The sequence below is a fragment of the Lynx rufus genome, unplaced genomic scaffold, assembly GCF_022079265.1.
Source record: "Lynx rufus isolate CCGP_SWC_20201006 ecotype Redwood Valley unplaced genomic scaffold, mLynRuf1.p SCAF_11, whole genome shotgun sequence".
NCBI lineage: Eukaryota > Metazoa > Chordata > Mammalia > Carnivora > Felidae > Lynx > Lynx rufus.
In genome coordinates this window covers 38,168,095-38,417,942 of record NW_025814825.1, presented here as the reverse complement: position 1 = coordinate 38,417,942, position 249,848 = coordinate 38,168,095, and the positions used below count along the sequence as shown (strand labels likewise).

Below are 249,848 nucleotides of genomic sequence, written 5' to 3'. Positions count from 1 at the left end.
GCCCACACAGTCACCAAATTGTGTAGAGTCTATCTCCCAAGTATCTCTTGACTCTGCTCTCTCCTCACGACCACTGCCAGGGATTTAACTCAGACCTGCATTATTTCTTGCATTGGCTTCCCTACTGGTCTCAGCACCTCAGCACCTCTAGTCCTCCCTACTGCTATCTGGCCCAGTTATGCAAATGGCAAATTTAATCATGTCACACTTTTGGTAATATCCCCTAGAGGATCCACTTGATTGAATTTGGGAAGAGGTATGGAGGTGAATCCCTTCCGTAGCTTTTATAAAATGAGAATGCCAGCCGCACTACTCCCCGCCCTCCCTATCCTGCCCTCCCTATCCTGTATTGTGGTTGGGAGGTTCAAAGAAAGGAGACTTATAACAGATCTTATTTTAGGGTAGATGCGCATAGGCAAACTTCAAAGGTTCCCCAGGTGATTGAATCACTTAACAAGGGTGTTTTTTATTGACTACACCAGGCATTGTTCTGGGTACTGAGAAAATACTAGTAAACAAGACAGTCCCTGCCCTTGTGGAGTTTACATTCTCTTGGAAGAGACAGATTTTAATCAAATGATTACATACCAAAAACCAAACCAACAATAATAACAACAAAAAACACAATTACCAGCTGTGATAAGAATTGTACAGGAAAAACAATCAGTCCCTTTCCCTTTCTTTCTGACACCTGCTCCAGCCCAGGGTGGGAATCCTCATCCTATCAAACAAAACCTGTCAGGAGCTAATCTTCCATTCCCTCCCACATACATCTAGATTTACCAGACTGCCTGATCACACTTGCTCGCTCACCTTTGCGAAAGCTGTCCCTCTGTTTGGAAAACCCTTTCCCTTCTCCCTGTGCTAACTTCTACTCTGTCTAATTCTCCTCTGTTGGACTAACAGCAAACCCAACAGAACACCAGCCACATGGAAGGATTTTCTGAGGATTGAACGGAGTCAGCTGATAACTCTTAGGCAAACAGGGGAGCCAGGAACAGTTGAATGTGGGCTACTGGGAGCAGGGCTACGTTAGCCAATTTAGAGGCACAGGGCCTGAGCCAACACCCATCCTTCAAAACACAGATCACGTGTCACCTCTTCCAGGAAGTGTTTGCCGAGTTCCGCCAAGATGAAATACTGCCTCTTTCCTGGGTATTCATTGCATCCATGCCAACCTCTCTTCCAGTGAAACACTACACCCAGATCACACCAGATTTGAAGAGCCAACTGTTAAATATTCGGGAATTTTCCAAGTCAGTTTCTAAAGCATTGGAAGCTTGAAATCAGCAGTGATGGGAGTATTTACACCACCATGGAAATAAGCAAATGACAAATGAGGGCCTTTGGGTTTTGTTTTGTTTTGTTTTCCTTTTTGGAGAGCCAGTTTGCCAGCACATCACTGCCTTTATCATCTCATGCATCTCTACATTGTATCGTGGTGATTACTCCCCTATTACATGAATCCCTTGCAACAGCTTCACTTAGCAAATTTTTATTGTTATTTATTACTATGCACCAGAAACTAGCAAGATGCTGAAGGGATGGGTATACAGTGGAGAACAAAAAAGCCTGGTCCCTACTGTGAAGGAGCTTGCAATCTAGCAGATTAGACAGAAAATAAACAAAGACCTCTACATTTACAAATTGAGCTGGGCTGCTTTGTGACAAAACATCCTGGCAATGAATGGTAGTGGACAGAGAATACTACACTACTTTAACAAGGTGGTCCAGGGATGCCTCTCTGAGGAGACGGACCATCTTTCTACTGGGCACCAAAGGGTTAGAAAGAGATGGTCAAGGGGAAAAGTGTTCCAACCAAAGGAATCAGGCTATACACAAGAGAGGTAGGCTGTTTGAAGGACAGAATGGTCAGTTTTACTGGGATGGTGTAATGATTAATTGTATTTGTCAACTTGACTGGGCCACAGGGTGCCTAGATTAAACATTATTTCCGGTTGTGTCTTCAAGGATGTTTCTGGTGAGATTAGCATTTGTTGGACTCAGTAGATTATTCCCTTCTTCAGTGTGGTCAGGCATCATCCCATCTACTAAATCCCTGAATAAAACAAAAATCTGGGGAAGGGAGGATTCATTCCCTCCTTGCCTGTCCGTTGAACTGAGGGCTTGGTCAGTTGGTCTTCACCTGCCCTTGGACTGGGATTCACACCATTAGCTCCCCTGGTTCTCAGGCCTTTGGACTCAGACTAGAATTACACCAGCCGCTTTCCTGGGTCTCCAGCTTGCAGAGGGCAGATTGTGAGACTTCTCAGTCTCTACAATCACAGGAACCAAGTCCTCACAATATAAAAAATACATAAATCTCTTCTATATATATGTATAAGTGTACATATACATAAAAAACATTAGTAGGAGATCTATATCTCCTGTTTATATACACATATTTCCATAAATAGGAAATACAGATACAGATGATAGTTAGATAGATGGATATCCTATTGGTTCCTAATTCTCTGGAGAACCCTGACTAATTGTGGGTTGAGTGATCCAGACTACAAGATGAGGTCATTGGAACCAGGTATGCATAGCCTTGAGGCCACAGTGAGGACCCTGGGTTAAATTATAAACACAAAAAGGTTCAAACAAGGGGATGATGTTAGCCGATTCATGTTTTGATACAATCACTCTTGGTTTTGTTGGGAGGCCCACAATAGAAGTGTGAGCCCACTTGTTGCTATAGTCTAGGTGAGAAATCATGAAATGAAATGCTGGCAGTCAAACGAAATGGGTGGATTGGACAGCTATTTTGCAGACTGAGTCAACAGGATTTGCCGATGGATTGAATGTAGGGGACAATGGGCTGGTGAAGAGAAGCGAGGACCCAGGGACAGAGATTGCTCATATTCATCTCCATATCCTCAACCTCTAGAATGGGCCTGGTTCGTAGCAGGTGTTCAATAACCGCGTGTTGAACAATTTTATCCATTCTACACGCTAAGCTCTGTGCCCTATCAATGTCACATTGCTTCGTACAGGGCCTCTCTAGCCCATATAGTAACTTTGTGAAAATTAGAAAAAAAAAAAAAAAAGGTGCCCCTTCCTACAGGTGCACATAGCCCATCACCAGGGTGTACAGATGAACCTGCAGTCTACATTTCAGCCCCCACTTGCTTTCTCAGCTGGCACCCTTGTGGTGTGTGTAGTCTGCACAACCACATACAGCATCTCTGGCTTAACAATCCTGGGAGCTGGTTTTGTGGCATTAAGCCCAGTATTCTTGGAGAGAACTTGGGGTGGAGAGAAAGAAAGCTGCCTGCCTGGGGTCACTGGAGCTGCTGCTGTGACTGAGATTCAAACCTTTGCCCTCTGAATCCCTGTGGGCTCCTTAGCCTTGGAGCCACATTGTCTCTCCCAAATCACTCAGCCCATCAATAAAAGGCTAAATTCAAAATGGTGACTTTGCTTCCTTCAGTTTCTCGTGTGTCTCAGTTACTATTGTTAGACTGTTACACGTTTACATAGTATCCAATATGTGCTCAGTGCCTCACAAAATACAATAAAGGAACATGAAACCAAAGGGTCTTGATTTTTTTAGGGACAGAATAAATAAGGAATGGCTGGTTTAAAGGGCCCTTAGCTCTTGGATTAAAATGCACTGTGGAATATTGGTTTAAGGTGATACCGTAAACAATACAGAAAAAAAAAATGCCTGTGTGCAAGCTGTTTCTCCTTTGCACCCAGGACCAGGAGTGGGAGGATACCGGAGCAGCTGGCTTCAGAAATGCAAACTAGGGAGAAGGTCAAGGACCTAAGGAAGAGAAGGAAACACCAGGAGAGGAGAAAAGGATTGTCCCTTTAGTAAATAACAGCACTTAATATATAACAAGTGCTTAACGTGTGCCAGAAGATGTGCTAAGCCCTTTACGTGTCCGATGTGAGTCAATCTTCACACAACCCTACAAGATACCTTCTATTATTACTGTTAGGCAGGAAGCTAGGCATGAGTGACAGGAGGATGGACCTTAGATGTCCTGATGGCGGGCCCCAACCTAGGGGCAGCCCAAGGACCACCCCATTCCACCCCTCTAGCAGTTGGTCGGGGTTACAGCACCTCGGCAGAGGAAGAGTTAAGTTTGTTGGGCTCCTTGCGCTTGTGCAGAAACAGCAGCCTTGTTCTTATTTGACCTCTGTCTCTAGAATAGAAATAATGTTGTGGTTTCCTACACCCTGCAGGTATTTTGAGTGCATCTTGGGAAAGGACATGCATGGTTGGCTAATTATTACATAATCCAGGCCTGTCACTCAGATGTTGCCACCCTAGGACCCACCCACCCCCCCAAAAAATATTGATATAAGCCCACACCTCGGAGTTCCTAGGGGCCTCTGTCTCTCCTGACTGGCCCACTCCCGCCTTGAAGTGTACTTGAGTAAAACGTGGCTCTGCTTTACCTTCATTTCACTGTCCTGTAATTCTTTCCAGTGGCAGCAAAAAGAACCGAGGCTTCTTTCCTTTTCCATCTCACTCTGGGGAACAGCACCATCATCTTACACTGGAGGAAGCTGAGGCCCAAAGCTATGCAGTTAATATGTGACAAATCTGAGGTTTAAACCAAGACAGTCTGGCTCTTGAGTCTGAGCTCTCCACCACTAAATTACACTGCCTCTCATACGGATGTTCCTGATGCCAGGTCCCTCGTGTCAGTAGCATGACCCTTTGAAGTCCTCGGATATCTGGTTCTCAGACCCAGCGATTCCCTGTTGCCTGTCTGCTCAACATTTAGGGCATGGTCATCTCCAGCCGAGCAGTCCATTTGGACAGTTTGAACAAAGCATATGTGAGAAAAATTCTGCTGGGGGTACATTTCACAGTCTCCCTGGAGTTTCAATATCCTCCCAAGATAATACCATCATTACTCATATGATATGAAAGATAGGAGAGAAAATGTTCTCAGGAGAGAGGGAGTAAATTAGTCTATCCCTTGGAAACGTGGGCCTGATTGGTACCTCCTAACGTCTGAATTCTTTCCTTTGGTGACTTTCAGCCAATAAGTACAGAAGGACCCGAATGTTACTGGGGTTTTGGGTACTTGGATCTTGCCCTCATGACTAGTATCAGTAAATGCTACTACTATCTGGAATTGTATGGATATGAAGCATCAAGTGGAGCAAGGATGAGACTTTTTAGGTAAATAGGAGGGCATGTTGTCAACAGGCGGCTCCCACTGCATTCATGAAGAAGAGCAGAATAGCAAACACTGATGTGCAGCAGGGACTCCAAACCCCCAAAGCCTAAGTTAGGAGCCCAGAAAACTCTCCCTCAACTCTTCAGCTCTGATCGAAGCCACCTTACAAAAGGTACGGATGGCAGCAGTTATTGTTTTGGTTGCCTCTCTAGGCTATGATGTCACAGCATCTGATGCTATTATCCAACTGTGGCTGTGCCAGCACGTGCACACACACACACACGCACACACAACCTCACAATTAGCTTTCCAGCACCAGGGCTATTCTATCTGCCCCCTGATCTCAAGGTTTGTATGGCTAAACTATCCAATGCCATAGTGCCCACTTGGAGGGAAGGGCTTGGTGACAGCATGCTCATTCTGATTTGAGAACAAGTTGACTACTTAGAGCTATAACTGAGGAATAGTCTAGTAAATTCTGGCCCTTAGAATTTCTACCGTTATACAATATGTAACCTTAGATGATTCACTGTACCTCAGTTTCCTCATCTGCGAAATGGAGACCCAACAAAGCTACTACCTCATTGGGTAGTGAGGATTAAGTCATAAAAGGGATGGGAAATGGTTTGGGCTAAACAAGGAGAGGGGCATACGCGTTACACAAAGTTGTGCTCATAAGAGACAGAGATGAGTAGGGAACAAATAGATTTTTTTAATTTCAAAGCTAATTCTTTTTTCCCTTAAGAGAGTGGTAGAGGCAAAGCATCCCTTCTTCTATTTCCTTCCCAGTCCCAGACTATTTTCCCATTGCCCCATATCACTCAAAAAAACTGTAATTCCTTATTGATAGCACCCAGGACAGTGCCTTACATATATAGTAAAAACTTGATAGTATTTGTTACACAAATAATCTTTTCTATTCAACAACAGAACATCAAGGATTTGGCTAGGCATGTCACAAAGAATTGCATTCTCAGGGATATCCTAGAATTCAAAATCCAATCCTTTATCTAGGGCAGCAGGGCTCAAAACTGGCCCAATTAAGAAGCCCAACTCTGGGCAGACAGAACTTCTTGTTACTCTCCAAACATCCACATTATTTCACACCTCTCTCCCTTTGCCCATGCTGGCCCCTCTGCCGGAAATGCCCATTCTCTCCTTCCCCCACCTCCATCAGGATCCAACTCACATCAGCTCCACAAAACTTCTCTGGTCCGAGTCACTTCTGCACCCTCCCCCAGTGAGCTCTCGTAGTCCTTGGTCATAATGCTCCCCACCAAATCATAATTAAAGTTTGTCTCTATCCCACGAGAGTGAGTACCTTAATCAAACACGGTGGATGTCACACGGGTCCCACACTACTTCATTGGATGAACTGGTTTTCTCTGTCCTTTAAGGCTGGGAGTAGAAAGCCAAGGGTAAAACCAGACAAAATCAAGTGACCAACAAATTCAGCTCACACTCCCGTTCCTCGAGAACACTTTAGCTGACAACCTCCTGCCCCCAATTCCTTTACCTCCAGAAATAATCTTGCAAAGCATATGATGAATTGCCTGGGAGTAAGCAGAACTTCTCAAAGAGTAATTCTCCTTAACTAGGTCTCTGTTACCCACCCTCAGGCTGGTTCATCGTAGTTAAAGATTTCTGAAGTGGAATATCCTGGGTTTAAATCCTAACTTTAGCAATTACTAGCTGTGCAACTTTAAGCAAGTTACTTAATCTTTCTGTGCCCCAGTTTGGAGATGCACACAGTGATAATAATAGTAGTGACATCACAGGAGGTGGACAGGGGGTGTGGGAACTAAATGATATGCACCCAGCTTTGGGCACATAAAAAAGGGCTCCATAAGCAGTAGCTGGTTTGTAAGCAGTCTACTCTTAAAGATGACAACCCCATTCTATTTAAACCTTCAGAAGGCTGGGTTTGTTCCAGGACATCCTGGGCAGGGAGGGGGTGTTGGGGCCACTCTGGAGTTCTGTCTGGAGTCTGAGACAACTGGTGTCATCGACCTTTGGTTCCAATCTGGATCCATCACTCATCAACCATGGCCCTAGCCTGAGTAGCTTCGCTTCCCAAAGCCTGAGGTCCCCAGTAGGGCCAGCAGTACTGAGCTGTCTCACAAGGGGGTGCTGAAAAGATCAATTCATGTTAGCAAAGTGCTTTGGAAATGTAACATGCTAAATATTAATGGGTCTCTCTGAATGTCGGGAAATGTGCAATCTGAACTCTGCTCAGGGCAAGCTGAAGGTGGGGAGAGCAATTCTGGGCAGCCGATTGCCACATCCTTGGTCTAACTGGGAGGTGGTGCTGAGGAAGGAGTGAGTGCAGCGAGCGTCTGGGGGCTGGGCAGGGCTGTGGGATGGCAACTCTGGAAGGAAGGATGTTCTGAGGAAGCAACCAATTACAAATAGACAGAAACCTAGGGTACGTTTGGGGCAAACCCAGAAAAGCCTTCGGGCTTTCCTTACAAAAAGCAAACACAAGCTCACTGCTTGCTCTTCTCTCTCTCACTCTCCAGTTTGGGAGAGGACGGCACTGTGAGGACGTCAGCCATCTGAGTTCTTATCGTACTCTCAACCTCCAAACCTTATGGGTAGGGTGATAAATAGGAATTTCTTTTTACCTTAGCCAGAACTCTCAATCTGAAATCTTTAGTGGAATCAGACATCGGGCTCTCTCTGCCTGTGCCATCGCCAAACAGCTCTGGCCTTAGGACACTGCTCCACTGTCTCCTTTTCCAGGAAGACTTCTTGGACCCAACCAGGTTGAGCTGAGAGCTCCTCGCTGGGGCTTGGGTATGGCCTGTGCTTCCTCCTACAAGTGCAGCTTACAGTGCAGTGCCCTGACGCTGTCAGAACCCTGCCTACCACCTCTTGCCACCATCATCTCTTACACGCCCATGGCTTCCTGCTGCCTATGGCCACATATGTGCTCTGCCAGAGGGCAAAGCGAGCCAGAAGGGGGGAGTTAATGGACAAATACTCCAGATTCTCACCCTCAGATGGGATGACACTGAAACAGCTTCTGCACTAGCTCTGAGGAATCCCAAAGTGACTGAGCCCCAATCATTCGCAGCCATAACCTGCTCATCAACACACCCTGTCCTGGCTTCCTTTCCTTCCCTGTCTCAGCTGCTCACTCCTCTCCTGGTACTTCCAGGGATCCCCGCCGGGGACTGCTTCTGGGGCACCCAACTGGGTACACTGCACTTACACCACTCTGTGAGCGTTACCTGTTTGTACCTCTCTTGCTCACTAGACATAAGTGACTTAAGGGAAGAGACTGGTCTGCTTCCTCTTTCTATCCTCAATGTTTTGCACTCTGCCTGGAACATAAGTGCTCAGTAAATATTTGTTGAGCGAATGAATGAATGAATGGGTCAAGTATTGGGTCAAAGGATAATATTAATAATATTACCTGGTGCTTACTAAGCTCTTCCCTCACTATTCTCAATATGAGGTCGGAAACAAGGAATTCTGTCCCAGGGCTTAGAAGGAAAACAAATACCTGTAATAACTGAACTGACCAGATGTGGCCAAATCTTGCTTACACACCCTCATGGTTAGCTTACATCCCAGGCAGGCTGCTCCGGGAGCCCCGCATGGCTCCCACAGCTCTGGCCTCTGGGAATTTATCACATGGGGTATGACAGCAGCTCCTGCTGTATGTAACAGCAAATGCTTCTTCCTCCTCATGCCAATTCCTCAGGCCTCCTCTCTTTTTTCTGTTCTTCACATTAAAAAAAAAAAAAACTGGCTGGCTATTTTTCATGAATTTTCTGCAGTGTTGCCTTTCTTCCTGACTTTTTTTACTTTCTCAGTGCTAAAAGAAAGGAAAGAACATGAATCTGTAAGAATAGTGTTCAAAAAGCTGAAGCTAGAGAAGGAGCCAGTTGTCCAGGAAAAGCTAAAAGGAGCCAAAAGGACACAATAGCTCTGTTTGGAGAACAGTAAGAAAAGGCTGAACTCACTGGTGGTGGAAAATATGGAATGTACAGGTAACAGAGACGAGGAAGTTGAGCTATTCCTTGTTAGTTTTTTCCCCTCCTTTCCAGTATTTATGAAGGTATTCAAACAAACTAGAAATCATATGATAATCAATACAAGAATGTATAGAATCCAAACAGAAGGAAAGCCCCTAAACAATTTACAGCAGGGTCACATCACACAAATTCAACTATTGGCATTTGGGGAAAGAGAGAAACAAAGAGAGAGAAAATGAGCAAGCAATTACAATTCAAATAGTCTAGCACATTCTGCCTGCCTTTCCACTCACTGAGATTATGTTCCAGTTTGAACATGAGATGGGAGATAATAAAATAATTGTTGATATTAACTGGAATACTTACTATGTGCCAAGTTGCCAGTCTAAGGACCTTATACACATTAATGAACTTTGTCCCCAGTACAACCCTATGAGGTTATATGAAGTTATAAGCATTATAATTTCATATTATATGAAATGGGATATTCTATTATGCCATTTTACAGATGAAGAAACTAATGCAGGTTGAGTAACTTGCCTATAGTCATATAGCAATAAGTAAGTGATGGAACCGGGATTCAAAAAGAGACAGTCTGGCTCGAGCACTCACAAACGCCTCCTATAGGAAAAGCATGAAACCAGATGAGAGTGATTTGGATATTCCGAGATCCATGTTTTTTCATACTGCAGGGCTCCTAATGCAGACAAACCGATTCCTTGGGTGCACAACTAAAGAATCAGTGATTTGTTGCAATGCCAAGGATATTCAAGGAAACTTCCAATGATATGTCACTTTTAGCTTTCTATGCTGACTTGAGAATGTAACCCTCATGCTGGATGTGAATTCTCTGTGCATGCAATTTGCCTAGGTGCCTAGGCCTAGGTGGAAATCTCCCAGACAGCTGAAAGAATTTGCAGATCTCAGAGCCACAGTTATAATCTTTGAGAAATCCTGAAAAGTAGGACATACCACACTATTTCAAATGAGAAACTGTTTGGGCTCATTTTCAAAGAGATTGTACTTGTTTCTAGAAACTGTAATCAAGTACACAGGATGTTAATATCAACTGCTGCTAGTTTTTTAGAGTAAGTTATCAAGAAGGTTAACTCATTCGCTCACTCCACCAATATTTATTTGCTACCTGTTACATGTCAGGCCCTATTTGTTGCACTAGGGAAAAGACAGGAACAAAACAGACCCATGTCTTCCTATAGCTTCTATTCCACTAGGAGATTGTTAATTAATAAATAAACATGGGGCACCTGGGTGGCTCAGTCAGGTAAGGGACCAACTCTTGGTTTCAGCTCAGGTCCTGGTCTCACAGTTCATGAGTTTGAGCCCTGCGTCAGGCTCTGTGCTGACAACGCAGAGCCTGCTTGGGATTCTCTCTCTGCCCATCCCCACTCATGCTGTCTTTGTCTCTCTAAAAATAAATAAATAAATGTTAACAAATAAATAAACAAACAAACATAATTTCGGGTAGTAATAAATGTTATTCAGGAAATAAGGCAGGGTGGAAGGATGGCGGGAGGTGTGTTTTAAGTCTCTCAGCACAACTGGCAATGGAACAGAGACTGAACGAAGTGAGGAGACAAGCCACAGGGAGGCCTGAGGGAATGCACACAGCTGAGAACCCCCCTAAGACAGGAACCCGGGGGTTTAAGGGACAGCAAAGGAGGTCAGTGTGACCAGAGCAGAAAAGTGGAAGAGGTCACATGGGCAGTGAAAGGTGGCCTGGTGCCCAGCCATGCCGGGTCCTACAGGTCACTGTGAGGACCTCAGCCTGACTTCTGAGCATGACAGGAAGCCATCGATGGTTTTGAGCAGGACAGTAATGCCATCTGATTTGGTTTTTGAAGAGATAACTCTGGCTGTTGTGTAGACACAAGAACAAGGCATCTCTGCTCTCTTCATTGGAAGTAACATTTCCTTTGTACGTCCACAATATTTAACCCATGTTTGTTAGCCTTGGTTTTTGTGATTTCTGGGTGTGTGTCTTCCCCTACCCCCACAAGAGTGGCGTTTCCTTGGAGAGAAAAATCTAAGTTTACTTGTCCTTGTCCTTTGGCCTTGATTGCCCCCCCCCCCCCCGGAGCACTCAGGTCCACTGGCACACGTACACCCATGCGCACACAATGCCTAGAATATTGCTGAGCAAATGAAACCCTCAATAACTTTGAAAAATGACTAACAGGACAAGGAGGCAGGTTTCAACTGAAAAGGAGGAACTCTTGAACAGAGGAGTCAAAAAAATGGAATGGCCTGCCTTCAAAGGTCACAGTTTTCTCTTAGAGAAGATACTCAAGACCTCCGCCGTGTGTAGGGCATGGTGGAGCCTGGCAATTGAATCATCAGATGAGTGATCATGCTTTTTAAGCATCTTCAGAAATCTGAGCTTTTATAATTGTAAGAATAATTGTTAAATCCTGAAAATTAACAGGAGTTGGTCCATGTAAGAGTCTGCATGATTCACCCCAAACAAGTTGTGCTTGGAGACACCTTGATGTGCCTTGTCAACTTGGCGAACTCCTTTTCATCGATCAAGCCTTTACCTAAATGTCCCTCTGTGTTGGCTTGTATTCTGTGTGTATTCTGGGCACCACAATTTGAGAGGAAAATAGACAAATTAGGGCATGACCACAGGAGGTTAACCAGAGAGTGAAGGGTCTGAAAACCAAATTCTGTAAGAAACAGCTAGAAGCACTTAGATTTCCTCTAGGGAAAACACACTAACAACAACAACAAAACAAAACAAAACAAAACAAAACAACACTAAGGAGGGAGGGAGGAGGTACAGAAGGCACAGACATCTGCAGGTAGTGAAAGGGCTCTCATGTAACAGGGCAGAACCATACTGCGTGCTCTTCATAAGGCAGGTGTAAGGTCAATGGGAAGAATTAAAAGAAGGCAGATTTCTGTCCTGCTTAAAGAAGCCCCTTCTCAACACCTAACCAAGGCCTTTCCTGCAGTAGGAACAGTGTGTTTTAATTGAATGGGAGGTTTAACAGTTCAAGCTATTCAACACCCAAATAGTCTCACAAAGCCTCTAGAGCAGCTTCCAGAGAGCTGTAGAAGGGACACCTACTGGGATGATGTTAGACTGAATTAAATCAGGGGAGGTGGAAAGCTTTTGCATTAAGTCCAGCCATGAATGTTTGGCTGTGGCTGCCTGAAACACTAGTGAGAACATTCTGAGTCTACATCTCTGCTCAGCAAGCATGTGGATGTCAATGGGCAATGTCTGCTGTAGAGAAGTAGGGAATGGCAGCAAGAATGCCAGCCATAAGAGCAAAGGGCTCTCTCGACCCTTCAATTGTATGTTCCTCTGTCGCTATATGCTTGTGTATTGGGTCCTCAGTGGCCCGAGTACAAATGCGAGTATGAAATTCAATAAAGTGTCTTCCAGTCTCCCAAATGGGTACACATGGTTGTATTCTGCAAAGTCAGCATGAAGCCCCCATCCATGAGCTCCATGGCTTTCAGATCTGCTCAGAGACCTGGGGCAGGTGGCATTGATTCTGTTTGTTTCCGTAGAAAGAACAGTATTGATCTACCGCACCGTGAAACCTGCTCCTGGGTCGCCTGGTTCCAACAAGCAATTCCCTTGTCTTTGGCAGCCATTTCAAAGTCCCCTAGACACTCTACTTCTATTTGGCTCAGCCTCCAGCTAACAGTCTCCTCGTGCTGGGCACCACCAAGCCGCCCCCAGTTTCGTCAGTACGTAAAACTACTATTTTTCCACCTTCCAACAAAGCCACATCGAACACCTGCCTCTTCAGTGCCAGGAAGGGCACCGAGCACGTGGCGTATGGTTGGCTCCAAACTTCAGTCTCATGCAGATAACAGATAAACAGATAAGTCACCAAGTCTGACGTAGGCAACTCTGGCAAACAAAAGTGAAACTGTGGCTGGGCGATGGCAGAGGAGGGAGGCCATGCTCTGCCAGAGGAGAGGGCTGGGGTGGCCAGCTGCTGCTGGGAGTGCCTTGATGGAGGCTCCGAAGAGGAGGGAGGTGGGTCTAGGAGAATGAGTAAAGATCTCTCCTAAAGTAACTAGTTCAATGTTACAGTTTGGAAGTCATCTCGAACGACCTGACAAGAGTTCCAAAGATTGGTCAACAAAGTGTGAAATCAGGGCCAGGGCTGGACGTATTGTGAGGAAGATAAAGTTTGGCATTTCCCTTCCTCCTGGATCCTCTCTGCCTCCAACCTGAACACACTTATTCAGGCCCAGGAAACCATCCCTTCCTCTACCTCAGCCTACACCAGAAGAGGGCGCTCTGAGGCCTCACGCGATGTTGAAGGTCCCCTTCAAACACAGGGCTTGCCCACTAGGGCTGTGCTTGGGCCCCACCTCAAGTGAATGTTGCCAAACTCCAGAACACTCAGGCTCCCATCAGAACTGATCTTCCCCACCATGTTCCTGGCAGCACTATTCGCAATAACCAAAAAGTAGAAGCAACCAAGTGCACACCAAATGTGGTATAAACACATGGAATATTATATATTCATATAAACATATATAATGTTATAGTGGAATGTTAACAAACCTTAAAAAGGAAGGAAAATCTGACACATGCTACATGAGAGACCCTTGAGGACATATGCTAAGTGAATAAGTCAATCCCAAAAGGACAAATACTGTACGATTTCCCTTACGTGAGTAGTCAGATTCATAGAAACAAAGTAGAATGGTGGTTGCCAGGGCTGAGGTGGGGCGGGGGTGGGGGGGGTGGGGAGGGAGAATAGAAAGTTGTTGTTTAATGTTTACAGAGGTTCAGTTTTGCAAGACAAAAAAGTTCTGGAGATTGGTTACACCGCAGTGGGAATGTACCATATTGCTACTGAACTACATGCTTAAAATGGCTAATATGGTAAACTTTATGCTTTGTGTATTTTACCACAATTCAACATTTTTTAAATTATAAATACAAAATGAAACCAAAAAAATTGCAAAACTCCCCCAATCTTCCCGTGGTGGGATCCTCCAGAACTGAGCACAAGCTTCTGGAGGGAGCTGGCCTCACATCTCACTGTCTCTGATCCTGTGATCTCTGCCAAGAGAGATGCTAGTTCAGCCAACAAACTGATCGTTCGAAATGGACGATAACAGGACAATGTGACACTTCTCCCAGATAGTGCACCGTAACTGGAATCTTCTGGAAATCATTCCTGGAAGCCAAGGGTCGTATGGAGCAGAGAACACTTAGGAGGTGCAGTAGTCCTTGCAGAGAGAGGTTTGGGGGACCTCACTGGACTGGAAGCCCTGTGAGAGAGAGCTGGTGCTTTTCATCGCTGTTGTCAAAATTCAGGAGGAAAAAAAAATAGAATTAAAACCAATGAATCGCCAAAGTAGTGATTAGTAAAAGTTGGTTGTGCACATACCAAAAAGTCACTTTGCAAACTGGGAGCGCTCAAACCAAAACATGGAATGGGGCTCAGGGGAATATCATTATAAAGCAGCATATATGGTGAGAAAGCAGTGACTGCTTATTCTTCACAGCGATTAATTATACTATTAGAATTTTCTTACATGATAGGGAGTTGGTCAGTGGTTACCTCACATCAACCTTGGGAAACAGTTTAAATTTTGCTTATAATTTTCAGAGGCATAAGCAAGAAATGACCCAGGTCAAGCTCGTCTTGCAAAATAAACTAAATTAAGCCCAGTTTGTATGACTGAAGTGGTGTTGTCTGCTTAGGGAATTTTCAAAGCTGGTCTCCATTCAATTTTTATTTTAACATTTCTTCCCTTTTGGTCACGCTCTCAGGCAGCTGACCAACCCATGGAATGCTGTCCTCGCTTACCACTGCTGATGTAGCCAGATCGAAAAGTCACACCTTCGGTGTTCCCACTGAGTTGTCAGGACAGAGGGCCACGCAGTCACTGTCTTCATTATTTGTGGTTGTTTTTGATTTCGTCCCGTTCTCTGAATCTGATGGATACCATTTGGCATTTGAGTGGCTGCCGGCAGGCATCTAAAACCCTCACGAGTGTATCACGCGCCAGAGAGGTTAAGATGATGACTGTAAGAATAACAGCCAAGGATTGAGAAATTCCCCAGAGTAGAGATTCCCCAAAAGCGCCAAGGTTTAACCAGTTATATAACGCAAACAGGTTATAATTTTTTTAAGTTATTTACATAAGCACAAAACGATATGCTAGTAAACACACATCCTCATGACTACTCAGGACAGCATGAACATGAGGGTGTTTCCTTTCAGGAGGTGCTATTGTTGGTGACCTTCCAATTAAGTTAGACCTCTACATGACGTGAGCAATCAGGTGACTTAATGAGAGGCATTTCTACAGAAACATAAGAAAAACAAAGGTTAATAGTTTGGGAAAATTATAAATTCAGCTTCTGAGTTTGGATCACAGCCAGTTGAGAAGATGTCTAGATGTCGGGTTCTAAGCATCTTCCGGTGGAGCGAGGGCAGGCGGCGGCAATCCGATAAATTTTTCTGGTTTGCAGTGTGAACGCAGCCACAGGCATGAAAATTGTCCACACGTGAGCTGTTGCAGTGGTTTCCCTGAAGTTTACATCAAATTGTCCAGCTTCAGCTTGCATGGCTTTGGAAAAGGGCAATGTTAGTTTCATAGTGATTCCAAGTCCAAAGAATGGGAGAAGATTGGAAATGTTTGTTTGGAGAGTTCTAGCCAAATATTAGAGGAAACTGGAAGAATTCATAATCCTGTCCAGCTTATAGCTAGAAAACAAAACCTCAAAGACAATTAGCAGCAATCAAATCTGATATCCACAAAGGCACGTTACTGAAACATAATTTTTCTCTCTATAATCATCCCCATTTCTACCAAAGATAGCCATAGTAAGGCTAATTTGTTTGCAAATGAACTCTAGTTTCAATAAATTTGGCCTGATTATTTACTTAAGTGCAGCAAGAATAGTGATTGAACATAGAGGCTCTTCTAAATCTGCTTTGCTGGAACTTTTCATAGGAAATCTCAGATTGGACTTTCAACAGCTTCGCAAGGCTTGGAAGCCAAGCCAAGGACTTGTCCAATTGTGTCTTGTAACAAGGAGAATAGATTCTTACTGAAGTTATGCAAATACATATACTGTCATTAAAAAAAGAATATTTAAAAAGAGTTTCAGAATTCTGGAGGGATCAGAGAAGGAGAAAAACAGAAATGTTTCAACCTTCATTGCAAAAATACACTTTATCAAATTGCTGTAAGGTATAGACAGCTTAAAGAGAGGAGGAAAATGTCCTTTAAATCGGAAAACACTATATTAAAGAACTAGCATAATACCTGAGGTGGGCACTTGTCGGGATGAGCACTAGGTGTTGTATATAAGCGATGCACCACAGGACTCTACCCCAAAAACCAAGAGCACACTTTACACACTGTATGTGAGCCAATTTGACAATAAATTATATTTAAAAAAAAAGAACTAGAATGTTTTGAATGAAGTCATAAAAATTATAATCATGTTCATCAGTTCATTCAATGTTATACAATTAACTCTCATTTTTGCCTCATCTTGGGTCAGCAGCTTTATTAATCAATCTTTCCATAAAAGTTTTAGAAATTCTTACCAAGTTTAGTGTTATGATCTTAAAGTTATCAAAAACCTACCTTTTAGAATTACTCATCGGGGGCTTTTCCATGGATCTTTTTGAACATGAAGCATTTTTGCAGGGACACTTTGCAAAAGCCTCAGAGAAAAGCTGTCTGTATATGGCAAAAGACTTAAAAATGGCCAAGGTGAAAGATCTGATGAGAGTTCACATATACACACACACCCCAAAAGGATGTAATTGGCAACTAAATTTGGTTGTTTTTGTGATGTACAATATTTTAAGATAGTAGCTGGAATTATGATTAAAAACATTATACTAGGATATGTCAGATTTTGAAGAATTTCAAATCTGAAATTCTGGGGTGCCTGGGTGCCTGGGTGGCTGGGTGGCTGGGTGGCTGGGTGGCTGGGTGGCTCAGTTGGTTAAGCATCCAACTCTTGATTTTGGCTCAGGTAGGTCATGATCTCGTGGGTCATGGGATTGAGCCCCACGTTGTGCTCCATGCTGACAGCATAGACCCTGCTTGGGGCTTTCTCTCTCCCTTTCTCTCTGCCCCTCCCCCCATAAATAAAATTTTTAAAAACACTTAAAATTTTTTTTCATACAAATATATATCTAAAGAAAGTTTGGCATCACTTCCTATTTGACAATGCTTTCCATGCAATTTAACATACACAAAAAGTTACATGGTTGTAAAACACAGATCTTTTGATAGAGAAGACTAATTTTTCTTAAGTAATCGAAAACCTGATAAAGACAAAACATAGTCTTTGTTTTCTAGGCAGATGACATTAAAGGTGAACAAACTTCGCTTACAATTGTTTTTTATTAAGAGCAGACAATCGAAAAGTTTGTGATTTTAACAAAGAGAAAATCAATTCTGATTTTTCACCAGTGTACTTTTTTTTTTTTCAGTTTATTTATTTATTTATTTTGGAGGGATGGAGGGGCAGAGAGAGAGGGGGAGAGAAAGAGGATTTCCCAGCAGGCTCCACACTGTCAGCACGGTGGAGCCTGATGCGGGGCTCAAACTCACCAACCGGGAGATCATGACCTGAGCCGAAATCAAGAGGCGGAGCCACCCTGGTGCCCCTACCAGTGTACTTTAGATATTAAAATTCTCCTTTTCTTTTTAACTCAAATCTTTTCCAATCCTATTTGACTACACCTAAAATTCCTTTCTCAATGTTCTTTTTCCATAAACCATCTGTAACTTTCTATATTCATTCAGCTTTTCCCCTGTCTTTTCCCTTCTTATTCTAGAACAAACATTTTACTTTAGGACAAAAGTACTCTGTTTAAAAAAAAAAATTCCTATGTCCTCCATATCTTTCCTTACCCAAAACAAAACAAACAAATAAACAAAACATATTCTATTTTCCTTACCTATTTGCCTATATAGTCATTTTCTTTCACCCTTATCTCTAGTGGTTTTAATTACTTATATTATTAGAACTCTTAATTATGAGAACCCTTAGTTCCTAGTGAACACTAAGAAGAAAGCAATTGTGGACTGGAAAATTTATAAATACATTTCATAATCTGTGGGAGTATATTTTCTTCAGAGTAAATTTTTCAATGTGGCACAAAACATGTTTATTAATGGGCCCCAATAGCTTTTGTCTCTATGTAAAAGAAATTTTCAAGCTAAAAGTAGATAAACTTATATTTAGCATTTAATGTTTATCATCTTTGGAAATAATTTAGATATTTAATGAATATTCATTATTTAGTTTAACTTAGTATGAACATTCATTTTATTTACATCCATTTAAATTACTTGTTTTCAACAATTATTCTTTAATTACATATTAAACAGCTAACCATCACCTTAAGTTATTTTTCTTATTGACGAATTTTTTTTAGTGTTTATTTATTTTTGAGACAGAGAGAGCACCAAAGAGGGAGGGGTAGAGAGAGGCAGGGGACAGAGGATCTGAAGCGGCCTCTGCACTGACAGCAGGGAGCCTGATGTGGGGCTCAAACTCAGGAAATGCAAGTTCACAACCTGAGCCAAAGTCCAAAGTTCAACCGACTGAGCCACCCAGGAGCCCCTTTCTTGTTTACAAATTTTGAAGACACGCCTGCTTTTATTAAACCAACAAATTCAAACTAGCTTTTATTTATCAAACATCCCAGATTGTGTGAACTTAAAAAACATTTAGGTTTGGGGTATTTGGGTGGCTCAGTCAAAGTATCAGACTCTTGATTTCAGCTCAGGTCACGATCTCATGGGTTGTGAGATCCAGCCCCGTGTTGGGCTCTGCGCTGACAGTGAGGAGCCTGTTAGGGATTCTCTCTCTCCCTCTCTCTGCCCCTCCTTTCTGCCCTCTCTCTCTCTCTACCTCTCTCAAAATAAATAAACTGAAAAAAAAACTTTTTAGGTTACTTTCTATATTTCTGAGACTATGTTTGATGTATATAAATGCTTGATTTTCTTGAAGTCAATTAAATGGAGCTCTTTACAAATTAATTTTTGCAATACCATCCAGAAGTAGGAAAATATCACATATCTATAATATATATACATGGACATACATCAACATACAAACAGATCTCATAGCTGTTGTTTTAAAAATTTTTTAACCATGTCTCAGATAAAAAACTTAAAAGATGGGGCGCCTGGGTGGCTCAGTCGGTTGAGCGTCCGACTTCGGCTCAGGTCACGATCTCACGGTTCTTGAGTTCGAGCCCCGCGTCGGGCTCTGGGCTGATGGCTCAGAGCCTGGAGCCTGCTTCCGATTCTGTGTCTCCCTCTCTCTCTGCCCCTCCCCCATTCATGCTCTGTCTCTCTGTGTCTCAAAAATAAATAAACATTTAAAAAAATTAAAAAAAAAACTTAAAAGAATAATTGTATTCAAATTACATTTCTGGCAGAGGGACTAAGTTAAGGCTATTTATTCCAATGGCCAAAGAGTTTTCACTAAAGATTTTTTACTTGCATGCTGTCAAGACCCACTTAGAGCTGTTTGTGGAGTCATTTAATCTTTTAGAAGCTTCTGCAAACCAATCAAAGAATGCATTTCATTGTCTCTGAGAGGTTTGGAATCTCTCTTTTAAGGATGCCCTTTAAGATAAACTTATCTAAGTTAAAGTTTCTCCAAAGTGGTCACTACAGTTCCAAAAGTTCACCCATTTTCCAAAAAGGCACAAGATTTTGGTTCATAGACCACGTGGAACCCGTCTTTACCTTTAGGTTTCCTAAAATGTCTTAACTATGAAGGGTCCTAGTTTTCAACAGCAGCTCCAGAACACAGAGAGTCACGTGCCCCCACACTCTTAAACAGAATAGGGTGACTTACCAAGACACTTCCACAAATAAAATCACAATATAGTCCGAGAGCTCCAAACACAAAGAAAGTGGAGCTTGGATCCAAGAGAGACTGACCCTCAAATACTGGGGTCGGCAAGAAAGCAGGGGGCTCGGCGGACTCTGTGGGCACTGGCACCTGTTTGCTCACCGGCCTCCGAGTCATCAGGCGTCTTCTCTGAATTCAACTTCTCACACCATGAAATGTCAAAAGTTCAGAAATAACAGCAGCAATACCGATGACTCACCAAAGTAGTCATTAGTAGAAGTTGAGTGTGCACACACCAAAAAAGGCAGTTTGCAAACTGGGAGCACTCAAGCCAAAACATGCAATGGGGCTCAGAGGTCTATTGTTAGAAAGCACATCTACAGTGAGAAAGCGGTCACTGTTTATTCTTCACAATGATTGGTTATAATGTTAGAATTTCCTTACATGATAGGGAATTGGTCAGCGGTCACCTCATAACAACCTTGGGAAGCAGCTTCAGTTTTGCTTATAGTTTTCAGAGGCATTACCACGCAATGACCCAGGTCAAGTTAGTCTCACAAAATAAGCTAAATTAAGCTTTGTTTTTATGACCAAACTGCTTTTGTCTGTTGAGGGAATTTTCAAAGCTGGTCTCCATTTGTTTTCTATTTTAACACTGCTTTACCCCAGACCTTGGCCCTGAGCCTGTGGCTTAGAGACACTCAAAATGGTTTTATTTTCCCCAATAACAGTGAATGAAGCTGGGCCTCTTGAATAACACAAAGCAGGCAGTTTTAAGCATCAAGCACCTTATGGGAAAGGACGTATTTTCTACTTGTTCACGAAACAAGTTTTGTCTGCTGACATCCCTTCCTTTAGACGGACTGTGTCTCCCTCATTCCTGCGGTTGGTCAACCACTGCATCCTTCACCATGGGCCACAGGGGTGGGCATATGACTCTGGTTGAGTCAACTATAGCACTACATCCTTTGGACCCACTGTCTGGTCCATATGTGGGTACAGGATCCAAGCAGGGTCAATAAGAATCCTTCCATGGGATCTGCATGCAGATGCAAAGATAGGTTGTGAGTCCTTTTGGCTCATAAGAAGGAGTCATCCTTCCCACCAACTAGACAGATCCGGCCTCAGAAGGAAGCCACAGAAGCAGGGCCCGGAGCTGGAGAAAAGGAGATAGCATGCCAGCTTCGGTATTTTAACCCCTGGATGCAGCAGTGCTTAAACCCAGACCCACTCTAGAGCATTTCATTTATGGGAGTCGATAAATTCTTTTTTTTTTTTTTCCTTTAAGCTTGTTTGAGTTGGGCTTATAGACCTTGCAGCAAAGAATCCTGACAAATACAGTCTGTTCATTTCAGTTTGTGTGTTTCCCATATGTATTTCACCTTATCACATTGACTATTTTTAAGAGCCCACAAAATGTATTCTGCACATCTTTGTACGCAGGGCACCAAGACCCAGCATACAAATCAGGAGGGAAAGATTTAGAAAAGCCTGTGTTTGTCCTAAGGGACATTCTAATACAAGTGAAGGGTTAGGAGAAGGAAAGAATTTCATTTAACCAGCATTTTTAAATTATCTGCTATGTACCAGATGTTTTCACAAGTAATTGTAGTTCATCATCCCCAACCCTAAAAATAAGGTAGTCATATATGTACTTTACAGATAAAATCATAGTTCAGAGAGGTTAAACAACTTGCCCGAACTACCCAGCTATTAAGAGATAGAGAAAGCTTTCAAACTCAGGCCTCTAATTCCAAGCTCAGTGGCCTTGCCACGGCACAAGCCTACCTCTTAGACAGGAGATAAGACAAGCTCAGTGCCAGGATAAGGAAAATAGAGGAATTCATTCATTGATCCATTCAAAAAATTCTTATTCAGTGTCTGTTACTCACTAATGTCTGTGAAAATCCTTATTAAACCAGGATATACTACATACATGCAAAATAATATCAACATGTGCAAGTCCCCACACTAGGCACTATAGAAGGGGGGAATACAAATGAATAAAGCAGCCTTTTGCTCAGGGGCATACAATAAAGTAGACCTAGAAACACCACATGGCAAAGTATGATTAATGGCATAAGACAGGTTCAAAGTGCTTTGAGAGTTCTGAGCAGGAAATGTTCACATCTGATTGAGGGAGCCGGAAAGACTTCATCAAAAAAAAAGTGTATTAGGTAAGTGCAAATGAATGTAGTGCTAATGATGTGTTTACCCAGATGCCAATGGGATTTTGGAAAGAATGGGAAATAAAAATGAAAAAGAAAAGGAAGAAGGAAGGAAGGGAGAGAGAGAGAAAGGAGGATGGGAGGGAGAGTGGAGGGAGGGAAGATGGGGGAGGGGAAGGGAAGAGAAGGGAAGAAAGGAAAAGGAGAAAAGAAAGGGAGAGACACAAGGAGGGAGGAGAAAGGAGGTGAGCAAGCATACGGGCATGCAGGGGCAGCATGGCCGCGGGGCTGTGGCCTAGGTAGCAGGCCTCGGAATGGGTGTTCTAACCTTTTGTTCCACAGACACTTTGTTAGCGCAAGCAGGCCTCTGGATTACTCACTCATCCATTTTACTTATCACTGCAAAATAATTTAAATTATTACTTAATCCGGTAACCCCCACATCTTAGATCAGAAGAAACCTTGTGATTGCAAAACTCTAGAGGTTTTTAACTTGAGTGGGAATAAGAATCACCGGGGGAGCTTGCTCGAATGCAGACCCCTAGGCCTTCTCTCCAAAGATTCATTTTCAATAGTACTAGTTTGAGTCTAGGGAATTTTTTTTTAATCTAAATCCAAGTCAGTTAACATATAGTATAATAATGGTTTCAGGAGAAGAATTTAGTGATTCATTACTTATATATAACACCCAGTGCTCATCCCAACAAGTGCCCTCCTTAATGCCCATCACCCATTTAGCCCATCGCCCCACCCAACACCCCTCCAGCAATCCTCAGTTTGTTCTCTGTATTTAAGAGTCTCTTGTGGTTTGTCTCCCTCTCTGTTTTTATCTTATTTTTCCTTCCTCTCCCCTATGTTATCTGTTTTGTTTCTTAAATGCCACGTATGAGGGAAATCATATGATATTTGTCTTTCTCTGACTTATTTCGCTTAGCACAATACATTCTAGTTCTACCCACATTGTTGCAAATGGCAAGATTTCATTTTTTGATTGCCCAGTAATATTCCATTGTATAATATACCACATCTTCTTTATCCATTCGTCAGTTGATGGACATTTGGGCTCTTTCCATAATTTGGCTATTGTTGATAGTGCTGCTACAAACATTGGGATGCATTGTGCCCCTTCAAGTCAGCATTTTTGTGTCCTTTGGATAAATGCTAGAAGTGCAATTGCTGGGTCGTAGGGTAGTTCTATTTTTAATTTTTGAGGAATCTCCATACTGTTTTCCAGAGTGGCTGCACCAGTTTGCATTCCTACCAGCAGTGCAAAAGTGTTCCCCTTTCTCCACATCCTTGTCAACATCTGCTGTTTCCTGAGTTGTTTATTCTGACAGGTATGAGGTAGTAACTCATTGTGGTTTTGATTCGTATTTGCTTGATGACGAGTGATGTTGATCTTTTCATGTGTCTGTGCCATCTGGATGAACAGGTGTCTGTTCATGTCTTTTGTCCATTTCTTCCCTGGATTATTTGGTTTTTGGGTGTTGAGTTTGAGAAATTCTTTATAGATCGCGAATACTAACGTTTTATCCAATATGTCATTTGCAAATATCTTCTCCCATTTTATCCATTGCATTTTAGTCTTGTTGGTTGTTTCCCTTGCTGTGTAGAAGCTTTTTATCTTGATGAGGTCCCAATACTTCATTTTGTTTTTGTTTCCCTTGCCTCTGGAGACATGTCTAGTAAGAAGTTGCTCTGGCCAAGGTCAAAGAGCTTTTTGCCTGTTTTCTCCTCTAGTATTTTGATGGTTTCCTGTCTCACATTTAGGTCTTTCATTCATGTTGAATATATTTTTGTGTATGGTATAAGAAAGTGGTCCCGTTTCATTCTTAAAATAGTCACTTAGGTGAATCTGATGCAAGTGCTCTAGGCCCGCATTTCGAGAAACACTGAAGCCTAACTCTATTGTCTCACAGGTAAAGGAGTCCCAGAGAGGTCAAAAGACTTGTTCAAGGTCACACAGCTAGATTAGTGAAAGATCTAGGCCCAGAACTCAGGTCTATGGACTCCTAGTCCATTGTTGTTGTTGTTGTTGTTGTTTCCCCCACTAGCATTACTAGCTATACACCTCAGGGTTTGCCCTACATATTGATAATGTAGGAAGGTAGATCAGCCCTCAGCTTCCAGGAACATCCATATGGACCATGCTCTGAGAATCAGGGTTCTGAAGCACCCCAGGGTGCAAGATTTCTAAGCTTGCTACCCAGATTCAAGTGTTAACTCACAAATAGTTAGCACTAAATAAATATTGGTTTACTTGATAACTCGCTAGCTGGAATACAATAAACAAAAAGAAAACAGGATGTTTCAGTGAATCTACAGGTAAAAGAATAAGACCTCTTCTCAGGCACCTTCTTACAGCAACTCCTCTCCATAAGGTTACCCTTGATTCAAGCTAATGTAATGAGTATTTATTTAAGCAACTTCTATTTTCAAGGCCCTATGCCTTGTGCTTAAGAGGTACAAGAGTAAAAATCTACTTGTCTAATTGGATGAGTGCCACAAGAGTGACGCATTGTAGGGGTTCAAAAAAGAAATATTTACCTATTCAGGGAAATCAGACTATACCCTAGTGAGATGTGTTTTGAGACGAGTCTTAAAGAATAAGCAGTATTTCATTGGGTGAAATATGAAGGAAAGGTGATCCAGGTGGGACCAGCAAGATGTGAAAGAAATAATAAATAGCTCACTTTGGCAGTAGCTTGGGAACCAATGAGAAAGTAATGGGATTATAAGATCAGAAAGATCAGGAAAGACCCTGCAGTGGAAGACTTACAGATTTAGGATGGAAAGTTTGGACTAAATCTGAAGCATTAAGAAAACATTGAAAATGTTTGATTGCTTTGATGTTTTAGGGAGATGTTTCTGATAAAGGTGTTGTGTAGGGGGATCAGAAGGTGGGAGAGCCAGGAGGCAGGAACATCACCCGGGAAGATAGTCAACTTGAGAGAGAAGTAATGAAGGCGAGGACGCGACCAAAAGCAAAAGTGACCATAACAGTTGATTGTCTGTGGTAGGAAAAGGACAGGAGCATATGGATGACCCTGAAGTTTCAAAGTTGGACAACTGAATAATCAGACGTGGGGAAGCAGAGAAGTAAAGTTGATTTGGCTTGGGTAATGGTGAAAATGTTGGTGTTAAATGCTAAGATGACAGCTTCCTAGACACATACAACTACTTATCAAAAAGCTGGCCATGCTGGAGCTGGAGATGAGGAGACAGGGGTTAGCTAGGGATGTAGAGGAATCATCCACAAAGATGTGATCATGGAAGCTGCTAGGATGGGTGAGAGCAATGAGATAAAAAAAAGTATAAAGGGAGAATAGCGAAGAGGGCTATAATGGTTACAAGTTTCAACTGCAAGTAACAGAAAGCCCTAAGCATTATGATTTAAACAATCCAAGGAATTTATTGACTCATGTAACTGAAAAATCCTAGCTTCTGACCACCGCACACAATCAGGGATCTGGATCCACCAGGCTTCAGTTCTCTCAACTCTGATCTAGTCTGTGTTTTGACTTCATCTTCGTACTAGATTGCCTCAAGGTTGTAAGATGGTGGCCAACAGCAATTAGCAATCAGATTTATATGCTTTATCATTTATACCCAAGAGGAGAGAAAGAACTGGCTTCCCTCAACTACGAAACAAAAGTCTTGAGCTTTGCTCTCACCCAATCACCATAGGTCACATGTAAATGTCACATGTTGATTGCTCTGGTCTTCTTTCCCTTGAACTATCACTGCGGTAGGAGGAATTGGCTTATACTCATGGCCTTAGGTCAGTCATCGCTTACCACTACAGCTGGATGTGGGATCAATTCCACCCAATTCTTCTGGCTGCCATAGAGTGGGATGTAGAGATAATTTAAAGTTCACTAAAAGGTCCAAGAACAGATTCTTCTCGAGGTATAACGTTGGTAGGAGAGAAGGAGCTCTAAGGAAATTGCACTGCCACGGAACCCCAGACAGGAGATAATTTCACAACAGTCAACAAGGTGGTGGGGATGATGACTGACAAAAAATCATTTGCTCGGGTGACTAAGAAAATTATTGGTAACCTTGAGATGGCCGCTTCAGCTGAGCGTTGGTCATCAGTGAAAGAACAAAAGGCTGAGAAGGAAGTGGCAGGTGAGAAGGTGAAGTGGAGATCATTCCCTCAGAATGATGGATTGTGACAGAAGAAGAGAATACTTCGGGAGAGAAGGAAAAATTGCTTGTGGCTTTTAGGAAAAGGGAGATGGGGATATTTGCAGGCTTTGGAGAAAAAGCAGGAGGGACAGATGATGGAAGAGTGGAAAGGCAGGTGCAGCATGGTTTTGAAGAGACGGGAAGGAACAAGGTCAACCATGCAGGCAGGGAGGTTTGTTTGGAGAGGAAATTTGGCACCTCTTCCTCAGAGATTGGCCTCAGAGGGGAGCCAGGGTGAAAATAGCAGGAAGTTGAGGAAACTCAGGGACACACGCCTGTAAAATCACCTCTGGAGGGTGAGGGTGGCTGGATGTCGCAGGCAGGCCCAGAAGATTTGGAACAACCTGCAGGAATTCATTAGGAGGCTACAAAAATAGGAATAAAAAGACCGGAGAATTACAAACTAGTAGTCTTCCTGGAGACCAGTCTGGCACCTTGCGACAAAAGCCATAAAAGTGTTTCTAGCCTTTGACCCAATAATCTCTCTTCTGGGAGTATATACCATGAAAATAACTGAAAAGGAAATATAAGCTATTTGCAAAAAGATGTTTATTGCTGCCTTGTTGCTAATAGGAGACTCCTGGAAACCATCCAAATGCTCCACGATTGGGGAATGGTTAAGTAAACTATGGAACGTTAATACGATGGAATATTATATAACCATTTCCAATGATAAATAGCAGTTCTTGTCAACACATGAGAAAGCGTACACAGAAAAATGTTAGGCGAACAAGGTAGAGTATGAAATAGGACGGATACGTTGATTTCTACCCCCAGAAAATGATGCTAACACAATGCTGTGGTTCATGAAAGGTCACTGAATTATGTAAACAGTTGGTGTGAGGAGGTGAAGAGATTTTTTTCCCCCTTTACAAAATGGCTCAAATACACATTTTTAAAAAAGCTGTCAAGCAGCTGGAGCTAGTCAGCGTGCATTCGTAGTGATGCTGATCTGCAGGGCTCCCGGGCAATCTCCTTCTGCAGAGAAACGAAGAGTGAGAGCCATTCAAAGCCAAAGTCTGGTAAGGTGGTAGGTCAGAAAGGCAGGGGGGAGAAACCGAGGCAAGAGATGACCAAGTTCTTTGCTAAATAGCTCCTTAGGGTGCAGGCTTTGTAGGGAGGTGAGCAAAGACAGAAGAGATAAGGGCACTCAGGCAGTGGAGGGCAGGGGAGAGACTGAAGACCCCTGGAGGGGGTGGGTTATGCTAATGGAAGTGAGTAGGGGGGAGCTTTGGGGTCCTTGGGTGGCATGACAGAACTGGGGGCCATGGGATGATGAGAAGAAGGGACTGAGGTGTGGTTGAGGGGGAGGGTGGAAAGAGGTTCCTGGAGTAAAAGAGCTAGAAGGTCAGCGGTGTTAGATAAACAGGTTTGGAATGAACCAAAACTTATTATAAACATAATGGCCATCCATTCATTTATTCACCCAACACTTACTGAGCTTTAGCCACATGCCAAGCTCTGTGGTAGGCACTAGGGAACCAACAGTGAACAAAACAGTGTGATTTACTGCACTAGACCGCACCCTGCAGGGTGGCCCTGAACCACTTTTCCTCTCTACTGCAGGTCCTACTATCTGATTGGCATTTAGTTACTTTTGGTTAAGAGAATATAGAGGAGGGAAGGCCAACAAGGCCCACTGACCTGCCCTAGAGCAGTTGGAGACTTGCTACCCCTAGGAGGTGGGCACATCAGAGATGGAGAGTCAGAATTGGAGAGGAGAGGAGAGGAGACACCATCCTTTCCAGAACCAGAGGGAGTGACACGAAGATTGAATGAATACATGAAGATACATGAAGATAGAGAGTGGCGGGTCTGGGAATGCATGCCTAGAAGTTCTCAGTGTCTTCCATGAAGTCATTCATTTTACCATTTACTGGGCATCTACCTGGATGCACAGGTCTGGACTGGGGACTGTGGGGTCTGTAGAGATGAAAAAACTCACTACTATTCTCAGAACACTCATAAAGCTGTAAAATCAGAGTTGGTCTTGAAAACTGGGGCTTAGGAAGAGAGGAGGCACTCCTGAATCCTCCAGTGAAGGAAGAAGCTGTGACAAGTGCCCAGGACTCTGTCCCCCTCCAGAGTTACCTGAAACCTGGGGCCGGGAGCGAGAACACTGCCCTGTACGGGTTTTCCAGGCCTTAGCCAGAGGCTACAGGAACACAGGGGTGGGACACTGCAGGGAGAGGAGCTGAGATGCTGGCTGCATAGCAGGGCTGGGGAGGGAAAGTGAAGGCGGTTGAGTGATGGGGGCTGGTTCCGGGAAGGTGACAAAGATCCTTCTCTAGGGCCTTGCCTTGTCTGGGGAAGAATAGACAAAGGCCTTCAGAGCAAGCGGTATGATGTCCTGGAGGCAGAGAAAGCCTGAGCACAGAGGGCCGGATTGATGGGATCTGGCTTGGGAGCGAGACATCAGCACAGTCCCTCTGCCAGTCCACCTAAGAGACTACTGGCACCAGAGGGTGCAGTCATTTAGTCAGTCAACAAACATTTACTGAGCTCAGACAGTCCTGGCTTCTATTTCTTACTCTGCCATCCACTAACCCCGTGTCCTTGGACAGGTCCCTCTACTTCTCCAAGTCTCAATAATGTATATGAAGGACATTCAGAATGCTGAATAAGCCATCAGTACATGCTAGCTAGTATTTTTATTAAGAACTATGTCTAGTTCCGTGAGGGATACAGAGAGGAGCAAGATACAACCCACCCCTCCCTTCCTGCTAGAACTTCCTATAATGAAGAGAGACAGATATAAACAAGGGATTACAAACAACTAGACTATAGTGCAGTAATTATTAAAACTGTAGCATGCCTGCTATGGGAGCCTGGAGGAAGAAATAATTAGTTCTGCCTGGAGAGGTCAGGGAAGGCTTCCCAGAGGAGGAGACATTTGAGCTGGGCCACAAAGCGGATCACCTGACAGAGAAGAGGGAGAAAGGCATTACAGGCAGAGCAACTGCCTTGAGCAAAAGCAGGCAGGCATGCAAGGCAGCGTGGGTTTGGGGAATAGTGACTAGCACTCCTAGAGAGCAGTCTGGCAGGGAGAGGTGGGCAGAGAGCTGGAGGGCCGCTTGGGGCCATGACCGGAAGAGCCTTGGGCTCAGGGCCTGGGCTAAGGTGTGGAGATGGCCTCCTGCCGCAGTGGGCAATTTCTGAGGTTTTGTCAGCAAGGGAGTGAAATGTCTCTGGTGGGGTGGGGGGAGGGGGCGCAGGGGGTGGGGAACAGAAGGAAGAAGTTGAGAGCAGGTGCAGGGACGCCAGCAGGAGCCTGAGGCTCAGCTCAGATCCTGCCCCCTGCCGCCACGCTCCAGCACTCCCCCAAACATTTCTCCGTTTCTCACTTGGGGATCCCATCGCTGTACCCATAGCAGCCAGGCCACCCACACATTCCCTGCAGCAGGCGACAGGTTCCCCTTGCGAATACAGTGCCAAGAACCACAGGTCCAGAGTCCCTCTCCTGCCATTCTGGGGGTGCTCTGTGAGGCCCACACCAGTTTGGGGACCGTCGGGAGGCAGCCTTGGACTCTTTCACAGGAAGAGTAAAAGGACATTCCCCACCTGTTAAGTTGATTTTCCTTTTCAAAAAGAGAGAGCTTTGCTGATGAAGAGCGATAAGTGTCTTTCACCGGTGAGGAAAGGATTTTAATAATGTCTGCTGATGACTCTTGCCCTGCTCCACCGAGATACAGAGACTCATTCTTCTTTCCTTTAATAACCCGGCTTGACTGCACCGGGAGGGAGCCAGCTCCGGCCTCTCCCTTTTCCTCACCCCAGGGACACGCAGCTCTGCGCCCCCAGCTCCTCCGTCCCTCAGTCTCCTTCTCTTTCCTTCTACCAGATTCCACTTCCCTTTTCTTCGCTCCTCTGCCTCTCATTTGTCTGAGAGAGTCAGGAGGCTGCGAGACACCTTATTAACAAGGAACTTGCTCCAAAGAGATAAACGAGCTGGCCAGTAGGGTAGTGAGCTCCCCGTCACTTCGGTCCTGATCACATTGGCTGGAGTTCTTGCCAAGGAGATTCGTGTTCGCAGATACAATGCGGTTCTCAGACATCAGCGTCTTCAGGAATCACCTGTGGAGCTTATTAAAAACATAGTTCCAAGCCCTGCCCCCGAGTTTCTGCTCTCCAGTCTGCAAAGGGCCAAAGAATTGCAGTTTCCATAAGCCCCTCAGGAGACCAGGGCAGGAGGCCATTGGCCAGTTTTTGAGAAACTTGGGTGAGCCTGGACACGTTGCTGCCTCAGACTTGCCTGCTAACCCAAGCTAACGGCCTTTCCTCCAACGCCACCTGTTTGCCGCCGTCCCCGTGAGTCCTGACCCGTTTTGGTGGTCTGGGAGCTCGAACCGTATGGTAGGTTAAACTTGGTTTTGTAATCGCAGTAGCTAACGGTGATTGAACACACGTGTGTAAGGAATCTGGGTAAGCACTTTGTACGCCGCTCATCTGACCCCCCGGCTGTGCCGTGAGCACTCCCCCTACTGCCCAGGGCTCCAGGGTGGTCAGGCAGAGCAGGCGCTGTGGCCCCGGCCCCTAAGCCCGCTCCATGTGGCTCACGGCACAAGCCCGCTGGAGAGGGGCTAAGGAGAGGAAACATTTGGGGAAAACTGCGATGCAAATTTCTTTTCCCATAGGAAGTGAGAAGGAAAACGTTCCTCAAGAGAAGAAAGCTAGTTTTCCCGTTGTTTCCCTTCACCGATCTTCCCGTGGGAGGCCGATGGCCCAAATAAGTCCCTCTCCCCCTGTACCCCACGACCCCGGAGCCCAATTCCCACCCCACCCCGTCTGCCACTGTTCTCCCAGGTTCTCGGGTCCGTAGCATGGAGATTCCACTCGAAGCCCTCTCTCCGTCAACCCTCACCCTCAACCCTGGCGGCCCCCGCCACAGCCCCTCTGGCTTCACCCCTTGGTTCCTCTCTGGCCTCACGCCCGCCCCCACTACCACCACCACTCCATGCCTGGAAGACTTCTTTCATTATCCTCCTGGCTGGAATTCAGTCCTCCCGCTCTCCAGTATTCTAGGGTGGCAGAGTCAGTTACATCTTCCTAAACTCGTCGCTGTCATCTTGCATTACCTTGCTTAACCATCTGCATTGGCTGTGCATTGTCTTCCACACAGAGCCCAAGTCCCCGGCCGCCCCAACTCACGGCTCCCTGCTTCAGCGGGGTGAATCCTCTTTTCCCGCAGGTCCGACAGGTTTATGGTCTCCTCTCCAGCCACAGGCCTTTGCTTCCGGCCCCTAGACATGCCCCACCCCATTTTCTCGAATCCCAACCCTCCCTCCTTCAGCAGCCCAGCTCCCAGCTCCTCACCCCCCAGACCCTCCTCTGGCTGAGTCTACCTTCCTTTGCTGTTAATTCCCTGATCCGCGGTGTGCGGGCTAGCAGCCCACACTCTCACACTTATTTATTTGTTGTCTTAGAGTTGTGCTGAGGTCGTTTCAGGTCTGTGCGTTTTTCTCTCCCCAGCCAGATGCTGTTGGTGTTTAAGAACAATAACCAGACCACCTTGCTCTTCAGCACCCCCTCCCCCACAACACAGGGAACGGCTTTAGTAACTTTGCATCAAATTGAAACAATTCCTAAATGACCATCCCTTTAATTACAATGAATGACTCTAAAGTCCAAAGCCAGTGGAGTGTGTGCTTTGTGTGGATGGAAACGATCAGATGATATAATGGGGACAAAGAACACGGGACTAACAGGTAGAACGCCTGCTTCATAGGCGCACATTTCCTCCGGAGCAGCTGTATGATCCAGGACAAGTTACTCCACGCCTCTGTGCTGAGGGGTCAGGCCAGACGTTTTGTGAGACCCTTTCCAGCTCACGTGCTCTGATCTGTGCTGACCCAACCACCCTGTCTCCTAGCCAACGATCAAGGACACGTGCGTCTCTCTGGACTTTCCTTTACTTACACGTGAAATGCAAACTAAGGTGATGGCAACTAATTTATAGAGTTGTTGTAAGGATTAAATGCAACAGTTCAGCTCTTGGCCTAGAGCCTGGGCCCATAGAAAGTGATAATAAATGGTAGCTATTATTACGTCACTTGGCCAGGGTTAGGAGAGTGGGATGAGCCCACGGGAGAAAAGAAGGTGGTCCCCTAGGGTTCTGATCCAAGTGGGAAGTCCCAGTGTCCATGAAGCCATCTGAGCTCTGAAGAGGTCAGGCTGGGGCACTGCCCAGTGGCCTTGCAGGGCCTGGAATGCCAACTGTCCCATTAATGACAGCACTGCTGGCAGTTGGGGTGACCCTGTTGTATATCCCATCGATTTTCTCATTACCCTTTAGTGCTGTGTATTAAAGGCTTTGCAGATCCACTCTGTTACCTTCTTTCTTTATTATCTCCAGGGCCTGTCCAACTGCTTGGGAGGCTAAATTGGGATGCAGTAAACCTCTCCTGAGGGTGAGACACCCCTTCTCGGGCACAGCTTGGAAGCCAGGAGCCATGGAGTCCCTCCTGGCTCTCTCCTCGAGTCGTGCACACACTGAGCAGGACCCTGCAGGGAACACAGACTGTGCGCTTGGGGCCCACACACAGGCCACTGCTGGCTGCAGGAGGAGATACCGGTGGAGGCAGGTCCCCACCCCTCTGCTGGGCATCTCTTCTGGTCTCCCCCGATCTCAGTCTGCTCTTGGGGAGTAACTGCCTTTGTTTGATCCTTCCCTCCCACGTTCCTCACCTTGCTTCCTCTCGGCCCCTTCGGTCACTGGCCCATCCCACGATCTATCCTCCAGCTCTGCCTTCCGGAGGTCTCTTTGTTTAGTGATTCCATTTAGTATTCTAGTTCCCCCTACATTTGCAGCCTCGCAAAAGAAGCTTTATTCTGAACTCAGGTTTGCCTTGATTTTCTTATTTGTGAAATGGGACTATGGGTCCTCTCATCGGGACCAAGGGGAGATGGAATCCATATGGTTCTCTGAGCAAGAGAGACCAGGGGACAAACACTGCTATTATTTTTGAGGTGGGACCAAAGATAATGAGGTTGCTATTTCATACTACAATCATCTATGCAAATTAATTTTCTCTCATTCACCTTGAAAAGCAAAACAGCAGTTCAAAGATGTACATGCAACCCGTCCATGCTCGGCTGGCATCCACATCAGCACGTCTGCACCCTCTGAGGGCAGGTTGGAGTTTTGGATACGATTGATCAGAATTAAGTCCAGTGAACAAATTAAATGATCAAACGGAATATTATTCTCCTCCCTTGAAATCATATAAAGTAAGGAAATGACTCGATTGTTAAATTGGTACTGAGGGAGTTTTTTAGAACTCAGCGAGGAGTTCTAAAACGTTCTTTGGAGTAAGTGTTGCTTCCCAAGGTGACAGTTTGGAGGGGAAATGCACTTACATGATTAAGTTTTGATCTACTGGTATATTAAACAGAAACTTGTTTGGTGGCAGGTGAAAGACATCTCCTTAAAGGGAAGAATAATTTATTGTCTCAGGGATTGAAACACCCGCAGTTAGGTTCTCTTTCAGGCATGGTTGCATCCAGGGGCTGAAATAATATATTCAGGACCTGGTCTTTCTTGATTTCTCAGTCCTTTTCCTGTGCTTTCTTTTTACTCTCAAGCAGGCCTTCCAAACATGGTGGCCCCCAGCTGCTTAATCTTCAAATCCAGTGGAAAAGAGAGATCCACTTTCCTGGCAGTTCCCAAAAAAGCCTCGGGATGGACCCTCATTGGCCTGGCTTGTGTGATGCCCTTCCCTAAACAATCACCATGGCCAAGGGGATAGAATTCCCTGAGTGACCAGGCCTGGGTCAAATGTGCTTTCTTGAAACCAGATTTATACCACATGGACCAAGCGTGGGAAAGGGGTGTCTCCACAGAGGAAAACAGAGCAAGTGCTTGCTTGGCAGACAAAAACAGCAGACATGCACTGTGGCTTTTTTTTTTTTTTTTTTGGTGGGTTTCATAGTTGCTGTATTAAAGTGATGGAATCGTAAAAGATTTTCTTTTAAAATAGTATTTTATTCTTGTATTACAGTTAATAAAATAAATAGAAATACAGATGTCCCTCAAAAGCAATTTATTCTTAAGGGGAAAGAAAAGAAACTGCTTCATTCATTTCTGGTTGCATTTTATGGTGTCCTTGCACTGAAGTGTAAGGGCATTTGTCTGGAGAGGTTTTCAGGAAGGTCTAACCAATTAGCATGGATATGTTCTCATTTGTTCTCCTCTTTATGCAACATCTGGCTGGCATGTTGGGCAACACTCTCCGGTTATAGAATAGAATTAAGGTTTTTAAACTCTCTTTAGAAGTAGAACCCTTTTTGCAAATACCATCTCCTTAACTTGTCAGACAGATGACGATAGGGCTGTTCTGGTGGACCTGGGGTAGGAAACCCAAATCCCATCCCCTAAGCGTTCTCCTTCTCCTGTTCTCACCTTTCCCTCAGCTTCTGATTCATGACTGCAGAATTCTGAGGCTCCAGGAAATGCAATTTGAAAACCACTGGAATATAGCAAAGGAACTAGCTCTCTAGAACAAAGTCTGGAGCTTTGGCTTCAGCACCGTAGATGGGAGATGCACAGAGCATTTATTAAACACTTACTGTTTAGATGCGATGCCTTCTTTGTGTCATTTAATGCCTATGACAACCCCGTGAGGAAGGAATTATTATCCCCTTTTACAGGTAGGAAGATTGAGGCTCAGAATATCACAAAGCTGACCAGGTTTCAAAGCCTGTCCTTCTGATTCCAACTGCCCCACGCCTGCTTGGATATTCACGGAGAATCTCCTGTATGCCGGGGTCCCATACTAGGCGCTTTGATACAGATTATTTCATTTGATCTTTTCAAAGCCCTTTCCCTGAGGGAAAGAATCCAGGTCACAAAGGGCACATATTGTATGATTTTATATAAATTTCAAAAATACATCTACCCAATCTATAACTATAGACCTCAGAAATAGTGTTTACCCTTGGGGGAGCAGGGAGGGAGTGGGTGGGAGTGACTGACTGGGAAGGAGACTGACGGAGCCTGGTGGGGTGCTGGCAGTACTTTGAATCTTGATCTGGGTGGTGGTTGCACAGGTACACATATATATAAAAATCCTCCGAGCTGTATACTTAACATTTATGTGATTTATTGTATGTGAGTTAAACCTCAGTTTTAAAATTAAAACAGCACATTTTTTTAAAGTATCATTGTACATACAGAGAAACAATGGTTCGGGAAGGTAACTTGTCTAGGGTCCCCCTGTCAGCGTTGGAATCGTCCAAGGACAGTGTGATGCAATCTTCCTGCCATGTGGGCTCACCTAGGGCACGTTTGGCAACCTTCGGGGGGGAAAGCAGAAATATGCATAGACTGTCATCCAGAAAGGGCTGTGTGTTGCTCAAGATGGTGGTCAGTCACTTCAGATACTCAGGGCCATGTCCTTACCCCCACCCTGTGCCATCCCCACTGCACCCCTATCCTCTTCACTGTGTGGCTTTGGTTTGACGGGGCCTTAGCTCTCTCTGGTGTTTCTGTGTTGGCCTGATGGCTATGCAGGCCCTCCCTGGGGATAAGGACAGAGCACTGGCCAAGGCGTGGGCTCAGAGCCAGGAAGAGCGTAGGTGGTGAGTGGGTGAGGGAAGGAAAGCCAGGCCGTCCCGAATGCCATCAGGGATGCTTTGTCTCCTGCCAGAAGCCTTGGCCTCTGCTCCCTCTCACACTCAGAGCCTCTGGGGTCAGTCTCCACGTCCCCAGAGAGACCTTCAGGCATCACTTCTGTCTATTCAAACCCTGCCTGGGTTCTTTGCCTCTTCACTTACACTATAAAAGCGGCTTCTATTTTTAGGTTCCATTGTAAGGGAGACCCTGGGATTCAGGCCAGGGATCCAGGGAGCTGGGAAACCACAGTCCCAGGGGCCGGATCAACTGTATGACTGAGTGGATAAAATGGCAGCAGCCTTGGCATCAACTAGGTATAGATCTAAGTCTGGTGATGAATCCCTGGAAAGCCCTGAGCGAGCCCCTGGATCCACGGATCGGAGGTGCTGGACGAGGACCACGCTCAGAGTGAAAGGCCTGCCTCCCTCCCCTCCCCTCCCCCTCAGTTCCATCCCCTAAGAAGCTTTAGGGACAATCAACCCTAACACAAATCTGGCCACATCTTTCCCTTAAAACTCTGAAATGCATCCCCTCGCATTCGGCAGCTAAGGAGAACCATCAGAGGGTTTTTAAGGAAGGAAATAAGAGCTACACTAGTGTTGGGCATCTCAGCCAAGTCTTGAAGGATATGTAGCATTTCAGTAAGTGACCAGAAAACCCACAAAGGGGACTCAGGAGCTTTGAGTAAGACAGGTTGCCACTGTCAGCGCCAGGCGAGGATATTAGGCTTCGCGCACAGGCACTGACAACTAGTGACAAACTTTTTTGAAAAGAAGAATAATCTGGCAATGGTGTTTACAAAAAAAAAAAAAAAAATTTTCTGTGTAAGAAGATCCGGAGAGAAAATATGCTGGTGGTAGGAAGATCATTTATTTAACCATTCAACCAGCATTTATTGAGCACCTATTATGTGCCAGACACTATGCTGGGTCCTGAGGAAACAGGGTCAAACAAAGAAAATATGGATCTTGCCCTCCTGGGCTTTGTCATCAACAGAAAGGAAAAATACTGAGCAGGAAACTATCAGTGTGACACATGATATGAAGAAGTCCAGGAGTGGTAGGAGTGCTCATCAGGGAAATGTCATCCCGTCTGGGGCAGTTGTGATGGTTCAGCTGAGACCTAATGGGTGGGGACAGGAGGGGCGGGGAGAGGGGAGAAGGATTCCAGGCAGAGGGAACACGCATAAAAGGTCTCTGCAGCCAGAAAGAGGAACGGGACACTTTCGGAAGTTTTTAAAAAGTTGAACATGGCTCAAGTTCAGGATGGGAGGAATCCTGGTAGATGAGGCTAGAGAGGAGAGGGGTGGGTGTGGCTGGGGAGGTTTGAACCTGCGGTCCTGTGGGAAAGTCCACCTGCCATTTTATTTTAATTTTTTATTTAAAAAAAATTTTTTTTAACATTTATTTATTTTTGAGACAGAGAGAGAGAGAGAGAGAGAGAGAGCATGAACAGGGGAGGGTCAGAGAAAGAGGGAGACACAGAATCTGAAACAGGCTCCAGGCTCTGAGCTGTCAGCACAGAGCCCAACACAGCGCTCGAACCCATGGACCGTGAGATCATGACCTGAGCCGAAGTCAGATGCTTAACCGACTGAGCCACCCAGGCGCCCCCACCTGCCATTTTAAAGATTACTTTGGTTCCAGGAGAGTGGGTGGGATTGGGCCACAAGAGGGATACAGGGCCTCCATTTAGGCGGTCACTGTGATGCCAGGAGAGAGATGATGGAGGCTATGGTTGGGGACTGGAGAGGAGTGGATGGATTCCAGGTCCTTGTGGAGATAGACTCAGCAGGACCTGGTAGGGAGGGAGGGGGAGCCATCAGGGAGGGCTCCAGCATTCCCGGATTTGAAGTGACCACACACAACAGTGGAAGTCTCTTTCCCCTTTGGTCCCTCCTGACCACTAAATTGTGCGTTCCAGGCTCTGCCCTTTAACTGAATCAAAAGCTCCAGGAAGCCGAATAGCAGGTCTCGCTTTGCCCTGGACAACATCTATCCTAGGACGTTCCAGGTACGAGATGCTCAGTAAATCGCTGCTAAATGAATGAATGATAACCACTAAGGAAACATCTGAATTGATCCCAACTGTGGCTGACCGTGGCCAGACGTGGCTTTTCCCCTTTCTCTTCTCCACTCCCCACTAGTGACAGGCAGAGCCCAGGGGCAACGGGCAGGAGTGGCTTGTGGGCGCGGTGCCACCTGGAATACTTAAAACATGAATTGCGAGTCAAGTGGCCCCTCTCACAGTTAATCGATGGCAGCATATCCTGATCGCTTTCATTATTATTATTTTCTTATGCATGTGTGATCAGGAGATTTATTGTTGAGGCTACAGAGGCAAAATCAATTATTCATGTTATAAATTAGAAAATGATTTATGTCTACAGGAGACGGGGCCTCAGCGAGCCGAGCCCATTACAGATAAGCTTTGCTGAAAGGACCAAGATTTATCTGTAAACTTCACAAATTGCAGCTCGCCAATCCAGTCCTGTCCCCAACCCCTCCCCCAGGGCACCCATCCCTCTTCCTGAGTCATTCTGTCTTCCTCTGTCGTCCGCCATCCCCTTGACTCCTATTTCCTCTCCCTGCTTCCCACTGACTCCTTGTTCTTCTTTCCTGTTTTTTACCTTTGACAAATTCCCCATTGCTTGCTCGTATCTCTTTTGGGGGAAGACACTCCTGAAGCTTCTCAATAAACTTTCTGGTCTCTGGGTACGGCCCGCCCTGTCCAGGAAAGAGTCACAGACAGGGGAAGAATCCTCTTGATTCATCTGCAAACCTGTTGAGAGGACTGAGTCACATCTCGCACAGCAGATGATTCCTGCCTCCGGTGAAAACACAACCGTTATCCAGCATCTGCAACTGTCTTTCTCTCGGGTCCCTCCCGGGGGACATGGTGATGAAGAGCAACGCGAGGCTGTGGAAGGCCACGGGCTTTGGAGTCAAATGGACAGGGAGTTGAATTCTAGTTGTGCTGCCAAGAGTGTGACTTTGGGCAAGTCATACTCTCTGAGCCTCAGTGTCCTCATCCGCAAAATGGGTTTCCAGCACCAGCTCTCCCTCCTGGGACTGTTGAAGAAGTGATGGGGACGGCAGCCCCAGCACTGGGCCCGGCACAAAGGGAGTGCCCCCAAGATGTGAGTGTATTTGGGTGGACGAGAGACTGCAAGTGGAATATCCCTCTTCCTGCTTCTCACTTTTCCATCAAACATCAGTGCCTAAACTCAAAGAGAAATTGATCCATCGTTGGGGTCGCGGGGGGTCCTGTGAGTAAGGGCGAAGTATGTGCTGATGATGACCACTTCCAGTACAGGCATCGGGCACACAGGGACGAGGGCTCTGCCCCAGGAGTCGGGAAAGCAAGGTTACAGACTTGCTGTCTCATGAACCTGTGACCACAGGTCCCATTACTCTCTGGGTCTCCTTTCCCCCACCTGTTGGATGTGGATGACAATACCTGCCCTGCTGCCTCAGAGGTTTTGGTATCAAAGGAAAGGAAGGCTCTAGAGTTGTTTGGAAAACCTGGAACCCCTCAACAGTCTTGACAAATCACAACACTTTCTAGCATTCTTATTGGGTGACATTATAGGAGAAAATCAGCAAAAAAGACTTTTGGGTCAGTTGGAGGGCAACTGCAAGAGAAATGTGCTTAAGAAGAATTAGTCTTTCTCTCTCTCTCATATATATATGAGAGACAGAGAGGATCCCAAGCAGGCTCCATGCTCAGTGCAGAGCCCAACAAGGGGCTTGATCCCACAAGCCCTGCCCTGAAGAGGCACCTGGGTAGCTCAGTCAGTTGAGCGTCCGAGTCTTGATTTTGGCTCAGGTCATGATCCCAGTGTCCTGGGTTCGAGCCCCATGTCAGGCTTCGCATTGAATGTGGAACCTGCTTAAGATTCTCCCCCTCTCACCCTCTCCCTTTTTTATGCATGTTCTGTCTCTCGCTCTCTCAAAAAGAAAGAAAGAAAGAAAGAAAGAAAGAAAGAAAGAAAGAAAGAAAGAAAAGAACATTAAAAAGAAGAAGAATCAGTCTCTTAAATGGTTGGGTAAATGCACCTAGAATGCCCTGAAGTAGCCACAGAGCCCCCTGAGGAATCATCACACTGCACCAGGGGCTGTGGTGATCCTACCAGCCCAGTGATGCCTGAGCCCCTGGCCCTGACAGACTCCCAGATTCCCAGATCCAAGGCTTTACCCTTTTGAGTGCTCACAATGTGCCAGGCACAGCAGCTGCCCTCAGGAAGCCTACAGTCTAATGGAGGAGGCATACATGAACAAATGACACACATGTAAACCTATGAATTGCAAACTGCAAGAGAATTCTATGATGAGGACATACAGGGAGCTGTGAGATCCAGGGAGGGGGTCTAGCTCCAGTCAGGGAGTCAGGCAAGTCCCCTACAAAGAACTGGTCTAAGCCAAGACCAGAAGAACCAAAGGGCAAACAGGGGTATGGAGGGGACAGGGACAGGTAGGATAGACTGCGCGAGCCCCCCTCAGGGAGGATAGCAAGGAGTTAAAGGAAAGAGAGCAGGCCAGTGTGACTGGAGTGTAGTGAGTCAGGAGGTGGGTAATTGGGGGGAGGGGGAGGCAGGCATGGGTCAACTTTGGAGAGAATCCAAAACTGCCTCCAGCTAGCTCCCCAGCTAACACCGAGCCTGCTTTTGAGTGATTGTCTAACTGAAGTTCAGGAGCCTGATCCCAGGGGCATAGTCCTGGCCTGGGAAACTTAGCCACATCCTCTTCCAAAGGTCTGGAACCCTGGGATCTGCCAAGGTTCCTCCTTCAAGAGATCTTGTGTTAAAAGATAGAGTTCCTCCCTCTATTCCGTGGAAGATCACCAGAGACTAGGTCGCAGTCTCCCTGAGGAAGTTCCAGAGTCCACTTAGCACCACCCCAGAGCCCTGGACTCTTTCTCCAAATTCATGGGCCCCTGGCCCTGTGGGTCCTGAGGACTGAAAGTAATTTTTCTCACCTCCCATGGCTCTTTCTTTATGTCCCTATACCTGGTCTTTAAACTGATGAGAACCCCCTGTGCCCAGTAAGACAGCCTCTACACCTCCTGCCCTAGCCCAGGCAAGGACCACATCCCTCAGAGCCAGCCTTGAGTGCCACTAGGGACACATGGGTCTTCTAATGCCTCTCCTACTGTTGACCAAGCAGCCTCGGACTCACCTCAGCTCTAAAAATATTCTCACTAGATTCAACTTTAATTCTTTCGTCTGATTCTCCAAGGAATGGTGTTCAGCTGTTTCTTTAGAGTACCAGATAATTCCCCCCTGAAATCCCACCAATTTTAGAGCCCAGATCAGATGATCTCACTCTCTATCTCCAAATCCCAGTGGCTCCCCATTGGCCATGTCTATAATGAGGTTCAAAGTCATTAACATGGCAGAGAAGTTCCTTGAAGTGGGGCCCCACATGCCCACCATGTCCCCAGCACTATCTGTTCCCAGCTGTACAGGACCACTTGCCATGCAGTGTCCTTCATCCTTTCACATGCCATCTCTCACCATCAAAATCCTGCTTGTGCATCACAGCCCAGTTCAAACATTGCCTCTCAGGAGGCCCCTGCAGGGATGGAGACAGCATAGTGCAGTAGAGAGATCCCAGGGCTTGAATCTTGTTGAATCTTGGCTTCTCTACTTAATAGCAGTGTCCCCTCACTCAAGACCTAATCTCTTTGGGCCTCAGTTTCTCCATATCTTAGATAGAAGTAGACCATTTCCCTCCCAGGTAACAGTAGAGTCCATGTTTTGGGGCAAGAGCTTGGGGCCTAAATCCAGCTAAGGCGACAGATGAAAACTTGAAAAAAGGCAAAGAGATAGGGAGCAGCATTTTAGAAGCCATTTCTAGGTCTTTTAGGGGCCACAGAGCACTCTTGGAACAAGGCTAATCACTAACGTGAAGCTGAGAGGAAGCCTGTGAAAAAGCATCATAAGGGTTAGATTGCTGTACTCATCATAGTCATCAGCTCTGGATTATCAAAGAAGGACATTGGGGACTTTGGAGGGAGTGGAGGTGTCAGAAGCACTCATGGCAGGAGCTAGCATCTGCCCCTGGGACACCAACCAGCTTGGATCGGGATGGGAACTTCAGCTCCCGCTGGAGAGGAAAGTGCAGGCGGTTGATGAACTAGCTTTGGCAACGCTTGGTTACCTTGTCCTGCCAATAAAGTCACCAGGATTGAAAAATGAAACCAACTCCCTCCCTTGCCCTTGTCCTTGGGTGTTCTATGTGTCTGAGCTCTGTCCTTTCTGTTGCCAAATTACCTTTACTCCCCTTGCTCTGAAAAGCTGGTGGTGAAATCACTCTAACCGCCCCCCCCATCATGTAGGTAATACAGCAACACTGCCTCCCTCATCATGTAGGTAATACAGCAACACTGGATGTGTTAAGCGTGTGGATGGTGCTGGAACTGAAGGTGGCTGGATTCACAGGGGAGGAGAGAAGGGTCTGAAGGGAAAGGACCATCTGGACTCTCACCTTAGGTGAGAAACTACCCATGAGGCTTCATCTAAAGTCTACAGGGAATCAACAAAAGTGTTTATTCACACCAGTTTGGAATCAGGTAGGCCTGGAATGGAATATGGGTTCTGCTACTTAGGAGCTGTGTGATCTTGGGAAAGTTGACTTAAGCTCTCTAGGCCTCAGTGTGCTCAACTGAAAAATGGGGGAATAATGTCTACCTTCGTGAGTTGTAAGGCTTAAATGAAGTTACATGTGTAATTTAATGCCTGATTATAAGTGGTTATTGTAAGTAATAGCATTATTATTATTAACACTCCCAGCTGAAACTTCCAGCTTTCTCTCAGAACCATGTGATAGGGCCAGGAATTAAAGTAAAGCAGACTGGGGAAAAAGAAGCTAAGACTGACATTAGGATGGTGATTAAGGCTCAGAGGAAAATAGGTTTGGGTGGGGAGAGACATTGCCCAAGAACTTGAGAGCCCAGCCTCAAATTCCCTTTGGCAAGCCCTCTATTGGGCGGAGGAGGGCGGTGAGCATAGGAATAGAGCAGCCAGCATTTACCTCCCCCCTCCCTAGCCTACACAGGGCACAGATAGGGTCTTGAAAACACTAGGTGAGGAACCAGGCTGGTATAACTATAACTGAGCCTGAGTTTCTCCTCTTTAGAAATTAGCTCTCTATGCCTCTGTGCAGGAAAAAAAAACTGGTACAAATATAATAAATGCTTAATAAATTTTTGTTGAAAGGAAGGGAGATGGATGGTAGGGAGGGTGTGAGAGAAGAAAGGAGGAGGAAAAGAAAGGCAGACTCTAAAGAAGGAAGCCAGTGAGAGCAGTATGGGGGCCGGGCTCGCACCTGCTCCCTGTCTGGGAACCTGTGAGGTAGCAGTCTGCATCTGGTCAGCCCCGCTGTCTCAGAAGCTGAGCTGTGTATGTTATAGTCTGATCACTTCCCCTGCTGCTCAGAGGCCTGCAGCTGGTCCACAATCCCTTTGTGCAGGTCCTGGCAAGCTTGTGGGCCCCTCACCTCCAGCCCCAGGCTCAGGCTGGGCAGCGTAGGTAGGAGCTAAGAACTCCCAGGCCACTTGCTGCCTCTCTCCTCCTCTGACCCCACGGATCTTTTCAGCTTCCATCCCAGCTCCTTGCCTTGCTTCACTGACCAAGCAGCTCATCAGCGCACTGCCCCTCGGGCTCCGGAGCCTCCACGCCTTTGCGGCATTGGCCTGTCACCCTTCAGAGAGAGCAGCATTGTCTGAAACCTCCCACATCCTCCTGCTGACTTGTAACTGCCTCCCCATTACTGACTCTCCTCCCTCTTACCACAGTAGCTTCTCTCATCCTCTGGATGGTGGCCCCACTGCCTTTGGAATTAAATCAGAGTATCTGGTTCTGTCCAATGTGGGCACTCAGACATCTAGGGTCATCTTAGGAGGACTCCCTCCCCTGAGCCACCTCCAAACTTGATCACATCCTTGGTCCAAAACATTTTTCCCTCCCCTTGCTACCCCACCATTCTCCTCCTGCCAAAGTCTACAGATGATGCTGTAAGTCCCTACACTTAGCTTACCTCTTCCAGTATAGACTGCACATAAGGCTCATAAGGCCACCTCCTCCGGAAGCCTTCCCAGAGCTCAACCATCAGAATCAATCACCAGTGCTTTGCCTACAACAGTTCTAAGCAAAAGTCGCAAGCTTCCTGCATGAGACTAGGTCATGTGTCTGCCTCCCTACCACACCCCTACCTTTATAAACCCCACCCCTAATTTTATAAACAGGAACCTTATTCATCTCTGCATCCCTGGGACCTAGTTTGCTGCTTAAAATAATGTATGTTGAGTTGCCTAAATGGTGGGCACTTCTGGATTATCTGCTTTATCAGGCACTTGGCTCCCTCAGAAAATGAAAACTCGTACTGTTAAGAAGGACATCGCTTCAGGTTCACAGTCCCCCAGGGACGGAGCAATGACCTGGTAATTTTCCTGTCCAGCGCTGCGGCCTCCAGCGCACACAGCGAATGGCCTCTATGTGCGCAATTCCCATCTGTCGTCACACCGCCATACTGGGACCATTGTCTACCGCCACACTGATTTCTACTAGGACCCCCAGATCTTTTTTCATCCATGCACATATATAGCCTCATAGTACTTCCCCTACCTCCACACATACCTTTTCATTTATATAGGTTTTTTTTTCCTTTTTGCATAAAAACATAATTTTGATCCATTTGCCTGTATAATTCCCAGGAAATAACCAATTGGGGCCAGTATTCATCTTCATCCTTTTCCCAATTTCTGTTTTCCTCCTACATGACAACTTCAGGTTAAAAACGGCAGGCATTTTTGCATCTTCAGATTCACTCCTTCCACATAGCCAAGGAGTCAGTTCATTCTTGGGAATGTTTCCAGATTCATCCCTCCTCTCCCATTTTTAGAGCTGTCACTGTCATGATCTGGTCCTCAACACCTCATACCCAAGGACAGCTCTACTGGAATGCTAGAGCAGAAAGCAACATTAGAAATCATAATCCAAATTCCTCATTTTAGAGATGGGGAAACCGAGGTTCAGATGTGAACTGCCTAGTATCATGATGAGAGAGAGCAAATGCCCCATGAGGGCAGTCTCCATGTCCGCCATATTCAGCTCTATACTCCCAGCACCTGGCAGAGTGGCACATAGCATTGGACCCAATAAGTACAAGGCTTTACCAACAGAATCAGGCTCAGAGCTGGGTCTTCTGCCTCTCACCCCAGGGCGCTGTCCTCCCTGCCCGTGCCGTTGCCACCTGGTTCATCCCCCAGCTGCCAGCCCATCCTAGCCGCCAACCTAAACTATGCTTCAACATCCAACAAATGCTTCCTTTGACAGGCAATCCTCCTGCCTCCAAACTTACCATGGATCCCTATTCACTGACTTGTCATGAAACACACTTTCCCTCCCTTCTCAAATCATAGGGGCACTTATGTTTTTCTTTCAGAGGAAAAGATCGAATAGTACATATTGTTGAGGGAGATAGAAAGACAAGAATAGGCTTCAACTCCAAAATTTATGAAAATCCAGACCTGGTCTCTGGGCAACAGGACCCCAGGCTGGGAGATGATGAACTGTTCAAACTGGCCTGATGAAGATGAGGAGAGGGACAGAAGGGAGTACAGGGCCACGCGAGGCAAGGTAGAGAAGCCAAAACTAAAGGAATCTTTGCTTTGTCTAGGGGAAGCAGAGCTCAGCAGCCAGGCTCTGTCCCCTAGATGGTAAGCTCTGCCCCTGGGGCTTATCAAGTAGAGAGGTCAGAGCATGCTCAGTCTTCAGAATGGAGACGAGAAGTCTTCACACAAATTGATGTCTCGGCTGAGTGTTCCTTGTCTTGGGGTCGAGAGCTACAACGCCAAAGGGAAGACCACCACCAAGCATCTGTTGTCTTTATCCAACATCCAAGACTGGTCCTCTCCCTCCGCATTCACCTGCTCTCTGGCTGCCAGAACAAAGTATCACCAACTGGGGGTCTCAAATAACAGAAATATATTTTCTCACAGTCTTGGAGAAGAAGTCTGAGATCAAGGTGTCAGCAAGGTTGGTTTCTTCTGAAGTTTCTCTCTTTGGCTTGTGGATGGCCGTCTTCTCCCTGTGTCTTCACGTGGTTGTTCTTTTGTGCTCACACATGCCTGTGCTTGAATTTTTTCTTCTTATAAGGGCACAAGTCATTTGGATTAGGATCCACCCTAATGACCTCATTTTAGCTTAGTTATCTCTTTAAAGATTTTGTCTCCAAATTCAATCACATTAGGGTCATTAGGACTTCAACATATGAATTTGGGAAGAGGGATGGAATTCAGCCCATAACACCCTCTCAGAGGAGTCCAGGGTAGATGAGGTCTGCAGAGGACCTACGTGGCTTCTTTGTGACATACGTCCATGGGTAGGAGAGACTTGAAAGTAAACACCAGCTGATAAATGCCTGTGGGTTTGGGGGTTTCCAGTTAAAGACCTTTGAAAGAGCACTACCTCTGAGCACTACCTCTTGTGGCAGCAGTAAACAGGTTCTGAGCATTCAGTGTTTTTATCACAGTCCCAAGAAAGGCAAACCCAGCCTAGGTAAGGGATATCCATAAGTCTACCTGGGCAGAACCAGGCTGTGAGTGAGAATCAGCTTGTCCTATTGGCAAATGGGCTGTGGGATCCCAGACAGAATAGAACTCTCGATGATGAGGGTTGGGAGCCAGATAAGCAGCTCACTCAGCAGGACCAAGATGGTGGGAAATAGAGTAAGACAGCAGAGTTAAATATCTTGGGAATGGATGCCGGGTATAGACTAGTTGTGTTAATAGCTCCAGTTAATGGCCTTGCTGAATTATACCCTCTACCCTATAATTTTTTAGTCCTGCTCACCTTGACTCTGGACTTGGCCAAGTAGCTTGCTTTGGTCAATAAAATGTTAGCAAACATGTGTGTGAGCAGAAACTTAAAAGGTGCCTGTGTGTTTGCATTCCCTGTACAACTGGGCTCCTTGGCTGTGCACTTCTGCCATACCACGAGAGTATGTTTGGGCTAGCCTGATGGACACTTGACAGAGAGCTGAGTCATTTCAAATATCCCAGTCATCCAAGATCAGCCAACAGCAAGCCAACCTCCCCACAAATGTGGAAGGATGCAACCATTACAGGAAAACCTCCTAGATGAACACTGTCCCACAGCAAGCTAAATAAATGCTTATTGTTTTAAGCTTCTGGATATTGGAGTGGTTAGACAGCATTATTGTAGCAAGTTCAAGAGACAAAGCAAGACAGGCCGCATCCAAACACCAGACAACAGCCAGTGATCCAGAAACCCTTGGATCTGAGAGAGTCTGACAATTTGAGACCCTAAAAACACAGACTGGCAGAAGACTGGAAGCCAGAGCAACAGCAAAACTTGAGCCCTGATGTCGAGGAAGATTCCTCCTCACATTGTATCCCCAATCCTCCCCAAGTCCTGACCTTCACCTGCCTTCCATCAAGGTTATTTAGGCATTTGCCTAATCCCCCCCTATTAAATATTTTGGCTTATCCCTCATGTGTCTCCCCTTCTTTCCATCTCCCAAAGGGGCTGGAAAAACACACTTGCCAGGAGCCAGAAGCCTGACTCTTCTTATACTGAGTGACCTTGGGCATCTCACTCCCCATCACTGATAGTTTAATTTTCTGTCAAGTGAGGGGTGGGGCCAGATGACATCTTGGGTCCCTCCAGCATTGACATTTTAGGGTTCCCTGTCGCTGGTGATCCCAGATCTCTAGTTTCTTCCTCTCACCTTCCACCCTCCAGTTGTTTTCTTTGCCTTCTTGTCTGTATGCAGTTTGTTCCAGCTACCCGAAAAATAAAGTACTGAAAACCTATGCATTTCTGGTGCCATCTATTATCAGCGTTCCCTCATCATCTATTAGGAAGAAACATTTCCCCTTATCTTTCTCTTGTTCCTAGTGTATTTTAAAGAATGTTTTTCTATTTCCTTTTATGTGTTTTGCAGGTTGCATCTCATTTCTTTCTTTGATTTTTCTCTTCTCACACCTATAAATTCTGGCTATTTCTTTGTTCTCTTCTTGGGCAATTGGGCCAAGCTTCCTGTTTTTGCCTTTCCAACTGGCAGATCTGTTCCCTCTGCAGGTTTTTGTCTAACCAATGAGATTTCTCCTTATCACTTACCAATCCTGTTTGAGTTGGAGTTTTTTTTCATAGGCCTTTAATTCATTCTGTATGCTGGAGAGCTGGTTGGTAGTCACAGCTCTGAAACTTAACTGAGTGACCTTGGGCAGGTCCCTTAGCATCTCAGAGCCTCAGTTTCCTCACCTGCAAAATAGGGAAGTAATAGCAGCCCTTACTACCTGCCAGAGTTATTATGAGGCTCTCAGAAGAAGAGGGTAAAAGTCTTTGGCAAACTGCAAAGAATGATGGTATAAAGACAGGAGTCATTATTTTTGTGGACAAGTGATCTTCTGCCTTATAAAGGTGAGCTCTTCATGTAAAACCAGGAACCAGAGCTACTTTTTGTCCCAAAGAGCCCTCTAATCAGGGATTGCTCACCTTTCCTGAACCTTGTTTCCCACAGCCTCCATACTTCCCTCTCAGAAGACAAGATAATCTAGGGAGCCCCTGGCCTAACTACCTGGGACTGTGTGTTTATACTACAGGGCTCCAGAATATTTAACGTTTTTCTGCATCCAGTTTGATTCCTTATCATCTTTTTTCTGGTTCTTTAGTTAGGTCCTCCCTCACTTTAGGTGATACCATTTGAGCCATCACCTCATCATCTATTCCCTCTGTGTGTGCCCTTCTCCCCCCACCCCCTGCAACAAGTAAAACCATGAGACTCATGTTGATCTGTCAGAGTATGTGAACATGACCTAAGGAGGGCTAATCAGAATCTTATCTGTGATTGGCTTATGGAAATTGGAAGAGAGAGGGTACTTTTCTGCTGGTGTTGCTAATCAGATAGGGAGTGATTCCTGGCAGCCATCTTGTCATCACATGATGACAGCCTGTCTCCAGAATAAAGCAAAGCAGAGAATGAAAGCTGGAGGGAGGGGCATAGTCAGGATGACATCATGTGATAAACATCCCACATTCTTTCCTCCCCCTGGCCCCATCCCCCACAAGATTCAGCATCAGAAGCTGGATCTACACCTAAATTTCCTAGTCTTCTGAGCTACTTACCTATCTTTTTGATTAGGCTTGTTTGAGTTGTAGAAATTATCATCTTACTGAAAGATTTCTGCCTAATATACCTCATGTATCTCAAATAGTTATGGAGTCTCTCCGCTCCCCTTCGCCACCAGCTGGTGCTGTCACACGGCTAAGATGGCAAAGAGACAGACACTAAGAGGAAAAAGGGAAGCAGACAAGTTGGTCTTTCCCTCATCAGTTCACACAAACTCTGTACAGACTAGAAAGTTCCTTCCTCACATGGTGGCCTTAGGGGGTGATCATGAGGGTTTATAAAGACTCCAGATTTTAGGTGGAAACAGACATGGGCCTTGATCTTGCTCCTGTTTATAAGCCATGTTGTTTGGGATCCATACCCTCTACGGACTCCTGTCTTACAAGCCTATTTAGAAAGAATGTATGTACACATCCAGGCTTATAGTAGACACTCAATAAATGTTACCTATTATAAAAAGTTTCCTAATCCTTCTGAATTCAACTTTCTAAACTGAAATGGTCTTTCTTTTGTGTTTCTTTTCCTGTTTTCCTGGAAACCTTTGTTGTCATGGTTTTTGGCCATTTCCTCTAAGGTTATCTTGAACTTTAAAATACTCAAAGACTTCTTCTTCCCTACTGTACCTGGATGCTGCCTGCATGAAACAAGCCCTCAGTGAATGTTTGTGGGATGAACGAGTTCATGAATGCTGAATTGAAAAGTGCATTCACCTCATTAGAGCTCTACTTTCAGCACCATGGAGCTGTCCGCAGTACTCTCTGGAATCAGGGAGTCCAGTCAGAATTTAAAACTTAAATATGGATTGTCTAGCAGACTTCTTTAACTATTTCAAATGTATTATCTGGTGTCTCAAACCTGGAGGTAGGCTCCTTGGTAAGAGGAAACTCTCCATATGTTTTATTTTTTTCCTTATTCATTCATCCAACAAAATTTGATGCAAGTTCCTGTGCTAGGGAGATATCTACTGCCTTCAAAGAGCCTATAGACTCCCAAAAGTAAACTTATAAAAACAAAAACTTTCCTCTAAAAATTTATAGAAACATGATGTCTGATCCATGGGGATAAAAACAGAATCACATGACATTAATGGTGGAAGAAAAACCTTCAAAGTCATTAAATACCCCACTCTCAGCACCTCATCCCACTTTCCCAACTACAATTTATTCATACACACAAAAACGAGTGACCAGTGACTTTTCCAAGGCCACACTTCTGGTTGGTTATTTGCTTTTCCAACAAAAAGATGTTTTCATGCACCTATATTCAAGTATTAAAAAGTTTCCATCTTTGGAATTCTGAAGAGCAACCCAAAGTTCTTCATAATTTCTGCTCTGGTCAAGAGCCCTCTGGTACCCTTGTCATGGGTCTACATTGCTCCCTTCCACACCATCTTCTGCATGAGTTTGCCTTGCTTTGTGTTCGAGGCCACACCACAGCTCTTTCCCTTTTTCATGTATTTCTTGCTCTCAGAGTAGTCTGGCTGCAGAGCTGGCCCAGAATTTCAGTCATACACATCATATCATGGTCACCAACACCAGGAACCCCTCCATGGGAGGATGCCTCTGGGAAGTCAGAATCTCCCTGCCGGAATGCTCTGTCCTCTTCCCCATCACCTTTGGATACAAAATTGTTCACCATACTTCTTTTCCTTGCATAAACCAGAAAAACTCCTTCATCTTCCTACAATTCATGTCATTAAGTAGAGGGTGTTATTCAGACATGGGACATTAATTTGACCCTCAAAAAGGGAGGCAGTAATCACCTAGTAGGGCCAGAAAAAAACAAGAACCTGTGTATGATCTTCAATATCCTTTCAGACCATACCTTACACATTTCTAATCTCCCACTCTACCAGCCCCAGGCTAGTATGCTTAGAGTCCTTTTATTTTTTTTAATGTTTGTTTATTTTTGATACACAGAGAGACAGAGCATGAACAGGGGAGGGTCAGAGAGAGAGAGAGAGAATCTGAAGCAGGCTCCAGGCTCTGAGCTGTCAGCACAGAGGCCGACGCGGGGCTCGAACTCACAGACCATGAGATCATGACCTGAGCCAAAGTTGGAAGCTAGACAGACTGAACCACTCAGGTGCCCCCCCCCCGCTTTTTTTAGAGTCCTTTTATATGGATATATTACCCCTGCCTAAACTCTACCCATATCTGGCAGGGGCTTCCAGAGGGAGAACTGTGCTTGGAGGGAGGAGAGCAGAGGAGAAAAGAAGTACTTGTATGTTTGTTAGCTTATTGCTAGCTCTTTCCACACCCTCCAGATCGTAAGCTCCATGAGGACAGAAACCAAGTCTATTTTGTTCACATTGTTTACCCAGTACCTGGCACATAGCAAGTATTAAATGAATACTTGTTGAATGAAAAAATAACCACCAAAGAAGAGAACTAGAGGGACAAGCAGAGGAGAGGCACTTCCTGTACACATGTCTCTGTCTTGTGGCTAATGGAATGGGATGGATGAGAGGGCAGCCTGTCCTCAGAGGCTTGTCCAAAGGGCCTTTGTGCTCCCTCCCCTCACCAAAGGGCCAGGGTTGCTTTCCATGATTTCTGATCCAGAGCTGACATTAGTCCTCAGAGGAAGACACAACGGGCAGCTGACTCTCTCTCCTTATCTTTGTTCAATCATCTGTAACTCTGACAGATGGCAGCTAGGAAGGGCTGCACGTGAAAAGGGGCAGAGGCAGTGAAAAGACGAAGGAAGAGAGAGAGGAGCTGCCTCTGGAGTTTCAGATTCAGGTCACTTCTGAGTTCCAAATAGACAAGATGGACAGGCTTTTTTGTTGTTGTTTGTCTACCAATACAGGCTGAGAGACATGGATCTGGAGACATGGAGACATGGGCTTTTTGGGCCAGTCTGTAACACTGTATGAGCAAAGCATTGCAGATAATATTGCTAAGGGAGAGGCCAGGATGCCAGAAGTTATCTCAGCTTCTTTAGAAATGCCCACAAGTGCTGTAGGCTCTGAAGGTCTTGGCTTGACAATCTAAGCCTCCATTATTTGACCTTCATACTACTTTACCACCGTCCCCCTGGCCCATTACACTCCTTCTATGCCTCAGGGCATTTTCTTCATGGCCTGTATAATTTTTCAGGGAATTTGATTAGCAACTTCTAGAATTCATACAAAGGAGTCAATGAGCAAGAATACCCATAAAATATTTTTTAAAAAGAACTAAGAGAGGGGTTTGTACTATCAGATGTCAAGACACATTACAAAGCTATATGAATTTAAATAATGTGGTACTGGCTCAGGTACAGAGAAAGAAGACAATGAAACAGAACAGAATCCAGAAAGACACCCAAATAATTAAGAGAATCTTATATAAGAAAAAGATGCTATAATCAATTAGTAGAGAAAGGATTAGCAGTTCATTAAATGGTAAATGGTGTGGGAACAGTTAGTCATCCATATGGAAGAAAATTAAGTAGATCCCTACCTCACGTCACATAAAATATATTCCAGATACGTTACAACTTTTATACACCCTCTGTCCTACTGCTTATATTTCCTTAAACATGGATTTCTTTAAATATGCCCCTCCACATCTTTCTGCTTTTGTTTATATTGTTCCCTCCGTGTAGAATATTACAAACTCTAACTCTGCTCCCTCTCTCTTCCAAACAACTTTGCTTTGAAGGCCCATATTGAAGCCCTTCATGGTTTCCCCCATTAGATTGGAAGCTCCCCCAAGAGAGGAGCTGTATCATACTTCTATATACCTATCCTTAAAATCTAGAAACATTCCTTGTAAGAATAAGGAGTTCTGTAAATACTAACTAATGATAGTGATTATGGTGATGATTGTGGTGATGGTGATGGTGGTGATGACGAAGAAGCTTAACCAGATACTCTGGGAAACATGTTGGATGACTCATGGTTTGCAAACAAAATGATCTTCATCAAGCTTCCAATCAGAGTGAGAGTCAGGACTCCAAATTCCTTCTCTGATATCTATCTATTAATTCTTGATCTGGAATTCAAAACTAAAAATTATGCTTGTTCATTCATCTATTGATATACACTTGGATTGTTTCCATATCTTGGCTGTTGTAAATAATGCTGCAATAAACATATGGGGTGCATATGTTTTCTTTGATTTAGTGTTTTGTTTTCTTTGGGTAAATATCCAGTAGTGGAATTATTGGATCATATTGTATTTCTATTTTTAATTTTTTGAGGAACCTCCACACTGTTTTCCACAGTGGCTGTACCAATTTACATTCCCACCAAGAGTGCAGGAAGATTCCTTTTTCTCCACATCCTTGCCAACACACCTGAAACTAATGTAACGTTGTGTGTCAACTATACTCAAATTTGTAAAAATGATACTTGTCAGCCAAGGCCATCCAAGACCTTTTTTTTTAAATTGAAGTATAGTTGGCATACAATGTTATATTAGCTTCAGGTATACAAAATAGTGTTTCAACAATTCTATACATTACTCAATGCTCACCATGTATGGTGTATGGTGTAGTCACCATCCAAGATCATTGATGGCCCATACTTAAGAAAGTGAAAATGCCACTATTTGGAAATAAGTAGTAAAATCATAGGAATCAAATTTTTAGAAACTAATCAATTAATTAAAAAGCATTTATTGAGCTTTTCTTCTGTGCCAGGATCTATAGAAGATACAAAGAGCTAAATTCAAAGTAACCAGTTACAAAAGATATACAACGGTACATGCCAAATTCTAGTTCTGTAATTAAAAACATGTGTTTGAAACCAGAAATATGTGGGTCTTAATCCTGACTCTGCCACTGGCTATCTTTATGGGCTTGAGCTGATTATTTTACTTCTCTAAGCCTATGCTTTCTCATCTATAAAATGGACATTATATAAGTATCTATTTTATAGGTTGTTATGAGACTCAAATGGAATGTATGTAAAGCACTTAGTGCTTAGCATCATGACAGACATATAGGAAATTCTCAATATATGCTATCAATACTTCTTGTTGTTGTTCTAGAACAGCAGTTTTCAATCTGTGGGCAATAGACCCTAGTAGGGGGTCTATATTATAGAAGAACCCCAAGTCTGCATGACAACTAAGAAAAAGGTATAGAATTGATAAATAATATACCTCTCACACATGTATGTTACTATTTTTCAAATGGATATTAATGTTGCTGTAATGAAAAAAAAACTGATCTAAAATAAGAAAGGAATATCATTGTTCACTTTATCACTTCATTTTTTTCCCAACTCTAAGCTACCGCTAATCCAAAGACAGTGAGAAAGTTTTGCTTCCTTTTCCTTGGGAAACTCAGAAACATGTTCAAGAGTGGTAGGCAAAGGACTTTAAAAGACCTTTTTATGCACAAGAGTTTGGAAAGAATTTCCCAAATTTAGAGATTTGAGCTAGAGGTTACGTATCCCTCTCACTACCTTCCCTTATGTCTGTAATTGCTCACAGATGGGAACCAAATGACCAGGATCCTTCCTGATATCAATGCTCAGCACGGGGTGACTGTACCACCGCTAATCCTCCAGTTTTCCTATAGCTGTCATTACAGAAAAGAAGAAAAGCCCCAGGCAGAAGCGGGTCCACCTGAGGAGGGTGCTGGTGAATAGAGACCCAAGGAAAGGTTAAAAGGCTGCTTCTTAATAGAGCACAAGGGATTTGGAATTGTGAAAGGCAACATTAAGATTGATTTCCCTGCAAAGTGCCTTTTTCGTAAATGCTATCTTTGGGTGTTTAAGTGGATAATCTTTATTTTCAGGAACTTTTCTGAGGGAATTGGACTTGAATCTTTTAAATGCTGAAGTTTCATTTATTGAAACCCCCATTGGTCTCTGATGGCCCAATATTTTAGTCTTCTCTAACATTATTGCCAACTTTAGATCTCCCAACTGACAAATCCAGGCACATACTGGAAGGTATGGCTGAGAGGGTGTGTATAAAGAGCAGGGGTCAGGTCAAAAAGACTATAAGCATCTCACATAGCAAGACCCAGACACAGAGGCCAAGTGCTCAGCCTTCCCAGCAGAGAGACACAGAGACAGAGAGAGAGAGGTGGGGGCAGGCGTGGAGGGTAGGGGATGATGAAGGCTTTTGCTTTATCAGTTTCCAGAATTACAGAATCAATAAGCCACTGAAGCTCAGAGAAGGAAGACTCCTTACCAAAGCCAAGGAATGAAGGTCTGGAAGAGCTGGAATTAGAATCCAGGCCTTCTGGCTCATCAGTGATGCTCTCTGAATCTCCCACATAGCCCTTTCCCACAGTGACATCATGGAGAGGGAGATCTAAGATACAGGAACCCCAAGAGCCAAAGATGGGAAAAGAAGTCTATGCTGACTCACTTTTTGCCATGCAGCTTCTAATTGGTGCCAGAGTAAGGATTTGGCAGAATCATAGAATGGAGAAGCAAGGAAAATGAACAAAATTTCCTATGGAATGTGGTTAGAAATTCTAAACAGGATGACCATTGATTTCTGGTTTCTGTGCCACTACCCCCAGTAACATTGGAGGCCTAGGCTCACTCAATTTCCAGCCTACCTCAGCCATTGAGACACCTTCCCCTGTTTCTGTTCAGGAGAATTGCTTCCAGAGACAGAGACTTAAGAACAGATTCGAGGAGTCTGACAGTGGAATAAAAAGTGGCCCCTGACTCAGCAGTATTTGGACATCAGGTGTACTGAGCTCATTTGAAATGTAACATGGTCTCTTCTGGTCAGTGGATGGGAACGACAAGCAGTTTGGTTTACTTTGGAAGAGACGACACCTGGGCAGGGGCTACTGTCTGGAGCCATGTATAATTATATAATCCAGGATATGCTGAAATGTTTTTAAAGCCCATAATTGGACTCTCCTACTCAATTTCATTCACTCCTGTAACAAGCAGAGTTGGAAGACAAGCATCAGTAAATTCTATCAACAAATTAAGATGTTCCAAAAGAAAGGTGAAAATGGGGAGTATTGTCTTTGTTAGCCCTTCTGGGTCCAGTCTCCCAAGATGGCACCCGATATTCCCATCCCTACCCATCCCATCTTGCCCCCTCTGAAAGGAGTTGACCTCTCTACCAAATGTGAAACCACAGGTATTCACTCCTGTCTCCAAAATCCATCCAGTTACCTCCCATCTGCCACTTTTGACCTCTGGGTAGGTAGGCATTCTTGCCTTCCCTGGCTTTCCAAGCTCTATTTTGTTCTGAGTCTCTGGATGGTAACATCAACACCCACCCACTCCTTGTTGATGATCATTGGGTATCTTTCCCGGATCAACTTCCACTCTATTCCTCATACTCCATTCTTATATTTCTTGCCAAGCCCCTTACACAATGGCCCAGAAAAAAGACATCTATTCAGCCTGCTTCTGTGGGATAGACCATCTTCTTGTTCAGGACCACCTTGCTTAAAGTGCACTCTTTCGGCTCCTTTCTCTTTAGCCGCTACAGTTCAGTACTGAAGTTCTACTGTGCCAGATACCAAAGATGCAAAGATAAATGAGACAACAATCCCTTCTTTCAGGAAGTTCACAATTTGTTGGGAGAGAAAAAGCAGTAAGCAAGGAAAACATATCAGTCAAAATTCAATTTTACGTGACAAGCTTAGGGAAGAAGGAGGAGGAGGAGGGGAGGAAGAAGAAGAAGGAGGGGGAGAAAAAGAAGGAGAAAGAGGAGGAGAAGGAGGAGAAAAAGTAAAATAGGAGGAGGAGAAGGAAGAAGAAGAAGAAGAAGAAGAAGAAGAAGAAGAAGAAGAAAAGAGGAGGAAGAGAAGAAGAGGGGGAGAAAGGAGAAAGGCAAGGGGGTTGAAAGATGAATTTATTAATTCGTTGTAACATATACCTTAAAAACTTAAGGGTAATAACTTCAGGCATAACTTGATCCAGGACTTCTAAAGATGTCCTGAGGAATGTGTCCCTTTCCTCTCTCCACTCTGCTTTCCTGTCTCTACTGCTTTCCTCTGCCTTTATTCTCAGGCTCTGTCTGCATTATGTCCTCCACCCCTATCCAGATGCTCCAGCCTTACACCCCACTAACTCAGCACCCCTAAAGAATATAACTCTGTCCCAAAAACTGCACACAAGTCTAGAGACGGCTTTCTATTGGCTTGATTCAAGTCACATGTCTATTTGTGAACCAATTACAGTGGCCGAGGGAATGCAATGCTCCACCTGGCTAAGCCTAGGTCACATGCCTGTGAAATTCCATGGACTAAGATTAGAACAGGGATAATTTCCCAAAGAAAAATCGGGATCCTGTGTCTAGAAAAAAAGATGTTGGGCAGGCAAAAGCAACAAGTACCCACTCCACAACCAAACCATACTGTCTTCTCACCTGTACTCCCCCAGCCTTTCCAGGCCATCAGCTGACTAGCTTGACACCTAGGAAGGCTGAGCTGTTACTCTGCACCTGTGTGGTCCCATGTCACCACTTTCTCATCACATTTGTATACCATTGTTCTTCACTGAAAGGCCCAATGCCACACCCTCTACCAGTGACCGAATGTGGAAAATCGCAGTCATCGAAGCGGAAGAGGGGTGGGGAGACTTTGGGAAAGAACAGCCTTTGACGTTCCTCTCAAAAACCAGGCCCCATCAGCATCTTTTCCTTTGATCCTCAAAGAGCTGACTGGGGTTAATGCCACACTCTACTTGTATGTAACACTACTTTAATTGCACCATTTAAAGGTAAACACTGCTGTTTGTACAATAAAGACTCAAGTTTTTCATCACAGGGTGTTTGTGTATTGTGTGCATGCCTCGGTTTATTTCAAGCACAAACAGCCCAGCTTGAATCGTTAAAAGACTGCATCATTTGCCAATATACACATATAACCCCTCTGTCTTCCAGCTACCTCCACTCACCCTCAAGACTTTGAAAGCATTCTGCCACCACTCTTGCTAGGCTGCCTAGAACAGGGTTAAACTCTGCGCCATGTTGAAAGAAAACCTATAGGTTAGCTAACTAAGCTATTTGGCTTACATCAATTGTCCCAACTGCCACAACATTGGCAGTGTCCTGCCAAGGAATGACTCAACATTGTCAAGAATTCAGGAGCAGCTAAAAAAGAAATAGAGGTCTACTTTCCAGCCAAGGATGATTCGCTCAACCTAGAAAATAATGTGCTGGCCATAAAAGTAATGGGCTAAAAGCACAATGTGTTTGAGGCCATGCTCTTCCCCACCACTGAACTGGAGTACCTGAGACTTTGATAAGCAGGAGGCTAGATGAGTCCCAAGACCATCATGAGTCTGTCTGTGTCTGCATCCTGGGCTCTTCCTCGGGGATAATGTCAAAGAACCACCTTCCTTAGGTAGTGCCATAGAATTGAAAACTTCCAAGTTTAGAGATCAGACATACCTGAGTTTAAGTCTTGGCCACGCCACTTACTTGCTCTGCAACTTTGGGCAAGCCTCAGTCTTAATATTGTAAAATAGAGAGGATAATACCAACCTCCCAGATGGCTGTGATGACTTAACAAATATTTACGGAGTACCTACCTACTCAGCTCAGACTCTGGGGATATAGCAGCGAACCAGATATGTGGTACCTGTCATCATAGAGCTCTAATTATATAGGCCATACAATAGTGTATGCAAAGTAATTCCCCATTGGAAATGCAGGTCGTTAGTCATGATGGAGACCTAGGAATTCCAAAATCTCACTGCTATTTGGGGGAAGGAAAGTGATGGAGGGAGGCAGCAGGAAAGGCCCCACGGGGAAGTGGGCTAAGCTGACATTCTCCCTCAACAAAGAAATGTTTGTTGACAAACCATTAGTGAGTGCTGACTTTTAAATAGGAAAAGTCATCTTCAAGGCTTAGTTGGGGTAATCAGAACCCTCTCAAGCTTAAAGCAATCCTGACAGTGGTAGATTGCTGTCCTCACTCCACCCATGAGGGAGCTACAGCTCAGAGAGGTTAGGTGCCTTGCTTAAGCTCACACAGCTGGTAAGAGAAAGAGCTGGGAGCAGTACCTGAGTCTGTCCGGTGCCAAACCCCCTGGTATTACACCCTGGGCCATAGAACCTACATCTGCATGAGAGGAATGTGAAGCTCTCACACTCTGAAGGACACAGCCTTTTCCCTGAGGTCCACGCAGCTGCTAGCGATACTGAGCCCAAATACTGAGCCCAGATACCCTGAACAGTAGTCACTCTCCTATTCGTGCAACAAATATTCATTAAGTGTCAGGGACTGTTTTGGCTTTGGGGAAACAACACTGAACAAGATGGACAAAAACCCCTGCCCTCATAAAACTTATATCATAGTGAGGGTGAGAGACAAAGAAAGGGGGGTGGAACTATATGATAGGTTAGATAGTGATAAGAACGAGGGAGAAAAATGAAGCAGGGAAGGAGGCGAGGGGATGTTGGACAGAAAGTTGCAATTCTAGACGGGGCAGCCAGGGAAGGCCTTGTAAAGAAGGCAGAAGTGAAAGTAAGCCCTGTAGATACGTAGGGGAAGACTAAAGGAAGAGGAAGAATCCATCAAAGGATAGAATCATCTGTGACTTGGTTTTAGGCAGGCCAAAACAGATAGGGTCATGGTGGCCATGAGAATGTGCCTGGCAGACCACCATCTGCAGGGACAATATTGACCAAGTCTCCCAGTGCCGGGCTCTACAATGCATCACCCAGTTGACAGCAAGGCCCTGCTTCCCCTGGGCTGCTCCCCATCGATGACTGAGCAGAGCAGGGATGCTATGGCTGGCTCATGCCCAGGCGATATCAGGTCCCTTAGACAGCCAGCCCAGGCTCAGAATACTCCGAGAGCCTTGGTGAATGTTCTTTATACTGCAGGACAGTCAGGCACACCCAACCTTCCCTCCTGCACTCCGGGTCAGACTTACATTGCTTCTTTTGGCTGTTTTTAGCTCCTTCCCCATTTTCTCTCACACAGGTACTGGCCCCCGATAAAACTGATACTCCCTTAAACCTGTCTTGGCCTCTGCTTCTTGGAGAGCCCAGACTAACATAGGGTGAAGGTAAATAAGAAAGAAGGAAAAAACAAAGAGGCAGAAGAGACAAGGAAAAGAAAGAAGAGAAAAAGAAAGAAAAGGGGAGAGAGAAAAAAAGAAAAGAAAAGGCTTAGGTTTCCAGTAGATTGTGCTCACTGAGCTCATCTTAAGTTATCTTGGGCTGAAGGGTCCCTGCTCCGCAAACTCATCCTTTTATAGGCTTTTGTACTTTCTCTTCTGGGTTTGTTTGGGTAATTTACTAGTGGAGTTCCTTTTAAGTAAACAGGCACAACAAAAGCTCCAGTGCTGTTGCAGCTGACCTAAGGGGGACTGTGCTCATCCACATCCTGACACACACACACACACACACACACACACACACACACGGCAGAAGCCTTGATGACAGTGGCAAGGGTGGGGGGGATCAGAGGCCAGATGTGGTGGTGGCAGCAGCCAGCCTGGTGGGAGGCTGAGGAAGACATTAGCGCTGGAGGCCATCACAGGATACGAGCGGGGAGGGAGGAGCAGGGCAGCCAGGAGTACCTCTCCCATCTCTCAGACCCCAGTTTCGGAGATGTTGGGGGGCGGTGGTTGATGTGTGGGTATTTCTGGGGACATGAAAATCCTTTGCAGGGATCAGCAAGGTCCGTTCTAGGCTCAATGACTTCAGTTTCCCTATCGGTTTTAAAGGCAAGTAAGTCATTTCCGGCTGTTCTGCAAACATCAGCTCCAATCGATAGCATGGAATCGTTTCTTTGCCCCATTTGTTTTCAACAGCCCGCCACTGGCAGTCCCCCACGCTGACTTTCTCCAGTGGCAGCTGTGTTCTCTGTGCTCTTGGGGCTCCCTGTCGGTGTACGACAGAGGTCCCCAGCCGAGCAGCAATCACAAGTTCAGGCCTTTAATCTCCTGCTCAGAGGGATGAGGCCCCGGTTCACCTCCCAGAGCAGATTACAGGCACTTACTAGTGCAAGCGACAGCCCTCCTTTGCCTTGTTCTGCGTTTGCTCCTGAGAATAGCGTTTCTGGGTAAGCAGGACCCTCCCTCCCTCACAGACATTCCTGAGGACCTTCCTTGCACACCTCAGCAGCTGCAGGGATGGCTAACAACTAGGTTTTCAGGAGGAAGAGACTCAGCAGGAAGAAAAGGCTTGTGTTCCATGTCCCCCTTCCCCAAGGACAAGGTCTGCTCTTGGACAAAGCCCTGCCATGGCTAGATACCCCAATCAAAGCTGATTACCAGAGTGCCTCGTCCTGCCCTCACCCAGACCCTTCCAAGAAGCTCTGATTATTCATTCCCCCATTTTACCACCTACCCACATTTCTTCAGCAAATCTGAGCCCCTCCTACCTGCCCAGCTGTGTTGTAGCACACACAATGCCTGTCCCCAGTGACTGCAGGAAAACAGGAGGGAGGGTTGTATGGACAACTAATTGCCATCACTCCTTTAGCCAAACTGAAATGGTCTTCAAGTCCTGGAAAACAGCATGGTTGGGCATATGACCTAGAGAAGGGGTGGAGGGAGGTGTTATTTGCTTTGCCACTTATCTGTTTTCCTTTACATATTGGTTTATAACGAAGTCTGATTATACCAGGCAACGGATTTCAGCCATGTTGGGGAGTGTTCTATAATATGGAGGACAAGAGACTCACAAAAACACATCAGCCAAGGAAGAAAAGTGATAAAAATAGAAAAGAAATGTATTAATTAAGCAGTGTGGGTGGAGCTGGGTAATAACCCCACTAGAATATAAGTTCTACATGGGTAGGGAATTTAAACTGTTTTGCTCACTTCTAGATTCCCAACTCTTGGCACAGTGACTGGCACATAGTAGATGGTCAATAAATACATATTGAATGAATGAGTATTGACTACATGGACAAAGAAAGAGATGGGATTTTAAAATTAAGATCCGGGTCTATACTGTATTATTCATTAAAAACAGAAAATAACGATGAATATACTTCTTTTTTTTTTTTTAATTTTTTTTTTCAATGTTTATTTATTTTTGGGACAGAGAGAGACAGAGCATGAACGGGGGAGGGGCAGAGAGAGAGGGAGACACAGAATCGGAAACAGGCTCCAGGCTCCGAGCCATCAGCCCAGAGCCCGACGCGGGGCTCGAACTCCCGGACCGCGAGATCGTGACCTGGCTGAAGTCGGACGCCTAACCGACTGCGCCACCCAGGCGCCCCTGAATATACTTCTTTTTACTGCTAAGTTGAGAGAAGACACAGGAAGGGAAGTCATCAAGACTGTGGCCAGAGGGAGACACTGAAAAGAGTGTGAGACCAGCAAAGTGCAACCAGTGACTGGGCAAGGCCCACATTCCCCTCTTCCTTCTCTGACCCATCATTTTCCTTGCTCACTGCATCCGCTCCGCTACCCAACCCCTCACCAAAATACACCCTCAAAACAATCCAGATTATGAATATTGCAAGCCTCTAGATCCCTCACATGCCAAGGCTGCCAAGCTTGGAAGATCAGTGTGTGCAGTGGAAAGGACAAGGGTGGAACACTATTGGATGATCTCACTCAGGCCTCAGAATGACCCTGCAAGCTCAACATTATCATCTCCACATCATGGACAGGGACGATTGAGGTTCAGAGGGTTAAGTAAGATGTCCAACATCACACCATTAACAAACATCAGAACTTGGAGTTATTCCCAGGTCTGACTTGAAAGCTCATTCTAGTTTTATCTCTGCCACTACCCATGCAACCCTGGCTAAGCCAGTTCATCTACTTGGGCCTCAGTTTCCCCATCTGTAAAATGAGGAGCTCATGGGACATCCACCCGGTATGTTCCCACTTCCAGGACTATATTTCTACCAAGGCAGACCTCCCCCAGTCATCCTTTGTGCTGCCTAGATACCCCCACATAACCCTGTAGCTTGGACCCCCATCCGGCAAACCATGAGTCCCCAAATCCCACCACTTATCTTCTCCACTCCAAGCCAGCCTGACTCCTAGAGCTACTGCTCATCGTCAGCTTCCTCCTCTCTATACCCCCTCCTTCGCTGGACCTACTTCCTCTCTGCATCCCTCAAACTTCAACCAATCAGGAACCACACCTTCTTCTAGAATCCCAGCAGCTCAGGGAGTGAAATGCCTGGGAGAATAGAGTGAGCCCTCCTCAAATTCTGGAGCCTTCCTTCATGCTGCCATTAGAGTTGCTGGCCAAACAGACAGATGCTCGATTGATCTGTTGCTGCAAATGGTGGGAAGTGGGCAGGAAAGGACAATCTTAGAAGCATGACATAGGCCATGGTTCTTTCTCCTTCGGTCCTTTTCCCTGTACCCCATGGCCCGGGACCTGGAGTTTGGTCTTCTCAGACGTGCAAAGCAGCACCTGATTATGACAGCACTGGTGCTACATGGCAGGCTGGGGTAGAGGGCAAATGGACCTGCAGCAAGTGGCTGCTGGAGCTGCTGAGGATTGGTTGCCAGGGTTGGGAGCTGGCCAGGGCACCTGGGTGAATGCATTGGCAAAACAGGTCAGTGTCCTGGCGCATCTTCTCTCCCTGGGATTTGGGTTGAGTTCTGGGCTGGAAAACAAAATGCCTACTCCAAATTCCTCTGAGGGGAAACTGGGGGGAGGAGGGGTAGAGGTTGAGCCTTAGAGAAGCAGGTGGAGAGGTCTCTAGTCAGGACTCCAGCAGAATCACAGGCTGCACATCGCCCCAGGCAGCTGGGACACTTAGAGCTGCTCAACCAATAATGATAATGGCAATGCCTTTTATTGGGCAACGCTCAGTGTTTACAAAGCCTTTGCACCAGGGCTCATTTGATCCACACAATAATTCTGTAAAAAAAGTAGGGCATGAACAGTCCCCACTTTACAAATAAGGAAACTGAGACCAGATACAGCATTCAAACCAGGAATTCATGAGTTCTTCCATGGCCCAGGTACTGCTCCTCTTAGCAGGGACACAAACTTAGATATGTCACAAATGACACAGGGCCAGGAAAGGTACTTTCCCTACAGAGAGGCACCATGGACTATGGAGCCAAGCTTACTGGGTTTGGATCCTGGCACCACCACTTACTAGCTGTGTGATGTTGGGCACACATGCCTCTATTTCCCTCTCTCTTAGAAAGGGATTATAATGGCATTTATTTGATAGGTTGTTGGGAAAATTAAATGCATTTTTAAATATTTACTCATTTTTGAGAGAGAGAGACAGGCAGAGTGTGAGCAGGGAAGGGGAAGAGAGAGAGGGAGACACAGAATCCAAAGCAGGCTCCAGGCTCTGAGCTGTCAACACAGAGCCCAACATGGGGCTGGAATTCATGAACCACAAGATCATGACCTAAGCCAAAGTCAGACACTTAACTGACTGAGCCACCCAGGAGCCCCTAAATGCATTTAATACTGGCCCCAAAACCTTGGTACCACACTACATAACTACTTAAGTGTTGCCTATTGTTGCCACAATTAGGTGGGGTTTTGAACTCATATCTCAGTAGGCTGAACTGTGCAGGGACACTCTGCCCTCATATCAAAAGAGACCATTTATTCCCTTCAATGTCCAAACTTAGGTCTGGGAACAGGATGTGCTATGGGATACAAGATCACCCCAAGGAAAGAAAGGGCAAGAGAGCAAGAGAAAGGGTTTGTCCCAATGCCTAGAGTGTTGCTGGTCTAAGGCTTCTCCTCAAGGTTCCTTATGTATGAGGAGTCACCCCAAGCCTCATGGCCTTGGGAAGAAAGTATGGGGGTGGATAATGGCATCTTATTACAAGGATGCTGACATTGGACCATAGCCCAACTTCACCATCTTCAGGGTGGGCCACAAATTAGGGTGGCCAGGACCAGGTCCATCACCTGACAACTACTTTCTGCCCCTTCACCAAACCTCTGTAGTGGCCAGAGCTCTTTTTTTTTTTAATTTTTTTTAACGTTTATTTATTTTTGAGACAGAGAGAGACAGAGCATGAACGGGGGAGGGTCAGAGAGAGGGAGACACAGAATCTGAAACAGGCTCCAGGCTCTGAGCTGTCAGCACAGAGCCCGACGCGGGGCTTGAACTCACTTACAGCGAGATCATGACCTGAGCCAAAGTCGGCCACTTAACTGACTAAACCACCCAGGTGCCCCTAAACAGAGCTCTTAAATTAGCCTGTTCTATCATCCATGTAGATACAGAACCTGGTCTGCAACTCAGATCCTCTGTCTCTAGTCCTGACTACCCACAATGCTGATTTCAATCTGCACATCAACTCTATTGGCCACTGTCCCAAGCCATCTCTGAGCCTTTTTCACCACTGATAAAATGGGGGCCATAATTCTAAATGATCTCACAGGCTAGTTTGGAATTAGTCTGGGAATGGCAGGAAAGGCCTTTGCAAATGGGGGGGGGGTGGTTATTCAGACGGAATGAATAGCCAGTTCAGGCTCATGTACAGTGCCTCTAGAAACAAGCAGGGTATGACAGAGCAGGACCTTGAATTCCTGGGTGCTAGAGAAAGACCCAACGGTGAGGCACCTGGGTGGTTCAGTTGGTTAAACATCCAACTCTTGATTTTGGCTCAGGTCATGATCTCTCAGTTTGTGGGATCGAACCCCACGTTGGGTTCAGCGCTGGGTGTGGAGTCTGCTTAGGACTCTCTCTCCCCCTCTCCCTCTGCCCATACCCAGCTCATGCTCTCTCTCAAAAAAGAAAGAAGAAAGAAATGAATGAAAGAAAGAAAGAAAGAAAGAAAGACCAAGTAAAATGGACCCATATTTGGAATGGCCCCAGATATCCACAGCACTAACTCCATTGTCTTTCCACACTCTAAGGAATTCTGCACACCAGATTTTACAGCAATATTTGGAAACTATAGTTTTCCTACAGCTTCACAACCCCAGGGCAGTGTTTCCCAGCCTTTGGGGGACTACAGACCCCTTTGAAAATATAATTAAAGTTATAGGCATTCTCCCCAGAGAGATATGTAGTGTGTGGGTGCTCACAACATGTTGTACACAATTTGGAAAGCATCACAGTCCCCTCTGAATACTGCCCCTGAAAATCTGATGCAGGGCATGCCTTTGGGTTTGGAGGGTATGTAGAAGAGACTAAGTTACCTAAGCAACCTGAGAGTAATCAGAATTTTTACATTTATTGAGTACTTCACATTTTACAAAAATGTTTTCCTTTCCATGCCCTCACAGTCCTTGCAGCCATCATGTTCATGATGGAAATGAGGCTCAGAGGACTTAACTGACTTTTACCCAAGGTCACAGAGTTAATACTGATAGCTACAGTTTACTACAACTAGCTTCCAGGTGTTTTAGAGATGTTAAATCTAATTTCCCAACAGTATCATAAGGCAGATGCTAATCATTATTCCCAGTTTGTAGATGAGGAAACTTTAGCTTGGAAAAGCTGAGTAACTTACCTGAGATCACCCAGCTACCAATGGCAGAGCAGGGATTTGAACCGAGGGCTGCCTATGTGCAAAGCCCTTCCTGGACATGTAAGGGATCCTTGGCATATGAAGCAAGCATCTTTGTAATAAAAGGCTGTCTGGTTAACAAAGGAAAGAATTTTGTTTAAAAGGAGCATTTGGATAGTGTAGATATATGGGTGTTTCTCCAATATGGAGCAGGAAAAATTGTGTATTTATATGCACTGAACAGTCATAACAGTCTGCCCAGATCCGGGTCTTTCAACCAGGCCAAAGCACTCCAGGCTCCATGCAGCTGGCTCCAATAATAGCAAGCTCTAGGCTTACTAGGCATATTTGCAGTGAAAGTCATGGACCCTCTCAGAGCATGCCCACTTTTGCTCCTTGATTTTTCTAGCACTTACTTGGCACCCGCCCTCTTGGCTTGTCTCCCATGTCAAGCCCCATGCCAACCCCTCATACCTGATGACCAATTGAACTCAACTTGTCCTTGAGCCCTGACCTCCCTCTCAGATGCTGCTTGAGTACATCCTCTGTACTTGCTCTTGCCCTCTCTGGGATCCCCCACAAATAATCGAGAATATTCGGTCAACATCCTCCAGCCAGGCATGTGCCTCTCCCCTCCTGGTGGGGTCAGACAGTAGTTCTCAGAGTAAATTAATGGCCTGCATTCTGGTGTAACAATTAGCCTCTTGTAAAGTTGGTTTGGTTAATATGAATCATACATGCACTGATTAGACTCAGCTCAACTTTATGCCTAGGTACAAGGTCTCCTGGTGTCCTTGCTCCTATGCCCTTACTGTGTCAGCAGGGAGATATGACCATTCGTGCATGTGTGCATTTTCACACATTTATTGAACACCTTTTGAATGTAAGTCCCTGTTCTATATGCTGTGGGCACAGAAGGGGGATTAATATTTTTGGGGTTCCTATATTGGGCCAGACTCTGGGCTGGGTGCTTTTCATACATTATTATGCAATGATTAAGACACAGTCCCTGACTTAAGGTGTATATTTTTGAAAACATTTGTTGATAAGAAATGTAAAAGTGGCTTAAACAAAAAATAAATAAATAAAAGAAGAAAGAAAGAAAAAAAACAAACTCAAAGTTTCATGGGGAAGAAAAAAATGCATGCAATAATTACCATACATGATAGACTGTTAAAACAATATACTGGAAAGTGTTATGCTAAGTGAAATAAGCCATACAGAGAAAGACAGATACCATATGTTTTCACTCTTATGTGGATCCTGAGAAACTTAACAGAAGACCATGGGGGAGGGGAAGGAAAAAAAAAAGGTTAGAGAGGGAGGGAGCCAAAACATAAGAGACTCTTACAAACTGAGAATAAACTGAGGGTTGATGGGGGGGTGGGTGAATGGTATTGAGGAGGGCACCTGTTGGGATGAGCACTGGGTGTTGTATGGAAACAAATCTGACAATAAATTTCATATTAAAATAAATAAATAAATGAAACAATATAAACATTTGGGGCAATAGGGCAATCTTTGCTAGTGGGAGAGGTTTATGTACTAATCCTTCAACTTCAAATGGACTTCCCTAAATTTTTCACGGTGGCTCCCTATATTCTCAGTCATTTATACATTCATTTTTCTTTTCCACCTCTGAGATGGGTAAATATCTTGCCCATTGCATGTCAGCGGCAATTCTACTTGTTCAGGCAGCAGATCAAGGCCATGATATGGACCCAATGCATCTTGATTTCAGCATGGCGTTTGACAAATGCTTTACCTGGTGCCCTTGAGGATGTGATGGGGAAATGAGAACTGGGTCACAGGACAGGAAGTGGAGTCATAGCTGGATGAGCAACCACAGTCAAAGAATGTTGATTAGTTTTTCTGTGTCAACCCAAAGGAGGTCTCTAGTGGCATGCCACAGAGCTCTGTCCTTGGTGCTGACCTCATTGGCATTGTTACCTGTGACTCAGAAGACAACGTACAAGGTGTTCTAATCAAGTTTGCAGCAGACACAAAGCTGGGAAGTATAGTTACCACTATAGATGTCAGAATGGAAATAAGAAATGACCTCAACAGGAAGGAACACAGGGCTGAAACCAACATGATGGAATGAGAATAGAGAAATGCAAAGTCCTACATTTAGGTTAAAAACTAATTGCACAAGTACCGGATGGGGTAGACCTGGTTTGGCAGCAGTCCAAGTGAAAATGACCTATTTGTTTGTTATTCTGTAAATTGGCCACTAGCTCAGCCTGGTCCAACTGTGTTATGTGGTTGATACATGATACATAAAGTGAACACAATCTTGACTACATTAAGGGAAGTAGAATGTCTCTGGTCTAGATCATAACGTAGCCTCGATTTGCTCAGAACTGGTCAATCATGTCTGGAGCACAGGGCTCAGACCTGGGCATTACAGAGTAAGAAGGACATTGAGAAATTGGGCCACATCCTGAGAATGGCAGCCAGATCGTGCAGGAGATGAAAGTCATGTCCATAAAGAAGGCTTGAGGGAGCTGGAAAATTTTGGTCTGGGAGAAGACGCAACTCAAGTGGCACATGAGCGCTGCTTCAAACATGTGACAGGTTGTCCTGTAGAAGTTGGAGCAGACTTCCTCAGTGGGTACCTCTAGGAAATGTCACGACTTCTCTCTTGTTTCCCCATCTCCCAGGAGAAAGACCCTTCTACAGCCCATCAGGTCTTGAGGGTACTGACCGGGGCATCCTCATAGGGGTAGAGCCTGAGCAGGGTGGGGAATAAATAAATGCACAACATGCAAATATGCCCTTGGTCTCTTGTGCTCTCGTGTACCTCTTGCTGGCAAGTATGGCCTTTCCTCGAGTGGAAAGATTAAAAGCCAAGCGTTGGGTAGACATTTTGGCATGGAAGTTGGCAGAGCAGGCCTTTAGGCTGGCTTTGGTTCTAGGCTGTCTTCATTGAGGTAAAAGAGTTGTACAAAGGGTTCGGTGTGACTCATTGGCACCTTGCATTGGAGATTGGGGCCAAATTCCAAGAGTTATAACCCGTTCCTTTGCCTTGCCTTGTTCCTTCTGTCCTGCACTTCTGGGTACCTCTTATGGAAACATGGCAGGATTCCCTTACTGGGTCTTTGGGCAAGAATTATATGAAGTTCCCCAACTGTCTCCAATAGCGATGGAATAATTAAAGTTTATCAAGGTAGACAGACTTACCTACCTGTTCAAGACCTTGTTCTGGTTTGTCAGCTGGGTGACCTTGAGCAAGTTACCTAAACCTCTCTTTTCAGCTTCTTCATTTGTATGAATGAAGCTAATAATGGTTCTTACCTCCAAGGATTAGCGTGAGGGTTAGATGCAATATTACACACAAAGTTCTTAGCACATTGCTGGTCACAGAAGAAGAGCTCAGTATTAGCATAATTGTTGACCCATGCTTTGCTCTCTGCAATTACTGCCATCCCTGAGCAGAGATAAGAGAGGATATGGGTGTGTGCAATGTTTATCATGTGGCAGTAACACCACACTTTCTCTTCTAATCAAGAAAGCGCCCAGGAACCCAAGTGAGTAAAAGCAACACTATTATAGGAGTATTCTTAAATCTGCACAATTAAATTTAAGAAGTAAATAATTTGCAAATTTTGCCCCCTTTTTTTTTTTAGGAAAAATGACTGGCAGCATTTGTCACAACTGATTACACTGTTGGGCACTGTGACACCTAGATGGGAGCCCCTGCCTGCAGTCCAGTTCTTATAACACTGTATGTGTGTGTGTGTGTGTGTGTGTGTGTGTGTGTGTGTGTGTGTAGGGGGGGGAGAGAAAGGGACAGAGACAGAGAGGGAAAGGGGGAAGAGAGGGAGGAGACACAGAGAAGATAGGGTAGAAAGAGATGGAGAGAGAGAAAAGGAAACAGAAAGTGGGGGGGGAGGGGAAAGAAAGAGACACAGAGAGAGAGAGAGAGAGATACAAATCCCTGAGCTCTACCCTTAGAGATCTGTAGTACCCAATAGGTCTTGGAGGGCACTAAATTCCCTGACATATTTTCTGGAATTTTGAGAAGTACAGTTCCGGAAAATAGAACCTGGAGTTATTTATGAAATCAAAGCACCCTGTAAAGGAAGGTTCAATAAAAAAGGAGACTTTTCTGAAAAGTAGAAGCATCCAACTATGGGGCAGACAGGACCACCAAGCTCCCCATCACTGGAGGCTCTCACACAGGAATCTGCCACAAAAGCTTACAGGCAGAGCATGTCTGTGCTTACCCTGAGGAGGGTGGCCCCAGGCCAGCCGCCTCCCTCCCTCATTGCTGGGAGCCCTAAGCGTCTGGTTGGGATGCCGAGGAATTAGAGGGGAACCCCCACCACATACAGGTCTGAGAAGCAAAAATTTGTCTCAAATAAGCTTCCTTTCCTTTCCCTTCTCTCTCCAGTTTGGGTGGCAGGGAGGTGGGTAAACACTCAAGGTCAAAGCCTTTGTCTCTGGGGCACCTGGGTGGCTTAGTTGGTAAGTGTCTAACTCTTGATCTCAGCTCAGGTCTTGATCTCACGGTCATGAGTTCAAGCCCCTCACTGGGCTCCACGCTGGGCATGAAGCCTACTTATACACACACACACACACACACACACACACACACACACACTCCATCTCTGGTAAGCCATTCCTTAAAAGAACTTGAGAAGCCCTTCTTTCAGAAGTGCCTGCATTTTAAGAAAGGGACTCCTGATGGGGTGGCTGGGTGGCTCAGTCGGTTGAGCGGTTGAGCGTCTGACTTCAGCTCAGGTCATGATCTCACGGCTTGTGAGTCTGAGCCCCACATCGGGCTCTGTGCTGACAGCTCAAAGCCTGGAGCTTGTTTCAGATTCTGTGTCTCCCTCTTGCTCTCTGCCCCTCCTCTCTCTCTCTCTCTCTCTCTCTCTCTCTCTCTCTCCTGAAACTAAATAAACATTAAAAAATAAAAAAGAAAGGGACTCCTGATATTGGCAAAACCTATGAACTTGTAGTTAGGAGCTAGTGGGGACATTCTTATCCTGTCATAACCTGGCACTTCAGTGTCTACAAATCCTCATTGCTGGAGACAAGATAATGAGAGGGTATGAGCAGGCCACGCAGTCCAGTCCAAACAGAATGTAAGCTACTTATGTCATGTAAAATGTCCTAGTAGCCACATTCAAGATAGGAAAAAGAAACCGGTAAAGTTAATTTTAAAAACATTTTTTATTTAAATCAATGTATATCCAAAAACATAACCATCTTAACATGGGATCAGTATAAAAAATTATTAATGACCCATTTTACATTCTCCCTCTCTTTTTGCACTTCTTTTAAATTGGGGTTATAATTTACAACTAAAGCTCACTTCAGTTCAGACTAGCCACATATCAAGAGCTCAGTAAGCGTATCTGGCAAGTAGCTACATTATTAGACAACATATCTGCAGTCCCTAAACTATCCCAAAGGCTTCCTAGCTTTTCTACTTTACTACTGGCACATGACCTCAGGCAAGTTATTGAACTTTTCTTTATCTGACTTGCCTCCTTTGTAAGTAGTGATAAAAATAATAGTGTCTTCATGACAGAGTTGCTATGAAGAGTAAATGAGTTAATATGTGTAAAGCATATAGAATAGTGGCCAGCACAGAGCAGGTTGCTCAGAAACTCAACCCTCTGAGCTCTGTCGCATAGAAAGGGCAAGAGTTTTCATCTCTTTCTTATAGATAAGACAAGAACATTTATTAAGCCCCTCAATATGGCAGGCTCAGAACTAGAGGTCATGATCTCATTAAATTCCCCAGTAACCCAAAGAGGAAGAGATGACTGCCATGTTTTAATAATGAGGCTCAGAGCAGTCATTGAACTTGTCTCAGGCCACACAGCATGTACATGGCAGAGCAGGGATTAAAACCCAAGTCTCTTGGCTCTAAAATCCAATTCTTTTCACTAAACTGCGTGGCCCAATATGAAGAGATGGCCCATGCTCTTAGAGCAGGTGAGGACAACTCTGGGATTTGAGCTGCCATCTGATCCTCCGGCAATCTCCCCCTCCACGAAGCTGCCCCCCCCCAAGGGTAGAAAGTAGGTCACCATAATAGGGTGACGGAGACATTTTTGGTGGGAAGATCCTCCCGGGCGTTCCTTCCGATTACATCTCTTTAGATGGATCCCCAAGTCTGCCAGCTCTACCGGGCCTTGGCACCCAAGCTGAAGATACAGAGGGGATGGAAAAAATGGGAGTTTCTCCGATTTACCAAAAATACTTCACAACTTTGGAGCCTATTCTTGTCTAGGCTCTGCCCAATGTCTATCGCTCAAGTCCTCAATGCTTTGAAAGAAGAAAGTGGGTGCTCTGGCCAGAAGGGCACAGCAAAAGGATGCGCCCCATTGCCTCCCCTGGCTGCCCCTTGCCCCAAGATATCCCAACTCCACAGCCTGCAGGTGAGAGGTGATCACAGGAAAATGACTAAAAGGAAAACAGGAGGCCCAGGAACCAGGATACAGTTATAGGGAGAAAGGGGGGGACGAGAGAGACAGTGAGAGCAATTGAGAACAGCAATGCAGCAAAAAGAGCTTTTAGTGATAATTAATAATTAACATTTCTAATGATGTCCCGGCGACAGGAAGAGGCCAGCACAGGGCTCTGGGGCACGACTCACTCGGGGTGACTGCGACCTCCAGGAGGACCGGCAGCTTCATTAACCTCGGTGAGCTCCCCATGCACCCCTCATGCAGCCAGTGGGCTGCCGGTGCCGAAATGGCCATTGTCATGACAATCAGAGAAGGGGGAGGCTAGGGGTGATTTAAGGGGGATAGGCTGCCAGTATGAGAGGGCGCTAGGGAATTCCTTCTCTGGACTTGTAGATCCAGCTCCTATGAAAGCCAAGTTTCCCTTGGCCAAGGCAAGGAGCAGAGGGAAAGCATGTGCAAAGACACAGAACACTCCTAGGGAGCAGCACAGCTAAGAGCCAAAAAAAAGGGGGCAAGGCAGTGGAAGAAATAAAGACCAGAGAATGCTTTGTGGGGCACGGGGAGCTGTCCTAGGAGGGGACAGGTTTGGCCAAAGCCAGGAACAGCAAGGACTGGCTATATGGCTATGGCTATCGTGGTAATAGTCAGTCTGAATGGTCCCCCAAAATGCATACATTGAAACCCTAATCCCCAGTGTGACTGTATTTAGAGATAGGGCCTTCCAGAAGTAATTAAGGTTAAATGAGGTCATAAAAGTGAGACTCCAGCCAGATGGGATCGGTGTCCTTACAGGAGGAGAAGGAGACACTAGAGAGCCCCCGTCCTCCCCACAAGCACACAGAACTAAGGCTATGTGAGAACACGGCAAGAAGTTGGCTGCCTGCAAGTCACAAACCAAATCAGCCAGAACCTTGATCTTGGACTTCCCAGCCTCCAGAACTGCAGAAATAAATTTCTGTTAAGTCACCCAGCCTGTGGAATTTTCTTTGGGCAGCCTGAGCAGACCAACACAGTGATGGTTGGAAACATCATGGCAATCAAAAAATGAGGTATAGGCTCTTGGCAACCAACCACCCCAGTTTTCCCAGAACCAAGGATCCTCCCGGGATGCAAGGTCTTCAGTGTTAAAGCTGGGACAGCCTCAAGCAAACCAGGATGGTTGGTCACCCCAGCTAGTAACAGCAGCGGCAGTAATAGTGATGGCAGACGTGGCAGAGTGATATAATAATTAACTGATGGTTTATATGACATTTATATAATAATTCTATATTTATTCACTTGTAAGCTGCCGCATTCCTAAAGTCTGAGGATGCTTTAAGCCCTCATACATATACATATATGTATGTATACATATACATATATGTATGTGTATGCTTTAAGCCCTCATACATATACATACATATACAGGGCTCTACGGCTCTACATGATGTGTTTTCAGAAACACATCTACCCTGCCCATTTAAGCCAGCTCTTTGCCCACCGAACTCAAGTTTGGCCCATTTTACCCCAAAGGCCAGTATGGACTCAGCTAGGTGGAGGGTCCCTCTGCCAAAGGCCCCCTACCCTGGAGGAGGCTGCCCCCGCCCTGTCACTAGGTGCCAAGCAGATGTCCAAAGCTTCATTCCCAGAGCTCTAGATTCCTTCCAGCCAGGTGCGCTGGGCCTCGGCAGGCTTAGTGAACTTTCCAGGGGGTTCTGAGGAAGAACCGTGCTCCAAATGCCAAACAGTGGTTCTATCTACTGCTACTTGGGTTTACTTTACTTGTTATAACTTTTTATTTCGATATAATGCCAAATTTACAGAAATGTTTCAAGAACTTTCTAAAAAGAAAAACCTCATATCCCCTTTTCCCAGATTCACCAATTATTCACGTTTTGTCCATTTGCTTAATAGTTTCTCTCGTTCTAGGGGCACCTGGGTGGCTCAGCCAGTTAAGCGTCCAACTCTTGGTTGGGCTCAGCTCATGATCTTGCGGTTCATGGGCTGGGCTCACGTTGGGATCGGCAGCTAGCAGCACGGAGCTTTCTTGGGATTCTCTCCCCCGCCCCCTGTCCCTCCTGGCTCACACTGTCTCTGTCTCTCTCAAAATAAATTAATAAACTTAAAAAGATCATTTCTCTCATTCTTTCTTAATCTAAAAAATAAAACAGAAAGAAAGCTTTCCTAGTGTGTATAATACACACAGACAGAAAGACATATACAAGTAAATGCATCCGTATATTGGGAGACATATGTGTATTTTGGCAGCTCAATGCCTGCGTACTAATAAAGATGCATCCTCATAACCTTTGGTGGCAAAGATCATGGTTGTCTGGGGCTGGGGGTAAAGGGAGATTGACCGGGAGGAGGGGTGATGGAAATGTTCTATATACCAGTTATGGTATATATATATATATATATATATATATATATACACACATATATGTATATATATACACACATATATGTATATATATACATGGGCCAAAATTCATCCATCTAAATGAATGCTTACTATACATATGTTACTGTAAGCAGTTTGTACTTCAATAAAGTTGACTTTTTTAAGTGTAGGCTTTTTTATTTTTTAATGTTTATTTTGTTATTTTTGAGAGAGAGTGTGAGAGCGCGGGAGGGGCAGAGAGAGAGAGAGGGAGACGGAGGATCCGAAGCGCGCTCTGGCCTGACAGCAGCGAGCCTGATGTGGGGCTCAAACCCACAAACCACAAGATCATCACCTGAGCCTAAGTCGGACGCTTATCTGACTGAGCCACCCAGGCGCCCCCACCAGGCTCTGTTCTAAGTACTTTACAGAATGAGCTCATTGGACCCTCACAACAAGCCTGTGGTATAAGGGCTATGACGGTCCCATTTTACAGATCAGAAAGGAAGGTTAGCTAGAAGCCCAAGATGGCACAGCTAAAAAAGTAACAAAACAGGACTCAGCACCCAGGCAGGCTGGCACCAGGGTCCCTGCTCTTTGACACTAAACTAAACTACCTCCTGATGTGATAGCAAGAAACCAGGTCCTGTGTAAATGTGGACTGTGTGCCACACAGCAGAGGTGCCCCCCGAGTGTCTGGGACCAGCCAGCGGGCAGAGCGAAACCAGCTGTCCCTGGGACTTCGTTGCACAGCACCCACACCACAAGGCTCTGCTCCACGGTTCCCCACCCTCCACACTCCTCGCGTCTGTCAGTCCTGTCTCTAGCGTTTTCCAACTGCCCGGTTTTAGGAAGCACCCACTGATGCCTTCTCGCCTAGTGCTGGAGACAGACTTGAACATTTAAACCACTCTACCTGTCCCCAAGAGATATTAATAGAAAATAAATATATGTGTGTGATTTCCTGAAGTTCTTCTATGTTTCAGAAGCTGGAGATGGCCTCCTCATGACCTGTGTGCTTCCCGTAAGCCAGGGTTCTGTGTGAGGAGAGCACTGGACCAGATTTCAGGAGTTCAAGCATGGACTTTGCGACTGAATTGCTGTGTGATGTGAGGAAAGTTACTTCCCTTCTTCTGGGCCTCAGTTTTCTCACCTAAAACAACAGGGGTTTAGATCAGTTCAGGGATTCTTTGCTGATGGATCCCTGGGAAATCCATGGATGGGCTTCAAATGTTCAAGGAATCCTCCAAAATTTGTATGCAGAGCGTTTTGTGTATGTGGCTTCAGGGGCCCATAGATTCTTTTGATTTTCAAAGGGACATGCTATTATTCTAAAATTTCAGCATCACTTGCCTGCCAAAATCCTGTCTAGTTCTAAAAGTCTAAGATTCTATGTGTTAATCTAAGTCTTTGTACTGCACACCAGCCTGGAACCTTCATTTACAGAGAATGACAAAGGAGACCCAGGACTAGCACATGAGTCTCCTGGTTGTAGTGCAGTCTTTTTCATTCACTCACTCATTTATTCATTCACTCGCCGTATATCCATTATGGTAATTGTGTGTTATTCAAATGATAAGTTTTGACATACGGCATGAGTCCCTACAATGCTCCAGGGTCTAACACAGCACCTAGCACATAATAAATACTTGGTGGATGGAACAGTGAGCAGAGAAGCTAACCAGGTCCTGGGAATGGGAATATGGGGAGAAAAGGCTGAACCCCAAATTAGGAGATCCAAGTTTTGGCCTCAGCATGGCTCCACTCAAAGCCTCTTCCGCTCTGCCCTTCTTTTTCCATCTGTGAAATGAGGGAATAGACTAGCTAAGCTCCAAGGCCCCTTCTGGATTTAAGATTCCAGGATGTCAAGACTGGCTCTAGCTACTTAGATGGAGCTGGGAAACAGCAGTGCCTAAGAGCTCCCCAACCCCGGGGAGGCCGCTAGCTCGGTGTATGAGTTATCTACTGTGCTGTAACAAATTAGCCTAAATTTCAGCAACTTAAAACAAAAGGGCGCCTGGGTGGCTCAGTCAGTTAAGCGGCTGACTTTTGGTTTCGCCTCAGGTCATGATCTCACGGTTCACAGGTTTGAGCTCCACGTGGGTCTCTGTCCTGACCGTGTAGAGCCTGCTTGGTATTCTCTCTCTCTCTCTCTCTCTCTCTCTCTCTCTCTCTGTGTGTGTGTGTGTATGTGTGTTTGTGCCCTCTCCTCTTTCTCTCTCTCTTTCTCTCACTGAAACCCTGCTGCCCAGCACAGCCCTGCAAGGATGAGGACAGAGCTGGGCGGGGGGTGGGGGGGTGGGGGGGGTGAGGGCTCATCAGAAGCTACCCAAATAACCCAGCAAAATCTCAATTAGCCAGAGAAGAGTAAGATAGTGCCTTCACTTAATCACAATTTTTTCCCTCTTCAACTACCCCCCCCTCCGAGACATAAATCTAAATACTATGGCTGATGATAAGGAGACAAAAGGCAAGGAAGTATATTGCTGTTAAAGAATTTAAAAAAACCCTCACAGGGTCTATACCTATGAGCTTGCATTCTGTCTACATCAAAAATATTGTGAGACACTGAAAAATCCAGAATTATCAATGAATGATCTGTTACCTTTATTTTTGCTTGCTAAGAAAGAAACGCAAAATAAAACATTTTAGGAAGTTTTTAAAAATTAACATTTCTAACAATGCAGCCTTTCTGCTGAACTTTCATCTAATTAGGAAATTAAATTAACCAGACGATTTCACTTCCTCAGTAAATGGGATTGGATTTCTTGTGGTGGCGACTCAGACTCTTTTCTCGATTTCCTTGACATATCCGGCTCTTCCCATCCGTCTTTCATTCCTCCTGCTACCTGGAATTCTTTCTGATCCTGCAGTTAGAGTAGGAAGAGGTGGGTTCTAGTCTGTTCCGGGGCATGTCTCTTACATCCAGGGCATGTGGCCTCTCTGAGCTCCTTTTCCCTCAGAGATTAAAGCAAATGATTCTTTAGGTCCCTTTCATTCTAGGACTCCCTACACTGACTATTCTCTCCCTCTTTGCTTTCTAAAATCCAACCACTTTTTCAAGATGCAAGTAAAACGCTTATCACCACCTTGGGGCCTCCCTTATCTCTGTAAACACAAGTGATCTCTTGCTTCTCTATGATACTGCAATTAGATGTTACATTGTTTTATGTATTGTGTGTAATATATATGCACATTTTGTCTCTCTAACCAAACCCTAAGCTCTTTGAGGATAGGGGTCTGGTATTTCTCATTTTTATATCCCTTAGCACTGCACCTGGCACATAGTAGGTGCTCATTCTGTGGTTTGAAGGAAATCCAAAGTGTTGTGGTTTTGCAGGACACAGGTGTATTGGATGCCCTTAGCCAGCAGGGGGAGCGCGTCTGCTCCTTAAAAGAAGAAACAGGCTCTGAACCTTTACTCTGTGGAGAGCTGATGGATAGATTTACCTCTGAGAATGAGAGGCCCATGGGACTGGGATGAACGCAGGGACGAAGGAGAGCCTGTTATTTCTCACCAAGAAGCCACCATTTATTTTGTAAACTTGGTAAACAGAATACCATCTCAAGAACAGAAAGTAACCTTCATGATAAATTCAGAGCATTTCCTATCTCTAAAGCTTGCATGGAGTTACAACGGGGATACGTTCTTGATTAAACACTGTGTACCTTGGGGCATTAAGTCTATGATAAATTGGGAGATAGGGACCCACAACCTCATTTCTTTTAAGGATATTTAATTACAAAATTCTGTAACAAAATTACAGCCTTATTAAAATGGTTTCTCACCAAAGAGAGGGTCTAGAAAGAGGATACAATGCCAATGGTAGCTTTTGGGTTTTCCAAGATCTCTCCCTGTGCTGCTGCACTCTATTCAGGGGTCAGCAAGAGGAGACAAACATCTCCCTTCAGAAAATAGCTCCTTGGGGAAGGGAATCTCTCTCTTCACCTACCCCCATGATTATGGGGTGCCAGGCAGCTAGGATACCAGTATGCAGAGATGTCTGGTGGATAAACTAGCTTCTCTTTAAAAGGACAAACACCTGCCAGTAATGAGTGACGCGTTAGTCACTCACACCTTAGTATGAATCATACCGATCATTTTATTCTGGCACCCCTCCAAAATGGGGGGTCAGGAATGGTCAGTTTGGTTGTATACTAAACGAAGTTGTGATTATCTGGGGGAGGAAAGCCAGGGTGATGACCCTTTATGGAAGGGCTTTGTGCAGGCAGAGAATGGTGTAGGGGATAAGGAACAGAGGGAGCCCCAAGATGTAGGTGATTGTGCCAAGAACCATGGTGACAGTAACCATCTCTGGGTTTTTCCAAGAGCCTGCTCCATAACCAGTCAAACCATGTGCCCCAATTTCTCATCAGGAAAATACAGCTCTTTGGCTTTCCTGGCACGTTTCCTCCTCCACCACCAAGAAGCAGAAATAGGCAATCCTGGTGGTTTGACCTTGGGGTCTGGGTCTTTGTTTCACCTCTCAGAGACTGAGACCGGATGTCCTCCACCAGCAAGTAGGGAGGGTCGTCTGACTCCCCTCCGAAGAAATACGCTGCTAAGGACATTGCTCTGCCTGGTGCACAGTGAGCCCTCAGACGCCGCCACCGCTGCTGCCGTCAGTGCCCGGCACACGAGCAGCCCTCGAGAAACACTGGCTGCTGCAATTACAGAATCATTCTGGGCCCTGTACCCGGGGTCGGCCTGCGACACAAGGTCTGCTGCTCATTACTTACATCCACGTTAGCTTTTCACCCCTCAGCTGCCTAATTAGGAGCCAGAGCGTGGTGCTGGAAAAAAACAAGAAATCTGACAACCCCAGCTGTGCTCTCCCTTCCCCCGGTCACTGTGCGAACGGAGCAGTGCTCCTCAGGAGGTGGGCACCACTTCTAGGAATTAAACATTCTGGAGCATCAGGTGGAGATGGTCTGTAAGTGCCAGATGCTTTGTGGCAAAGCCCCATCACGTGCTGGCTATGTGACTTCAGGCGAGTCGCTTAATTTCCTTTGCTGTTTCTTCTCATCTGCAAAATAAAGACCACGAGGACCTGACGCCACCCACGCCCATTCGGTGCCCGATGCAGAGTAGGAATTCAGTCAACATTAGCTTCCTTCCCCGCCAACTCTTTCTCCTGCTCCCCCCACCCTACTAGGGCCCAAAACACCAGAGCTATAGGGAATCTGAAAAACGGCCAGCTCTGTCTTACCTTTCCAGATTAAGGAAGGACACAGAGCAAGACAGAGGCGGCCCAGGATGAGAGGTCAGGCCGCCCCCTCCCAGTCCGTGCTCATCCGCATTATGGCTCTGCCATCACATGACCGTAGTGGGGCTGTCAGCTCAGGGTTCAAGTCTCCTGGTTTCATTTACCCTGATCTGTGGCTCTCCTCATTCTCTGAAATTATATCAAGGAAGCTTTAACGACCATCAGCCACGGTGGTTTTTCCTTTCTGAGGTCACTCACATCTTTGGCTAGAAACTCATCTGTGTAAGCATCTGTATTCTGCGCAGATTTGCAGCGGACCCTAGGAATTGTGCCTGGGTCTGGGCTTCTCCTTACAAGTGCGGGATTCTAAATTCAAATTCACAAACCGAAGCCTGTTTTCTGGAGCACGGCCAAATGTGGGTGAGTGAGAACAGGCAGTTTATAATCCTGAGATGCTAATCTACCTTTCCAGGTTCTGACTGTGGTGGAGGAAGTAATAAAGTTGGAGAACAGAATAGGTTCCAAGCCTGAATGACCAATTAAGCCTCTTTTTAAATGACCAAGAGCAATATCTATAAGATACAAGCTAATTACAAGAATTAACAACAACCACTACCAAAAACCCCCAGACGCTTCAACTATATCAAATGCTGAGGACCAGAAATGCAAGCCATCTTAACAAGATGCTCTCAGAGAGTGCCTAGCCCTGAGAGGACAACATGGTAAATTAATGGGACAGTGAGGAACGGGCCTTACCTCGACGCACCCTGGATGGATGGTTGGAACAGCATCTTTGAGGAGGTGACCACCATAAGTTGAGACCTGTGTAATGAGTAATAAGCGATGGGTGAACCTGAGAGAACATTCCACACAGAGGGCACAGCAAGTGCCAAGGCCCAGCTTGAGGATGATCGTGAAGAATAGAGAGCAGGTCAGTGTGGCTACAGCTCAGGGAGCCAGGGCTGCGGTATGAGATCGGAGAAGGAGGCAGTGGCCCAATGGTATAAGGGAGAGGGAGGCAAGATATGGAATGGTCAGGTAAAAACGGTCTCTGAGGACAGACAAACCTGGATTTGAATCCCAACTTTAAGATTAACCAGCAGCATGACCTTGTGCAGGTCATTTAACCTCTGAGCCTCAGCTTCCTCATCTTTGAAATGGGGATGATGTTAATAGAACCCACGTCACATGGTTACGTGAGGAATAAGTGACAGAAGCCATTGGGGTACACTTGGCAATCAGTAAGTTCCAACTTCTACTACGGGCTTCTTATCATGGACCCTCCCCGCCACCCCTCCAGGCCCTGGACCCAGTTCAGCCACCACCACTCAGGATACCACCAGGTGGCAGTCTTTCAAGCTTTTCCAGCTTCACCAGTGCCTGGTCCTGCCTGGTTTGTCCTTGTTTTTGCCTGTTAGGGAAGTACAAAGACCCAAAGACTCTTTGGGGGCAGAGACTGGTTGGGTACAGGGTTACTGGAAATGTTCAAGGAATATTCTCTTATTTCAGCAAGAAAATGTAATGGCGAGAATACCAAGTCACAGCTGCAGAATACCGATTCTAGCCTCTACTTCACCCGCAGACCAGTCGAGCTTGGCAGTGCATTTGCTCCCTCTGGGCCCCAATCGTCCCCGTCTACCTGTACCATGGTATCACTGTGAGGCCCAAGTGAGGCACCGTGTGTGGAATGGCTAGAGTCTGCCTAGAATGTACTGTACAGCTTTGCCACTTAGCTTGCTGTTTCCTTAACCTCAGCCTTTTCATCCGTAAAACGGGCATAGTAATTAGAATCGTAGGCTTGTAGGGATGATTGGAGCGCTAAAAGCACATGAACAGCACCCAGCACATGCAAGCGCGGCTCAGTGTGTGCTGTTACCATTGGTAAAGTACCGTGTAGGTAGATCGGCTTATGAGCACAGGCTGTGGGGGCTTTGGGTGTGGTGCGTGCTGGGGAGCGTTTGACATGGGATGAGCTCTCCGAAGGCCACGAGTCAGCAGAGAGAGGGGAGAGCTCTACATGGGGACGGGGAGGGAAGGTGTCCAGTAACCAAGCCAGGGAAACCTCTCCTGCCCTGCAGTTCCCAGGAGAGGCTGCAGGATGAAGGAGGAGGGGTGTCACCTGCAGGCCACATCTCCCCAGCCCGATTCTATTCCCTATCTCTTTCTGCATGAGTTCAGCATCAATTCCCTGCTGTGTTGTAAGCTCCTTGAAGGCAGAGAAGGTCTCATTCATCTTTGTTCCCCCACTGGCCTAACACAGAGCCCACACCTAACAAGCTCTGAATAAATGCTGGCGGAGGCCCATCCATCCTGGACCGTGTAGCGAATTGGTCACATCCCAGAAGCCCCTGGGCTGTGCACTGAGCTGGAACTCCTCCGACCCAGGCTACGAATTGGATGCTCTGCCTGTGACCCGGGGTTGTTGGTGTCTCTGTGCTAATGTCCTTATCTGTAAATGTGTGCAGAGCATGCCACAAGCACGGGCAAGAGAAAAGGCACAGATACCAGCTGGATTTCCCAGGCTTGCCATTTGTCCTGGACCTTTCCCTCCTGCCCGGAAGGCTCTCTGGAGGGGGCACTTGGCAGCGAGCGCTGTGTAGTGGGGAGGATCGGCAGAGTCGTGGGGAAGGGCGGCAGGTACAATGAAATAGACTCGGCATGCCAAAAAAAAGAGCACCCACATTCCTAGGCCTCCTCTGCCATATGAGAATTTTGCTGAGAGGGAGGGATCACTCCCTCTTTCTGGGCCCGTTTCCTCAACTCCACTACAGGGAGAATATAAATACCCACTTCTTTGTCGTAAAGGGCATAGTGCCCGGCCCACAGAAAGCGCTTAAACGCTCATTGACTATCCCGACGAGGCAGCGCATGAGACAAGGCTTTGTAAATACTGGAGCAGCTCTGTTAAAACTTCTCTGCCAAAGTACTCTCAAAGCAGAAGAAAGGGTATCCCACAGCCCCAGCCCAGGGGTCTGGAGGGATCTCACCCAACAGGAAGTTTGAAAGGTCTTTTGTCTAAAAGATGCACGTACAGTGCATTTGCATTCAACTCTGTGATGTATCTAGATTTATCAAAATGGAAAGCGTATTTTCAATTTCTTACCAGTTAAATTATCTACCAACACCTCCTCTTGCCCCCTGCCCCTAGCACATCTTCCGGTAAAAATGGGTAGTCCAGGAAGACATGGTGCTTTTATCTGGGGTAATTTGTGGTCCTGGAATACTCCCCAAACATCCCTGTTTAAGGAGCACGATGAAAAAGCACTCTTCAGGTTTCATTATTTGCATTTAATCTTGTGGTGGGCCAGCCTCTGCACCCTGCTTTGCTGAGGTAAAATACTTGGCCTTTGTCTGTTTGGGTCCAATCAACTCCCGAGGGTCCAGAATGAGCTCCCTCCCTGCACGCTGCAGTGCTCACGGGGCCAGCCAGCAGGCAGTAATTGGACAGATCAGACAACAAACAGCCTGCGGGGCTCTCTACTCAGAACTCAATGTTGTTACTGCTGTTCTTGTTGCCTGAACCTCTGGCCCCCTGCCTCCCTGGGGCCTGCCCTCCCCTCCCTGCTCCAGCCCCTAGCCTTGTCTTTGAGGTTTTGCCTGCCTCCCGAGATGTCCTAAACCGCACCTCCCCCCACAAAAAACCTGTGCCCCAGCTTTCCAGGCAGCCGTTGTTGCCACCTCGCTGGAAAGCCGAATTGTGCTCCAGCTCTTAAAGAGCTCCAGGGGAGCAGTTTCTACAACCTCTGCAGGAATCTGGTTCTAACATCTCACAACTCTCGAGGAGAAGAAAGCCTTCTTTTCATGCAATCTCAATTCCTTTCTGTTGCAATGAGCATGGAGTTGCTTTTATTCTCTATAGTTAGAGCTACACTTAAACAACCATAATTCCTCACGATTTTCTCCTCGCTCACCAGTGTGTGGAATGTTGGCTTTGCTTCTGCTGGTCAGCCTTCATCTACCATGTGCACGGCCCTGGGGCAGGGCTGGGCTCTTCTTGCCTCTGAGGAGTGAGTGGAGTGACACTGAAACAGAGTGGACCCTGCCATCACAGGGGTAGGGCTGAGCCAACAGTGACCCTGCGCTTCTTTGGGTGTCTGGAAGAAGTGACTGAAATGACTCCCGTTGAGGGTCTCTGGTGTGCCAGACCCTAAAGATGTTTACGGGGTATGTAAAGCTAGGTCTCTCTGAAAGGAGCAATTACTTGCTCGGCTCTGGACAGTAGGCACTGCCCAAGAGACATCAGTCTGCATCCCAGCTCTGCTTTTCGTTAGCTGAGCCAGGCTGGGCAGGCCACTCACCCCTTCGAGCCATCATTTGTGTCAATGAGGATTTTTTTTTTTTAATTCTGTAAAGTTCTGCACAAATTGAAAGACTTACTGTAGATCGGGTGGAGAGATTATGCAGGCAGGGGTACCTACAGATCTGCCAGTGCGGGAATATAAAAGTGAGATGCTGAAGGTCTGGGTGGGAAGAGAAAGAGATGAAAGTGAGTGGCATTTCAAAGGAAGGACGGGCAGGTGGGGGGGGGACAGATTGTGCACTGAGATTGGAGGAAAGAGAATGACAACAGGTACCATTTATGGAACGCTCACGATGTACCAGGCGCTCTGCTAAGTGCTTTGCCTACGTTATCTCATGTGTTCCTTATGAAAGTCCTGTAATCGTGTTTATTGTCCTCATTTTACCCCGGCATCTGGCCGGTCATAGCAATACCTCCAGACCCTGAAACTGAACCTGCGAGAAATCCATTCTATCTTGAATGGAATGTGGTGTCAAGATGAGGATAGAGTTTTAGGGCAAATCAGGAAAGAACCAAGAGGTGCAGGGAGAAGCAGTGAGGGGAAGGGAGTACTCCACAAACCCCGGTTCATGAAATCACGATGGAGTAATAAAAAATAATGCCCCTTGCAATTTCAAACATGGATTCCTTTTCCCAGACGCCATCAATTCTTGTCCACCTGTTCTTGTTAGCCCTCCACTTCTAACCCACCTCCTCTCCAAATGGTCTGACTCCTCCCTCCTCCCTCTCTTTTCCCAATGGCTCCTCCCTCCCTCGCTCCCTCCCTCACTCCCTCTCTTCCCCGCAACCCAATTACCCTTTCCATCTTCTTTTGTGTCAATACTTGACTCTTTTTTTTTTTTAAGTTTATTTATTTATTTATTTATTTATTTTTTTTTTTTGAGAGAGACAGAGCATGAGCCAGGGAAGGGCAGAGAGAGAGAGAGAAGGAGAAAGAGACAGAATCCCAAGCAGGCTCCAGACTGTCAGCACAGAGCCCGACACAGTGCTTGAACTCACGAACCATGAGATCATGACCTGAGCCGAAAACAAGAGTCAGACCCTCAGCTGACTGAGCCACCCAGGCACCCTGATACTTGACTCTTTCTTGATGACAAGATCTTCATATTCAGTTTACACATTCAAAACAGATTAGAAACATTCTCCTCCACCCTTCGCTTCCTTTCCAATATCCTTCCTCCTTTTTCTCTCTCCTCCTGATTCTTTCCCTCTTTTTATTTACACCTTCCTGTTCACTTTCCTCTCCTGTTCACTTTTCACACATTTCTCTCTTCCCTTAGGATGAAACTGGCCAGGCCACTCCCAGCCCAGGGGCCCCTTGGCATATGCTGCTGGCAAATGCCTGCTTCCACTCCCCAACTGCTAAAGGCTTTTTTATTATTATTCTTTAAGCCGTGACCATGAGTTCATGTCTGTCAGAAACCTGGCTGGGTTGGCAGCTGGAGATGCCAGACCAGGAGTGGCTGGAACCTGGATCAAGATCTACCCACCAAGGCAGGGTCAGGATCTTGGGAGGTCCTGGCAGCTGATGGTAGGAGGAAGTGAGGCCAGGTTGGGGGAATATCAGAGGAAGCTGGCATGAGGCAGTCAGTGGGCAGAGGCTCAGGAAGGCAGTTGATATCAGGGATATGAGGCAGCAGGTGGTAATGACTCAGCTACAGGGAGGGAAGAATCTGGACCCCAGAACCCTAAACACCTGGGTCATGTGGTTGGGTACCAGGATGGGAGAATGAGACAGAGACCCAGTTATTGGAGCAGGAGTACCAAACAGAGCTCAGTCAGAAGAAAAAGGTAAGAGCGGGTACTAGGACCTGGAGCAAAGGCAAGGCAGGACCAAGGTCAGCAACAAGGCCAGCCTTAAGATTCAAGATGAAGCTTTCCTGCTGCTGACCTTGGGCTCCAGGGAGCCCCCTGACCATGAAAGCTATTGCTGGCTGGCCATCTCAAGCACGAGTAGAGAGCTGTGCAGTCAGGGGTTCTCCATGGCCCTGCCTTGTCCCTGTGTCATACTCTTAGCCAGCCTCTCCGATTGCAAAGCCACCCTACAACAGTGTGGGAAAACTTCAAAGCATCCAAGCCACCTGGGTACAGAGTAACACGATTATCAGACGTCTACCCGCAGCATTGCTCCCAGGCTCCCCCACACCCCACCCCGCAGCCCTAAGAGGCTCTGACCTTTCTAACCAGCTTTTCTAGGATTCCATAATGCTCTCCTTTTTCCAGTCTCCTTTCACAGGTCTGCCCTCTCTCCACCTGGACAAGTTTCCTGTAGCATGCACTCCCATTCTAAGCTGTTCTGAATGAGCTCTCTCTGGCCAGCTGGAAGTCCACCATGGTTTGTGGCTTCTCTACAAGGTCTGCACCCTCATCCCTACTTGCCTCCCCTCATAAATCCATTCCATGCATCTGTCACTTCTAAGCCACTGTTCACACAAGTGCATCTGAAACTCGCCAGCCATCTGATAAGTACATGTTCCTTAGAAGAAAGGATTACAGCACATTACAAGTTGGTTGGAGAAGGAGTCATTTCTCCACTGTCCCTTAAACTCCTCACTTCTTTCAGTGTATGGTTTCTCACTCGCAACTGCCACTGCTGTCGCTTGCCCTCACCAAACCATTCTTTTCTTTGGGGGCAACCAAAGCTAATTCCACAAATCCCTCATCTGCAACTCCAAGTTCTCAAATCTCTCAAAATCGAGAGGTGGATTTTTGTTTTGTTTTGTTTGTGAGTCTGTTGCCAAAACTCAGCTGGTGACAAAACCTGACCTCAACTGATGGGAAGCCACTTTATCCTCACACCTGCTTAAGTAAGAACATTCACATATCTTACTGCAGAAATATTAGTGCATCCTGTTAAGGGATACTGCCCAAGACCTCACAGGGGACGTTTCAGAGTGTATGGTACATTTCTGAATTCTAAAACCCCTTTGGCTTCAAGGGCTGCAGATAAGGGCTTGGGGACCTGTAGCAACCTCTCTGTTCTTTTGCAACAGACCTGTTGGAACAGAAGCATCTCTAAGATCTGAGATTCCCTGGCCTTTTCTTTCCATCTGGAGAGTGAGAAGACAGCCAGGTGGATCAGTGAAGGTGACGAGAAAAGCAAGGATAGCAAATCTTCTGATGTGGAGAAAGAAGGGCTGACTTACTGTGACTCTAAGTGGCTCGTGTAACCCGTCTGAGGCTGGACTATGGGAGAGAGCTCGTTCCCAAGAATCCCTGCTCCAAAAGGCTTTCAAGATAACTGCAGTGACACCCACAAAATGTCTTGAGCTTTTAGAAAACAAAGTGCCACATTAACTTTTTAGTATTTTTTAAAGTAAATATGTTTAACTGGAATAAATTGATCAGCGAACACCGTGTGTTCACTCAGTGCCCAATTTCACACCAGCTTCCATGAAGTAGTCAAGTGTAAGATACAAACTCTGGGCTCAAAGGGGCTTCCATTCAGATAGGATGGCCCAGTTTTATGCCTAAGAAATAATTAGAAAACTGGAGTGCTAAGATGTTGCAGACCTGCAGGAGAGCAGAAGAGGCAAAGCTTGCTGGCCAGAGTGGTTTGGGAAGGTGGTGTGGGAGGTGAGATTTAGTCTGGGTGTCAAAAGATGAGAAAACCTCTTAGGCAAGTGTCCCAGATAAGAATGCACATTTGTGGGAGAATAGTATGGAGAGAGACGTCACCAGAGTGGAGAAGGCTGGAGTCAGGGTATTGGGAGGAGACTGAACACGCCAGATTGGGTAAGGAGTGGGTTGAAAAACGTGTGTGTCTGTCTGCTTATGCAGTCGTAACGAAATACTACAGACTGGATGGCTTATACAACAGAAATGTATTTTCTCACAGCTGGAGGCTGGAAGTCCCAGGTCAAGGCTCAGGCAGGTTTGGTTTCCTCAGAGGCCTCTCTCCTTGGCTTACAGATGGCCACTTCTCTCTGTGTCCTCACATGACCTTTCTTCTGTCCACGTGCAGAGAGAGAGAGGGAAACCTCCAGTGTTTATTTTTTTTTGTAAGGACACCAATCCTAAGGATTAGGGTTCTACTCGGTGATCTCATTTAATCTTAATTACCTCCTTAAAGGCTCTATCTCCAAATACAGTCACATTGGGAGTTAAGGCTTTAACATATGAATTTGGAGGTGGGGTGGGGTGGAGAGACACAATTCAGTCCATAACAGTGTGCATGTGTCCCGAGAAAGCAGGGTGTATCTGGGCAGTTTGTGAGGGCAAGATGTCTACAATGAGGCAGGGCAGGGCTAGACTCTGAGTGGACACAGACATGAACTGAGTGAATGGACATGGAGGACATTAGAGGAATTAGAAATTATAGGACCAGGTCTGCTTGGACCACAGGCTCAACCCTCCCAAGTTCAAGTGCAGAAACCAGATTGCATTCCCTAGAGAACTTCCTGGAAAGAATGTCTCCGTCATTTCCTGCATTTCTCTGTCCTTCCCCAGCACCTCTGGTCTGTTGCACCCTCACTTGTCTAGCTGCAGGGAAGTGTGACATCATTATAGAGCTGTTTTGTGCAGACAGCCTATTCACATCTGGATGACTGATGCTGATAATTACTGCATTGGTTACTAAATCTGCTGGGTTTAGGTGAGGCGAGGCTCCACAGCTGGGGCTGCTGCTCACAGCTTCACCAGCAGAGAGAGAGGTGAGAACAAAAACCAAGAAAGGTGTGCTTAGGTGCTTGGGATTGAGTGAAACTGGTTAATTACCAGTCACTTGCTATCTCCCTGAGTTGAAGTTTCTAGCTAAGGAACACTCATTGATCAGACAGAACACGACAACCTGCAACTTACCTCCACACTAAGAGGGTAGTGGGAACCAAGATGCAGAAACAAGCGTGGAGGTGGCCTCTGGGATGCCAGGGGCATCCATATGACTCAGATGCCCTCCGAACAGGATGACGGCGTGATACAGCAGCAGACCGGACTCCTTATGGAAAGAGTTCCGAATCAGGTGTGTCCTTGGGGCAGAGTTTCTGCTAAGTGAAGGTTCTTAATTTGGGGTCTTAGATTAACTTTTAAGGGTCCATGAACCCCCTAAATTTGCACGGCAACATGTATGCGTGTATGTGATTGACCATTTTTCTGAGAAACAAACCCCTACCATTAATCAGCTTCTTGAAAGGCTCAAAAGAGTTGATCTCCCAAAGGGAAAAGATTATACACCACTGCCCTAGACCCCCAGAGAAACAGGTTGACATTGGGCAGAGCCCCAGGAAAGACTTGAGATCCCTAGTGATCCTGACATGATACTCAGAGATGTGTTTGTGTGTGTGTGCACATGCATGTGTGTTTATAGATTTTTCTAGAGGGAGGATTCAACAATTTTTGCCAGATTCTCAACAGGGTCCACAACCCTCAAAAGACTAAGAACCTGAGCTAGTTCCAGTTCCAAGACTAAGAACCTTACCTATTTCTTTCCAGAGGACAGTCACAGAGACCGGAAAACAGGGCCCAAAGTAGCCTCTGGTAGTTCTGCTAAAACCTGGCGATAAGTGGGGCCAGGGGCTAGTTGGCAGGAGGGTCTCCATTAAACACACACACACACACACACACACACACACACACACACACACACAACCAAAAACCACACTGGAGTCATTTTAAGAGTCCAGTGCCCAGAAACCAGAGTGATGGTCACAAAGCCCTCAATAGATGAAAGAAACAGTCCTAGCTTCCTCCTTTCTGATGGTGTATTCCCAGGTCTTTCTCTTCCAGTGCCCCCTGCCCCAGCTTTCAGAAACGCAAAGACTTTACTCATGGAAGCTCAAATTTCATCCAATAAATCCTTACTGATCACCTACTATGTGCCAGGTCTATTCTAGGCGCAAAACAAAGGACTTGTCTTCAGAGTGTTATCGACCTAGGCCCATTTCCTGCCCAACACACGGGTATTTTGGGCACTGCTGACCTGGCGCTTAGCCGGCCCAGCCCCTGGTCCAGAGACACTGAAACCATCTCGGCCACTGCAGCGGGCTGGGGGTCGAGGTGGGGGTTAGCAGTATCTGTGAGAAAAGCGGTGAGAGGGACTGGAAGGACCCGAGCGGGTAGGCCTACCGGTAGACCCCAGATTAAGCTCAGCCCCGGCGCTGCCGGGGTGGGGACACGGCGGAGGCACTGCCGGCGGCTCGCCGGAACTGGGGGAAGGGGCTGCGGCCCGCCGCCTCCGCCGCCTCGGCCGCCACGCCTGCTCTCCGAGCCGTGCTCGCCCGCTCCCCGCCCTCTGGGGCCGTCGCGAAGCTCGGCTCTCCATACTGAGCAGTCCCCGGGAGGCGTTCGGACACGTTTCCAGGCCGGATAAAGATCGGCTCAGCGCTCGCTCCGCAGCGCGAAATCGCGCCATCAGCGCGCCACGCGCGGCCGCTACGGCCCTGCCCGGCGACGCCAGATCACTATCTGGGGGGGAAAGGCAAAGCAGCGCCGCCGCTCCCGCCGCCACCCTCGGCCCTGCGCGCTGGGGTGGCCGCGGGGCCCAGGGGCTCGCCTCCCTCCCCTCCCCCCTGGCCTGCGTTCTCGGCGCTTCCTCCCGAGGGACCCCCGCTTCCCGCCGGCCCGGGGCCCCCAGCGCCCCGCCAGGCGCCCTCGCCGCCACCCACCCCCCCCCGGCCGCCCGCCCGCCCCCAGCCAGGCCCCGCTGCCTCCTGAAGGTTACGCGACGCAGCCGCGGGGTGCGGGGGGCGCCCGCCCTCGCCGCCGCCTGCGCCGCCTGCGCCGCCGCCCACCCCAGCGCCCGCCGCGCCGCGCCGGCCCGGCCCGGCCCGGCTGCCGGCTGCTGCCACCGCAATCCCCGCTCCTAAATCAGCGCGGGGAGGTGTCCCCTCCCCCCACCGGCTGCCCGGGCTCCCCGCGCCGCGATTGGCCGTGCGGGCGCCCCCCGCCCCGGGCCCCCCGCTCCAGCTGCCGCGCCATTGGCTGCGGGTCTCCGCCAGCCTTTACATAAGCCCGGGCGCGCTCGAGTGGAGTTGTATAAAGCGAGCGAGCGGTGGCGGGGCGGGAGGCTCGAGGCCAGCCCGGGACCGGGGCTGGGAGCTGGAAGGCGGCGGCAGCGGCGGCGGCGGCGGCCGCGGAGGCAGTGAGTGCCCGTGCTCCGACGCCCCCAGGCGGTGGGGCTGAGAGAGCCCCAAGATGGCTCCGAGCGCTGACCTCGGCGTGAGTACCCGCTCCCGTGCCCCCACTCCCTCAGGCGGAGAAAGTTTCTCCCGCTCTGCGCGCCCCTCCCGACTCGCCCGCAGGGGTGGCGGGGATGCCGCCGGGGAACCGGGAAGACGGACACCGCCACTGAAGGCGGAGGCTGTGTGTCCAACTTGCGCAGGACTCGACCGGCGCGCGGAGCCTCCCCCGCGGGCTGGGGGCGAGGCGGGCGCGGGGCTGGAGGTGGAGGAGAGGTGGGAGCGGGGGTGTGCGGACGACAGCCCACTCAGCTGGCAGGGAAGGTGTTGGGGGCGCCCTGGAGGTCAGCCGTTTGGGGAGGGGGGCACTGGGGCTGCCAGGGGGGCGGAGCAGGTGAGGAAGGATGTGCTGGGGGTATTTGGGAGTCACCCAGCTGGGCTCAGCTCCGAGCCGGGGAAGCTACTGGCCTCGACCAGTAGTAGCTCACCCACTACGCTGCTAGGATGGGGAAGAGCCCCGGGGAGCCTGTGCTTCTTCCCCGGGGAAGCCGAGCTCCTAGGCACAGCGCTCCGTGGCCGAGAGCTCCAGGAGCCAGCCCCGCGAGCAGCGTAGCTGCCAGCTGCCTTTGCTGGACCGAGGTGTGGTCTCCTCTCTCGCAGCCTGTTTCAGGCAAACCAGCTTCAGGCATTCCAGGGGGGAACGGGGGTCTTCCTCGGCCCTTGGGGGCACATGGAGGCTTTGATGGGGCAGCAGGCCAGACTTGGGGGCATGCCCAACAATGCAGCTCGCTTCTTCGCAGTACATACAGTAGTTGGGAACCCTGGTTAGTCCCGTTTCTGCAGAAACCAACTCGAGAGTCCAGAGTCATCCCAGCCTGGATGGGAGCCTCCCAGAGTGGTCGGGAAAGGCTCCTGGGGTTGGAGGGGGGTGGGGGCACTCCCCTTCCTCAGGGAATGACTAATGAATATTGCTGGCGCCTGTGGTGGAGTGTGCACCTAGTGTGGCTCCTGTGCGTCCCAGGAGGTGCTTCTGCTCTCCAGGCAGGACACGTTCTCGAGTCACACTTGAGATGTCTTCTGGGATGGGTGCAGGACTTCCCAAGTGAAGCCGGGTGGAAAAGAAGGGGAAAAGGTTCCAAGAATGGGGGACAGCTCTGTAGTGCCGCCTTGAATTTGGGGAACTCACGTGGGGAGACAAATGCTGCTGATGGGAGATTTTTTTACCCTGATGCCTTGGGCTGGACATACCCAAGACTGAACCAGAGTGAATTCAGAGTCTTGCTGTACGTCACTCTTGGCCCTGAGGAAGGGGATGATGGAGGATGGAAAAGTGGGAACATGGTAGTTCTTCCAATATACCTTTTGAGGAAGCATTTTCTCTCTCTCTGGCTTAAGAACATCATTCTGGCAGCAGGTCCCAAAGTGAATTTAAGAAGCAATGAAGGGGGTTTAGGGTCTTGAGGCTGGCGCAGTGGACCACAATTAGAATATTCTGGTTTCCAGTTGGCACTGATGGACTCTGGAGAAGGTCAAAGGCATGCTCCTCAGTTGAGGTATATCCTTCACCTGTATACCATTCCTGAACATGAGTGGGTGTTTTGAACTCCTAGAGGAGCTGCTTCAACCTGGAGATCTTTTAGGGGGGTTATCAGTCCATAACCCCAGACCCAGCTCCATTCTCTGCCTGCAGTCAACGTTTTCTGCTACATTTCCCAACACCTTCTCTCCAATGTGGATTTGTGCAGCGAAATACCTGCTTGTTGCTCTTTCTTCCCTTCTCTCCATCTGGGTTGTACCTGGTGTTCTGAACCCTGATGTTTATTTTGTGGCATCTTGATGTTTGCTTAAGATGTCCCATCCTGCACAGGTTGCCTGTAAACGTGTGGACCAATAGTCTGTGTAATTCTAGGGAGTGAAACATACGCTGTTGTGGAGAGAGGACCAGGGACCACAAAGGCAGTACTATGAAAGTGCTTATGACAGTCTCCTGTTCTCAATCTTCCTTGCTGCCTGCTGAAGCGATCAGGGGTTAAAGGTGAAGCAGGCTCCTTGGTGTCCAGTAGGGGGCGCCAAAGGCACCCAGGTCAAGACTTTCCCACTTCTTGCTGTTCACTGACCATGGTAACGAAACCTCTAAGCAAGCCGAGACCACAGCCCCCAACCCTCACCTTCATGATTGAAGCCCTTCTACCACAGGCTTCCTGGACATCAGGTGGTCCTGTCATCTCAGGTGCAATGGGGCAGATGCACGTACAACATTCCAAGGACAGAGAGCTAGTACTCAGCCCCACCTGCTCTCTGAGATCATTCCTTTGTGCTTGGTTCTGGTGTGTCCTTTGAACTTGTTAGCAGCTCCTGGAGTCCAAGAGCATTAGGGCTAGAAGGGAGGATCCTTGAAGAGCATATAGTCCAACCTCATCCCATCCCCAGCACTCACATGCATACTTAATTTACAGATGAGAAAGCTGAAGCCCAGTGAAGGCGAGTGTCTGGTCCAAGGTCACAATGGCTCTTTGATGGAAGACACTGGATGAGGTTTCAGGATTTCCAGTTCTCTGCTCAGAGCTCTTTCCACTCTGTGACCTGCTTCCTCCCTTTTTACTATGGAGATGGACGTGTGTTCTTGGCACACTAGGTACTCGTAGCTGCTGACATTGGTCAATTAATAAAATTAGTAAATTTGGGGAAATTGTCTTCAAATCAATTATTCAGAGTGAGGAGCAGATAAAGTTCTTGTAATGTACATATGCAGGTAATAGAAATTCCTAATCGTTTTTTTCCCTTTCGTCCATTATCTTATCTCATTATTCCAAGCAGTCTTTTAGGCAGAGACAAAGCAACTCCAGTTCTCTGTCCATGCATGTAGGAATCAGAAGTGCCCAGTCCCTCTCTGTGGCCTTGAAACCCAAGTCAAAGCTCTTCCTTTCTTTCACAAAGGCGTGCTGGAGTAGGGTCTCCCTGTCCTGCATCATACCACTGCCGCTGACACCTCCATTACTCAGATACTGGGTGGAGTGGAGAGTTCCCAACAGTTATTTGCCCATTTCCCCATCTTTGCTGCTCCCAGCGCAAGGTCAGAGTGCTAGGATGTTCTATTTTTGCAAAATCCTCATATTAGGGCTTCTTGGGTGACCTGGAAGATGCTACCATTTCCACTGCCCTTTTTCTGTTCTGTAAGTCTGACTGTCGACATCTGAGCTGGGCCCCGGGAAGGAGGTTTGCTGAGTAGCCTGTGGGCCGCCCCTCCATTTCCTCTCCCCACCCCGTTCCTTTGCGCACTGCATGGAGCTCCTCTGGGTTCCTCCCAGAGCCTCAGCAGACTTGGTGGCGACCCTCAGAAGGAACTAGTGCCTGCCAAGCCCCAGAATTCTGAGAGCCAGATCCTCTTCTGTCCCTAAAGCTCACCCAAGGGATGCTTGTTGCCGGGGAAGATGCTTGAGTTTCCTCTTCTCCTCCAGGCTCACAGGCAAGTTGGGTCTTAGTCTTCAAGGGGGGAGGGAGGTAGTAAGATTACGTGGACCACCAGACAGCAACAGCCCCTCCTTTAAGAAGTGGGGTTCCGAGAGACCGTGCTTGAGATCCACGCCAGCTCCCGGCTCTAGCTCAAGAAATGTACCTGCATTCCCAAGGCTTGGTCTAGTCTGGATAAGGAGAGGAATATAATTATGTAAAATATGGCTGTAGCATAGGATCTCTAGATTTTGGTTTAATGGAGGAGAGGACATAGAGTTTGAGAAGTGGCATTAGACCCTGAGAAATCAAGAAGCCACTCGTTTCGCAAGCCCCACTGGATGGCTGATCCTTACCTTACTCTCATTGGGAAGGCAATCTGTGGAGTAGAAAGGACACAGGCTTAGGATCTGGCTCCCCCATTTACTGGCTTAGAGACTTTGGGCAAACTGCTTAACCTCTGCATGCCTCAGTTTCCTCCTCTGCAAAATGGTGAAGATGGCAGCCCTGTGATGAGGGTAGGATAGACAGTGAAGAGCAAGGAAGATAGTCTCTAACATGCCTCTGCCCTCAGTAAGACATAAAAAGGTATTCAGCTGGAAGGGGATATTGTTGTGGGATCACTGGGAACCACACCGAGGCTTCCTTTTCCAAGCAAGCGAGGCCGAGTGTCCAGGTTTGCATATCAGCCCTCTGCTCACAGCAACATCTGGGCTGATGGACAAGGCCTTCCTGGCAGGGCTCCCTCCTTGCCTTCTTCCTTCCCCCACCTTGGGGCTTCGTTTGGGGGTTCTGCCATACTTGGGGAAAAGAAATTTTACAGGTCCCAGGATAATTCTGAATGTGATGAAGGGCCCTGAGCTATTGATTCCTAAGGAAGGATCTTTGTGCTGGGAGAAGCCTTCCCCGAGCCCAGTGATTTAAGAGTGCTGACAAATCTGTGCTCACCAAGCCTCCTGCAGGCTGCAGATACAGGCTTCCAGGCCAGCCGGGGCTCTGCGAGGGATTTTTGGGGAGCCTGGCTGGTTGCTTAGGGGACATAAACCTGTGAACTCTCCTTAGGAAAAAGTATGAAATCAATTGGCTTATTATCACACCCAACACACCCTGGACCACTTAGGGCAGTTAAGAAATGAGAAGCAGCAAAGGACTTGGAGGCTGTATTTGAAAACCATACAGAAAGGTGTGAAGGGTTTGGGGACAGGAAGTTCACACTGAACCACTCGTGATCTTGACCTTATTGAAGCTCTTTGGCACTGACTAGGGGGCCTACTTTGCCTCCCAGACATTTGGCAGTATCTGGAGATACTGGTTGTCACCACTGGGCTAGAGAGTGCTACTACCATCTAATGGGTAGAGGCCAGGGATGAGGCTAAATATCCTATAATGCATAGGACAGCCCCCCAACAAAAAAATCGGCCTAAAATGTCAGCAATGCCAGGCTGCGGAACCTGGACTGGAGCAGTACCACACAGAATCGTAGCATGCTAGAAATGGGAGGAATTTCAGATGCGTTCTCATCCCGCTCTCCCATTTCACAGTTGAGAACACTAAGATCTAGAGAGGTAAAAAAGCTAGCAAGGGTCCTACAGCAAGCGGGCGGCCATGCTGGTCTGGAACTCAGATCTGCTGTTTGCTGAGACCAACTTACAGACTCTCTCAAAGATGTGAAGATTCACTGTGAGCTGTGAAAACACTTAGAAAATTATAAAGAGACTATTATTAATATTGCTATTATTAAGAATTTGGGAGTTTGGAAAGTTCTATTTCTGACTGTGCCACTGACTCATTGTGTAACATTGGGCGCATCATTCCCCCACCCCCAGGCCTCTTTGAGTGTGTGTGTGTGTGGATGGCGGGTGGTCTTAGCAAATGGTAAGTACATCATAATCATTATCTTTAGAGAAAAGTACAAAGATTTGCCCTTCAAAAACCCTAGGCACTTAAAAAGGAGAAGATAAAAATTTTCCTTGAAAGACATCATGTTGACTTCGTAAGAAGCAAAGCGTTTTCTTCTTGGAAAAATTCCAGTACCCTGGCCCTGTAAGTTGGTTCCAGCCCAGGAAATCTGATCAACATCCGGAGGACAAACTGATAGCTCCACAAATGACAAGCGATTGGATTTGTCCCCACTCCCTCCGGGAAGGGGAGGTGGGAACTTCTTCACCCTTTCCTGCTCAACCCTCTTGGCACAGGGAAGTTCTGCAAAGAACTTCACTGGAGGGTTGAGAAGGCGTGTCATTAATTAGTAAAACCTTGTTTACTTAACAGACAAATTCTTAAAGATCTCTTCCAAGGGACGTTTTGACATATTACTTTAATTAGCCACAGAAGAATTGCAAGTACAGAGAGTGTATAAAATGACCCTTCCTGTTGTTTCTAGTTACTGTTATCTTTGTTTGCACCCAACAAGTACAGTGACAAGGTCATGGGAATCACCGCTGAGCTCAAGGTGTCCCGTTGACCAAGGGAGAGACTGTGGGGACTTCCACCCTAACAGCAGCCTCCATCTGCCTGGAGAGCAGCCCCCAAGTGGAGCTTCCTCCCTCGGCATCCCTTCTCTGCCTTCCTTTGATGTCTTCTTATAAAGAAGGACCTGTTGTGCCAGGTGAATCCTGACTCAGCTGTCTGGGTAGGAAACAGGCCTGGGAGCCCCATCCCCACCTAAATGGGCAGAAAAGCTCCTTCAAGATTGATAGGAGCGGCCTCGGTTGGTGTTTTTCACTGAAGGCCCATCTCTGGTCTCGCTCTCTGTGCGCTGAGGATTGGAGGTAGGCAGTCACTTGAGTCTCTCCTTAGAGGATCAAGGTTACACTCTGGTCAATCCCTGTAATCAGAGGAGCTAAGCAGACAGGCCCTTTCCGTCACCTACAGATTCGTTGTCTAAGTGACGTCGCATTCCCTTTCATCCTGGTCTCTAAGAACAGACTTTCTTGGAAATCGTAATCATGCACCTCTCCTCTGAGAAGCTATATATGTCCAAGGAGGCTTTTGCAAGTGGGGACACAAGAGTCCCTGAGAAGGAGAAATACTGCCTTGTAAGCAATGTCAAGGCAGGCACTGTGTCTTTTGTTCTTAGCCATAATAACCTCAGTGCCTGGCATGGTGCTTGGCACATGGAAGAACTCCGTGGCTGCTTGAATAAATAAGTGAATGTGGGTGGCTGTTCTGGGGCAGAGGTGACTCTTGGTATGAAAGCGGATCTCCAAACTGGCCAGTCTTCCTTCTGGCTCCTTCTTCCCAGAGGGCTCTAGGGACCTCAAGTCCCACTGCTCAAGCAAGGGTTGAGGAGTTCAGGCAGGGCCCACCCTACAAGGTGGTGGCAGGCTCTGAGCCTTGGGCAAGGCTGAGTTTCTCCTCCTCTTTACCACCCTCCACGCGCTCACTCCCCTTCCCTCCACCTTCCCACCAGGCTGCTGCAGGGAAGCTCAGTGTAAGTATGACTTTGCTTTCAGCTGATAGAATAGATGAGAATTTGGATTTCCACTGAAGACAGACTAGGGAGGGAATCACTGCTTCACCAAAAGATTCCCAGGGGCATGCTTCTAAATAGCAAGGTCCACTAATGCATTTTAAGTGATTTAGGAAAAAAAAAAAAAAAACAAAAATCCCTGACCCGTAGACTCTTAGGCCTGGAAAAGAAGTCTGGAGGTCGTCCAGTGCCATGCCACTGCCCTGCCCCAGGACGCCAGTCCCCTCTGTGAAACTTTTCAGAAGCTCACTCACTTTTCAGAAGCACAGCCTGCCCGTCCTGAACACTGCTGCCCCAAATCTAAATCGCTCTTTCTCATTAAAAACAATTTTTTTTAGGGGCGCCTGGGTGGCGCAGTCGGTTAAGCGTCCGACTTCAGCCAGGTCATGATCTCGCGGTCCGTGAGTTCGAGCCCCGCGTCAGGCTCTGGGCTGATGGCTCGGAGCCTGGAGCCTGTTTCCGATTCTGTGTCTCCCTCTCTCTCTGCCCCTCCCCCGTTCATGCTCTGTCTCTCTCTGTCCCAAAAATAAATAAAAAACGTTGAGAAAAAAATTAAAAAAAAAAAAACAATTTTTTTTAAATAAAATGCAAGTCTGATCATGTCTTAGCCAACGCCAAACCCTCTCCCATGGTATGACTCCAGGCTCCTGACCTTGCAGGCTCCACAGGCCACAGCTGCTGCCTCCACCTTTTCCCACACCCTGCACTCCACACCCCCGACCCTGCATTCCAGCAACAACTGCCTTTGCCTAGTGCACCCGAGCCTTGATCTGTAAATCCACCTGGAATGCAGCTCCCTTGGAATCTCAGTTTTCCTTCCTTCCTTCTACCTACCCTTCCTACCCGCCTCCCTAGACAACTCCTCCTCTTACGGGCTACAGCTGCACGTTGTACCTGTTGCTGCTCTGAGCTTATCCCTCTGAATTGTGCCTCACCCCTGCTCAACTATAAGCTCCTGGAGGTCAGGAGCCATGCCTTAGCTGTCATTTCTGACCTGGCCCATGGGCATCTACTGTTTGAGCATGCATGTGTATGTATATGTCAGTAAATGGAGGGGTCCTGTGTGTGGAAGGCAGTGCTGAAGAAGCCAGAGAACTCCACCAGCCTCCCTAGACAAATGAGTCACAGAAAGAAGCCTATCTCTCGAAGTCTGACAGTCAGTCCCCAGGCATTCCATTCAACTTTGGCAACTACTTCTGGAAGGGGAGTACCTGGTGGGCCTGGGCTCCACCTCCTGAACTGCATTCCTTCATTCAACATTTGTTAGCAGTAGTAATAGTGTGATTGCTGTTACCGTCACCTACCATGTACGGACTTTGTGTTTGCCAGGCACCGTGCTCAGCACTTAACAGGCATTATCTCATTTCATTTCCCGTTTCACAGACCAGGGAGTCTAAGCAATTAACAATACTTCTGAGGCACCTGCTGTGTGCCCTGTGCGTAAGGCTAGGAGACTCCATTTGTCCTCTCACTTTCGGTAACCCCGTTTCATTAGCCTGCTAGTCTCTGTGGCACCTCCTAGCCTGGGTCCCCTGAGTTTTCCTCTGGCTTTTCTGGAGCAGGACCAAGTCTGCTTCCTATCCGTGAGTGCAGCTGCAGGCAGCATGTGGTGTTTTCCCCAGGTAGAGGGAAAGAGAAGGAAACCTTATATTTTCTGGGTGCTGGGGAAGATGCATAGGATTTGGTGGCCCCTCAGGTGAGGGGCGGCGGGGGGGGGGGGCAGATTCCGAAAGTCTAGCATTTGGCAATGCAGAAGATGAGGACAGAGACAAGGTGGAGAGACACCCATGACTGAGGCCTCAGAACATATACTCCGTGGGGCAAGGCCTTTTGTTTGTTCTCAGTTGTCTTCCCAGTGTTGGGCACAGTGCCTGATACGGTGTGGGTGTGCGGGAATATGGAATGAATAAATGAGTGAGTGACTGAGGGGCACCTCCAGCTTTCTCTCCCACTTGGGCACAGTATTTGCTTCCCAGCTGGCATCTCAGCTTCCAGCTGCACCCTCCCATGGCTTCCTCCACACCCCACTGCTACACTGGGCTTTCTAACACACCACCCCCAGCTGGGTGGTTCCCTAACCCACTCTGGCTAGTACTGCTCATGAGACCGCCTCTCTTTTCCAGCCTCCTCACCCACCCTCCTTCCCAAAGATTGCCCTGCCCCATCCTGTGCTCCAGCCACACAGAGCCTCATTGCACAGCACAAGCCTGCTTGTCCACGCCTCATGCCGGCCCCTCGGCCCGGGACACTTTCTCCACCTTCTCCCCTTGGCCAACTCACCACTGCCTCTCTCTTGGGCCCCCCCTGCCACCGCAGGCAATGGTGCTTGCTCCTTCCACTGCGTTCCCATCTCACTTGGTTTAAGACAAGTTTGGTATAGTGAGAGAAGGTGTCTGTCGAGTGTAGTGTCCAGAATACCAATACTGGAGCCGGTGTGCTTAGACACAAAATCTGGCTCCACTACGTACTAGCTTTGTGACCTTAAGCAGGTTACTTAACCTCGCTATGCCTTTGTCTCCTCATCTGTGAAACGGGGTCAGCAGCAACACCTACCTCACAAGGTTACTATGAGGATTGAATGAGATCATCTCGGCGAAGGTTTAGAGTAGTGCCTGGCACCTAGTCAGTAGTTAGGTAAGTGTTAATATTACTAGCCGTTCCTCATGTGGTACTTGTTATGCAAAATTGCAGTGGAAATCTGTTTGCCTGGTGTACAGAGTCCCATGAATTAAGCTAAAGAGAGATGTGATCAGTTCGGAGATTAGAAACAGAGCTCTGACAGGCATGTGGAAGTGGGGGAGCTGAGCGGAAGGGGGTAGTTAGTATTGCCACTGTTCGGGTGAAAGACAGAGGAGCCGATCTCTGGCAGTGGGGGTGGAAAGAACGAGCAGTTTTGAGAAATATCCATGGAGCAGCATGGACGTGGTGATCCAGCAGGTGTGAGGAATGAGGAAGAAGCAAGAACCAATTATGACACCGCATTTCCAACCGGAATGACAGTGTTGGGGTTGGAAGGGGCCCAATGAAGAGCATCCCCCCTCCTTACTCAGGTTCAGAACCAACTGAGAGAGAGAAGGGGGGAGGAAAAAGGGAGGAGAGAGGCCAGCCTCAGGCAGAGATTAGAATGCCACGGTCACTACAGATACCGCTGTTTGGAAGGCCAGGCTTCAGAGTGGGGTCTGTGGGGCACCTCACTGTGGCCCTCCCTGCGGGTGAGGGAAGGACTCAGCCTGCCTGACCCATCTCAGCACTGGGCAGAGAGCAGCCTCTGCAGGGAGGCTGGTCCAAAAAGGGCTCTCCTGCCCAGTTCTTGCACACTGACCGGTCTGTGAGTCCCTGCTCAGGCCCTCAGGAGGAGGAGTTGGGGGGAGAAAGGAGGCTGGGAATGCTGCACCAGCACTGGAGGTTCTCAGTCGCACCCTGTTGGTGATTTGGGCTGGACACTTCTTTGTTGTGGGGGCGGTCCTGTGCACCCTAGAAAGTTTGGCAGCAGCCCTGGCCTCTACCCACTAGATGCCAGTGTAACCCCCCCTTCCCTGGTCTGACAACCAAAAATATCCCCAGACATTGACAGATACTCCAGGGAGTAGGTGGGGAAGCAAAATTGCCCCCAGTTGAGAACCCCTGCTCTAGGCAAGTGGAAGGTCTTCGGGATGGAAACTTCCGGAGTGGGAAATAAATGCTTCCTCCCAACTCATGATCAGGGGATTGGGGCCTTCAAATAGGCAGTGCTAGGGCCACCTGGGTGGCTCAGTCAGTTAAGTGTCTGACTTCGGCCCATGAGTCATGATCTTACAGTTCATGGGTTCAAGCCCTGCGTTGGGCTCTGTGCTGACAGCTCAGAGCCTGGAGCCTGCTTTGGACTCTGTGTCTCCCTTGCTCTCTGCCCCTCCCCCGCTAGTGCTCTGTCTCTCTCTGTCTCAAAAATGAATAAAAAAGTTACAAATAAATAAATAAATAGACAGTTCTAGAAGGCCAGGAAAGCCAGGGTGGCTTAACAGCCGGGTCCTCCACACCTTTGAATCTGCTCTCTGCTCCTTCTCCTCTCCTTCCTCTCCGGTCTGCTACCTCCTTAACATCTTTAACTTGTGCCTACGGTACCTACAGCACCCTATCTGTGTGGAAGCACTCCAGTCCCCCACCGCCCCCCCTCCCCCCTCCCCCGCCGAGCTAAGTTAGGTTTCTCTTTGTGCCTCCTCCTCCATGGCACCCTTCACCCTGTACTGCAAATGTTGACTTCCTCCCTGTGACCTTAGTGCTGCCAAGCAGAATCCCAGGCTCATCACGGGTCCACAGGGAGTGTCGCTATGGGTAAATAAACCAAGACGGCTTCTGTTGCCTCTTCTCCAAAGATGCCTTAGTTCCAAGCCCTCCTCCGTGGGACTCTGCATAGATCTGGTGGCCCAGCCTGCACAGGGCACAGTGACCCCGCAGCTGTCTTTCTCCCTGGAGCCTCTGCCCTCTTACAGTGTCTGGAAAGGGTCTGGGCTCCCTGCTCATCTCTAACATCCGAAGCATCCAGAGCTCTTTTGTAGAGTGAGACTCTGCCCTCCTACAATGTCTGGAAAGGGTCTGTGCTCTCTGCCCATTCCCAACATCTGAAGCATTCCGGACTCTTCTTTTGTGAGATCTCGGGGTGGTGCCCTTGGCTCTTTCGATAATTGCTAAAGAACTGTTTGCCCTGAAAATTGTCCTGGAAGCCTCTCCCCACAGCTGCCTGACCCCACATCCGAGATCTAGGTTGCTTGGTTACCAGTTTTCAGACCCAATTCAGGAAAGTCCCAAGGCCGCAGAAAACTGAGTTTGGCTGCATGTGACCCCCAGCCAATGTCTAAGGACGATCTAACCTAACACTATCCGTGTGAAAGGAAGGGAAACGAGCGGTGAGCAGCGCTGCCCTGCCTGGCCTCCGGCAGGTGCTCACTCGCTCACCTAACCCTTGAAACCTTGGTGTGGCATATGATTCCCACCTCACAGATGAGGACACTGAAGATCTGAACAATTAAGGAACATGCCCCAGGTCCTAGTTTGTGGGGCGGGGTGGGTGTTGAGATCCAAATCCAGGTCCCTGACTCCAGGCTTTGGGTTTTTCTTTCCCTCTTTTTATCCTGCTGAGGATTGCTCAAGAAGTTTGCTTAGAGAGCTTTTTTTTTTTTTAATTATTATTACAAAGCAATTCTTCTCACTGTCTGAAACACAAGTTCTGCGATCTCTTGCCCTTGTTAAGACAGACCCCTCTCTGCCCCTGTCCGCTCCTCCCCTGCAGGCGCAGCCCATGTTCCTTATCTAGCTAGGTACAGGTACCCTGGCCCCACTCCCCCACCTGCTCAAGCTTTGCCTTTGGGAGTCAGCCTCGCCTCCTCCAGGCCGCCCTGCCCCTACGTCCGCCCTTTGCACTTACACGCTTAACCTATCGCTCGGCACCACTCAGCGCTCGAATACATAGTAGGCACTTAATACCCGAGCATTCAAGAAAACAAAAAAATTCAGTTCAACCTACTTTTTAATTCTATTTTTAACTTCTCCACGCTCTCCCACAAGATTCAGATGTTCACAGTGGTGTGACAGGAGGTTTCCCAAGTCAGCCATGTAAAATGTGAGGTCACTCCGGGTGCCTGCTGTGCCGCTGCTTCAGGCGGTCCCATCCCGCTCGGCTTTCCTCCCCAAACTCCGCGTCTCACGTCTTCCTTTGACATTCTCTAGCTAAGCAGGCTTTCTTAGATACTTCAACAAGCTGCTGACGAATTTTGGTAGCAGAAACATTTTTCACTTTAAATCAGATTGTAGCTTACACTCCCGGATATCTGAGGACCGTGTGCCTGGGGCAGTGGTTCTCAGCCCAGGCTGCCCATCAACATCATCTGGGGAGCTTCTAAAAATATACAGCACCCAAGCCCCACCTCAGACCGATGTAATCAGAACTGGGTGAAGGAGCTGGGCCACAGTGTGTTTCTAAACACTGCCCAGGTGATTCTGTTGGCCAGCTAGGGTTTAGAACCGTTGGTCTAGAGCCTTGCTACTAGAAGTGAAGTCTGCAGACCAGCAGCAGAGGCATCCTGTGGCGTTTTGTTAGAGTGCAGAAACTCGGGCCCCACCCCAGACCTACCAAATCAGAATCTGCATTTTACCAAGATCTTCAGGTGATCTGTAAGCACGTTACAGTTTGAGAAGCATTGCTTTCAGGAAAGAACAGTTTTTAAATAAGTGTTTGACAAGTTGCAAGCCATTTCTGCCGGTCACATTATCATTTGGACATATTCCTTCCTTTGTACATTTAACAAATAATAATTGAGCACCTACTAGTACCAGGCACTATGATGGTTTTTAAGAACACATTGGCATGCATCTCTGTCTTTTTTTTTAAATATTTTTTTTTACGCTTATTTATTTTTGAGACAGAGAGAGACAAAGCATGACCGGGGGAGAGTCAGAGAGAGGGAGACACAGAATCTGAAACAGGCTCCAGGCTCTGAGCTGTCAGCACAGAGCCCGACGCAGGGCTCGAACTCACGGACCGTGAGATCATGACCTGAGCCGAAGTCGGCCGCTTAACCGACTGAGCCACCCAGGCGCCCCATGCATCTCTATCTTGCCTGCAAATTCCTGCCCATACCCCATTTTCTGTACGCCTTTGATGGTAGCTATCTCTTTTCTCCTTGACCTGACCCCCTTCCAGTTCCAACCCTTCCCCTCTTCTCACTTTTTTGCAAAAACTGGAGTCAGAAGCCTTCTTTGTCACTCCATATCAAGTGTGGTAATTTAACTTCAAGGTGAAGACAGCTAGTACTTTGAGCGTATAAGGATAAACTGAGCCTGCAGCCCTGTGGATTGCATAACCCTCCCTTGATTTCCGCTCCTTAGATCTGGAGACAGAGGAGAAGGTTCTGGAACTAATCTCGTACCTTCACTGTAGTATATACCCTGGTTTCTGGCCTGGGAGCTGTGGGATAGCTGTTCCTCGCTATTCAATGTGCAGTTTGTAGACTGGAGCCATTGACGTCACCTGGGAACTTGTCAGAACTAGAGAATGTTGGACCCTACTACAGATCTACCTAGTCAGAATCTGCATTTTAACAAACCCCCAGATGATTCGTATGCACATTAAAGTTTGAGAAGTACTGAAGCACTCGTATAAAACAGCGTTTCTTAAATTTTGCAACATACTTTGATCACATGGGAGCTTTTAAAACTCTGATGCCCCTGCTGCAGCCGGTGCGAGTTAAGTGGGAATCTCTTGGTATGAGACCAGACATCTATATTTTTTTATTGTGCTAATATATATCGAGAGAACATAAAGTTTGCCACTTTAGCCATTTTTAAGTGTACAGGTCAGTGACACTGAGTGCGTTCACATTGTTGTGCAACATCACTATCATCCGTCTCTAAATTTGTCATCTTCCCAAACTGAAACTCTGTATCCATTAAACACGAACTCCCCGTTTCTCCTCTCCCCACCAAGCCCTGGCGGCCAACATCCTATTTTCTGTGTCTGTGAACGTGACTACCCTGGGTACTGCATCTGAGTGGAATTATAGATTATGTATCCTTGTGACTGGCTTACTCCACTTAGCATAATGTCTTTGCAGTTTATCCATGTTGTAGCATGTGTCAGAATTCTCTTCCTTTCCAAAGGTTCTAGTATTCCATTCTATGTATAGACCACATTTTGTTTCCCCATTTGGACTCTTGGGCTGCTTCCATCTTTTGGCTATTGTGAATAATGCTGCTGTGAACATGGGTGTAGAAATATCTGTCTGAGTCCCCTCTTTTAGTTCTTTCCAGTGTAAACTCAGAAGTGGGATTGCCAGATCACATGGCAATTGTATTTGGGGCTTTTTTTGAGGCACTGCTACATAGCAGTTTTCCGCAGTAGCTGTACCGTTTTACATTCCCACCAGCAATACACAAAGGTCTTACTCCTCCACATCTTCACGAACGATTGCCATTTTCCATCTTTTTTGTTTTTTGGGTTTTTTTTTTTTTTTTTTACTGTAACCATCCTAAGGGTATGAGTGGTCTCTTACTGTAGTTTTGATTTGCATTTCCTTAATGGTTACTGATGTTGAGTGTCTTTTCACATATTAATTGGCCATTTGTATATCTCTTCTTTGGAGCAGTGTCTATTCAAGTCCCTTACCCATTTTTAATTGGGTTGTTTTTTTGTTGTTGAGTTGTAGGAACTCTTTATATATTCTAGATATTAATCCCTTATCAGATGTATGATTTGCAAATATTTTCTCCTGTTTGGTGGGTCACTTTTTTGCTCTGTTGATAGTGTCCTTTGATGTGCTAAAGTTTTAAATTTTGAGGTAATCCATTTTATCTGTATTTTCTTTTGTTGTGTGTACTTTTGGTGTCATGTCCAAGAAATCATTGTTGGACAACAGTATTTTTTAGAAACTCCCCCAGTGATTCTAGTATACAGCTACAGCTAAGCAGTGTTTCTCAAAGTTTAACGTGCATTTGTGTCACCTAAAGTCTTATTAAAATGCATACTCTGGGGGTGCCAGGGTGGCTCAGTCAGTTAAGCATCTGACTTTGGCTCAGGTCATGACCTCATGGTTCATGAGTTTGAGCCCCACGTCCAGCCCTGTGCTGTCAGCTCAGAGCCTGGAGCCTACTTCAGATTCTGTGTCTTCCTCTCTCTCTGCCCTCCCCTGCTCACACTCTCTCTCTCTCTCTCTCTCAAAAATAAATTAACATTAAAAAAATTTTTAATAAAAATTAAAAAATAATAAAATGCATATTCTGACTTATTAGGTCTGGCGTGGGGCCCAAGATCCTGCATGTTAACAAACTCCTGGCTGATGTTGATGCTGGTCTGGCGAGCAGTCTGTGTAGCCATGGTTTAGAGGAGCACTTGAGGGATTTCTTTCATGTGAGCCCTGAGAGTAGAAGGAGATATTTTCCAGACCTTTTCCTGGGTTTCTTCATGATAAAGTGCGTGTTCTCCCTGCACCATGGGGGAGGCTGTCCACTGCGGGGTGATTTCAGATTCCAATCAGATGGCTGATTCCTCTCTGGCCTTGGCCCCTGTGGGTGAACTACTGTAGAATCCTGCCAAAAGCTGTTTTGTTCAAAATATGTTCAATATGCTCAGAAAAGAAAATCACACAGGTTGGTCTGAAATTTTTGGAAGGAGCTAGGGAGAAAAACTACTGAAGGTCTGCTTCTAAAAAAAAAAAAAAATCCTTTAATTCATCATAGAATTTTAGAGCTGGGAAGCACCTTTAGAGTCTATTCCAAACCTTCATTTTGGAGAAGAAAGCTGGGACCCAACAAGGCTGTGACTTGTTCAAGGTCACCAAGCAAAATAGAGGTCAACCCATAAGTGTATTACTTCTTTTTAGTCTTGCTTTAGGGTATTCATCTGGAAATGGTTAACACAGAGTAGCTACCTCTTTCATATGGCTCCTTTAATTAAAAGTTCACCTTTTCACAGAAAAGGTAAAAATCAACAGGCTGGATCAGGCTTCTTGCCCCTCGTGGCCTTCATTAGAAAATTTCTACCAGTTGCTTGTATTACCCTAATAGGGGTACCTGCCTCCCTGGTGGCAGTGACCCTAATTGCAGGAATGGTGCCCAGGAGGGACTACCTAGCTCCTAGAAGGTATACCCAATGCCACTTTCTCTTCTGTGTCCATTGAAAACCTTGTAATCTGATCACAGTACTCTTTCAATCCACTACCAATCAATTGGATCTGGCTCTCAGGTTGAAACTCATTTGCTGTCCCTATAATAGAGGTCATGCCTTGAAAAGACCAGTGACCTTCAGATCCACCTTACATTTCAGCATGTCTACACTGGTTATTAAATACTCTTTAGCTTCTCATTTTTACCACCAGCTGCTCATTAATCCAATTATAAGTTTCCTTCATCCAACCAAACTTCCTGCCGAGTGGCAGAACTCTCACAGTGATGCATTTGCCTTCAGTGATTAGACAGCCCAGTAGAAGATACTGTCTTGTTCAGACATCTCTGTAATTTAGACTTGACCTCACTCTGACAGTGCAACACCCAACATGTGCCCTGTGAACAGGCTCCAAGAGCCTCCTTCCCAGGAAGGCTCACTGAGATTAGTTTCTGCCCTGCACTTGGAGCCCTGCCCCCTGAGTCTCTCTCCGGCCTCACCAGCAAGGCATTAGAGAGGCTTCTGAATCATGTTTGACTGTGAAGGCAGTGCCTGGGCCCCTCATTTGAGTTTCTGGGTCCTGAACTGAGGCAGGCTCATTTGCTGGCAGGAGTGTCTGTCTCCTTATGGGAAGCCAGCCTCCCCATCTTCTTCATTAAGACCTCAGCCTCACTCAGCCGTGTTCTCAGCTGCCAGACGCACCAGCATGCCAGCAGGAAAAGTTCCATCAAGAAGGGGTCTGCTGCCTTCTGAAGGCAGGAAGGCCCCACTTTGCCTGCAAGACCGGACCTACAGCCTTCGTGGGACTTGTTCCAGGAGGGCCTTTAGAACACTCTGAGTTCTGATTCCAGGCCTCCAGGCAGAGTCTCAGGGTGGTGCCATCTGTAGCGCACACAAGAGGGGGTGGAGTCCTTCTACCTCCTTGGCCGTTCTCATCAGTCTCCTGGGTGCATGTCACCAGCTCCCATGGCCCCAGGCTGCTCGGCAACACCCTGAGTTATGTTAGAGATATAATAATGAATTATACAATGGATTATACATAATTAATTTATAATAAAACACGCACACAATGGTTTAATTTCTCCAAGTGAATGATGTACCACCCACCAGATCCTGCTGGAATACATTCCCTAACTGACTGCTTCCTGATCTGGAGATGATGGCCAGCTGCCCTAGGGAGGGACCTTGGCCAGAGGAACCTGCCAAGTCTCAGACTCACTCCAGGCTACCTCTGGGGTATCTCCCATAGAAGGATAATCCTTCACTGCCTCTATTGTTGTTCTAGACCAGGGTACTCATGGGGGCTCGCTCCACACCTGGACTATTTGAAAGTGGTTATTTTGTACATTCCCCCAATCTTTCTTTCAGAGTATGGGAGATGCTTATATATTTATACTCGACCATTCCTTCCTTCCTTCCTTCACTCAACAAGTGTGTATTGAGTGCCTATTATGTGCCAGCCCCTGTCCTTGGCTCGATGCCAGCGAGTTAGCAAAGCACAAAGATTCTTGCCCTGGTGGAGCTTCCATTCTAGCAGAGGGAGACAGATGATAAATAGTAACCACAATGAATAAGTAAATTACGCAGTATGTTACACAGTGAAAGGTGCTAAGAAAAAGATAAAGCAGAGCAGGATAAGTATGATCAGGTGTGATGCAGGCAGGCTGCAGTTTTAAACATGGTAGTTAGGGCAGGTCTTAGGGGAAAGTGGCAGCCTAGGAATTGCCAAGCCCTCCGTGAACAGGGGGGAAAGGTACTTATGTGCCTACTCTGGGCTGTTTGGTTATCAGAACTTGCAGTAACATTCGTAACTTTTGGTTTCAGGTGTTCAGGATGTTATTGTTCCTGCTGCTGCTGCGGTTTCTGCCCCCCATTGAGGGGTCCCAGCGTGCTGAACCCATGTTCACTGCAGTCACCAGCTCGGTCCTGCCCCCTGACTATGACAGCAACCCCACCCAGCTCAACTATGGTGTGGCAGTCACCGATGTGGACCATGATGGAGATTTTGAGATCGTTGTGGCAGGGTAAGTGCCTCCTACCCTGAATTTGACAGGTGTATTAGTCAGCTTTTCCTGTGATAAGGCTGAGTAACAACCACCAAAAGCCAGTGGCTTGCAACAACACATATTCCCACCCATAGGTCTCAGCTGGGCTCAGCTGGGGCTCTAGTATGCCATGTCCTTGCCTTTTGCTATAGCGGGGAGAAGATGGAGCATGGATGGTTTTTCACAAAGAGAATTTGAACACTCTGCTTCAAGGCATTCTCTTCATGTTTTTAAACTTCCTTAGTTATACAAGCATTACTTCCTTACCAGTGTAGACATCCCTACATAGGAGTGGCTTAAAGGTGACAATTATGATAGATTGGGATGCTCAAAGCTGCCTTTGCACAGTATCTTCCGTAAGACCAAGAAAACATTAATTGTCCACTTCAAAGAAGGGAGGAAGATGGGAATTCAGGGTAGCTAAACATCCTCTAAAGCGTGCCTTGGTGCCCACTGTTCCCTTCTCTTCTGAGAAGCAACATTGCGTAGAAAGACAAGCATGTGATTTAGAGTCCAAATAGCTTGAGTTCATGCCCTAGATCTACAGCTTTCTAGTTGCATGACCTTAAGTCAATCCCTTACTCACTGAGAGTCAGGTGTATCAGCTGGAGAAAGGGGAATAATCATAATGCTTTCTTGTCTTGAAGCCTCAATAGAGTATTGCATGTACCAGTGCATTGTCAATTCTGCCAGTTACCATGGATAGTTGTTATTTATGGATCTCTAATACATTCCAGGCACTGTGCTAAGCCTTCTTCAGAGGCATTGTTTTATTTAATCCTCCTGACAACACTATGAAGTACATATACAAGGAAAGGAAATTAGATGGTAAGCCACCTGCCCTAGTCAATGAAACAAGATGTGGATGGGTCAGGATTCGAACCCCTGGGCTTCCTAACTCTAAAGCTGCTGAACTACAGTTGTGCAAAGTTTTGTCATCACTTCAAAAATCAGCCGACCAGTGAAAACACAAGGGCATGTCAGCGTCATTCTGGGAGGCCCGAGCTTTTATGGCAGCACTGAAAAAAGTCACTGGCAGGTAACATTATTTGTAGCAGTTGCATGTAACAGTAGAAAGCACTGACCTTGGAATTGGAAGACCTGGTTTTAATTCTAACAATACCACTCAATAGTTGCGAACTTCATGTAAGTTACTTAGCTATGTGGTGCCTGCTTTCCTCATCTGTATAAGGTGCCTATTGAAGTCTACCCCCACCTACCACCCAGGGCAGTCGTGAGGATCAGGGGTGATGATGTGTAGAAAAGACACTTTGTAAAGCACACTTCTTCCATTTATTCATTTCTTCTACCCTGTGAAGAGTAGAAGGTACCTGATTCTAGACCCTCCTAGAAGTCTGGATAAGTGCCCCATCCAGTGGAACTTTCTGTGATGACATAGATGTTCTGTGTTGGTGCTGTCCAATATGGTGTCCATTAGCCACATGGGACTGTTGAGCACTTGAAATGTGGCTACTGTGACTGAGGAACTGACTTTTTAATTTTATTTCATTTAAAATAAATAGCCACATTTAAATTAGCACGGTTCTGGGTCTTAAGAAGGAAAAACTAAAGAGCAGAGTGTGCTAGAAAAAGGCAAATCAGAAGTGATTGTAGTGACCCTGTTGCCTGAGTGACCTGAGTAGGGTGGGGCCAAGCAGCTTGTCTGCATTCAGTGCTGTGACGGTCCAGTGTCTCTCTGAATCAGGGAGCAGCCCACCTCATCAAATCATTCCTCCCAGAGCCATGAGTCTCTGGTTAAATGACTTCGATGCATTTCTGAAATGTTGTAGTTGGCCCTGCCTCCTGTTAGGTGACACCAGCCTCCCCTGGTAGACCCTAGGAGTGACAGAAGATGGTGGGGCAACCATCCTTCCCTCCTGCTGGACCCTCCACAAGTTGCTGCTGTGGGCATGCCCTCCCTTCACCTTGGACGCTGGCTTCAAGTGCAGCTCTCCATCACACCCATCCTTTGACGTGCATGGGTTGTACTGCGTCTCCTGCACATGCAGCTTCATTCTTTCCAAGTGCTGGGCACTCATTTCATCTTCCCTTTCAATGAAGTCCCTCTCTCTCTCTCAAGAAACCCCAGGAATTTGCTTCTGTGTCCTCTGTGGTGGGGAGGCTAGACCGTCGTTTGTAGTCAGCTTAGAGTAAAGCTTGTCTAGCTTGCTGCTTCCTGTGGGTCCTATATAGCACTTGGGAGTCATCCTCTGAAAACAAAGCCCACGCCATCCCGACTGTTCACCCTGAATCAGCCAGAGATCAGGGAAAGACTGTTCTCTTTAATCCCAGGGGAGGGTTGAGCCAGGTGGGCCCTGTCTGAGAAAGCTTGGGCTGCTGAGTGTTCTTCTGAAAGATGATATTGCCCACCCCAGCAAAGGAGAAGGCTTGCATGGAGGACAGGATGGCGAAATTGGGCAGCCTCCCAGCTCCAGGTCAGGGCTTTTTTGTGGCTGTTGTGAAGCATTGTGAATTCTCAGAGCATCAGAAAGACACATTCTAATTTAAGTACCAAATACATTCCAAAGACAAATATAACTTTTTATTATCTTCAGCGTAGGATGATTTGTCACTGTCTTCTTCTTTGGACTGGATAACCAAGGGTTGACTATGCAGACATATTTAAATCAGGACCTTGGGAGGTCATTTGGTCCACCCCTTGCCTTCCAATAAGGCCACACCTATAGTTCTTGGAGGCTCCATTTATTTAAAGCCTTCCAAGAGAACATGTGCAATCTTTTTGTAATCTAGCTCAATTATTTATGTCAAGAATCTGTTTGACAAATCTGAATCCCTCATATTAGAGTTTAATAAGCCATGTCTTTTAACTTTTGTTTTGCTCTTGCCTTTGAAGATATAAACCAAGTGGTCACCATCCTTTCAAATAAAAGACAGCTAGGATCACTGCTCTGACTTTCATTCTCTGTGGACATGCCACATTTCTGGCTTTGACTCTTATTCTATTTCATCTATTCTGTACCCATAATTAACTCTGTTTCCTTCTCTATTTGATTGTAGACTCTGTTTAAGAATCATGCTGCAAGAGTTGAAATTTCAAAAAATTAAATGTGGATGCCTTTACCTGGGGCACCTGCGGTCCAGTTCATGACAGGCCCCCTCTGTATTATCTTATAGACCTTTCCACTAGCTGGTCCCTGAAGGCATTTACGTTTGCGACCCCAGGGATAACGGCTAGCTCTTCAGTTTATAAGGCGCCCTGTACCTGAACTTGTCTTAGATTTGTTGACCTTGTAGTGTGTCTGACTCGAGCCCTGTTGCTTTGAGTATTTACTCTTTGAATAGGTTTGTTTTGTTTTGCTTTTTTGGTATCCTCGTTCTGGGTATTGATGGTATTGATTTTGAGCATGTTGCTGGTGAGTTTGTGTTGTGTTTCAGTTTCTTGAGTTAATTGTGATGGAAGGCGTGTGTGCGTGCATCTGACTCTGGGAGGAGCAGAAAATGACCGCCCTTTGTTCTGCGGGGATGGGGGAGGGAAGGGGCTGGCTCTGCTCCTCTGCCACAGCTGGGCGAGTGCCTCTGCATATGGAGGGCTTATCTGCTGACCGGCAGGTGCTGATTGCGGTCTCTACACACAGTCTCCTCCCTGCGGGGTGAGGGGGGGATTTGATCACCCCCGGAGACATCCGCACACGCACAGACCATTGAGGGTCTTCAGGACTCATTCCCTGGGTAAGTAAAAAGCTCAGTAGCTTCCCCTTTCCTCAGTGGAACTAAATACCAAATCTACAGTCTCACATCGTCTAGAAAGGAATTCCTGTTGGTGTCAATCTTGCACAATTCCTTTAGAGCAGCTTTTGTTTCCTGGGATATCCCCAGAGGTCTGAGATAACCCCCCTACCCTTTCAGTTTCCAAGAGAAGTTTTGCTCAAATGGAAAGATCATAGTGGTTGTAAAGTTTAAATCACGATTTAGATCAGTTTTTCTACACAGAGCATTCATTTGATAAAACCTTAACACATTCTTCACACTTGGAAGGGTTTCATTTAAAGGGATGCTACATATCATAAAGCAGTGTTTCATTTTGTCCTTAATTTTGCAACTGTGTAAGAAAACTTTTTAATTTACTAAAGTTAATTGAATTATTTAAAAGGCAAACCCTATTCAATTACCAGATTAATCATAATCACATAGGAGATATTTTTGCCATCATAAATAATAAGAACAATGATAAAGAATGAGATATTTATCTATGATTTAACCAAAGCAATATTTATGCATTTTATTGTAAGTATATATAGATGCGTGCAGCATATCTAGATATATATCATGTGTATGATAGATGGTAGATAGATAAGTAGATGTAGTATCCATATAAATATGTTTAGATATCGTAGTCTGTGTGTATATATACATGTACACTTTTAACAAAATAGGAAAAAGAGTTTTGAACTTTCTGTCCTAAGTGTTGCTTTGTAAAAACATTTTAATGGATTTGATCATCAGTTTTGACAACTTTAAAACATTAGGTTATTTCATTCAGTTCAGTTTATCTTTCTCTTTTAATTTAAAATATATCTTACAATTTGATAACATGTACCTGTGTTTTGTTACCCAAAAATTCACACAACATAGGTGAAAGTAAAAATTCATCTTTAGCAACCCCTGCTCCAAGCACATGCCAGTCCTCTCCCAGAATAACAGTTGTCTTCAGTTTGGTGTTTGTATTTCGAGAAATTTCTATGTTACATATATGTTCGTAAGTTACAATTATATCATTTTTGGAAGAGCCAAACAGATATGTATTGTTCCAAAACTTGCTTTTTTCACTGTACAGTATATTTATTGTTCATACATATAGATCTAGCTTATTTTTTTAAGTTGTTTAGTGTGGATATACCACATCTGTTTTCCTACCCCTCAAGTGACATTTAAGCTGTCCCTAATCCGTGACCACTGCAAACAACACTGTACTGTACATCCTTAGCCACATGTGCAAATATTTCTCTGGGATAGATACCAAGAAGCAGAGATGCTATGTAGTTTTTGGATCTTAATCAATATTGCCAAACCATTTCCAATCTCAATCTTTTTCTACTTATTCATAGCCTAGAAATAAAAGGTAAATTTGGGGATTATTGGATTCAACAGCTATTCAAGCCCCTACTATGTATACAACCCACATAGGCTCCAGGGTCTGAACTTAATCAATTTAGATCTAATAGTTCCCAGAAGGAAAAATAGGCCTATTCTACATCTGGAAAAGGAGCTGCTGCTGTTAAAAACCGGATTGAGGAACTTCAATACTTTCTGATTCAAACTGCTAAGAGGACTTCCTCTAAAGCCTTGTCTGCAAAAATATATTTCTTAAATGGTTCACCCTTAACCTCAAGATTCATTGTCGCTGGTATCATGGGAGAATGATTGCGGGGTGCCGGCTCTTCTGCTCTGGTTAAGCATGGACTACCCCTGATTTTGAATACTAATAAGACATGAACTGGAGCAGGAACCAGGGCTTTTAAACCCATTTTTAAGACTTTTCTAAAAAGGTTACTCAGCAGTGCATGGCAGGTTTTCCAGAGATGGCTTTTTGCTGTATCTGAACTTCCTCTCCCCGGAAGCAGTGGGCAAAAATTCCACCCTATACACCAAGTCATACACTCTCCTGACAGCCTGAAGGTCTGAAGCCCCTTTGCAGTTACCCTGGCTATCCGCCCCCCTCCCCTGCAGAGGGAGGTGACAGAAGGTGTGGTAGGCAGAATAATAGCTTTCCAAAGATGTTGTGTCCTAATCCCCACAACCAATGAATATGTTACCTTACATGGCAAAAAGGACTGTGCAGATGTGATTAAGACCTTGAGATAGTGAGATTATCCTAGATTATCCAAGTGAGCCCAGTGTAATCACAGGGTCCTTTAAAGTGGAAAAAGGGAAGCAGAAGAGGAGGTCATAGTGTTGTGATGTGAGAAAGACTTAAACTTACCATTCCTGGCTTTGAGGATGGAGGGAGGGGGTCACAGGTCAAGGAATATGGGTAGGCTTTAGAAGCTAGAGAAGGTAAGGAGATAGATTTACCCCTAGAGCTTCTTTTTTTTTTTTTTTTTAATTTATTTTTGGGACAGAGAGAGACAGAGCATGAACGGGGGAGGGGCAGAGAAAGAGGGAGACACAGAATCGGAAACAGGCTCCAGGCTCTGAGCCATCAGCCCAGAGCCCGACGCGGGGCTCGAACTCACGGACCGCGAGATCGTGACCTGGCTGAAGTCGGACGCTTAACCGACTGCGCCACCCAGGCGCCCCTACCCCTAGAGCTTCTAGAAGGGAATGTAGTCCTACCAACATGTTGATCTCAACACAGACCAGTGATGTACTTCTAACATACAGAAGTGTAAGATAATCAATTTGCATTGTTTTATGCTGCTAAGTTTGTGGTGAGTTGTTACAGCAGCAATAGGAAACTAATACATCAGATGCTTGGTGTGATTTTTCGGAGAGGAGATGGCCATCACCTCAGAGAATTTTACTAGTATTATTTTAACAATTTCATAGCAATAAAATAAATACACCACCCTCAAGCATAGTATTTAAAAGAGTAAAAGAAGTTTACCACTAACGAAAGTATGATTTTTAATCAATGACAATCCCTTGTCTTAGGAACATGTGCGGTTTTAGGAAGAATCCCTAAAAAGCACACTTTGTTCCTTAGTGATCAATCACCTTAATTCACCAGGCAGTTCACTGTTTGACAGCTGGTGCCTTGGATGGTTGGAGGTGGGGAGAGGGAATCAGAGGTTTCAAAGATCTCATTGCCCAGTGGTGGGACAACACACTCAAACTGGGTGAGGTCAGAGGCGACTTGCACCCCTAGAGAGATGCAAGCATTCCAGGTTCAAGGAGGTCAGCAAGAGGTCGGCCAGGGCAGAGAGCACTTCCAGGTGAGAATCACAAAGGCCTTGGAGGGGGCATATGGGTGGCATCTGGAAGGACAGGTAGCATGCCAGTCCATGTAACGAGGGGGCAATGTCCTCTCCAGGTCAAAGACAGCTTTAGGCTTACTTGGATTTTGTTGTTTGTTTGTTTTAAAAGTATTTTTTTTTAAAAAAGCATTTTAACAAAAAACTGATTTTCACATAGTGAAGAATATTTATAAAAAGCCATTCCAAAATAGTAATATCATTAAGACCCTAAAATTGCCTCTGCTGAAAAAGGCAAAGCTACTTTTAGTAGTCTGAGTTTTTCATCCATTCAGAAAGTGGATGTATGCCCTGTCTCCAGTCACTTGAAGTCTCTCCTCTCCTGTCTTCTAAGTGGTAGGCTGGGTGGAAGGCCTTCCTCACCCCACTCCAGCCTCCAGATGTCACAGGCACAGGGCAGGCTGGAGGGGCAGCCGAGCCTCCCCACCCTTACACCCCTACAGCAGCAAGGGCGCTGCCCTCTCCCTCCTCCCCCTCCCCCAAACACATCTACACTTCTCTTTGCCATTTTCACTCCCAGCATCACTTCTGCTCTGGGGAGCCTGTCTGACCCCTGCCTCCCTCTCACATTTTTCCTCACCCCTTCTCCCCATTGCAACTGACCTGGTGAGTCATGTTCTTTCAAGAATGCTATGGTTATAACTTGATCTTCCCTCTGAAGAAGTAGTTAGTTTTGAGGTGCCGATACCTAGGAAAACATTCAATGATGTGAAAAGCTAAAATAGTCCCCAGTTGGGATTTTTGCCACGCCCTCCCCTTGTTTACCCTCAGCTGTTTTGCAGAGGGAAGTTATGAAGGGGCAGGGCGAACAACCTGCGTCTTGTATTTTACTTACAGCATCTCATTTTAGTCATCACAGCAATCCACATGACATGTAGTATTTAACTGAGCCTCCGTCACACATTTTTTTTCACATTTTAGCATCACTAAAATTGGGATGTGACCTACAATTGGCAGCTTGCAGTAGATTGGAAGTTTTTTCTTTCCTAGAGATACATACAATAATGGTGAGTCTTATCACTGATGACACCTTAGATTTGATGAAAGCGCTGTAGATAGTATTGTCTCATTTTGCACATGAGGAAACTGAGGCCCAGAGATCTGCTGAAAGTTATAGAGATGGTGAAAGATGAACTATTATTCTACATCTGCCCACTAAATTAAATGTGTTAATTATGTTGTTCAAATCATAATCTTTATTAATATTTTTTGCTCATTAACAACTGAGAGGTTTGGTTTGGAATCTCCTACTGCAGTAGTCCATTTCTTTCCGTAACTCTGTGTTGCTTTATGTTGAGTCCATTTTATTAGGTGTAGTTTTAGAATTCTTTTTTTATTATTCAAATATAATTGACGCATAACATAAGTTTCAGGTTTACAACATAATGACTCAATATTTGTATGTATTGCAAAATGATGACCACAATAAATCTTAAAAATTCATATATTTTGCTGGTGAATGGAGACATTATTATGAAGTGACCCCATCTATTCCTAACTATGCTTTTGGCCTAATATTATTATTATGCCCTCTAACATTTTATATTAGCTATAATATTAATATAGTTATAATTATTACATATAATAATATAATTAATATAGCTAATATTATAACTATTTCATCTTTCTTTTTGTTAGCGTTTTCCAGGAACATCTTTTTTCATCCTTTTACTTTGAACTTTCCAAAATCCTTATGTTTTAGGTGTGTTTCTTGTGTGCAGCATATATATAGCTTAAGTTTCTTTTTTAACTATTTAACCAAGTCTGTCCTCTCACTGATGAGTTCAGTCCATTCCATTTAATGGGAACATTAATATGTTTAAACTTGTTTCTCTCATTTGTTCAATTTTCATGTGTCCAATGCTTCTTTTCCTTTCTTGCTTTTTAAAAGATTGATTGAGGAGCTTTGGGTGGGGAGAGGAGAGAGGGGAATACTTGTTTTCTAAATCCTGTTTTTTGCCTCTAATTGATTTGGGATTTATACCCTCTTCAGTGGCTTCTTTTGAAATTTTATGATGTATATTTAACTTAACAAACTCTAAAATGATCTTAACTCCCTTCCATAACATTACAAGGACTTTATTCCTCTTTAACTCTTAAGCACCCCTTCCTGCCAAGCTTGCCCTTGGCAAACCCTACCACTTATGATTATTATTGTTGTTATTGTGATTGTCTAAAGGCAGTGTTCTTAAGTGGGAACACTAGCTCTCTTCAAGAGTCCTGGGTTAATGTAGGATTCTAAGGTTCACCATCCTCACTATGCTGCCAGCTCAAGAGTTAGTAATACTCTTCACAGTGCTCTGAGCCCCTTATTCCCATTTGTTTAGGTCCTTGCTGCCAGATATACTTATGACTCCCTTTTTCTGTGGAGTAGTGGTTCTTAGAGATTTCCCTTAACTTTGTGAGCCCAGTAATACATTAAAAATATGTTGTATCTGGAACCTACTTATTTTGTAGTGATAGGGTCCTTCAGCAGTCTATCATATGGATGGAAACAGAAGTCTGGAGTTGTCGATGATTTAGGATCTCCAAAGCTGCTTTTTCTATTACTAAGAGGACTTGGGAGGGTATGCACAGCTAAAGGAAATAGTATTTAAGAGGTTCTCCCCTTACCTGTTCAGAGATGCTTAAACTCACTTCTTGCAAAATAGAAAGAGCTCTACAGCATGGGAGATTTGGGTGTGAGATGGAGAGGGGTAAGGATGTGTGTGGGGGGAGAGAAGCACATTCAGTAAGCCACAGGCACTCAGGAAGTCAGGCCAGACCCTTGGATTGTGCCTCTCTGAAGGAGCAGGAAGAGTCAAGATCAAAGTCATCTCCAGCATAGATGATACCATCAAAGTCACCAGTGTTTAGCTATGCCAACCAAGGAAATGTGTGACTATACATCAAAAAGGACCTCCTTCCCCCTCAGCAGCCATCTTTCCGTATTGTTTATAGAGTAGAGTTACAGCCATATGAACTCATGGACAGCTACCCAGTGTGTTTTGATATGCCCTAGTGCTGTAGACGCTCTGTATGCTGGCCATGAATGGGCAGTGGGAAGATAAACAGGCTAATGAGGATTCTCCCTGGTTGGGAGCTATCCTGGAGAGCAGCATCGCATTGGTCATGTAGAATAGGGTAGCAAAATCTTCTCTTTGGATTTCCACACCACCTTTGTTCCTTCTTTTGGGATAAACATTCCCTCTCCTCTGGAGAAATATTCTAATCACAGGATCCTGTGGGGCTGCCAGTCAATAGTCTGGGGTTCCCTGTGGCCTAAGACTGTCCAAGCAGTCTTAGATTGGACTGAGATTTTCCATCCTGAATCAAAGAAGGAAAGCTCTAACTTGCTCTTGGATCATGAGTTGTAAGGATATATCAGCAAACTACTATGAATATATCCACGTCCCCCACCCCATGGAGGAACTTGAGAGAATAAAGATGAAACCCAGAGAGAAAAAGAGGAGAGAATCCTGGGGCATTAAGGCCCTGATTCCTGTCCCTGAGACTCCCAGACCTATGGGACTCCTGCACCTCTACTTCAGTTCTGGAAGCACCTTTTTACCTCCAATAAATTTTCCTCTAGAGTCTTTTTTCTAGAGTGACTTTTCTTATGCCAAAACTAATGACTTATAAATCTAGACAAAGCAGTCCTTTTGCAGGCTAGGGCAAGCACCCTGTCTGATGCTGTGTTGCAAACCAGACCATAACCGTCCCTAGTCCCAAAATAGACCCTATGGCTATCTAGTCAAAGAGAAGATCCTCAAGAATACATAAGAACAGTTGATGATCTGTGATAAGTGTTAACTTATGTTTCTGAAGGAGTTTTTGCCAGGTGGTAGGATTGAGAGGGTATCTCAAACCAAAGAAATATCAGAATGTTTTTTAACTAAGCAGTAAACGTTCTATATACACACTTGTATCAAGGATTCTTTTTAAAATTTCCCTTCTCGGGGCGCCTGGGTGGCGCAGTCGGTTAAGCGTCCGACTTCAGCCAGGTCACGATCTCGCGGTCCGGGAGTTCGAGCCCCGCGTCAGGCTCTGGGCTGATGGCTCAGAGCCTGGAGCCTGTTTCCGATTCTGTGTCTCCCTCTCTCTCTGCTCCTCCCCCGTTCATGCTCTGTCTCTCTCTGTCCCAAAAATAAATAAACGTTGAAAAAAAATTTTTTTTAAAAAAAATAAAATTTCCCTTCTCACATCAAATTGCTAACCGCTAAGGGCAGGAACTTTCTCTTTTCCATCTGTGCACCGATAGTGCCTAACATGTAGTCAGTGTTCAGTGAATGAATGACATGAAATAAGCAGGGGTCTTATGGATGGATGGAGGGTCTTGGGTAACAGAGTTAATGAAAATAATAAACATTAGGTATACTCAGAAGTGATTGATTCAAGGACCTTAGTCTTGAGAGCAACATCAGTAAATTCAATAAAAATATCCTACGTGCCTACCTTACATGTGCATAGCTGTGTGCTCAGTTCTTTGGCAGATACAAGAATATAGTCCCTTCCTTCAAGCCATCTTTCTTGTAAGAAAGATAAGGCACATATGGAAATAACAGAGCAGAATGTCATATAAGCTATAGAAAAGAAACTCACTCCATGGCTGGCACATTTATCAGGTGTATCTTCCCAGTGAATACTCCAGTTTTTCCTGTTTCCTATCAACACTGAATTTCATCTGAGGTTGTAGTAATAAGGCTCTTTCTCCCCTGTATGGAATTCCACTACGGTGTCACAGGTTTGATCTTCTGTTACTCATTATAGCCAAGGTCCCTGTGTTCATTTCCCTTTCATTAAACCACAATAATTGTTTGTTGACAGAGTAGTCCCAAGAAACTGACAGCATCATTGAGCCTCCAGTCCTGGTTCTTCCTGGTTCCTGTCTAACAGCTCAAAGTCAGTGAAATTCTCTAGAATGCACCACTAACCAGTCATACAAATTCCAACCTTGTTTTTCTTTTAAACATTTACTTTTTCATCAGTAATCTGTTGTCTGTATTCTTCCCTCCAAGCCACATAAAGCAAAGTGTGGAAGAAGAAGGAGGCAGCCATTTCCTCCCAATTTCCTACAAACAAAACGGGCCATAATTGTAGTTCTTCCAGTACTTTTTCAAGTTGCTTCCTTATCCTGGGAAGCTCTGGCTACACCAGGCTATAGCCAAAGCTGCACTCTCCCACTTCCCATCAGCCTTTGTTCCATCTGGGCTGGCCTGGGAAGGCCTTGGTGAAGCCATTTCAGCACCTGGTTCCTGGACAGCATCAGAGCCCTGGAGCAAGTCCACAGGCTGAACTATGTCATTCCCCCCCTGCATCCCTACATGCAAACCCTTTTGTTTCCCCAAATTAGGAAGACTTTGAAAAGTATGGCAAGTCTCATTATAAAAGTTTCCTTTCCATACAACTCATTAATTTCAATTTTGAGTGGCCTTCAGAAAGCAAGAGCTAGTGAGATAACAGATATCTTAGAGTTTCCAAGGGCATATCTAAAATCTAAGTTTCAAATGTATCTAACATTTGAAAAATGTTGGAAAATATTCAATTAAAACTGAAAATTGAAAATATTCAATTTAAAAACTAAGAAGTAAAAAGTAGATGAGTTCATTTTTGGTTCACAGAGCTAGAAAGCTAAAAAAAACTTTCAGGGGACACTGGTAACTTTCTGATGCCTATCGGATAATAACACATCCTAGGCTGTGGTGAAGACAAATGATATAAGGCGTATAAATAGCTTAGCACAGCACCTGTCACATACTAAATGCTCAGTTGTTGGTGTGTTAGGGGTGATTATGGTTATTTAATGCCTAACATAACAGTAGCAGTTTACCTGGACCAACCCTCATCTGTGTGTGTCTCTGTCTATGCCTTTTTGCATCAATGGGATAACACAGCACTGTGGAATATTTTTTGCATTTTAATTAGAAATATATATCCTGTGTTGTTAATTTTAACACAGACATCTCAACATTTTTATATTGTGCTGTCTGCAGACATGCAAACCTGAAATAAGTTGTCTTGTATTTAACCTCATTTCCTATAAATCAATGTCCCACCCAGGAAAAAGTTTATGTACCCCTATTCCATTATCCAGCTCTTATTCACTCATTCTACAGTTTTTAAAAGTAAGCTTCTATGTGCCAGGCACCTTGCTGAGCCCTGGAGGTTAGTAGTGAATGGGAGTAACTCCCGCCTTCACTGAGCTCAGGGAGAATCAATATGCCTGATGAATTAAAGAAATTCTTACTTTGGGAAAGCATTTCAGCTCCCTCCAACCAAATCTTTTATCAGAACTCATAATTTGTAACCAGAATCATTTCTCATTCCCACTGTCCATTCTTACTAAAAGATGCTAATAAGAAGTAGAATGATAAAACAAATGGGGATGGAAAAGAGAAGGACATGACTGGGGCAATCCATGAATTAGTCAGCCCCTGAATAATCAAGAGATGATATATAAAATGTAAGTTCATGCCTTCTTAAATAATTAAACATATTAAAGGAGAGACAAAAAGACCACATTTCAGAAGAAATTAGTAGCCTTAAGGCAGAGGGTGAGCGAAAAAAAGAGCTCTATAGTAGCACTTATAAGCCTTTTCTATATTGTAATAAACCAAGCAGGTAGCAGTAAGAGGGATGGTTATATGGATTCTCACATATTTGAAGGTAACAGATGCCAACCTAGAGGTCACAGAGTTATTACAAGGCATCTGAGAATCCATCTGTGCATGGGCATTTTATCAATAGACACTAAAGCACAGCTACTGTCATGTGGAGATTTTTTTTAACATTAAAAAGGTATCTTCATATTTGAAAAGAGTTGAAAACCAATATGTGCTCATGTACTGTCAAAAAAAAATGGGGTTAAAGGAGCCAGAGAAGGGTCACTGAAAGGAGGAGAGTGAGAGACTTCAGGGAAGAGATGGAGAAAGGGTGTGAGAACACAGAAGTGAGAGACAAAGAAGGAGGAGAGAGAAAACGTGCACAAGGCATAGAAGGGAAACGGTGAAGTCATGCAAACCTGCACTATAAACTCCAGCATCTTCTCTTTCTCGCTGTGGGGCCTTAGAACAAGTTACCTAACTTCTGTGAGTTTTGGTTTCCTCATCTGTGAAGTGGAGATGATAATAACTAATCATTTATTTCGTCATAGCAGTCTAGCAGTGGTTAAACAGAATAATGATGCAAAATTCTCGGTCCGGTGTCTGACACATGGAAAGTACTCAATTCTCAGCTACCACCACCATCACCATCATTTCTTACTGGACATTCACCCATGAGATCTCTCAAGGCATACCTGTCAGCAAACACCTGAGTGCTACTTTCTGGTCAACTCTCATCTTTAACCAACTGGATCAGTCAGAACTTTTTTGATTGTACAATAGAAACTAACCCTTGCTAACTTATCTTCCTCCCCACCAAAGAAAAGAAGATCTAGTGGGAGCATATAGGGGTAACTCACATAAATCAAAGAAAATCTGATTGACCAAGCTTCGAGAAAGCAGGCATAGGGGCAGCAGGGGGACATCAGGACTGACAGGATCCAGAGCCCAAACACAGCTAGAATCATTCTCTCTGACTTTGTGCCTCTCATCCCTGCATCTGTACCTTGGCCTGTCAGCCTAATTATTTCAGAGCATCTTTCTCCCAGACTCTGGCACTTCAACTACCAGCAACTTCTGGGCATATAGCTTCCTAACCTAACCACTAGAAAGAAAACTCCAATTACAAGGAAGGAATTCTGGGTGGCCATGTACTCCTCCCTGTGGCTCAGGAAATCATCTGGTTGGGAATGGAGAAAGGGTTGATCCTCCAGATATAAGGGGGTCTGTTCCTAGATCCAGGAGAGGAGAGTGCTGAGCAAACAACCTTGATACAGCCACTCATTCAGTAGACATTCATTGAACACCTACTGTGTGCCCACGCCTGTCATCAACACTACAAACACAAAGGCAGCCAAGAGATTTATAGTTCTTGCTCTTATGGAACTGACATTCTAATGAGGCAGGTAACAATAAACAAAGAAATGGGAAATTTTAATTTCTGTCGAGAAATAAGGTACGTGCACACATGCACTCATGCCTCTTGGGAAAATCTTGCACAGCCTTGTGGGGGCACACCTTCATTACCACCCCCAAAGGTCTCAGGCACAGACCCCTTCCGTTTTTCAGGCTGCCCTAGAATACTTCAGTTAAACCACCCACTTCAGCACCCGTTTATCTTCCCTTCTAACCCGCAATTTTAGTCCTTTTGAAACCTATTGAGATCCAGTGATGCAAAAAAGACACCAGCTAGAATTCCAAGAAAATTTACATGCTCAGAATTATGAACTAAAGGTAGAGAAGTCTGGATAAATGTTCCAGGTGAATTCCAGTCAAGGGAAAAGAACAAAAGAGAAGAGAGACGAGTAATATTGGTGTGATGGAATTCTCGGCCTGTGTTATCTGTGAGAACGTGGCTTAGGAAGGAGTTAACCAGGGTCGATCATGGGGGCAGAGGGTCTACAGGGACCCAACCTCACCCTCACAAAGATTCATGCTTTTGTTGGGTGCATTGCATGTGTGTTTGTGTGTAGATGTGTTCCAAATATTTTGTTCTAATGTGAGTATTTTTCAACTATGTGAATGATTTTGTCAACCCTATTTTAAGTATTTCTTTATTTTTAATATGCTAATGATCTCTAAAATAGAAGTGATCCAGTCTTCTCAAATTTGGGGAGGATCTGGCATTAGCATTTCATGTGCACCTACTATCTACCAAACACTGTTTGCCCTTCACACGTATTCTCATTTATGGAGATGCTATGATTTCCTATTTATGAAGGAGGAAGGTGAGGCCCACAGGGCTGATCTCTTGCTAAAGGTTGGGCAACTGTTAAGAAGCAGAGCTGGGAGGCAGATCATGCCCCGTTTGGCTCCAAGGCCCAGATTCTTTCCTTCCTACCACTGGTTCCTGAGCCAGGCCAGTCTGGAATGAAGTTGTTTTCACTTCAACACAAACTTAACTAAATAAGGATGATGTAATTTTTTTCATAAAGCTAAAAATATTCCATCTAAAGGACTAACATTTTTCATTCTAAGATTTTGTCCTTTTGCTTTCTTTTGGTATTGGAAAATACTTTTATGGTATCATATCATAGGTGGTAGTTGTTGGGTTTGTTGTTTGTTTTTGTTTTTTGGGGCTTTTTTTTTTTTTTTTGTCCTTAGCTGGCAAAAATAAAACATTGGCCGTCCTGTGAGTGCTGCAAAGTTTGCTTTTTGCAATTGTCCCGTGCCATGAAATCTCAGAGTCTGGAAAGCACTGCTCTTTCTGGGATGTTGGCATCACAAAAAGGCAGAGCTGCCCTTCATTGATGCCTGCTGTATGCGGGCACTGGCCGGGGTGGTCTTTGTACATCATCTCTGATGAAACCCCTAACAGGGGTCTTGCCCTGGTTTTACAGAGTAGGAAACTGAGGCTTAGAGGGACAAGGATCCCTGCCCAGGCTCTCAGGCTCCATCACTACACCTTCTGTCTCCTGTGTGGTGGCAGGTGGCTCAGTCTCCCCATGCTCTGTGCATGTCACCCCAAGCAACCCTCCCCCCACTCCTGAGCCTTATATGAATGAGACACCCGTGCTCCTAGCTGATGTGACAGCCTCTTCTTGCCTTCGTGGTCGCTCTCTCCCAGAGCCCACCCCTTCCCTACTTGCTGAAGCTTTGATAGCTTTCAGAGCCTCCACAAACAGCATTTCAGAGCGCTGAGGGCAACTTTTGCGGCTCTCTTCGGGTGTTCTGCCTTGGAAGAACTTCCTGGAGAGACTCAACAGGAAGGTAGTGAGCTGTGTGCTTCTGCCCCTTGCTGGCCAAGGACAGTAAGGTCACATGAGTTCCCTAGAGCCTCAGGGCCTGTTCATGATGGTCTCAGTACATACGCATCGCCTTCCTTCTGTGCGCAGAGTTTGGGGGGTGGTTTTTTCCCCTGCCCAGGCTGGGGCTGGTTTTCTTGGGAGCATGCACATTCAGTCTGCACAGGAAACCTAGACACTTTGCAGTGGCAGATGCACCTTTGGGTAGACCAAAGCCTGTCCTCGTTCATGCCCAGCTCGTCCAAAGTCACAGCCTCATTGTGTGGCCTCATATGACTGCCCCATGTGGCTATGGCAGCCATACACGCAGACAAGAAGCACACCTGCTCTCATCATTAGGAAGAGGAGAACAGAACTTGTCCCCTGGACTCATCAGTGCTCTGAAGAAGGAGGATCTCTCTTCTGGAGAATATGGACCAGATGGTAGACCTACATGTTTTTTAGGTGACAGTAGATAAGGGGCCAAACTTCCATAAGCGTATGTAACTGGAGATGGCTAATTAAGCCAATGTAATTTACAAAGTGACAAAAATGTTGACAAATAGAGCAAAACTTAATATTATACCTAACATGCAGAATTAGTAATAATAATTGCAGGACTTACTGTGGTTCATGTTTGTCATTCTGGGGCGCCTAGTATTTACTCCCTTTTCCTAAAACTATTCTTCCTTCCTCGTGGGAAATTGCTTTTCTTCTTTTGTGGGCAGTTTTGGAGAAACAGTAATCAAGGAATACTGCCCTCACTCTACAGAAGCCAAAAAGATCCCTGGAGCTTCTTCCATCAGATGCCAAGGGGTAGAACCAAGAGGTGGGCACAAGCCCTAAGCATATCCAATTGGAATCTCCCCTGACACTGTCACTTTGGGGCAGAACAATGCAATGATGGAAGAAACGTTTGGAATTTAGTCATTTTCACTATTGCCCCTGAGCTAGGCTGTCGGAGGGTTCCAGCTCCTTCTGAAGCTGTCTGTTCTGAGCCTGGCCCTTCGGACTGCCCTTTGAACCAGCAACTCCCCATAGACTGCCAGTCAATTACCTTCTCACATAAGTTAGGCAGAGTCATTTCTATTATTTATCACCAAAGAACCCCACTGAGCATCACGCATCCAAATTAGTGCTGTCCTCTTCTCGGTGGCCTGCTGGAAGGTCACACACCTGGTCCAGTGGTGCTGCCATCGCTCAAACAGTGCTGGGCCTCCACAGTTGAAATGGCCTTGGAGGGCTGTTTCCATGCCACAAAAGAACATGTGACTTCATAACTATGCCTCAATTTGGACCCAAAACAGCATTACCAGCTCAATCAGCTGATTATTCACCAGAGTTGGCTACAAATGCCAAAAAGCCCTTTGACTGTTTCCAAAAATAAAATCCAGCCTGACAGGATGACGATCTGCCACCATTGTGCTTATTCCAAATAATGTGGCATCAGTTTGAAGAAAATTCTCCAGGGAATCCCCAAAGTATCGAAAACAATGGCAGAAGCCTTGGGATACATATCTGGCATATCTGGATGACCGCTCAGAAGGGAGAGGATATTCATTTGGTTGGATATATTCTGGTACCTTTATTAAATAGCCTGTCTCATTATCTAAGAGTCACACTCCATGGTGGAGTCATGTTTCTAAGCCTAAAAATTAGACTTCGTTTTAAAGACCCTTTGGAAAATCTGAGATATCTTTCTGAGCCTGAGAACATTCCCCGAAAAATCCACCACACACCCCCACACACAGCCAGGTAAGGATTTTCCCCTTCACACTGGAAGCAGATGAGGTGTAACAGGCAGCAGCTACTGTCTGTTGTTCTTAAGCACAACGTGTGTCCTTTGCCTAAGGATGGGCTGCGAATCTGAAACAACAGAACACAGAATCCATCGGCAAATCCTACTTTAGCCTCTTATGTAGGCATCATGCTTCCTTCCTTTTTAAGTTTCTCTTAGACTAGGGAAAGTCTTGCCCTTTAGTTTCCCAAAACAATAATGAGGGGAACACTGTGGGCCCCACATTGAAACATTAGGGTGGGGAGAACACCCCGCCCCCCACCCCCACCCCACCTTGATGTGGTTACCTGCCACATCACCTGTGGACTGTGAGCTGGGTCCCCACTCAGTCAAATGAGGAATGGATAGATCCGCCATCATCCACCTCCATGCCATTGCCAGGGCCAGGGTCCTGGACCATCCCGACAACTGGAGAATCCCACTTTCAGGCAAGAGTCAAGAGAAACGTGGTCATTTTTGGTGTTTCTTTTGATAGGGAATAAAAGGAAGAGTGAAGCTTTCAGAATTGACTTCTGTCTCTTGGTATCTTACAATTTCCATCTCTTTGTGATCAAAAGATCACAGCACAACAAGGGGGGAGAGAGAAGAATCTCTACTTTTGGCAGGCTTCAAGACAGTCTTGGATTATTTATTTGTTCTGTAACTCGTTTCTGTCAAACATTCTTTTTCTGTCTCTTGTCATAAAAAATTGAAATGCTAGTTTCTCAGTGGATGTCTTGGCTTTAACTATCTGTCTGACCTTGGACAAATTATTTAACCTCTCTGAACCTGTTTTCTTGAGTGTGAGCACAGTGCCTGATACAACATAGGTGCTCAATAAGTATCTGTGGGTGAGTGAGATGAATTCAGAGATCCTTTCAGCTCTAACACTGCGTGACTCTCCTAGTAATTGGGCTCCCTCCACATGGTGGACATCACTATTGCCCCTTGGCATGCTTCACATTCATTTGGTATTTATTCTCCAAAGTATTGTTCTGCCAGTCTCCGAGTATGCTCAGTACCACACTAAGCATATAAGGTTCATGTCAGGAGTCTAGAATTGAAGGTTCACATGGTTTTCCAGCAGAATTGTTCTTGGTCACCATTGCTCAATGCTTTTGGCTTTTGCTTGTCAAAAGTTGTTTGCTCATTTACTCAGTGTACTTGAAAACCTTTTCACAGCAACAATTCTCCCACTTCCTGCAACCCTTAGTTGTCTATGGCATGCCATCCATAACAGATGGGCGAGACCATACACTTTGTTCAAATGTTGAGTCACTGTTTGCATTCCTATTTCTCGGTTGGCCAGCACCTGAATTTGCACGGTGAAGGTGCTTCTAGGGTTAATATTGCTCTTTTGTGAAGTTGATTTACAAAGTGTGTCCCCTGGAGGCTCACCCCTAATCTGAATTGTCAACTGGGGACTGCTAGAGATTGATGATGGGGGATTATGATTGTCTACATGTTGTACCTTCATCCAATTTTCTGATGTGTTTTGGTAATGATGTTGACAGTTGTGTGAAGATCTGTTCCTGAAATTAAAGCAGCGGCAGCAGCATTTTTGAGCTTGATGATTAGATTTGATTAGATCAGAGTGGGTTTTACTTCTCCCTCAGAGTCAGCAGAGATTTACTGTCCACTGACTGATTTAACTTCATGCTAGAAGATGGTTAGTGACATAACTTACCATCAGAAAAAGAAATGTCAAGGAGCATTGGAACGAAAACCCAACCTTGTTTGACTTTAGTGATGACCTTGAAGGGGCTGAAAATGTACACATTATCAAAGGTTTCTGCCGTAGAGCATCCTAGAGAAAATAAATGTTGACATGTTTGGGTGGACATTTGTAATGATGAGTATCTTCCAGCAATAGCTATCATTTGAGTAAGGCAGAGGCTTTCATGAAATCAGATAAGGTAAAAAAGAATAGGATTATGGTTTCTGAATTTTTCTTGCCATTGGCAAGAAGTGAAAGTAACCACTTAGGAGTCTGAGTCTACATGACTTAAAGCCACAGTGAGATGCTAGGAGAAAGCTCAAGGGTGGTCCTGGGCAGGAATTTCCTATAAGGTGATATGTGTAATTTCACTCTATATATGAATTCTTAAAATAATCACAACCAATAATTCACAAAAACAGAAGATGCAAATGGCCAACAGATAGGAAAGCAACATACAACTACCTAGGATTTTCAAGATACAGCATGAAATCCAGCTGTAGTTTTCAGTAACAAAACTGGCGAAAACTTAAACAGATTATAATACTCAGTGTCAGCAAAGATGTGGTGAAGTGGATATTTTCATGACCTACTAGTAGGAGTTCAAAAATCTGGAAAGAAATTTGTCAAAAGGTACTAAGCGCCTTAAAAATATGCATACTCTTTGACTCTAATTCAGCTGTTATAACTCTGCCCTAGGGACATAATCAGAAATATATCGTCAAAAATTTATGTGAAAGGCTGTTTGTTGCACCTTTTTATAATAGCAAGAAACCAGAAGCAACTTTATTATCTATTACTAACAAAATGGTTAAGTAAATTATGGAATACCAACATGATAAAATACTATGTGATCATTAAAAATTCTCTTCAAAGAATATTTAAGGACATGAGGGAATTATTTCTAATATCATAACTAAGGGAAAGAAGCATAATATAAAACTTGATATGGTATGGTCCCAGCTTTGTCAAACATTTAAATATGCACAGGAAAAGGCTAGGAGGAAATATACCAAAGTATTAGCAGCTATTCTGGTGGTTGATTTAGAGGTGATTTTAATTTTCTTCTTTATGCTTTTCTATATTTTTTCCAATTCTTGTAAAATTTGCACAAAGTAGATTTTTTATAACCAGTAAAAACTTTTAATGATCATAATCACAGCATTCATAGGGTCACCCAAGAATTTTTTCAGCATTTCAGATCCTCAGAATGAGAATGGGGAGAGCAATTATGTCTTTCTCTTCACCTAATTTGGAAAAATTTAGCAGAAATTCCATGGGCTCCAGATACCTTGTTTTTTTAGTCGCTTGATGATTTTCTGCACCTTGTCAAGAATCAGAGGGATTTTGCAGATTCTTTTGTCTGATATCACAGGATAGAGTTGAAAACGTGTTCCTCAGTAATTGTTGTAACTGAGAAGGTCTCTGAAATGCTCTTTCCAGAGCTCAGTGACAGCTTCATTTTTGTTTAGCAACTGTCCATACAGGAATAGCAAGGGGGCTGGTGGCTACTGTGTGTGTGTGTGTGTGTGTGTGTGTGTGTGTGTGCGCGCACACACACGTAGGGGTGCACTTAAATCCACATGTGTTATAAAATGTTTGAGGAATGCTGGATGCCTTCATGGGGTCATTTTTCCATCGCTTCTTTGTGCCAAATTACTTTGAGTCTCTGCCTTGGTTTATAGATGCCTCAATTTCTCTCCCTCTGAGTTGGTGTCAGTGTGCTGGAAATGAAAAGCCTTCTACCTCCTGGCTGTGGTGTGAGGAGGTTGGACTACATGATCTAAGGTGTCTTCTGATTCCAACCTGATTTGTTTATATGATACTTGGAGTTGGTCACTTCCTCTATCCCCTCATTTTTTTCTTAAGAACCCAATTGTGAAATTTTTTTAAAAAGCCCAATTGTGATGTTTTGTGGAAGCAAATCCCAGGACTTCCTCAACAGACACTAATGATAGCAGATTAAGTCAATAATCACCCTTCAGTCAATAAGAGTGAGACTGTTGAGATGTAGAGTATAATATCAGAGGTTCAAGAGGCTTAGAAGTAAATGGTAGCTGTGGTCTCTTATTTACACAGGAGGCAGGACCCAAACATAAGTGCATTGCTAGATACAGCTGCCGAAACCCCACCTTATATGAGGGGGGGTGGCAAGTTACATTCTTTGAGCACTTGCTGTGTTCCTGGCATTGTGCTGAGCACTTTACATGAGTCTACTCTGTACTCTTCAGCAATCCTCTGAGAATGATGCTCTTATTCCCCCCCCATTTTAAAAATGAGGAAACAGGTTTAAGAAACTTCCCTGATGTCAACTTAAGTTGTGAAGCTAGAATTCAATCCCAGAGGTCACAGAGGCCATTTGACCAGTGTGTCCCAAGCTTGCCTAGGAGAATCATCCAGAGTGTTCGTTAAAGAGACAGCCCCCGGGCCCTTGGAGCTTCTCTGATAGGGTGGTCTGGGGAGAATCCTGGAAAGCAGTAGTCTTAGCAAGTGCCCCTGGTGATTCTTATCATTGGGAAAGCTTGGGAGAGATGGTGTTTCACAGAACTGCAGTGGACCTCAGGCCTGGCTGCAAGTTAGAATAATCTGGGGAGCTTTTTTAAAAGTCCTGGTACCTGGCTCCACCCGGAGACATTCTGACTTCATCGGACTGGGGTGGGACCCACGCATCAGGATCTTAAAACACTCCAGGTGATTCTAAAGTGCAGCCAGGGCTGAGAACCACCGCTCTGCTGCCTCGGCTGATTAAAATTAAATCAGCCTGACTCACTAAAGAAACACTGGTGAAAGAAGAATCACTCGGCGCCAGCCGTCTTCCTCTTCGAGCCCAGCCATCAGAGGAAGTCATGTGAAGGCTGAAGGAAGAAAAGCAAAATACCCAGCAGGGTGTGACAGCGATCCTATTGTCCATTTGTTCCCCAGCTCCTGATTGAACACCAAAATCTGATGCCCTGAAGGTGCTTCATAGGCCAGAGCTGGGATGAAGAGGAAAATTCTCTTTTGCTTCATCACTGCAGTGGTGTTCAAGCTTTGTTGTGTATCAGAATCACGATAAGGAGAGCTTGTTAAAACAGATCATAGGACCCTGTCCCCATTGTTTCTGATGCAGTCGGTCCAGGGTGGGGCTGATGCCACTGGCCACTAGGCCTCTGCTTTAGCATTTTGCCTGTTGCTGAACTCACGTGCCACGTGAGCACAAGGACGGCCCAGCCCCGCTCCCTGGCCAGTGAAAAACTGTGCTTTGGAGGAAGAATTTCTCTGAGAGCGCTTTTGGTTGGGTCTTAGACCCTTTGACCATGACACTTGGGGGACACACCACTGAGGCATCCAAACAGATGAGTCAAGAATCTGCCCCTTTCCCCTAGCCCCCCAGGTGCACCTTTAGTCACAGATTATTACACTCATTTCCGGACACAAATGTTCATGCATCAAATCATTCAACAAAATATATGTAATGCCTTCTTAGTGCCAAGCAGTGCTCTAATCGCTGCAAGAATGGCAGATAAGCAGACCAGATTTTTACCTTCATGGAGCTCTTGTAGGGGACCAACACACTCACACACAGGCTCAAAACAAGATAATTTCAGAGAGCGGTAAGTGACATGAAGCAAGAAAATCAGGGTGACACAGCCGAGTGTGGTATTAGACCTGGGAAGAGCAGAAGGGCCTTTCTGAAGGGAGGACATCTGAGCTGACACTTGTAAGACTAAAGGAATCTTTCAAGGGTCAGAAAGAAGAGTCCCTGTATCAAAAATGTCAAAACTGCGTTCTTAAGAAAATGAGGGCCCAGAGAAAGCGAGTGACTCCAAGGGAGTCAAGGGGCCAAGGGAGCAGCTTGTGCAAAACTTCCTGAGGCAGGAATTGCTTGGTGCGTGTGAAGAGCAGGAAGCCAGCCAAGGTCATAGGTAGGCAACAGCCCCTCCCATTTACCCAGCCTGTACACTCCTGATGTCCATACTTGTGGGGGCCTCGTAACAGCCCTGTGATGGAAGAGAAAAGAGTACAGAGGCTCCTGGGTGGCTCAGTCAGCTAAGCATCAGGCTTTGGCTCAGATCATGATCTTGTGGTTTGTGAGTTTGAGCCCCACATCAGGCTCTGTCCTGTCAGCATGGAGCCTGCTTTGGATCCTCGGTCTCCCTCTCTATCTGCCCCTCCTCTCTCTCTCTCTCTTTCTCTCTCAGAAATAAATAAACATTAAGAAAAAAGTTTTAAGAGAAAAAGAGAGTACATATCCCCATTTTTTGTATGAAACAACTGAGGTGAAAAGAGGTAAAGGGTCACTCCCAAGGCAGCAGGGTTAGTAAGAGGCGAAACTTAAAGGCAGTGCTTCTCAGACTCGCGTGTGCACAGAAATCACTGGGACCTTGTTACAATGCAGATCCTCACTCTCTAGGTCTGGGGTAGGGCCTGAGACTCTGCATTCCTGACAAGCTCCCAGGTTGTGTCGCTGCTGCTGGTCCCTGGACCACACTTTGAGTAGCAAGGCCTTCAGTGGCTATTTTGTGCTTTGGCTGTTTGATCAGGTGGACTGTGTCCTTGCAGTTGACCTCCCCCTGCCTGCACAGGGGTCCAGTAGCAGAGGCTCAAGTCCACTCAGATGATGACGTAACACCCAGGAAGAGGCTGTGGGGACCATCCCGCCCCCTCAGGAGCACCAGAAGGGCCGGCTGGGGTCCTGGCTGGTGTGAAATCCTTCTTCTGTCTTCGGCACAGCCTCAGGTCAGGACATACATACTGATGACCACAGCATATTGGCTCCCTGCCACTCTGATTTACACTCATGAAGTGCTCATCAATTCCGATAGGCAACTTCTTGAGTTATTTTAGGTTTTCAGTTTTGATAGCAAAACCAACTCCATAAGCCAACATTTCTCTTCTTGGTTATGCTCCCACACCATTGCAGCCTCTAGTTTACTGGTTGCCTTGCTAACCAGATCTTAATTTTCTATCGGGGCCTTAGAGCTGGTGTTCCTCCCCAGAGCTCTCCAGTCTCAGATTTGGACTGGTACCCTGGAGAGTCACCATTAAGATGGCCCCAGAAAAAAAAAAAATACCATAGACTGTAAACAGCTGGCTTTCTCTTTAGCAATAGGAATGTCATTGCACTAGCCACTGTTATCCGGAGAGGAAAAAACCTGACAAGACTTGATTTGGGGGACCTTTCACAGTGCTCTGCCTCCTTGGGTGAGCGGGGCCAGTCCTAAAAGAAACTGTGGAGATCCAATTACAGCTCCTGTGCCTCGCTCCTGTCTTGCTCATGTGCCAGACAGTGTTCCCCAACCACAATATTCCAGACATCACAATTCAGCTGCTGTCATGATGAGCAGCTTGCCACAGGACTTAGAACCTGTCACAGAAGATGCCTGAGTGGAGGCCCCTTTATCAATTACCTTGGGCCCTCTTAGCTGTCAGGGGCCCACCTGGCCCAGCTGTTCAGGACTTCCCCATAAATTCCAGACAAACCCAACACTAATTTGGCAGTAAATTGCAAGTGAATACCAACTGCATGGAAATGCTTGACAGATACTCTCCCTTTTCCTGAGATGTCCTAAAGGTCCAGCAAAGACTCTTGAGTTGCTCTGGGAATTCTCTGCTTCTCACCTTTTGCCAAGATGATCCATGGGCCTAAATTAACAAAAATGACTGAGCTGACCTGTATTCATCTACATTTTATTCAATACAACAAATACCTACTGAGCTATGTGAAGGAACCTTGCTAATGACCTGAGAACCAAAGATATGTAAATCTCAGTCCCTGCTGTCAAGAAGACGGGAATCTAGTACAGTTGAGCCCATAGACGCAGTCACAGATATCTGGTGTGCAAAACAGGATGTGATAAACTCAGGATTCATGGCAGGAACAGAGTGTGTTTGGGAATGGGGTGAGAAAGGAGGTTAATTCCTTTTTTTTTTTTTTTTTTTTTTGGAGAGAGAACACATGAAAGAAGGGGAGAGGGGCAGAGGGAGAGAGAGGGTGAGAGAGAGAGAATCTTAAGCAGGTTCCATGCTCAGTGAAGAGCCCAATGTGGGGCTCGATCCCACAACCCTGGGATCATGACCTGAGCTGAAATCAAGAGTCGGGCGCTCAACCAACTGAGCCACCCAGGCACCCCAGAGACAGGAGGTTAATTCTAACTGGAGAAGTCTAGAAAGGCTTCTTGGAAAAGGTGGCAGTGGATCTGGTTTGCCCATGGATAGACAGAATTTCAACCCTGGGATGAGTATTTTTAGTGAAATGAATAATATCTACCATTTATTAAGCTCTTACCGTGTGTCAGATGCTGTTCTCAGTGCTTTACGTGTGTTGACTCATTTGGGCATCTCATTCACCTCGCGAGGTGGATACATATGTTACCCTCGTGTTACTGGCGAGACAGGTGAAGCCCAGCCAGGTCAGGTAACCTTGTCCTGGGCCAAATACTAGTCTGGGGGTGGGCAGTGAGATTGTGGAGCTGGGATTTGAACCCAGACAACCTGGAACTAGCAGCCAGACTGGTAACTACCAAAGCCTATTGTTAACTAGTGAACTCCACGTACAAGACATTTGGTTTTCTTTTTTATTACCCTCTTTTTAAAGTCACTAATCAACTCTGTTGAGCTTTGTTAGATGCAGAGTAAGCACTGAGGACCTACTGAAGATGTTTGTTTACTCCCTCACTACAGGCTTTTGAGGCATCTAATCAGCAAGGCCCTCGAGGAGAGCAGGCTGCTGTAGCCTGCCTTTCTGAGCTCTAGAAAGCCAAGGATGGGCTCTCCAGGCTGGCCGCTCCCCCCTCTCCCCAAGAGTCTTTCCAGTCCTCAGAGGCCAGCCAAACCCATCTCCCTTCCTCTGGGGCTCTGAGCTTGGTGTCCATGGTCCCTTTGGAGTCCTAAGATGTAAGATGTGGTTGGGGGAGGAGAGACCATGCACCGGGGAGATGATTCCTCTTTCTTCCATGGCCTCATGGCTCCCGTTCGTGGCCCCAGGAGGCAGCAGAGAGCTGGTTCCTCACAGGACCGGCCCAGGAGCAGGCTCTGCCAGGTGCTCTCGGCTTCCTTCTCTGGTGGGAGAGGCTCCTGGTGCAGAGGAGAAAGTAGAATTTAGGCAGGGCTTCTGCGTGTGAGGTGGGGGCTCGTTGTTCCCCCAGCCCTGCACCTGCGCAAGGCTGTGCCGGCCTGAAGGAAGAGCGCCTTTCTGTCATTTGCACAAAGGGTCCACGGGGACTCTGCAAAGGGGATGTGGCTGACAGGCTGAACAGAAATGGAACCACCTGACAACAACCCCATGTCCTTAAGGAAGAAGAGGTGGCTCAGTCCTAACCTGGGCCAGAGTAGCGACAGGGTTAATCCTCTTACTCCTCTTTGCCGCCAAGTGATGTTGAATCTTGCAGCTACTTCTCCAAAGAAAAGGAAGAGAGAAGGTCTGCAGGCTCCCCATCCCTACCCTTCCATCCCCCCTACAAGCCACCATCTCTGTGCCCTGGAGCTGGGAGGTCTGAAGTCTTTTGAACCTTCCAGCCAGGATGTAGGTCAGGAACAGGTGCTCCCTGCCTCCCCAAGCCTGCAGTCTCTGAGAGGAGCGTAAGGACCAGCGGAGTCAGTCAGCCCGGCCCCGGGTCCTGCTCTGCCCTGGGATTGGTCCGGGAGCATTTTGTGTTAAATGCCGACATATAAATTTGTAGGTGTTCCTTGTGAGCAAATTGGATTCCTTCACTTGGCCCTTAAGTGCTGCCATTTAGGCAGATTTAACGGGAGGCTCTGGCCACCGCCTCCCCCACTGGCACCCCTCCTTGCGCTGACCCCTTCAGAGTCACCAGGGAATAGATCCTAGGCCAGCCCACCGGAGACAGCCAGCCAGCGGCTGGTGCACACTCCAGCCTTCTCAGCCGCCGCCGCTGCCCGCGCATCCTCCTGGCTACCTCCCCACCGCTGCCCGTGCTCCCCCCCTCCTCTCCCCACTCCCGCTCCCTTTCTCCCAGCGCCTCCCTCCGCCCGCCTTCCCCTCCTGTCTCCCCCTCCTCCTGTCTGCGCCGTGGCAGCTGCTTCCAATGCACAGAGATGCACCAATTCATTCAGCCTCGCAGACTCTTTAAGGTCGTTACTAAATATATCAAGCAGAAGAAAGGGTCTTTTTTCCTATCTCTGAGCAGGGAGTATAAATGCCGGCCTTAGGATCCAAGCTGGTCCTCCCTGGTCCCAAATGGGAGGCATTCCGGAGCCAGAGCCAGCCTGGGGGACAAGGGGAGCCCACCCTCCCACCAGGCAGGGGGGTGACCCCAGGGTGGGAAGGAAGGGACAGAGGTGAGGCAGGGTGGGGTGCAGGGGATGCTGGGGAGACACCGGGAATAAGAGACAAAATCCATTTTATATCTTCAAGAGTTCAACAGCTCTGGAGACAATTTTCGACAATGCTATTTCTCCCCCTCTAGATTAATTTTTTTTTTCTTTATTTTGAAGGAAATTAGAAAGTGTTGAAAGAACCTGACTTGCCAGTGCTGGGGAAGGGCTTCTGTTCAAATGCCCTAAGTAGTGCTGTCTCTGATATTTTTCTAAGTTGTAAGCAGATGACCTTGCTGCTTGAGCAGTAACCAGTGGTGAACTGCCAGACCTTCATGTTGTGATTAGAGGAAATGTACAACAGAGTTAGTGTTAAGTGCTGGACAGATGCCGGACAGATGCCTGGCCTGCTCCTCAGCCCCTCCTGTTGGGTCATGGTTTCATGGCAGCTCCTCATCTATGCAATCCTCCTACGACACAGACAGCCCCTTCCTGGGAGTCTCTGAGACTTCTTCCCCTCCTCCTAATGCGTGTAGGCAGAGCAGGCCGAGTTGTGATTTAAGAGAAACGCCTCCTCCCCGTGCAGAAATATCTCCCACACAGCATGCAGTGCCCATCGTTTAGAAGTTCTTTGAGGGGAGATAAAAATATAAGTGGTATTTTATCTCCAAATAAAAAGTAGATGAGGTCACTGGAGAATGTGTAGGGCAATCGTTTGTAATTTTTTTGGTGTGTGTGTGTGTGTGTGTGTCATGGGATCTTTTATGCTGCGGCTGTCTCCCCAGGTAAAATGTGCGTACTGTCACAGCCACAGAGTTTTGCATAGAGGCGTTAGGAGGTGCGTGAATCCCTAGGGCCTTTCCTCAGACGTGCTAGACCTCCAAGTAAGAATCCTGGGGCCAAGACAGAGAGCATTTCAGTGACTATTGAGAGAAGATACAGTAACAGTGGTCAAGAAGGAGAAGTTAAGTGGAGAACATTCTAGAAGAGTGAGATGTCATGGAAGCCACAGGCCAAAAAGGGGTTCAGAACGGAGGAAGTGGTGCCCCGTAAATGCCTCAGAGAACAGAAGGACTGGGTATTCGTTAGAATTTGAACTTGTCAGGCTGTCACTGGTGACCCGGAAGAAAGGTTTCAGCTGGGGGAGAAGGGAAGGAGTCAGATTTTCAAGGCGTGGCCAGCAGACAAGATGGTGAGGACTGTTCGGATGCCCTGTTGAAAATCTTAGGCCAGAACAGGAAGGAAGAAGCAGCAACCAGTGCTTTGGAAACACAGAGGAAGGAACTGTTGCTTTCTGGGTGGAGAATAAATAGAAAGGCTTCACAGAGGAGAGGATTTTTGAGAGGTGAGTCGTTGAAAAATAAAATAAGAATTCACCGGGTAGAAAAGTTGGGGGGGGGGACATTTCAGGTGGGAAAAAGAGCACTTCCATGGAGATGGAGGTATGGGAGGGGCAGGAACCGAGTGCTGGTTCACAGAGTGTGTGAGGAGGAAAGAAGATGTCACTGAAAAGCAGGCAGAAACCAGAGGGCACAGGGGCTGAGGAGTTTGTGCTATACCCTGTCAGGCAATGAACACTCATTGAAGAGATATTTTTAACATGCTTTTTTTTTTTCCTTCTGATTCTAAAAGCAATATAAGCTCATTATAAAACTTCTTTACAATATGGAAAAATATAAAGAAACGTAATTACTGTTAACATTTTGGCATGTTGCTTTTAGTTTTCTTCCCATACACCGTGTTTCATTAAATCTAAGACACCATCATTTGGGAGTGCATCGTTACTTTATGTGCCACTAAGACTGTGCGATTACACTTGATACAGTGCTGCTTTTCAGAGAGAGTGAGACGTTGCAGATAGGTTAACATGTGGGGGAAAAATTCTATGCCGTGGAATCGATAAAATGAAGCTGTGTAGTTTTTGACATAAGTAGTTCCCCTTGTATTCCAAATTTTGTATCGGGCTTCTTTACTCAGAAAGATACCATGAGTTTTCTCCAGGTTATAAAAGTATTTGCAAAAATAATTTTTAACAGCTGTGTAATATTCCATCTTGTGGATATTCTATAATTTACACAACCATTTCTTTATCAACAGGTGTGATGTTGATTTCTATTTTTGAATACTGTATATAGTGCCTCAGCAAAAAATGGTGTGCATAGGCTTCCTGTGTTTTTGTTTTTATTATTTTTCTCAAAATAAATGTGCCCTACAAGATCAACATTGGCATAGATAATAAGACTTATCTTTGACAAATACATGTTATGCTTTCTCTCTCCAAGGGACATAAAGAAACTATTGGTGAACTTAGCTGTCAGCTCTGTGTTCAATCTTATAGCTTTTTTTTTTTCTAATTGTGGTAAAATGCACATAACATAAATGTTACCATCATAACGATTTTTTAAAATTTTTTTAATGTTTATTTATTTTTTTGAGAGAGAGAGAGCACACATGAGCAAGGGAGGGGCAGAGAGAGAGGGAGACACAAAATCTGAAGCAGGCTCCAGACTCTGAGCTGTCAGCACAGAGCCTGACATGGGGCCCAAACTCATGGACTGCAAGATCATGACCTGAGCTGAAGTCAGACGCTTAACCGACTGAGCCACCGAGGCACCCCCCCCCCCAACATAACCATTTTTAAGCATACGGTTCAGTGACATTAGGGCATCCGTGTTATGTGTGGCTCTCACCACCATCCAGCTCCAGAACTTTTCTCATCTTGCAAACTAAAACTCTGTACCCATTTCCCCTCCTCCAGCCCCTGGCACCCAGCATTCTACTTCCTGTCTCTATGAATTTGACTATTCTAGGTACCTCACCTAAGAGGAATCAGAGTATTGGTCCCTTTGTGATTGGTTGATTTCACTCAGTCTAATGTTCTCAAGGTTCATCTATAGCATGTGTGGCATGTGTCTATAGCACGTGTCAGAATCTCCTTCCTTTTTAAGGCTTATAATATTTCATTGTATGTATATACCACATTCTGTGTTTCCATTCATCTATAGGTGTGCATAAGCTTTTATCTGAAGGTTGGGCTGTCTGGAAGAGATTCCCAGTCATCATTCAAAAGATACGAAAAAAAATTTTAAACTCTTGATTCATATTATGGAATTACTTTCCAAAAAACTTTATACAAATTTATACTCCCTCTAGCAGTGTATAGACATGCATGTCCGCATTGACTATTATTATTTGGTTTATTTTTGCTACTCTGATACTAGAAAAACAGCATGTCATTGTTTTAATATGAATTATTTGAGCGTTCCTAATGAAGGTGAACTTTTTCTTATATTTTCATTAGCCAGATGTGTTCACTCTTTATAAGTTGTCTTTGTGTCCTGTGATCATCTTTGTTTAACTATGTAGTATTTTATTTATTACTTTATATATGCTGCTCATAGATTAATGATTCCCTCAAACAATCACCAATATTATCGTAGCGCCTCCCATCTTGCATCAGGCACTGTCTAGGCACTGGAGATACTGCTGGAAACCATCAGACCAAAACCCCTGCCCTCCTGGAGTTTATGTCCTCGTGAGGGAGACATTGAAGAAAATAAATGAGCAAATGGTGTTATATGTTAGAGAGTGTAAGTGCTAAGGAGATGAACTGGGGAAAGGAGGTAAATGCTGGGGCTGGGCATCGGGATGCCCTAGCTGAGGAGTCTGAGGCCAGCCCTAGGGGAGGTGAGGGAGGGAGCCCCAGCTCATCAGGCAGAGGGGCCAGACTGCACCAAGGCCCTGAGGCAGGAATCTGGGGGGAGGCAGAGGAAGGGGGCTGGTGCTGGCACAGAGTGAGGAAGAAGAAAGGGTGAGAAGTCAGGTCTGAGTGTGGCCAGAGCAGCAGCCCCTGACAGCCCTAAGGGCTGCTGGCTCACTTTGGCCTCTTTCTCTGAGTGAGAGGAAGGCCATTAGGACACAGACTTGGAGCAGAGGGGTGACGCGATGTGACTGGCACTCTAAAGGAAAGCTCTGTTTCCGTGTTGAGGAGAGACTGTGGGAGGAAAGGGGAAGCCAAGAGAGCTGCTGGGAAGTTCCTGCAGTAGTCCAGATGACAAAGGGCTTAGACCAGAGGTTAGCAGACGTCTGAGAAATAACCAGATTCCGATTCACCGATGAATTGGATGTGGGAGTGTGAGGGGAGGAGGACTCGGAACGTAGGGCCAAGCACCTGGAAGTCAGGAGTTGAGAAAGGAGAGGCAGCAGGGATGGATGAAGAGGGCACCGGAGCTCAGTTTTTGACAAGTTACATTTGAAACGTCTATTAAACATTCAAGAGCAATATCGAGTAGGTAGTTGGATATACGAGTCTGCAGTTCGGGGAAGAGGTCCGGGGTGGAGACATAAATCGGGGAATTGTCAGCATTCAGATGGTATTTAAAGCCCTGATACTGTGCGAGGTCACTAAAGAATGGGGAGTGATGGGCAGAGGGAGGAGGACCCCAAGCACTGAGCAGGCTGCGTCCAGTGTCGGAAGCAACCTGTTCCCTTGGCATGGTTAGCGGGCATGGTCAGCACGCACCCCGAGGGCTACTGGGCTGGGGGTAAGCAGGTGGCCGCAGGAGGAGCCAAAGACGTGATCACACCTGTGTTTCAGATCTGTGGGCCTGTGGGGTCGCCTGTGGTTTATGCCCTCTCTCCTGAGCATGGAGGGAATCTGAGAGCTTCCTATCAGAGGTCCCAGCAGGCAATGGCTAATGTCTCCGATTTCCATGGTTACTTTTGACCAAAGATCAGCTAACTCTTTCATCTAGGGAGCCATCATCAACAGGGCAAAGCACATTGGCAGCCCTTTGATATTGACAGGGGAAACGGCAGGTTTGGGAGAAAGAAAGGAGAAGAAAGGGAAGGGAAAGGCAGGGCCCAAAGGGAGGCTTAGGGCTGAGTGGCAGGCAGCTCCTTTAAGCAGTAATTCTTAAGGGGCTGGGAAGGGGAGGCACATCCAAACACCTGGCAAGTTTGTCAATCTATTTATCCCTGGCCTCCAAGCCTTTGACCCCAGGAGATTTTAGGACCCTCTCCTGCCCCAACACGAACCTCTCCCCATCCCCGACAGAGAACCCTCACTTTCTATTAGATTGAAGCTGGGATGGAATAGCAGTGCTTGGCCAGAAAGGATGCCTTGCTGGTCCATGATTCCTTCCCTCTGTGGCTCAGAGACATATCAGTATGAAGAAGGGTGACTCTATAGTTTGCCACTCAAAACAGGGCACTTTTGACATGGGAGAAAGGGGGACCTACTAATAATTACCCAGAACAACATACCTAAATTGGGACTGTCCTGGGCAAATTCTGGTGTTCAGATCACCAGCATCACTTTAAATGCCCTTTGAGAAATTCCAGTTATCAGCATCACCTAAGGGAGATTATTTTAAAAAATAAATCTCTACACTAGACTGAAGATGTGCTGGTTCAAAATCTTTGAACAAGGCCCTACCGGGAAGGAAGAACTGCTAACCAAAGAGGGATTCTGCTTCCTGGGAAACTCAGCCTTCCATGTGTTCAAGGTGGTCAGTTCCTAGTCTCCTCTCTTGGCCTCTGGGCTGCCCCCTTTTCCCTGACTAGGTGCTGAGCGTTGGTAGTAAAACATTAAGAATTATCTCTCTGGGGGCATCTGGGTGGCCTAATCAGTTAAGCATCCAACTCTTGATCCCAGCTTAGGTCATCATCTCATGGTTCGTGGGTTCGAACCCCACATCAGGCCCTGTGCTGACAGCATGGAGTCTGTTTGGGATTCTCTCTCTCTCTCTCTCTCTCTCTCTCTCTCTCTCTCTCTCTCTCCCCTTCCCTTGCTTGCTCTCTCTCTCTCTTTCTCGTATACCCAGGACTCCAAAAGGACAGCAAGATTAACTCCTTATTAGATGTCAGTCCTCTGGCACGTGTCCCTCCCATAAACCAGCATCATCCCCTTTCATAATCCATTCTGGCTCTGTCATCTGTGAATTTAAAACCGTTTTGAGTTTCATTTATATTTTAAGTCTGTTTTCTCTTCTTTGGATTACAAATGCCATAAATTTCCCACCAGTTGAATAGTGCTTCGTTTATTTGTTCTAAATGCCAGCTCTCTCCCTGCGCGGATCCTAGACTTCTGAAAGGTAGATGACAGTGGATCTTTCCGGGAAGCCGTATATGCTCTTTCCATAAGTGGTACTTCTGTTTCAACAGTCATAGGGCGGGGAGGGACCTTGAACATAGTCAAAGTGAATTTCCTTTCCAATTCTGCCCACCAGATCTCTTTACTTGTAGCTTCCCAGTCTGCTTGAATACACTCAATGACGGAGCACTTACTACCTCCAGAAGCAACCAGCCCCACATCTGCAGAATGTCTTTCTTTAAATGTTGGAGTTTTTTTTCCAACCTTATTGAGATATATACATGTCATATTGTGTAAGTTTAAAGTGTATAACACGATGATTCAATACACATATTTATTGTGAAATGATTACCACAACAAGGTTAGTGAACACGTCCATCACCTCAATGTTGTTGCTTAAAAATCAGCCTCCCCTAGGATAGGATGATTTATGTGGTAATAGAGTTGGAGACATCAGTGTGAACTCCTGTCTAGCTCAACATAGATACATGTGGTTACTATAGAAATATTTATAAATATGTATACATACATGGGTTAGATACACACATACTTTCTTGCTCTGTCATCTGAGAGGGCCTAGAAGCAAGGGACACCCCAGTAGCAATGAGCACATCTAGTCCCCAGGTCTTGGTTTCTAAAACCATTCTCCAATAAAAGGAACTAGGGCTTCCTGGAGAAATGGCTGATTCTAGGACTGGGGCAGGAAATATATAAGACGAAACTGCAGCACCTGTTAGTGGTAGAATGTAAGGAATTGGTCAAAAATCCACAGTGATGGGTATGTCCAAGAGGCTAGGAGCCAACTGAAAGAGCTCCCAGCAGCCAAAGCTGGAACAATTTAAACAATAACAAGGAAGTGTAAGATTATAACCCAAAGTGTAGAATAATATCAACGAATCTCTACTGATATAAATAAATGATTGAACAAATACCTACATGAGCAAGAATAGATAAACTCCCATATAGAAGAATTCCAAATAATGTATGTAGATACTTCACCTTCAAGGTGAATGAAGCGTGACTACACTCCTTACGTGTGGGCTTCACATAGTGATTTCCTTCCAAAGAGTGCAGTCCGGAAAGCAGGGGGAAGAGTAACTTTATAGTGAAGAAACCTGGCAAACGATACCTCAGCCACGTGATCAAGGTTAATATCAACAGGGATAAATCAGATTGATAGTATGTGTCCTTGATATGATGTGATGAACATGGCATTTTATCCCGGTTGTCTTCCCCAAACCTATAGCCGTTGTCTAACCGTGAGAAAAATATCAAACAGATCCCAAATGAAGGACATTCGCAAAATACCTGATCAGTACCCCTGATACTGTGCAGGACATCGAAACCAAAGAAAGTGAGAAACCGTCACAACCAAGGGGAGCCTCTGGAGACCTGACCACTAAATGTGAGGTGGTATCCTGGGTTGGGTCTGGAAGAAAAAAGGGACATCAGGTGAAAACAAAGGAAATCTGAATAGAATATGGACTTTGGTTAATAATGTCTCAATATCAGTTTATTAAGTGTAACAAAAGTCACATATTAATGTAGGAGGTCAGCGATCGAGGAAACTGGGTGTGTGGAATATAGGGGAACCCTCTGTACTATATTTGCAATTTTTCTGTAAATTTAAAACCATCCCAAGCCAAAAATTTTTGAAAAAATGAAAATCAGGCTTTCCTGCCTGCCTCCTCCCATTGGCTCTGCCCTTAGCCTGAATGCATTCTCCTGCACAGCCATCACACTGCTCCCCCTGCCCCATCTGTTTTCTCATTTCCAGTCAGATGCCTCCGTCTCCTTCATCAGATCCTAAGTCCTGGTTTCACCTTCTCCCGCTGACCGGATCACCCTTCTCCAGACAACTCAGTTTGGCTGTAGCCTCCCGAGTCCCCTGACTTGTCCAGGACTGAGCACCGCACTCCCAGTGTGGCTGTTCAGCCCAGGGAAGAACTGGGCCCTGTCACCTCCTTCTGCTGATACACTGTATCTCTATTAGTATAGCCCTCAGCGACTTCAACGACTTATACTTTGGGGGACAGCCACCTCACATCTCAATGTCTCCAGCTCAACTACCCAGTTTATTTTTTTCACACAGCTTCACTGCAACCAATAGAAGGAATAACTTCCTGAAGAGTTGAAGTGGTAGTGAGTGTTCCATCAATGGGGGTATTTAAGTACACTGGGCAGCTACAAAGAAAAGGACGATTTGGTGGGTGCATTTCCAGTCTCCTGGGCAAGTTACTCAACTGCTCTCACCTCAGTTTCCTCATCTTAACAATGAGGGTAACAATAGAACCTGCCGCGTAGGGTGTTGAGGATTGTAGGAGTTCGCGTGTATAAAGGCGCTTAGAGCAGTTTCTGGCACCCTGTTCTACACCAGTGTTTGCTGTTATTTTCAGCTACTATCTAATATTTGTTTCAAGGGTAGAGATAGTCCAAGTATAAGACCTGCCAGCAGCCCCTGACTCACAGGTCCCTTTTGGGATCCTGGCTCTGACACCAGTTCTGACCTAGTTTCCTCCCCAGCTCTGTGTCATCTGCCCATTTGACCACAAGGCCCACCAGGGTCCCTTCCAATTCATTTGTGTGCAAGTTGAACAGAAGGAGACTGAGGGCAGAGCCCCGTGGAGAGTGTGATGGGGTGATAAGGCTGGGTCGCCTCCCGGCCAGGCTGGTATCACACGAGTAAAATGAAACACCCTGTCTCTGGGCGCCAGATTGGTTTTACCACAAATCATGACGAGCGCCTTACACATGCTAATGACTCACTTCCTTTGGTTTTAAAGACCAGCCATTTCAGGAACATCAGGGTAAATGATGGGCTCAGTAGCTATCGAGAAAGAAGTTAGAGGTGTTGGCATCTGAACTTAATTAGACTCCTGTGCTCTTTATAAGGCCTGATAAGGTCAGGCCGATACATTCGGCGTTAATAACGTTATCAGCACGGCGTGGTCGGCAAGCCTTGCCAAAGTCGATATGTCAAGTTTTTGTGGTTCGAAACATGTGCCTTCGAGTCACACTCAGGCTTGTTTCTTGCGCGCCAACAGCTGGTGCCACATCTGGAAAGCCTGCCTCTGCTGTGGCTTCTTTTCTCCTATGAGGGGTTTATGGGACACCCCACCCCACCTCAATCCTTTTAAAAGAAAAGGGCCCATCCATTCATTCTCTGATGGCCTGTCAAGTGGCAGCCCTATACATTTGCTCCAGGGGACCCATGTGGACAAGCCAAGCTCACACTCCAGGGCAGTGGAGCTCCAACATCAGCATGCAGAATAACCATGGGGAGGGCGCGGTGCCTAGGAGAGAGGCATTTCTGGACCCCACGCCAAGCCCACTGTGTTAGAATTGGGGGCAGGAGTGGTGCATGGCCTGGGGCTCTGCATTTCTCTGCATTTCTGGCTCTGCTCTGCAGGTGATCCAAGGCCTACAGTTCAAGAAATACTCATCAAAGGGTTTTTAGGCCCCCATAAGCCATCCACCATAAAATACTGGATCATTAGTATAATTGGCAAGTTGTTCATTCTGTCTTGAAGGAGCATCGGGTAAGACTTCAGAGACTTACAGCCCAAGCGCAAGCAAGAGAGAACATGTAGGTGGGAAGGGCATAGAGCAGTCACTGAGGTCTCATGTGGGAAGGAAATACATTTAAGACATGAGCCTTGGAGACAAACAAACCTGGGTTGAACTCCAGCCCATCCCTTGGTGCCTGTATGTCCTTAGGCAAGTTACCCAAACTTTCTGAGCCTCAGTTTCTTCATCTGTGAAGGGCACCTCCCTCCCTCTACCTCACAGGGTTGACCGGTTAAAAAAGAATAAATATCATAATCCAGGGTATTCACCAAATTGCATGGCATAATGTAGGGATTCCACAACTGATCATTGCTAATAAAAATAGTACTAAGAAGAAATAACAATCAGATAAATATTATTCTAGCTTATTGAGGAGTTTCTGGGTTATCCTGCAGAGGCCATGAGTGGCCAGCCATCAGAGTTTTAAAAGCAAAGGTCATATTTCATTCAGTCAGCTAATGAACATTTATTATACACCTACCACATGCTGGGCTGTGCCAGGCACCGAGGCTGATTAGGTTTGTGTGTTAGAAGGTGGCTCTGGTGGCAGTGTGGGGGCTGGGCTGGAGACAGGAGACCATTACAGATTGCTGCAATAGTCCAAGCCAGTGGTTTCAAACTTGAGCGTGCATCAGAGGCCTTTGGCCTTTTTAAAAACACAGATGAGGGGCGCCTGGGTGGCTCAGTCGGTTAAGTGTCTGACTTCAGCTCAGGTCATGATCTTACGGTGCCTGAGTTTGAGCCCCGCATCGGGCTCTGTGCTGAAAGCCTGGATTCTGGGTCTCCCTGTTTCTCTGCTCCTTCCCCTTTGTGCTCTGTCTCTCTCAGTCTCTCAAAAATAAATAAATGTTAAAGAAAAACACATACACACACACACACACACACACACAGATTACCTGACCTCATCTTTAGAGTTTCGATATAACTAGTTTAGAGTAGGGTCTGAGAAATTTGCATTTTAAACGAGTTCCCAGGTGATGCTGATGCTGCTGGTCAGGGGACCACACTTAGAGAACCATTGGTCCGGACCAAAGAAGAGAGCATGAAAACAGAAACAAGAGGCAGGTACTAACTAGGGATGGTGGGGGGCTGGTTCTAGGCAAGGTTTTAGGGGTGGAATGGACGGGAAATGGTGACGACAGGGCCCCACGGACACTGGGGTTGGGCTGCCTCTCAATATAGCCTCAGGTTTGCTTGTCCCTGGAATTTCTGCCCAGCACGGGGGTCCTGCCGACCCACCAGCCTCAGGGGGGAGGAACTGCAGCAATGTGGGCGGGCTATCCCTTTGGCACCTTCAGTCCCCTGGTCCCAGTGGGGGTTTCCCACTGTGGTTTTTATGTCTGTGTATGTTCAGAGGAGAGCTTCTTTTTTTTTTTTTTTTTTTTTTTTTTTTTTTTTTTTTTTTTGCTTCTCTATTCCTCCTGGGATGTTGATACCGCCAAGATGCGCGGGTACCGTTCCGCAAGAGTGCCCGAGGTGTGTATTGAATTTCGGTCCCGGATCATTTAATGCGTGGTGACAGAGGGAGCGGATGTTGTTTGGATTCATGTGGAACTCTCCGCCTTTTCTATTTTCTGTACCAAAAACCGCAGAGCCTTGCTCGGCAGCTGGCCCCTGAGTTCCCCGCCTGTAAAAACCTCGCGGCACCAGGAGCCCCTTGTCCCCACGGCATTGCCGAAGCTGCTTGTGAAACCCAGTGGAAAATTGTAGCGTTTGTGCAGGTCTTTGGAGCATCCGTTTCATTTAAAGCTCTCTACCACTCAAGCTGTTACTGAATTAAACATCGACACCAACAACAATCAATAGCCTAATAACATTATGTTCTGAAATGTGTTCTTTAATAATGACTGTGAAGCTCTTTGAGGGTGGAATGACTCTGTGTTGGTGCGCACTAAACGGTGATCTGCATTCATTCCTTTACAGCTGCTAGTTTTGAAAAATGGCTCTGAGTGTTTCTTACCGAGGCAGAGTGTCCTGTTTTCTGTGGATCAGAAACTTCTCTTAGGTACTGGCTGTGATCCGCCCCTCCTGGGCTTGTTCTAGAAGGCTGTTGCTGGCCTCTCAGCCTCTCCTCTTTTTTCTTGCCTGGAGTGTTGACTGAAAAACTGGACAGAGAGACCCAGTCGTTGTGACCCGAGGCCCAACTTCAGATGGGCGTGGGGTGGAGGTGTGGAGGCTGCGTGCCCAGGAGTAGGGGTTTGTTGCTTCCCGGGCGCGGTGATGTTCCGAATCTTCCTAAAGAAAGTTCAAGACATGGGAACTGTCTTCTGGGATCTTGTGTTCTAAAAGACACTGGCAAAGAAGGCAGAAGCACAAGTACATGTGGAGGTTAACCAGTTACTGTTAAAATTAGATGCCAGCCTGGGGGTGGGGGGGGGGGGTAGGTGTGTATTGTAGGGTAAGGCATGAGATCAGTGCGTGTGAACATTGGCATGTTTATGCTCATATGGAGTCAAAATTCTCTTCCTTAGCCATCACCACTCAAAGGGAAGGAGGAACTAAGAGAGAGTGCATTTTGGCTCTTAGATTTGGGATTGTAAGGCCTCGGAAAGGTTGATGATTTCTTCAAGATCCTATGTCTGGTTGGGCTGCTCCCTGGACACATACTCAGTCCCTCCCCTCCTTTCCCTCTGACCCAAGATCCAGTCTGCTAATTAATGTTTCCTAATATCACTGAAATTATTTTCATTGGCTTTTGGGAAAAAAAAATTATATTGGAGAATTTTAAGCATATGCAAAAGTAGGCAGAATAGTATAATGAGCTTCCTATAATTTTGGTGACTTTTTTAATGACTGTTATTCCTAATCATTGATGTCCCAGAGTACATCGATGTCTTGTTTGGGATAACAAAGGATGAGGCAAAGATTAGGAGAGGCAGGTAGAATATAATGTTGCAAGAATGTAATGTTGTAGAAGGAAGTATAACTTACAACTTCTGTTGACTTCTGTTGACTTCCATCTTCTCCAGGAGGGGCCTTCAGACTCGAATGGGTAGAACCAATCATCTACTAAGGGACCTGCAGCCTAAGGCAGGTGAGGTGCACATCTGGTCATCTGAAATGAAATCACCGGACAAAGTGCATCTCAAGGGCTGGGGAGCTCACAGTCATGCTCTTAATGACACGTGATGATCCTGGAAAATGGTACAGTCAGAGAAGAGAACAGGCAAATTATTTCAGATGGGAGGAGAAAGGAGTGTATCTCTCAATTAAAGAAGAGTGAGTTCAAACAAATGGCTTGGAAGTTTTTAGGACACGGTGTGTGATCACCATGAGCTGGCGCTGGCTGCCTAAGAATAATCCACACACCAACTAACTGTGTTTCCCTTGCAAGAAGGCATTTGGCTGGTAAATTGGCAGAATGCTGTAGACATAGTTTATTTTTATTTTAGTGAAGCAGTTAACAGCCTCCCCACATATTATAGTAACTAATATGTTGACCCATGAGCCACATGATCATTCTGTTAGCAGGATCATGCCCTGAGGTTGAATCAAAGGCCTGAGGGAGGCTTTAAATAGACTGCCTGGGGCCCTGTCCTGGGTCCTGCCTTGATGAACCCACTTTTATCAGTCACTCAACACAGGATACGGAAAGCATGGTCTTCAGAATTATAAATGACAGACTAAGACCAGAGGTGAAAGAAGAATGATTCCACATTTGAAGAGGGACAGGTTTCTTATGTAAGCAGTTACTTTTCCCTCAGATACTAGTGTGTGTACAGATATGTGTGTGCACTTGTATGCACACTATTCTTTATTTTCCAAGCGGGTACTTGGTTTGACTTGGAGGACACTAGTGTTGGTACAATGAGCTCTTCTTCCTACGGAGAAAGGCACAGAAATTGACACTGCTGGCAATGATAGCTACACTTTATTGAACATCTACTCTGTCCCAAACAATGAAGGCTGTTCAGAAAAGAGTTAACGTAGCAGGCCTAAAACTGTTCTCTGTAGAGAGCTTTGCTTCCAAGGTTGACCCTTGGCCGGCATCTGGTAACTTGGATTTGGGGAGAATTCCCACTATCCCCAGCACTGATAAGACGCCCCACTGTGCCTAAGTTGTTGATACACACTATGGTGTATGCTGAACACCTGCTTTCCTTCTGAGAGTCTGGAATTTGGGTACACAGTGGGCAGAGGATGCCTACATGACCAGCCCCTAAAATAACCTTGGGCACTGAGCCTCAGATAAACTTTCCTAGTGGACGGCATTTCACACATGTTGTCACAGCCTCTTGCTTGGCAATTAAGTGTGTTCTCTGTGACTCTACTGCGGGAGGACTCTTGGAAGCTTATTCCTCCAGACTTCATGCAGTACACCTTTTCCCTTTGTTTATTCCACTTTGTACCCCTTCTCTGTGGCTGTGAGTACCATATGCTGAGTTCTGAGAATCCTCCCGAAGAATCGTTGAGCCTGGGGTGGTTGTGGGGACCCCTGATCCACAAGCTTGCTACTCATCCCCTCTTATAGCAGTCCTGCACGTATTGTTGGTAACTGCCAGAGCCGGGGCTTGAACCAGGTCTGACTCCACAGGCTCATTTGTTCTGTGTCACAGAGCAGCCTGACGCTCCTTTACACTCGCTGCTAATATAGGCCCTAAGGCTTGAATGGAGAGTCCTGCTGTTCTTGGACATCCAGACGAGTCTCCTAGTCTCATCTTGGTGTTATCTGAGGTGAAAATAAACCACGAGACAGCCCTCCTTAAAGCAGCTGGGGCTGGTGGGGGAGGGGAGGAGTCCCATGGAATTTACTCCTGTTAGTCTCATGCTGGTGGATTCTCTGTGCCTCTCTTTCTTGTTACCTGTCCCTGAAGGACCAGTTGGTCATATTCTCGGGCAAAGAAGGTGTGGCTGTGAGGGCTAATCGAGGGTTAGGGGCTAACCTTGGCTGTAGCCTCACCCCAGTGAGTGGCCGGGAGCCTCTTCCTTTTCCTATCAGATTAACAAAGGACAGTCTCCAAACCCATAAAATGTACACGGAATGAACCCTGATGTAAACTGTGGACTTGGGGTGATAATGTGCCCATGAAGGTTCATCGATGGTAACAAATGTACTTATTGCGGTGAAGGATGTCGATAGTAGAGTAGGGGAGGCTGTGCGTGTATGGGGACAGGGGGTGTATGGGAACTCTCTGTACTTTCTGCTTAATTTTACTGTGAATCTAAAACTGCTCTAAAAAATTAAGTTTATTAATTTTTTTTTTTAAAGCACATGCTGTAGCTCTCCAAATAGAGTTTAGAGAATGGATTAGGGCAGCAAGAGATCGCTGATTTCTTAAAAGGGTGACTAATTTCTAACGTCCCCCACTGCTATCTCCATTAAATGCACTGGAATGTCTTTGAAAGGGAAGAAATTGTCCCCTTTCTTTTGCCAACTGGCATGTGACGTGCCCATCCTCTCCTCCAGCCTGAGAAGGCAGAGAATGCCCAATTCTGTCTTTAAACTGCATCCTTCACCTAAGGTGCCCTTGGGCTGAGAGAGCCAGAGGTGTATCATAAAATGAGTATCCTGTTTCCGGAAGCCCCCCGCTTTAATGCCGGGGCTGCAACAGGACCTATGCAGGGGTAAGAGGAGGCAAAGAAGGAAGCGATGTCCCCCTGTGCAGCCCTGGTGGGTGGTACAGAGATGGGAGGGAGGAGGGCCCCAAAGGACGGATCCCAGTACCCCCAGATTCAAAAACATTTCTCCCTAGTGTTGCAGGAAGTGGCAAGAGGTTATGTATGTGTTGAAGAACTTGCCAGATCCTGTTTCTAAACCCCTCCCCCACCATCTCTGCTCCCACCCCCACCCCCACCAAATGTGTCTTTGACTTCTCACACACTTTGGACCCAACTTCCTGGGTGGAGAGTCCATCACACTCTTTTGTTTCTTTAATGTTTATTTATTTATTTTGAGAGAGAGCACATGTGCTAGCACGGGGGGGGGGGGGGGGGGGGGGCAGAGAGGAAGAGGGAGAGAGGGAATCCTAAGCAGGCTTCTCACTGTCAGCCCAGAGCCCGATGTGGGGCCCTGGGTCAGGAATCATCATGGGATCATGACCTGAGCCAAAATCAAGAGTCAGACACTTAGCCGACTGAGCCACGTAGGCTCCTTGAGTCTATCATACTCTAATGCAGTAGATACAGTCAAAGCAAGGGACAGTCCCCACCGCAACATGTGCCACCTTCAGAAGACTGAGTATGGGGATCAGCCAGAGGGAAAACAAGAAGAAAGCCACGTCAGAACAAGCTCCAGGCCCATAGGTCTGGGTTTAAATTAGCTGAGGCTGCTTTCCCGCTGTGCACCCTCAGGCAAGTTGCTTAACTTTGCTGAGCCTTCATTTCCTCATCAGTAAACTAGGGGTAATAATAGTTTCTATCATACAGAGCTGTTGTGAAGATTGAAGGGGGTCATTTGGCTACAGCGCACATGGTTTATAATGAGTGTTCAGTGAGTATCAGCTGCTCCTTCTGTTGACGGTGCTGACGCCCTTAGGAGCAGGCCCACCTCCCCAGGGCCGCAGGAGAGACACGCTGCTTCTGCCATCCCTCCCTTTCTCCGTCTGCACTTTACTTCGGTTCCTCTCTCTCTTTCTAAGAAATCTGTCACTGGCCCCTGCAGAGAGCCCCCCAGTGCCAGGCACACCTTGGTCCCAAAATCTTTTTAGAGTATTTCCTTGCCTTCACCAGAGTGATGCCTCTTCTCTTAAAATGAGTGCCCTGCTTCTCCAAGTGCACTTTCCAGAAAGTTCTCTCTGCCCTGACATCTCCATCTGAGAGTGTATCTGTCACCCTGGCACACCACTGTGCCTTGAAGAAATGGGTCTGTCTGTGTTAGTGTTTGTACCTTTTAAGCTGTGGTTGCACGTTTCTGTGATTTAAAAGAGAATCTGGCCCAAAGCAAATTTTTGTTTGTTTGGGTTTTGTTGATGATGGTGGTGTTTTTGTTTGTTTTGTTTTGCTTAACCACCACTGTTTCTTTTCTTTTTTTTTAATTTATTTTAATTTATTTTTATTTTTATTTTTTAAATTTACATCCAAGTTAGTTAGCATATAGTGCAACAATGATTTCAGGGGTAGATTCCTTAATGCCCCTTGCCCATTTGGCCCACAACCCCTCCAGTAAGCTTTTGTTTATTCTCCATATTTAAGAGTCTCTTATGTTTCATTCCCCTCCCTGCTTTTATATTCTTTTTGCTTCCCTTTCCTTGTGCTCATCTGTTCTGTCTTAAATTCCTCATATGAGCGAAATCATATGATATTTGTCTTTCTCTGACTAATTTCACTTAGCATAATACCCTCTAGTTCCAGCCACGTAGTTGCAAATGGCAAGATTTCATTCTGATTGCTGAGTAATACTCCATTATATATATATATATATATATATATATATATATATATATACACACACACACACACACACACACCCCACATCTTCTTTATCCATTCATCCATCGATGGACATTTGGGCTCTTTCCATACTTTGGCTATTGTTGATAGTGCTGCTATAAACATGGGGGTGCATGTGTCCCTTCGAAACAGCACACCCGTATCCCTTGGATCAATACCTAGTAGTGCAGTTGCTGGGTCGTAGGGTAGTTCTATTTTTAGTTATTTGAGGAGCGTCCACACTGTTTTCCAGAGTGGCTGCACCAGCTTGCATTCCCACCAACAATGCAAAAGAGATCCTCTTTCTCCGCATCCTCGCCGACATCTGTTGTTGCCTGAGTTGTTAACGTTAGCCATTCTGACACCACCACCGTTTCTGACTATAACATTTATTTTCAACGATCGGGATAAGATCCTGCCTGAAATGATGATGCACAAGAGCGGGCAGTACAAGATCTTTCTCAAGAACACTGGTCCTAGAGCAGGGTCATGGCTGGATAGAGAGCACACACTGCCTCCAGAGACTCACGCACACCCTAGTCTCATGGTACACCACCACTTCACAACTACGTGACCTTCGGGGAGTCACTTGACCTCCTGCACCTCATCTGTGAAAAGGGATAATTGGTTCATTTAGGGGGAACATGAGAACATGCAGATAAAGTCCTCAGCCCAGTGCCTGGCTGGCGGCAAGAAGTCAATAAATGCTGAGCTCTCATTATGACACATTCTAAAATTCAATCAGAACCTGTGCTTAAAGCAGCTGTTTTGGAATATATTGAAGAAGTTGGTGTCAGTCAGCTTGCCTCCTGGAACCCACGTGTTCATTCATCTGATGGCAAATGTAATCGTAAGCTCTTAACAGAGGCAGGCAAGCTTCCCTGTGCCACTTATGTAGCACCTTATGGGGAGTTGCCCTCGGCCACGGAGGCCAAGATCATCTAGAACCCCACAGATGTTGCTAAATAAACCTTTGCGATGATCGCAGATGTCAAGAAGGTCACACTCCTCCCTCCAGGGCTCACCTTTACAAGTTTTGTCATCACAGCCTCTTTGTGGACTCCAGAGGCAATGGCTGCAGAATCTTGTATTCACCGGCCTGAATGTGACTCAGACCCTTTGGGCATAGGGTGGGTGACAGCGCCCTCAAACACGAGCCAGGAAGAGTGACGTTGCTCATCATTGCCCTGAGATAACACCACCCCTCTCCTCTAGAAACTCTAATGAGGGAAAAACAGCTGGACCCACCTGTATGGAGAAACATTTTTATTTTCAAGGGGTTCTAGATTGAATGTCAGGGGAACTGATCAGTTATGCACAAGCCAATGAAGAGAACAATAAAAAGAATAGCTGTTCTTTTTAAAAACATTTTTTTAATGTTTATTTATTTTTGAGAGAGATAGAGACAGAATGTGAGTGGGGGAGGAGCAGAGAGAAAGAGAGACACAGAATCCAAAGCAGGCTCCAGGCTCTGAGCTGTCGGCACAGAGCCCGACGCAGGGCTCGAATCCACAGACCAGGAGATCATGACCTGAACTGAAGTCAGATGCTTAACCGACTGAGCCACCCAGGCACCCCAAGAATAGCTATTCTCTATTGAGCCCTTTGTCAGCACTATAAGTGCATGATCTCATTCAGTTCTCACAACAGCCCTTTGAGGTAGATACTATTATTGTTTCCATGGCACAGATGCAAAATACGATGCTCAGAGAGGTTGGGTAACTTGCCTGAGGACACAGAACAAGGACAGGATAGCGAGCATATCTGAACCCAGGTGAGTGTGCCTCCAGAGGTGGGGCTCCTAAACCCAGGCCCCTGCCCAAACAGCACAAGGCAGTGGGCCACAGTGCTGTGATTTGCAAACTACTTTCTCAGTGTAACCCTTTGGAACAAAAAAACTCTTCTGCAGCCTCTAATGTCTAAATCAGGTCTGGGTGGAACTGTGGTGAAGAGGGTTAGAGGCTCAGGGTCTTACTCATCCTCTCCTCTTCCCCGTGGGGTCCTTGAAGACCTTTGAGCCCCACAGGACACAAACCAAAAAGCTCTGGTGCAGCTGAAGGAATATGGACTTCAGAGCTTCTGTTCTTTCTTTGTGATGGGGAATGCAAATATTGGCCTTACAGAGCTGTCGGCAAGATCAGTTGAGCTAATAATGCCTTTGAAGCACCTAGTATGCTCTCCAGCTACAATTATTAGTATCCTAACTGGTATGTCTCATGGGAAAATAAGAGTTAATTCAGAGGGGGCTGTAGTGGGTTGGATGATGGCGCCCCAAAAGGGAAGTCCATTCCCCACTTCCTGGATCCAGTGATATGTTAATGGGAAAAGATGCGATTCAGTTAAAGACCTTGAGAAGAGCTTATCCTGGACTACCTGGGTGGGCCCTAAATGCAATCACATCCTTCCTTAAAAGAGACCAACAGAGGGGGTTTTGAGAGAAGAGGAGGCATTGGGACTGTGGAGGCAGAGATTGGAGCGAGGCGGCCACAAGTCAAATGACACCTGTAGCCACAGAAGCTGGAAGAGGCCAGGAAGAGATTCTCACCTAGATCCTCTAGGTCCAGGAACACAGCCCTGCCCATTCCTTGATTTTGCACTTCAGGCCTCAAGGTCTATGAGAGAATACATTTCTGTTTTTAGCCATCCAGTTTGTGGTAACTTGTTACGGCAGCCTTAGGAAGCTAATACAGGAGTGTGCGGCCCCAGCACGGTCCTGGCACACACTTTCTATACGGGAATCGTTCCACACAAAGATGGAGGAGGAGGGCACATCAAAGGGACACGCCTCATTCTTGGATGTGGGCAAGCAGGCTTTGTCAGGAGCCCTCTCCGCTCTTTGAAGACCCTTCCGGGGGGCAGAATCTCCTGATCACTGTAGATTCCTACCCACATTTCCTTCTCCCTCCTGAGCCTCAGCTCCAGTGATCACAACGTTGAGCTAGTTATTTGTAGTACCCAGATCGTCATTTCTGACAACAGGTCTGCATTTATCCGTTGAGTCCGATGATTGTGCGGACAGGAGCATTATTTCTGCTGTCACCATCGAGCTTCATCACCATCCACATCCAGGCCTGGAGGGGGCTCTCGACACGAGCAGGAATGCCTCCTGGATGCTGCTCTCACTATAGCAACTCCTCCTCACTTCACTTCAGTGCTGGCCTTGAACACTGAAAGTGGCGCTGAGCCAAGTTAGGTCCGGTCCGCCGCGTGGGGCTTGTGTGGTCCCGGGTCCAGCGTGGGCCTCCATGTTCTCCAGCTGCAAAGACATTCCTCCCAGGGTGATCCCACAGCAGCCAGGCCATTGAGGCTTCTCCGCAAGAGCCATCTGGCATTGGTTTTTCACCTATACCTCCGAGAGTTTGCCAGAGCTGCAAAGTAAAGAAGCAGCAACGCATTTTTGGCCACCGCACCTGCTGAGGGAGTGTCACGTGCTGGTTCTGCACTCAGTGGTATAATTTGGAGAGAGCTGTGCCAACAGGAATCCCTGGTCTAGTTAAAATAATATGTTAGCTCATGACTAGAATAAGGCATTATTGTTGGGTGAAAAGAAACTAGAATTTGAAGTCAGAGGAAGCAAATTCAAGGCCCAGCCCTCCACTTTCCAGCTCTCCAGGCATATGACTAACCTCTGGCCTTTTAGTTTTGCACTGAAAGGGGGAGGGGAGATGAATAATGACCCCTACTGGATCGCTGAGAGGATTAAGTCATACATGTGGGTAAACCAGAAAGCATTCTGCAACTGCAAGGCGTGTTTTGAGTCCTAAGATCAGGGCCACGTTAGCCCAACTTACACATTTTTCCACTGATGGACCACTGTTGAGGGCTGGCCCGCTTACCATTTATTGAAGCTTCTGAGTCTACAGAGACCTCCAGCCAGGCTCCTATCACACGTTGCCCCATCTCCCTTGTCGTACATTGAATTTCAAAAGATGCTGGCTGGTTTTCTCTTATCTCTAAGAAAGAGTATTATGGTTTGCATCTCTCTCTTTCCAAAGGAACCAATACAGACATCAAAAGGAAAAGAAGAAAGCTCGTGCCATCCCCAAGGACTGAGTGCTCGCAGATGCCTAGGCTTGATCTGCCCCTTTCCTGACCTGTGGTTTGGGAACAACTTGGGCACAGCTGCACAGGGCCCGGATCTGCTGGCTCTTGCGAGGGGTGATGGGCACAAGGAGAGGAGAGAGTTTAGAGGAAAAGGCTACTGAAGTGAATCACTGGTTTCCTGTCTTCCCTGAGCAGGACACTCAGGTGGCTGAGCAGTGGGCTGGGCCTGGCCCAGTAGCCCAAAAGAATGAATGGCCCCTTGGAGTAGAAGTCAGCTCGGCAACAGGAAAAGAGCTAGAAGGACGAGGACAACATGTCTGTTATTCTCTACCCTCAGGGAGAATGCATTTCCACAAGTATGGAAGGGAGACTCAGATGCGTTATGAATATATAGATGTTCATGTTCAGCTCTAGCAATGTTGTTATAAACTCCTAAATGGCAGAGATGATGCCCATCCAAATTCTTTCGTATTGGACTCAGGATGCCATTTGTCACCTGGCCCTTAAGTGGACCTCAGTAAGACCTGGAAGGACTGAATGGGTCTCACAGTTTGCTGAGCATGAAAACCACCTGGGAGATTATTTGAAATGCTGGATTCCTGGAGTCCGTGTCTGGACATCCTGATTCAGTAGGTCTGGATGGGGCTCAGGAATTACCAAGCTCTCTAGGTGTTTCAGATCTAAATGGTCGCCAGGCTTCTCTTTGAGAAACACTGATCCATGGGGCACCTGGGTGGCTCAGTCGGTTAAGGGTCAGACTCTTAGTTTCAGCTCAGGTCATGATCTCACAGTTCGTGAGATCAAGCCCTGCATCAGGCTCTGTGCTAACAGCATGGAGCCTGCTTGGGATTCTCTCTTTCTCTCTCTCTGCCCCTCCCCCTCTCATTCTCTCTCTCTCTCTCTCTCTCTCTCTCTCTCTCCCCCCCAAAATAAATAAATAAATAAACTTAAAAAAAAGAGAGAGAGACAGAGAGAGAAACACTGATCAGATCAACCCTTCTCAAACTTCACTGTGTATGTGAGTCACCCAAGCATCTTGTTTAAATGGAGGTTCTGACTCAGAGATCTAGGGCCCAGGATTTTGCATTTTTTACATGACCCCAAATGTTGCAGGTGCCAGCTGTTCCCACCCACACTTTGAGTAGCAAGGATCTTCCTGCCAGTCTTCTGTAATCACAGCGTACCAGCTCGAGTTGGGGCTTTACTCTAGCTGGATAGTTCAAACGTAAAATGTCTGAATTACCTAATATCTTAGGTTATAGTTGTGTACCTTTCATTATTAATTAAAATAGCTGTTTATTTTTAATTGCCATTCAGGTAGGTAATTTTATACTGCAAGCACTTTAAAGAATAACTATCTAGGTACATCTGGTACTTTGTCGCTAATACTTAACACACAACATTTTCTATCGCTAAACTTTTAATGCACATTTGCTCCAACAGCCAGATTCTGATTAGTGTTAATGCATGGCTAAGGGAATTCAAGCCAGCTTGGCAACAAAGACCCCTCTGAATGAATGCCTTTCATTGTTGGCAGCTTTATATTTTTTTAAAGCAAGAGTCTCTTCTAGGACTATTTCCTTCAAATCAAAATGAAGAGTTTAATTCGTCAGTTAACACTCCATAGCAACTAGAAGGCTTTTGCTGCCTCCTCCAACTATTATTTCTTAAGACAGCCAGGCATGCCCCCATTAGCTGCAGGATGAGAAAAAACTGGAAGGAACTTGATTTTCCCATTGGGATGGGATCGCAGGGTGTATAGGGAGTGGAATCCAGCAAGCAGTACTGTATATCCACAGGATCTGGAGAGAGCATGTGGAGATCCAGGCAGGCGAAGGGGGATGGGGCCAACACAGCATGGCCCATGTATCCTGATAGGCACAGGGCAGGGGTGGGGGTGGGGAGACGCCAACAGTGACTTCCATTAGAAATTCCAAGGGGCGCCTGGGTGGCTCAGTTGGTTAAGGGTCTGACTTTTGGTTTCGGCTCAGGTCATGATCTCACGGTTCGTGGGTCCGAGCCCCACGTCAGGCTCCACAGCTAGCATCGTGGAGCCTGCTTGGGATTCTCTCTCTCTCCCTCTCTCTCTCTCTCTCTCTCCCCCTCTCTCTCTCTCCATCTCTCTCTCTCTCTCTCTCTCTGTCTCTGCCCCTCCCCCACTCGTGCTGTCTTCTGTCTCTCTCAAAATAAATAAACTTAAAAAAAAAAAAAAGGAGAAATTCCAAGCAGACAGTCATCATGGGGGAAGCATATCAGCATAAAGAGGGGCCTGCCACCCAGCTAGAGTCTGGGCCAGGACTCTGGTTGGACAGACCCCTGGGCTAGAAGGACGGGGCTTTTCTAAGCTGAAGATGGCCATCTCCGTTCCCTCGTGAGCTGTGACCGACAGGAGCCCACCTGGTCCTTGTCTTCACGTGAAGCCCTGCCCTTCGCCATCCAGGAGCTGTTTTGTTCTCTCCCCCTCCCCAGAGCCGTGGCTAGTCACCTGTGTCTCCTTGCTTGTCCAATGCAGGCATCAGGGCAGGCTGACTTAAAGCAGCTCCTGCATACCTCATGTCCAGTCTAGTGCCCAGCTCCGGACTCCGTCCCTGCTGGAGAGAACCACAGACACCTTCTGACCAGGCCCTCAACAAATTCCTATCGTCGCCCTTTCACAGGGCTTCTTGCAGCTCGATGGGCCTATCATTCAGCTCCTGTCGGGTAGGGTAGAAGAGCTAGAGCTCCCCGGGGGCCCACGCGGCTGCCTGTGCTGCAGACAACAGCCATATATTGTGTGCGTGCACGCACGTACGCGCGCACGCACGAGTGGGTGCGTGCACATGCAAAACCTACGGCTGTGTCACAGTTTACATACGTTAACTCATTTGACCTTCAGGTAGAGCAAATATTATTAGCTCTCCTTTATAGATGAGGAAACTGAATCCTAGAGAATGTAAGCAGGTTCCTTTAGCAAACACTGTGTTAGGGGCTAGAAGAATAAAATATAATCCAAAACTCTGCAGAGCTCAGTCTTCTCTGCTCAAGGCTACCCAGGTAATAATCCTAATAATTCATTCTTTCAAAAATATTTATCGAGTTCCCATTACGTGTGAGGCACCAAGTGTATGTGGGAGAAGACAGACATACTAATTAGTGTTTAGTGAGCATTTGCTCTTTGCCCAACACTGTACTAACAACTTTACATGTATTACCTTCATTCTCAGCACGACCCTAGGGCAGGGGGGCTGATTTCAGGAAATAGGCATGGACAGGCTGGGGTGACTTGCCCAAGGACACCCACACTGTAGACAGTTGCAGAGCGGGTGATATGCCCTCAGGTGGTCTGACTTCTGGGCCACACTCCTCACCACAGAGCTACACTGCCTCTCAGCCTCTCTGTTCGAACTCCAAGTCCGGTGCGCTTTCTGCTGCCCCCATGTTGCAGCCACAGAGCCCACTCGCTCCCTAGAAAGGATGTTCCCACCACCTTTACCCAGCCACTCCCAGGGACTGAGGGCAGGCAGCCCCCATTCCAGATCTAAGACCGTGAATGCCTGCTCCCATCCTGAGTGTGGCTCCCTGAGACAGCCATGCCTGCACTCCACCTCTGCCTGTGCCTTACCTCTGGTGGACCTCCTGGCCCCTGTCCTGGCCCCCCTGCTCTAATTGCTTCACTCCTGGTGCAAAGCGTGTCCTCCCTGCCCCCTCAGCTAACCCTGTCCCGCCCCTGCCTTCTGCCTCTTACCACCCCTCAAGTTGTCCCTACTTCACCCTCTGAGGTGGCTCACCCTGCATGCCCCATTTACCATGGAAAACTGCCATGTATTAGCTCCTCAGTCGTTACTTTGACTTCCTCCTTCCTTAAGCCGTGACTTCCACAGTGTCCTCTGTGGACACTAAGAACCTCACTTCTTTTTTTTTTTTTTTTTTACCTTTTTTAATATTTATTTATTTTTGAGAGAAAGAGAGACAAGGCGTGAGTGGGGGAGGGGCAGAAAGAGAGAGACACACAATACAAAGCAGGCTCCAGGCTCTGAGCTGTCATCACAGAGTCCGACACGGGGCTTGAACCCACGATCAGTGAGATCATGACCTGAACTGAAATCCAGCGCTTAACCGACTGAGCCACCCAGGCACCCCAGAACCTTACTTCTTCTTTACCTAGGAGCAGACCAAGGTCTCTGGGCACCAACTTCCCAGTTGCTCTCTTCCACCTCGTCCTGACTTCTTACCCATCGTGCCTTCCTCTCTTCTTCTCTTAATTCCGGGCGATCGGAGCTTAGACGGCTGGAGCTTTAGACTCTGTCTGCTCCACCTCCTACACGTCCTGCAGGGTCCCTCTAAATCCACTGCCTTCTGGGGTCTTTTCCTCTTACCCACAAATATGCACAGGCATGGTGCATGATGGCAAAACTGTCACTTAACTGTGTCCCCTAGCCAGGATCCAAGGCCTTCCTGTGCCCTTCTGGTCCTCAGTGAGTCAGCCACACTGCTGCCCGTCCACTCTCCTCTGCCCTCAACCCAGCTCCTCTCTCTTCTCTAAGGAAACAGCTTCCTTGAAGGTCATCCGTGCCTTCCAAGTTGCAAGATCCATTTGCTTGTTCAATCCTTGGCCTTTTTGACTTCTTGAAAGCATTTAGCACTGTTGGCCATGCCTCTCCTTTTAACCCTTGCTTTCTTGATTTCTGTGTCTTCATGACTCTGCTTTGTCTTAGGAGTCATTTGCTTGCAAGGAACAAAAATCTGCTCAAGGCATTTGGGGAGTTTTTGGAATAATTCAGAAGAATTTCCATTCTTCTGCACTATCATTTCAGTTCTGTCCCCTGGCCAGTCCCTCATGCACACAGCCACCAGACAGTTCTCTTCAAAATAGTCCTGTTTTAATGGTACGTCCTGCCCAGAATCCTCCAGCAGCTCCCCATTTCCCACCAGATAAAATCTGAAGTCTTACATGCCACAACATCCAAAGTCCTAGCTGCCGTGTACTTTCCAGTTTGCCTTCCTCTCTTTTGCACGACTGTCCAACACACATCTCTGTGTCATCTAGTTATTCTACCTTCTATTCCCTAAGCAGATTTTTCTGCTTCATAGCTCACAGTATTTCTTTTATAAATGCCTAACTCATATCTTCTATGAAAATCTTCTACTTCCTTCACGTTCTAGATCAAATGTATCTTCTTTATAAAGGCTTTGCCCCAGCAGAAGTGACCTCTCACTCCTCTGAAAGCTTGGGATTGGGGCCCCTCCTTATTTGCCATATTAGGCTGGAGGCTCTCGGAGCAGAGAATTACATCATGTGTCATGCAGTGTGCCCAACCTGGAAACAGGATCCCAGAAGGGTGGAATGAAGTCATTGGAGAAAAACTGGCTTCTCTTTTTTACTCTTAAAGAAGAGGGAGGCATCCATAGGCTCCTTGCCTCACTGTTCTGCCTCTAAATTGACCCACCTCCTTAACCAGAAGAGAAACAGAGACAAAGACTAGTATCTTTTTATCTAAAAGCTTCCAGGTACTTACGGCATGAGAGAAGGAAGTTTGACTAGACATTTGAAGTATTTTGTGATGAAGCAGTTAAGTGATTTGCCTGAACCCACGGAAGGCTGATCACAGAGTTGGGCCAGGGCTCACCACGTGTCCTCCCACACCCCACACTGGGCTCGTTACTGCCAGCTCTCTGTGCCCTCTTGCCCCCTGCAGCCAGCAATGGAGGGGCAGGCAGGAAGCCAAGAGCCAGACCCATTTCCAGAACATAGTGAGTCAGACAGTCGCTCCACTTTCTGTGTTTACCTCTTTCTGGAGCTTCTGGAGGGGAGTGGGGAGACCTTGAGATGTATCTAGAGGACACAGGGACTCGGTGTTGCCAGGGAATCATTGCCTTCCATCAGTGGGCCCTGGCAAGTCTGTCTCCGGAATGTACAGACCCAGATGAGTGACTGTCTATCTAGAGACACATCCTTCATCCTTCCTGGCACTTCTCCTCCTGAAAATATGTAGCTCCTGTGATGCAGCTCTCACTAGCTTTGGTACTGGTTGAAGGCTGTCCACCACAGGCTCCCCGCTTCTGATGTGAGCATGTGACTCCACCTGGGCTAATCAGAGCCCTTCCCCGAGGCCTCTCACACTGGAACTGAGGAAGGAAAGCATCCACCATCTGTGCTGAAGCTGAGAGGCAAGGCTGAGAGTGTTGCCACAGGCCAAGCCTTGTGAAGGAAGATGATGTGAGAGAAGGAGGCCGACAGACAGAGGGAAAAGGAAGAGGAATGGAGAAATGAAGTCTTGATAAGCTTCTGGTCAGAACCCTGGTTCCAGTCACCCCGAGGCCTGGGTGTACCCTCTCTATTCTGGCATCTGAGCCAATAAATTCCTCCATTAGTTTAGGTGGAGTGTTTGCCACTTGCAGCCAAAGAATCCTGATTAACACAGCCTCCATCTGTCACCTGAATCCTTCCTTTAATAGTTTAAGGGAGTCCTGCCTCCTCTCTTCACCTTTTCTTGAGATAAACATGCAGTGAGGACTAGAGTCCTGGTCTTCACTATCGTCATCATCATCAACCTCATCATCATCATCAACACCAACAAAAATGACCAAGCGCTGTCTGTTCCTGGCATTGTCCTAGGTATAGTGGGGGAAAGAGCTGCAAATGGTAGTCTCTCCCTTCTGGGTGCTTCCATGCTCATCAAAATACAAGAAATTCCAAGGGCATAAAATACATGCTGAGCACAGATCTTCTTTAGAACAAGACATAAATCAATCAGTCTGCATGGAGTTTTTAAAGAACATAGACACTCATCACTACAGATTATTTTCTGACCTTTTGGTGCTAAACATCCCTTTCTTGAAAAGCCATCCACCCCGGGGCGCCTGGGTGGTGCAGTCGGTTGGGCGTCCGACTTCAGCCAGGTCACGATCTCGCGGTCCGTGAGTTCGAGCCCCGCGTCAGGCTCTGGGCTGATGGCTCAGAGCCTGGAGCCTGTTTCCGATTCTGTGTCTCCCTCTCTCTCTGCCCCTCCCCCGTTCATGCTCTGTCTCTCTCTGTCCCAAAAATAAATAAACATTGAAAAGCCATCCACCCCCTAGAATAAAAGGTTTTTACCTCCATCTTAGAGTTACCTTCTTCTTTGTACTTTTTTGTGGGGTCTTCTCCAACCAGGTTAGCTCCTCATTCAGGATCAAATTTGTTTATTTGTTTGTTTGTTTGTTTTCTGGGATGCCCTTTCTAGACCTATCCAATTTACTCCACTATAAAGTCCCCAGCCCCAGATTTCTCATGATGCCTAGAGCCCTCCCACTGCCAAAGTCTCCATTCCTTTAAGCTAATATCTGGCCTCTGGATATATCCTCATACAGGATACAATCTGTAAATCTCCTGTTTAAATGTCTTCCCATATGTTTTCTGGTCCTGTTTAACCTCAACAACTTTCAAACAGTTAAATATGTAAAAAAGAAAAAAAAAAGAGCATTACACGTATTTCCAAACAAATTATCTATGTTCAACATTGTACATTCAACAGCTTTGTCTAGAAAGGAAAGAACAAGATAAACATGCAATTTATAAAGAATGAGAAAGAGGAATAGAAAAAACAGGGTTGTCTGGAATCCCTGTATTTCTTTTTTTTAAGTTTATTTATTTATTTTGAGAGAGAGAGAGAGAATACACAAGTGGGGGAGGGGCAGAAAGAGAGAGAGAGAGAGAGAGAGAGAGAGAGAGAGAGAGAGAGATTGGATCTCAGCAGGCTCCATGCTGTCAGCATAGAGCCTGATGCAGGGCTTGAACTCACAAACCATGAGATCATGACCTGAGTCAAAACCAAGAGTTGGGCACTTAACCAACTGAGCCACCCAGGTACCTCAAATCTCTGTATTTCTCATTACCCTTCCACTCTCAGCCTCTGCACAGACCATTAGAAATTCTGAGAGCCAAGTATCACCCCAATGCATCCAGGCCTTCCTTGGGGAGACATGCCTACTGTGAACTGAAATGGCTGTCCTAGAGAATTCCACTGATTTAGAATACTCTTTCCTACTTTCCAGGAGAGAAAGCTCCTCTTCCCCTTAGATCTGAAATGATAGGTCATTATCTGAATCTTATTCCAAAAATTTAGTAGCTTAAAAATAATTTCTGATTTCTCACAATTCTGTGGGTCAGAAATTTGGGTAGGGCTCAGCTGGGTCATTCTTCTGCTCCACAGGCCATTAGTTGGTGTCACTGACTAGGCTGTTTTCAAGTGTAGGCTTGGCTGGACTGGACAGCCCGTGAGGTCCTCACTCAGGTATCTAGTGTGTAGGTGATCTTCCAGATGGTCTCTCCAGGGGGCTAGACTGGGCTTTCTCAGAGCATGGTTGTCTCAAGGTAGTTAAATTTCTTACATGGTGACTGGCTTCCCCCAGAGACCAAGGGGAAGCTGGTAGGTCTCCTACAGGCTAGGCCCTGAACTGGCTCAACATCACTTCCATTCCATCATATTCTGCAATCGAGGCAAGTCACAGAGCCTGCCCAGATTCAAGGGGAGGCAAAACAGATTCTACTTCTTGATGAGTGGAGTAACGTGTGAATACAGAGAAGAAAGAAAATGATGGCAACCATCTTTGGAGGTCATCTATCACACCACGTTTAACTCCTTCACTCACTTAAAGGGAACATGCTTTTGTTCATTTCTTGTCCTTAAATAAACCACCATATAGGGGACCCTGTTCACCTTAGGCAACTCTTCTCAACCCCTTTTATCCCCACACATTATTTCGCCTCACAGTCTCCATCCTCAGACCTAAAATGTTCCTTACATTTCACCTATACTCACCCTGAAGTACTTGTGTCAGAAAACTGTGTATTCCCAAGTGCTGACTCCAAATTAATTTTTACTAGAGCTTGTTCTAATTTTGCATTCTGTTATGATAATGATCACTTAGAACTTGTAATATAACTATAAAATAAGGCTGACAGTCCTTTAAGCCAGGGGTTGGAAATCTTTTTCTGCAAAGAGCCAAATGGTAAATATTGTCAACTTCGGAGGTTTACAGTCTTTGTTGCAACTCCTCAACTCCTCAACTCTGTTGTATAGGAAAAGTGAAAAACAGCCATAGAAAATACATCAATGAGTGAACATGTCTGTGTCTCAATAAAACTTTTTTTTTTTAATTTTTTTAATGTTTATTTTTGAGACAGAGAGAGACAGAGCATGAACGGGGGAGGGTCAGAGAGAGGGAGACACAGAATCTGAAATAGGCTCCAGGCTCTGAGCTGTCAGCACAGAGCCCGACGCGAGATCATGACCTGAGCCGAAGTCGGTCGCTTAACCGACTGAGCCACCCAGGCGCCCCGCAATAAAACTTTTTTTTACAAAAATAGGTAGCAGGCCATATTTGGCCCAAAGGCCATAGTTTTGCTGTTCCCTGCTTTAGACTAAGGAATGAGTATGTCTTTCAGTTTATTTTGTCTAATAATTAGCTTTTGACTTTCAGAAAGTCACTCTTCTCTGAAAATCATTTTTTTCATCTATAAATGAGGATATTGAGGGTCACCTGGGTGGCCCAGTCGGTTAAGCATCCAACTCTTCATTTCGGCTCAGGTCATGATCTCATGGTTCATGAGTTCAAACCCCACGTGGGGCTCGGTGCTGACAGTGCAAAGCCTGCTTGGGATTCTCTCGCTGTCTCCCTGTCTCTCTCTCTCTCTCTCTCTCTCTCTTTCTCTCTCAAAATAAATAAATAAATCTTTAAAAATAAAATAAATAAATAAGGATATTGAAGTGAACAAAAATAAAATACCCCCTTATGCCCATAGTTGTGAAAATGCCACACACCTTTAAAACTCTGTAGAGGACATGCCCAAGATGGCCACAAGATGGGTTGTTTCTCCGTGATAATGTCTCAGAGTCCTGTTGGTATTTCCATGACTTTATGTCCTTCCAAGAGTCTCTCTATTTGTTTCTGTAGGTCTTCATATCCCCTTATCCATGTGTCTCTGTTTCTATATGGGCCATTCTCTTTATATGTGTTTATGTATGTGACTTTCTGTCTGTGCTCAGGGTTTCACTGACCCTCAGTTTTCATCTGTGTGCATTCTTGTGTGTCTCTATCTTGTTTCTTTGTGTATACATACATCTTTCTCTTCTTTCTGCCCTGCCTCTCTCCCCTGACTATAATGTTGAACAGCTGCATATTTTTCATTATTTCCTTTTAGAATGAAAAAATTTTCCTATTCTTAATTTTCAAAATAGATATAGCATATTTTATACATTTTTCATATTTTATATGCTGTATATTTTTTAAATTTCCATTTATGTACAATGAGATATCACATGTAAATTCCTTAGCACAATATCTAATATTCAGTAGGTACCCAGTAATTATTATGTCCTTTTATCTGGCTTCCCTTTATGTAACTGCCTAAGTGACTTTTTTTTCACATGGGTCAATGATTCTCAACAGAAAAGAAGGTAGATCCTCTGTATCTTTCTAGAACACTTTGTTGTTCTGTCCCATCCTCCTCATTGTCATTACTATGTCTGTACACATCTTGTGGGGACTAGTAAAAATAGGAAATCAAAGTTGATTTTTGCTCACCCACCCAGTGATGATCCCATACCTTCCACAGCTTCTTCTCTTTTGTTCACTCGGCAAGTATTTATTGAGCGTTCACTATGTACTCAGTGATGGGGATGAACAAAGCAGACACCGTCCCTGCCCTCACAGAGCTTATGGTTTACTGGGAGAAATGGGCAATAACTATGCCCCTGAACGAGAGCGGAGCAGTGGGTGCACGATTGGATTGGAATACTGGGGAGGGAATGATCTCTCTGAGCTGCCTTTCAAGGTGGGACCCAGAGGGTGAGCAGGAGCCAGCCTAGGACAAAGCAGGAGGGAAATGGAGGACACTTCCTAGGACAAAGCAAGAGGTCATGAGGCTGGGGTGGCACCAGGAACTGAAAGGAGACCAGCACGGTTGGAGGACGTCAGCAAGGCGGCAACAGACCGAGCCAGGCTCCCAGGCCAGGCATAGTGAGGGGTCATTCCAACATTAAAGGGGGCCACCAAAGGGTTTTAAGCAGGGGAGTGGCTGATCTGGTTTATGTGTTTCAAAAATGTTTCTGGCTACAGTGTGGGGGAATGGTTAGATTTTAGGGGCCGGAGGGGAAGCAGTGGAAGGAGACTCTCCAGAGATGGTGACAGTGAGTGAGGAAAGAAGAGAAAGCATTAGAAATATTTTAGGAGGTAGAAATGACAAGATTGGCCGATGAATTAGATGTGAAGACAAGGGGGCGGAAGAGCAAGGCTGGCACCAGGGTGCCCGTTGCAGGGAAGGGGGGTGCTGAGCAATCATACTTCCATTTTGGGCACGTTCCATCGGAGACTGGTGCAGAGCATGCAAGGGGAAATGTCAGGCAGGCCGTCGGATGTAGGAGTCTGTGCTTGGACTAGGGATTCGGGTCGGGGATGGAAATGTGGGGGTTGTCGGTCATGGGAATGGATGTCATCCACCTTTGGAAGGGGACAGAGAGAGGAGAAAGGGGCCCAGGAGCAGGGAGAGAAGGAAGAACCTGTAAAGAGGAAAAGGAAGGGGAACCAGAGAGGGAAAGGAGCCAGGACAGCATGCGTCCTCAAAGCCAAGAGTGCAGGGTGTTTCAAGAGGGAGTGGAGAGAGAGCAGGCCCTCACACCGGGTGCAGCTGGGATGCCGAGGGAGATGAGGACCGAAAGCCTGTCCCTAGATGTGGCCACATGAAAGCCACCTGTGACAGTAATAAGAATGGCTTTGCTGGAGTTGGGGGGAATGGGGGTGGGGGTGGGGTGAATGGGTGATGAGAGAATTAGGACCACCTGTGAAGATAAGTATCCAAGAAGTTTGGTCGTGAAGGGGAAGAAAGAAACACGCTGCAGAGGATGAGAGATCAAGGGTGAGGTGTTTGGGATAAGAGATACAAGGGGGGGGGGGGCGGGGCTCAGCCCGCTAAGCGTCTGATTATTGATCTTGGCCCAGGGCATGATCTCATGGTTCGTGGGTGCAGAGCCTGCTTGGGATTCTCTCTCCCCCTCTCTCTCTGCCCCTCCCCCTCTCATACTGTCTCTGTCTCTCTCTGTCTCTGTCTCTCTCTTTCTCGCTCAAAATAAATAAACTTAAAAAAAAAAAGAAACACTAGGGTGTGTTTGGAAACTCAAAATGATCAGCGAAGAGCGAGATTGTGCCTCAGCTTTTGTGTTACTTTTCATAACGATGAGAACTTGGAATTGTGTAACTCTTCACAGTTTACCGAGTGTTATCACACACACTGTCTCAGCCTTACAGCCATGCCATGAGGTACGTAGCAGCCCTGAGTTAGGGATGAGGCAGTAAGGGACATGTTCAAGGTCACAGCCAGGAAGGGGCAGGGCCAGGCCCCCGTGCCCACACTGCTCCCCTCCCCTAACCCAGAGGCCCTCCCTGTCCACAGCAGTCCTGTCCCAGAGGACGGGCACCAGAATTAGTTGGCACTCACACGGTATGGGTTGTGCCCTACCAGTGTCCCTCAGGCAGGTTTCCCAGTTGCCACCAAGCCAGCCACTTCTGCCTGCTGGCCCAGCTTTGATGTTATGAAGTCACGGCTGCTTTTCAAGAACACAAGACCCTGTCCCACTTCCCAAGCCCCTTTAGCTGAGCCTCAGCTCTTCCTGAATTTCTGGAAGAAACCAACGATTTCTGGCAGGTGTCAGAGAGAGGATATGTGACATTTCACATCCCTCACCTCCAGCCCCTGAGGCTTGTCAACATGGGGACTGCCACCCAGAGAGACCGTGGGTGGGTTAGTGACTGTGGCCAACCTCGGTGCCTCGGTCTCCACATCTGTAAAATCCTGTAAAATCCATTAGGATGAAGTGAGATGGTGGGTATACGGCGCTCAGAAGGGTGCTTGGCACGTGATGACGCTCTATTGACGCTGCTCGTGATTATTTTCATCCTCTCACTCATACGTTGGACAGACATTTGTGGAGCACCTTCTCAATGCCAAGGATCGCTGTAGGCACAGCAAATGCAGAGATGTAGCCACATGCTTCCTGGGCTCGAGAAGCATATGTTGTAACGAAGGGAAGGGATGTTGGAACACAAACAGCTCTGCCCTCACAGGAATAAGCGAGGTGCAAAACACCGGGTACCCGGAGAAGAGAGCGCATCCAGGCGAGAGGCAGTCGGTAGGGGCAGGCTGCGGGGGAGGGCGGGAGGGGGAGACCATTCCCCACGGAAGGGGGCAGCTGCAGCTGAGCAAAGTCACAGGAGCTGGAGAAGGCAGAGACTGTTTGGGGGTGGGGGGCGGGTGGTGAGGAACCCGACAGGAGCATCTGCTCTAGGGAGAAGAGGGGAGGGGATGAGACTGGTTATCCTGGGGGAGGATTGTGGGAGGCCCAGATGTCAGTCCGGCAGACCCAGCAAGGGGCAGCCTGGGTGGAGGCAGGACGGTCAACTCTGCATTTACTTCTGGCTTCGCATCAGGGCTTTTTGGGAAGCCTAGTAGGATCTGTTGGTTTGGCTTCGTGTCTGTCATCCTTAGGGGGGGTGGTGGGAGGGAAGGGGCCACAGTGTCAAGATTTCGCCCCAGGCCGCCAGTTAGGTTTAGGCAGGACTCCACGGCACCTACCCCTTCCGTGACAGATGGAGGAACTTGAACCGGCCTGGTAACCCCACCCCGCTAACCCCTAGGGAATGCCCTGGAACTAGCACCCCCAAGCTCTCCAAAGAAGAGATGATTCAGGGCCATCTGCTCCCCCAGGGCCACCACCATGGGGGAGCAGGGACCATGTGGGCACACCTGCCACCGAGGCTTCAGGGCCAAAGGACCGGCCTCCAATTTGCACAGAGCCAGGCCCCTACCTCCCTGTGGCCACATTTGTCGACACGTGTTGTGACCCCTGAGTTAGTCCAGTTTGCAGAACAGAAACCCAGAACCTAGCAAGGGAAACTGACCAGCCTGAGGTTACAAAACCAATCTGGGGGAAAGTCAGGACCTGGGGAAAGTAAATGAAATCGAGGATGAGAACGTGCAAGTGCTGTGGGAATGGCAGGCTATTATCTCCTCCTTCATGGGCATTTCTCATGGTCGCTACTTTGGGGGAAGTCACCAGAAAGATAAATCAGAGAACCGGGAGCGTTGACACCATGGGCAGTGTGGAAAGAACACGGGATTTAGACCCTGGAGATAGTTAGAGGCCTGGCACGGCCAATACCAGCTGTGTAACCTTGGACAGCTCACTGCCTTCCTGACCCTCAGTTTCCTTTTCTAGGAAAATGCCTTATCAACCCTCGTTCTGTGGGGCTGAGGTGAAACAATGCATCTGATAGTGCTTTTAATGAGCCCTGGGCTCTAGGACTGTGTTGTCTTGTGAGGAGCAGTAAGATGGTAGCAACCAGCAGACCTGGGGGCTTGGAGGACTAGTGTGCAGCATCCTGACACTTTCTGTCCCTGGGGGCGGGAGCCAGCTGCTGCCGGTGCTGGAACCCAAGTGTTCTGTCTCTCCTGCCCAGACGCGCCCCATGGGTCATGCCGGGCCCTCGACTTGCAGACCTCAGACACTGTTCATCAAGGCGTGCAAGGCACGACCTTCCATCACTGGGTGCTGACGCAGCTCCCAGTGAGCTCTGCACCCCCGCCCCACCTTAACACACTGTGGGTGCCAAAATGCGCCTGGCCAGTTGCTCAGCATTCCCCAAACTTCACAAGCTCTGCATCTCAGTGACGGAGGAGAGGCCCAAGTTGGATCAGTTTCAGGAAAACAAGAAGTGATTTCTCTCAAAGACCTTGGCGAGGTCTTTCCGCTCACCCCATCCCCACCTCCTGAGTGTTGTGGGCCAGGACAGCCGGAGGCCTGCAGCTAAACGTCACTCAGGATGTACACGCTTAGGTTAAAACAAAAGCAGGAGGCCGGGACTAATGGATGGACGTTGGCCGGGTTCCTTAGGAGAGCCTGGCGAGCTGGTGTTCCCTAGAGGCGGGAGAAGGTCTTCCGACATTCACGGCTATGCCTCCCGAGGGTGACCTTGGGCATGGCGCTTTCCACAGATGGAAAGGCAATGGGAAGAAATCGACTGTGGGACACCTAAACCCTTATGACTCAGACGTGGATTCTGAGGTTTCATTCATTCAATCATTCAACAAGTATTTATTGAGCACCTATTGTGTGTCAGGGACTGTTCTAAGCCCTGGCGAACGAAACAGACAAAAACTTCTGCCCTTGGAGCTGATATTCTAGTGGGATCAGACAGAGAAGGAAGAGATAAACAAGAAGATAGGGAACGGTCTGCTGCTAGTAAAAGCTTCAGGGGAAGAGAGCAGGGATGAGGGATAAGAGTAGTGGGGTGGGGAGTGTTTGCAGGTTTCAGGAATGTGGCAGGAAGGCCTCACTGAGAAGCAACAACAGAGCCAGGGAGACAGCCACGTGGATATCTGGAGGAAATGGCTCCTGGGCAGAGGGAACAGCAGGTGCAAAGTCCCTGAGGCAAGAACATGCCTGGGGCTTCAGTGCAGCAAGAGACTGAGTGGCTGCAGGAGAATGAGACCAGAGAGATGACAATAGATGAGCATTTTAATCTTTCATATGGAGTCCCTTAGAAAAAGAGATCCAACGGATCCACCCACTGACTTTCAATGTGTTTGTAATCTCCGTTCAGAGGTGCCCATTTCATGCTACTGTGTTTAAATGCCGGGGCTCTGTCAGGAAAGAGTCATTCCAAACCTCAGCAACAAAGCCTCTGCTCTTCCAGGGCTCATTTGTGCAGCAAGTGCCTGCGTCCAGGACCTAGCACCTGACACTTACTAGCTGCATTACCTTGGGGAACGGCACCCTGACCCTCATTTTCTCCAGTGCAGCTCATCGGTTGCCTCGTCTGTGAAAAGCATTAGTAATACAACCTCCCATGCCCACCCCACTTGCTTATTAGATTTAAATTAGTGAGATCATAAATATGAAAGTGTCTTTTACATTGAAATGGGCAAGGTAGATCTAGGGGGGTGGTCATTTTCTTCGGTGAAGCCCGTGGTAAGGGGATTGTCACGGGCTGCCCGTCCCTCTGTGCCACTCTGCTTCTCATACTGTGTCCCATGTGGGCCCAGCTGACTCTTACTTTAAGTGAGTCTGTATCTGATTCAGGGACACTCACCAAACACCCAGGGACTCCTAAATGAGCCAGGACTGAATTGCTCCCCCCCCCCCCACTGACCTGTCTGGGAGGATTTTCCAAGCCCCATTGCTGAGGGGGGGGGTGGGGCAGGGACCCCAGGTGAGCCCAGTTGCTCCTCCTCAACACCCCCTCCCCCTACCTCCTCCAGGTACAACGGCCCCAACCTGGTTTTGAAGTATGACCGGGCCCAAAAGCGACTGGTGAACATCGCAGTGGATGAGCGCAGCTCCCCTTACTATGCACTGCGGGACCGGCAAGGGAATGCTATCGGGGTCACAGCCTGCGACATTGACGGGGATGGCCGTGAGGAGATCTACTTCCTCAACACCAATAATGCCTTCTCAGGTAAGGGTGTGGGGCCCTGGGCCTCTTCCTGCTTCCTACCCTCTTCCTCCCAACACCAGCTGGAGGTAGGGCCTTCCGGGCCCTGGCCTTCCTCAGGCTACTGTCACGGGCTCCCCCAGGCGTAGACCCCTGCTGCCTCCAGCACCTCGCTCTGTCGCAGCTGAGACCCCCAGGAGGACCCCTTCTTCTCTTGTAAATGAAGCTTGTTCTCAGCTCCCAGGCCCTGGGCCTAGAAACTTTGGAGCATGAATGGAGGAGACCTGTTCTCTCCCTCAGACTTTCTGTCCTCCTTGCCCCCCAGTCCTCCTAACCCCTCCCCTCCTTTCCCTCCACTGCTCACTGGACAGATGGCCCCCCGGAATCGCCCTCTATGCTGCTTCTAGGGGACCTTTCAAAATGCTTTGAAATCCTTCAAGGGCCCCCCACAGCTTTTAGCTGAGCTCATTTATTCATGCCACAAATTCCTGCTGAGCACCAACTCCATTCCAGACTAGAGGTACTAGAGGCTGAGGATACAACTTGGAAGAAGACGGACTTGAGTTCATGGAGCCTTTCCCAGCCCAAAGTGTCTCATCTGACTTACCTGGGGGTCTTGTATAAATGCACATTCTGACTCAGCAAGTCTGCGTGGGGCCCAACATCCTGCATTGCTAACATACTCCCAGGCTATGATGATGCTGCTGGCCCAGGGACCACACTTTGAGTAGCGAGGCCCTACAAACCAAGGAATGGCTGAGGAAAATTGATGCCCAGAAGGCTAAGTAATAGTAACAATAATGGTAACAGCTAATACTTAAGTAGCACCTACTGTGTGCCAGGCCTAGATCCAAGCACTTTATATTAATCATCTCATCTAAGCCTTGCAACAACTCATTTAGGTAGGTTCTGGGCATCCCACTTTATAGCTGAGGAGACCAAAGCACAGAGGTCACATGACTGGCACAAGGCCACAAAACTTGTAAGTCCCAAGATTCAAACCCCGGGGTCTGACTCCAGATCCATCCTTTAATTAAGATACACCCAAGCCCTGGGGTACCTGGGTGGCTCAGTTGGTTAAGTGTCCAACTCTTCATTTCGATCTCATGGTTCGTGGATCGGGCTCTGTGCTGACAGTGCAGAGCCTGCTTGGGATTCTCTGTCTCCTCTCTCTCTGCCCCTCCCCCACTCATGCTCGCTTTCTCTCTCTCTAAGTAAAAAAAAAAAAAAAAAAGGAAAAAAAGATACTCCATGGCCTTGCTCAATCCTATGTCCTCAGGACCCAGTGGAGAGCCTCATAGTGGGTGCCTAGTGTTGCACAAGTTGGGGGACTATGTACTTGGGGCTAAATATCAAAATGGTTCCCAGCCCTTGACTCTCCCATTCTCTCAAGCCTGAGCTCAGCCCACTAGAATGAAGTCCATTCCCATGGGGCCACATCTGCTGGAAAGTCCCAGGCCATAATGTCCTCCTGGGGCACTCAGAGCCTCATGTCCCTAAGGGGCCAGGTGGGACATGCGTTGGACTCTTCCAGATGGCAGCAGCCTCTTCGGTTGGTCTAGACAACACCCTATAGTTCAGACTTTATGTATTCACCATCCTGGACCCTCCCAATCTCCTAGAGGCAGGTGATTGCCTGGCTCTGGGGTTCACCTTCCCTACCTCTTCCCCACCTCTTCCCCAGCCTGAGCACACACATTAGCTTTCCTTGGGCCCATAATGTTGCCCCCACTGGTTTTTGAGGCCAGGCCAGAATCCAGCCCCTAGACTGCCCTGATGTTGAGCCCTGCCAGTGGCATGAATGGGAGGAGAAGAAGTTGGGGCCCGTGCCAGGGGCAGGGGCCGACACAGGCGGGGCTGACTGGCTGGCAGCCAGCCTTGTGCAGCCAAGAAACAATGAGCCACAGCCCCGAGTGGTGTTTTATGGGTTTTCATCTCATCTTGCCACCAAGTGAGGCCTGAGAGATAGTAATTATCCCTACACAAATATCAGGGCATGATTACCCAGCTGGATTTACTGCCCTCTCTCCAACCAAGCCAAGATTGGATTAGGACACAATTAATTGATGGGCTGGTCAACCCTTTAAGTTGATCAAGGTCAGGAGGGGAACAGCAGCAAGGGACAGCGGTGAAAGGGGTGAGTCCCCAGGAAGATGTGGGAGGGCAGGGAAGCAGAAATAGGGAGAACTATGGAAGGCGGAGGGGGGACGGTGTTCAACATAGGCTTGGCAGGCAGGATGCCAGAGGAAGGGGACAGACTCTCCTCCCCACTCACCGAACAAAGAGCACCTGGGAGGAGACTTCAGGTGGCTCTGAAGCAGTAGCCCCTCCCATGCTCTTGGAGTGTTCCATTGTGAATCCTAGGACAGAGGTGCTCAGCCCCAGCTGTACGTTAAAATCTCCTGGGGAGCTTTTATCACTCCCAGTTCCCACAGTGCACCCCAGTGTGGTCCAATCTGAATCTCTGGGGGTGGGACCCAGTTAACAGACTGTAAAGCTTTCCAGGTGATTCCCATGTGCAGTCAAAGTTGAAAGACTAACCAACCCCCCACCCCCGCACCAGTCATGTTAGTTCCGTGCCCAGCCTAGCCTAACCATGGCCCCATTCATTCATGAATGTATTCATTCATTGGACAACTATTTAATGAGCACCTACTGTGTGCCAGGCTCTATTCTAGGCATTGAGGATGCCCTATGAATGAAACAAAAATCCTACCCTCCTGAAGTTTACACTGTATGCCCAGTACAGCTATATATTTCTCTAGGTACCTGACTCTCATGGACTCTAAAGTCCTCATACCGGCACCCCCAGCCCAGCTAGATTTTGAACGTCCTAAGAGCACAGTCAAAACCTGATAAATAAATCCCGAAAGAACAGACAAGGCATGAGTCATTGGGCCTGAGAGAAGGTGTGCCAACCAAGGTAAGGCAAGGGGAGGCAGCAACATGGAAGACCCCCGGGAGGTCCTGGGCTTCCTGGGTTGGAGGGCACAAGTGTTCATCTGGGAGAGGCTGGAGCTGGGCCCCCAGCGCTGGGGTAAGGGCGACAGTGCCCAGCAGCCTCAGCTCCAGACATGCAGCTCCCGGTGACCTTCTGTGGGTCCGAGTTCATTTTTCAGTTGGGTGATTCAGTCGATTCATCGACAGTGGGCAGGTGTGGAGCTGGGCCACGTCAGCGCCTCCTTGGGTCCAGCTGGCATGATACTCAGCCACTGCCACCCTGCCCACTGTGGGGAACCTGAGATCCCCTCTAGGAGCCCTGCCAACCCACGCCTGCCCTGGCATGTGCCTGGGAGGGACCTGTGGAAGGACAGCCCTGTCCCCTCCCTTAGCCAGTCTTTGGGATGTCAGCATTGGTGTCCTGGAGAAGGGTTGAGACCCTGCATCCTAGCAGTGGGGGTCAGTCTGTACAACACTGGGGTCTGCACCTTACTCACTGGGTGACTTCTTTTAGCCTCAACCCCTTCATCTGTAGAACACGAAAAATTCTATCAGCTTCCTAATCTCAGCTCCCTCCATGAGCTCCATAGACTATATCCAGAGTCTCTGTTGTGGCCTACAACACCCCTCCTTGGTGTGAGCAGATTGCCCTTCTGACCTCGTTGCCTCCACTCATTCACTTCCTCTTGCTCACCATGTTCCCATCTGAGGCCTTCATACTTGCTGTTCCCTCTGCCTGAAATGCTTTTCCCACCACTATTGTCAGAAATCACTCTTTCCCTTCATTCAGGCTCATCCCCAGATGTCCTACCTACCATCCCCAGATGCCCTACACCTTAAATCCCTATCTGTCTCTGCTACCTTAATTCACTTTATTTCTCTTCCTAGCACTTAGCACTACTGAAAGTATGTTATACATTTGTTGTTCATCTCTCCTACTCAGCTCCACAGGTGTGAAAACTTTGTCTTGCTTGCTGCTGTGTGTCCAGGCCCAAAGAAGTGCTTATGTCACTTAATAAACATTCAATACATACATTTGAATGAGTAACTGAGATACTCAATGAAAAGCACTTATAATGGTGTCTAGGACTTAATAAGTGCTCTCCAAGCAATAACCATTATAATCTTGCAGCGTGAAGCAAGTCAGAGGCTTTAGAAGTTTCCTGGGCAGAGGGGTCAGGCCTCCCTCCTGGCCCATGGGAGAGAGAGACTCTAGGAGCAGAAACAGAAAAGGACCATCATGTAAACAAGTACCACCCAGATAAGGGTACCAGGGGGGCATGGGTTAAGGATTAAGAATTGGAAGATAGGTAGGAGGGAGGGAACAGAAAGACTGACCACAATCCCAAGAAGGCCTGGGCCACAAAACCAGCTTATGGCTTAACTTAACTGGAAAAATATAAGCCAGTGTGGTTCAGATAATACATTACTTGGTGAAAACCAGCTAGGAGGGGATGTAGGACAAAGGGGGACCAGAGGCTGGTGCCAGCACCTCCCTCGCCATCCAAGAACCCAGGACCTCCTGCAGCTCCCGGTCAGAGCCCATCGCCCTAGGGATGTGGCGCTGGCCAGCCTAGCTGCTGTCCTGTGTGGCCCCGAGTTCTCCTGCCCGTGTAACCTTGAGTAACGGTGGTGTGGTAGGGGATGGGCCAGCGGCAACTGTGAGCCCCACCACTTACGTTATTTTTACTCGCTGAGTTCAACAGAATAGTCACTAATAATCTGCTGCCTTCAATCTGCATATACCTCCCTCCTCTTCTACCGAAACAGTAGTGTGCACTCTACTCACGTGGCTACTCTTGGTTTGTTTCATTTAGCAATCAATTTTGGGTATTATTTCACAGCAGCACACAGATAGCTTGCTCATTCTTTTGATGGCTGTGTAGTACTCCATTGTGTTGATTTGCCATTCACCAAATCGGTCCTCTGTTGATGAACATTTAGGTTGCTTTCAATCTCCTGCTCCGACAAGCCGTGCCACCAAATGAATAAGTTTATGCAACATACCATTGTCCACAATGGCAGGTGCGCCTGTAAGGTGAGTTCCTACGAGGGAATCACTGCATCAGAGGAGCATACGTGTGTGGATTTGATAGGCATTGCCAAACCACCCTTCAAATGGACAGTCTAATGACATTCCATTTGGCCCTGACGCGAGTGAGCATTTCCCAACATTCTCATCGACACAGTGTGTCATCATTTTTAATATTTGACAATCTTATAGGAAAAAATTGGTACCTAAATGTAGTCTTAATTTTCATTTTTCTCTAAACGAGTGAGGCTGAGCATATTTTTATGTATTTGAGTCTCTGCTCATCGTCTTTGCCCATTTTTTGTATTGATTATTGGCCTTTTTCTTATTGATTTTTAACATCTCTTTATAAATTAGGGAAATTAGTCCTCTGTCTGTAATGCATGTTGCAAATAGTTTCCCCTTGTTTGTCATTTTTGTTTTGTCTTTGTTCATTGCAGGTTTTGCAATGCAGAACAATTTTAGGTTTATGAACTTGGATTTATCGCTGTTTTGTCTGACAGCTTGTGGGCTCTGTGTCGTCCTTAGGCCACCGGGAGGGGCTTCTGTGCCCTCTCAGAGAGAAGGGGTCAGTCACTGTGCCAGAAAGGAAAGGGGACGGGGGGGCGGGTTGCACTTCCAGCTTCTGCCCACACCACAGATGAGCCACCTGCTCTTGAAAGCACCCCCGGTCCGGCAGCTCCCTCAGCCAGGCCACTTGCAGCTACACCCAGACATGCTGTCTCTTGCAATTCAGAGTGTGTTCTGTGGCCCAGCAGCACCGGCAACAGCCAGACGCTCAGGCCCTATTCCAGACCTACCAGACCAGAATCTGCATTTTAACAGGGTGTCCTTGACTTCCTGTGCCTGGTAAAGCCTGAGTACCTGCTCAGTCTCCACCTTCTATCCTAGTCGGCTCCCAAGGTCTCCTCATCCCCAGCCTTGTTTCCTTCGGATGCACAGTGCTGATTTTCAGCTCACCCAGCCTGGCCCCCTTTGGGAAGAAGCTCATGAATGCTCAGACTCCCTCCCCTACCCCTATGAGGATTCATTTACATGTGGCCCCATAAGAAGGCAGGATGGATGAGGCTGTCAAAGCAGTTCCATAAAGAGTATGGGGCCCCAAAGGCCATTTTCTCAGAACGAGGTTCCTTAGGAGTCAGGGACTAGACTGCCCTCCACCAGCACCCCTCCAGCTCTTTCATACAAGGTGGGATGGGGACACTTTGAAGTCAGGCCACTGTTTGAAGCTCAGCTTTGCCACTTAACACCAGATGTGCATCTCTAAGCAAATGACTTAACCCTCAGAGTCCCAATTTCTCTCTGTAAAATGAAGAACCTACCTTCCTGACACGACATGGAGAGGGCTAAATGAGCTGATACGAGTGAAGCATCTGGTAGGGGTTGGTCAAGATTTCCCTCTTCACCCAGGGATGGAAGAAGGAAGACTGGGGTCAGAAATTATATCACGGTCAAGGGAAGTCTAGGTTTCTTCTTTATTAAAATGTCCTTTGCCTAAACTAGTCCTTTCTTCCCCTGAGGCCATCACAGCTTTTCTGGCTTTCCGTTGACTAAGTCTTATAAAGCATTTTATATTTAATATCAGCTTATACAGTTGTCTCCTGGGATGTGGCTCATTGAGGACCTGGAGTGGTCATGCCCTGTAATTCCCTGGATGATAATGGTGGCATGGTGGTGATGATGAGGATGGTGATGATAATGGTGGTCATGATGGGGAGGATGGTGAGGAGGGTCATGATGACAGTGACAGGGGTGGTGAGGATGGTGGTGGTGATGATGATGATGATGATGATGATGATGATGATATTTTTTTTTATTTTTCCAAGTTTATTTATTTTGAGAGAGACATAGAGCAAGTGGGGGAGGGATAGAGAGGGAGGGGGGAGAGAGAAAATTCCAAGCAGGCTCCATGCTGTCAGCGCAGAGCCTGACGTGGGGCTTGAACTCACAAAACCATGAGATCATGACCTGAGCCAAAACCAAGAGTAGGAGGACACTTAAGCAAGTGAGCCATCCAGGTGCCCCTATTATTTTTATTATTTATGGAATTTATCATGTGCCAGATACTGTCCTAAGTACTTCACATGCATTATAGAATTTAACTCTCACAACAGCCTGATGAATAGGTGGCCGTTCTCCTTATCCAATTTTACAAATAAGAAAAAGACAAGCTGATGACTTGCCTAAGGTCACCCTAAGCCAGGGACGTTGCTGGCTCCCTCCTTAACCCCGCTGTTTGGCAGTAATCTCTTTGCCTTATGAAGGAAGTTGGAAGCGGAGCCCTCTTCCCTGCCACACACATAGCTCACTCTTCTCTTTGCCACCAATACCAGACCACAAGCCAGGTCATCTCCCTGAGGTGGGGGCAGCCCATGGGGGAGGAGGCACTCAGGCCAATGATCCTTAGGAAGAGCCCTTTATGATCCAAATGCACCCTCCTAGTGGCTCCAAGTTATCCTCTGGGGACAGAGCTTGGTGTGGAGGGAATGACAGAATGGTGACTTGAGGGCCACTTGCTTAACACTGCTGCCCTCCATGCAGAACCTTCCCCTTTTATTTGTCTGATGATTCCCCCATCTCTGCCCCTTCTTCCTCCTACACCCGAATGAGTCTGCTCCTGGGACACGTTCTTTCTCCTCTGCCCCAGCTCCAACCTCACTGCTGTGCAAGCTGTTATCCTTTGTGGCCAGTGACCTCTTGGACATGTCTTCTCTCCACTTTGGGACCCTGTCAGATGCAAGTGGCCACTCCCAGCTGGCCCAGCCTCCCTGTTTCAGTCGCTGTCCCTACATTGTGGACCTCTCTCACCCAATCCCCCCTGCCCTTCATGCTCCAGCTTCCTGTAGCCCGTGCTTCCTCTCACTCCCCCTGTCATCACAGAGGTGTCCGCCTTTTCTCCCTTGCTAGCTCACTCCTCACTCCACTGCCAGGTTAATCTCCTGGAAACACTGTCTTCCCCAGATCAGAACCACCAAGGCCCCTTCACCGTCAGTCTTGGAATTAGTGGGTCTCTCCTGCCCTGCCATGTTCTTCCTCCTCAACCTCCACAAACTGTCCTCTCTGGCGTCTCCTCTGCATCTCTGTCTATGCACCCGGCCTGCCTAGAGCACCACCCCTCCACCTAAGCCACAGAGCGCAGCACACAGAAGCACAGGCTTTGAATCTGTGTCCACCACTTACTAGTTCTGTGACCTTGGGCAATTGACTAATCTCTCTGCCCCCTCAATTTCTCCACCTGTAAAATGGGTCTATACCAGCTCTCAAGGTGGCTGTGGGGTTTCGGCAAGAGGATGTCTGTAAAAGAGAATGCTTCACACAAAGCCTGGCCATGCCAAGTGCTCGATAAACAAGAGTCATTGTTGTTGTTACTCTGACCCTTCAAGTACGGGTACACGTGCCTCCTCCATCACGAGGCCCTCCCTGCTCACTACAGCCCCTTCCACCCTGACTCCATGGCATCTCCAGGATGTATCATCCTGTCCTGTTTCTCAGAGCTCTAATAACTGTGGGGTCTTAGGTAGGTCCCTTGCCTCTTGTGCATCAAGTCAGGGGAATAGTGCCCACCTCGGGGGTTGTGGTGAGGGTTAGTGAATGAATATATGTGCCTGGCACATGACTGAATATACATGAAGTGCTATAGAAATGTTAAGTAATATTAGTTTCACTGTGGTCCCACAGCATCTCCTCTACTTACCCTTCCTGTTGTAGAATGGACTGTTAAGCACCCTGAATCAGCGACCAGGGCTCCTGCTTCTCTGTGGCCTCCTACTGCACTTGGTACCCAGCAGGGCATGATAGACCCCCCGAGCCTCACCTACAGGGCCTTCCCAGCTGGCCACCTGGCAGTAACTGGCAGTTCCAAGCCTCCTTTAATGCCAAGGTGCCAAAGTCAGGATGGGAATTGGGAGCCCCCAGACCTGCCTCTCACAGGGGCTGTGACCCCTAGCACCCCATGTCTTGCCCATGAACACCCTTCTCTTTCTCCCAGGCCTCTGCCCTCTCAGAGTCTCAGGAGAGCCCCTGTCTTCTCCCTTCTTCCCGAGCAGCTGCCTCCCGACTTGGCGAGGGACCCCAGGGCAGAGTGCAGCTACAAGGAGCCAGAAGGCGGGATTACACGCTGACATGGGCCGGAGGCCAGTGCCGGGTGGTTATTGCCAGTGCCATCGACCCACACAGCTCACTGTTTATCTGTCTTCCTGACACACCTAATTACCCAGGTTGCAGCTGCCAGAGCGTTTGCTCTTCCTAAATCACGGGCTCCCATCTCTCCTCACCCAGGCCTCCGGGCCTCTGCCTGTAGAGGGGCTGCCATTGATTTTGCCGTTCCCATTTATGATCTACAAGGCTCTGCATCGCTGTTGCACATTTTACCTTAATTAGTTTATTCTTCTGGGCGTCCCTGGTCAGCTCAGAAGCCAGGAGGTGGAACAGGGGAAGAAGCTAACAGCACATGGCGCCCTGACCCTTCTCCAGAGCCTGGGTGGACATCCAGAGACAGCAGTTTGCTAAGAACAGTGCTAGGTCCACGGGATGTTAATAGATGAGCTGTGAAGAGGGGTTCCATGGCCAACTGTATTTGGGAAAGACTGTATTAAATGATTAAGCAGGGGCGCCTGGGTGGCTCGGTCTGTTAAGCATCTGACTTCAGCTCAGATCATGATCTCGCAGTCCATGAGTTCAAGCCCCACGTCGGGCTCTGTGCTGACAGCTCAGAGCCTGGAGCCTGCTTCGGGTTCTGTGTCTTTCTCTCTCTCTGCCTGTCCCCCGCTCACATTCTCTCTCTCTCTCTCTCTCTCTCTCTCTCTCAGAAATAAACATTAAAAAAAATTTAAATAAGAGTAAGCAGGTAATTTATTGCAAGACTTTTTAAAAGTTTTAATAGACTGATGTCCATGGAGAATCTCGAGGGGGCATGATGGAAGGTGTGGTCTTTCCCAAACTCAGATGATGACAAAATCTTTTCTCCATCATCTCACAGAGACCAGGGTTCCATAAAGCACACTCTGGGAAATGTTTGTCTTGGGTGAGCGGGAGGAATGGGAGGTCATGAAGCCAACAGAGAGGGACAGAGTCATCCTGGTCCCATTTGTTCCTCTTGTCTCACTGAGGTAGGAACTCAACGGCATGAGAAATTTCTGCCACTGAATGCACAGGTACCCATGGTGCTCTGTGAGCCCCGGCTGCCGGCAGCTGCCTTCTCACCCCAGCCCGCGCTTCACCAGAAGTTAACCAGGGTACTTCAGTGGGGACTAGACGAGCGGGAGGTTACCGTCTAAAGGGGCCCTGGTGTGACAGAGGAGGGCAGGGCCGCTCACTGTTGGGGGAGGCTGGAGACCTGGAAGCCTGAGGGGCCCTCCGCAGAGGTGCCCTGAGCGTCAGCAAGCGTTGACCAGGCTGCCGCCACCTTGGGAGCAGCCGTGAGCACGGCAGGCCAGGCCCACAGTCCTCTACCGCAGTCCTGAAATCCAAACCATTCTGAGAGCCTCAGGTGTTTTGGTTTTTTTTTTAAGTTTGTGGGAAAGTGAATTGATAGCAAAACCTGTCCTGGGCTGATGTGAGCTATTTATAGACTTTATTTATCCCACTTAGTGTGAATATTCATATATTTTACAACAGAAATATTAATGTGTTTAATTATAGGGTGCTGCCCCATCCCTCTTGGGGGTGTTATGTAATAAATGGTGTGTGCGCTGTGTTACCTTTCTAAAATGTGAAAGAAAAAAATCTAAATTTCTAAATACATCTGGCCCCCAGGGATTGTGATGAGGTGCTGTGGGGCTGCCGTGTGCAATGCTGACCATGGCCCTGGGGCTTCAGTGCCTTTTTTTTGATGTGGATTTATTTGAGAGAGAGAGAGAGAGAGAGAGAGAGAGAGACAAAGAGAGTGAGAGCGGGGGAGGGGCAGAGAGAGAGGGGGACAGAGGAGCTGAAGCAGGCTCCAAGCTCTGTGCTGACAGCAGAGAGCCCGACCTGGGGCTCAAACCCACAAACCATGAGATCATGACCTCATGACCATGAGCCGAAGTCGGACACTTACCTGACTGAGCCACCCAGGCGCCCTTTCAGTGCCTTTCATCCTGTAACTCCCACAGCCACGATGTGGGGGAGGAGGCACAGGAAGGAGTCAACTCCCTTGACACCCAGGTGAGGAAACCAAGGCTGGAGAGGATAAGGAACCAGCAAGGCCTGAGCGGAAATTGGCGTGGGCACAGGCTCAGGCCATTGGAGTCAGCACCTGTGCTCCCATCCAGAACCAACTCCTCAGATGCCCCCGTGGGCTTCCCTCCCAGGCCGCCAGGGCTCTGTGCAGACCCCAGATGTGGCTCCTCAGCCAAGCCTCCGCAGAACAGACACCTGCAGGCCTCCCGGATCTGCTTTCTGCTCCCCTCAGAAAGGGCCTTTCCCTCCCCCAGATTGGCCTCTGCCCCTCTAAGAGAGTCAGGCTCCAGTGCCAGCTCCCTGGTGTCTGGTGAGCATTTGAGGCCAACTCCAGACCCCACAGGCCACGCACCAGCCCCCGTGGGTCCCTGTGGTCTGAGGAGGTTCCCATGGGAGGCCACTCAGAGAGCAAAGCCTTTTGTTGTCTCCTGGGCAGAGCACCTGAGAGATCCTTTATATCCACCCTCACCTCACATGCTCACACTCCCACAGTCCTCTTCAGTCACTCGTTTCATGCACTGACTCTCGCCAGAGCCCTGCAGTGCAGAGCTAATGTCCCTGAAGAACCTTCAAGAGTGGCCCATCTGTAACATGGCAATGACCACTTGGGTCTAGACCACTTGGTCTCATAGCTACCGCCTTGAGGGGGCACTGTGCTAAGCCTTTGGGGTACATCATCTCACGTATTCCGCACGGTAAACTTGACACAGTTATTACTGCTGTCCCATTTCCAGGGAAACTGGAGCTCAGAGATGCTAAGCAACTTGCCTAAAGTCAACAGCCAGCCCCCAGTAGTAGAATCTGGGTAGAACAGAGACCAGGACTGGGGCTTGTGTACTCTAAACCCAGACGTCTTAACCGCTGCAGCATGCTGCTTCCTTCCGCCTAAGCCCATGGCCTCTCCCTTGGGCCAGCCAGAGAGTCAAGTGCAGGGGCCTGTCCCCAGGTCCACTCTTCCCCAGGCTCACCTTCCTGACTTCTGCAGCTGCTCCTTGTGTGTGTTCCTATGCCAGTCCTTGCGAGCAGAACACGATCCCTCCTAAAATATGACTGCTCTGGGTCTCACAGGAGCAAGAAATAAACTAGGGGTGACAGCAGAGCGGAGAGCTTTGATCAAGTGGTCTTAGAAAAGCTTGAGCCTCCGGCCACCAGAAGTTCTTCCCTGCTTCCCCAAAACCAAGCTGCTTAGCCATGAATGTGCCTCAGGAGGCCACAGACCCCCTGCAGTTACATGTGGTATATCGTGTGGTGCATGTGTGTGCAACTCCCTGAGCTGAGGGTCCTCAGCCTCCATCCACTTCTCAAAGGGATGGAGACCACTGCTCCCTAGGGCCTCCCAGGGCTGCCCAAACCCTGCACACCACCTGGGTGCTGACGCTGCTGCTGTCCGGTTCCCCTGGGTGTGGGAAACAGATCTGTCAGAACCCCACTTCCAGCCCCTTCCTAGATCCGGACTTAGAGCTCCACCCGCCAACCAGGATCATTTTTTCTCAGACCCAGATCAGGTCCTGCAATCCAGCAAAGAATGTAGGAGGCAGCTTCTGGGGAAAGAGAGATTCTGGGTTGAGTTTGGGTGCTGAGATATCAGCAATCCCAGATCTCCTGGATGTTGCAGGAACATGGTGCAGAATGTGAAACCCAGCTGTTGAGTCATCTCGGACACACAGCAGTGGTAACATTTCTTCTGTAGTTCCTGAGGCCTGGGCTGGCTCTTTTCATAAGCCTCAGAGTCTCTTCTCTCAACTGAAAATACCTGAGTGCCCCCCAGACGGAGCCTCGACTGCTTGAGTGAGTGCTGCGGGGTGCACTCACCTTGCCGCAGGTGACCCATTCACCTGTGGCCCCGACTACCTGTGGTAGGTGCCCCGAAACATACCTGCACGCCGGCCCGCCATCCACCGGTGCTCCCTTCCTCTTCTCTCCAGGGGTGGCCACGTACACGGACAAGTTGTTCAAGTTCCGCAACAACCGGTGGGAAGACATCCTCAGTGACGAGGTCAACGTGGCCCGCGGTGTGGCCAGCCTCTTTGCCGGGCGCTCCGTGGCCTGCGTGGACAGGACGGTGAGTTCAGGGGTGCGTGGGGGGCCTGGGGAGAAGAGGGAGGCACGCAGTGATGGGAGAGCCTGGAGGGGAGCCAACAAGCAGACGTCCCCCGACAGAGTGAGGCTGTCCGGGGCAGAGCCCAAAGCTTCACCAGCAGCTCCCACCGTGCCTTGCACATAGTAGATACTACATATCAACAAGACTTGCAGGGTGAGTTGCAGTCTACTTTCATATCCTTTCTCCCTGGAGGCCCTCCCGGCAGCCAATAAGGGAACGGGTCAGGGGCTGTCATCATCGTGTCCGTCGGGCAGAGGAGGGAGCCAAGGCCCAGCTAGGGGCAGTGGCTTGCCTGAGGACCCAAAATAGATTGGCAGTGTGACTAGGACGTGAATCAGACTTCTCTAGCTCTAAACCTCGTGCTCATTTTTTCAACCAGTATTTGTTAAGTGCTTACTTTGTGCCAGGCATTGAGCCACAGAGCTCTCCCCGAAAATATTTGTGGAACAAATGAAGGCATGACAAAGAGGTTCATGGGTGGGTGAGTGGAGGGTGGCCCGAACGTCCAAGTACTCTAGTTAATCAAGAGCTCTGTCGCCGCGTTCGCGCCTGCTAGTATACCGTACCGCAGGGGCCATCCCAAAGCAGGTGGGGAGGAAAGGCTGAGGGGGAGGGCAGGGGCAGATGCAGCCACCTGTCCTATGGGGTGGCCCAGCAGTCCCAGCCAGAGCAGGAGGCTTGCCGTGGAGGTGATTTATCCCTCCTGTCACCTGCTCCCCTCCTGCCCCCTCCTTGGCTTCATAGACAGTCATCAGTAAATCAGGGACCCAGCTGCTGCCTAGCTCCATTCTGGGGGCAGGGTCGAGGGGCCTTGCTCATTTCAGGATTGAGATGGCACAAGGGGATTGGGGATTCAGTGTGAATCTTCACAGCAGGGGCCTCCAGGCCTTGGGAGAAGGCAGGTGCCAGGTATAAATATTTATTTCTTAACAAGCTGGCACTGGGAACAGAAGCCAAGCTGGGCTGTGAAGCCACATTTAGCCCTGACCTGAATCTTTGCCACCTGGACTCCTGCCTGGTGGGAGGGAATGAGGAGGCGGCAGCTCTGGGAGCGGCCCCCACCAAGAGTAAGAAGGGTCTGGGGGGTACCAGGCCCAGCAGCTGCTGGGAGCCTCTTCCCAGGCTCCTGCTTCCTGTCTCGCTCCTTCTGAACCAAGGCTTCCCACACGTGGCCAAGGTGGAAACCATCTCCGATCTGGTGGCAGGGCCTGAAGGTTAATCACAAAGAGATGCACCCTTGTCCTAACAAGGTCATCTGCACGCCCACGCCTTTAACCACAGGACAGAGGCACCACGTGAAATGAAAAAAGAAAAAGAAAAAAAAAAAAACATGCTTTGGCACACAGCGCTGTAGGCAGGCACTTAGCGGCTTGCTCAACCCCAGCCTCAGGGAACTAGAAAGAACCCCTACAGTCAGTCTGCCACCAGGAAGGGGGCTGCTTTCTGTGTCCAGCCACCACTGCTGCCTCAGCAATCCCCGGGGCCTGAGAACTGTGGAGAGGAGCAGTAAGGTGAGGTCATGGCCACTCTGGAAATTGAGAAGTAGGAAAGTAACCTGGTTTTTGGAAACCCAAAAGCAATGTTAATAATGACAGCTAACCTTAATAAAGTACCAACATGCCAAGCCCTGTGCTCAGTGGTTTATATGCATCATCTTCCTGAATCTTCACAATAAGCTTATGAGGTACATGCTATCATTATCCCCATTTTACAGATATGGAAACTAAGGCTTCAGGCAATTAAGCAACTTGACCTTGGTCACATAGTAAATGGCAAGCAAAGCCAGGAATGGAGCCCTGCCTGCCTGAGAATGAATCAGACGCCATGGCTCCCCTGCTTCTGGGTGAACCCACAGCAGACACACATTTCTAACCACAGGCTCTGTTACAGTGTTCATCCTACTCCTTCCTCAGCCCCGCAGCCCCCACTGGGAGCCTTTTAATCTACCTGTTCCCAAAGTGTGGTCTCCAGACCAGCAGCACCAGCATTGTTAGAAATGCAGATTCTGAGGCCTGACCCCCACTCCACCCTCCAGACCGGCTGAGTCTGAACCCACGGTGGGTGGAGGGGAGCAGAAATCTGGGTTTGAACTAACCCTGCGGGTGACTCTGGTGCAGGCTGCAGTTTGAGAGCCATCTCGCAGGTCAGTGTCTCAACCCTACCCCGTGCCCTTCCTGCCCTCTCCCCAGCAGCCCTCACTCCCTCTCGCCCCCAATCCTGGCACACTTGCCTGCCCTTTGTCTGCAGCTGCCTCATCATTCACCCACCTTTCTGGATCCAGCTGAAAGCCGGTCTCTTACAAGAAGCGTTCCCTGATCGATAATGATTATGCCTCATGTTTATATAGCATTTTTATCTCTCGGAGACCTTTCACATGTGTTGTCTCATTTCATCTTCTCAACAACCCTGCCAGGAAGCAGGGAGAATATGATTCCCCTTTAACACATGAGGAGACGTAGCCACAGGGGGTGAGGAACCTGCCCGAGGACAAAAAGCCACGTAGGGGCAGAGCCTGGATGAGGACCAAGCTAACACCCCTAGACCATGGCTCTCCGGGAGTAGTTCCTGGGCCAACAGCATCACCTTCACCTGGGAACTTGTTAGAAATGCAAACTCAGGGCCCACTCCGGAGCTCCCGAATCAGAAACTCAAGGGATGAGAGCTAGCGTCTGTGTTTCAACAGACCTGCAGGCAATTCTGATGTAGGCTGAGGGTGAGCCCACTGCCCTGCTGGGAGTCTCTTTCCAGGCTCATCTCTGAGAATCACCTCACTGTCCCAGAGCGATTGTAGTCAAGGTCACATGTGAGTCTCTGCAGCCTTCTATAGCCATAACACATCTGTGTTTGTCAAGTTTTATCAGCCCAATACATTGAAGAAAGGAACTGGCTATAACGGAAGTTTATCAACATCCTAATTTCTAGCAGAGTGCCTTTCAGTTCATTTGGGCTTAAATTGCCCGTTTGTTGACAGGACTGCTAACAGCCGGGAGGGTCAGGCATGGGCACGGGGAGGGCGCACTCTCCCCTTCGGGCCCGTTCATTCAGCCTTCATCCTGTCATTTCACACACATGTACCCCGCTTCTGGGATGGGCAAGAGCCTTTCAGGGTCCTCCCCCAGTCACGAAGCTGTGTTGCAAAGCGGTGCATCTCAGACTTCAGTTTTGCACAGGGATCACGTGGGGTCTTGTGAAAATGCAGCCTCTGATTCAGCAGGCCTGGCGGAGGGGAGGGGTCACCGAGAGTCTTTATTTGCAACCTGCTCCCAGATGACACCCATGCTGCCAGGCCAGGGACCAGGGAGGAGCGAGATTCGTGAAGCACAGAGTCCCAGGTGGCAGGATGGGGGCTCAGAGAACCAAAAAAGAAGGGGCATAAACATCTTTAGAGAACATCTTTTCCACCTTCTCCAGCTTCGGCCCCTGACACACCCTACCTTGCCTTTCATATTCCAGCAACACTGAACCAACTACTTGTGGTTCACCTACATACATCATTCTCTATCACCTCTGCCTGGAAAGTTCTTTCCTCTACACTTCACCTGGCTGAGACTCCTCTTAGAAAACCTTTTCTGAACTCTGCATGGTTCAGTGCCCTTCCTCTGGGGGCCCTCTTCTGTACACCAGGAAATGCTGTACATATTCTCTTTCTTCTCTATAATATTTTTAATTCCAGTAGAGTTAACATTTATTTTTTTAATTTTTTAATTTGAATTCCAGTGTAGTTAACATACATATTCTCTTGATCATATGCGTAATTGTGCTATCGCTGACATGTCTGCATCCCCTCAGGAGACTGTGAGTTCCTTGGTTGTCCTCACCCACCAGTCAGACAGACCCAAGTAGCTCTTAATCAGCTTCCCCAAAGAAAACATGCCATCAGTGATTGGTTCGGTGGGATGGGGGGTGGCTTCTGGAGTCATTGGGTAAGAAATAGAATCAAGCCAGGAGGGCTGAGGGCCGAGAAGGGGCCTGGAACTCAGCTGTTTCTCCTGGGTTGTTTTGTGTTTATGGCTTGCCTTTAAAGTTTATATTTATTTCTTGGGGCACCTGGGTGGCTCAGTCGGTTGAGCGTCCCATTTTGGCTCAGATCATGATCTCACGGTTCATGAGTTCAAGCCCCGCTTCAGGCTCTGTGCTGACAGCTTGGAGCCTGCTTCGGATTCTGTGTCTCCCTCTCTCTCTGCCCCTCCCCCTCTCGTGCGCGCGCGCGCGCGCTCTCTCTCTCTCTCTCTCTCTCTCTCTCTCTCAAAAACAAATAAACATTTAAAAAAATTTTTAAGTTTATTTATTTATTTATTAATCAAGCCCTGCAGAGCCTGGTGCAGGGCTCAATCTCACGAACCGTGGGATATGACCTGAGCTGAAACTGAGAGTTGGATGCTTAACCGACTGAGCCACCCAGGTGCCCCATGTTTATGGCTTGCCTTTAAATGAGACTATAGGCAACCGAAGAATGAAGACTTTGTCTTAGGTACATTTATAGCAAGAGCGTGTTGCATGTAGTTGGAGTTCAAGATATATCTACTATCTGATTAATTGGAGGGAAATGATGAGAGGAAAGCTAGAAAACCGTTAGAATTTAGAAATCGTGCAGATCTCTTGGGGGAAAGGAGGCATCCATTGAAGAAATGACACCGTTATACTAACAGACAGAAAAGAGTCTTTCATCCGCAGGGTTTCGGACTAGAGCGGAGAACGACTACAGCTGCAAGGAGCTGGTACCCAGGCTTCTCCTGGATGCAAAGGAAAAAAATATTTGAGACAGTGTTAGAGAGACAGAAGCAATATACTATTTCTTTCTGGTAATATGGGAAAACCAGGGGGATGGAAGAGGAAAGGAGGACCCCTGCATATCCGAGCCGCCTATGCTACCGAAATAGAGGAACAAGGAGATACAGGGTGGGCAGTGGGGAGGGAGCAAACTCCGGAATTTGCTTGTCATCTTGGCTGGAGTGAGCTTGAATGGGAGAGAGAGAGAGAGACTGAGAATAATGGGAATTGGTAGATCAATCAATCAGCAAATATTTATTGAGCAGCTACCCTGGCTGGCAGCTGGAGAGAGCTCAGCTGGAGAGAGGCACATTAGAAAATTGTCTATAAAAAGGTGGTTGTGGGGGAGAGGGAGGGATGTGTTCTTCTGGAACAGGATAGAAGGAGAAGCAGGGCTGCTTTGTATTAGGACGCGGCAGGGGCGGGGGGCGGGCAGGTGTCGTGCACTCTGTAGCCTCTGGGAAAAGCACCTCTGGAGTTGGGCCCGTGCGCAGCTTGCAAGGCCATGCACTCTGGACCAGGGAGGATCACCTGACCCGTGAAAGAGCTATGGTCCTACAAAAGGAGGGGGAGAACCGCTTTCTGGGAAAGAGACCAAGATGAGCCCAGACCGGTCTGCTCACCCACCCTCCTTCCCTTCCTCCTCAGGGCTCCGGACGCTACTCTATCTATATCGCCAATTATGCCTACGGTAACGTGGGCCCTGACGCCCTCATTGAAATGGACCCTGAGGCCAGTGACCTCTCCCAGGGCATTCTGGCGCTCAGAGATGTGGCTGCTGAGGCTGGGGTCAGCAAATACACAGGTAGGCAGAGTGACGTGCGGCATGCTGTGAGTTGGAGGGGTGGGGGGCCGGGGCTGGGGGCTGGGTGCTGCAAGGCTAAGTCTAGTTTATCAGAGACCACAGGAGAGGGTGTGCTTGCGTCCCTGGGGAGGGCAGGATGAAGGCTTGATTCCATCCCCCCACCCACACGAAGCTTCTCCAACACTGCCTTTCCAAGGGTTGGTGAGATACCTGTCAAGGGTGGGCTTTGGGGGCGTGGGGGACACAGGACATAAGGTGAGCACAACATCATCCTCTCCCTGGAACCTCTTGCCCCGTTCTCTGCTGTAACCCAAATGATGGGTGAACAGATTCTGTAGGAGAAAACTGACAAATCACAAAGGCCGAGATTTAAAGAATTCTTTATTGCCAAACAGCAGATGAAATTATTTACTTATACATAAGCGGCCAGGAATTGAGTGCTAAATCCCTAAGCTTCAGCTGGGTCCTGTCTCGGATAACTGAGCTCAAAGAATTGTTTTTCTTGTTCCAAAACCTCTCCAGGCCCTTTTTTTGAAGCCATGCTCCCCCCAAATCTCTCTGGATGGGGGACCTATTGTCAGTCTCTGACAGGGAGATCTTTCTAGGGAAGGCTGTTTTTCTAATTCTAGCACGGCTGCTGACTAAACTCTGATAATCTGCCAATAGACTGCTGATGGCAGAGCAATCCAGTTCCTGTTTTGGGTGCCAAAAATCAGGAAGCCGGAGCTGTGCACAACAACTTCGCACGTGAACTTGGGCCTCACTCACCCCGAACCTGTAATTTGGACATAGAAATCCTTCACTGGTTGACCTTCTCGATATATCCATCCCAACTTGCACTGCAGACTTCCAAAGTATAGGCCTGCCTGAATCCAAATCCTGGGGCTGGAAGAATACTTGAAGGGTCGTTTGGGCCATCCCCCTGCCTCTGGACAGCCGGGTGGTAGCATACTCTCAAAGCCCTACTTGGAAAGGGTTGTCACAGCCTCTCCTGAGTTTATGATGCCTTTCTCTAGCCAACTTTCCACCTCGGTGAAACAGGGAGATTGATGTTGACCTGTCTGACAAAGTTTGTGGGAACAAATGGCTAGACAGTAAAATAGTGTGCACAGCTCAAGCCCCATCAAAGTGCTCGAGAGCCCCACACGTGAACGTGCAGTCTTTCTGGCTGAGTGTCAGTAATAAACCATGCTTTCCTGGGAAAAGGAATAAACATGCAGGAGCTTCAGCCTAGATTTGTACAGTCAATTTTTCTGAATAGTTCCCAGCTCTGTGCACTGGGCTGGCTTGGCAATTAAGTGCCTTGATCTGCAGGAGAAGGAGAGTGGGCTGGGGAGATGAAGCACTTGAAAATGATGAGATGGAAGGGAGGCAAGGTCTGGGAGAGAGGGTTATACACAGAATAAAAGAATTCGGGAGGTTGCGGCTGGGTTTGAGCACGAAGGGGACATTGTTCACGCTGGCTGGGCTGGCACAGGGGCCGGCGGGAACCAAGGAGGGGGCAGGAGGGGACCGAGAGGAGACAGCTGAGGAGTACGGATGGGGATGGGAGCAGTAGCCAACTGCGCCGGGCTGTGCTGGAAGGGCCAGGCAGCTCAAGGAAGGGACAGCAGCTTCTGTGGAGCAGGCAGGCAGGCCGGGGCAGCTGGCATGCCCAGAGGACACGTTAGAGCAGCTTTGCAGACTTCCAAAAGCCATTTGGCTGACAAGAATCTATTTGGCCCACCAAGTTACTATTGTGTCTGCCCGCCTTCCCCAGCCCACCCTTTCCTTGCCCGCCAAGCCCCTCAGTTCTACCCTGCAGCCCCCTTTGTCACTCCGATAATGACGCATGGACATCTGGCTGGAAAGCTAGCCCAGAGCACCGCCCTGAGCCCCAGGGACAGACCCCAAATGTGAGGTCCACCACTGGAGGCCGGCCTGATTGCCGAGGCTCTGGCACATGGCCAGTGCTCAGCTCCAGGCTGGTGCCCTGGGGCCTGGGAAGGGGGAGGGAGGCAGGCAGTGTGATGAGCAGGCCAGGAGGGAAGTAAGCCATGGCCAGATGTGCAGTCGGGGAGCCACACGTCCCCAGAGCCAAGCCACACAACACCCATCTGCCGGACAGACCTTGGAGAAACTCTTGTTTTACAAAAGAACAAATCGAGGGCCAAAGAGGAGAAGGGACTTGCCCAAGGTCACACAGAAGGTTTGTAGAGAAACTAGCATTTAGAGCCCCGACCCCAAAGCTTAAACTGCCACAACCAGCTGACCTTTCTGGTGACCTCCAGCTTGAGCATCCGGCTCCAGCCTGCAAAACGGGAGGGGCTGGTGAAGGAGGAAGGCCTGGCATCCCCCAGGACACAACCCCAGGGAATGGCCCTCACGGGTTTGATTATGACCCCCAGGTTTTGTGGCTGAAGCAGCTGCTTGGCCAAGGCTATGCGGGCAACAGGGGGAGGCCGGCCAATGGCACTGCCCGCACCACGCTGTCCGGCTCTCTCGGGTGGGGGGATGGGAAGCCTACTCTCCAGACCTGAGCAATTCCACTGGCGGCTGCCACTCTGCTAGGTCACAGTGCCATCTAGCGGCCACCGTGCCCACTCTCGGGGGACTCGCGGGCTGCGGGCCGACATTGGGGTTGGTGCCGAGTTGAATGGAGGGAAGCCCACTCGCCCGTAGTCCCTAGTTCAAGGAGAATGCCAAGCCCCAACTTTCCCAGATGCCGGCAGCCCCTTGGAGCCTGGAAGGTACAGGGAATCCTGAGAATTAGTTGTCCGTGTGGCAGAGGGCCTGGCATGGAACCCAAGGAGGGGGAAGGTGAGGACCAAGAGGTCTACACTGGCCTCTGCAGCCCTGAGTGACCTTGGGCACATCCCCAGCCTCTCTGAGCACCTTGAACTAGCAGCGTGAACCACTGTCTCACAGCGCTGCTAAGAGGACAGGCTCTGGCGTCACAGTGCTAGGTACCAGTCCTATCCAGGCAGCGATCGGCAGCTTACTAAATGTCTGTGGACCTCAGCTTTCTCACCTACAGTGGGGGTGTGAGAATGAAGGTTGGCAAACATAGGACATGGCCGGCACAGGGCCTGGCCCACAGGTAGGACCCTCGGAGCGTAGACCCTATCCTCTGAGGTGCCCACGGGGACGCCAGGGCCCTCTGCTGGGCACCTCCTGGGTGCAGGGAGCGTCCTGCAAGGCACAGGGGGCAGCACAGAGCAAGCCCGCCCAGCCCCTGCCCTGGAAGCATTGTCCATTTGTCCCCCGACCCCCACTCTGCCCTTCAGCCCCGGGTACAGCCATGGGCCTCTTCATGCCCATCTCTATTGGAATCCACTTGTCTTCCCTCTTAACTCTACCCACCCCCCCACCCACCCCCCCGCCAGTCTCTATTCCCTCCCCAGGAGCTCTGCATTTGGGCCTCACCCTCTGAGGGAGCATCTGCCTGGGCTGCAAGGCGGTGATTAAAGAATCCTTACAAGAAATTTGGAAAGAAAATGAAGGTGGATTTATGATGTGGGGTGGGGATTTTTGCTGTTGGCTGGGAGTGGTGTAGAACAAAGAGGAGGGCAGATCTGATTTATAGGAAGTCATTATTGGAGAAGGAGATGCCTAAAGCCCAGCTGAGGCCTTCTGGCGGCTCCCCAGCAGCCGACTCCAGAGAAGTGACCGTGGGCAGCAGAGTGGGGGCCACGGAGCACCCCAGTTTGCCAGGGGTGCACTGCCTTGCAGTGGGAGCACAGCCAGATCTGACGGGCAGCACTGGAGTGACGGGCTCCTCCAGCAGGGCCCAGGACCCTCCAGGAGGGCAGCCCCAGACCTGCCCCAGAGCACATGGGGTGTCACTGTACTGGGTGAGTGACAAGAGGGGGCATCATTTTCTTTCAGAACAAACACATATATGTCATATGATACAAATACAATCTTTTCTTCTGCTAAAATAAGGTTTTAAAGGTCAAGCCTGTGGCTGACCACTCTGGGCCTTACCGGGAGCAGGGATCCCTCTTCTGCCTGGAGGAGACTTCTGTAGAAACATCTTAGAGCACGCTGTGGGGGAGTACAGGCTCCAGGGTCATGCAGGTGTGGATATGAACTGTGATCCACTGCCCGCTGGCTGCGATTACACTTCCTGGAGCCCAGGTTTCCTCACCCGGCAAATGGTCAGGTGAGATGAAGCTACAGAATGTCTCCTACACATGACGGGAGAGCAAGGAGGCAGAGGGGCTACTATTAGATACAAGTCCGTATCTAATACCCTGCCCTCCACACACTCAGAGCCCCACCCAGCATCTGTACATCTCACAGAGGGTTTATGGGTAGCACCAACACAGTATTATTCTATGTTTGAATTTTCAGGAAATTTAGGATGAAAGACCCTGTTACCATCCTGCACTATCCTCACACCCCCTTCTCAGACACACACACATACACACACACACATCATTCCTCACCCTTATGTTTTCCAGCATCTTTGCTACTCTTATATAATTGCTTGGATGTTCTCGGAAGCCTGCAGGCCTTGGCATCCACAAGAATCGTAAGAATTTTATTTCTGTTGAGGTCTCAGTAGATTAATCCCATGGGTCCAAATTCCTTGACCAAGGGGCCTCACAAAGCCACAGTGGTGTGGACTCCAGATGGGCCCAGGAATCCACTCCCAGCCATGCTCGTCCTGAGTTCCAGTCTAGAGGATGCACTGGGAGAATGGGAAGGAGCCTTGGATATCTCATTCCCCCACCCAGTTTACAGGGAGGGAGACCAGGGCCTGAAGAGCACACAGCTCAAGTTCCTGTAGCCAAAGCAGGTGCAAAGGCCGGGCAAGGACCTAGAGGCTTTTCCTTAGCAAGGCAATGCCCGCCTCCTCATGCCTGGGTCCTCTGGCCCACAGTTTGGGGTGGTTCAGCAGCACCCACGCTTTTGTTCTCCACAGCCTCTCTTTTCCGTCCTTACCCCACCACCCCCTGGCTCCCAGATACAATACGGCCTTTCGGCAGGCCACCCCAGTACGGCCTCGATGCAGTCTGAGAAACGGATTGCCTGTACCCAAATTGGACTTGAGTCTGCCTTGCCAAAGCTCAGGGGTTCAGAACTTTAGGGGTGCAGTTCTTGAGGATAAATGAGGCTGCCCCATGGGGAGCAGGACCAATGGGCAGATAATCAGAGGGGGCGCGCAAGGATGTGGCAAGAGGAAGAAGGACAGTGGGGAGGCATTTCCCCTGTAATTCCACCTCCCCCACCCAGCTTGATGGGCAGAGTGAGAGGCCGCCAGGAAGGGTTGGGCAGGGAGCAGCGTCTACACCCAACAACGGAACAAGGAAGCCTTAGACGCTTGAAAGTCCTGGGGAAATAAGGAGATTTTATTAACCTAGCAGGTGGGAAATTGTCCCAGCTAATGACTCTGTGGCACCTGACATTTTCCGAGGTACCTTCCGAAAACCAGCTCACTTAATATTTATGACAGCCCTGAGACGGAACTGTTGTTATTGTCAGTCTCACGTTATAGGTGAGAAAATAGACGTCCAGAAAGGCTGGGTGAGGCGCCCAAGGTCACACTCAAACCTCCTGATCCCTAATCTTCTTTCCCACCGCCAGGGCTGCCTCTCCAGCCCCAAGTGGGGAAACTGCTTGTCCCCAAGAGGATGTGCCTGCCTCAAATATAAAAGCATTCATTGATGTAAAGTAGAATTTAACTCACAATTGGGACATCATCCTCCAAGGCTAAAATAAAGATGTTCCTGACTGCCCCTCATGCAGCCACAAAAGGTGTGTGCTAAACCTTAGGAGGGGAAGAGCTGGGGGGAGGGAGAACGGGTAGAAGATATTGAATCAGGAACCTCTGTCACTGGCCACACGGGGAGTGGAAGTATCCGGCTACCCTTAGGGTGGATGGATTTTGTTGGTTTGAAGAGGACTTACGTGGTCCACCTGGGAGGAGGGTTTCCCCTGCACAGCAAGGGGTGCCAGTACTTGATCGCCCCCGTCTCAGACCCCAGTTGGACTCTCCATCCTGAGGCCGTGGGGGGCCTGTTCCCAAGAGGCTGTCTCCCCGACTGTCGACTCACCTGCTCCCCAACTGTGCGGCGAACTTGCCAAGAAGGAGTTGTGGGTAACATCTCTGTTATGGTCCAGTTGCCATGGCAATAAATTGTCACTAATTAGTAGTGTGGTTACCATGGCAATTTTCTAATAATTACAGGTTACAAATGGTACAAGCTTTCAACCCAACCCAATTAGTTAATTAGAAAGATTTAGAAATTTGTCCAAGAGGGAAATAACCTGCTTTGTAGAAAATGAAGAGAATGTGTCACAGCTTGAGAGCCAGAGGCAGAGAGGAAATTGGAGAACACCAGAGTGGGGAGGAAGGATGGAGTTGCATGGTGGCAAGTCCCAGAGCCCCACCTGGAATTTCCGGGGGCCCGGGCAAGGCCGGGGGTTTCTCACTGACGCCTGTTCCTGGGCTGGAATCTGGCAGGACCAGGGCAGGGACGGCTGCCAGCAGCCACTTCGCGGCTCCTCTGAATGGGCAGAAGTGGTGCTCAGGTTGCAGGCCAGCACCCCTCTCTGCTGGCTTTAGGAAAGGCGTCTGAAAGCCTCCCCACCCCACACTGTGGCTGTCCTAACGAAGAACGCATTTCACATCTTGGATGATGCTCCCCGAGAGCACTGTGGATTCAGTGACTCCATTTTCATGAGGCTTGGGCTCTCCTTGAGAGCTAATTAGATTACCTGGGAGGAATATGGGAGGCCCAGGGCCCAGAATGTGTTAATTTGGAGCTTAACCATGAGAGCAAGAAGAGTGGCACTGCGATTTGCCCCATCTTCTCCTCCTGGCCCCCAACACTTGTACTGGTGGGCAGACTGTATTGCACGGGTGAGAAAGGCCCCATGATTTCCTCCAGGGGCATCTCTCAGAGGACAGAAGGAGTCTGGGGACCGAGAGAACCTCCATCCCAAATTAGCAGTCACTTTATGGAAACCTCTTCCCCATCCAGGCAGGCAGGCAGGCAGGGCATCACTCAGGTCGGCCTGAGCTCTCATTTATTTAACAAATAACAATAATAAGTCCTTCTGAGTGCTCTGAAAACTATTCTTATTGTACTGAATAGCCCATTAGAGCAGTGCATTTCAAATTTTACTGTGCACGTGACCACCCAGGGATCCTTCCAGAAGGCGAGTTCTGGCTGGGGAAGGACCTGAGACTCTGCATTTCTAACAAGGTGGCTCCCTTGCAGCAGATTCATGGACCTGACTCTGAGTAGCAAGGGAGTAGGATTCACAAAGAGACTCTGTGAGGATCTCACCTCACGTATCCTCTTAAAAATCCTAAAATAGAAAAAGCAGGTCACACAACCCCCATTGCACAGATGAGAAAACTGAGGCTTAAAGGGTAATATAAATTGCCCAAGCTCACACTCCTTGTGAAAGGCCTTGTTGGGATTAGAATCCATGTCCCAGTCCTGGTCAGGCTGTTTTTCTGCCCAATATTTGGGGGTGTGGCTTCCAACTCTTGATTCGAAGCCCAGTAGTTGGGGCTGTTTGTTCAAGATGTCTTAAGATTGGACTTGTTGACACAGATAGCTCAAATTTGATCTTGGAGACATCAAACCCTAATGTAAAGCTGGCTTGATTTCTTTCTTTAAAAAAAAAAAAAAGTATGTAGTTATTGGATTTTTTTTCCTTTCAAACTACAGAAGCAATTCTGTTGCAACAAGCCAGATAACACAAAGACATTCCCAAAAAAGGCCAACTACCCTCTCTCCTTCCCTCCCCAAATCCCACCCCATCTAGCAGTCTGGGTTAACAACTCAAGGTGTGGCCTTTCCCACTTGTCCCCCAACTCGAGAACGAGCTTGTGTAAACATGTTCAGAAATATCATGTATTTTCCTTTTTTTCTTTTTTTTTAAATTAAACTAAGATTACACAATACCATTACTTGGTGAATTCCTTTTTCATTTAACAGTATGTCACGGGCACTCCTCCAAGTCAATACATATGGACCTACACAGTCTTTTTAGTGGCTGCAGAATGGTCTGTCGTATGGATGCACCATAATCCATTCAACCCGTCGCTGTTGGACATTCAGCCTGTTCCCAGTTGTTTGCTCCATCACACAAAGTTAAGAAAACATCCTGTAGCTTTAGCTAGAACCTCTTCCTAGATGTTCTTAGAAGAGGAGCACACCCGGTGTCTTGACTGGCTTAAGTATGACTGGGGGTGGGGGTGGGGGTGGGGGTTGTCAGGAAAATCTGTGACTTGACCAAAATGTGGTGGGTAGATCTGGGCTAAGGGAGTATTGGAATTTGGCCTCTGAAGGGAAGGGAAGGATATGGTGGCTTCTGCGTTCCATAGGTCACAGAATCGTTGCTTTGCGCAGAGTGACTCTGTCTTGCCCCTCACTTGCCTCATCACCAGTGTGGTCATGCTCCACACAAGTTTATAGGACTGCAAGCCCAGATCTGGGCTCAGAGAAGCATCCAGAAGGTTGGAATTTCCCCCCACCCCCAAAGCTCTTCTGAGGCATCTCGCCGTAGCAGCTTCTCGAAGGCCTCCTCGCGGGCCTGAGGCCTTGCCTCTGCCACTCACTGTGGATCGATGTCCTCTCCTAGGGGGCCGGGGTGTCAGCGTGGGCCCCATCCTCAGCAGCAGCGCCTCAGACATCTTCTGTGACAACGAGAATGGGCCCAACTTCCTCTTCCACAACCAGGGCGACGGCACCTTCGTGGATGCTGCTGCCAGTGCTGGTGAGTGCGACCGCTGCCCTGCGACCCTCGACGCCCCAGGCCCACAGGGGCCTCCGGGCTGCCCTGCCCCCTCCAGCGTGGCCCACAGGCCTCAGGGAGAGTGGGACAAGTAGTCGTCTGCACCATACAGGGAAACCTTGCTTGTTATCTTCAGTTCCACATCCCCCAGGCTCAGGCCGCGGGGAATGTTTGCCGCTGGGGAAAGGGGGAGCCTGTAACTCATGAGCAGTATCCATTTTCCAGCAACTAGAATTGGCCCGTGTTCCTCTGAGTCCTGCTTGAGTTCTCAGCCTTAATTTCTCCTCCAAGCTGCCTCTTTCCCGGTCCCCTCCCCACATTCACCTTAACCATTGACTTCAATCAAGTAGCCATTTATTGAGCCCCTGCTAAGTGCCAGGCTGGGGGTAAGAGTTGGGGGTGCTGATCTGAACACCACATCATCCCACCACACACACATACACTCACAGGCATAGGTATTCTAGAGGGGGGAAAAGATGGATAAACAAATAGCTCTAATAAGAGGGAGACTAAAATCCACATAAAATAGTACTTCGGGTTCCCAGCTCTCCTCCCCTTCCTCCCTCTTTGTTCATCCCTCATCTGCCTCAGGGCCTTTGCACCTGCCGTCCTCTCTGTCTGAAGTGCCTTCTCCCTTTCTCTGTCTGCAGAACTTCTATTTCTCCTTCAACACTCAGCTCAGATGTTATCTATGAAGCCTTTCCTGCCTCTGTCTGTACTACCTGGCAAGATTCACACTCCCTCCTCTGCATTCACACCGTCCTGCGTACACTTCTTGGTCAGGCTTCTGTTTTGCTAAAATAATCTATGTCTACGAGGACTAGGCACTGTGCTGTTCATTCTTGACACCGCACTTGGCACACAGTGGTCACCCAGTAAATTTTGCTGAATGGCAGAATGGACACTTCATAAAAGTGTGTGGATATAATCAGCCTGCCCTTCAACCACTTCCCCCCACCCGCTTCCTCCGCACGTTGCCAATGAAAGGATTGATTTCACCTCTTTCTGGGCAGCATGGGGATGAGCTGTAGCCTCCAGAAGAAGGGGTGAGCGGGAATCTAGACACATAGATCAAAGGTCCTACAAGCTCCAGCTAGTGCTGACAGCTAGCATCAAATCCCTGAGCGAGCACCAATCCGTTCTCTGTGACTTACAAGTACCTAATCCCCCAGCTCTCTGCTCGGGAGTTCCCATTTTGAACACCACCCCTCCGCTTGTAGCCAGTCAACTCCCCTCCTGCCTTTCCCTCTTCTTCCTGGCAAAGCTAGAGCTGGAGGCAGCGGCCCTGGCCTGTCCTCCCACCCGGCAAGCACATACACCCCGGTGCTGTATACTCTGGCAGCAAATTTTCTCATTGCTGAAAAATCATAAAATGAAGGGAGGTGGTAGTGGAGAAAGCTAGAGGATTTGATAAGGTGTTAAAGAGATGGGAGCAGAGGTGAGCGAACAAGTTGGAGCGGGAGAAGGTATCTGGCGGGAGGAGAGAGGAAAGGTGCTAGGCCCGTAATTGAAAGTCAGAATGATTGCAGGGGTTTAACAAGACATGTCAAGAGGGCATTCATCACCCAAACAGATGCTGCTGTGAAATGCAGCCTGGCACCGATTATTCCCGTGAAAGGGAACCGGCTCCTTGTCAAGGTGCCTCGTAGATAGGAGAGAAATGGGCCAACACAGAAGGCCACCGACATTAGGACTGGGGAGTTTTGTAGAGAATTAATGGGGTATTAATCCTAGAGGTGGGATTTGCGAAGCCTCCTCCTCAAGCCTGGGCCTCACTGCCTCTTCTCCACGCACCCCCCCCACCTCCCACCCATCGTCCAGATCCTTTCCTCCCCCAAGGGGATGCTCAGCCTCCAAGGTTCTCAAGGGGCCCCAGCCCTACCTTCTCCTGGCTCCCATCCCCAGGAGCTTTGTGGTTGCAGCTGGCGAGAGCTCCCTGTGCCCTGGATCCCGTGATCCCCCCTCCATTACATTGTCCTGTCACCCACCATCTGTGAGGGCCTGATGGCCACCGGGCAGTTTGTCCTCTGAAAGAGTTGGCATGGGCGTCAGCGTTTAGAACCAGCATCTACAGCCTCTCAGCTCCACGCGTGGCCTGAGGGCACGTATCTGCTTTGCGCAGCCAGGAGGTCAGGCCATCCCTCTGGGCAAAGCCACCCCATGTCCTCCCCCGGGATCAGCTCAGTGGGCACTGGCTGATGCAGGGACAGCATAAGCAGGTCACACTGAACACACAGGCTTCTCTTCCCAGAGCTCATGAGGCACACTGTGGGTTTCTCTGTTATGGTGTGGTATTTCCTCTGCTGTCACCAATGTCCCCAGTTGCCCTCTGTCAAATTATTTATGTCTCTTCGTTCATTCAGTAAGTATTTACTGAAAACTACCAGATCACCACAGACCCTGAGATGGATGCCATGTGAACACAGGTAAATAAGAAGACATTCCCTGACCTCATGGAGTGTAAGGTCTAGTGGGGAAACCTGACACTAAGCAAATAAACCGCAAAGGGACATAATTGCACCTGTGATGTGCACGGTGGAAGGGAAAAATGAGAGGCTGTCAGGGAAGATAACCAAGTCGTTGGGAGGAGCTGTTTTCATGGGAGTGGTCAGGGGAGGCTTCCTGAGGAGGTGACATTGTAGCTGAGAGCAGAAGAAAAACAAGGAGCCAGGTAACCAAGAGCCAGGGGGAGACATTCCTGGAGCAGAGACAAGCTTGAGCAAAGGCCATAAGCCGGAAAGAGCAGGGCTCATTTGAGGAACGACAGGAACCCAGGAAGGCAGAGCTTATGAGTAAGGGGGAGTTTACTCTGATACAGGGGTATCAGATAAAGACCAGATAAGGTGGGCAGGGGCCTTGTGCTCCCCAGGCAGGAATCTGAACTTGGCCCAGCAGTACTGGGGAGCCACTGAGAGATTTAAACAAAAGAGTGATGACCAACTTACTATGTACCCCAGTGGCAGTGCCGGGCGCCTGGGGAGAACTTTAGTCCTCCGGAATTTCCATGTCTCCTCCCGTCCCCATGCTACCCCAAAACTGAGTGAAAATTGTGTGCTTGCTGGGCAGATGCAGCTGAAGACAAGTCTGGTTCTCTTTGTAACCACATGGCTGGCCCACCGCCTGCCCCTGTGGAGAAATTCTGGGCTGGCCAGCACAGCTCCCCATCTGCTCAAAGGGCAGGGTCAGCGCAAGGGTCGCCCTCCCTGTCTCTTTCCAAGAAGCTCCAGCAAGGTGTTTGTGGAGCCTGCAGGGGGCGCTGCCTTGAGGGTTTCTGTCTTTCCTCCCCAGGTGTGGATGACCCGCACCAGCACGGGCGAGGTGTTGCCCTGGCCGACTTCAACCGTGATGGAAAAGTGGACATCGTTTACGGGAACTGGAATGGCCCCCACCGGCTCTACCTGCAGATGAGCGCCCACGGGAAGGTCCGGTTTCGGGTAAGAGGCGACCTCTCCCTTCCTCCCTGCCCTCCGCTAGCCAGCACTGTGAGTGGCCCTGGCATATCCTGGGGATACAGCCCTGCCTCCGCCTCCCACCAGGCTGAGAAGAGGCTTGTGGCTGTGCAGAACCTCGAGGCAGGAGAGCCACAATGAACGTAGCATCTGGGGGAAGAAGATGGACTCCAGTCTGGTCTTCTAGTGCCTGGAGCAGAGGGGGCCACAGGCAGAGGAGGGGCAGCAGCTTCCCAAGGTGGGCAAGAACAGGTCAATGAAGGCTCTGGAAGGTGGACTTCATTCCTGGATCGGCAGCGTTTTTCCAGGCGGCTCCTGGAAAACCTGATCTTTTCAAGTTTAAGTTCAGGCTAAGCGTGCAGTGGGGAATAGAGGGACAGGGGAGGCTGAGACTACAGACCTCCCAACAGCTGCCCCCCCCCCCACCAAGGACAGTTGGCAGAGGGTGGGCAAGATGACCTCAAATCCCTCTCTGTGCCCCCTCCCTGAGCTGTCAATAGATTGTGGTGCCAAGAATTCTCCAAAGGGGCTGTTTGGTGACAGTGCCACCCACCTGATGAGCTTGAGTTTGGAGCTTTCTCAGGGAGCTTCCATAGGATGGTTGAAACGGGTCTGAGGGAGTCCAGATTGTTCTGGAGGTATCTAGGTCTTGCCAAAATCCTCTGCAAGAGTGAGACAGTTCTAGCATTTGCCTGATGCTTGATTGTCCCAGGGGAGTGTCCAGGAACCTTATGTCTAGGTGGCCACCACAAGCTCCCTCCCCCATAGGCAGCCACCTTGCAATGCTCAGACCCAGCTGCTCTCTCCCTTGAGACCCAGGCTCTCTGGGAAGGAAGGGGGCATACCCTGAACTTGGGCAGTTGATCCTGGATGATTTTCATCTGTATTCAGCTTTTTCTTCTAACCCAGCTTCTCTGCCAGGGGTGGTTTTCTCCCCAGGCCATTTGACAGTGTCTGGGGACACTCCTGGTTGTCACAAATGAGACGGGTGCTACTGGGATCTAATGGGTAGAGGACAGGGAGGCTGCTAAATGTCCTATAATGCACAGGACAGCCCCCCAGCACAGATTGATCCAGGCCCAAACATCAGTGTGCTGGGTTTGAGGAACGCTGCTAAGCCTTCTGGTGGCCCTGCTCCAGAGCTCATGGGAGCAATAATAATGATAATAGATGCCCCATTTATCAGGTGCCTTCCATGTGCCAGGAACTGTGCTAAGCGCTTTACATACATTATCTCAGAAGCCCAGGCGTCCAATGGGGCGACCCCAAGGGGGCTATGTAGGTTTCCATTTTTATAGGATCAATAGAATAATAACGAATTAGAGATCCTGAGGTCTCTTTTTTCTCCAGCTCTTAAGGCCCTGTTCAGCCTATCCTGGCCAACTGGCCAGGCTCTTAATCAGCCTCATTACTGCGCTGATGGGGACAGCCTCCCTCCTGGCCTCCCCAGAACAGGCAGCTCGCCAGCTGTCCCAGGCTGGCTTGTTCCCGCAGCAGATGGAAGGGGGGACCTGCATAAGAGGCCAAGGAGCAGGGCCAGGCCAAGGGGCAGAGGGGCACCCCCAGAAACACCGAATGTCCCTTCCCAGCCCTTTCCATGCGGTACCTGAGATTTCGACAGGCTGCTCGAATCTTTAAGGGACAAAACCATCTACAATAGATATTCTTCTCACAAACAAAAGAAACGCATCTTCTTCTATTTCAAAGGAAGTCCCTCACCCAGGACCCTTTTGCTAGGTCCACCAGGCCCTGTCAGCACTTCGAGGCCCAAGCTGGGCTCTCCTGGGCTTAGGGTCTCCCCGTGAGCCCTGGACAGGTATATCTGATACTGCAAGCCCCAAAGCAAATGTCTCAAAAATATTGAAAGACTTCCAAGAAAAAACATAAGATAACAGCAAAACCACAACTAAAAGCCACCTCTGCCACATTCCGTGAGACTGATAGCGTGAGCGAGGCCAGTACAGATCGCCAGGGATCTATTTCACGCCCACTGTGTGCCAAGCATTTTATATGCAGTCCTCACAGCCTGAGCTGCTATTCCTAGCCCCATGTTCCTAATGAAGAAAGTGAGACCTGAGAGGTTAATAACTTTCCTGAGATCACACAGCTACTCAGCAGAGAAGCCTGGATTCAAATGCACAGCACCTTCCAAGGTCCCCCCAACCCCCCAGCTTCTGACTCTCCTGCAGAGGAGGAAGGGCATAGCATCTGGAGTCAGAAGCCCTGGCTCCCACCCCATCATTAGCTATGACCATGGGCAATTTCCCTCCTGCCCCAGGACTCCATCATCTCACCTGTAAAATGGGAATACTAATGTCTGCCCTTTCTCAAGTGCCTGATGGGAGGGCTACGTGTGACCCTGCCTGGGGAACAGCCAAGTGCTTTACTGGTGTGAATCAGGACTGTTCCTCTTACCTCCTTGTCCTGCTATAAGCAGCCCGAGTTCTGTGTGGCCCTGAGTGCAGCCACCACAGGTCCCTTCTGGGGGAGGTGAGACAGGAGGTGTTAGGTCAGCTGTCTTTTCTCCTGGATTGCATCCACACGCATATGCAGTGTGGGGAGTCGGCCTGCTGCTCACCTGCCCTGTCCCACTCATCTGTCCACTGACCTCTGTGGCCTTCTCTCCTCCCAGGATATCGCCTCGCCCAAGTTCTCCATGCCGTCCCCTGTCCGCACAGTCATCGCCGCCGACTTTGACAATGACCAGGAGCTGGAGATCTTCTTCAACAACTTCGCCCACCGCAGCTCCTCAGCCAACCGCCTCTTCCGGTAGACACTTCAGCCTAGCCGGGGGCCTCACGCTCTTGCCGGCTGGGAGTTGGGGAGGAAGGTGTAGCACTCAGTGGGTAGTTCCCAGGGCTGAGGCGGGGGAAGGTCCCCTGATGAAGAAACAGAGGAGGGAAGGAAGGATTGAGAGAGAAGCTGGGCGATGGAGGGCAGATCCTGGGCAGGAAGCTGGTGTCCTGCTGTTGTGGGGGAAATGGTCAGAGACATGGCCCAAAGCGTGTCCAGAAGCCAAGCTCTATGGGAGAGAAATCCACACAACCACAAAAAGGAGTTACAGAGTCAGATTTGTTTGGGTGCACCTGTGGGTAAGCAAAGACAGGCAGGTTTACTGGCTGCAGGACTTCTCAGAGCCTTTAACATGACCATGAGTGTTTTTATTTTCTGAAAGGTAGATGTAGTATTCCAAATAGATTTGACCACAGGACACTTCTTTCAAAGATTTTCCTCTTGGGACTAGTGCTCTGCAAAACGTGCCTTGGGAAATGCTAGATGAGACAATTCATGGTAGACAAGTTAAAGGGAGTGACAGAATGGAAGAAATCTGTTAAGGATCTGCATCTGGGGAGGAAAGGTTGGCTATTCAGAGGCAATACTTCTCTAAGAGGGGTCTGGGGACCACTGTCATCAGAATCACCTGAGTGCTTATTTAAAGTACAGAATCCCAGGGCCCACCCAGGTTTCCTGAATCAGAATCTCCAGAGGTAAGGCCCAGGAATCTCTATTTTTAACACTGGACATCAGGTGATTCCTATCACACTAAAGTTTGAGAACTGCTGTTGGGGAACCTCAGGACCCATGTGACCTGAGACAGCCCTGTTCCTGGCCTAAAACATGCTAATGGGGCTCAGGACCAGGTGGAGAGAGGAGGCAGGTGCGGCAGGGGGCTTTGGATTCAGGAAATGGGCCCGATCACCTGCTTGGCTCCCCAAGGCCCCCATCGCCCCCATCCCCTACCCCAGGGGGGCCCTAACTATTAATAAAAGGCAAGAGCTGTGACTAAGCATGTTTTTAAATATAATTATTAACAAAGCATCAATCCTGACTGGATGTAATCACCCCCCGAAGGCACTAGATTTACTAATTAGGTGCCTTGCAAAAAGCTTATTCACAACTTCCAGATTAATTGCGGAAGATCAATTGCTCGTTAACAGAGACACCACTTTCCTTCTCTGGCTAATAAAGTGTCACTCGCCAGGGCCCCTAAGCAGCAGGGGGTCTAGTGCTCTCATCCCTGTGGCCCCAGAACCCAGGCGCCTCCCCTGTCTGCCTGCCTGTCACACCACCCAGCCTCCTTCTGACCACCCCGAGGGCGGGCTGGCCCAGAGCTGCCATGGATGAAGACAGTGTCATCACATAGTGGCCCCACGGGTTAGTGTGTTTGCCTCCACGCAGCAGCCGTGGAAGCCACTTCCGAGGTCCGTGGCTGTGCTCCAAGTCCCGGTGGCAGATGGCTGGGTCCTGAGCACACAGCCAACAGTGTGAGGGGCTATAGCTCGGGCCACCACTCAGCCGGCCACTCGGGAAGTTTAGCCCCAACCTGTCCCTGTTGCTGAACAGAACGTGGCAGGCTCCTTGTAGGAGACACTGGGGACCCAAAACCTCAGTGGGTTTGAGCTTGCAATCTTTCAATGAAGAGGAGAGTAACCAGGGAATTCGTCACCCACACCAGATGCTTGCTGAGTGCAAGGGGGTCCTGTTAATGGTGGGACAGCAGGCAAGCAGGGACTCTCCCAGGCCAGCCGGGATATGTATGGTCACACCAGACGTGCCTCCGATCTGTTCTCATCACCCCTGGACCGCACCTCATCTCTCTCAAGGGGATTCCTGCATCCGCCTTCAGCAGGTGTCTGTGTCTAGTCCTCCAGAGCAAGCTGTTGAAAATGCAGATCTAGCCACACCTTCTTCTGCTTAAAACCTCTTAGAGGCTCCCCATTGCCTTCTCTTTGGCTCATCCCACACTTCCCGGCTTTGTCCCCACTCTCCGCTTCCCCGTTCACAACTGAGCTCCAGATCCTGCCAGCTTTGTTCACTCCTGGGCCGTACCAGGCCTGGACCCTCGTGCTGCCCACCCACTCTGCGCCTTGCTCCTCCCTCTTCATCTCAATGACACATACTTACTCATCCTTCTGGTCTCAGCTTAGTTGGCCCTTCCCCCAGGAAGCCTGTCCTGGTTACCTAAACCTGGGTGAGCTTGTCGAGTACTGCCCTCCCCGCAGCCCCCCTGCCTGTGGGCCTTCAGCACGCTGCATGAGACCCCCCCCCCCGCCGTCGTCGTGGCCCCTGAGCTCCATCCTTCCTGATGTACACCACAGCCACAGGGCCCAGCGCAGCGGACGGCAAGCGGAAGTCACTGCAAAAGAATTCGTTTAGTGAATACACAAATACAGCGGAACTTATCCTCGGGAACCCTTGAGTGCATTGTCACCTGAACCAAGGGATGTCTCTGCCCAGCCGCGAAGAGTCTGCGGGACACAGGTGGTCAAAGGGACCGTGGTTGCTGGCAGGCTGAGGCATACACACCTCCAGCAGGTGCACAGACGCCCAAGTGCAACCAGGCACGCCGCCCTCGGCCCACGCCACACACGTGGATGTGCTCAGCACAGATGCCCCGTGTGATGGACGGTTCTTCCGGGGCAGCTACTCAATGCTGCAGACCCCTTGCAGTTCTGCACCCTCCCCCCCCACCACCACCACAGGCTCCAGCTCAGGGGACCTCTGCCCCCTTCTGAAAGTACTAGCCGCCTCTCAGCCCTCTGATGACTCTCTGTGAGGGGCAGACAAGAGCCACCTGCAGTGTTTCGGGGAGAGCGATCACGTCCCTCCCAGCCCTGTCTCCCCCCAGCACTGCTCCACACATCCAGAGCACCCAAGGCTGTGAGACTCTAATGAGAGAAAAATCGGAGGAGAGCTCACCATCGTCATCAGCATTCAGCTCAGTGTGGAGAAAGAGCAGGACATTCACAGTGGGCTTTTCTGAAGCAAGTATTACCGTGATTCAGAGCTTAAAATAGACAGAGCCCCTGCAGCCCAAGGGGAGCCCTTTCCTCCCTTTTTGCCACTGGACTTCATCCCTGTGTCCCACAGACGTGCGCCCGGAGCTTTCTGCAAGCCACGCGCTGTGTTAGATGCTGTGGGAGATGCAAGAATGGGTAACACGTGGTCCCGGCCTGCAAAGACTTGCAGTCTAACTAGGAGATAAGACGCATCCATTCAGAGCTTTAGCACAAGGCAGAAAGTGATAAAGGCCAAGCAGGAAGGCATTGCTTCCAGCAGGACTATCAGGGAGGGCTTGGAGGAGGCGGCGTTTGAGTGGTTTCAATCCTGGGCACACCCAGAACTTGGAAACCTGGGGCCACTGGAAGGAAGGTGAAGGTCAGTTGAAAGTAGCTGCTTCCCTGCCCCTTCTCCATCCATCAGCTGCCCTTCCCCAGGCTGTCTATAATTCATCCATTAGAGAAGGAAAAATCAATATTTACCAATGTAAATTAAAACCCAAGAAGGGGACAGATAGGGTGTAGGCAGGCTCTGTGAACAGAGAGTGGCTCCGTAGACATCCAGGCCGTGGCTGATGCACAGGGTGCCTGGGGATGTTCAGGGGACAGAGGATGGAGTGAGGGGGCCTCTGGATTCAGAGGGCCCGCAGGTTCCTGGCCGGCATGCTGCTAATCTGGGAACGACCTGTCTCCTCTCCTGCAGTGTCATCCGCAGGGAACACGGTGACCCTCTCATCGAGGAGCTCAATCCTGGCGATGCCTTGGAGCCTGAGGGTCGGGGCACAGGTGAGGGCACCTGAGGGCTCAGGCCCGCACTCTGTCTCAGGACCGCCTGTACGCCAGGATGAGGGCAGGAGGGATGGGGCAGCCAACTCCACAGCACTGGACTCCTCCTTCCCTGCCGTTCTGAAGGCCTTCACCCTGAGGGAGGGTTGAGCCCCTGGGAGCGCCAGGCCAGAAGCAGAGGAGGCGATGACCTATACTTCCAGTCTCGGGGCTGCTGGGGGCGGGGGTCTGGGAATCGGGGGCGGGGCAGGGGGCAGGTAGGCAGTAGCTTCTCTGGCAATGCCTTGCCGGCGACGCAGGGCGGGGGGGGGGGGGGGGGATGGAAAGGAGAGGCTGCGGGTCCTGCGGTCTGACCCCTCCCCTCTTGACATTCAGCCTGGTGTCCGAGAAAGAGCACTGGATCAGGAGTCCCAAGACCTGGTCCTGCCATTGCCTCATTTGTGGTCTTGGAAGTTGTTTCATCTTCTGGGTCCTGATCTGCACCACCCATAGAAGGGATAACTACGCCTGCCCTCCTCACCTCTCTGGGTTGTAGCAAGGACCAAAAGGAGACCATGCATATGCAAACACGATACATTGACAAAAACTGAAAATGCAAAGGCCGCGTGTAATAGATCAGGAAGAAGTTCTCATGGTCTGAGCGATTTGCATACACGCCATGCACAAGTTCAGGGAAGGGAAAGGGAGCCCTCTTCATGATTTCCTGCCATGAGCCGACTGTTGGGAAGCAGAGATGGGCTTCCACCCTGTCTACCTGCCCCAGCACTGTGCTCTCTGCCTCCCACCCCCTGGCACATGCACCACGACGTGGTACTGACTGGGAGCCCCTCTCCCGCTTGGGTCTCCTGGCCGATGGCCAGAGCGAAATCTGCCTTATTGCAGGGGGTGTGGTGACAGACTTCGATGGAGATGGGATGCTGGACCTCATCTTGTCCCACGGGGAGTCCATGGCTCAGCCGCTGTCCGTCTTCCGGGGGAACCAGGTGTGCATGGACCCCGGGACCTGTAGAGCCCAGCCTAGTGTCTCCCCTGGGTCTAGGGTGATAGAGGGCAGAGGCGCCCGGGATGCTTCCTTGCCCAGCGTGGTGGAAAATGGACACCCAGGAAATAAATTCCCAGCCACATAGTAAACCTCCAAGGGCTGCCTTCTCCTGGGAGAAGCCCTTTGTCCCTCTGCCTTCCACTGGCACTTTTGCTCCAGAAACTGCTTTCCCCAAGTCTGTTAGCTTTTCCCTCATTTTTTCAGTGCCTCTCTTTCCAAACTTCAGCCAGTCTGTCTGCCTTGTTCACCTTCTCTGCCGGCTTCCTCCTCTCCTTGCACGTTTTCTTCTCTTCCTCCCTCCCTGCCCCCCCCCACCCCTGATACTGGCCTGCCTCCTCCCACCCTGCAGGGCTTCAGCAACAACTGGCTGCGTGTGGTGCCTCGGACCCAGTTCGGGGCCTTCGCCAGGGGAGCTAAGGTTGTGCTCTATACCAAGAAGAGCGGGGCCCACCTGAGGATTATCGACGGGGGTTCAGGCTACCTGTGTGAGATGGAGCCCGTGGCACACTTTGGCTTAGGTGAGTCAGGGCTGGGGGAGGGGCAGGCAGCGAGCTGCTGTGCTTGGTCAGTGGGGTCCCGGGACTGCGCCCCAAAGCATGCTCGGTAACGAGGACTCACGGCCCGAGCACCTGCCGCGTGCAGAGTAGTCCAGGTACCATGACCGCCGCGGTGGACACCAGCCGTGCAGGCGGCCCTGCTCGGAGATGAACCTGAGCCCAAAAGGAAGGTTTTCATGCCCCTCCTCGTGCCCCTCCCCTTGCAGGGGTCCCCACTGCAGTCCTCTGTTGAATGAGTTCGCCTTGGGGTCAGAGTATTTAGTCCTCCCTTTGTCCAAGGCTGGGGCCTCGTTCAGACATTGTACCAAACTTGTCCAAACCAGCTGTTTCCCTGGACTCCTGGGAAGCGGCTTGGTGATTAAAACCTCATCAAACCCCTGGTGACTTCCCTTAGCTAGGAGCTTGGAGAAGCCATGCATTCTCGGGGGGAGTGACATCGCCCTCAAGGGGGTAAAAATTGGTTCTTGTCTGGGGGAAGGGGAGCAAAAAAATCCTACTCTTTTTTATATGTATAAAGGCACAGATATACATACAGTACATAAACAGCTCTACAGTACATCTGTGTTATTAATGAGATATCACTACACACCTATCAGAACAGCTAAAAACAAAACAAAACAAAACAAAAAAAAAAACAATAGTGACAATACCAAAAGCCGGCAAGGATGCAGAGAAACTCAATCCCTCATACATTGTTGGTGGGAATGTAAAAAGGTACAGCAACTCTGCAGAATAGTTTGGTGGTTTCTTTAAAAATAAAAAACTAGAGGCGCCTGGGTGGCTCAGTTGGTTAAGCGTCCAGCTTTGGCTCAGGTCATGATCTCAGGGTTTATGGGTTTGAGCCCCGCATCTGGCTCTGTGCTGACAGCTCAGAGCCTGGAGTCTGCTTTGGATTCTGTGTCTTCCTGTCTCTCTGCCCCTCCCCCACTTGCACTCTTGTCTCTCTCTCTCTCTCTCTCTCCCACAAAAAAATAAACGTTCACAAAATTAAAAAAAAACTAAACTAAACATACAACTACTATAAAACCCAGCAATTGCACTCCTAGGTATTTATCCCAGACAAATGAAAACTTATGTCCACATAAAAACCTATACAAGATTGTTCATAGTAGCTTTAGCGGTAATAGCCCATACTGGAAACACCCTAGGTGTCCTGTGATAGATTACTGGTTCATCAAGCTGTTGTCCATCCACACCAGGGAATGGTACTCAGCAATAAAAAGGATTAAACTATTGATACACGTAGCAACTTGGATAGCTCTCGAGGGCATTATGGTCGGGGCGGGGGAGGCCAATCTCATAAAGTCACATACTGTTGATTCCATTTATATAATATTCTCGAAATGACAAAATTACAGAGACAGGAAATAGAGTGGCGGTTGCCAGGGGTGGGTGTGACCATAAAGGGACAGCCTGAGGGAGGTCTTTGGGGTGATAGAGCAGTTCTGTATCTTGATTGTGGGGGTGGCTGCACAAACTTACACATGCGATAAAATGACACAAAGCCGTACACACGCACGCACACACATGCACGCACGCACACATGCACATGATCAATGTCCACTTCCCGGTTTGGGTATTATGCTGTAGTTGCATAAGCTCTAACCATCGAGGGAAACTGGGTGATGGGTACACAGGGCCTTTCTGTACTATCTTTGCAAATTCCTGTGGATCTATAATCATTTCAACATAAAACGTTTTTAAAGAAATGCATTGGGGAGGGGATTGGTGCGGGGGGCGGTCTAAAAAGAGAGGAAGGGGGAGGGGCAATCATAGAAAAAATGTTGAGGAGTCACGAGTGTCCTTACTAAGACACCATGGCGAAGAAAGCATTTGAGTCAAATATACCTGGGCTCAAGATCAGACACCCTCCCCTGTGTGTTAGCACCTTATGGGGTGATATAATACTAACATAAAAAAGAGCAGGCAATGTGGTCTGAAATTAACGTATATGTTAATATTATACACACATCATATGGGCATAGAAGAAAACTGAAAGAACATGCAAAAAGTGTGAGCAGTGACTCTGAGTGGATTAACACGGTAACTCTTACTCATCCAGGTGGCACTTTATTACTGAATTTCATCCTCACGACCACCCTGTGACGCGGGCACTATTTATCCCCACTTTACAAATAGGAAAACTGAAGATCATGGCAATTAAGAAACCTGCCCAAGGTCACATGACAGATCAGTGGCAGAGCTGAGACTCAAATCCAGATCTGCCCAACCGTGTGATTTTTATTTTCTTCCATATGTTTTGTGTGCGTGTGTTCCAATTTTTATAGGAGCACATAATATTTTTGCAGTCTGAAAAAGGAGCATAAATGTTGAGGGGGCCCGGGGCCTGGTTATGTGAGCATGTTCTTGGCCTGTTTCACCCTGGATGGGTCGGCTGGCTGTTGAAGCATTTGTCACTTTTAAGGTAGCCATTTGCGATGCTGGCCAAGTACGAGATGACTTTTAAATATGTTGTCCTCCGACGAAACAGCAGTAGCCGACAGTCATTGAGCGCTTAGTGTATACCAGGCACTGGACTTAAGTGCCTTGCATAAGATACCTCACTCAGTTTTTAACCACAACCCAATAAATCGTAACCCCATTCCACAGGTCAGAAAACTGAGAGGCTGAGAGTGGTGCCCCAAATCACATCTCCAGAAAGTAGAGAGGGCTGGATTTGGACCCCGACTCCTTGAACACCACTGTCTGAATTCTTGACCTCTGTGACTTAACTGCTTGGCCTCCCATAGCTGCCGTGTGTGGAGCCAGCCAAGGTCCTCCGCTCTGCCTCTTTCTTCCTGGACATACACGTCCCCTCATTACCAGGTGGCCCGTGTAAGGCCATCCAGTCACCAAGACAATGCCGTGGTATCACAGGTGGGATGTTTATCCAGGCATCTGGCTGGACGTCAACGCCCCAGCCCACTGTGTATAGATCAGGAAATTGAGGTTCCACAGAGCAAATCCTTGGTAAGGATGGGACTGGGGCTGAGGTTCTCCTTCCTCACATCCTGTGGGCTGCCTGTGCTGTTTTAAGACGTTTTTGTGGGCCTCGCTGGGTCTCCTCTCCAGCCAGTATCTGCCCTTGACAAGAGCACAGACCTGCTTTTTCGACCGGGCAGCCTCGGCTGAGTCATGTGCGGGGACCACGGGCACCCAGGAGCCTCCGTGCCTCTCCACAATGTCTGCCTCCCACACTCGGGGTAACACGCCGCTGCATCTGGTTCAGAGCCTCTCCTTGATATTTTGCAAGGCTGGGGGATTTATTCTGGCTCTGAACTCTGGCCCAAACAGCTCGACGGGTCCCCTTGTAGGCTCCTCTCTTGCCAGGATCCACTCCCAGAGAGCCACTGAAGGAAGGCTGCTCTTGGGGACCTGTCCCTGTAGCTCACTCTTGAGCCTGGCAGTGAGACTGAGGCGACCGAGCAGGAAGCAGCGCCAGGAGCAGGTGGACTCTATCCCCACAGCTCCAGGGCCCCCAGTCCAGGAGGGTCTCCTTCACGGATCCAGCGTAGCACAAGCCTTCCTGGCTGATGGAGGGGCAGCGATGGGGTGGGAAGAGAGGGAGCCAAGAGGAAAGGCCAGATGGAAGGAAGGATTGAGGAAAGCGAGGACCGGGACCACAGACAGGCAGTGGGCTGGGGAAACCGAGAGGCACAGAGAGACCTGGGAAAGAGACAGATGAGACAAAGAAGAAATACCCGTGCCCTCCAGGCTCACAGCCCAGGGAAAAAGGCAGATGGACACAGGGATTCTGGTGCAAGGTGGATCTAGATGGGCTGTGCGAGGACCAGCATGGGAGAACTTCGTTCTGCTTCCCAAGGACATGGGCCTAGCACGAGGTCTAGCAGGATGGCGGGAATTTAGAAGGCACGGTGGGCGGCTGATGAGAGCACTCCAGGGGCTAGCCTGGCTTGAACACAGACCCAGAGATGGGAGTGTTCAGTGTGCCCACGACGGGAATGGTCTGGTAGGAGCGGGGCCTAGAGAGGGAGGCCAAAGCCCAACTGGGGGGCGGGGGGAACCAAGAACCAGGCTGGAGGGGGACAGGCGGATCAAAGCTCCCCCGAGCAAGCCAAAGCCAGGCCGTGCCATGCGAAGAGAGAGCGGCCAGGAGCTCGGGAGCCCCAGCAGGGGTGGTGTCCTGCACCAGGAGCCCTGCAGGGAGGGCAATGCTTGAGTTGTTCTTAGAAGGATTTAATATTTTTTCCTGATTGTAAGAATAATGCATATTGATTATCGGAAAATTAGAAATTATAACATGATTAAAAAGAAAGGAAAAATAACCCCAAAGCTCAACATTTTGTTTTGAATACTAAGCAAAAGGTTAACGTTCCTCCCTTCACCCTCTCCCAGTACCATTTGATCCATTTAGTCAATACTTATTTACTGAGCCATCTACTATGTGCCAAACACTAACGAGACAAAGATCCTTGCCGTGGGTGATCTTAATTCTAGTGGAAGCAGAAGAAACATATAAACATAATAACTAGGTAAACATATAAACTGTTAGAAGATGTTAAGTGCTGTGAAAAAAGCACATGCAGAACAGGGTAAGGGGATCAGGAATGTGGAGGGGGAGGGGTGGGGTCACCTGCTCCCGGCTCCCCGCTTTTCTATGTGCTTTTACCACATGCGCTGTGCCTAGGAGCATATTTATAGATAAATACTCCTTGGGAGTTTTTGTTAACAAAAATGATGATACTCTTCCGTTATTCCCAAACTTGCTTTTTTTCCCCCCCTTAACAACGTAACCTGGACACCATTTTCGGGCTGCGCATCTCTCCTTTGTTTTCCAAACTCTGTGCCGCACGGTATGTCGCCGTGTGGCGGCATTCATAATTTGTGGAGCAAGTCTCCTATTGACGGGCAGTATGATGGTCTCCAGTCCTGAGCAGTTTGTTTTGTGGCGCCTGGGGTGAGAAGGGGCATGTCCAGAACACGAACGCAAGAAAGGCCTGACCTGTCCGTCCAGTCACTGAGGCCTAGATGTGGGGCCCCTGGCTGTCCCCGGGAGGGGGAGGTCTCTAAAGGGAAGAGGGTCCAAGGAAACCCCCCTTCCAGCACTCACGGCGCTCCCGCTCACCCCAACCGACCCTGCTCCCTCCCTCCCTTTGTGAATCATCCTCTGCCTCCCCCTGACTTTGCAGCAAGGTTCAGGGGAGAGCGCGTGGACAAGTGCGTGGGCATGCACGTGTGCCCCTCGGCACGCCTATGTCTTGCTCGTCCCTGCACTGAGCCTTGGTCAGGGGACTAGCTTCTCAGACCCTCATGTACCCTCCCCACTCCCGAGGGTCTGGGCTGCATCGCATCACCACGCAGTAAAAACTCACAGACCTCCCTGGATGGCTGTTTCATTCTCTGGGGTTCCCAGGGGGTCCATTCTGGTGTGCTCTCGGCTCCCATCCTACCCACCCCTGCTCAGTGGAGCCCCTGGCCTTGTTTCACCTCCCCTCTGCACCCTGCCCTGGCCTTGCCCTGCTCCTTCTGGCCAGCTGGCCAGCCAGGCTCATAAAGAAGAATTTATGCTCATGGCCTTTTTGGGGTGGCCCACTGTGCACTGTTTGCTCTGCACCTGCATCCTAGCCGCCCCCCTCCACCCCCCGCCCTGCGCACCCACCCTACATATCCCCTACCCTGGCTGTCCGATTCCTGGTTTGCAGAGGACTGAGGCCACTCACCCAAACCCAGAAAATGAAAACAAGCACCTACAGTCTACTTGTCCCAGCCAGCCCCCATCGGAGGCTCACCCGATGCCCAGCCCACCCCAGGCATTGACGGTACCCCTGCCCCCCCACGCACACACACACACCACCTTTCTTTAAGCGAATTGTTTGCGAGTGACTCAGAGCTGCCTCCGAGCCTGCTGGTGCTCATTTAGGGAAGGAAAATTCAGTGGCCCACATAAAAATTGCTTTATTAAAGTGCAAAAATATTCCACCAACTGTATTCCCACCATCTGTTTTGCTGGTAATTCTGAAAAGCGCAATTCTCTGAGCCTCCTTGGCCTCTGTCCTTTAGAAGCTGCCAGAGGTGACTCCCTTCTGCTCTTGACCTCCCAGCTGTGCTGGTTATGGGGCCTCCTCCGCCCGCAGCCCCACTCCCTGACACACAGGCCTGGCACGCAGACTGCTTAAAAGCTGCCCTTGTGCAGTGCCTGGAATGACCTGGGATGTCTGGCAACTTGAGAGGGAACAGTCTGGGGACAGGAGTCTGGGTTCCAATCGTAGCTCAGGCACCTGTGAGTCACTTCACCTTGCCAATGTCTACACCTGGAGAGCGGTGATAGAACGCCCACCTTGCAGAGTCGTCTGGAGGGTTCAGATCAGCCTCACACATGAAAGTTCCAAAGTCTCTCCCCATCTCCCCCCGCCCCAACCTGCCAGTACGTTTTCCACACTCTGCTTCCCCCACCTGGAACTTCTCCCTACTCTTCAAATACACATGACCTTACCATACCTCTGTACCATGCCGCACCATCTGTCTGGACTGCCCCTTCCTTCCCTCCTCTGCCTCACAAACTCCTACTCCTCCTGCAACACCCAAATGGAATGACTTTTAACACCCGCCTCTCTCACCAAGTGGTACCAATGCTATGGCTGCACGTTCCCAGTTCATTATAACATCATCACTATGTTCATTGCCTCCACGGGATGCAGCTCCCACAGGATGGGACCTGGGTCCATCTCCTTCCTGTTAAATCCCAGATCCCTGCAGGACACTTGGCCCGTGGTGGGGCTGGGCGTCGGGGCCAAGTGAGCAGTAGAGCAAGGGCAAAGCAGATATGGGCTTTTGGGGTCAGACATCCCTAGCTGGGGAACTGTGAGCAACTTACATCCCCTCCCCGGGTCTGAGCCCCTTTGTCTGTAAAGTGGAAATTAGAAGTCTAGTACGTTCCCCATGGTGCTGCCGAGAGGGTCCAGTGCCAACAGTGAGATCGCCTGGTACAGTTTGGGGTACATATTCTCCAGTATTATTGCCAAGAAATGAAGGTGCTTTGGGAACTACAGGTGCCCCCATGTCTAAGAGATGGTAGAGATGGGGATGCTTAGGGGACAGTCGGCTGGGGCAGGGCTCACATTCCAAGGAAGAAGGACTGTCCTTCCCAGGAGTGCTAGAGCTCTGGGCCACACCCCCATCTTACAGATGAGGAAACTAAGGCCCCGGAGAAGGTGCCCAAGTCAGCAAAATCAGCAGCAGCAGAGAAGGGAGTCCTACTGAGATGTGTTCTCCTTGGCTGGCTTCTCTCATAGCCCCTGCCCGTCCTGGGTTGGGAGGAAGGGAGGAAGCGGGACTCAGAACTACATGCTATGAATATTCGGTGACTCTTCTGAGTTATTTGTGGCGCTCCAGTCAGGCTGGAAAATGTATTCATGTAGCGTTCTGTTGACTTAGGTGAGAAACATTTGCTATTCTTTGTCTCCTTTTTTTAATGGAAAAATATTTACTTTTTATATATGCCACTTAATTTGGGCACTGTACAACCTAAAAATGCCAAATCTCTTTAACTTCAAGAGACTATTACAAAACAGAAAAAAAAAAAAGCCCACAGATGATACCCCCCAGTCCCGTGGTCCACCCTTCTTCTCCAAAAGGAATTATTACAGAAGGAGGGAGTGGGGGATTAGAGGTTTATGAGAAACAGTTTCTGGCTTAAGAAAGCAAACCCCAGAATCAGTGAGGCTGGAAGGGGAGAGTCTGTAGGGGAACAGAAGCAGCCCCGAATGTGGGACTCTGTGTTCTGGGAGTCTCTCCCTGGTCCCACTGCCCCACCGGGCCCACAGAGACGGGCTGCTCACCCTTGACGCGTGTGCGTGTGCCCGCAGCGCCCTGCCCTCATTAATCACGGCGCGGTAGCAGCAAGGCCGAGGGGAAGCAAATGCGGGGAGGGTCCGGAAGCTGTGGCTCGCAGTAGGGAGCTTCCTCTGGAAGCTCCATAGAAGGGTGCCGGGACTCCCAGGAAGAAGGCACAGCTGGGGCCCTCCACCCCATGACCCCTGCTGTCCCAAGCTCCCCACCAGGGTGAACCCCTGCACACAGGAGTCTACACACACACTCCCCTCAAAGTCTGCTTGTGGCTGCCAACCCTTTTCTAAAATACAGGAATCCCTTTTATACATGAAAATGTGCCACAGACTACCCTCCGCCCCACAGTAGCTATCCTTGTAAAATCCTTTGGCGGACAGTAAGGGCCCAAAGCTGCTGTAAATTCAGCAGCACTTTTCGGTTTCCCTGTTTCTTCTAGGAGTGTCTGCATACATTAAGGGAAAGTAGCACGTATAAGTGGGTGACATTGTTTATTCAGCCCACGAATGATGCTTGAGGGTATGACGGGATTTGTGGACCCCTGAGCACCAGGCCTGCATCTGGTCATCCCTGGTGGGTGACGAGGGGGCTGCACCCGCCCTCCTACCTTCACTGAGCACGGCCCTCTTTCCCAGGTGACTGACTGGGGAAACAACCTCTCCTTGCGGGTGAGGCCCAACCCCCCCCCCCCCCCCCGCCTCCCGCCCACCCCCATTCATCACCATTAGCCTGACCTTGCCGCAGTGACAGGCCTGATGCCTCAAGCAGGGGGCTGGGGCTGCCTCTGACACCACCTGAACACCTGACCTATCTCTCCAACCTGCTTTCTACCACCGATGTAACACGTTGCTTTAAGGGTGTGTGTGGATGGATTCTCCATGAATATTCTCTGAGCCTCGCCATTAGCTTCTGTAAACATCTCAGCTGTATAGGACGGTCCTTCTCCTGTGCCTTCCACCGTCCTGTTCTTTATCACCTCAGCTTTTATTTAGAGCTCAGCTCAAGTGCCTTCCCTCCAAGAGCCTGTCCCTGATCACCCTGGCTAGAAAAGTTCCCCAGCCAAGCCCCAGTTCCTCTTTACCGTGTTGCCCCATCTTTGTTTTCTTCACAGAGCTTGTTAATATCTGACATCATTGATCTGTTCATCTTTTTGCCTGTCTGTCCCCACCAGAGCGGAAGCTCCCTGAAAACAGGCACATTCCCAATGGTAAAAGAAAGCATGGCCCCTAGCAGGCTATAATTATAAATGATATAAATTTAAATACAGTGACATGGCCAAAATTACACAGCAAGGCAAGCGGTACCGCTAAGATTTGAAGCCAAAGTCAACCTCCTTACCACCAGGCTTTCCCTTCTCCCCTAAAACAGCTTCATGCTGATTGGCCTGTCCGCTAGAATGTAAGTTCTAGTGCTGTGCTGTCCAATATGGTAGCCACGAGCCATGCGTAGCTATGGAAATGCAAATTCATTAAAATTAAATAGAATTTAAAATTCAGTTCTCCTTCTGTCCCGTAGGGAAGGATGAAGCCAGCAGTGTGGAGGTGACGTGGCCAGATGGCAAGATGGCAAGCCGGAGCGTGGCCAGTGAGGAGATGAACTCTGTGCTGGAGATCTCCTACCCCCGGGATGAGGACAGACTTCAGAGCCCAGCCCCACTGGAGGTGAGTAAGGGTGTCCGGGCCTCATAGCCAGAAGAGCGGACCCCCTCCACAGCCCCATGGTCTGAAAGTGGACTCCCAGGAATTTGCAGATTTTGCCTCCAGAATGATGAAAATCTTCTCAGCAAAGAGCAGGCTTCATAATGATCCCTCCATGTGTAGTTTAGGGAGGGATTTGTAGTTTAAGAGGGATAGGTTCTGTTAGGTACCCCAGCTCAGGCACCTGGATCCCGCGTGAATTCAGTATTGAACTGAATACATTCTCGTCCTTCCCCCAGTCTCCTCTTCTCAGTGCAAGGGGAGGGGTCCCAGCAGGGAAGGGCAACCCCAGGCCCAGAGCTAAGAGCACCCCTCATTCTGGACTCAGGGTGACAGCTGCTCTGTGGCTGTGATTAGGGGGGAACCGGAGGTGGGATCTTCTCAACTCACCAGTGTCTCTGCTTCTGCCCACCTTGCAGTGCGGCCAAGGATTCTCCCAGCAGGAAAATGGCCATTGCATGGGTGAGTTGCCTGCAGGCACTAGAGGATGGGGCAGAGGCCAGAATCTCCCTGGGGAGTGTCAGTCTGAGCCCTGGCAAAGCTTAGGCTGCAGACAAGAGGGGGAAAGGTGGGGAGGGAAATGTGTTGTTTGTCCCTGGGGCTCCAGATGCCAAGACAACCGCCATGTGACTCACCAAGGTGGGAGTGACGCCAGCAGCCAATAGGCCAAATCATGGCAGTTCTGGGGATGGAGTGCTTCCTGCCACGAATTCGGAGAGAACGGGCTTGGGGAGGAGACGCATAACTGCCTGTACAGTGCTCACCGGGTGGCCCGGCCGTGCGAGGGGCCGTGCGGCCACCTCACGGTGGCAAAGGTGCGCGTGCGTCTTCCGTGGTGGCTTTGGCATGGCCAGCTGGCGGAGCGGCAAGCACGGGAGCTGGCAGACAAGGATGGGCATGGCCAGGGGCATTGGAGCAACCCGGGCGTGGAGTGTAGTCACAGAACAGAAGGGAGACGGTAGCCTCGTGCAGTACTGGGAGGCAGGTGGCTAGCACGCTGCTAGGACCGCAGCTCTGTGAGAGTTCGCTGACTTTCTGAAAGTCCTCCAAGGGCCTGGGGTGGCAGAGGGGCAGCCAAGGGGCTCAGCGTCTGAAAGACCCTCAACCCAGTATCTTCTGTGTCAGGAACCGGCAGTGAGGGGTCAGGTCAAGGACTCCTCCTGCCTTTAGACTCTTAGGCAGCATTCTTCCTAAGTCTGTTCCATAGATGCTCGTCAGCCCCAGGCTGAGTGGGTTTGCTACTGAGACTCAAGAGTAAACAAGACAGGGCCGCCTGGGTAGTTCAGTCAGTTAAGCGTCCGACTCGTGGTTCGTGGGTTTGAGCCCTGCTTCGGGCTCTGTGCTGACAGCTCAGAGTCTGGAGCCTGCTTCCGATTCTGTGTCTCCCTCTCTCTCTGCCCCTCCCCTGCTCATGCTTTGTCTCTCTCTCTCTCTCTCTCAAAAATAAACATTTAAAAAAATGAATTAAAAAAAAAAAAAAAGAGTAAATGAGACAGACACAGCCCCTGCCTTCATGGGGCTTAGAGCCAGTGGGAGAGGCACATGAATAAACAGTGATGACCAGAAATGTGAGCAGGGCTGGGTGGGGGAGGGGTGGGATGTGGGAGCACAAAGGTGGGGCCTCAACCAGCCAGGGAGGGTCCCAGAAGGTGCCCCAGGGAGACAAGGCCTGAGCTGAGACCTGGGGGGCGATGGGGAGCTCGCCAGGCAGAGAGAGGGGAGAAGGTGGTCTGGTGGAGGGCCCTCCACCGGCAAAGGACCACAGGTGAGAAAGTGAAGGAGTGCAGCTCTAAGGGTGGCTTGGGAGGAAATTAGTCCCTTCCACTCTCCACGTCCCAACCCTGGCCACTCTAAAGAGAGGATGCATGTACGCAGAACTTCCAGTGTCTAGCCTGTGCACTGGAAGGACCCTGTGGGATCACCCTTCCAGCCACTTTTTTTCATCATCTAGCGGACAGTTACGTGCCCATGCGAGGTGCTGGGGATGCGGGCCAAGCACCTGCCCTGGAACAGCATCTGTTCTGGGGAGGAGGACCACAAACACGTAACCTGGCAGCCGGATGAGATGGACCAAAAGCAAGGTGTCCCTGGAGACTGTTCTAGACAGAGTGGTCAGGGAGAAGCCCTTTGAATTGAGACCTGAAGGACGAGAAGGTCCAGCCACACGGAGAGCTGAGGGAAGAGCAGGAGCGAGGACCACGAGGCAGGAAAAAGGCTCTGTGTGTGAAAGGAATGGGAAGGAGGCTGGCGTGCCCGGAGGTGGTGGGGGAGCCAGGCGCTAAGTCAGGGAGGGTCTCATGGTGTCTGGATTTTGTTCCTGGGGCCCTTTGCAATTAAGCAGGAGAGTATGATTCACATTTTCAAAAGATCGCCCTGCCTGCTGAATTGCAGATTAGATTGGAGGGAAGAGTGGAAGCCAGAGTGCCAGTCTGAAGGTGGCTGCAGAAATCCAGGCAAGAGGTGGTGCAGGCTGGGAACGGGCTGTGGCTGGAGAAGGAGGTGGGCAGACAGAGGGGTTCTATGGGGGCAGAGCGGCAGGATCTGTTGTTAACTCGCCTACAGAGGTAAGGGAAAAGGAGGAACTAGGGATTGCTCCTATCTGTGCTTGAGCGGCTGAGTGGGTGACATTGATTGACTTAGGCGGGATGGGGTCAGGGGGTGGAAGAAGTTTGAGGGCTGGAGCATCTAGATTTCCATTCTGGACCTACTGAGCATGAGATGCATGTTGGGTTCATAAGTCTGGAGCCCCCGGGACAGGTTGTGGCTGCAGATAGGAATCTGGACTCACCCATCTATGAAGGGAGCACCTACAGGAAGTGTGGTAGATAGAAGGCCCCGGGCCAAGTGTGACACCCCCAACACGTAGAGGTCAAATATAGAATGAGCCAGCCAGAGGGACTGAAGTGAGGGAGTTGAGGCATAGAGAGAAGGGATATGCCCAAGGTCACAGAGTGGGTGGGGCAGCAGAGCCTGAGCGAGGAGCCACTGCCCCACACCTCCCTGGTGAGTGACTCCCCTCACCTTTCAGACACCAACGAATGCATCCAGTTCCCATTCGTGTGCCCTCGAGACAAGCCTGTGTGCGTCAACACGTATGGAAGTTACAGGTGCCGGACCAACAAGAGGTGCAGTCGGGGCTACGAGCCCAACGAGGACGGCACGGCCTGTGTGGGTGAGTGAGGCCCAGCCATGGTCCAGTAGGACACAAGGAAGTTGTCTTCCACCGGGGAGCTTTGGGGAGGCCCCAGATCAAGGTCCCCAGCCCCTGACTTCTCCTGGCCAGATGGAGTCTCCTTAGACCCCCGTTGGGTCTCCGGGGAAGACCGTGACAGAGGTTTGGAGAAGCCCCCACCACTACTGCCACCATCTGAAGGGTCCCTGGGGTGCTGTGCCCTGGCCAGAGGCCACTGTTCTTCTCACGTCTCCCCTTCTCACATATTCCTACCTTAAGGTCAGCCCGTCTTTTCCTACCAGGGATATAAACTAGCTCCTACTATTCATCTTTGTCTGAATTTCTGAACCGGTATTTGTCTTCTTCCTCCCAAATGCTTCCCCCCACCCCCATCCCACCCCCATCCCCTTTCTCTTTTTCCCACTCTCTCTCTCTCTCTCTCTCTCTCCCATCCTTTTTGCAGCTCAAGTGGCCTTTTTAGGTGGGTATCCTTCTGCTGCCTTTAGAATCTCTGAGCCTCTCTCTCGGGCCTCATATCTTTCTCTAGGCCTTGGACTTTGCCTTCAGTTATATGCACTTTAAATCCCATCAATAAAGGAAAAAAAACTAAACTAAACTAACAACCTTTGTGGAAAACTAAATCTCTCCTGCTGCCTGTCTCTCTCTCCACGCCCAGTAGACTCTGCTGCGTGCTCCCTTTGAATGGACCGCAGGGGTGGCCATCTTTGAAAAGGGAAGTTTGGGAGATACTGATGTTTGTGTAATCTTGTTTGTGAAGCCTTTCTTTGCATGTTTTCTGAGAAAACAGGAAAGGAAAGTCTCCCCTCTTACCCCATCTACCCTCCCTCACTTCTTCAGAAGAATCAAGATAGTCCTGTCTTTTCTGTATCCTCCAGTGTCATGAGCACCCTGTTTTGCCCTTAACAAAGATGGCTCCCAGGCAGTTGCTTGCTCAGTTGATTCACTCATGTGTCATGTGCCTGCTGGTTTGGCCTGTGCTGTTTCTGCTCTGTGTGCCCTGACTTCCTGTGGTAGAGAAAGCCTTCTGGGAGTTGGTGGTTATTATGGGAGGGGAAAAGGTGGCCCTTTGGGAACTCTTGACAAAAATGTTAAAGTTTGAACTTGCCAAGTCTTCCAGCCTCTTTCTGGAGAAATTATGCCAATAAACTCTCTGCTGCATATTAGTGCCTAGCTGATAAAAACAAAAATGTGTCTGGGGCAAGTAGATGCTGGTTGGAATCCTGAAGTAGCAGCAGCTTTTCTGTCATGTAGCCCTTGGAAAGCAAATCACGAGACAGGGAAAGTGTCCTGGGCATGAGAAATGGTTTGGGTATGTGCACCAATGTTCACGTTTGGGGGGCTGGGGTTTGGGCCAGGCAAGGGATGTAGGATGAGCAAGGAGCAGACCTGGAGGGAATATTCTGGGCCTTTTACCTGGGGGACGGTTGCTTCTCTACACTGGGCCTCAGTTTGCATAATCTAAATAACAAGAGATTTGGTCTGGTGTATTCCCAAAGCCCTTTCCTTTCTAAGACCCTTCAGTGTGTGGCTGGACAGAGATATGGCTAGTCTCAAGTTACCCTGATTTCTAGAAAAGAATCTTGCAACTTGGTCTCCTCTGCAGTCTGCTTAGAAACCTGGAAGCCTCTGTAGCCAGAGCACCCTTTGGGAATGATGTAACACCATAGAATACTTTCACAACCAGCCTCGGTAGTGAAGGCTTGTTATAAATCACAGATCTGTTGTTCGTGGGGGAAAAAAGTTGCCCCAAGATATAATAAAATCACACTTAAGCATGCAGCAAGCATTTTAAAAACATATTTAACAAAAAAACTACCATTTTCTGATATAATAATAATACTCCCAATAAATCACAAAATATGAATTCCTCATAGCTAGTACTGTTTTTACACTCAGAAGACGAGCTTAAATGAAAAGTTTTAAAATAAAAACAACCACATTGTCACAAGAAAGCGTGTAACAACTTAAAAATCGCTCCACTTCTGGGAAGCCCGCTCCTGTGTGTTCAGGTAGAAATTAAAGGTCTGGATGGGCCCAGACATGAGGCTCGGAGAGATGAAGTGATCCACCCAAGGTCACAGAGCCAGCTGGTCCCCAGCCAAGGCTGGAGCCCTTTCCTACCACACCATCTTGTCAGGGGGTGACAGACAGCACTGTCACTGTTTGGACTATTCCCTAGTCATTCTGGAAGCTGCTGCCTTTTTAGAAATGAACGAGTAGATCTAAGATAGCGAGAGAAGTAAACCCCAAAACCCATAGAGGCAATGGTTCCAAATGCAGTGGTGAATGGCAAGACGACGGTGTCCACTGACAGACCGCACACAACAGCACGAGAAGTAAGGGACAGGTCAGCTAGGGAGACAGCCTGCCAAGGACATCGGAAAATTCAGGATGACAGCAAACTTCAGAGGATACCTCGTCAAGTAATAACCATGAATCCTCCTACACGGAGTTTCTTACAACAGGGTGTGTTTGTGTCGATTTACCCTACTTGGTGGGTGGGGCCAGATGAGTTACAAAGAGGAGTCCCAAATCCCCCCAGCTAGCAAGAGCACCACTACACTATCCCAGCTGCTGGGTAAGAAGGCTTACTCCTGATGTGATTCATTCAGTCAACAAGTATTAGTTGAGCACCTATTGTGTGCCAGGTACTAAGCTAAGCTCTGGGCATACAATGGTAAGTAGAGATGACCTGGTTTATTGTTCCCACACGGCCTCCCTGCAGCCAGATGGAGGAACCCGGTGCATGGGATAAGAGTGGGACTCACAGGGGCTTTCTGAAAAATCTAGCTAAATGCTTGGGTTGCCACACCAGAAAGCAAGCTCTCTCATTCCAGTATTCATTGGGCAAGCATTCACTGAGAACCACTGAGAATACTCCTCTGCCCAGGAATGTACCCTTAACATAACAATAATAGCTACACGTAGTGAGCTTGGCATGTCTGGGCCAGATCTAAGCTCTTTAGAAGAATCAGCTTGTGTAATCCCCACCACAATCCCGAGCGGAAAGTGCTATCAGGATCCCAGTTTTACAGAGAAGCTGTGTGGCTTGCCCAGGTCACACAGCTGGGACACACAGAGGAAGGACTCCGTCAGAGTAGTCTAGCCCCCAACCTGAGCTCTTAACAAGGACCCTTCCTTCCCATTTGGGGTGACTAACCCGTTACACAAAAGCCACAGTCTCTCTGCGTTGCCCAGGGGCCGGGGATGGGTTGGGAAGGAGGAAATGGAGTCTCCGACGGAGCCCGGGATCTGTGACAAGCGCCACACGGTCACCCTGCAGCTGCAAGATAGAGGTGGCAGTGCCCCTGCTGAATCTTCTCACCAGCCAGCTTGGCTGTCCTTGGCAAAGGGAAACCGTGGCTCACCTGCACAGCCTCCTCTCCGTCGCCAGCCCTGCTCTGGGGAGGTGCCATTCTGAGGGCCAAGAGTTTGATTATGCGTCACTCTGGCTGCTATGGCCCCCTCCCAGGGTGTGGGCCTCACACCCTGACCAGCACCTCTGGACTGTGGCCCGAGCAGGAACTGCACGCCAGCCTCCAAACAGGGCTGTTGATCGTCTCTCTGGGGCCGCACAGACACAGGAGGACAAACGCTTCACTTTCTCAGGGAGCCAGCTGAGTTTGTCCAGCAGATTCCAGAGTGATACCCCACCCAGACTGTCAGTCCAGGAGGCAAGCCGAGCCCCTCCCCTCCTCTCCCTCCCCAGGGTCAGCCACAGCTCTCTCCTTCAGCGTGGGCCAGAACCCCAGCCACATCCTGTCAGGTCTGCCGTTGTGTCTCCTTAGCAACAGACACGTCCCAGAAGGGGAAGGAGGCGAGAGAGCGCGGGCTGCTGAGCTCCGCAGATAATGCCGACCTCTCCTTCCGCAACCATCCCCTTAAGGAACTGTGGTTGAACAGCAAAGTGGTTGCAAAGAAGACCACTGGAGAAAAACGAGAAGCGGGAAGAGAAAAGGCCATCCCCAGGGAACAGAGCTAACATTTACGGAACGCCTATCGTATGCCAAGAACTTTACGTGTGTGTCCCCATGAATCCCCCCCGCCCGTGCTGTGGGCGAAATGTTACTCATCTAGTTTATCACCAAAGAAGCAGAGGCTCAGGGAGAATAAGTTCCACAAGGTCACGTGGCCGGTTAAGCGGCAAAAGCTCTGATTCCAAGCGGCAATTGTCTGGCTCCGCAGCCTGTGTTTTTAAGCCTCTTGGGGAACGATCTCCGGGAAACTGACACCTGGGCAAATTATGTAACCAGCTGTCACTCGGCATAGACTGGACACGTGCTGTGTGCTGGGCCGGGTTCTTGTGGCCGGGCCCGTACACCTGTGTACAACCCTGGCTGACCCCTGAGTGCCCCATGACGTACAACATGATCAGGATGCAGTCAGAAGATAAGTGCTATTGGAGCTGGGCAGCAGCCTGAAGACACACGGAGGTGCGGGGCTGGAGGCAGAAGGGCCCTTGAAATAGGGAGGGGCAGGGAGGGCCTCTCTGGGAAAGAGGCATTTGAGCAGAAACGTAAAGTAAGTGTGCTGGCCTCCAGCCTCGGCTTTCTCATCTGGAAAACGGGGATAGTACCTACCTCACAGTTATTGTATTAAACAAGATGATCTGAACCACTTGACACGGTGCCTGGCGCGTAGTCAGCCCCAAAGAAATTTGAAATATTCATAATATTACTAAGCAGCAAAGTTCAGGATGAAGCCTGGGTCTGTGCAGTGCCGAAGGCTCACATGGCTCCCGGCACTCCCTGCTGTGGCCCAGGCCACCCGGGAGTCAGCAGTGCGGGAGATGTGGGGGGACACTGGCCACCCTCGGGGAACTGACAACTTTGCAGAGAAGAGATCTCAGGACTGAAAATGGCCATAAGGGAGCAGAGCAAACCCTCCCGGGGCCTGAGCTGTGGGGATGTTCCGCCAAGTCGTCACACGGGGCCATTCCCAGAGAGAATAATCACCAAGTAAACCGAGCAGGGAGAGCGTGGCATTGACTGGGCTGCACAGGGCACACGTCCACCGGCAACTGGTGAACTGGCCTGGGATTCGGCACTTGACTGTCACAGAAGCCCTAGAACGTTAAATCCAGAGGCACCTGAGAAGTCAGTCCCGCCCCATCCTTTTCAGCTGTGGAAACCGGGGCTCAAAAGGAACAGTGACTTCCCGAGGACTATAGCCGCGCCAGGAATTTGACTCCTGCCTGGGGCTCCTCCTTGCCCACCCTGCCTCGTTTTCCAGAAAACTTAAAGTATTTCAGATGCACAACTGTGCACAAGAAAACTTAAAGTATTTCAGATGCAGAACTTGTTCTTTCATTGGTGCTGACCCAGAGTCAGAGTCAGGGCAAGGGCCCACCAAGCGAACCAAAGAACCATCCCTGGCCCATGGAACACAGCTGGGCAAGAGCTGAGTGAAAGGGCCAGGTGCACAGAGGGTCCTGCTCTGCTAAGAAGGGAGGCTGCAGAAGGGGATGTCTGGTGGGGACGGAAGGAGGACCTGTATCGCTCTTCCCAGAAAGTCCCTGCCCAGCCCCTCATGAACCCAGCCTGCCTGTCAGAAGGAAAGTCTGGGGCCCAGAATAATTCCTATAAAGGGAACTCATTGTCCTTCTTCATGGCCAGCCGCAGAGCAACCATGAAGGACTTATCACCCAGAACCATCTCATGTACCCGCCCCACCCCCCCCCACCAAAAGATCTAAGGACTAACACTCCTCCCTGCACCCCAGACCTGGGTGCAAAGCTCCTGGGGAAGGAGAGAAGCCCAATCACATCGTGCCCAACTGCCCCTGGGGACCGTGGCAGAGGAATAAGCTTGGGCCACAGGGAGGAAGGTAAACCCCATACTTATCTTCATGGGACTTCCTGGTCCCCTGGCTCAAGATTTATAGGCCTTGAAGGCAGATGCAGACAGGAAAGAGGGAGGAGAGGGTCTCAGAGCCTCACCCCAGTGCAGAATGTATCTTGTGTGCCAGAATATTAGAGAACTGGTCCCAAAATCCTATGGTCCTCCCTCCCTCCTCCCTTCCTTCCATCCTTAAAATGTTCTCTTTGCCCTGAGACCCTGTGATCAGATGGCCTGAGGCTTGACTTCCAGACACCCCACCTACATGCCCTATAAGTGGCCTCAAACAAGCCACTTCCTCTCTCTGAGCCTCACTTTCTTCCTCCACAGAATGGAAGCATAACAACCTCACAGAGCTGTTGAGATGAAGCATTCAAGGTGCTCAATGCAGTGACTGACTGATAACACACAGATATTATTATAAAATCTGCCCCAGGCCCTTTAATCTACTGCTTTCACTTCTAGCACTGCCTGATTTTGCAACAATCCATAAGTCATTAACTGGGGCAATGTGAAACCTGTAAGAATCCTTCCCAACAAGACATATCCATCACTCATATGCAGAGCTCATTCGGGGACCAGGTTACACTGTATCTTCCCTTTGAAGAACTCCGGCGCTGTATTTAGATCTGCACTGGGAAGCACAGGGCCGATCGGTACCCATCCATTCACCTGCCTCTCCAGGGTCTGCGAGCATCCATCCCAAGCCAGGCAGCCCTCTCGCCCACCTCTGAACCATCAGTCATCTCCCGGTACCCATCTTCTCTGTATGCGTCCACTTATCTGTCCACCCATGGTACTTCACTCTCTAGGGCCCCAGGTCCAGATTTCCAGGCAACGTACTCAGCCCCATGAGGATTTACCCACCTTACAATAGTGGTGTTCAGGGAGCACTGAGCAGGGCTGAGTGGGGTCAGGATGCACACTTCCTCCCCTCTCCTCCCCTCCCAGGACAGGTGGAGATCATGAGCAGAGCCATGAGATCACAGCCAGAGCAACTCAGAGCAGCTGCCCAGCACAGGGGATGGCCCAGCATCACTGCCTCTCCCCTTTTTTTTTTTTTAATGTTTTTTAAGTTTATTTATTATTCTTGAGAGAGACAGAGCATGAGCAGGGGAGGGGCAGAGAGAGAGGAGGAGACACAGAATCTGAAGCAGGCTCCAGGCTCTGAGCTGTCAGCACAGAGCCCGACGCGGGGCTCAAACTCACAAACCGCGAGATCATGATCTGAGCCGAAGCCGGAAGCTTAACCGACTGAGCCACCCAGGCGCCCCCTGCCTCTACCCTTTAAGTGAGTTAGTCAGTGACCACCTGCAGTTGAATTGTTATCATTCAGTGGCCACTCACCTGTCTGCATCTGCCTAAGCAGCCCCTCAGGTCTCATTACTCCAGGGGCCAGAGGATTTCACATCTGTATATCCCTGCCTCTTCCTGCCTCATCCCTTCCTGCCAGCCTTCCTGGTGGGCTGCATTTTGCATTCACCTGTCAAGGGCAAAGCACTGTGACAGGCACTTGAGGGCAGGGGGTGGGAGGCACTGGAGGTGAGATAAGATCCCCACCCTCCAAGAGTTTACCAAGGAACTGGGGACAGAGGGGAAAAGGCCATTCATTGCCGTGCACAAGGTCCAGTAAGCTAGGTATAACATTTCCCCCTTCCAGGGCCTGGCTCAGGCTGCTCTCAGGTGGTAGCTGGTCCCCAATCACTTTTCCATTACAGAAATCGATAACTTGAATTACTCCAGAATAACTAGCCCCATCATGCCTCTGCAAAGCTAATTCTTCTGTGTCCGCATTTGCCCACGCGCTTCTCCCTGGGTCTGGAATCCGTCTTTATGAGGCAATCCAGGTAGAAAGGAGTCTTTCGCCCGACTGTGACACAGTGGCAGAATGAGAGCAGGATTTGGGGTCTGACGCTTAGGTTCAGGTCTTTACTCTGACACTTACTGGCTGTGGGCGCTTGTCAAGCTACCTAACCACCTGGAACATCAGTTTCCTCATCTATAAAATAAGAATTCAAATATAACCACCCACCAGAGTGTTAGCGAACTAAATGGAATAATAATGTACATGAATGTTCCTGGCGTATATTAGGGAAGCAGTGAACCCTTGGACAAATGTCTGTTTATTCTATGCAAGAATCTGAAACCTGGCTATAAATCTGTATCACGAGGCCACTGTATAATGAGGTCCTAGAGTAACTTCGGCAATAACAATAATATTTTACTTGGGAGAAATAGATTCTCATTCACCGAGATGCATTTTCATCGTGCTCTCATTTTACAGATGACAGAGCTGGGACTCAGGATAACTGAGCGCAGCGCTAGGGGACGGCAGACTGGTGCAGCCTTCTGACTCCCCCTTCCCACTCTTCCACCGCCTCCGTGGTCCCTGATTCAAAACCGCAAGGCCCGGTGCAGCTCCAGGCTGCCGCACGCTGAGTTCTGCCATCCGGCAGGTGCTGAAATGACAAGCCCGTTAAATAGCCCCTTAGAGGAAGAGCCGTGAGCTCGGCACTCTGCCCTGGGCTCTGCCAAGAGAATAAATCCTCCCAAAGTTGCCTGAGAAGGGTCGTGTGGAAACGTCAGAAGGCTGGACTCTGAAAGGAAGGAAAGAAACTGACGTTACCGAACGCCTCTGTCATGCCAGGCACATTCTAGGCCAGTTTCTCAGATTCCTCAAAACCAATTGTTCTCAACCATTTTTAGTGGGTGGTCACATACTCCTTTGAGAATCTGCTGAAACCTTCGATCCTCTTCCCCAGATAAATGCATGTTATTTTGCAAATATGTGAAGGAGGTGGGTCAAGGTCAAGAGCTCCTGGTGTAAACCTGGGCCGTTTTAGGATTTTCTTAGGTACCAGGGATGTTTCTTCTCTTTTGGAGGCCCCACCCCTCATCATATCAAACATTGTCATATATATCCACAACTCACACTAAATTACACACACACACACACAACCAGAGTTAAGTTGAATTACAGTGGACTGTTTGACAGTATTACATTTTGTAGATATGTAACAAAGTATTAATTTCAGCTTTGTGTTTACTTTTCCTATTTTGGACCCAATAAACTTTTTTGGTAAATTTTATTGAAATGTACCATACCTATAGAAAAATACACAAATCTTTTTTTTTTTTTAATTTTTTTTCAATGTTTATTTATTTTTGGGACAGAGAGAGACAGAGCATGAACGGGGGAGGGGCAGAGAGAGAGGGAGACACAGAATCGGAAACAGGCTCCAGGCTCTGAGCCATCAGCCCAGAGCCTGACGCGGGGCTCGAACTCACGGACCGCGAGATCGTGACCTGGCTGAAGTCGGACGCTTAACCGACTGCGCCACCCAGGCGCCCCGAAAAATACACAAATCTTAAGTGTGGAGCTCAATGAATTCTCACAAGGTGAGCCCGTCTGTGTAACCAGCACCCTGCTGGAGAAACAGAGCATGAGCACCCAAGAAGCCTCCCCAGGCCCCCTTCCATTCACTATGCATCATCCCAGGACAGCTGCTCTCTTAACGTCTAACACCAAAGATTAGCTCTGCCTGTATTAGAATGCCTTACGAGTAGAACCATAACTTGTACTCATTTTCTGTCTTGTTGCTTTTGTGGAACTGATAAACTTTTATTTGGGCCTCAGACATCTTCAGAGGCCTATAAAAAGGCTCATAGGCTCTGGGCACTGTCAAAATCGGGGGTTCTCGACCTTATTTTCACTCTAGAACCTCCATGAAAACTTTTAAAAAGCCCTAATGTCTAGGCTGCACCCCAGAACAATGAAATCAGAATCTCTGGGGATAGGACCAGACATCAGTGGTTTCTCTTGCTCCCTGGGTGACATTGACTGTAGCCAAGGATGAGAGACACTGGCCCACGCGATTTTGTAAAGTATTAGTACCCCTATCTTACAGCTGGAGAGGACAGTGGGGCTCGAGGGGTCTCCACCACATGCTACCCTCATAAAGCCTGAATTCCAATTCAGGTCTCACTAGGAGTGGTATTTGCATTGCCTTCACGCTTGGTAAATAGTAAAGTCCAAACGAAGCGTAGGTGCCTCCTGCCAGAAACTTTCCTTACTCTGAGTCCTTCCGGAGCTGTGGTCAAGGGAGCTAGGGTTTCCCAAGAACAAGGCGGAGCCCCAGGAGCTGGCCGTAGGGAGAGTCACCGCCAGCTGGACTCCATCTTTGCCCCACAGGGTTTGGGAGCCCTGGGGATGGTTCCCAGGCTGCTGGGTTCCGGGGTGCAGTGCACGATTCTGCCGCTCGGTGGCACCACGAGCTTCTGTAAACCCTGTGGTTTTCACACTCCCCAAAGGAAGCTAGAAAGCAGTCTGGCAGCAGTGACCACGGGGGAATGGCAGCCCAGAGCTTCCTGGGGGTTCCTCTGCTCGCTGGGGCCTGACAGGGCCTGTTCCTGGCTGGCCAGCGGGATGCAGAGACGTGGCTGTGACCCAACCCAAGGAGGAGGCCACTTCCCCCGTAACTGAGCCAGCAGAGTAGAACCAGGGAGAGAGAAGCCACGCCTCACCTGCTTCTCCCCGCTCTGCCCTTCACCGAGCTGCCCCCGTGGGCTCCGCAGTTGAAGAGCACAGCCCACCCACACTCCCGTGTTGCCTAGAAGCTCCAGCCCTGGGCTTGGAGGTACCAGGCACAGCTCCAAGTCCTTACCTGGGAATCTGCCAAATCCTAACCTAGGATGACCGAGGACCTCAAGCTCTGACAGGGTCCCTAAACCTGGGTGAACTTTGCCTAGATTCAAAACCAAGCTCTTCCACTTCCTAGTTGTGTAACTTTGGGCAAGTTATTTAACTTCCGTGAGTCTCAGCCTCCTCATCTGTAAAATGGGAATAATAGTCCACATCTTACGATTGTCGTGAGGACTGAATGGTTATGTGACATCTTAGCCTAGCGCATGGCACATAGTGATAAAATAAATGTTAGCTACTATTGTGTATTATTACTATAAATAATAACCAACAGGACAGAATGTCTTTCCAACAGGACAGAATGAACTTACCCACATGTTAAAGAACAGCCTCCATTGTGACAACCCCACACACCCCAGGTTTGAGCAGAGGCAGTGAGTCCAGCCTGCCCCAGGCTCAGGGAAAGGCCCAGCTGCCCCTCAGGAGCAGCAGGCACAAGTGTGAAAGCCACCCAGAGTCCCAGTCAGCACCAGCCAGAGGGGATGTCCCCAAAGCCCCCACCCTGGGGGCTGGAGCCATTATCCCCACAGCCTGGTGAGATCCTCTCTTGGCCCACAGACCTGAGTGCGTGACCCTGGCCGCCCTGAGGCCTAAGGCAACTTCCATCCAGATGCCATCGGCATGGTGTCAGGTTGAGCACTGGGTCAGGAGATCTTGGTTCTAAATTTGGTACCACTGTCGGCCAGCTGTGTGAACTGGGGCAAGTCACGTGACCTCTCTGGGCCTCCATTCTGTCTCATTTAGATGATCTTAAATCCCCTCCCAGCTCTAGCATGTGGTTTTATCAAAGTATCTGGTACACAATAGGTGCTCAATAAATGTTATTTAGTTTTATAAAATCCAACATACGACTCTGCTAGGTTCTAACACCCTAGTCTTTAAAACTGAACGACTTCTCTGATGCAACCCCTAACAGGGCCCAACCCAGGGTGAGAGCTCAAGCAATGGGTATTTATCTCATTACTGACTTTTGACCTGGCTCTCTGTCAAGCTGCTCCCTCCACCCAAGGCTGCAAGTGCCCCATAAAGGCTCCATATTAGAGGATCCAGAGGGTAGCTTCCCCACTAGACTACGAGCTCTAAGAAGGTAGGGTTGGTCCTGCCCACGTCAGCCTCACTGCTTCTTCAAGAACACCCAGCCCCACCTCCTTGGCATGAGGTGGGTGGGCAGCTGAGCACCCGCTCCCTGTGGTCCTGGGGCATAGAACTGATGGCACCCCATCACCATCGGGGAAAGAAGTGGCACAGAGCCTCAAGCTGGGCAAGTCCTTTTATTGGAAAAAGAAATAATAAAACCAAAGGCCACTGCATCACCTGTGCCCAGCCATCCCACAGGAGAGGCACAGGTCAGACATAAGGCCCGGCCACACAGTGGGCCAGAATGGGCATGGGCCAGGCCGCAGCCCTCTGTGGGGGATCGTGGGACCAGGACCCGCCCACTCGGGCTCAGGGCCTGCCTTTGGCTCCCTGGGTAGGCACCTCCCTCCCACACACTGCTGTCTTGTCCAAAAACAATCAGGCCCCTCTTTGGTTCCAGAAAGCTACCTTCAGCGGCTGGTCTTTCACATGCACTTGTAGCACCTCCTGCCGGCTGAGGCAGGCAGCCTCTCTGTCCGTCTTCAGGGCACCGGGGCAGGGCTGCTTCCTTCCCACTGGCCGCCCTGGGCCTTGGCAGGCGGGGGCCTCGGTGGCTGGATGCTTCTCTTCCCTTTCGAGAAAGGAGTTTGCCTTTTCCCCTGCAGGTTGCCAGTTCCTTTGAACATCCACAGAAGCCTTGTTTACACGGCCTTAGAGAGCTCCAGAGCCTGGGTGGGCTGAATGGGCAGCGTGTGTGGCCCTGTTGCCTTGTCACCGGGAGCTTGGGAGAGGGACACAGAAGGTCCCAGAAGGTTGGCTCTGCTCTCCTAGACCCCCAGCTTCTCTTCTGCTAGAATGTACACAGTAGAATCAGAAGGTAGGGAGAGCTTTGCAGGCAGGGGAGAGACCAGGAAGAAGAGCCGAGCTGGCAGCCCCAGGCAAGGGGCAAGGAGCTTTAGGACATTTATTTACAAGGGGACAGGCTGGACCCATGCAGGGAAGCAGCCACAGACTATCACATACAAAGATAAGACGGGATGCAGAGAGGGGCAATCATTGGCCTGGCAACCAAGGGGAACAGACAAGTGCACGGTCACATACACATACATACACATGCACCCACAGGTGCAACCACACGTGTACACACACACAACTGCACTCACACACATCCATCCACATGTGTGCTCATACACACACCTACACATACGCGTGTGCATTTCTGCACATAGCGCACTCACATATATGCACTCACACGCGTGCCTGCATGCACACACACTCATTCTCACATACACACAGGTTCTAATCTCAGGAAGTTGGCTCCAGTTCTGAAGGTTCAAACCTCCCAAGGCTACATGTCTCCATGAAGCATTTCTCCAGACCCCCAAATAACCTCCTAGAGCCCCAGGCTGTGTGCCCCACAACCACCACCTGATGTCCTGCAAAATCTCTGGAGTTGGGTATTTCTTGGCAAGGCCAAGATGGCCTCCAGGCTTTGAGCAGAGGAAGGGGAAGCCAAGAGTCTAGAAGAGGTCAGGAGGGGACTGAGCAGCTCCCATCTCCCCAGACCTCGAATCGGTGGAGGCAGGATCACAGACAGGCAGAGCCCCTGCAGTGGCACCAGAAAGAGCAGATACTGGGAGACAGCCACGGGGAGCAGGACCCTGGGGGGAGAGAGTCCTGGCGGATGTGGGATTTGGGGTGAGGAATCATGCGGGATAAGGGCATTCTCTCTGGGACCTGAGCCCCCCTCCGGGTGTTGGGTAAAGAGCTGCAGAAGCAAAGGGCTGTCCAAATTGTGTTAGCCCCACCCCCAAACCCCCACCCCAGCCTTCCCCTGGAAGATCTGGCTGCGTGTGACCAGACGTCCCCCATGGAGAAAATGCCAGGTCAGGAAGTAGGCCGTCCTGCCAGGGGTGACAGGCAGGAGGGAGTAAAGGGGGGCGCGGGTAGATGGCCCGCGGGAATCACCGGGCCAGTCACCCTTCCTCCCGCCCCCCCCTCCCTGGGGAGCAGCAGGGGCCCAGAGAATGACTCAGAAGCGGGTGCTCTGGTAGCGCAGCCGCCGCAGGTCTGAGAGGCCCTCAGTCCGGCCGTACACCTCCCTGCAGGGACTCTCGGCCAGTCACCGGGCCCCCGCCCCGCCGCCCCCGCCGCTGCTGCCGCTGCCGGAGCTGCTGCCGCTGCTGGAGCTGCCGCTGCTGCACCGGTCCTCGTAGATGGAGATCTCGATCTGCGGCCGGCGTTAAGGAGGGAGCCCCTGCCAGCTGCCGAGAAGGGGCGGACGGAGGCCAGCAGGGGAGCGGGCGGCCGAGCCGGTGCCGCGTCCCAGACAGCGAGGCCGGGAGGCCCGGGGCGCTAGACCCCAGCCCCTCCGCGCTCTCGCGGGCGCTCGGTGTGCACACGCACACAGCGGCCTGCCGGGCCGAGCACTGCGCAGGCGCACAATCGGAAGCTTCCGCTTTAGTGGGTCTGATTACCAAACACCGGGACAGGTGGTGGTACGGCGTGGGAAGTGGGAAGACCTCGGTGTCCCGAGTTCTAATCCTGACTCGCTTTCTCTCGAGAGATGGGACTTTAGACCGGTCATTTAACTTGTTACCCATGAATGGCCGCGTGTGTAAAATGGTGGTAATAATAGAATCTTGGGGTAGCTGGGGGACTGATTGAAATAAACGCTTGTAAAGCTCTAAGCCCAATGCCTGGCACTTAGTAAAAACTCAATTAAAAAAAGGCCCCTCTCACAGGGCTTTGTAAACAGAAGATTCCGGTCTTTGTGTTTTCTTTCCTCGTTTTCCTCTCAATTTTCCAGTAAAAACATTTTTTTAACACTTCTATTCTGCGAGTGGGCTGTGTGTACACCTTGACCACACTTTTCCAGGTGGAGCGAGCAGGCCTATAACCCAATTCCTGGGCCGGCCGCCCACCAAGACTTCATTTTTCTGATCCGTAAAGAGGGGCTCAGGACGTACACCCCGGAGTACACGAGACCGTAGACATGTAAACGTGTGCAGAGATCCGCGTGTTCCCCGAGGGGCAGTGCAGCTTCACGGTTAAGTGTGGGACTGGGCTCAAATCCTGGCTCTGACGTTCACCGGCCGGGTGACCCTGGGCCAGTGATTTAACTTCAGTGGGCTCGTGGGCAGAGGGAAGAATAAGAGTTACCCACCTTGTAGGGGTAGTACGAGAATTACATCGTTTCAAAGCAGTTAATATGATACCTGGCATGTATTAAGCGCTGAAGAAATGCAGCCCAGTAAAAGCAAACCCTGAAATTCACAAAAGGCATTGATAACTTATAGTGGGGGAGGAGAGCTGACGACCAGTGATGTGGGAAATCCTGGGAAAATCCCTGAGCAGAGGCCCCTAGGGTGGTCCCTATTTCTGGGTGTCTTCACCAAGGAACCCACCAGTTGGCAGCTCTGGGCCCTTGCACAGGACAGCCAGGAAGGATACGACCCGCATCCCGCGCTCCACGGGGTCAGTGAGCAGGAGGCCTCGAGGGGCAAAGATCTTCTCGTTCTGCTCCTGGATGTAGCGGGAGATCTTCTTGAGAACCTGCAAGGAGAGGGGCCGGCTGAGGATGAGCGGGCAGCGGGAACCCTGCAGGAGGGGATGCATGGCAGTCAGGAGGGGAGCCACCTTCTCGTAGTGGGTCTCCATGCAGAGGAAGATGAAGTAGGCCGTGGCACAGGCCAGGCAGCCCTCAAGGTAGGAGCTGCCCCCGATCTTCTCCGCCTCCGCGTAGAAGCTGTTGAGGGTCTTCACGGTCTCCTCAAAGAGCTGCCGCTCAATCTGGCGGAGAAAGGGACAGGGAACCAGGTTGAGGCCAGCCTCCCTGGACCGACAGTCACAGGTAGGAGGGCGGGTGGCGGTGGTGGGGCCACACGGATGAGGGGAGTGGCACACAGGTAAGATCGGAGAAGCTGCCCGTGGAACACTGGACTGGGGGCCGGGAGACCTGGGGTCCAGTCCAGACCTGACCATCAACTAGCTATGTGGCCTTCAGCTGATGACTTAACTACTCCAGCCTCAGTTTCCACAGCTATAAAATGGGAATAAGAATGACTACTTGGCCTCCCTTGGGAGCAGGAAACTCCCACAACATCAGAGACGTGAAGGCTTCCTGAAAGCAGACGGTCAGGCAGGAATTCTGGTGACTTCGTCGCCCCCCCCCCATTTTCATAGCTGCAAAAGCACCCAGGACCTAATTGGTAGGGCCTCCCCATGTTTGGATGGGACTCCAACTGCATAAGACTGATTATATGAGATCTCAGGAGTATCTTCTCTCAAAGAGGTCACCAAGAACACGACAGCCTCGTGGGCGTGCACAACTGGGAAGCTGTCCTGCCTGCATCCATAATCATAATAGCTAATATTCATTAAGCACTTTCTATGCTTTCTATTTTTAAAAGCACTTTCAGGTACCAATGTAATGTTGCGTATCAACTATACTTCAATTTAAAAACAAATAATAAGATTTTTATCAATTTATCTGGCAACTGTAGATTAAATTATGCCATTGCGGGGCACCTGGGTGGCTCAGTCGGTTAAGCGTCTGACTTCGGCTCAGGTCATGATCTCACAGTCTGTAGGTTCCATGTCAGACTCTGTGCTGACAGCTCGGACCCTGGAACTTGCTTCAGATTCTGTGTCTCCCTCTCTCTCTGCCCCTCTCCCACTCGTGCTCTCTCTCTCTCTTTTTCTCTCTCTCAAAAATAAATAAACATTAAAAACATTTAATTGTGCAATTGCTTCATCTGAAAAAAAAAGCTTTGCAGAGTCTGATATTTTTTGAAAAGTTAATCAAAATAAATGAATAAATAACACACTTTCCCACATTTTCACTTCAGTAGCTCAAAGCTCAGCTCTGTGGTCCCGGCCACCGTCATCTCCGGCCTCTTAACTGGTCTCTGTGCCCCCAGCCCTGCCAAGGGAGGCTGCTAAAGTCGGATCATGTCACAGCTCTGATGAAGAGCTTCCAAAGCCTTCTCATCTCTCTCCGAGTAAAATCCAAGAAGTCCTTATATGCCTGCTAGGCCCTACAGGGCCTGGCCCTGCGTCCCCTGAGCCCGCCTCCTGCTTTCCTGCCCACTCAGTCCCCAACCAGCCACACTGACCACCCTGCTGCTTCCTGAAAATGCACAAGTCCTTTGCGCCTGTGTCCTCGGATACAACACGCCTCCTCCAGACACCCCCACCCCAGGCTCATACCTACAGGCCTAAGGGCTTACCTTATCTCACAGACCTCCCCCACCATTCACCTCTCCCCTGCTTTCCCAGCCCTGTGACCCTCACACACTTATTTTTCTAGTAGTGGTCCCCACTGGAGCTGCTACATATTTACTTGCTGTTTTATTCTTCATACCTTCCAATCGAAAATGAACTCATGACTTCACTTCTACATCCCCAGTGCCTAATACATAGTAGTTGCTCAGTAAATACTTGCTGAATGCTAAGTGAACTTGTCCAAGGTTATACAGCTCTGACCTGAATCTGTGCTCTTTAATAACCTTACACTACATTGGGAGGTCATGCTCCAAGCAGGTGTCAAAGTGTCTGTAGGCCCATTTTTTACATTCCTCAGAACACCCCCTTCCCCGCTCACCACTACAGGATCAGAACTGTCCATCACACAAGCTAGCATGGGACCTTCCATGCCCATCTAGGACAAAAGGTCTCCCTAAGAATAGTCAGAAGCTTTGGGGTTCCCAGCCACTGTCCCTACACAGATCTGGAGGGAATGCATAAGAAAACATTATGCTCTACCCCAAGAGTCGCCCTGCCCCAAAGGACAGGTGTGTCCTTTGATAAGATGAGGAGACCTCACAGCACCCTAAAAGCTGGCTACCGATCAGATTAGCAAAGGCAGCCCTGCCCCACCTTCCCAAACCCATTCGGATAGGCCTGGGCTGCTGAATAAAAGAGCTGGGGTCTGCCCACCGCCCTCCAGAGGGCAGACTCTCTAATTCCAGGACAGTGCTACAGCAGCCTGGGAATGAGGACCATACGCACCCCCAAACCGGGAGCAAAACTGGGCAGAAGGAGCTGACTTGCAAGGGGTTGGTGGTCCATGAGACACCCAGGTAGCTGGCTGAGTCTGGAGGGAGGGGCTGTGGGCAGAGCCCTTGGTCGATGACCTGGGCATCGGGATTTCTTAAAGGTCCTCAGGAAATTCTAACATGCAGCTGGGGCTGAGACTGCTGCCAAGAAGTAGAGATTCCTGAAGCTGATGCCATCAATCGGACTAAGGAATCTGTTTTTGTTTCATAAGCTCTCCAGGCGACTCTTGTGCTACTGATGTTCCAGGGCCGCTGAACTAGGAAATCTCTGAGGCTTTTTCAGCTCTAACTTGCAGTGAGGTGACAGCAAGACAATGTTAGGGACATTTTTTAATTCTGCCACGTGAAGTGCCTGAACAAGTTATATGTCACATATTACTTTCATCCTGGAAAAAAAAAAAATACACTGGAATAAGTCCCTGAGTTCCATCACGGCCTATGTTCCAAGTTTAGAAAAAAGACATCCTTACCCGGCTGTCCAGCTCCGGGGGGAATTTGGTCTGGAACTGACAGATGGTCCCATCACTGTAGTCTCTCTGGATAAAGACCTTGGTGGCCAATGAGGCACTTCGCCGCAGCTCCTGCAGATTATGGACCTGAGGAGGCATACAGGAGACTCACACTCAGGGTGACCATCCATCTAGGTTTGTCCAAGACTGACGGAGGTTTTCAGGATGTGATTCTTACAGCACTAAACCAACAAAGTCCCCGGCAAACCTGAACATTAGCCACCCTACAAGTGCTCCAGGAAAGTCATGGGGAAGCAGAACTGTGGAGTTGACTAGAGAAGACACGTCAAGCTATCCCAGAAAGATCTAGAAAAAGCCTGAATTAGGGCAAAAGCTGAGCCAAAAGGGGATGATGGTTCTGGAATCATCAACAGAGCCAGAAGCAAATTTTAACAGGAGGAAAAGACTTCCTGGTAGCTGGCCCAGATCCTTCTCTCTCTTTCCCCTTCTCCCTCCCTCCCCCTCCCTTCTCCCTCTCCCTCTCTTTCCCTTCCCCCTCCTCCTCTCTCCCTCTCTCCCTCCCTTTTCCTCTCCTCCCTTCTCCTCCCCTCTATTTCCCTCCTTCTCCCTCCTCCTCACTCTCCCTCCCCCTCCCCCACACACAGAGCCTTTCACACTTTTGTTCCCTCACCAAGTATCAAATATTCACAAATCATCAGGCCTCGTGCTTGGGGAACCCAGCCCTGAACAAGACTGAGGTCTCAGGCCCCAGAGGTGGGGCTTACAGCAAGGTTGGGGAGGGGAGTAGGACAGAGGAGGACCTGATAGCCCACCAACCTTAACGGGTTGAGGCCAAGTTAAAGCCTGGGTCCAAGAGCACCAGGGATAGCTTTCCTCTCCAGCATGTCTCACCACAGGAAAGAAGGGGCACCCAAATGCCCAGAGAAAATCATGGATGAGGTAGGCTGAACCCAGAAATTAAAGAAACACCTTGCCCTGGTAAGAAGAAGTGGGGCAACTCTGTCCCTTGCCCACACCTGCAGTTTTGACATTGACACAAACTCTAGCACTTGAGGGGACTGGGCTCAATTAATAGAAGAACAGGGCCTCTTTCTTCCACTTCCAGCCTTAGTCACCCACATTTGAAAGAAGCATCCCACTGGGTAAAATATGCCAAACATTGGAACCATGTGGAGGCCAAGCCCCAAGGGCAGAGTGAACACACAGCCAGTTCATCCTGTGTAATTAAGGTGAATCTCTTCCGTCATTCAGCTTTCATTTATTGAGTCCCTACTATTGCCGAGCTCTGGGGATGCTGAGCAAAGACAGTCTGTGAGCTCCAGGGAAGAAGACAAGTAAATATATAATAAATTAGCCTGTGATAAATGCTTTAGAGAAGTAACATCTTACCCAGAAATGCTTACTCAGAAAAGACTTCCTGAGGTCTGTGTTGAGTCATAAAGAAGGCCAGGAGTTGCCAGTGGTAGGGAGCAGGCAGTGGGTGGGGAGAGGGATGTAAAGTCAACCCAGACAGAGGGAGAAGCTTGTGCAAAGGAAAAAGATGGCAGAGAACACAATATGCTCCAGTTGACTGCAGGCAGATTTCAGCAAGACGGGAGTTGGTTTGTGGATTAGGCAAGAGCAGGGGGGAATGACAGTATAGAGGACAGTGCTATCACAAAGAGCTGGAGGGGGGCTCTACTCGAGGGGAGGGTATAGGACAGAAGACAAACTTGCTTAAAAGCTGGGGGAAAGAGTAAGCAATGAGAGAAAGGTAGGAGAGATAACTGGTAGATCAAGGTTCGGAAAAGGGGAAAATCAGAGAACACCGCAGGAGACTTTCCCACATCCGGCAAAACTTGCTCTGCGTAAGAGATGTGATACCAGAGTACTGGGGCCGAACTGAAGAATGTATAGATGCTCCTCTTGTCTGAACAGTCCTTGATTCCTCTAATCAAGGTCTTAATTGAGAAAATCCCCTTGACATTCACTAGGATCGTATGATAACTTTGAAAAAATAAAGAAGGCTTTAGTGGTATAAGTGTGTTATTTGTTACTCTGTCTGCTCTATCTGGTTAGGATCTCATACTTTTATATTTTACAAAGAAAAGGTAGGGGCTGTGGCCTTCCTCTGCCCTTCTAAAACCAACTGACGTGAGCCAGTGGATCATGAGGATGGATTCCCCTAGCCCCAGAAGGATCATTCAGGAAGCTCTGTGAGGGATGCATGGGAATTAGGCATGACTGGGTAAGAGGCCAGTGGCTGGGGTAAGAGGCCATTTGAAGGGATGCACTATGTTTGTAGTGTCCAGGGAAACACAAAAGCAGGTCTAACCCAAGAAAAGTGATGGTGAAAATGGAAAGAAAGGGAAAAAACAGTGATTCAACTATTTTTTTTAATTTTTTTTAATGTTTATTTATTTTTGGGACAGAGAGAGACAGAGCATAAACGGGGGAGGGGCAGAGAGAGGGGGAGACACAGAATCGGAAGCAGGCTCCAGGCTCCGAGCCATCAGCCCAGAGCCCGGCGCGGGGCTCGAACTCACGGACCGCGAGATCGTGACCTGAGCCGAAGTCGGACGCTTAACCGACTGAGCCACCCAGGCGCCCCGTGATTCAACTATTCTATTATGGATAGAGCTTCTTCCCCTCTGACGGCCTCCTTTGTCTATGTCCGAGTGCACACATGCACTGTGTGCTACCATGAAGGTATGTGTCTGTGATTGTCTCTAGTGACCACTTCTTCTTCCTCGTAGGCATACAATTAGATTAATCCCCACCCTGCCTTGCAATTAGGTGTGGCCATATGACTGAATGGAATATGAGTGGAAGTGATGAATTCATGTATAGGCTTAGCTCACAACAACCAGCCACTCTTCTGTTACCTTTCCTCTTCCACAGAAACCAAGGAAGCTGTATGTTGAAGATGATGGGACCACAAATTGGAAAGAGCCTGGGTCCCTGAGTCAGCCTGGAGGAGACCTACTTGCTGATCAGGATCACTTCTCTGGGACTTTACTGAACAATAAACTTCTAGTTTATTATTCCATTAAAATTTTAGGATGCTACCTTGCATAGTATGGTCTCATCTCCTCTTGGCTTTGATCTGTGAGTTCTCAAGTACCCAGAGTAGGAGAGCTCAACACCCTTTCCAACCCCAAAAGTCCTGAGCCTTAGAACAAAGCCTCTGGGTGACCGGGGATCTACTTCCCTCCCTGTAGAGTATTTGTGGGGTCTTGAGGAGTTGCTAGAAGATGGTATCAGACTCATTGTATATTCCAGAGCTTTCATCTCCCAGATCTATGTCAAGCACAATATAACACACTCATCTGTAGTTGGCAAAGAGTAGGACTTAAGGCAAGGCAGCATCTCCTGGCTCTCCCCATCCACGGTGGCTCAGTTGTGAAGTACCAAAAGGCCCTGATGGAAAGAGGGCCCACTGACCTGGGAGCAGGATACC

The 249,848-nt window shown here is 48.2% G+C and overlaps 2 protein-coding genes across 2 annotated transcripts; one reads left to right on the top strand and one right to left on the bottom strand.

The window, feature by feature from the left end:
- The first annotated feature begins 110,193 nt into the window (after nt 1–110,193).
- Nucleotides 110,194–229,536, top strand: CRTAC1 (cartilage acidic protein 1). Its single transcript, XM_047072278.1, has 14 exons — nt 110,194–110,384; nt 176,236–176,432; nt 189,465–189,601; nt 195,059–195,215; nt 203,802–203,936; nt 207,243–207,388; nt 210,036–210,172; nt 213,887–213,969; nt 214,852–214,952; nt 215,361–215,529; nt 224,890–225,035; nt 225,491–225,533; nt 228,100–228,243; nt 228,707–229,536. The coding sequence occupies exons 1-14, from the start codon at nt 110,194–110,196 to the stop codon at nt 228,823–228,825; spliced, it is 1,905 nt and encodes a 634-aa protein (XP_046928234.1). The 3' UTR covers nt 228,826–229,536.
- Nucleotides 229,537–242,002: 12,466 nt separating this feature from the next.
- Nucleotides 242,003–246,547, bottom strand: GOLGA7B (golgin A7 family member B). Its single transcript, XM_047073257.1, has 4 exons — nt 246,410–246,547; nt 243,520–243,672; nt 243,334–243,435; nt 242,003–242,110 (listed from the first exon to the last, which is right to left on the bottom strand). The coding sequence occupies exons 1-4, from the start codon at nt 246,545–246,547 to the stop codon at nt 242,003–242,005; spliced, it is 501 nt and encodes a 166-aa protein (XP_046929213.1).
- Between the last annotated feature and the right edge of the window lie 3,301 nt (nt 246,548–249,848).

Bases quoted from the DNA above. Each gene is read 5' to 3' on its own strand.
- CRTAC1 (XM_047072278.1), top strand. From the start codon at position 110,194: ATGTTATTGTTCCTGCTGCTGCTGCGGTTTCTGCCCCCCATTGAGGGG. The intron at 203,937-207,242 runs GTGAGTGCGACC...TTTCCTCCCCAG, and splicing joins GGATGCTGCTGCCAGTGCTG to GTGTGGATGACCCGCACCAG. The intron at 225,534-228,099 runs GTGAGTTGCCTG...CTCACCTTTCAG, and splicing joins GGAAAATGGCCATTGCATGG to ACACCAACGAATGCATCCAG.
- GOLGA7B (XM_047073257.1), bottom strand. From the start codon at position 246,547: ATGCCTCCTCAGGTCCATAATCTGCAGGAGCTGCGGCGAAGTGCCTCA. The intron at 243,673-246,409 runs GTAAGGATGTCT...TTTCTCCGCCAG, and splicing joins CCCCGGAGCTGGACAGCCGG to ATTGAGCGGCAGCTCTTTGA. The intron at 242,111-243,333 runs GTATCCTTCCTG...CGCCGGCCGCAG, and splicing joins TGGAGCGCGGGATGCGGGTC to ATCGAGATCTCCATCTACGA.